Source organism: Coturnix japonica, chromosome 3 (genome assembly GCF_054131305.1).
Source record: "Coturnix japonica strain WE chromosome 3, WE-NBRP24, whole genome shotgun sequence".
NCBI classification, from domain to species: Eukaryota; Metazoa; Chordata; class Aves; order Galliformes; family Phasianidae; genus Coturnix; species Coturnix japonica.
In genome coordinates, this window is record NC_140665.1 from 31,641,973 (window position 1) to 31,893,816 (window position 251,844).

Sequence of the window (251,844 nt, forward strand, 5' to 3'; positions counted from 1 at the left end):
AACCTGAATATACCTGGTGAGGAGAACATCTAATGAACTCTAGTAACATTTAGCCTGTCCCTTCCTTTATGCAGGAAAGGGCAATGTCACATCCATAGTTACACACACACTTGTTTTTTACTCTTTTTGATAGTTCTGATCAGTTTTCTTCAGCCACAGTTTCTCTGAAATCTCTTGGAAGTTCTGCCTGCCCTTCTGAAAAAAGAAAAAAACATTTTTGGTGAATGTGCTAAACTAATCAGCAAAACCAAAGGAATAATGTATTAAAGACTGAGAATAGTTTCTGGTTGTAAGAGTTAAAGACAACAGATTAAAAGAAAGCACTCAGAGGCTGGAGGAGAAGCAGATGTGACTGCCCTCTAAAGCAGCTGGGGCAGCCCACCTGGCCTCATGGGGGTTGGCTACCCCAAACTTCTTTTTAAGACTGGCAGAACTGAAATCCGCTGAGCTGGGATACAAGTGAAACTCTACAGTCCTGGTGGCACTCACAGATACACTATCTTCTGCTAAATTAAATCTTCTGTTAAAAGGGAAAAAAACCAAAAACCCTTCAGCATCATTATTATCTGTGCTACTGCAGATCAAAATTGCTTTGTGCTAGCAGGGACATAGTACCACTGGAGCATGGTGTGACAACCACAACAACAGTGTTCCTTAACCAAAATACATTTTCCTCATCTATTAACATATAAAATGCGTGAAAGAAATCACATATCAATCTTTCCTTCACTCTCCTCTATTTTTCATTAAACTCTGACATTAAGAATCACTAGAGTTTAAACTAAAAAAAAATAAATCCTCTGTTAGAATAGTTATCTAGTCTTTATTTTCCTTTTTTAGTGGATAGTGGGAAACCTCGTATGCATAGCCTAACTGGGTGTGTTTGGCTGTTCCTCAAACTGAAACAAGACTTGGAAGATTAAAGGAGAGTTTGGCTCAAGATCAGGTGAATCAGCACAGTTACAGTGCCATCAAATGGCCTGCAGGATGGCCTTCTCTTCTGTAATTATAACAGGCTTTTTATGCCATACAGGCAAAGGAAGTAATTTACTTAATTTAATTCTAATTAAATATGTGACTTGAGGAAATAGTGACACGTCTGTCTGTGCTTCAGCTTCTTTTGGTGAGAAAGTGAACCACTCTCTGCAGCATCTGCTTTAGCATGATCGTAGCCTTCCCATTAATGCTCGTGCTCTTAAATGCCGCTTATGTAAAAACTCTAATAGCAGTCTTTGGCTATGAGACACAGTGTAAAATTTTATTCCAAGAAACAGAATACTTTCCCCCACCTTTTTATACCGTGTGAGTTTATGTTACAACTTGAAGTCTCTTGGGGCAAATTCCCATACCCACTGTAATGAAGTGAAACGTAGTTATCACAGGAACAGTGATGATTCTTAGGAAAATGAATTCCCATGGATGAGAGCAGAAGTCAGGTTTGGCTCATAACTGGCTGTGGTCTCTTTCAGCTGGGAAACAATGATGTCTTATTAGAAGGCATACTTGATGGCAAACATTCAGTATTTTCTCATGAGTTGGTAAAGGCACGATCCTAAGAGCCCTGCTCCTGATTTGAAAAGCCAGGGTCAGCCCAGAGCAGGGATATGGCAATGGAAAGAATTGGAAGGGGGGGGGGTTTGTGATAAGTGAAGGAAAAGTATTTATAATGTCAAACTGTCAAATATTGGTCAGCTATGGTACAACAAAACTAATAAAATTCTCCCACTGTGCCTGGCTCATCTGGAGCTGATAAGGGATGAGTTAAGCTGAACATGGAGGGGGGAGGAGGGCATTCATTAGGAAAAAAAAAGTTCTTATTTTAGTACCACTGAGAATGTGCCTGTTTAACACAGCACTATGTGATCTGTGGGCACTTCCCTGTCTTTTTTTATGCGTACTATTTGAAAAAGAACTGGGAATTTTTAAACCTTCCCTGCCTCTGAAGAGGACGCTTCAGAGGAAAAATGATGCTTACCATTACCTGGCACTGTTATTTCATTGTGCAACCTTAGGCTATAATTGTGGAAGTTTTGCAGAAAGACTTGAAGTTCTGCCTGCTTAAGGATGAGAAAATGTGCTATAAATTGGACTACAGCTTTTTGATGAGGCTTAGAGATGGGATTTGAGGGAGGAAGGAGCCGGAGCCTACAGCTTAGCCTGGGAACTTAAAATGAAGATAAAAGAGAGAGTGTTCTTACCTGTACCATTCAGGAAGGCTTTGGCAAGTGCTACCCTGGAAAGCTACCAAGGGAAAGTGATATTTCTGGGAGAAAAGAACGGCTTGCTCAGCTCCTGAAGGCAGTGGTGTGAATACCTTGGGCAGTAAGGGGCTTGTTTTTGTCACCTGAAGACTTTTTGCTGACTTCATGCCATCAATTGGCTGGGGCAGAGCCTTCCTGAAGCTATTGGCAAGCTGGGTGAGCACATGCTACAGTCATTAGCCCCACCATTGTGGTGCCTGCTGCTGTCTGTGGTTCAGAATGTGTTCTCATCACCTCCACTCCTCAGTTGTGGAAGTGCTCCTGGGTGGCAGCCCAAGCCTTGCAGCTCAGTAAGAGCATCAGACTGTGCAGAGCCTCTGCCTGGATGTAGTACAGCCTTCCCTCACATTTTTTCCGTCTTTTTTTTTTTAAACCCTCACCTTAAGAATGCTCTAGCTGGATCCCTCCTCCCTGCTTCTCTGACGATCATGTGCTCATTGACCTACACTCTAGGTCTCTAAAGCATCCTACCTGTTGCTTTCAGCTGGTTTCAACCTACAACAGCATATATATCCAAACAAGTTTATATATGGGTTTTAGTGAGGTTCTTGTGATCTGATCTCCTGAAAACCTGATGTGTGCTTGGAATCTTGTCCCCTCTCCCTGTTCAGCTTAATTATATTACTCAGAAGATGTCAGCTGCATAGCTGTGTCTCAGAGTATGGAATTAGGCAGACCGTCATTACCATTATCTGCTGGGGACAATGAAGTGACAGCCATGTCAGTGTTCTCCATAGATGAGCTGTCACACCTTTAACATTTGTTTCACCTAGTGGCATGATCCCTTTGTGAGAAGAACTATCTGATTACAAAAAAGACCACTGTGGGAACCCAGCCTCCTCACAAAGACAAAGCATTTAATAGAATAACTGCTCTGACATAACTAGGTGTAGAAATAAGTTCTATTTAATTACTGAACATGTCTGTGTGTCTGTATGTACCTTGCACACTTTACTGTTTCAGTTTTCCTGTTGGGTTTGTGCTCAGCTTCTGGTGCTGTTTCAGAAATCTTCCTTCTTGTGCTAGGCCTTCCTTCTTCATTATGCATGATAAGCATTTATTGATGTCTGGTGGCATCTAGATCAAATACCTAGTGAGATCAAGCTCAGAGAGCATGCTAAGAGAAGACATCATACACTCTACAAAGTGACATACACCTTTCATGAATTTTAATGGATGTTTGTTAGTAACGAGGCACTGCAATTAAATGAAATAAGCCTTGGCAATAGCTCTGCCATATTTGCCTGTGCAATGCTCCCTCAGCGGCAACACTCCCATGGGAAATTAAATATAAGGCCTGTGCAATAGCCAGCCTTATTATCTGAGTATCTGCAGCGGAGGAAATGTCAGCTCTGCCTCCAGATCCAAACCCATGTGGAAAGGGGGTGAAAAGCTTCTCTGAAATTTGGGTACAAGCTGGGGATGAGGCAGTGCCCAGCTCCTGTGGCACACCTGCCCCAGGGAGTGGGAAACTGCAGTGGGCAAGGAAGTTGGGAAAGGCCCAGCTCTCCCCTTGAGTAGGCTTGCTCCTGTAGGCTCTTCTCTCTGCAGCAAACCGAAGCATTCTGAAATAGAAGCAGGAGCAGTAACAACAACAACATGAAACAAGAGCACTGCCTTCCTGGGATGAAAATGTCCTCATGCAGACTGCTCTTTACCTGGGAAACTACTCAGTCTAAATCTTTCACCATCTTTATTCATCTTTTCTATTGCTGGGAAAGCCTGCTGAGCCTGAGGAGAGCAAGAACACCCTGGTGATAATGCTGAGATTCAATCTCCTTTTGGCAAAATAGGTGCTTTAGGGGACACAGAGATTGCCAAGACTTTTTTGGATTAACCACCACTGACATCCCACAAAAACACTGAGGGAGTGAAAGAGAGGAACCTCTTTGCTTGTACACTTTTATTTAAAACCACTTGATGAGAACCACTTTCCATGCCCTCCTGGATCATGTGCAGTCCTTACCTGAGGTACTGCTCACCTACTTGATTCTTGTTGTCTTAAGGTATTTTTATTTTAATTGTTTACTAGGCAGGAGCAAAGAACCTAGAAATGTGTGAATGACTGATTTCATAATGATTTCTCTGGGCAGGAAAATGAGACAATTATCTTTGCAGTGAATAAAATACATTGGTTGAGCACCTCTGACTTTCCAGAGAAAACAGAGTCAAATTCAGCCTAAGAGTTTCCTTTGGGAAACAAGTTTACTCAAAAAGGTTTCCCAGGTGCAATTAGCATTCTCAGATCTCCAAACTGCTCAGCTTCAGATCACATTTTTTAAAAACAAGACATTAAAACAGATCTCTCAGATCTAAAAATGATGCAACACTTCTAGAATTTATATTATACATTTTTGTGCTATTATATCTGATGGTTCGGGTGGCAACACGGTGTTGTGCTCCAATGTAATTTAGTTATGTCAGTTTTCCCGTGAGACTTAGCTGCTTCAAAGTGAGCTCTGTGCAAATGCTGATGTCTCTAAACTAGGTAAGTCACAGCAGAGCACAATCATCAGTGCATTACCACCACTTTCATGTAATCAAATATTTCAGAGACCTTTTATTTTTCAGAATGTTTCAAAAATAGAACTAGAAAAACAGAAATAGAAGCAGAAAATATCAAGAAGCAGAAGTGGGAAAATGAAACTCAATATTGAGAATGTGAGTTAGAACGTAGGATGTGTGAAAAAGAATCATGAAAACAGTGAGGGAAATTAGGAGCTTTTCATCTGGAGCAAAACAAAAGATGACAGGGCTACTTTGATTTTGGAAAGGAGATGCAATCAAGGTGAGAAGCTATTGATACGTAAAGCTGTATGTAATTTAGAGATCAGTTCATCCTTTTTTTCCTGAAGGAATAATGACATGGAGATACTCTAAAATATTCATTTAATCATTACTTGCACAGTGTGGACATACAGGAAATACTGGAATGCATTTTATTTTGGTAAAGAAGTTTAATGAAATTTATAGAGAAAAGTAGTAAAATCCAAAATCAAACCAGATACTTACATAATAAAAACTACAAGGGCAGCCCCAAAAGTAATGCCTCCTAGGTTTAAGGTGTTGGCTCACAACATCATAGGTTGATGTTTAACACATCCTAAAATGTATAACAGACAAGAATTAGAAAATGTAGAAAATGTAAATGCAACTTTTTATCACTGTGGAGGAATTAAGAGTCCTGCTACTGTGCTCCACCATGGGACACAGGTCTTGGCTACATTCCTCTTGTTGCTGGGTGATAGGAAGATGTGTGAATGTGAGTTCTCTGAAAATGCTGAATTCACAAATGAAACCCCTCTGTCAACCATTTCTGCAGCTTCTTTTTTGTTATAACAATCTGCCACTTCAGTATATTGCAGTGGTATTTGCTGCATCCTTAACAAGCAGTCAGAGTTTTGTCTGCAGTGGTAATGGTTTATCTGAAGGAGTGTGCTGAATTCCTAATACAGGGGGAATTCTAAATGCAGGCAACAACACTTATGATTAACTGGGCTTGAACGGGCAAGACAAAGAGTTTGTTAATAGTATCAGATTATAATTCCCTTAAAAAAAAAAAAAAACAAAAAAAACCCATAAAACCATATTAGATTTGTGTGATATGCAGCATTAAAGTTATTTTTAAATAGACATCTTTATTAAAAGGGTCTCTCTGTTTGTGGCTGGATCTGTCTATCTGGGTTGGATAACACAGTATCAGCATGTTGTGGGAGAACAAGTCACTTAGCTGAGAAAGGAATTTATTTAGCAGTTTTAGCAGAAGAAGAAATCCATCAGAATAAGGGATTTGGTCACCAGCTGTAGTGATTTGTTACTTTAAAACTGTTATTTTATAAATCACAGAATTTTGCCTTATCTAATCTGTCTGTTTAGAGCTCCTGCTCTTTTGAGTAAGGAACACATTGTCTTGGGGCTGAGTGTAATTAAAGGTGCACATATCTTCATTTTTTTCCTGATATATAAAACAGAAATCCCTATAATCTTTTGAAAACAACTGTCTTTGCACCTACCCTACCATGACACCCAGCTTTCACAACTTATTTCATTCAGTTCTTTTGATACAGAGTGTGGCTCATTTGTTTGCTACCCACTGACGTGCTGTCCTGAGTACCAAACAACATCAGTGCAGAACTCCTGCCCTACTCAGCTTATGGCACCAGGAACTGGGCCAGTGCATCACTGCAGCCCCAGCCTCAGCTGCTGCTTTTCGGGCTCTTGTTTTGGTGACAGCGGCTGCCCAAGTCCTCTCTCAAAACAGCATTTTCCTAATGTAGGTAACATTTGCCTTCAAAATTATATTGGTTTGCTGTATAACTTACACTTGGTTGTATTATCTCTTCTGTTCAGCTTTAGAAGGTATATTTTCTAGTAGAAGGTGGTAATAAACTCAATTAACCAGGCTGATATAAACCTTATTTAAATCAAATTAAGGGCATTTCTGCAGCGGTTGGCATCTATTTCATTAAATGTGATTAAAAACTGCCTGGGAGTTAAATTGGTATGGCTTTGAATATAGATAAAGCCAGAGAAAGACGGAATTGGCAGCTGAGCCTGAACTGGACTAGGAGGCTTGGAGGTCTCCTTTGTATCCAGAACACCAAAGCTTTGTTTGTTTTAATTAAAACTTGGATCCTGCAGAATGTAATGGATGTTGTTTAGAAAAGCCGCCTGCTTGTTTCTGATAATTGGATTTTTCTAGCCCAGATTAATATCCTCCCATTCCATTTCACTATGTCCTAGAGGATTCCTTCAAAAAATTAAAAAATGAGCGCTGAAGGCTGTAACTACCTCATTAAGATAAACTTACAACGGCGTCTTAGGTTTAAATAAGGAGTTATTTTCCTTTTTCCTGGAAAGAGGCCACAGTTTGTTTAGGCTCACAGTGGCAAGAAACTGATTTACATGTATGCAGAAAGCTTTCAAGCCATTACTGCTGAATCATTGTGTCTCAAGTAGCACGCAAGTGAGCTGGTGTGCTCTAACAGAGGGCTGGCGAAAAGGGTTTCAAGAAAGTTAGGGTTACCAAGCAATGAAAGAGAGATGCAAGAAATGCATCGTTGTACTGTTCATGTATCTCATTCACAAGTGCAGATTTTGTTAGTATCTGATTATTATTATTTCATTTTCTAAAGGACCAGTACAGGAAAATGCTGATACTTCGGTTCAGCCCTAGGAAATATACAGTTCAGGAAAGCTGACCAACTTGTCTTGGAAAAAGCTGATGGAAAAACAAAATAGGAAAATGGAGAATGGGAGAAGCAGAGCTGCCCATGTGAAGGTTTAAAAAAATATATTGAGATGATTGTAACTATATCTATCCATCTATATAAGTAACAGGGTTAGGGGCAGCTACAGTTGCGTGTGCACACACTCCTCACACACACAAGTCCCTGAGGCTCTGCTTGAATGAGGTATTCAGGTACAAGTTCACATTTAAACCTGAGCAAACCAATGACACTCGCATATGTTGAAATGGTCGTAGGCTGACAGGGGCTCCACACTTTCCGCAGTCCCTCTTTCTTTGCAAGAGGTGTTTTCAGATTGAAACTCACTTTACTGAGGACATTTTCCAAGGGCGAATTTCACATATAAAGCTATTAAATCCTACAGTGTGACATTTAAAAGGGTAATTTTTTAGTATCCATTTACAGAAATGTATTATTTTAAAGCAGTATTTTAAAAGTTTCTTAATCCTGGCTCTGGTCATGAGCAGTACCTCATATATAAATACAAACACCACCTGAAAGATCATGACTTGGTTAACACATGCCAGCAGAAGGAAGCATCCCCACTTAGAAGTGGAGGGCTGTTCCTCATCCTCAGTCAGGGCTGTAAACAGTGGCATTGTAGTGTGGTGGAGGTGGGATGTTTCCTTCACTGCGATGTACCTTGGGTATTTTCTTGGTGCCACGCAGGATCATGAGGTATTTAAAATAATTATCACGGAGTTCTGGGTAACTGGGCAGCTCCCAGAAGTGAATTTGAAAACATTTTCTTCCAAGTGTCACCTGTGCCTGGAAGATGAGTGATGAATAAGTTAACAGATTGCAGAAGGCATAGTGACTGCACCTGAAACATCTGCAAGTTCTGCTGCATTTTCTGAGCTATTTATCTGTGAGGTTCAAGATGCCTTTTAAGATAATCTTTTCTAAATGACTGCTGTGTATTTTATGCAAAGTACATAAACTTTTTCCTAATTATGGGGATATTTCGTGGAGATTTGGGGGAGAAGAATATGTATGAGAACATCAGTTTGGGGCCAGGTTGGAAGCATGTCAGCCTTGTGCAGCCTGTGGGATGGCAATGCAAGGGAGGCAAGAGTAGATGCTGGGCAAGAAGGAAGAAAAGTGAGGCACTTTCTGTGGCAACCCTTTCCCTGGTAAACACTTTCAGCTGCTCATTGGTGATTTAGAGACTCCCTGAAGCTGTGCCCAAACCTTTATTTTCAGCATACACTTTTAAACGCATCCTCCTCAAACTTATTTAATCTTTCTGAGGCCATTTATGCTTTGGCAGTCACAACATCCTGTGGGAATTAATTACGCGTTCAGCACATAGGGTGTGCCAAAACAGCCCATGAGTTATTTATGTATACCTGTTTCCTGACATTGCTGTAACTCTCGTCAGCCTTGTGCTCATCTGCAGAGGTGCCTGCTGTCCACGACTGAGATGTCTCCATTTCCCCACGGTGTTCAGGTTTAACACTCACTACTCAACATCCCAAGGTAGTTTTCTGCATGCCAGACTGCTGTGTGCTGACAAATACCTGCCAGCAGCTATAGGTTTTGTCTTGGGAAATTCCAGGTAAACATGATACCTCAGCTTCTTGGAGGTAGCAGCTGCTGCTTTTGCTCAAAGGGAATTCCCAGTGACTTTGATCTGTGAGAGAGGACATCACCCCCGAGTTGCTTTGCTGCAGCAATGTATAATGTTTGTTGAGGACGTGTGACAGGAACAGCTTCACTAGCAGCAGGCCAGACTCCTTCATTACATCCCTAAGCCACATGTGCCTTGCTTGCAGTGGGTCTCTTTGGTCACCCCAGTGACAGCATAGCCAGAGTGAGGCAAAGAACAGCAAGCAAGAGCTGAACAAATACCGGTTATTTCTCTCTTACGACTTCTGGGGATCTGCAGGAATGTTGGATCTTGGCCTTTTTACTATCAAGATTTGCTGTCTTTGGTGCATGGAAAGCACTGAAGCTTTCAGGAGGTCAGCTAAATGAAGAAATATTGTTCATTAGAACAGAATTCTAATTGGTTGTGCTTGCTTTGGGCGAGATGCACTGGCCAGCCTCCTGGGCTGATGTTATGCTAGGTACCGTGTCAACTTGTAATAAGAATGCCTGCCCAGGGGAGCTTAGCAAACACGTCCTTTGAAGTGGATGAAACAAGAGAGAGTTGGGTGGGCAGGAAAAGGAAAAGGAGGGTAGGAAATATGATATGAAGTACATGGCTCCATCAGCCTTGAGGAACAGCCTTTTATAGTCTTAGTGGTGAAAGCTGCGTAAACCATTTTCACCAACTATTCCAGTAAAAAATCTGGACCAAAATATTGGTATTTTGTGTTATTCTGACCTGAGATTATGACCTGAGCAAGGCACAGAGGTACTTCAAACTCATTGCGTTCCCCCTATGTGATGTGTGTGTGGCAGGCAGGCAGTGGCTTAGGCAAGGGAGCATCCTACCTTCTAAGCATCACAGAAAGGTCTTAGAGATTGTTTAAGGGTGTTTTTCTCTGTGCAAATGTTTGATTGCATTATTCAACATGGAGAAGGACCTCATCTAGCTCTATCCCTATTGAAAATGCTCTCAGTTGTGCCAGGGGCATTCACAAGACAGACAGCTTCCGTGCAAGTGCCAGAAGTGCTTCCTTGTAGCAGTACTCCTGCTGCACAGCCGTGTTCCCAGGTGGGATGAGTTGCTGAGTGCCAGTGAATGTTTTGAGCCATTCCACTGCTGCACAGTTTATACCCATGGTAATGGGCAGAGCCTCACACCACACTGTTGACCTTGGCCTAGAGAAGCTTCAGAGAAGGCTTTGTCTTGGCTTCGATGACCAAAGCCACTGCCAAGGGCCAGACAGAGCTGGTGGCTGAGTCCCGTCTCCATCCGAAGCTTTCTGTGTGACCACCAGCTAGTCACTGGTTTTCTGAGGCTCATTCTCTCCTTATTAAGCTGGAGATAGCAACACTTGTGCCACACAATGCTACCCTTTGTTTCTCTGGACATATTGTATTTGTCACCGTATAAACTCTGTCAGGACAAAGGAACTGTCCTGCCTATCCACAAGAGAGCCAGGTGTTACTGCATGGGATGCACTGAGCAAGCTCCATGCAATTCAGAAATGAAGAATCACACTGCAGGGACTGCCAGGTTTGCTTTGCCGTCATGGTCAATGTGAGCACTGTGGCAGAGATGCCCACGCGGGCTCCTGTAGAGGCGTGGGGCTGAGACAGCCCTCCCTGCTGCTCCTGCTCAAAGCCGATCCTCAGCTGCCACCTGCTGAGCACACACAGAAAGGCAGCAGGATGCACTGCGTGGGTATGTGGGCTCCTCGTGGAGTTGGGGGGGGGGCAAAGTCATTATGGAGCATCAAACTCGCCTGTCAGTAGCCAAGGGGAGGTGGCACACACAACGCCACGGGGTTTGTGCGTGAAATCTGCCCGTGTTTTTAGGTGCCCAGTTAGGAGCTGCCTAGAATGGTGGCCAAGAATTCACCAGATGAGAAAAAGAATGCAATATGGTAGTGGGAAACAGCTTAAGGAAACCCTGTAGATAGAGGAGCTCGGCAGAAGAACCTGAAATTAGCTGCAGGAATTAAGTTCCTCTTTTGAAACTAAGTCCAATAGCTACACGATGTAAATTGAGCTCAGTTCAAGTATGGTGCACCCATACCTTAATGGGGTGAACTTTCAGGCATCATAAAGCCAACAGACTTGCTGCTGATTTTAGGCGCCTCACATTCCTGTTCAACAGGCTGCTGTGCTTCTTGCAAAATATGCCTCAGACACCCGTGCTTAAAACAGAGATGGTTCCAATCTGCACAGACCATAACTCCTAAGCAGGGCTGTTATGCCATGCATTTATACCCTGCACAGCAAAATAGGGTCTCCTCACCGTTTATGATGTCAGAGGGTAGTGTGGAGTGAGAAGAAGAGTGCTCCAACTTATTTATGGCTGTCAAGTGTGTCTTACATTTAAAATAGTGATTGGGGGGAAAATAAAGCTGTACCTACCGAACCTCTAACGCCATCTGCTGAGGAAACACTGGAAATGAAGACTTCAGCTGGCTACTTGTTGCACTATTCTTCATGTTGACGTCTTGTAAAATTTCCACTGTATAAATGCATTGAAAGGGTTGTAAGAATCTCAGCTGAGCAACTGCGAGAATTAGAAATGGAACATACTATTACAGGCTCAAACGACAGAACATTCGTTTTCAGTGCTAGTCCAGACACCAGCTCTTTGTAATTAATAAATGCTACTGATATCCAGCTTTAACGTTTTCTTTCTTTACTCCTAAGATAGACACCTAAAAAAATTATCCTAAATTATATTTGCTTCATTCATTTGCAAAGGGGAGGATACAAGGAGCACTGTACTCCTTAATGGCATTTAGTAATAGAGGAAAAAAAGCCTTTTTCTCCAAGAAGCTCCCATATGGAGAAAGTGCCTACAAACCTGAATAGAGCGCTGGCCCTTAGGGACTGAAAATTGGCACAGGAGAATAGTGAAGACTATTTTTGAATAACCTTAAATTGTTTCATATGAGCAGAAATCTGCTGATATCTGAGCAGTTACCTTGTACGGCAAAAGAAGGGAGGACATTGTTGGCGAGGATAGCATTGAACAGAGGCACAGCATTGAAACAAAACAGACTAACAAAAAAAAAAACAAAACAACAAACCCAAGCTGTTAATTTTGTAGACTTATATGAAAGTAAATAGATCTCTAAGGTAGGGGCTTGGTTTCATTTCAAGGTACAGAGTAAAAATGTAGAGCAAAAAGTAATACAGTGTTAAGGTGAATCTCAGTCTACAGCAGCATCTGTTTTTAACACACACGGAAAGTTTTCAGAATAAAAAGAGAAAGAGAATAGATATCTGAAAGTATTTTAGCTTTCTAAGATACTAGGTACCTTTAAAATACTGAGCTCAGAGGGATGGAAGCAAAACATATATTTGAATTACATTTACAGAAAGGAAAATAAACAAGCTGTTTGTGTTGTTTATGCATTTCCTTACTGAAAGGGGAAAAAAGCACTTGGAACATTCAGGACCCTTCTTGTTTAGATGTCTGAAACAAAAGACAATAGAAGGCATCAACAGTTCAGCAAACAAAGGCTGTCAGTCCACCACTGCCGACTTCATGACAAATCAGCCCCAGTGAGATTTTACATGCCACTAAAACAAGCCACATCATGAACAGCAAAGAAAACCCAACCAATGTAACAAATGAAAACAGTTGAGGCTGACGACCTCAAATAGGCAGACCTGACCTATTGCTCCTCTGATGAAAACAGCATAGTAACTTTGAGGATACATGATGATCTGATTCATTGAAAGCATAGAAAACTTTCATAAGATTCTTAGCACTTGCAGAGCAAAAAAAAAAAAGCAAGACATATATTTAAATAGTTTTAAATAGTTGACACATTTTTATTTGCAATCATTAATCATTACGTAACCAGCTGGACCTTTCTTTTATACTGGTCACTATCTGGGGAAAATAGTCTTCCAATGCTTGTCTAGATGTTATGCTGGTGAGGACACACAGTAACAGCATAAGTACGTGAAAAATTGCTAGGGTGGTATATGGGAACTGTTGAGTTATGGCCTGAACCACTAATTGAGCACCTGGGGAAAGGACCTGGTCAGCCCTGGGAGCACAGGTGAAGGCAATTCAGCTGTGAAACTTGAAGGGGTGGAGCCTGGCTGCACCTCTCTTAGGCCTCATTAAAGGGCTGAGTGCCATTGGGGAAGGATCTCTTTCTGGACATCCTTTCTGGTAAGGCTTTCCCTTATGAGCCTAGAATCTTCTGATGGGGTAAGCAATCTTCTTTCCTTCCTTTATAGCACCTTCCTGTCATGCTGGTCCTTCTGCCATCGCACTTGTGTTGTCATGTCTTTCCCATTGCATTGATCCATCCAATTGCTACAGGTGGGTTTTGCTAAGGAAAGCAGAATAAATTAGATGTTTTTTTCAGCTTTATTTCTGGAAAGGTTACTGAGAAGATGTCGCTATACCATGTGACTTCCCAGAGTCATTGAGAAGTTCAAAGTTGTTCCCTAAATCTTTCACCTGAAGTGTACGTCTTAGATGATTGCAGCCATAAGTGTCCACATACACCACTACACCTTCAGCCTCTTATTGTATTTTTGCAATACAGCTGATGTGGCAAAATAAGCATTTTTGGAAATGTTTACTTCTGGAATATACTGAAAAACTGAATACAAGAAAGAAAGTAACAAAACAAAAGTGTATGAATGCACTAAGTGCATTCAGTATGTATTCAAATGTAGTTTAAACTACATGCACAGCTCCTTCCACATTGCCTAATAATATCTTATTTCCAAAATATGAAGAAGTTAGATTTTAAGTGCGATAAAACTTTTCTTGAATACAGTTATAGTAGAAAAGCCCGGTGCTTTGTGCCAATAATAATCCAAATGAACAGAGGTGGGGAAATGGTTGTCACTGTTTTGCTTTCCATACAACATTCAGTTCTTTAGTCAGCTATTCATCAGTGCTGACCTGGAAACTTTGAGGAAAGCAATTCTGATTTGTTATTCTAAACTTACATTATGAACTTTGATATCTATAGGTGACTAACAGAAAACTTTATTTTGTTTTAAGCATGCCTTTTACGCTTCCTTTTAACAAATCAACAAATTTGCTTAGTTAGTTTGATATGAATAGAAATTTCACTGGAGGAAAGGTTATTAAAACAAATGCATCCTAAATGTATGTGCTTGCAGCATGCAGATGCCAAGAAGCCAGTAACAAATGTATGTATTCACATGATCTTGGTGCAACAGCTGCCTCTCTCCTCTGCTGTTTATTATTGAAGTTCTCTGCAAACTTTGTTCCAATTATTTGATACTGCTGTGGTTCAGAAAGAGAAGGACATACAACCAAACAAATTGATGAATTGGATCAGATAGCAAAGGGGGAAGTGGGAGGCAGAAGTCACTTGTAGATGACTTTATAGAAAGGTGCACAGATTTTACTTAAATTTGTGGAGATCTATGAATCCAAATGGCAATATTAATATATGGTAGTGCAAGTTATAATGCAGACTTTCTTTAGGAAATGTGGCTTGGGTTTCTAAAAGACCTACTCTTCATGTTTTAGCACTATTATTTCACTTAACGTTTTCAAAAATGCATCTTTTCTGGTGTGTGAGAGCCTTCTGCTGAGCAGTCCTCAAACAACTGTTTTCATCAGGTAGAATAAAAAGCTGTAATATGCTATATGAGACAGGCAGCGTGATTATCTGTGTTTAGGTCCCTTGCAACATAGGTGCAAAGTTGCAGTTTTTGCTTTAGACACAGCTGATGTCATCTCTGCATTGTTACACCTCCTGTATGTGCACAGCACGATCTAGAAAGTGAGTTATAATGGAGACAGTCCCATTGCAAGGCTGATAGAAAAGTAAAAGCTGTGCACAAAAGAACTGTATACACTACATACATTAGAGATACATTGCATTTCTATTTTTGTTCACGTGATTTCCAGGTGATGAGTTTTATTAATACAGGTTTTTGTTTAAAAACTCCTCAAGATAGCTTAGAAGCGAAAATAATACTCCTAATGTAGAGCCAGGCTGAAAAAAAGAGATCACTATGTATGTGAGCAGCCAGCACTACTTGGCTCTGTCCTGCATTTTAATGCTGAGAACAACCAGAATGGGATAGTTAGCTAGAGGGCAAATGGATAGATACAAAGAGTGCTGACTTTACACATGCATACAGCCATGGGAGGAGGGACTGGAGCACATACACTGTGAGGTTAAAAACAAAACTGAAGGACTCTTATTTATTTTTTTTATTGATCACTAGAAGAATTAAGAGTACACTCAGTGCCTACAGGTCTACAGTTATAGTAGTCCATAGCATACACTGCAAACTCCTTCAAGGTAAGAGTATTAGGTACTGTATGTTTGCAGTTTTGTGATGTGCTAAGTCCAGCTGCATTGAAGTCTAGGTGCTGCTGAAGAGTAAAGCTAAAATGTTAGCAGTTTATGACCCTAATTAGTTTTGTGCCCAGCTTAGAAGTGTTTTCTTTCCTCGCTTCTGGCACAATTTATAGACAGGCCTTCTTGGCTACTTTACCAATCAAATGGACGTACTGGCAAGAGACGCATTCCTCCCTTCTTGCCTTTATGCTTACTTCTGAAAAGAGTGATCTTGTTCAGCCATGCGCTTCATGTTAAGCACTTTGTTTACCATCTCCAGACAATTCTCATCAAAATCAGCCTTTGGTACTTTGCCCTCTGCCAACTCTGCCCTCAGCCCTGGCTTTACCTGCATGAATAGTCACGTAGGACTAGGGACAGATTGTGTTTAAATATTTAGATAAGAAGCAGTTATAAAGTGATGACTGCTCTATATCTGGCACGTTCTTTAGATACGGGAGAATGGTGTATTGCCACGCATAATGCTGCCCAGAACGATCTCTTGGAAATTGCAGTACTATGTGAGACCTCAACAGGCTTTGAATCGTGTGCCTGATACTGAAGATGGTCATTTTTGAAGACAGAGTTATTCCATTTCAGCTCTGACTGAATCAAAATTTCATATTCATACAGTTACATTTAATAAATAAGTCTGTTTGACGCCATCATCCAGATATGATTATAACGTAAAGATATTTGGGGAATATAAGTAATCGCAGAGGTCAGCTGATCTACTCTGTGTTCTTGAAGTCCCTGTCTGAATGACTGGAAGAGGTTCTAATGGTAATCCCATATTATATGTATTTATACTGGGTGATAGGAAACAATGCCATAAATCACCTGTCTTAATGTAAAATATAGAATACAAGCATATGTATAAATCTTGAGACACTGTGTCTGGTAGCAGAGGAAGAATGGTGTATTTAGGCTCCTACAACTTGACTATCCAAACTAATGTCATAACTCTTGGGGAATCTGACAATATTTATTCTGCTTAGATAGACACATTTTTCTTTCTTAGATTTTAGTGTTGTTTTAAAGCAGTTACAGTGCTTCCAATTATAGTGCTATGACTGATCAAACTTCTTGTCTATTATTGGCATTTCCAGGTAACAAGAGCTTCACAGGAAAAAGACAAATGGAACAGTTTCAGGGTATCTGATGCATAGGAAGCTGCGTGTTGTCTTTATCTCAGGAAGTCATAGAATATCCTGGATAGGAAGAGAACTGCAGTGATCATAGTCCACCACTTTGCTCCGCACAGCACTATCCAAAGTCCAAGCCCTATGTCTGATAGCATTGCCCAAATATTCCTACAACTATATCAGCTCAGGGCTGTAGCCACTACCCTTGGCAGCCTGTTCCAGTGCTGACCACTGTCTGGTGCAGCACCTTTCCTTAAGTCCGGCTGCCCACCCCCGACACAGCTCCATGCTGTTCCCTCGGGCCCTGTTGCTGCCCTCTGCTCCCTGTGAGGAGCTGCAGCTGACACGAAGCCTCCCCTCAGCTCCTCTGCTCTGAACCTCAGCTGCTCCTCATGCATTCTGCCTTGTCAGCCTTTCTCTATCTTCAGAGCCCTCCTTTGGGCACTCTCTAGTAGTATTCTGTCCATCTTATATTTTCACTGGTGAAAGCATAAAAGAGATCTGGTCCAAAACCAGAGCCCTGCAGAAGCCTACTAGTAACCAGCCATCAGACAGACATAACACTATTTACTATTGGCCCAACCAGACACCCAGTTGTTCATCTGGGCGATGGCATTATGTTTTTGTTTAGTTTTACGCTGGACATTTTATCTAGATGGACACTGTGAAAAGTAGCTGCAAAATCTTTCCTGAAATCTGAAGAGATTATACCTTAGTAAACAAGGTGGGGAATTTTGCTATAAAAGGAGATTAAATTTGTTGGGTCACTTTGATGAACTCTAATTTTGTGCTGAAGTTTTTCTGATGCTGCTACTATGCACCTTAACACCTTACATATACAAAGCCCCCCAAACAAGAATGGAGACCGAATGACATGCAGGTCCTGTGGTGCTTCATGCATCTGGTAGAGCTATGCGCCTTCATGGCAATTCCTAACCAGTGTTAGGAATTCACTGTGGTCTACACAGTCAGGCCAAGAAGTTTCCAAAATACAGAATTATTGCTTCAACCTTTGCAATGATGAGAACTACACATATTCAATGTATCCAAATATCAGGGTCATGAATTTGAAGCAGATTCTGTACTATTAGAAAAACAGTTACAATAAGACAGAGTGCTAAACAAAATGTTTTATAAACAAAATACCTTTATTAGACTGGTACATGGGTTGTCTTAAATACAGTTGGCATTAGACTGTTGTTACAGTTCATTTAAAGTCAGTGTTACTGAAGTTTAACCTCAGGAGATATTTATCTGAGAAAATGTGATTTAAAAACAAATAGATTTTCTTCTTCCTTTTTATTTAGTGATTTTTGGTAGCATAATTTAAACTAGACAACTTACCTAATAGAGCATATCACTAAGCAAAACCAGACCTTAACTGAAACTGAATACAGACAATTTTATTCATCTATTTTTTACTCTTGATTTGAAAATTATTCCACTATTACATGTATTTTTCCATTAATAAAACTATTTTTCACTTGGTTTTCTGTAACAGCTCCATCAAGGAAAACCATTTGAGTATTTAGATATTCCAGATACCTAATCCAGTTTTTTGGGTAACTGCTTCTAAGAAGATGCCTGATAGAAAAATACCTTGTATCTTTTCTTCTTCTTGTATAGCAGCATCATTATAGCGTTGCCCTAACTGGAAGCTGATAGTCACATCCAGCCTGGTACAGTACTCACAATGGAAATGAAATATATTCAGGTGTGGCCTCTACAGACCACACTATCCCCTGAGTGTTCAGTTACAGCATTTTCTTCATAGATAATAAATGTAAGAAAATAACTGGCTAAAACCAAGTGCAAAACAAAGAACAGATTCATATAATAAGAGACCTTCTAAACAAGAAACAGGATCAGCATCCTATTTCAGAATGATTCAACAGCAAGAGAATGCAAGCCTCAGCTTACATTAAAAAAAAGGTAACCAGGTAAATAAATACCCTTCAATCCCACAGACAGAACTGTGAATTACTATTATCTGCTATTTTACATTACAGCTAGGTCAGAAACCTCAATCTGACACAAGTTCTTTCAGCCTGATGCTATGCAAGCAGTGCAGTTAAACTGCTTCGCTTCTGTTGTGGGGTACTGTTGTAAACAAAGTTCCTCTGAACAGAATCCATGACACTGCGTGAAACTTCCTTAATTGTACCTTTGTTTACGTGAATTTCAATTGATACACTTCTTCTATACATTTCTTGCGCACGCTCACCCAAAATTCTCTTATTTCTTTTGTAGTAAGTATATGAAATAAAACAAATTTAAAGTAAGATAATAATCTGGGACAGAGAAATGGTGGTGTTTCAGAGGGCCATCTCAGCAACTTTTAGTTTCAAGTGTTCCACCAAATGCACGTACAAGTTAAGAAACTATACACAGCGCTGCAATTACATAGGACACCATCTTCCACATTTTCCATTTTCATGGAAAAGTGTTAAGAAAGCCATTTACAAACAACTAACATCTTCTCCAGAGCACATCACATGAGACACATGTGGAAATGGGAGTAAGGAGGGATGAACAGCAGTGCCATTCAGTCAAAAAGAGCACTGATCCTGCACAGCTGAATCTGAGCGGTCACACACCTGAGCAAGAGCAAAAACAGTTTCTCCAATGAGTCTGATCAAAATTCCCTAATAAAATCAGACAGAACAATAATATGAACTGCCAAAGAAGTTACAGTACAGTAAGATGATCACTGTAAATATCCCTGTTGTATCAATGATACAACAAAAATCATGGTCTGATTTACAAGTACACTGCTTATGTGCAGCACCAAGATGATATAAAGTTAAAACTTATCCATGGAGTTCCTCTGATAAATGGTCCCCTGTACAAATGCAAGTTTGTATGTGCAATGAAGTACTTTTGGCAAGTTACAGATTCCATAAAAGTCACTGCACTAAAACTTGAAAAGGGATCAGAGAAAAATCACTTCCAAGTGGTTGGCTACATAATAAGTTCTATCAATAAATTCAGGTTTTAGGAATAGCAAAATTCACTTCCGTTTCTGAGATAAGCTGTAGACGGACTGTCAAGGTCTGCAAATTGCACACTGCTTTCTCACCTTTGTGTTCTTTATGTGCTGCCAGCAAGGTCTGAACTGAAGCTCTCTGCTGAACTTACAGCTCAGCAAAGCAAATAACTGCCACTGAATGACCAAAACATTCTGATTTTCTTTTCCAGTATAGAAACAAGGGACTTCCATCAGAGACGAACATGCTTTAGCCAGTCAGTCCAAGTAATTTCCAGATACAGGCTGGAACTACTGTTCCAGCACACAAACTGTGCTTGCATCTTTTATATTCTTTATATATTCTTTATATCCTTTCTCTAAGGTCCCTTCCAACCCGCACGAGACTATGATACTATGATGATATTGATCCAATACTCTGTTTTTACCCTGTTTCATTGACAACCACGCTCCACCCGCTGCTTAAAACATAACATACACGAGTTGAAAATCCTAGGGTCAGATCTGTATCAAGAGCACAGGCAGCAGCTCCCTGCAGCCCTCAAGGGGCCTCCGTCCCACCCGCAGCACGGTCAGTTCCTAACTTGGCGTTCACCTTGTGCTCTATCTTCTGCAGCACGGCCGGCAGGTCCAGAACGGAGGCAATGACATAATGAGGCACCGGGGAGGCATCAGCCGGGGCCGCCATCGACTTGTTTAACCACACGGTGGCTCTCAGGCCGGCGTTCAGGCCTCCCTGGATGTCTGTGTCGAGAGAGTCCCCCACCATGACGCACTCGGCCGGCTGCACGCCCAGCAGCTCGCAGCAGTAGTGAAAGATGGACGGCGCGGGCTTCTCCTCCTTCTGCTCGCCTCCCACCACGATGGCGTCGAAGTAGGGCTGGCAGGCACAGGCCTCGATCTTCTCTCGCTGCGTCTGCCGGTCTCCGTTGGTGAGGAGCAGCAGGCGGACGGCTTTGCGCAGCTCGGTCAGCATGTCCCGCGTGTCCTCGGGCAGCGTCAGGTGCCGCAGCCGGGTGGCCTTCCACAAGAAGTAGCACTCTGCGGCCAGGCTGCGGTTGGCTTCACCGCCGACGGTCTCCCGGATCGCCTCCTCCCAGTGCGAGATGCGCAGGTCGGTGATGCACATCTTGGCGGGGTCGTGGCACTCCTTGAGAAGCTTCTCCTGCACTTTGTCGCAGATCCCGCGGGCCTCCCCCTCCCCGTAGTGGTGCTTGGAGCGGAGCGCGTTCACCACCTGCAACACACAGCACAGCTCAGCACAGCACAGCACAGCACGGCACGGCACGGCACGGCACAGCACGGCCCGTCCGCACACCGCCGCTCTGCCCCGCCCCGCTCCCTCTCGCTGCCACCCCCGCGTACCTCCTCGATGGCGCAGCGCCCGGCCGCCGCCGTGTCCACCAGCGTGTTGTCCAGGTCGAAGAACACCGCCTTGACGCCGTGCACCCCCATGGTCGCAGCGCGTAGAGCCGTGCGTGGCACACAGCCGAGCCAACACCAAACCCTGTGTCCGCCCCGGCGCTGGGAGGGGCCGCAGTGGGAAGGGAGCTCCGCGGGGCGGGGCCGGGAGCGAAGCCGGGCCTCTAGCGCCTTTATTTTAATGCTAATAAATAAACTCCTTGAGTTACGTAACTCAGAGTCAGGGCACGAATGGCTGCCAAACGGGCCCTCCGCTCTCTCAGCAAAAACGGCCGTAGGGTTCCGTGCACCGAGCCTGAGCCGAGCTGCCTGTGCCCGCAGATGTAAGGCGGAGCGCTTGTAAGCTGAGCGGTCCGTAGCGCTGCAGGCAGCGCGGTCCGCCACGGCAGGGCGCTGTGAATGAGTCGCAGCCGCCCAGCCCCGCTCCCCGTCCGCCTTTCGCTTTCGTTTCGTGCCGGTGCCCCGATGCTGTGGGAAACGGGGGCGGGGCTCCGTCCGCAGAGCGCTGCGCGGATCCTCGGGCGGTGCGGGACGAAGCTGCGGCGGCAGCGGAGGTAACGGCGGCCGTGGGGAGCGGGGCTGGATCGGCCTGCACCGAGTTTCCGTTAAGAAGTAACTGTCGCTGAGGCGGACTTCCCAATTCATCTGCTGTTTTGTTCTGTAAGTGTTTGTTTTTCTCTTCCTGTTTCCATCGTGTGTGTCACGGAGACTGACAGCCTCGTAGCCTGAGAGTGTGCGGGCTGCCGTGCCTCGGTTCTGCTCTGAAGGAAGCGGTTTTAATTCTTTATGGAGAAACGTTACTGATTTCTCTCAGATTCCACGCAGTGATTCAACCTCCTGCAGAAATCTGCTGAGAAATCGTCCTTCATCACTAAACGCGCCATTCTGCTTTCACAGAATCACAGAATGACCCGGGTTGGAAGGGACCTCAAGGATCATGTAGTTCCAACCCCCTGCCTGGCAGGGCCACCAAACATACACATTTACTAGATCAGGTTGCCCAGGGCCCCGTCCAACCTGGCCTTGAACACCTCCAAGGACGGGGCATCCACAACCTCCCTGGGCAGCCTGTTCCAGGGCATAACCACTCTCCTAAACTTTCTGAATCTGTAATCTCAATCTCAGCAGGTTTGGAATAGAGTTGCAAGCCAACGACCTGAATGAGAAATCAGAGTTAGTTGCCGTTCTGTCCCTTGTCACAGCGCTACTCCGGCAGAACGGGGCTGTCTCTGTAGCAGTGTGTGAGACTCAGGCACGGCCCTGAATATTTCTCCACAGAATCTTTTGGTGCTCAGATATTGCATTGAGATGGACCGAAAGTATATGAGCTTGGTCAACAACTACTGCCAGAAGAGGAATGCCACGCTCGATTACGTCGAGGTGGAAATGAAAGGCCTACCTCATGACCCCGAGTAAGTTCACCACGCATGCCAATGAACATCAGCACGAGGTTGAACAGAAGTTGATTTGCTTGGAAGTGTGGCAGAGAGCTGCCTGCAAACACGGATGGGTGGGTGCAGGAGGTGTCACTGGGCACATAGGGCCTAAGGGAAACTTAGAGCTCATGGCTGCTTTTGGGAGCACTTGTTGCTGGTGGTCGTATTGCATTGATGCTTTTTTTGTCATGAATTATCTGAGGGGGTGGGTGGATTGCAGACGGTGGTTTGTGATATGTGGTAATTTAAGCGCTTTGGTTTTTATTGAGTTTTACAAAGTAATTTGGTGATTTATATTGTTAATTTCTAAGAGTAAAGGTTGGGTCTACGCTTATTGTTTGGTTACCAACGTGTTTTTGTGTGGCATTTTTGAACATCTGTTACAAGAGAAGGGTCTTAAACTGTTTTGCTTTTGTTTCTAGAGACAAACACAGAGGATGGAATATGTGGAGTTGTTTATTGTTTTAACACAAATGCAATGTCTGATGTCTTGCTTGTCTTTCCCTTACCACATATCACAGACACCCAATGTCTATAATATCTCCTGCTCTTTATTTGCTAGTTTGCATGAAGACAGATCTTATACTAATAATCAGGATGTTTCTTTTAAATGGTGGTCTCCTGTTGCCAGCCTGCACTCTATGTGCTGACTTATTCTCAGAGTTGACTGTAATCCCTGAGCAAATTATTATCTGTCTCTCAAGCCTTGCTCTACTATCTTTTTTTTCCCCTCCCATGCAATTCATACTTCAAAGGGATTGCATGGGACTAATACAATGTATGTATAAATTCAAATCCAATTCATTTGTCCCCTCCCAACTCCTTGTGCACCCCAGCTTCTGTGCTGGCAGGGCAGAGTGAGAAGCTGAAAAGATTTTGATACACTGCAAACACTGCTCAGCAAAAGCTGCTTTTTCATCAACACTTTTATCATTGCAAATCTAACACACAGTACCATACCAGCTTATATAAAAAAAGATGGCTCCACCCCAAGCTGATTGAGCACAGTCACTCTTGAGTTTCCTGGTCTGACTCACTGTACTGCTGCCTGAGCAGTATGGCATGATTGGTTGTACACCAGAGGTGGGAAGGATCAGTGGCTGAGTGTTCCAGGGTCAGGACTGGTTGCTGATATTATTACAGCAGTGACGGTGGAGAGTTACACTGGAGTCTAGTATTAGACAGCTCAGAGCTTACCGGCCCTTGAGGTCCCTTCCAACCCAGGCCATTCTATGAAGTGACTGGATAATACCATTCTGCATCTCTGATGCATCTCTGTTATTTTTTTGAGATTCAATGTGGCAGAAAGGGACTGCTTTCAAATGTATAATATAGAACAGCAGTGTATGGGAACTCTTGAGTCATGGCCTGAGCCATTGATTAATCACCTGAGTCAAGGACTGGGACAGCTGTGGGAGCACAGGTGAAGGCAATTCAGCTGTGTGACCTAGACCCCATTTATGGGCTGACTACCACAGGGGAATGATCTCTTTCTGGAGATCCCTCCGTTATGGAGTTTTCCACCGTGAGCCCAGATCCTTGGATACTGGTGAGCATTTCTTCCTTGATTCATTTCTTCCTTGACTGTTTCTTTTCCACCGTGATAATCTTTCCAACTATAACACCTGCAAAGTACCATCCTAACCATGCTACTCTTCTAACTGTACAAGCAGATGCATTTTTTGTTTTCACTAAGTAGTGCCTGCAGTACTCTCTGAAAGGTGAGTTTAGTGTCATTTCTGGATGCATGAAATCAATTTTAGCTAATCTTTAGCATTTGTGTAGTTTTACGATGCTGAGATGTGTACAGGTACTAGGGCTTCTCAACCTTGTATTGTAACAATGACCACCTTATGCATTCTTTAGTAGTTTTGCTTTTAGAAATGCTATTAGAACTAGTATATATGTGGTTGTGGTCAGGAAGGAGATGGCTTTTTTTTTTTTTTTTTTTTTTTTGAATCTTTATAGTAAAGGGTTATGATAACCAGGAGTTAGATACAATAAAAACACATGGATGCTCAGATACCTCCACAGGTAATTTAGTGCTTTGAATGTAATACAACTACAGTTTTATCTGAAAGAGTCTTTAAGTATGTATGAGACAAAGCTTACTAATCTTACAGGGAAGTTTTCTTTATTGCAGGTTTACGTTTATGGTTAAAATAGATGGTGAAGAGTATGGTACAGGCATTGCTAAAAGTAAAAAGGAAGCAAAAGCAGCAGCAGCAAAAAGTACGTGGGACATGATTGAGCCACAGGTGAGTAAGCTGTATGATTTATGTATTTATTTTACTAGCAATGATTGAAGATGAATCTCTGGAAGTAGCAAAGAAACTATCGTTATTTAATTTAGAAGATATTCCAATTACTTATGTTGTTTTTGTTTGGTCATATTCACTGTTTTCTACTTTTTTTTAAAACCACTTTCTTGTTGGATTTATTTATTTATTGTTATATAGAGATGAGGTAATTTATTTGTCTTTAAGCTTTAAGGCAGCTCTAAGCTGCCTCAGTGTATTTAGAGTGCACAGTGTTCCTTTTCTATCCTGGAAACTGTTCCGTATACAAAGTCCTTAGAATACATACAAGCTATTATTCAAGTGTGTGTTGCTGCTTTTCTCTTAAAATGGCTTACTTCCACTTGATCTGATTCATCCTTCTTGCCATTATATTCTTTATGGTATAACTGATTCTATACCTTCTTGATTTATGTACATTTGCATTTTCCCTTCTTTTATGTGCATAGCAGTAGTAGCAGCCCTTGCAGCATCAGCAGTTTCCTGCTGCCATCCCTTTTCTTGGCTCTGGTCCTTACTCTTTTATGAGACATTGCATTGCTTGTTCCCTGCCTTTTGCTAAAAGAGGTGGCTGATATGATAGTAGGTTGTTAAACACCCTGTTGAAATACTATGGAAACTCATTATTGTTCTGAATTCAAAACGTAATAATTTTGGCTTGTGGTGGCTGTCCTGTGTCATGTCCAAAGTTAGACAATAATACAAATCTGAAATTTCTTAAAAGTATTTTGAAATGCTGGCAAACCTTGCAGCTGTATTAGTTTCCACGTGCAGTTTATATTTAACTATTTATTAAGCTGAAGTTTCTAAGTTATCTATTCTGTTTGCCTTGTAGCAAAGTAGTGCTTCAAATGTGCATGCTCCAGATCCAGTGGCATCTCCTCCTCCTGTGGATGTGCCTCCTCCGTGTGACTACGTCAGCAAGCTAAATGAGTATGCAGAGAAGACATCACAGCTAGTTGATTACAGTAATGTAAAACGTACTGGAGATGCCCATGCTCCAATGTAAGATGTACTTAGTGTTCTTTCTTGCTTTTAATGCTTCTTTATGTTTTCTAACTCACCATGAGATAAAAGCTAAGATTGATGGGAGTGGGGGGGATACTATTAGGATGACTGATTTTAATGTAAGGGATGGTACAACACCATCTGAGGCTAATGGGATCATCTGTGCTGCTCCAAGGAACACTGGGTTCAGGAGCTGAAATGCTTGTACACCAATGCGTGCAGTGTGAGGAATGAACAAGATGAACTGTGAGCTTTGGTCCTTTCCCAAAACTGAGATATTATTGGTATCAGCAAGATTTGGTGCAATGAGTGCCGTGACTGGAGCACTGGAACAGAGTGCTATGGGCTGTTTAGAAGGGATAGGCAGGACATAAGAGGAGAGGCTAAGAGGACTGAGTCTGTTCAATTGGGAGAAGAGATAGATTGATACCCCATTTGGAGTAGTGTGTCTGGGCCTGAGGTCCCTGGTGCAAGAAAGATGTGGAGCTATTGAAGCGGATCTAGGTCATTAAATTTAAGCTTGCATTATAGGCTGTAAGGAGATTTTATTCTCTGTTATATTTTACAGATATTCTTGTAGCTGTAAAATTAGTGGTCACGTATATGGAAATGGCACTGGAAACACTCTAGATGCTGCAAAACAAGCTGCTGCAGAAGAAGCATATAAAGCGCTAAAGGAGCAAGAATCTTTAAGCGTATGTGCTGTAGTCTGCCTTAAAACTGAAGTTAAATTCTCTAATCCCTTAAGCAGATTTCCTCGTTTTGTATTAAAATATATTCTGTGGATTCCACTGGAGGTGGAAACAATCCACCTTATGTTGGTTGAGCTACAGGATTCTGTGGGTAAGATCTATCAGGGTTTCCTGTTCAATTGCTGGATTAAAAAAAAACCTCACAGTTGATATCTGTTTTTATTTCGGGAAATTGTCTGATATGTGCATCCTTGAATGGCAACGTATATTAAAAAGTCAGACTCCTCCGTATTTTAATATGCCAGTTTTCTGTTCTGTGAAGTACTGTCAAGCTGACTGGCCATTTTATTCCATACATGCACAAAAATGTCAGAAGTATAATACTGATCCCAAACCATTTCTGAAATAAACAGAGAAATACACGTGAAATAACTCAAATAATGGGAAGGCAGCACAGAGGAGGAAAGGAATCTTTTTGACTTTAAGTAAAATGCAACAGAAGTTATATATTTGTGAAGATATTAAAGGCCTGGTGTATTGCTGAATTCAAATCCTTTAAAATTAATTTTTGTTGTTGGGTATTACTGAAATGTAAACTCTCACTTTTAGTTGGGCTATGGTCTGTAATAGTTACATGCATTGCTTTTAGCATTCTGTTATTAACATTGACGCTGGAGACATTTAACTTGTTTTGTACAGCTGCATGGTTAGATTTTCTATTATGCAGATTACGTGTACCAAAGCCTCTGTATGTCTCATTTTTTCACATAGGCAATTGCTGAATGGAAGCATTCACTTTTAGTACCTGTTACTCTTCTCTTCATTTTTAACAGATCTCAGATTCCCATTAATGTGATCACATTGAGCAGGGAAAAATGCTCACTGTGAGAGGGCCACGTTTTTAGTCTTGGGTGGAAGCTGGGCAGATGCCATCCTTATGTAGTGCTTTGAATGTTTCAAGCCACTGACAGCTGTCACTTAGGACCTTCCTCTTAGAAGGGTGTTTTTGTATTAGGGATTCTTTATGTGATTTTTTTTTTTTTTTTGAGTATTTATTTATTTTTTTTCCTCTCTTTTTTTCAGCTGAAAAGTGAGGACTCTAATCATAGGTTTCATGAACTTAGTAATTCCTCTAGAAAGCAGAGTCCGTCTGAGTCATGGTAAGTTGGGTTCACTGGTAATATGATAATAATACAAAATACTTATTGATTTTTTTTTTTTTAGGGGATCATGTGATCTGATCCTAAAAAAAAAAACTGTTAGTTTCTTACTAATACTTCTACCACATTTTTATTGCAACATACAATGAAAATACTCCTATCAGTAGCATTACTTCATGATGTGTCTAACAGTCATTCTCCTACTGTGACACATTGTAGTATAGAATGTAGTATAATTCTATCAGTACTTTTCTGTACTCAACATTCTGATTTATGGTTTTTTTTTTTTTTCTTTCCTCTCATTCTTCATAAATCATCATCCCTACTGAAGGGAATATTTGCTTAACAAAAGCAAATGATTGCATATAGTGTTTTGTTTGTAATATCAGAATCTTGTGTCAAGCTGTTCATGCCTAGCAGTTAATTTGGCAGTAATTCCACTACCACTTTCACTTCATTTGTGGCAGTGTAAAGCAATGGATTCTTAGCTGGCTGCACTGTGTTGAAATAAACCTCTGTATTTAATTTCTTTAATTAAATTATGTCAGACTTCTTAGATTTTGTAGAAATGGAGGTGTCTATTACAATATGTTACTGTTTTACTAGCTCCCTGATAAAGTTTTGCAGTTTAAGTCAGTCATGACTGTTAATGCTTTCGCAGATCTTTCATTTAAAAGCTGGCTTTATTTCTGTGCTTCATTTTTCACTGTAGAAAGTTTTTTGTTGTTGTTCATAATTGTATACTTTCACTTAAAATCTGATGGTTATTTTCCATAACAGGGGTATTACCTTTAGAGACTCAGCTACCAGCTTGGCAGAAAAAGTGAAAGACATCTCACTATCTGAAGAGCCTCCAAATTCTCGGGTATAGTATAAAAATAGTCCTCCTTGGAATTACGTTTTAGTCTCTGAATAGAGCAAGAATCATAGAATATCCTGAGTTGGAATGGACAGTTCAAAGATCAAGTCCAACTCCTGAGTCCACACAGCACCACCCAAATTCAAACCCTGTGCCTGTACTGGGGAGCCAGTTCTAGTGCCAGACCACCCTCTAGTGAAGAACCTTTACCTAATCCCCAGCCTGAGCTGACCCTCCCCTGATGCAGCTCCATGCCTTCCTTAGAGATTCTGTAGCTGTTGTAGAGAGCAGAGCTCAGTGCTGCCCCTCCACTCCCTGTGAGGAGCTGCAGCCACTATGAGGCCTCCCCTTGGCTCCTCTGCTCTGGGCTGAGCAAACCGAGGAACCTCATCTGCTCTTCACGTGTCTTGCCCTACAGACTGTTCACCATCTTTGTAACCTCCCTTTGGACATGTCACTCTGGAAAATAATGCCTCCTGTTCATTTTCATGGAGGCTGCTACAGATAGTGCAATTGTACTCTATCTGATGGAGAAAAATTCTCAGTTACAAAACACTGTTTTCCAACACAGTTACCACCATTAGCTGCATTTGAGCCAGTTTTAACTTAAATGAAGTAAAAATACTCCAGATCTTATTTGACTTTGTTTCTTTCTTTCATGTAGCGAAATGTGCCAGCCTCTGCCTTAAAATCCAAAAGGTACGTGTTTATTTCTAGATTGCATTTTCTATAAACTATCTTTAAACCCACTTTATTGTTGTTGGGTTTTTTATATCTAACAAATAAGTGCTAGTTATAGTTGGTATGTTTCTTTTCTCTCATCACATATTAGAAAAATGGCTTATTATACATTTTATTCTTATCTCCGTTACAGAGTATTGGCACCTAATTTTGATAATGCAAGAAATGAGCAGAAGAAAGTTTTATCAAATATCTGCAGAAATAGGAGTGAGGCAGATGATGAATATACTGTGGATGAAAGGTAAGGAGCTCTTTCTTTCTAAGATCTATATAGAAATTACAGTGTGTGGTGGTCTAGGTTATTAATTTATAATAGAATGTGAGAGAATATTGTTGTGAAAGTCATCTTCAAAGAAAATTGGTATTTGAGATTTGTTCTTTGGAAATTTTGAACGTACTGTGACAGCTGACTTGCAGTGATATTTAAGGCTTAAAACCAAAAGCCATTTATGTGAAGATGAGAGGGAAAGTATCTTACCAGCTTTCAAACAAAATTTCAACTGAAGTACAGCAGATAACATTATCTTCTGCTGGCACAGTGATGTAGGCTACTAAGGTTATCCATAACATTAATAAAAGAGAAACTATCAGATATGCTGGTTTATGGCAGCTTATTATCAGTATCCTTTCTGATTCATCAAATTGCCTCCTTGTTATTATCTATTGTCTGAAATATTAGCAAGTACTTTTTTTTTATTTCTCATGTTGTACTATGGGAAAAGTTCTTCATCCAAAAACTTACTAGAGATGGAATAGCTCATGATTAGTTGGACTTGCTGTCTATCTGGGTTAAAACAAAAAATTGAAAGAATATGGAGATGATATGAATTTGTCATCCTTTTTTCTCCATAGAGTGGTTGAGGTTGGAAGTGATTTAAGGAGATCATCTCATGTAATCCTCTGCTCAGGCAGGGTTTATCTAAAGCAGGCTGCTTGGAATGAAGCCCTGACAGGTTTTGAATGTTTGAGCTTGGAGAGTTTGCTACATCTTTGGGTAAACTGTTCCAGTGCTTGGTTAACATTGCAGTAAGAAACTATTCCCTGATGTTTAGATGATGACTCTTGCATTTCAGTTTGTTGCCATTGTCTTTTGTCCTGGTGCTGGGCACCACTGAAAAGAACTAGGTTCCATCTTCTTTGCACCCTTCCTTCAAGTATCTATATATGTGATACGTATGAAATTTCTCTCTGAGCTTTTTCTTCTCCAGGCTTTCAGTCCCAGCTTTCTTAGCCTTTTCCCAATTATCATATTAGAAGAAAGGGTATTCCTCAAGTTCAGAGTTACTCTGAAGAATATTAGGGCCTAATTCTTAGAAATATTTTCATGCTTTCTGTGCTCACTACTAATATGAGGAGTTGATCTCCTTCAACTTTGTTCGGCCTGGTTCAGAACCAGGCTTAAACTCAGAATGTGGATGAGTCTCTTATCTTTAGGTGTAAGCAATCCGATGAAGTACTGCGTTTCTTTTTGTATACATATTGAAATATTGACTAGCAGGATTGGAATCCATTCGTTCACATTTCAGATGAGAGCAGCAACTATGGATTGTAGAATTTAACCCTTTTGGTGTTTTTTTTTATTTTAAGACATTTTTATTTTTAAGATTCATATCTTCGTATGTATTGATTGACTGCGGGACAATTATATTTCAGCAGATATATTAATTCTATTGAGGCTGTTCTTTACCTTGTAAATTTAATGTTAAATAGTCTCTCTCTCACTCTTTTAAGATTTCGTCGAGAGTATGAAAATATAGAGCCCATTGGTAAAGGTGGTTTTGGGAATGTTTTTAAAGCAACATCAAGGGTTGATGAGAGAACCTATGCAGTCAAACGAGTGGAGTTAATAAGGTAAGGACTGTATATCTGTTTGTGTTGGTTTTATTGTTGTTTGCTTGTTTTTCTTTTAGGACATCCTTAATCAAGTTTTTTGTTATTTAGTTGTGTTATGTCTTTTAGCAGGCTGTGGAACATTTAAGTGACTTTCATTATTAACTGTCTTTCTGATAAACTGTTCATTTCTACATAAAGCTGAAAAGCATGTGCTCATTTTTGCATGCACTGGAATTATTTTAGGTGCAGCCATAAGAAAGTAGATTTATTAAGTTCTGCTTTCTCCAAATACACTTGTACAGTGTTTTATGAATTCTAATTAACACTGCAGTATGTACTTAAAGAGAATTTGCTGCTTAATAAAAACACTGAAAGCAGCAGTGATACTTATGATGGGATACCTTGTCTGGAAATCTACTTATTCACAATTTATAATGACTGTAGTTAGGGGAAATAGATAAAAGTGAAAGTAATACATTTGTGGTTTGTAATTGAAAAATGCTTTGTGTATAACACACAATGTAAAGACTGACACACTGTCCTTTACAAATCTCTACATAGAATAATGATGCGATTTTTTTTTTAAAAAGGTAATTTTCTGTAACTGGTACCTGGTAGAATAGACTTAAAACAGCAGCTGAAAAACTTGCATTGCTGTTCAATAATCTATCTAGAAGGTTTCAAGTAATTCCCTTTGAAATAGTTAACTTAAATTTGGAAATAGCCATCTCCTACAATATGTAACCGTAGCAGTCAGTACTGAAAAACGCTTATTGATTCGTCTGTAAAGATTGCTAGTCTTCACTAAGCAATTTAACAGGAAGTGTAGGTCAAATTTACCAGTAGTTCATTGTAAATATTTACAAACTTCTGTATATGTAAACAAACCTTTTGCAGCATTTTTGAGTGGGGCTTTTCTAGTATGGTTACAACATTTCAGCAATTGAAAATAACTGAATCAATGGAAAAAAGAACACAACAATTTATTATTACAGTTTTGACCACATAAGAAGATTGTGCTATTTCTCAGAATTGATGTTAAGCTGTCTGCGTACCACTACTTGATATCATGGCTTTTAGTTCACTCACCATTTAATTTTTGTAGGAAAACGCCACTTGTTTTGCTTGAGGTTTTCTTTTTATCCCAATAGGAATGTAAAGCGTGAAGTGAAAGAACTCGCAAAGCTTGGACATGAAAACATAGTGCGGTATTATTACAGCTGGGAAGGGACTGACCATATGATTTACCCAGACGTAAGGTAACTACAGGATGGTCATTTGCACTCACAAACTTGTTTGCCATGGTGAATTTCGTATAAGCTATCAGCCTTTCTTTTTTACAATACAAAATTGCACAGCTACAAATACATACAGATACTTACATACCTAAGGTTAGGAAATAAGGCATGGTACTTTTCAGCACTAGCTGGTTTATAATTAAATACCTTCTTGGTGAAAACTGTCCATTTTGTAATTTTATCTTTCTCCTCTCTCTTAGCGTACAGGAGTTGCTGAATCTGTAGAAAAGTGTAAGAAGGAAGAATTAAAGATATGAGGTTAGAATAAAAACTGTTTGGTAGTTGGATGCCAAATTCCAGATTAGATGTTTCCTTTTTTTTTTTTTCCTCCCTTTTCAGAATTTCTGGTTATTCAGTAACTCATAGATTTAATTATTTCTCTAAGTTAGCAATTGTGATGTCTGTTTTTCTTGTGAAGAAAGAGCTGTTGAGAGGGGATATATGTAATTAAAAGCTCTTTCACTAGAACTAGTCTTCTAGCACTAAGTTCTGGGAAGACAGAGGTGAGAATTTTACTGGTAAGTTAGGTTAATTTCATAGCTACTATGCTAAGCCTTTTTCATAGCAATACATTCACGCTCTTTCAGGTAGGTCGCTGCGTACAGCCATAAAACATCAATGCATTTGAAATTGTGGTTGGAAGGGAAGTAAAGTAGGCAATTAAAAAAATGTTTCGTGTGAAAACCCAGCCTATGGTTGGAGTCTCTACATCACTTATGTGTTTCAAATAGTTACCGGATAAAATAAAGAAAAACTCCTAAAGGCTGAAGCTCCCAGCCTGGAATTCCACTTAGTGCCCTGACCTTAAGGAAGTGCTTTCTCCTCCTTATGTTGTCCTTTTCCTCCTCATCTCCAATCTCAACTTATTCTATGGGCTGATAGTTAGGGAACTCTTCTGGAAAGTGTGAAGCTGCCAGCTCTGTGAATGTATGTCATTTAGACTTTCAACTTTCAGACTCACAGGCTTATCATTATAATCATAGAATGGTTTGGGTTGGAAGAGACCCTTAAAAATCATACACTGCCAACTAACTTTGCTATATGCAACTTGATCTTTCAGTAGATCAAGTTGTTTAAAGCCTTGTCCAACCTGACTCTGAACACTTTCCATGTATGTAAAACATTTAAGTCGTTTAACATTTAGTTCCTTCTTTAAAGGACTAAATTTAAAAGAATGTGATCATTTTGTGTAAGAGAGGAAGGCTAATGCTGTGCTTGATCATAACGGACCAGGGGTTTGCAGTAGGTCCTAGAGGGTGAGATGAGACCCAAGTACAGTGCCATTTCTTCCTTTATAAAACATTTCTCTACATATGGGGAACGAAGGAAGAATTGGGGCACTCAGAGAATTTTCAGTGTAAACAAGGAGGTAAAGGGTTATGGTTATGTAGCAACTGAGCAGGGATTGCTTGTTTTGGAAAGTTATATAGTTAGATCTAGTACATAGTGGTGTAAGGTGTTATAAATCTAGAATAACAACTGAAAAGAGGGGAAAAAAAAAAAGTGGCTGGGTTTTTTTGTTTGTTCATTTTTTACCACTGGGAAAACCTGGGGAATCACTGATGCGGTGGCTTAGGAAGAATTGTGTCTTGTCAATTTTCATATAGTGTGTAATTTAATTTATTTATTCATTTATTTTCAGTAAGAATTCTGAAATACCAGTTCCTTGTCTCTTCATCCAAATGGAACTATGTGAACAGGGGCCATTGGACAATTGGATTGAAAATAACAGACAAAACCAAAACTATCATATGATGGCACAAGACAAATTCTTGCAAATACTGAAAGGAGTGGACTATATTCATTCTGAAAATTTAATTCATAGAGACCTCAAGGTAAGTAGAATATGTAGTTAATAATTTTTAAAATCTTTGAGAAAAATTATTTATTGGGAGTTTAGGTAAATGTCAGTTCTTCTAGTCTTCGCTTACTGTATTATGTACTCTAGTACCACGCCTCGTTTGATAATACAACAATATTTTTTTCCCAATATCTGGCTGGATTTCATTCTGAAATCAGAAGGTGAACTAAAGGACCTTAGAATGCAGTGCTTAAAGAACAACCAACCAAGACCAGTAGCCACCAGTTAATAGGCATTTTCAGTGTATTGTGTGTTATTGGGTCACAAGACAGCCCCTTAGGACAAGGAATACTAACCATCTGTGGTAATAAAGTGATTAAAGGAAGTAAGATGTGAGTCTAGGAAGTTTTCACTTGTCAAATTTTAAGGGGACAGTATATCCTAACACTTACTGCATTTGATTAAACATTGTTCTTGTTCTAGTATCATGTATTGCGTACACATATTTGACGGCTAGTTCTTTGGATACAATTTCATCATCTCTACAAGTGCATAACCGTACAGTCTTAAAAAAAAATATATTTTTGAAGGACAAAATTCCAAGTCTTCACTGCTTCATGTGCCAGCTATAATGTTGCTTACTGTTTTAAAACAGTCACTTTATGAACAAGTTGTTAGAGTGGTGATGTTCCTAAATACTAAAAATTGCTGTAGTGCGTCACATCAAATGTTGATTCAGGATATTGTCCTCATGCAGTAACTAATTCCACGTACTAGGGAGTGTTAGAATATAGAGTTGATACAGTGATGCTGATCTTGATGCATATTCCATTCCTCTCAAGACATTTAGTACCTTTAACTTCATAGACTTCCTGAATTAGAGGTTGAAATCTTCTGCTTTGCGTTCAGTGTCCTTCCAGATGACATTCACTGCCCACTCTTAGAATCTTGTCTCATGCGCACACACATTCACTGTCTTGTAGAATCCAGCCCTTCTTTGAGGCATATTGTTACAATACTAAAGTGAACCACAAATATACATTTATTTATATAGATATTTTGAAATAAAGGTGTGCTAAATGCTCTTGACTCATTAACTCTTACCTCTGCATCTCTTCCTTCTTAGTCCCACTTTATTTTCACCTCAGTTCTATCTCCTGCTTTTCTGTGTTCCTATGAATCTTCTGCCCCAATCTTTCACCTATATACACTAGCTGTAATCTGCTTCCAAATTTGATTGCTGTCTTGTCTGTCTGCATTTTAATTTAGGAACTTTTATCCCAATTAAATCTGTCAGCTTAGGTGCTTGGCCATCTGAGATCTCCCAGAATCACAGCTGCAGAATAGGTTCAAGCTTTCTTCATTCTGAGATCCACTTGTGCCTGGCATGAATGAAGCCTTCAGATAGCTTAGCGGTGAGACACCATAGATACTGATAATAAATGTGTGTGGACTTGGTTATACTTGAACTGTGCTGGGCATCCTTGACACAAAATCACTTTCTGTAAAATATTAAGTCTCTCCTGCCCTTTTAATCCACCAGATTTTCTTTGAGTAGAAGACAGGATGAGGCTGCTTGGTTTTGCTTTAATAACATTCAGAAATATAGTTTACCATCTTAGAAATGTTGGAAGGTTTGGAAAGCCTCATAAAAAAAAAAAAAAACAAACAACAAACAAACAAAACCAATTCTATTTCATTTCCTTATGACTTTGTCAAATTTAAAAATGAGAGGTGGACAGTGAAAACTCAAAGTGATACTGTGAGATGCCTGTAGTAAGCCCCAACTCTGCATTTAATTTCATACAGATAATCCTACTGTGTCTAGGGAAAAATCTATAGTTTGAGTAGAATGTCATGTAAACTTCCATGCTTTGCCCTAGTGCATAAAATCCCAGGACTCAGATTAAAGACTAAAATGCATTTTTGGATATAACAAATGGTATGCACAAAGCAACTGGAGAACACTTAAGTATGATACAGTCATGACACCTAGTTAAAAACAGTTAATGTAGCATATGCTATTTCAAATGGAGTTTGCATATTTAAAAATGAAGTTAATTGAACTTTCTTGGTTCCTACTTCCACTGACTTCTTAAAGCTTAATTTCTGTGAACAATTAATGGATTTTTATGGGGAGCACTTATGTGATTGATTACACTTTATTATAAACCTTGGCCGTAAAAAGTCTAACTGATTGACTTTTTTTTTTTTTTTTAAATAATGTATAGCCTCAGAATATATTCCTATCACGTGAAGGTAAAATAAAAATAGGTGACTTTGGTCTTGTGACTTCTGTGACATATGACACTCTGACTAAGAACCGAGGAACACGGTCATATATGGCACCAGAACAGGTAATTATCTTGCCATATTATTTGCCTTACTTGTGTGCATTTTGCATTATCAACTCAGCACTGGTTGTGTTCAACCAGTACTAAACCAAGTTGTTTGAAGTTCTCTGATATGACTGTATACAAGGATAACCATATTCTGCAGATGGCAGTCTACAAATGCAATGGTATAATTTTAGCTAACCTGCTTGTATGGAGTCTGACACTGGTGTGTTATGTAATTTAACATGTCTGTAGTGGAAAGGGTTAAGGACTAATATGAAGATCAAATAATGCTGGCCCTGTAGTCTTCAGGTGCCAATTTCTACTGATTTCAGATTCTGCCTTTAAGAAGTGCTTTCCAGATGGATTTCACACCTATATTGTTCTTGTGATCTTTGTAGTTTGGGGACAGATATGGAAAGGAAGTAGACATTTATGCGCTGGGATTGATTTGGTTTGAAATTCTTTATAGACTGGTCAGTCATCATGAAAAAAACAAGGTATGTAATCTTTATATTTAATAATAGTCTTGCACTGACGTTGTTTTGCCTTGCTGCTGCTATATATCATATGCTAATTATATGCCAAAGGGAATCTGTACAGCTAGAGTATACAGCTAGAGTACTATCTCTACTTACAGACATAAATGAAGGGAAAACTGTCAGGCCCACTAATCCCTCATACTTCAGTTAAAATATAACAGAAGATTATGCACATTGTTAGCTTGACTCTGCCAATATAAGCAAACGATATCAAAGTATCTGTCTGACTCGCAGATTCATCTTGGTTCAATTAGTTTACCTGGTCATGTTTTCGAAAGACACCTTGTGCCTGCTTACAGCCAACTGCAAACATGCCCCCAGTCCCACAATGTTCAAGGGCCAGACTAACTGGAAACCGTAATGTGAAAAACTAGTTGTTACCTAGCAGCAGTTTTTGAAAGCCTTGCTTGCTTTGAGCTCTACCTAACATTTTTTGCAGGGATACAATTGTGTACCACTGAACAAGGTAGAAAGGGGGAAGCGCTCCTGCTTGGCCAATAACAACATCCAAACATTTTGAAAGTGGGAAACTGTCTTCTTACATTGTGTGTGTATTTTTTTTTTTTTTTTTTAATGTGGCAAGAAGATACAAAGCCATTACTTTGAAACTGAAAAGAGAATGATAATGGTTATGAATTAGAGGTTTGCCAAAACAAATGCCTTGCTGTAGACTGTGAAGCTTTTAAGCTTATATAGGGCAAGTTTATAAAAAAGACAAAATGAAGTATAACTAAATGACAAACTTTCAAACTTCTATAGTTTCTTTTAGAATTCTTACATTATATAGATTTGTATTCTCTTAATTACTTCAGTAAACGACGTGGGTCATAAAATGAGATAAAGTATGATTAAAGAAAGCATACTGAAACTGTTCATCACGTATGAATTTCAGGTATGGCAGGATGTTAGAGAAGGACACCTTCCATCGGACTTCACCAAACAATTTAAAATACAGGTACGGTATTTTAGTACATTATTTCAGTTAATTTATTTTAGTCCTTTAAAAAAAAAATACTCAAATTTTGTCTTTTTGCAGGTACCCATCATCAAAAAGATGCTTTCAGAAGACCCCTCAAAACGATGCTCTGCATCTCAATTACTTGATATTTTGAAGTCTCGTGATAAAGACAACTCACAAAAACCTTATAGTCATTAAGTGCCATTTTAGAAGGCTGTCAGACTGTGCTGTCTTGTGGCGTGTGATTCAAACCTTTCTGAATCGTTCACAACGATGTCTGTATTAATTACTAGACTTCTCCCTTTTAAGATGAGAGGAGACTGGAAAGACTACTTTTGGAAGAAAAAAAAATACTAGATACACACATGGGTTACTCTTGACAGAATTTCTCTTCTTTAAGGTGAACTTTCTTCTCACTTCTTTCTAAAATTTAAAGATACTTTTAAAATTCAGGTCTTGCTTGAACATTCAAGTATTTAGTTTCTGGGAAAGAGATTTGTTCTGAACTTCTGAAAAACTCTTTTTTTTTGTTTTCTTCTTCCTTATAGGAACAGGTAGGGTCCTCTTAATACAGAAATACTCTCCAAGTTTTCTCAATAGTAGCCATTTAAAAACCTTTCTCAAGAGAGCACCTTAGACATCCTCTCCTATAATGTAAGGTTTTAATCATTTATTATATCATGGGGGCATGTGTCACAGATTATAGGTGTGCTGAACAACTCTGCTGGCCTTACTGTCAGCTCAACATAAGGTACGAACAGACCGACCATTACTATCTGGTTATATACTTAAAATATTTCACGTTTGACTTCATAAGAAAAACTGTGCAGGGAAGAAAGGATGGGCAAATTATTCCTTCTGACTCTCATCTTTGAATAGTTTGAAAAGGTGAAGCTCATTGCTGTGGAATCTGCTTATTTCCATAAATGAAAATGCACTTCTAGGCAGGAAGGTATGATATGCATTAAAGATAAGGTAGTATATGATTTTTCTCAAGGGTTAAACGGGTTAAAGGTGGGTGGTTGGTTAAAATATGAATGAGTATGTGAATTTTTATAGTCTTGTGAAAATTGTTGCTAAATAGCCATCTGATGTTAACATTCTTTTGTATGAATTCAAGTTGTTCCCCCTCCCCTTATAATGAATGTTATTGTTCATAAATAAAGCATTCCATTATTTTGGACTAATGCATATTTCCTTGCAGTACTCAAGATGTGGGAGAGATTACATCCTGATACAGACAAAATAGCACTAGTTCTACTTCCTTTTAACTTTCAAATTGCTCTTCCAATATGGAAGTTGATATGGGACAAATTTCGGCTGAATTTCCTTTACAGTTCCTGGATGGAGCATCTATAACATCATTATTTGTTTACTGATAGGTAATACTTACCTTGTACCAGTTGTTTTTGATAGTTTTTTGTTTGTGGTATTTATATGCCTCAGTAATACCTTTCTATTAGTGGATATCTACAGTAGCAATTGTTATTCCCTAAGAATATATATATAACAATGAACAATATTGTTCATATATATATAATTTAACCCCCCCACCTGTTTAACATACATTTCCACAGAGTAATTAGTCCATATATATACCCTTTGTCAAACTCTCCATTTTATTATCAGTTGATCTTGCTCAGTTGGGGACAGCATTGAACAAAGACTGTGGAAGTCTTACTTGCCTTGAATTTACAGTAACTCAACGACAAGTGTAAGGTTTTAATTCCTAATAAATTGTGCATCACCCAGAAAAGAAAACAATCTCCCCCCTCCCCCCATAGAAATGCTTCAGAAATGTGAAGTTCAAGCTGTCCAAATTACTACTCTTTTGCATACTTTCATATAAATTCTGGCACAGCACTGAATTTTCTAAAAAAAAATAAATATGTCGGAGCATACCAACTATACATACTTATTTAAACTCCTTTCTTTAGCAAGGCTTTAGTCATGATCTGCAGCACTGTCTCCGGGGCAGTTTGAAGACAAGTCCTCAGCATCTATGGGATAAGCAGAAAAAAATCCCAGTTCAGAAGAGGAGGAAAAAAAAAAGTTGCTAGATTATTTGAAGAAGCCATCAATGGATTAAATAGAACTTAAGGTTGGCAGGTTATTAATTCCAAACTATGTTTTAAAAAACTGAACACAAATGGCACCACAAATTCTAGCCTCTCTGCTGCAAAGAAACTAGATAATGTTCCAAACCTGCAACCTTTGTTTTCTTAGGGTGCTATTTTCAATATCTGAATGTTGTTTTCTCAAAAAAAAAAAAAAAAAAATTCATTTAAGTGCCAGTATGAATTTTTTGTGCAGATACACACCCTTCCGGTGGCTTACAGTGAGAATCTGTCATCCTTTTTGCAAACCAGCAGCTTGGAAGGAAAATGTGCTAGCTATGTTTAAAACACTCCCATGTGAAAGTATATTCTCTGGAAAAAAAACTGCTAGTGCGGGATAGTTATATTTCCCGCACAACACACATGGGCCTGGATGAGGGCTGAGTGTGTAGCAATCAGACCATATAACAATAAGGTTCTCATGGGCTAAAAGCAGGTAGCTGTAGGTTAGGTGTCGTGAAGAAATTCTTTATTGAGAGAGTGATGAGGCAGTGGAAGCCCTGGCTGAGACTGCCTGGATAAGCTGTAGATGCTCCAACCCTGGAGGCATTCAAGACTAGGTTGAACAGGGCCCTGGCCCCTGATCCTAAGTGGGTGGCAGCCCTGTTCTGCAGGGAGATTAGAACTAGATCATCCCTTAACGTCACTTCCAACCCAAGCCGCTCTACAGTTCTATGATTCTATGATAAACTAGTGTGCAAAACAGAAAACAAAACTATTCAGGTAGCATGCGTAAGCTGATGGGAATTCTCTTTGAGAAGTGTTTCTGATAATGTTGAAGCTATCTAGAATCAGCCATCTGCATTGTGAAATGGGATCAGACCCCCACATCAGGAAGTTGATGGTCTTTGATTCTGGACCTCAGAAATGGAGACTTAACTTGAAAGAACAACTTCCACAGAAAGTGTGGGCATAGTTCTTATGAAAACATATGACAGAATTAAGGCTGAACATATGCTGTATTAATTGAGTCTAAGTACATAAGCAAAGTAAAACACTCAAATGCATGGCATGATTACTCTCACCTTCATAGGTTGTTCCACACCAAATGCAATAGAAGTGTTCTTCTCTTAAATAAGCAGTCAGTATTTGTAATTTTGCTGATACCTAGAGGTAATATACAAGGATTCAGAGATTAGGGGCTCATAGGATGTAAGACAATTTGAGCTACTGGCATTGCCAAAACAGCTTGTTTAACCTTTTCCTGTGGAAAAGCTATTGTAGCTTGGTAAGTTCCCCACATTTGTAGCTCACGTGGCCTGCTTGTTGGCTCATCATTCTTTCCAGTAACAAAATTTTCACTGAAGATTTTGCTAGAAGTATTACCGAGCTAATGTACTAAGTATGTGATATTTTGGTGGAATTTTGCACACTTCATCTCTTCACTGTAAGTCAAATATGTTAAGCTAACAACAGTGGTGTAATCTAGAGTTACTCAGGGATATCATTTAGTGTAGGGTTTTTAGAGTTAGGGTACTGGTTAGGCTGCGGTTGGACTTGATGATCTTCAAGGTCTTTTCCAACCTGGGTGATTCTATGATTCTAGAGGTTCTCAGATGACATGAATTTCCAGTGTTCAGCTCAAAATCATCTGTAAAGTGTATTCAGAAGTTACTTAAGTGATTCTAAAGTTCAGCCTGAGATATGTGGTGGGACATCCAAGATCAAAACTTTAAAGGAGATTATTTATCAAATATATAATTCTGTATATCGTGGCTAAGACTATTCAGAATTTCATTTTGACTACTTCCAAAGATCTGCTTTAAAACAGATGAGCAGTAAATCAGTGCTTTAATGTTATATATTTTGTCCTTTAATTGCTGTAAAAATAATTGCTCTCAGATGGCAAACAGGTCATTTACTACTGCTTTGAAAATGGTATGTATATGTACTTAATTTAAAAGGCACATTAAATTTGATTCTGAATCAAGCCATTCATTTAGTTGCAAAACTTACACTTAAGTCTGAGCCTGCGCACTCATCATCCTTGTCATCTTCATCCTTTTGGTCTTCCTCTTCAGGTTGTAGCCAATACCAAATCTCTTTGGGCGCTTTGATATCCTTAAATAATGAAGGATTAAAATGAAAATTATCTGCCTCTGCAAGTTCTCTTGATATGCTGGATAAAAACAATTTCTAATAGCTGAGCTGTAGTTCTATCAGCTGGGGCACACTGCTTAAAGACTGCTTAAAACATCATTGGGTGCTTCCTAGTTCACCTTGGATGAAGTTAATTTAAAGGAAATAGTCAAAGATGATCTATGTTAATTCAGCTGACTGACTTTGATGCTCCTTTGTTTCCGTCTCAACAGAACTTGCAGGGCAGTATTTACTTCTAACATTAATAGATGAAGTAAAAGCCTTATTTTGCTTTTAAGTTTTCAACTTATTATGTGGCAAAATGGCTTTGGTTGGGAGGGACCTCAGAGGTCGTCTAGTTCCAACCCACCTGCTGCAGGCAGAATTATTCTTAGCCTATATCTGTAATACACAAACCTTCCTTCCAACTCCCCAAAAATATATCTCACTTTCTGAATATCCAGTTGCTGGCAGGCCCTCTGACTTTTTCGAAGGTCTCCTTCCATCTTACGTTCTTCTTGTTTGTTTTTGAATCTTATCCTGTTAAGAAAAGGTAGATAGCTAACATAAGCAGGTAGACAAACAGTGAGGTACATGGCAGTCAACAGCACTTCTAAAACAGAAAATCTGCCAAGATTCTAGATGTACCACTTCCTTCAGACTATTGAACGCAGAACACAGGAGACCACGCTAACCAGGACACTGGCAAAGTTATGAAGCCTCTACTGACTGTTCCTGTAGGACTACTGTGTATTTTGGTGGAATTTTGCCTTTCAGTTACACCTTCAGGACAGAGCTTCTGATGACACTGCGCTCTGAAATACTGCTTTTGTAGCAGCTTTCCTTAACCCATGAAAAAGTGGTTCATGAAGAATTTGCAAAAGCTTTTAACCTTCTCTTACCTTTCCTTCTTCACATATAAACATGCAGATAACCCCATGCAGCACTATAGGCTTGGGGCTGAGTGGCTGGATGACTGTGAAAAGGAAAGGGACCAGGGGGTGTTGACCGATGCTCAGCTGAACATGAACCAACAGTGTGCCCAGGTGGCCAAGGCCAACAGCATCCTGGCCTGCATTAGAAATAGTGTGGCCAGCAGGAGCAGAGAGGTAATCGTCCCTCTGTACTCAGCTCTGGTGAGGCTGCACCTCGAGTACTGTGTTTAGTTTTGGGCTCCTCACTACAAGGAAGACATTGAGGCCCTGGAACGTGTCCAGAGAAGGGCAATGAAACTGGTGAGGAGTCTGGAGCACAAGTCTTATGAGGAGTGGCTCAAATTTAAAATGTTATAAATGACTTGAGAATTAGTATATACATTGCTTACAGTGTTAACAGTTAAAAACAATGCAGCATACATTTCCAGTACTACAGTGTCTACCTGCTCTTGCTTTAGAGCTGAGAAGCAATACAGGTATATTTCAACCCATACCTCCCATTCAAACAACACACAGAATTGGTAACTCTAGAAGAATAACCAAACTAATGAATAAGAAGAACAGCCACTTACACCTTGTTTGGAGTTTACTGCATTTTACCTGAATTGATCTGCAGCTTGTTCGTTCGCTTGTTTTTTCATGTGGAGTTTTTGTCTATAGTTTTCCAGTTTTTCTTCAGCTTTTCGCTTTTTGAACTCCTCATGACCAAGTCCACTTCTGCCTGTGTAAGTACACAACAGGAATGTAAGCAGCCGAGAAGCTGTAATGGACAACTTAGTAAATTAGGAAATGTCACAAACCTGTTTTTATGTTCAGAGGAATAGGTTCAACGATGCCTTCTCCTGTGTAGGGAAAAAATAGGCAAATTTGAGAATAGAGGTCTTTCTCAAACTATGGTTGGCGTGGTAAAGTCAAGGAGGCAGCTGTTTTTACCATTAAACAAGTACATTTTCTTCACATTTTGTTTAGCGTAAATAGAGAAAAACTCACATTAATGTACACTTAGTGCTTTACAAATGACCCGGTTGAATTTGATCCCCCTTTCCTTTTCCCCCCTCATCTGCTGAACTGCTGTGTGCTTTTTCCAGTATGCTGGAAAAAGAGACAGAAAATGATGCTGGTTTCAGCATACCTGCTCTGAAGGCTGCTTTGCTACAGTCTTCTGTGGCGTTTTTTATTCTAGGATTTCACAACTTGAGAGAGATGAAGAGTTACAAGAATCAGTCTGGGCCAGTTTATTTGCTGATCTTCTGCTACAGATGCACTTCCCCTGGTGCTGTGACCTCTGTCAACCTTAGCACAGGACGAACAGATCTAATACCTCCCTGAGGGGACACATGAGCACAGTGTGCTGTTCTGACAGTGTCAAACTCACCGCTTTTGCCCAGTGCCTGCCCACTCTTGTAGCCCATCTTCTGGAGCAAGGCGAAGCCTTTGTTCTCGTTGCCTAAAGCGCTGCTCAGCACCAAGTCCCGGCGCTCTTTCTCTTCTTCCTTCACACTCTTCTGCCTGTTCTTCTCGTTGGCTTCTTTTTGCTTTTCCTCTTTCTGAAGAGCTTCTCTCACCCGCCGCACCATGGGCACCCCGGGCCTCACATCCTCCCTAAGGATACACAACCCCAGCGAGCATTAGCCCACTTCTGCTTTTGGTTTTACGCGCTTACAATCACCGAGGATGAAACAAAACCGACTCCTACTTACTTAATAAACAAATCAGACATGTAATCTTCCTCTTCCTCGTCCCCCATAGCCAGCACGCATGTCCTACGGTTTCCTACAGATGCCGTGGATGAGGCTTACAGCACACACTCCGCCTTTCCCGGGATGACCCCCCCCCCCCCCCCCCCCACCAGCCGGGTGCCCGGCCAGGTAGATATCTTATAAGATATTTAAGATATCTCACCTACTCCCCGCTCCACACAAGCGCTTGCGCGCGGCCGCCCCTTACCCCGCCCCGCGGGCGCCTACGCACTTCCCGCTTCCTGCTGCTGAGGTGCGTCGGCGCTGGGGCTGCTCCTATAGCGGCTCGGGGCGAAGCCGCCCGCATCCCTCTTTCCTCCGCTCCTCCTCTTGGCAGCCGGGCGGGTGTTCAGCGCGGAGTCGAGCCGCTGGCGGCGTCTCGTCGCGGTGAGGGGGTGCGCTGTGGGGCAGGCTCAGCGTTGTGCGGTGGGAGCGTGAGGTGCGCGGCGTTAGCGGCGGCCTGTGAGGCTCCGGGCGGCTTCCAGCGGGCTGCGCGGGCGGCGTTCGTTGTGCTCTCACGTCAAGGTGTTTTGAGGTGATGTACGTCAGTGATGGGCAGTGCTCGGGATCCTTCCCAACACTAAGGAAAAACAAGCAAACAAACAAAAAAATAAACCGAAAAAGCAGCACCCCTCACTGCCATCAGTTGGGGGGGCTGATTGTAAGGATGATCCTGTTATTTGATTGAAATCGTTTTGTTTCGCTTTAAGCTTTTGTTGGGTTCGGCTGTGAATGGGGCAGCCTCGAGCACAGCAAACATCCTGAGAATGCAGGCTGTAGGAGGATGATGGCTTACATAACGCCTCTCAGGTGCTCTGCTTTTCCTGTTCTGCCCCATGCCCTCCTTCCAGCACCGATGAGTTCAGGGTTTGGGTAGTGCTGTGCTTTTGTTGTTGGATTGCTTTGTTTTTGCCTTTTAGTTTGTTTTGCAAAAGATAGTTGACTTTATTTTGTGACTATTAGGTTGTTGTTCCCCCCCCCCCCCCTCTCCTCTGTTGTGTATTAAACAGCTCTGTTCACCTAAATGTAGCTCGCTAAGGTTACATTGCCATTGGTGTTTGCTTACCCCACCGGTGTGCCTTGCAACTACCCACATTCATTGTTTGGGCAGGATCTCAGCCGTTTGAGCTGTAGTGCTCTGGCTGCTGGGAGACCCACAGTCATGCTGCTGCTACTTGTATCCTGGTGGCTGCCTGGGTTTCACAGGGCTCATCTGTCCCTTAAAGCAAGACTGGTGTGTCTAGTGGTTCATCCCATATTCTGTCATTCTTCCTGCCTCTCTTAAATGGATGGCGAATCCCTTTAATATCAATTCCACCTCCACACCTCTTATTCTTTCAGTTGCAGTTAAATAATCACAGCCATCACAGAATTTCAACTGCAAAGCTGTGTTAGGCTACAGGATAACATCCACTGCTGGTTTTTTACTGAATAGGTGAGTTGGTAGGTCATGCTGTGAATTCTTAGTGATGTATTCTAAACCATCACTAGTGAGTCTTATTTCTAGGAAATATAAGTATCCGACTTCCTTAATGTGGTGCTGCTGCTGTTTGCGTGTGTCACTGCTGGAGCTGTGTTGTGCTTTGGAGCTATGTTTAGTGGAGCACAAGCCTCGTGCTGTGCTATTTCTGTGGAACCCACGCTCTGTGTCTCAGGGTATGCACATATGAGAGAGAGAGAGAATCTGTCTGTCGTTTCTGGAAGTAAAAGTTACTGATTCCCCACAGGTCCTCGTGATGGAGATGCTTTCTCACCTTGTTTGTGGAAGATGTTGAGGAGGTGGCTGGATTCATGTCTAAGCCTCAGGAATGGGCTCAGGGTCTCAATTAGAGCAGAGTGAGAGCTGTGCTTGTGGGAGAGGAGGCAGTGAGATGTTTGTTAGCTCTTTTGTGTTTGTTTTGTTTTCGTAGGCAGGGACTTTGGTATATATATAGCCAAGATATATATCTTGGCTAAGGGTTTGCCCCTTAAGTTGCCCATAACCTCTCCTTTTACAGTTAACGACTCAGATCTCTGAAGTACTAATGGATGTACGCAGTTGAAAATGAATAATTCTCATCTGGGATTCTGTAGTTAAGGTACATCTAAACAGGCTTGAATCATGATGTCATAACCTATAGGTTCTACCTTCACGGTTTCTTCTCACCGAACTTTGATTTTGTTGTACTATATTTCATACTAATATTCCAAATTGTATTTCAGAGTCGCTGCTGTCTGTGACAAAACCAGGACTTACCCAGGGATGGAGCTGGCTCACAGTTTGTTGCTGAATGAGGAAGCGTTAGCACAGATCACAGAGGCGAAGAGGCCAGTCTTTATCTTTGAGTGGTTAAGATTTTTGGATAAAGTGCTGGTAGCTGCTAACAAGGTCAGTTGCTTTTTCTTCTTTCTTGAAACGTGTGTTAATTTTATGCTCGAGATAGTAGGTAATATCCAAGTCATAACTGTGTAATTCTAGATTCAGCCACTATTTTAGTTTGTAATTATTGAATTGTAGGTACTCACTTGGGCTCTTTGTAAAAAGCCATTTAGTTTGGTTTCTGTTTCTCAGTGCTGTAAACGTTTGGAAAGCAAAACCTGCCATTTCATTCTAAGGGTTCTTGACGGTAAAGAGGATTAAAATGTTCTCCGTGCAAGTAATACTGCAATTTTAGTGAGTCATGTAAAAGAAGATAAAAATTACATAGAGCAACAGCTAATTCTGATCATTTATCATCCATCTCCCCAATTACTTGAGTGTATCTTATACCTCTGTGATGCGAGCAATTTGTCAGCTTATGTAGGAGTAGTGTGAGGTTTGCTTCAATCTCTTGTAGTTGTTGCCAGGTGTCACAGGAAACAAGCTTTATTAATTTCATTAATTTTTGGTCCATTAACAGACAGATGTCAAGGAGAAACAGAAGAAACTGGTAGAACAGCTCACAGGACTCATCAGCAGTTCCCCAGGGCCGCCAACACGAAAACTACTCGCAAAAAACCTTGCTGCTCTCTACAGCATTGGAGACACTTTCACAGTCTTTCAGACTCTTGACAAGTGTAATGACATCATCAAGAGCAAAGACGATACTGCAGCCTACCTGCCCACAAAACTGTACGTCTGGTATTAGTTGGGAAAGGGGGGTGGTTTTAAAGCAAAGTGGTCCTGGATATTACAAAAATTTCTGCCTGTATACGTGTGTGTTAAGTTACATTTTGTGGAACTTACATTTTGCACGCGTAGCTGGAGTCTGTGAATGATTGATTTAGAAGGAAGAAAGGAATACATTTGAATTTGCGGAGGACAGGGTCTAAAGGTAGTAAATACACTTTTGTCTGAAAGTTGGATGCTTTCCTCTAGGCAAAGGAGTATGTAATGTTTCTTCACTTTCTTATGTCTTGGAGAGGATAAGCAGTAGTTGGAAGTAATGCAGTGGAGAAGTTCCACTATTTCTGTTATTGGTAATTGGGTCCAGGTACCCATTTTTCAGTGGAACCTGCCAGGATTGTCAAGTGGGAACATTACTGCTGAGCCAACTATAACCAAGTTAAGAAGTTTGTTTGTTTTTTTTCTCCCCTCCTCAAGCACTGCCTGTTTATATTCCCCTGTTATAATGTAGCTTAAACCTGTGTATGTGATCCTGTTTATCTTCATAAGTAGGAGCAGTCTTATTTGTAGCAATCAATTAATACCACACACAGCGTTTACTGATACTTCTTCAGCGCTCTCCCATGGTACGTGTGGGAGCATATCAAATATCTTGGCAGTGTCTAGTGGTCCCCAGTTCAGGCTGCCTTCAGATGTTGTTGTTACACACTATTATGATAACATCTGAAGTGACCTTTGGGGATGATACTGTCCTCCTTTTACCTGAAACTGTTGCAACTCTGTGGGAAACTTGCTGTTGTGTAGAAGGGCAGGGCAGGAGGCACACCAGTTAAGCAGTGGGCTGTAGGAATCTTGTAGAATCAATGATGACTAAAACATCCGTTTATAATTCAGTTTTTGTCTTGATCCAGCAAATGAATATGACTATGAATGCCTGTTTTCTTAGGGCTGCTGTGGCATGTGTTGGAGCGTTTTATGAGAAGATGGGCAGAATGCTGGGTAGTGCTTTTCCAGAGACAGTGAATAATCTTTTAAAATCTCTGAAAAGTGCAGAGGTGAGTTTTGCAGCATTTTCTATGCGTGGTCTTGATTCAACTTAAAATGAAACTCTCTCCTTCCAAAGGGGTTTGCTAAAATGCCTTCCATGTAGAAGAATGCGTATTGCTTATCCTATGTTAAACCACATGCATGTATTTGCTCTACAGAGAGGTTAGAGTTTTTTCATAATAATGTTATTGTAGTTGCTTTATTGTGACATCAGCAAATTAAAATTGAAAAAGGGTTGTAGGAACCATTTGAAATGCTGCATTAGGTTTCCACTCGGGTACCCTGAGTAAATGCTTATGTTTTGTAACAAAAATGTACTGCTTGTGAGCAGGATACACTGTAAGAAGAATATCACATTGAGGGAATGTGCCGTGGGTTGTCAGTGGGTCTAACATAACTGAAATAGCTCTTTTTCTTTTGAAATCAATGACAAATTGGAGCAAGTGCTGACTGCGTAGATCTTGACTCCTCCTCCTGCACATATTCTTACTCTCTGTGAGTAGTGGACATTTATAATCCAACTGCTGGATTTAAAGCGGGGACTTCTATCAGTGCTGAGTATAACAATGGCTCTGCGTTCTGCCCTAAGAGTACTTGTTTTCAGCAATACCTTCACAGTGGGTATAGTGCAAAATGTGGACTTCATGTTGTCTTATATGTTCTTTTTATCTGCTTCTATTTGGTTTTTGTTTCTTTAACCTGGGGCTGCAGCAGACAGGGAAGGACAGCAGCAACTTTTGCCGTTTATTGAACTGTGGGCACTCTTTAATTTATTTAATAATAGATGCAGTCTTACTAAAATCAGTTCTAATGTTTACTGCTATCTACAACCAGACAGAAATTGTGTGTGACTTCAGTGAACTATTACCATTTTCACAAATATATATGTGCGCAGAAATTAAAAAGCAGAGGTGTGTACCTGGTACTTGGATATAAGCATTGTGTCTGCATTTCTGCATAAACACCTCTTTATTTGTGCAGTCTCAGGGCCGCAGTGAAATCCTGATGAGTTTACAGAAGGTCTTAAATGGACTCGGAGGAGCAGCAGCTTCTTGTCACCGTGATATTTACAAGAATGCCCGGTCTCTGTTGACAGACAGATCTATGGCTGTACGATGTGCAGTGGCCAAGGTGGGTGTGTTTCTCCACAGATTTAGAAAGTCTTTGTGTTGTGATTGTGAAGTGCCTGCGTTTAAGCTTTCACCTGTTGCTTACAATGGGAAACTTGGTTGTTATTTGGGGAAGTCCTTGCAAGTTTACATCAAAGGCTCAAATGTTTGACTTGCTACTTTGCATATGCTGAGGTACAATAGTATTGACTTCCTCACTTCATAAACAAATAATGAGATACAGTAAATTATCTGTGGGTCTCAGTGGGAAAATTTTTAAGTAACAGGGTTCTTTTGTTGCATTTTTCTTATACTTTCTATTTATGTGTTAACCTGTTCCTCAGTTCTTTTGATAGCTCATTCTGACATAATTTTTGTGGTGATAGAGTGGGGAGAAACTGAACTTCATATTAGAACGTTTGCTGAATAAACCTGACAATTGCAATGAAACTTAAAAGGCAAGAATAGTCTCCACTGGTTCTCAGCAAGTTTAATTTCAATGTCTTTTTTCCTCTTCAGTGTCTGCTGGAATTACAAAATGAAGCGGTGTTTATGTGGACTGCTGAGCTGGAGAATGTTGCAACACTGTGCTTTAAAGCTCTGGAAAACTCAAACTATGGTGTGCGGGTTGCAGTGTCAAAGCTTTTGGGAACCGTCATGGCCACAGCACTGATGCCAAAACAAGCAACAGGTACAATCCTCCGGAGTTACCTTCCCAAACAAATTACATCTTCCGTGTTGTGTTGCATGATATGATGTTTTGCTCCAGTACGTGAACACCTGTAGTTGATTTGTTGCTGTTGTTGTTTTTGTTTTGTTTTGTTTTTTTAAGCTCCAAGTTTAAAAAGAGGTGAAGCACTCAGATTCCCTCTTGTAGTCATACAAAGAAAGAGGAAATGGTCAAAAATCATTTGAGGAAAATAACTTATTTTGTAAGCACAAAACAAAGCCAATAATTGGAATGTTGTCTGGATCTATGTGTTAAGACAACTCTGAATTGATCATTATGATTTTCAGGATAATTACTTGTATCGTGTGGAACTTTAGAATTAAATGGTTGCTTTTCTCTTGGCAAAAGTGATGCGACAGAACGTGAAGAGGGCTACTCTTGAGGAGGTCTTGGAACTCATGGCCACGGGATTTCTGCGAGGAGGGTCTGGTTTCCTAAAGAGTGGTGGAGAGATGCTGAAAGTAGGAGGATCTGTCAATAGGGAAGTGAGAGTTGGTGTTACTCAGGTTTGTGATAATTTGTAGTTGTTTTTTTTTTTTCCCCCTCAAATTAAGTGACATTTGTACATTGTAACACTTTTAGGAGGGAAATATTTACTTCTGGTCTTTATTTGCTTATGGTAACTTGCAAGGCTAATTTGATTTGCCTGTTTGGTGAAAAGTTTGGGCAGTGTCATTCACCTGAGTTATATTTTATTACTGGTGTACTGTAACTGCAAATTAAAATATGTGCTAGAAAAGGCTTATTTGATCAGTGTGTCTTAGGTGGGGCTAAAAAAGTTGTGAGAAATTAGTATCCTTTCATGCTTCAGCCCTTTTGTGTGCTGGTTTTCTGTGGTTGCTGAGTAGTTTGCAGCCCTAGCTTGTTAAACTGTGTTTCTTTTCTCCCTGTGTCTTTCCTGAATGGATGAAAAGATATAGAACAGTGGGCAGGATGCCACTGTCATCAAAAGAGTATTTTGCACTTCATTCTGCGTGTAGCAGTAATAGAGAGCTACTCTTGGTGCTGGAAACAGTTCAGCAGTGGCAGATACTGGCTAAATTCATCTTGTCTAACATGCTCAAGTTTGCATACAACTAACTGTTATTGCTGCTGTTGTGCAGTGTGTGTAGGTATTACTCTGCAATGACCAAATAGTCTTTTCTTACAATTTTAATTGGATCTGTATATAACTTCTGAATTTGCAGGCCTATGTTGTCTTTGTTACAACGTTAGGAGGTCAGTGGTTGGAGCGCAACTTTGCTACGTTCTTGTCACATGTACTTGACCTGGTCTCCCATCCTCGTGCAACTCAGACCCACGTGGAAGCAGTGTACTCTCGAAGATGTGTGTCCTTCATCCTGAGAGCAACTGTGGGCAGCTTGCTGGGGGAGAAAGCACAGATTGCAGCTGCCAAAGATATATGTCAAGCCATTGGTAAACAGATGAAGGCAGTGGGTGAGAAACATATTTCCTTCTTTGAGACCTGTTGAAAGTGGTTGCTGTTTATGCTCTGTCAGCCATTTTTCCACTTAATTCTACTGTTAGAATTAGTTCTATCGCTACAGTAAAAGATAATTCAACTGCTTTCTATTTGAAATGTGATATTCGAAATATAATTTCTATCTAAAAGAAGACTATAAATCTTGCTTTTTATCCTCTGTTGGCTTTTGACATTGCATTTGCTTGGAATGCAAAGTGGGGCAAGAAGTGTTTTTTGCAATCAGTCTTGGGATAGGTTGTACTAAAAGCTGCACAGTACAGCTGAAGACCAGATAATGTCTTTGTACCTGTCCTACCTATATGCATAGTGAGTTCCGGTTGAATTATACTGGTGGCAAATAAAGATGTAATCCAAAGACAGATATTTAAGAAGATAAATGTGGACTCTTGAGTATGTGAGAGGACTGACAATTAAAACTGTTGGCATTTGTTTCTTAGAAAACAGTGAATTTGAACTAGAGTTTGGAACAGGAAGATGGAATTGCACAACAGTGCATTGATTAAACAAGTGGAGAGTGTTTCTTTTTCTTTCATTTTTATTTTTAATACCACCAACTAATTTGATTTTAAATTAATGTCTTAATGTGTAAGAATGCTGTTGTCTTTGAAGCTTTTCCAGTTTTTTTCTGGAACTAAGTGGTTCCTTTCTATTCCGTGTATGCTGCATACTTTGTATGTGACTCCCTCAAATGATCCTAAGCAGGATACTTCTTTCTTTTCTGCAGAAGCAGTGGTGAATGACGCTAACAGTGAAAATAAAGCAGGAGCTGCTGATGTGGCTGCAAGCCAGCATGTAATGGTGTGTGCTCTCCAAGAACTGGGCAGTCTGGTGCAGAGTCTGAATGCTACTGCGTCTCCTCTTATTCAAGAACCCTCTATTGGTATGCAGATAAACTTACACTGATTGAGATATTAGAGCAATGAATATGAATTATGATCACAATCTGTTAATATAATTAATGTGCAAGAATATTGATTTAACTGCATAGTGTATTTAACACTTCTGTATTTTTTTTAAAGAGAAAGGCAAAGTTATGAAGTTCAAGTATTTCATTTCTGTCATTTTTAACTTTCATGTTGCCTCTTTAATACTGACTCAATTCAAATCTCGACTTACTAAGAAGCGTATTGTGGTTTTAAAATTATAAACTCTTTTTGTTTTTTTTTAATGTAGGTCTGTTGGAGACAGTAACATCAGTTCTCCTTCATCCTAGCATGGCTGCTCGACTTGCTGCTGCCTGGTGCTTGCGCTGTGTAGCTGTGGCATTGCCTTTTCAGCTGACTCCATTTTTAGACAGATGTGCAGAAAGACTCAACAATCTGAAGACCTCCCCTGAAGCTGTTAGTGGCTACAGTTTTGCAATGGCTGCTTTATTAGGTGGTGTGCATCAGTGTCCCTTAGGTATTCCTCATGCCAAAGGAAAGGTGAGATAATGAGGTTTGTTTGTGAATAAACTAAAAGATATAGTTTTTCAATAACTAATTGCTTTGCACAATGTGTGGCATAGTCACAGATTAAAAGGATTGTTGAAATTGAACTTGGACCTAGCACAAGCATTGGTTGGAGCCCTTGTTTGTACGTATGTTACTCCAAAAGTAATACCTCCCATTTACTTCCATAGAAGTTACAACAAATATGAAAAGCACAGTAACACTATTTGATAGAGAAAATTCTCAGCTAGAAAACACTCTCTCTCACCATAGTCACTTACCAGCAGTGATCAAGAGCTTGCATTCTGTACTTGTAGAAATCTGTACTAGCAGAAGGGACCCACTGTTGCCACTATTGGGATGCACCACATACCAGCTCACTGTGTTCACACCTACTGTTTGATCTTCTTGAGTGTTCAGCAAGCATCAATGAATGTTAATGGGTGCCGTTTTTTCTGCGTGGAAGAATTCAATTCCGTCCCTTTCATTTCTAAGCAGTCCAGTGTCATATGCCCTTCTGTCACATGGCAACAGAATGTAATGCAGTATTGGTGGGAAGGTTCAGCTTCTACTGCCACTGTTGGGATGCACCACACACCAGCCACCAGCTTGCTGTGTTCACATCTACTGTTTGATCTTCATGAGTGTTTCACCTCTTGATGTTGTAGGCCAACATAATAAAGTAAGAGGCATTTCTTTTGGAACAGCCCTCATAGCACTTCAGTTGCAATATTTACTAGCTTTTTGTTACTGTCTCTCTTTCAAACTTACACTGTTTGACATATTAATTAATAACTATTAAGAAAATATTACTTCTTGTATTTTCATGTGCTTAAGGTTAATTGTGTGCATGGAATGTGATTGTTCTTTATGGAAGATCAGCTTAAATATTTGAGCATGTTTACATATAATCATAGAATTTGTAATAGTGTGGTAATTTATATTTTTTAAATCCTTTTTATTTTTATTTTTTTGTTATTGCAGATGGTTGTTAGTATTGCTGAGGATCTGTTACGAACTGCTGCACAGAACAGCAGGCTTTCCTTGCAACGGACTCAAGCTGGATGGCTTTTACTTGGAGCGCTTATGACTTTAGGTTGGTAAAAACAGTTGTTTTATTTGATTTTAATGTTTGTCCAACATTTTGATTATCCAGTGTAGCAAATAGTCTTTACAGATTATCAGTACCGTATTGATACCAAACCACAGGAAATGAAGTCTTAGTTCATTTATTTCAGCTGTGATGTTTGTGCTGGGGAAAAGTGGAATATTAGAGTAAGCTGAAGGATAGCAGAAGGTGGTGTTCCTCACATAAATCAACAAAATTAAAGGAAACAAAAATTAAACAAAAGAAAAAAGCAAAAGTTTTTTTTTTTTAACCCAGCTTTTACTTATTCTGTGGAAACAGGAAATTCTGTGATGCAAGTTGTTTTATTTGCAGTTTATTTTTTGTCCAAGTGTGTCTCTGGTTAAGCAACAATACTGATTAGGAATGATGGGTATGATGACACTTTAAAAGCTATCCAATTGGCTTTAAAACAACAGCAAAACAAAAACAAGAGCAACAAGAAAAACACAATTGAACTTCTATATGTGTATTAGAGACCAGGCTGTATGGGGCTCTGTGCAGCCTGATTTAGTGGGTGGCAGCCCTGCCTTTGGCATGGGGGTTGAAACTAGTTGAGCTTTATGGTCCCATTCAACCTAAGCCATTCTATGATTCAACACTTGATTGTTCATATGTGCAGTCACAGAAATATCAGAAGCACTGCTTTGAGAGCTTGTAAGTACTCTTGAATTTTGAATCCATAAACCTTTTTTAAAATTCTGAAAAATATAATAATGTTTTAATACATTCCTCGGTATTTTGATTTTGTCAGCAGACACTATTTGTGTTTTCTATTCTCTAAATTACCTCATTTTGTCAAATCTTTTTCTGACAATGTACCATTATTTTGGTTGTCCTTCTGCAATATGCTTTTAGTGTGCTTTCATTGGGTTTTTTATCTAAATCTTTTTCAGAAACTTTCTGTAAACCCAATTGTAAAACTAGTTTTCTAGTCAGTATCTACTGTTTATTTTTCTATCACATGAATAAGCTAAGATGGGCTAAAGAGCTTGCCTTCAAAATACTAGTATAAAAATAATACTGGAAGTCAGGATAAAAATACAAGCATCAGTATTTACATCTTACAGGATTCAATGTATGGAATTGGCTATTCCCTATTTTTGGTACAAATATCAACAAACAATCAGAATCATAGGGGTTGGAAGGGACCTCCAGAGATCACTGAGTCCAACCCCCCTGCCAAAGCAGGTTCCCTACACCATGTCGCACAGGTAGGAGTCCAGGCAGGTATTGAATATATCCAGAGAAGGAGACTCCAACACCTCCCTGGGCAGCCTGTTCCAGTGCTCTGTTACTCTCACCATAAAGTTCTTGCACACACTCATGTGGAACTTCCTCTACTCCAGTTTCTGGCTGCTTACCCTTGTCCTGTCTCCACACACTGCTGAAGAGTCTGGCCTCGCCACTTTGCCCCCCACACCTCAGATAGTTATAGACCTGGATCAGGTCCCCTCTCAGTCCTCTTTTCTCAAGGCTAAACAGACCCAGTTCACTTAGCCTTTCTTCACAGGGAAGATGCTCCAGGCCCTTCACCATCTTTGTGATCCTCCGTTGAACTCTTTCCAAGAGATCCCTGTCTTTTTTGTACTGGGGAGCCCAGAACTGGACACACAATCTCTGTGATTTACTTGCAGCACTTTCAACATACAAATGAGAACAATGAAGAGTAAAGGAAATTTATTTAGGGAGATAAATAGGTTTAAATAAAAAAGTATGAAGTAAGAGGAAACTAGCTAGAAGAGCAAAAACTTTAATGGCAGATTTTTGATACTTTGTATAATAAACGCTGATATTAACTGTCATTTTAATTTTTGCATAGGTCCATCTGTTGTTCGTTATCATCTACCGAAGATGTTGCTGCTGTGGAGAAATGTGTTCCCACGATCTCTGAAGGAGTTAGAGGCAGAAAAGGCAAGAGGAGATTCTTTTACCTGGCAAGTAACACTGGAAGGTCGCGCTGGGGCTCTATGTGGTAAGAATTTCAAATTTCAAAATTATAATTGTACAGTAGAACAGAATCCCAAATATTATAGAGAAAACTCTTTATAATTTCCCTTCTTTCATTAAAAATGAGTAAGGCTTGTCAGAGTTCCACCAGTGACCTGTTTTAGGTATGTAGTCTTATGAATATGTCACATGGTTTTTGAATAAATATTTTTAGTTGCTGCTTTGTTTATATTGTCTTAGGATCTGTAGGTCACTCATGCATTGTATTTGTTTTTGAGTGAAATTTTAACTACTTTGTTGCCAGCTATGAGAAGTTTTGTTGCTCACTGCCCTGAGCTCCTTACTGAGGATGTAATCAGGAAGTTGATGACACCTATAGAATGTGCCATGACAATGATGTCACAGTAAGTAAAAAGTTTTTAAGATGTTCTTCTTTAGAAGCACAGTGTGAGATTAAGAGACGATCATTTGATAATAAAGTTGTTACTACTGAGAGGAAGTTTCTCTTCTAATCTGCAGATGTTTTTGCCCTTTGTTCACATTTTTCCTGGAGCTGAAATACTATATCAATTTGTTTTAATTCGTGCTCTCAGAATTTAACTTGTTCTTAGTGAAGGAAAATACTGTGCTTTTGTGAACATTACTACTACAGTCTTCAGCTTTTTCAAAGTATGTGATTCCATGGCATGTGCTGAAATGCTTACTGAAATAACTTTAAGTAACCATACTTTGAATTTTCTGCGTGTTTTTTTACTTCATGGTTTGCTTATCCTTGTGCAATAGATAAGAAAGTTCCAATACTGGCGTACTACCAGCTGTGAATCACTAGACTATCTGTTTACAAAATGTACTGGTGAGAAACTTCAGACAGTTTTTGGTCGTATTTTGTGCTTTTGTTTAAGTAGCAGTTTAAATGAATTGGAAAAAAAATCCCTTCAATTTGATTACTTCAAAAATATCTGAAGTTATTTAAGTAGTGCTGCTCACAGTGAATCTCTGAACACTATTTTTTTTTGTTTAGAATAGGGACAAATCATGTGAAAATAAATCTGAAATATTATTTTCAGTAACTACAGTATTTCTAGCTGTCTGTTTTTCTTTCCTTGATCCTGTAGCATTCCATCAGTAATTAAAGCCCATGGAGCTCATCTGAAAGCTAGTGCAGCTATGGTCCGTTTAAGACTTTACGATATACTGGCTTTATTACCTCCAAAGACATATGAAGGTATGGGCTGTTTTTGTTTTTGATGATGATTATTAAAGTAAAAATTGCACTCCGTATGTTTATGTGATTGGGTTTGTTTGGGTTTTTTTTTTACTACTTTTGATGTCTTTTTAGTGCTTGCTTCTGATGCAGATACCAAGTGCAAAATAGAAAACTAGAAATCTGCAAGAGTCTTGCATTGTTCCTTGTTTTCTGTATGTCATCATGTCTGTATGGATATTGCAACGTATCAGAGGAACACTGAGTATAAGTTCTGGTTTTGTTTGTAGGACTGAGATATGGAGATTGTGTTCTCCGTGTTTTATGGTGTTTTTCCTCACTACTTAAGGTACAGAGACATGGGTTCTTACTCCCAGTAGTGTCCTCAGATTTACTTCTGTCCATTCACTAATTGTAAAATTCAAATAATGGCACATGCTTTGATTTGGGACTTCTGACCTGTAGCTGAAATGTTTAGGTTAAGAAGTAACAGTGATTCTTTTTAATGTCCTGTGTTCTAGGTTCATTTAATGCACTTCTTCGGGAGTTGGTAGCAGAGTTTACTTTGACAGACAACTCTGCTAATACAACCACATCGCTCCTGAGGTCTCTTTGTCATTATGATGACAGTGTTCTTCTTGGCTCTTGGCTGCAGGAGACTGATCATAAATCAATTGAAGACCAGGTAATAAGGAAGAAGGACAATAATGAATTGTCTGCAACGTCTCTCTGGGTTATGGAGCTTTGCTCCTTTACTCTGGGCATGCTTCAGAGGTCTGCCAAGTTTAAGTCTTTCCATGTACTGCACAATGTTTTGATAAAACTGCCTGCAGATGAGGTGGTCATAACGTTTACACAACTTGGATGGTTAGTCTGTTAACCTAGTTTCTTTAAAGAAACTATTTTAAAAATCTCTTTAGTGTAACAATTATTCTCATACTTTAAAAAAAAAAAACCAAAAAAACCAAGTTCCACTTGAATTGTTTTGTACAGAAATTGGTGTTGAAATACCAGCATTGCAAGAGGTGTTGAGGAAGTATTTTCACAATGATAGGCATAAGCAATTATAATACTATTTCAAAACCATTTCTAGATAGAGAATCATTACAATCAAAGCTGACTTATTAGCATGCTGTATGTATTGTAACTCAATACTCACAATGAATGAATAAGTTTTCCTTTTTTTTTTTTTTTTTTTTCTTTAAGCCAGTTTGTAGTTTACTGTCTCAGAAGCTGTAGCTGGTACCAGTAATTATATGCCTTTCTCTAATTTCTGTATCTTACTGCTAGGAGTCATAGTTTGTGCACTTAAACAGCTGTTAAGTGCTCTGACTGTCAGGGGTTTAACTGGCTCTGTAAATGCTAATTTACATATTGCTTTTGTTTGTAATGCAGTTTTCTGTTCTTAGTGACTGCATAAGTCTTTGCAGAAAAAATTCTGACCTAATGGTAAACCAAAGATGTATTCAGAAGTGTTCATGTTATGTGGTATTTTGCAGCTTCAGCCAAACAGTGCATCTGGAAGTGGTGCTTTGGAACATGATCCTTCTTCTATTTATTTGCGCATCCCTGCTGGTGAAGCTGTACCTGGTCCCCTTCCTCTTGGAGTATCTGTCATTGATGCATCTGTGGCTCTCTTTGGTGTGGTTTTTCCTCATGTGTCTTACAAACACAGGTCAGTTTACATCTGTGTTCAGTTTCAGAATGTAATGCTATAGTCCCCTGGATAGTATCAAGTTTTTATTCTTGAAATAAGAATCTACTTTGAAATCAACTGTCTCTAAATTTAGATGTCAATATTTTGTGTTTGTTGTGCCTCAGGATTCCAGAATATATTTTCTCAGTTGAGAAACAAGATAATTCCCTTGCTTTATCAGTTTTGTAGGTTGGGGTTAAGAGGTACAGGCTGAATTTCTCTCTCCTTTTACTTTTTTAACAGCAGTTGTCTCTCTACAATCAAAAGTCCCTGCAAAAATATTGTACAAATTAGCTTAAAGTCAGCCTTGAAAACATAGCTGTGGAATTCTTTGGATTTCAGCTGGGTCCATAAGTGAGACTGCATGATTTACACTAAGCGGTTTTATGCATAATAAAAAAAAGAAGAAATTAATTCACATGAAACATGAAGGAAAATATGCTGCTCTTTATAGAGCTATCAGTTATCAGGACTATGTTTGTCATTTAATTTAGCAAGTCATTGCTGAGCACAAGCAGATCTAGGATTCATTTAAAATGAAAATTACCCTTCTGTGCAATATTGATGGAAACAGTTTTTTCTTTCAGTGGTCATTCTCATTTTGCAGTAAGCAATTGTAAGCAGTAAGCCTTAAGTCTATCTGATCTTTATTGTTGATGGAAAAAAATAGCTCATTAACTGCTGATTAGTTGACTATACAAGCTGCTCATTATACTCCTGATTTTGATGTCTTTTAGAGAGTATTCCTCTCAGTAAATGCTTTATGATGTGATGTTAAAGAGGGAAAATAATGGGAACAACTGTAGGAGTGTGTAGAATAACACTGGTTTTGAATGCTAGAGCAGATGCAGCATTTTTTCAGTCCCATCTTTGTAGTTTTTCTAGTTGTACATCCCAACAGGATCTGGAGATCCACCCCTCAGTGGTGTTTCCTTCAAAAAGGACAGTAAGCACTTATGGATGAGGTAAAAGAACTAACAGCATCCAGAATAACTACCCTTTCTGCCTAAGTGGAATATTCTCTACAGGCCCTGAAATGTAAATTCTGTGACTGATTTTGAGTCTCTTTTGTTGTGAGTATTGTTGCGCTTCCTGCATTTTTGGTTTGCATTTTGAAAACATCTCACTTAAATTATGCTCTTTCCTTTGTTTTAGATTGCAGATGTTGGATCACTTTGCTGAATGTGTCAAGCAGGCTAAAGGTGTTCGACAGCAAGCCGTGCAGCTTAATATCTTTACTGCTGTTCTTAGTGCCTTGAAGGTAAAACTTACAAGCTTGTTGTACATGCCAAATTCAGCAGTTTGATTCATAGATCTGTATTCTGTACAAAAAATTGTTTGAAGAAGCCCCAGAGTACAGATGAAGGGGATGCCAATTTAAGTACGTGATATGGAGCATTTGAGACAGCAAAATTTGATCATATTTGGGCAAAAATAATTATTTTGAGCTTTTAGTTTGGTAAAGTTTTCATGGTAGCAGCAAAAGTCAAATTTTTCCCCTAGGGATTGTCTGTGAAATGTCAAGTCTGTCTTTAGAACTTAGCAGAGTTTTTGGAGAGAAAATTGTCACAGATCTTTAAGCTGGCAAAGCATTACTTCTCTTTCTTGCTTCTTAAAAACATGAGCCATGTTGAAACATGAGATGTGTTGTTTCTGAGACAGAAGCTTGGGTTTTGCCATGCAAAAAAGCCAGAGGTGTTAGTTAGCTTTAAACCTCCTTTTTCTCCATGCCCATCCTTCTTTCTTTTTGCCTCTGTTTCTTTCTTTTCAGACATATCCTGTGTATAACTATGTTAGATTCAATAGTACCCGCATGCATATAGCACTGTAACACATGTTACAGACTGAGCATGTTAATGGTTTTGAGTTTTAAATGTTTTAAACTGTACAGAAATGTAAACAAAAAAAAAGTTTAATTTTTAAGTTCAAGCTCACCCTTATATTAATATTGTTGTACCCTTCATCCACTTACTTGGAATATTCTTTCATATTTGTCCATGTAGGGATTAGCTGAGAACAAAAGCACCTTGGGACCAGAAGAAGTTCGTAAATCTGCTCTAACACTGGTAATGGGTGCGCTTGATAACCCTAACCCTATTCTGAGATGTGCAGCAGGAGAAGCTCTTGGTAGGATGGCTCAAGTGGTTGGAGAAGCTACTTTCATTGCTCGAATGGCTCAGTACAGTTTTGATAAGTAAGTTGACTTTGTTTCAGAAAAAGAAATAAAAGGAAGGATTATTTTTTTTTCCCAAATAATTGAATATATTATTATATTGAATACCTGATTTATTTATATGTTTATAGGTTAAAATCTGCTCGAGATGTTGTATCAAGAACAGGCCATTCTTTGGCTCTGGGTTGCCTCCATCGATATGTTGGTGGGATAGGTTCAGGGCAGCATCTGAAAACCAGTGTCAGCATTCTCTTGGCTTTGGCACAAGATGGAACTTCCCCTGAAGTGCAGGTAAGAATCAAAAGAAACCAAAACAACAGCAACAAAAAAAAACCCCCACAGTTGTCACAGAATGAATTTTAATTGAGAATGTTTTAAAATAGAAGTTAAATCACCCGTTTAGGTGCTTTCTAATAGAGATTGTCATATAAGCCAAACTGTATGGACATAACATTTGGTAAGGGATGCTGAACCAGCAGATTTTGCTTTGTAGCTGCAGTTGGTTAGGAATAGGTCCAAATCTGCTAGTGTTATCTTAGCTGTCTATACTAAGGCTTTAATAACTGTCTAGTGGTCAGTGTATGATCAGCTGTTGGAAATGTAGCTGATGAACAGTAATTTTTTTTCTTTGTCAACCAATTCTAATTTGTATGAACCACTGAACAAAGTATAGCAGTACATCTTCCTGAGAAGGTTATACTATAATAACAAAATCTGAAAGCTCTTGTGGATAAACTGAAATTTGTTTGCATCTAGGACAAAAAGAGAATATTAGGGGAAGTGGGGAGGCTTTTGCAGTTAATTTCTGTTTATCTACTGTTTTAATAACATGTGGAAGGTCTCCCAGGATGGCCGTTTGACTGCTAAAAGCTGCTGGTTGGGTTAGGGGGGAATAGATATGCTACTGAGAGCTCTGCCTTCAGGACTACAGATCGTGTATGAATAATGTGTGATGCAGAATGTTTCCTAAGCTCAAAGTATTTGGAAATTGGGATAACAGGCTATGTCATAACTCTTCCAAAAGAAATGTGAGGGGAGCAGTGTCTTTTTGTGTCTTTACTGTCCTGTAACTCCTTGTTTTTGGATGCTGCTGTAAAAAGCATACGGAGCAGTACATCTATACCGACATAAAGAAGTTAAATGTTAAAAGGCGAAGTGAAGAATCTTTCATTTTCTCCAGCAATGAAATCTATCAGAGCTCTAGAATAATTGCATTTCCATACTTTGTAAAACGTGTATGAACCTTTCAGCTTGTGATGTAAATCAGTTCCTTAAAATGTCAAAGATGCTTCCTACGAAATGCTTTGACAACTGTCTGCTTCTGAATCTACATTCGGTTTTAAAACAGAAGTGATTCTGTATTTTTCCTATCTTAAGAGTCACTTTTCATTTGTGCATTTTTATATTTTTTTTTAAGGGGGGGAGTTAATGTTTCTATTTTATTTTTTTAAATATTTGCTCTAATTCCTTGTTGTTTTCATCTCCATTATCCACAAAAGTGCTGACAGCCAAGCAGCATGCTAGAAATATTTCAACTCCCAGGTGATTGCTTGAGGTTATGGTCTTTGAAACCCTTCTGGAGTAAGAGAAGATAACTAGATGCAAGGGTGTGCAGAGCTAAGCTCAGTCTATGTGTAAGTTTCTGTAACTTTCCTAAATATATTACACTTATTTATTTATTTATTTATTTTTCTCTAATAGACCTGGTCTCTCCATTCACTTGCCTTGATAGTTGATTCTAGTGGACCAATGTACCGTGGATATGTGGAGCCAACGCTTTCGCTAGTTCTTACTCTGCTCTTAACAGTTCCACCATCACATACAGAAGTGCATCAATGCTTAGGCCGATGTCTTGGAGCTATAATAACTACTGTTGGGCCTGAGCTTCAAGGTCAGTGTGAACTGAGGAGGAATAAAAGCTTATCTTCTATAAAGCCAATTAATCACAGTCTTAAATGGAGGACAGACAAATTTTGCCTGTTGCATTTGAAAGGTGTGGGGAAGGGATTTAACAGTGTCTTGTACAGAACTTCAATTGTGACTTTGAACATACATGGTGATGTTTTCGTATGGCATTTCATTATTTTTTTTTCCCCAGCAGTTTGAAATTTGTATGAAGGTGCTTCAGCGATTTATGGTGTTCTTTTTTATAGCAACTTTGTGTTCTGTGTAAAACATGGGAAGCACCCTTACCAGAAACGTTTTATGTAGTACAAGAGGCAATGTTTCTCCTTTACTTCTTCAACACATTAGTACCTTTATTTTTGACTGTTGACAAGAACTTAAGTTGGGCATAGTTGTTGGTGTTGTGAACAATAACTAGTTTCCACTCATTCTTGATGTTCTTATATCATGGTACTTTATTGTAACAATTAAGGGTTTTTTTCAGACCTAACTCTGTATCTGAAGTTCTGTGGCTGAGATGGCAAAAATATGGTCTGAGTCTTACTGGGATTTCTTTACGAATATTTTACTCTGGTCTTTAAGATGGTGTCATAGAGCCACTTGAGAAATTAAAATTCTGAAAAATTGGACATTTCTGTTATGGGAAAGTTTCTTGATGGCTTGATTTAACCTGAGTATCTGCTTGCTCTCTATTTGATTTGGAATGTTGTGACTGACACGTTTAATAAGCATCATCCTTATACTGAAAGTCTTTTGTAGGCATTTTTCTGTAATTCAGAAAGTTCTTGTCAACATCATACAGGTTAATTACAGGATTATTTTTCAGATTAAGTTCTGTTCTGTTAGAGTAACATGACTCATCCAATGGAGCTAACCAAAATTAGCTCGCATCTATGCTATCAAAAGCATTGCCTAACACTTTAGAAAATGGTTCTGTGCGTGAAATATTTCCCGTATATCATAGAATGGTAGATATTCACAGTTGAAATTCAATTGATCACTCTTACTGGCTTTATGTCCTGGGGAGATATTTTTAAAATATTTCCATTTGAAGGTAATTGGTCCAAAATTTCATTTGCACTGAATGTTATTTAACTGAGCTGAAATACTGAGATACTGAAACATGCTGTAGTGGTTCTTTCAAGTTGTGCCATTTTTCAGTAGGAAGTCAAGAAAAGCTGCATGTTAATTCTGTCAACTTTTTATGCATCAGAATGTTTGTTGAAGATTTAAAACCTACTGCGGTCATACAGAAGTCTTGCTGTGTTAAGGATGTCACGTTATATCACCAGGTAATGGAGCTACAATTTCAACAATCCGTTCATCCTGTTTGGTGGGATGTGCAATCACGCAGGACCATTCAGACTCACTCGTCCAGGCAGCGGCCATATCCTGCCTTCAGCAGCTCCATATGTTTGCACCACGGCATGTCAACCTATCCAGTCTGGTTCCCAGTCTTTGCGTGAGTACAAAATGCATTCCTTCTGTTTCTCCAAGTTTTATATGTGTGCCTTGCAAGGGGCACAGGAGAGGCATTTTGTAAGATGCCAAGGGTACCCATTCATAACAAAAAAATGACATCTACAGAACACTGGGGTGCAGCAAAGGAGTATCTGTCTCCAAGCTGTTTTAGATGCTTTTCAGAATGCTGCCCAAATTAATATCATGAGGCTGGATTCACTCTAGCTAGCAAGAATTTATATGGTAACATTAAAAAAAAAATACTGAAATGCCTCATCCCTTCCAGTTGACTGCGTGCACAGAGGGAAGAAAGTTAATCTGGGGAAGGTGGGAGGTCTTGGATTTGTTTTTACCACTGTCAGCGTAGTAGATGCTGATGCTCAAATTCTTGTGCTGCTGTTGTGATTACCACAGGGAGAAAGCAATGCTAGTGTTCGTCAGCAAATCCTGGCCTAAACCAGGAAACATATGCTGGAACTCAAAACTTACAAAATGCAACTGTAAGAGAAAGATGCGTGTTTCTGTTTCTTTATTACTATTATTTATTTTTTAATTTATTTTAAGGGGTTTTAGCAGCCTAATGCTGAAAAATTTGGAAAGCTTCTCCCTGCAGTCTGTTCAGTGTTTTTGAGAAGTTGTTCTTATTATTCACTGTGAAACAAGTGTTTCTGTACAACCTTACGTCAATATTGGAACTTTTTCGTAGTCTCCCTTCCTGACTTTCCCCAAGACATCCTTGCATTGTTACATGCATTTCCCTGCATACATACTTTGACTTTCCCACGCACACTGGAATGACGCTGTGCAGCACTTGTCCTTGCACAGAATTTTGCATGACAGTATTGCAACGTATCTAGAAATATTTAGGCCCTTTTGTATGAATACTGTGTGCAGTGTGGCAAAAGGTTCTTTTGAGTTAGTTGCCTTGTAAGCACTAGTGAGTAATAAAAAATGAAGTTACTGCTGGTGTGGCCAGTACTGTTTTGAAAGCTTTTCCTAGGCTTTCTGCTATCCGTTTCATGTTTCCTAATGATTCTTTATTAAATAAAAGCTATTCTCCTTCACTTTTTTCATATTCTTTACTTCTAAGTCATATGTGATTTGCTAAGTTTTCCTCTGAATTGTCTTGTTCAATTCTTTTTACTGTGAACTTACAGCTAGGTAGGAAAAGTCTACCTTGTCTTTCCCCATTAACAAACTTTTCATTACATTCTAACCTGCTCTTGTATGGAATTAATGCCAGTATCAAAATTAAACCATGGAGTTACTTTCTGCTTTCCTGCATTGGCATCATAACCACTGGTTGGTTGTTTTGTAACCAAAAACAAGAAATGCTTCAGTGTGATATTTAGAGGATTGTATAAAAGTGCGTTTGTTTCTTCAGCATCGAAGTCTTGGATATTCATGACCGGAATAAAGATCTACTGTTAAAGTGCTTTATACACTATAAAACCCTTTCATTTAGGGTTGCAATTTCCATCCACATAATAACCTAATACTGAGAAAGCAAATGTGTATTCAGTTTATTAAAAACAATTTCCCCAGGGTAAATAAAGAGTCAGTTTCTTAAAGAGCACTCATCATCTCTTCCACTGTGGAAAAACATACAGTTCTCTGTGCAGCTACTACCTCCCAAGGAAATAGTTACCATGCACAGTTCTTCCTAAGAAAAATATTTGCTTGTACTTGAGGTGATTCAAAAGGAAGTGGAAGCCCAGTATTGGTTAGCAAAGAGACTTGAAGCTGTCATCTTGACAGAAACATATAAAGACATGTGCTATAAATTCTGGAGCATGCTTGAAATGGAAGATTTTATGGTAGTTGTGTGGTCTCTTTTAAAGTGATTTGTAGCTATGGCAGAATATGGTGTGGAGTTGGCGTTCAGTGTGTAACAGATTGGAAAGTATAATTTGTCTAAAGTCATTCTGACACAGTAGTTCTCATATTAAAGCTTTTGACAGGTAACAACTGTCAGCTCTGTATATGCCAGCTTTATTTTCAAACTTGAGCTTTCAATAAGTGCTTGCTTGTGAACTTTCAAGATCTTGTAAAGAGCTTGATACCTGGTGGCTCACACAGGGGCATGTAATTGGCAAGTAGAATACTTGCAGTCCTTCGTAGCACTTATGGAGGAGCGGTTCACTCACTTGCTGTGGTTCTGATTTAGGTTCACTTGTGCAGCTCCCACTTGCTGCTTCGCCGGGCTGCAGTTGCGTGTTTACGACAGCTTGCTCAGAGAGAAGCAGCAGAAGTATGTGAATATGCCATGAGCTTAGCAAAAAATGCTGGAGACAAAGAAAATAGTGGCATCAGTAAGTACTTCTTTCATGTGGTCTTTTTGGGACAGTTGAGTGCATGTATTCATTCACTTGTGTGACTTGCCTTCAGGAAGAAAAAAAAAATACACTCTATAACCATCCCTACGTACTCTAATAACATTTCTCTTCACTTCTGCTTACCTCTTGAATTTCATTTGTCATCTCATTTCCTGTGATATTTGGACTTAACCTTTTCTGCCCTACTGACTGATGGAAATCAAATAGAGAATACAGTGTATATACAGTAGGAATGTCTTATAGTTTTTCAAGTATTTTATATCTTAATCTGTTGAAAATTGACTTAACTGTGTGTTGTTTGGAGACAACTAGTTGTATTAAATTCTCTTAGCAGCACGTCTACTAACACTTGGACTCTGCCGATTGGTTCAATGCTTACATGCATCAGTTCTTTCTGAAAATAGGAAGTTCAGCAGTTTTGATCAGCACAGAAGATCTACTTTCTACTTTTTGAAGAAAGTAGAATCGTGAGCTTAATTAATATTAAATCCTACTAATCTCTAGAAAAACTCTTCAGAGTCGAGTATTATTAGGAGTTTTTATGAATTGGTGGGATGTGTACCTTGAAGGGAAATAGATAATAATTATCTCTGGGAGTAATACTCAGGATTTGCTATTTGCCTTGGAAGAAAAAGGAAAAAGATAAAATGTTTCTAATGTTAATTTGGAATAGATTCAATAACATCATGGTGTGTCATTTCCCAAACTGTACTTACGTAAATTCAGTGTCCAATTCTCATTTGGTATTCCAAATTATAAAATGGAGCTACTGGTTTCAGAAAAGATTTCTCCTTGTCATTTCACAGACATCAATACCTTTACACCTGGAGCTGGTTCTCGGCGAGATGGTCATTCACGGCATCAGGGTGTTAATATAACTGAGACGGGCCTTGAAGGCGTCCTCTTTGGTATGCTGGATCGAGAAACAGACCGCAAGTTGTGCTCAGATATCCATGATACTCTGGGACATATGCTTTCATCGCTGGCAGTAGAAAACCTTTCTCACTGGCTAATGCTTTGTAAGGATGTCCTTGCAGCTTCCAGTGGTAAGTGTTCTATAGCATGCATGTAGAGGTTGGTGTATCTTTAGTATTAGCATCTCTTGGCAATATCTATTTTGAGCTTGTCCTTTGTCCTAGTTAAGATTTTGCTTCTAATGCATGTGGAACTTTGACTGTTACTCATTAAAAGTACCCAGATGAAATCATCAATGTTCTGTTACATTTTTAAAACCGAGGTTTCTTTCAAGATAAAAAAAAGTTGCTGCCAATTGTGAAAGCAGACGAATGCTTTTTAGTGTTTATACGTCAGACCCATGAGGAAGGAACAGTGCTGTACATGCTCTGAGCTTTCCTTTATTCCCTTTGAGCTACTGATGTGAGGATGGGTTACCATGGTGATGAAACTTTTTTGCATGTTGTTCAGCTTTGCAGATTTGTTTGCAAAGATCTTGTCCTCTAAGACCTTAAACCTCATTTTCAGCTTGAAGGATAGTTGTGACGCAGATCCTGCTAATTTACCTTGCGTTTGTGCTTATTTATTGACATACTGTGAGTTCATGTTGAAGCTTTTCCTAATTGTTCTCGTCTTTGTGTTTACTGATGAGTAATGCTGCCAGTCACTTCTTTATGCAATATATTTCTCATTTATCTTTTCTGTGGGAAATACCTCACTTCCTGAGTTTGAAGGTGGGATGTTCTTTCCATACTTTATGTGGGATGGATTTTAGAGTTTTTAATGTGAGTGTCTGATTTCCACTTCATCTTTTTAGTAGATGAAATAATCTGTGATGATATTTAAATTAATCTATCTCAGTTGTATTTTAATAAGCCAACAACTTCGTTTTGTGCTCATTGATATCACTAAGTGGTATATGAACAAAGTCTAGTTTGCTTTTTAAGTAGAGATTTACAAATCATGTACACAAGCCTTCCTGATTGATTTCTCAAAACGTTCCTGTTGTAAGTTTTCTTCATCTGTGTTTGATTTACCATAGCCTCTCTCTCTTTTGAGTATCTTGGCTCTTAGAATAATAGAATCATTAATGTTGGAAAAGACATTTAAGTCCAACCATCAATCCATCACCACCATATTCACCAAGAGAGTGTGTTTAGAATCTTGAAGGGCTTGAGTATGTTCTTAGTCATCTCTAGTTTTCAACAGCAGGATTGACTTAAAATTGTTTTTTATTGTAGACATGAGCACTGCAGCTCCCTTGGGAGGAGGTAAGGATGAGGAATCTGAGAAGAAGGATGAGATGGATGATGATACAATGTTTACCACCCTGGGTGAAGAAGATAAAACCAAGCCTTCTGTAGCACCTCGCTGGGCAACTCGTGTATTTGCCGCCGACTGCCTGTGCCGGGTGATCATGCTGTGTGAGAATGCAAACAAGGCACACTTTGATCTGGCACTGGCTCGTTCAGCCAGACTTAAAAACCCAAAAAGTAATTATAAAATGTTCATGTTTAATTTTGTTACTTGTTTTATTGTTGCTTCTTCTTTGCAGCTTAAAAATTACACAACCAAGATAAAAACGCAAGCTCTATGAAAGTGAACATCCTTTCATTCAAACAGTTAAAAACAGGGGGAATAGAAAAAGGCTGAAGCTGTAATTATGTAACCATTACAGTTAATGTGCCATGAACACAAAGTGATGTTTGCTGGAGAACATAACTTTAACAGACTGTGATCTGCTTTGGAGTGGGGGGGCGGGAAATGGTTTGCAAACTCTTTTGCTTTTAGTTGGAAATAGGAGTAAACTTCTGGTAAAATATAAGCTGGGAATAGTTTATCTGAGTTTACCCTAATGATAGTGATGATATACAATTCCTATTATTTTAGCATTTCTGCAGCAAAGGAGTGTTAGGAAAAAAGGTACAGCCAGGTAATATTGCTGCAGTAGAGTGAGGGATGTGTGAGGGATGTGGACCCAGCTGCTTTATAAAGTTCTTTCTTTTGTTATTCATGAGGCTGACAAATATAATGTATTCAAGATATCTGTATAACTTGGATCATAACTGAGAGGCTGGGAATGACATAACACATTTTTCACAATTTCAAACTAGTAGCGGGAAGTTTCTGTCCTTTGATCACCCGTGTGTATTGGTTCTGGTGCGCAGTGATTGCCTTCAGCTGTGTAGCGTAGTGTTCACGCGGAGCTTATGTGCACGAAGGCCGAATGTCATATATGGATGTCCTAGAATGCACAGGGTTTGTGGATTTAGCACCTGTGCTGTTACAGGCTTCTGTTCTGATATGGATATTTATCATGTGTCTGGTTGCAGAACCATGCACTGGTTTTGTTGAGGATGTTGGCTTTTAATTGATTAGAAGCTGGGGTCAATGTTTGAAGAGTGAGAGGGAAGAGTTTTGGGAATATAGTTGTTGTGTTGTAGAGGAAAATTATGCAAGAACTGCTTTTTCATAGGATCCTGCAGGGGATCGCACGTAATAATCCTGAGAATATACATCTCTAAATTTACTGCATGTCAACTTGATTTGTTTGGTATCATCATAAAAGGAAAAACTCACCAAACCTCAACCCACAAATTCAACATACAAGTTATTTAGTGTTCACTACTATATCTGTGCTGATCTAAAGAATTAATGACGGTCTTTACCACTTGCATGCCTCTGAAAATTTCAGCTATTAAATGAATTTTCTTCTGTCTTCAGACTTGAAAAGATCTAGGGCATTAATAGTGATTTTGTTTTTTAATTAATTGCCCTGGATATTAATGTTTTTAAATAATTTAATTTCATATTGCAAAACATCTGCTAATTTCAGATTGAAAGTAAAGAGAGAAAAATGAACAGAAGAAAAGTCCTTTCACAATGTTACTGAATTACGTGGTGCTTTTCTCTACGCGTTGGTGCCTGCTTGCTGATGGCCTTGGATGTGGTTCTTGAATGTGGCCCTTGGGTGCAGAAGTAGAAAGGCATACTCAGTTCTTAGGTGTTTAAATTTGACGAGGCTTTCTTCTGTCAGCAGAGGTCACTATAAGCATAGCACTCAAGAACTGCCTTGAAGGTTTTCTGTATAAACAGGGCAGAAGGGAATTGTGAAATCCATTTAACTGAATGTTCCAACCACTTACAAACTACTCAGCCACATTTAAAACATTTTCTCCACTTCATTTTCTTTTCTGTCTCATATTTTACTTTGTTTCAAATTTGTGCTTAAAAATTAAGATTGTCTTTAGAATATGTGTTCTTATGTCAGTTTAAAGGAGGTGGGAAGAAAAACAGGTTACGCTCTTTCTTGTATTTCTTCTATTTCCTAACTGTGTACCTTTGGAAAAGAACGTGTGAAATTTGTACATCTCTGTTGGGAAAATATTACAAATGTCTGTCATGTTAGCTGTATTTTAAGTTATTAAATAGTTCTTTTGTTCTATTTTAAGATGACTTCTTAGTACTCCATCTCTCTGACCTTATTCGAATGGCATTCATGGCTGCGACTGATCACAGCAACCAGTTACGAATGGCGGGTCTTCAAGCTCTCGAAGACATTATCAAGAAATTTGCATCAGTTCCTGAGCCAGAGTTTCCAGGCCATGTGATACTGGAGCAATACCAGGCTAATGTGAGACCTTCTTTATAACTTCATGAAACTGTATATTTATGCCAATATGCTGGAATTAGCTTTGAGAACATTTTGTTACTTCAAAAGACCTGTGAAGAGGTTTTTTGTTTGGAAAATGTACTGAAGAGGCAGATTTTATTTACCTCTTCAAAATTTGTGCATCTTTTCCTATTTATCATAATTTATTAGCTGATGAAATTAAAAAGTCAGTAGCTATTGATTCTTGAAAGCCAAATGCTACAAATTAAACATGATTTTTTTGGCAAGAGTGGTATTTCATTTGTAGAATGTCGAATTTGAAAATAACACTGGTTCATTTCCAGAATGAATCTAATAAATGGGGTTTTTTTTTTAGTAATGAATACATTTTTGTTTGAACAAAAATGACTAAAGTATGGGAAAGGGAGGTGAGCAGTTGGAATTTTTGTTTTGGGGGATTAATGTATTATTTGGTTGCATAACTTAACTCTTCTGTCTTTTGCTTTCACAGTTCTAAATATATCATAAGTTTTCCATATCATACTGAAATATCACTACTACAGATTTGACTGTTGAAAATATATAACCTGCATGAAGTTTTGCTTGATTGTGAGAATGAGTAAGGCTTAAAGCTAGTGCTTTAGCCTTTTTTAGTTTTCTAGGTTCCCTCTTATCGGTTTACATCTGTAATCAGTTTTACTAATTCTAGGGACACTTAATATGAGAATTAGGAGGGTGAAATGGGCTCTCTAAATCTGTTAGCTATTGGAAGTATATTAAAATGGGTGAAGGGCTTTTTCTCCCTTTCCACTGGAGTGGCGTGGCTAACTCTGGAATCACTCCTAGGATTCCACTGCTTTCCTCTAACCTTGTTGGGTTTTGCTATTCTGTATCTTCTGTGTCTACCACAGTTCTCTACCCTGCCACCATTCCTAGCTTTTTTCCCACCTCAGGTTATCTGCTTTCTTCTGATCTCTTTTGTGTTTTCAGAATTCACAAATACTTCTTCAAGATGGGCTTTCATCCTATTCTCTTTTTGTCTTACTCTCCTTCCTTCTGTACTGCTGTAATTATTACTGCTGTCTCTTTGACTTGGTTCCTTCTGTTTCAGAAAATCACTGTTAGAACAACTGAGGAATTCTTTTTTTTCTCTGTCATTTGGGTTGACGCAAATGCAATAATGAACACTTGGTTTTGCCCAATTCTGTTGGAGTTAAAAAAAAAAATCATTGTCTATGCAGCTTTAGTATAAATTGAATTCATAGTAGCTTCACATGTAAAGGGATGCTCGTTAACAAGAAGAGAACTCCATGTGTTTGCAAACGTAGCTGAGGCTTTAAAAGACCATGGAAAGACATGCAGGAGGAAAAGTTCTTTATTGTCATTTAGACAATGCTGTTGCAAATGTTTGCTAAGTAGCAAGAGTAATTTTAGGGTATAACTATAAACACTGACAGTCTTATCTTGCATGTTTTGTGTATATTCCTGAACCTGAAGCAAGGTTAGATAAGGAGTGTTGTCACTATTGTTTTTAGTTGCATTTTTTCCTCTTACCAGGTTGGAGCTGCTCTGAGGCCAGCATTTTCCCAGGACACACCATCTGATATAACTGCCAAGGCCTGCCAGGTACTGAAGAGTATGTTCAGGTGGTATAAGCCAAACTGAATACATTTGGTGCATTTATGCAGTAGATGTGTATGATTTTTCTTCTTGTCAGAAAAATGATATGGAAGAGAACAGGAGTAAATAGCTGGAAAGTATTGTAAGCCTAAGCTGAGATTTTTTGCAACTTCTTCAGAGTCATTTGTTAATATACTTTTTAGTCTTTCTGAAAATAATTATATCTCCACGTCGATTTTACACTTGTTGATAACTGGAAAAGGGAAAAAAAAAAAAAAGTAACAAAAAAAGGGGGGGGAGAGAAATGCTTAGTAAGACAAAAGAGAATGCATGCATTCAGATCTCTTCTGATGAACTGTACTCACTAATGGTGATGCAGGTTGAAGGAGCAAAGCTGATCTTAGTCCTACTTTTGAATGGATTTTGAATTTCTAACAGATTTTCAGCAGTCCTTTCCTGTCTATCTGCAGAGCCATATGTGTAAATAAATCTTGTATTAGTTTAAAATATATCAATTGTTCCAGGCCTTCCCTAAAGGAACTGGTTCTCCCAAAGCAAAATAAGTTAGCAATAGGACAAGACTACCATCAGAAAAGTCTGTGAACTCTTTTTTCCCATCACTCTTCCTCCTCCCCCTTCTGTGTTTTTTCTTGATTTTGCTGTTGTTTCTCATCCTTGCACAATCACCACCAGAATTTGTTCTTTTTGGTGTAAAAGCAGCTGCATTTGTACCAAAAATCTTTCGTCTGTGTGTAAACACGCTTCAGAGGATGAATGCCAATGTGTAGGACTAGACAGAAAGTTATAATCCATTTGATGTTTGAGATTGAAATGCCTGTTTTTAGTTTGTTAAATCTAAAAAATAAATTTAAGTGAGAAAGAGCAGGAGTATAGGCATGCCCAACTGTCTGAACTCCACGTCAGGTGCTGACTCATCTAGAATGCGATACTGTTTGTTTCGTACCACAGCCATATATAAAACTTTTTATATTACTCATTTCTGGATGTTTTCTTAAAGTTGTTGATGATCTTGGAAGCTTCTCATTCGTATGGAGCTTTAACATGCAATTTGGGTTATAAGTTTTTGAAGATATACTATTATGTACTGCTGTGCAATACGACCTTCACTGTGAATGTGAAAACACGCTACTTGAATGATTTGACCAGACACATGGGAATTGAATTCAGACTTTGTGTTCACCTGTTTAGGGAGAATTTAGCTTGTCCAAGAGAAGGCTCCAGGGAGACCTCATTGTGGCACTCCAGTGCTTGAAGGGAGCTTATGAACAGGAATGGGAATGGCTGTTTTCAAGGCTGGATAGGGCAGGGGGGAATGGTCTTAAACTGAGATAAGGGATATTTAGTATAGAGATTAGGACCTTTTTCACTCAGAGGGTGGTGAAACAATGGAACAGGTTGCCCAAGGAAGCTGTGGATGCCCCATCCTTGGAGGCATTCAAGGCTGGATGTAGCTCTGGGCAGCCTGGTCTGGTGATTGGTGACCCCGCCTGTGGCAGGGGGTTGGAACTCCTTTTGAATCCAGGCCATTCTATGACTCTATGAATTGCAAATTAAGTATTTTGCACATATGCTGAGTTTCATTGTATCAGTAGCCATTGAAAACGCATCCTTTGTAAGCATTCACCTGAACAATTCTGTTGTCATGAGTGAAGAAGATATCCCTTAGAGTAGTTGAGATTTTGTTGTTTAATTTATGTTTGTTGTTTTTTTTATTTATAAAGTTATTTATTTTTCTTGGGAATGGAGAATGATTCTAAGCTTTGTTGTTTAGGTATGTAGCGCATGGATAGGAAGTGGGGTTGTAAGTGACCTGAATGATCTCCGCCGAGTTCACAACCTTCTCGTCTCTTCTCTGGATAAAGTGCAAGCAGGAAAAGGATCCTCCAGCCAGCTTTACCGGGAAAGTGCCACAACTATGGAAAAACTTGCAGTTCTAAAAGCATGGGCTGAGGTATCCATTTTCTGTTACATCTTCAAATGTTTGAAAAGATTTAACCTCAGCAGCATCAAACCCTGCTGGCTAGTCAGTCAGTTAGCCTTATATCTGCCATTCTCCCTTCCTGCTGTAGTTCTACTCAGTGTGTTTTCATCTCGGTATATTTCTTGTTTCTTTTCTGCCATTTTGTCTAGTGGGATCTTTGTATTTTATTGTATTGTAGTGCACTGTCATACCTTTACAATGTATTTTCATAATATATTGCAGTTAGCCAACTAGGAATTTTTTTAGAGTTCACAGTAAATTGCAAGCTAGACATAGATATTGCTGGAACAGCTGAAACCTTGAACTACCTACAAAAGAAAGTACTTACGTTGTCTTCTTTCCTGAAATGTTATTGGTGTGCTTTAAAGCTACACGTCTAATCACACAAATAATGCTTTGATTTCTTTTGGAGTAGTACTTTGAGGACCTTTGCATTACATTTTCTTGGAGGTTAATTTTGCAGTTGCAAAGGGAAGTGTCAACAATTCAGCCATGTGAACGTGTTAATCACCCTATGCTGTTACATTCAGCTTTGATATGGAGCATCTGTTGTGTGAAGTTCCTAATTCAAAAAATGCTTATTTTTACTGTATTTTTCTGATACTTCTGCTTCCCATATTGATGTGAAAATCCTTTTATAGCATGTTTCCAAGATGAATATATAAATGCTCTGGTATTCACGTCACCCACTAAAAGCCATTTTAATCTTGATGTATATCGCACCTAATCTGCTCTGAGAAAGTGACAATTGCTGTAAGGGAAAGGCTGCTGCTGTTTTTTTGTTTTGTTCTTTGTATTTCATGATGTGAATTTTTCTATCTCTGTTTCTTCTAGGTGTATGTTGTGGCCATGAAAATTAAGAAGGAAGCAGAGGCCAAACCCAAACGTGTTTTAAAGAGTACAGAGGAGGATGAGGATGATTTTGGCACAGTAGATGAATTGCCACCTGACAGTTTGATAACACTTGTACAGCCGGAGTTGCCCTCACTTAGCCGTCTCTGGTTAGCTGCACTGAAAGATTATGCTCTTTTAACCCTACCAGCTGAATTTGCTACTCAGCTTCCACCAGATGGTAAATATTTTTGTATTGCTTTAAAGAATGAAGTGAACCTCCTAGCAGATGTATTAAAAGCCTTTGAATTGTTTTTTCTTCTATTAAACAAAATAATACGAGTAATTTCTGTGTTTGTGGAATAGAAAGTTTGTGTGTTGTTTTTTTTTCCTTCAGTCTACAATGAAAAAATTGTCTGATTTGCAAAGATGGTTAAAGCCTTATTTTTGTCAAAATAGTAACACTTTTACACCTGTAATACTTTGACATCAAGTGCAAAAATGTTTACTTTAAGGAAACACAGTCTATGAGATTACAGTGGATGCTGTCTTACAATATTTGAGTGATCCATATGAAAAATGCTGTAAGATCTGATGTATTTGAGTGCCACTCTTGACTTTCTGCTTACTGTTCCATCATGGCCTTTGCACTTTGTGAGATGTACTAATGTTACTTGTTCAGAAAAAGTGTTGGAATGCACTGTCACTAACAAGGGTTACATCTGAATATCCATGAGATTAAGCACACCCTATGTAAACAACTAAGAAATTTAGAGTACGTGCTTTATGCCTATTATTTGTAGAGAATTTCAGTTTACTTTTGCAGAAAGTTTCAGAATTTGTCTTTATTTTTCTTATTTAACAGGAGGAGCATTTTACACTCCTGAAACAATTGATACAGCTAGACTGCATTATCGAAACTCTTGGGCTCCTATACTGCATGCAGTGGCACTTTGGCTAAACAGTACAGGTTTTAGTGTTTCCGAGTCAACAGAAGAGACTGCTGCAGCAATGCCTAATTCACAGAAACGTGCCACATCTATTATGTTAAACCAGGCACCTGGAACTCCACCTACCACTAAATCTTTGCCAGAGTTGAACAAAGATCGAATGCACTTAATTTTGGGTAAGAGCTCTGAATTTAGTGTGCAGTACCAGCATGCTATGTGACTGAATGATATGGGAATAAGAAAATTTGTTTAAATTGAGGAAATTTAAAATGCGTTATTTGTCTGGACAGTGATATTTTGAAATATCTCTGTCTCTGTCAAGGCTGTGAAATGTACAGCAGAGTATTTGTCAGTGTGATTATAATAATTTCTATAGAGAAGTTGTGATGTAGTTGTGTATAGCTGATGAAGTGAACGTTCTTCTTCTAATTATTGCTCTTTTCAGGTGTTAGCATACAGTTTCTCTGTTCCCCAAGACCTGAAGAGCCTGTTGAACATGTTACATCTTGTTTACAAGCACTTCACACTTTATTGGATTCCCCTTGTGCCAGGATCCATATTGCAGAGGATCAGGTACTGTATGAGCACATTACGTCAGCTAGCTTTCCTGGGTCTTGATCTTTCAAAACTTATTATTAATCTTGTGTGAAAGAAGTATCTGCTTGTTATAAACAATTGATGTAACAATTGGGAATTGTCAAGCCTTAATTAGTATATGTTTTGGTTTATTGTAGCTCCTTGGTGTTGAACTCCTGAGTGTACTTCACAGACTCCTCTTGACGTGGGATCCTACTTCAGTCCAACTATTGGTTACAGGAGTTGTCCAGCAGATAGTAAGAGCAGCTCAGGATTATTTGCAGGAAAAAAGGAACTCCCTAAGTAAGAGTTTAAAAATGTGGCTTGTTTTGCAAATTAAAGAAGCAGTGGGTTTTCATACTGGAAAAGGGTCTCAAAAGCATTAGACTGTGGTTACTCTGAGGAAAAAAATGCTGTATATTCCACAGATGCTGTAGCTGCGTTCATCATATTACCTGCTGATATCTTGACTCTTGTAAGATGTATCTTCTCTTTCCCTTCATAATTCCAGTGGTTGTTCTTTTTATGTCTCATTTTCTTGAACATGTGCGATGAAAATTGCACTCAACAAACCACTCTAAGGTCTTAATAATACCTAGTTTCATGGAATAATTAAGATCAGAAAAGACCTCTAAGATCATCTAGTTCAGCAGTTTCATTCATGTTTATCTGTTGGCTGGATCTTAGCACTTCACTGACCTTTTTTTCTGAAGTTTAGTGGTTTGGTCTCCTGCGGTGTGTCCCTGTCAGGACTGGCAGGAATGAGGTGAGCTAATTGCTACAGGAACCATTGTGAAAATTTGATTACTAACCAAGAGATTTTGTCTGGAAGTGGAGTAGACTGGCATCTTGGCTCTTAACTGTCATGTAGGGTGTGTCTTCAACCAAAAGCTCTGAGAACAGGGTGTGCAAACAGGAACAAAGAAAGACCTGCTTGTGCTTTCCAGAAGTGCTTCTCAGGACTGTATAAGAGTGCTTGAGTCAGCACAATGATGGCAGTGACAGGCAGCAAGATACAGTCTGCTGGTTGAGGAACAGTCACCTCTGGCACATCAGAAATCCAATGACTTGCCTTGAAATTCAGATGAAACTCCTAATGTGATTGTACTTGAGGTGCTTGTCCATGCAGGGCTAGAGGTGAGATTGATCTTGTCTGTGGGGTATGGAGGAAATGTGTGTGATGGTAGGCAAACAGTGTAGTGTCTGAAAAGCCAAATGGGAGAAATGGCATATTCTTCACAAAGATCTTGCAGGGTCAGGAGCCCAAGTTGGTTGCCTCACATAAGGATGGACAGCCAAAGGCTATGCTGGAGTATGGAGCATGGCACTCCTACAGCAGTGGAGGCTGCAAGGTTGTGGCATCCAGAGAATCTATGGATAGCGGAAGTGGGGACAAACTGCCCAGTAAGACTAATGAAGACATCTGCCCCAGTCTGGAGGGATGGATTTAGGAAAGCCACAGTTTATCTATGCGGAGATTCATAACAAGCTGAGACTCATTATCTTGTCACATATGACAAGAAAGACCTTCATTAAAATGTTGTTAACAAAAGGATCAAGAAATTTTTGACCAGCCACAGAAGGGTATGCCAAAGTATACAGGAAAAAACTGAGGCTCTTATCTGCTTTAGCTTAGTCCTCAGAGGTCACTGTGTCTATTGATAGAGTGGTGAGCATCAGGTTAAGGACTGCTTAGGAAAAAGCTGGATGTACTCTGGGGCCAGATGAGATGCCATGCTTTATTTTACTTCAAGGAAGAAAAGTGAAACCTAAAAGACATGTATTTTACTAAGGAAAACTACTATATTGTTCTGGCACTGTATGCTGTTAGGACAAAACTTAGCTTTTACCCATTTTCTAACTGTAAACAGAGAGGGGACTTTGTTAGAATTTGAGGAACCGGCATAGCTAAAATGTAAGCTCTGTTCCTTCATGTGAATTAATTGTTTGCTATTGGTCTAGTAAATTGCTTTTTTCAAACCAGCAAATGTGAAAACTCTGGCAATCTTTTAAATTCACAGGGGCCTTGTGAGGGTACTTCAGGCCAGTTTTGGTGTGCTGAATCTCTGCTACTGTTTTATGGGAGAAGGCAGGACTGCAGCTGGCTGAGCTGCCATTCAAAAGAGAGACTTTCTAAACTGAATGCACTGAAACTGTGGCGTTAAACATAGAATCCTACTGTGCTTTTCTGTTCTCTTATTTCATGGTCAGCTTGGGCTGAAATAAGATTTGTCAGTGTTGAACACTTAATTTATAGCCATTTATTTGAAAAAAAAAAACCAAAAACAACTGTAATGACTATTTATTTGACAGTCGTTGCCTTTAATTTTGTTGTCAGAATGAAAAGGAAAAACATGCTGCATTTTTATTTTGTTAGTACTTTCTTATTTCTAGTTCCGAATGACTTTTTAAAACTATTGCTGCAATTATGATTATTCTAAAGCATCTTAAACCCCTTTAAGTCCTTCAAACTAGAACGTTTATTTTGATCTGAGCCATGTTTATAGTATCTTTGTTTGAAGCAGCTTTTTTCTTTGGATTTTAACTTTTTTTTTTAGTGTTTTATGTAATCTTTGATATGGAATGTCTTTTTCTGACTTTATCCTCAGCCATTCTTTCTTTTTTTTTTTCCAGATGAAGATGATATTGGAGAAAAAGAAAATCCTCTTGCTTTAGGGGAGGGAGGTGAGAGTGGTGGTCTTGTACCTGGAAAATCTCTAGTATTTGCAGCCATGGAATTGCTCATGTTTATCCTGGTACGGCACATGCCCCATCTAAGTTCTAAAGTGTCAGATTCTCCAAGTCACATTGCTGCCAAATCCCACCTTTCTGAGGAGAGTGCTCGTCTTGTGGCTGCCACTGTCACTATACTGTCTGACCTACCTTCTCTCTGTTCTCCAGCAGGTAAAGTATTGATAAAGTAAATGAATGCTTACTATACAGGATCTTGTGAGCTTATGATACTAAAACAAAGTAATACTTTTATATGATATTTAAAGGTCATCTGTTGAAAGTGTTGCTTAGATTCTAGAATAAACTAGGAGCTCAAGCTTTTCCAGTGATTCAGTGTTAAGAAACTGGCTTCAAGTTTGCATGTGTGCTGTAAGTTTGAGGAAATGAACTCTATGTCATGATGATTTTATTCTTTTTCCCAGTTTTGTTTGTTTTTTTTCATTTCAAACCTCATGATTTTGAAGCCTTTTGACCAATTTTAATCATGCTGTAAAAGATTGACATCTCAGAAGTAATTAAATTTCTGAGAAGTTCAGGAGAAGCAGAAGCTTAATGAAAAAGGATCACACAGAGGAAAAACTAGCACAGTTTAGCTCTGCTGCGCTTGGCTTTTCAGCCATTGGCTGTTAGTCTTCCTGAAAGTAACTCTAAATAAATAAAGCTTTCTTCTGTCCAGGGAGGCTGTCACAAAGGATATGCATAAACTAGGGTAATTGCTCTTCATGCTGTTCAGTAGTAAAGGACACAAATATGTGGGAAGTTTCTACAGATGTGGAAAAAATGAGGCACAGAAAAGATTAAGTATGGAAAGAGACTTAGCTGTCTGAAATGAGCTGTAGATTGATATTATGTACCTAAGCCCATTAGCACCCTTCTTTCATTCCTGTGCCTGCTTGGAGTCTGTATGCATTACTGAAACTCCATCTAGTGAAGTTCCCAAGTGTCTAACTTGGTTGTGTTACTTGACCAGTACTTCTCGAGTTTGCCCAACTTGCACCTTTAGGGATGCTGCACAAAACTTAGATTGCTTCTCTGATGAAATCAATAGCTATGACATATACGAGGGAGGATCGCTTTATCTCTTTTATAGAGTAATTAAATGGTTACAAATTTTACCCAAGACATGAAACGCTCTGATGAATTTCCTTCTTACTTCTGGGGCTTGAAATACATATCAGCTTCCTTGGAAAGTGCCTTGGCTTGAGTACCTGTTCACAGATCTTTTATTATAGTTCTTTTTTTATACAACCTTTGATACATACAGATCATGTTTCAAGATATTTAACTCTCTGATGGCATCCATGAGAGAATCTAAATCCTTTTTGCCGTGTAGGGCAAACCTAATAGCTAATAATATCTGTCCAGAGTACTGGTGAATGAATTTGGCGATTAAAATACTGAACTCCACATACTACTTTGTTATCTGGATTGCAGTTTATCTTTCTAGCCATATACATCCATTTTGGGAAAACTGATGACATTGTCTACCAAACTGTTTGGAAATAACTTCAAAATTTCTACTTTGTCTTGTTTAGGTTGTATGACAGTCCTGCCTACTATCCTATTTCTGATTACGAGAGTATTGAAAGAAACCGCTGTAAAATCAGCAGACAATCAGGTCCCACCTCCAGTCAGTGCAGCACTTCAAGGGATAAAAACTATTGTTACTCTTCCAACAGTCAAGACTGATGAAACTCAAAACCAGTGGGCAAGTCTTATCCGCAGCACTTTGGCATCTGTCTTGGAATACTCACAACCTGGTAAGTGATTTCCCAGTGTGGAAAAACTAAAACAAAACTGACTTTTAATGAAAAGACAGATATTGTATCTGCCTATAATTTTAACAGCTTGCATGCCTGAGGGCTGGGAGTTAAAAGTGGTGATAAGTTGCTCCTAAAACTGAAATGGAAGGAAGATCTAAGTGCATACAGCTTAACTAGCAGAAATTAGTAGGTTGTGTTGGAGAGAAGCACAAGACTGTCTAAGAAAACACAATTGTATATTAGAAGTTTCCATCCCTGTTGTGTCAGACTTCTCTCTTCTGGTTTGAATCCCATTATAAAAATAATTTTGTGCTTTAGATTTGCATTTTTGGATAATTGTAGCGGTCATCATAGTTTCAGTGCCTTGTTTCTGGAACTTGAAATCTTCCTTCTGATATCTGTCAGCGTATCTGACACTGGGTGAAGGTCTTGCAAGTAAAATCCAAATGAGTTCCAAGCTGAATTCACATCATTTCCTAGGTCATGCCTCAAAGTCTCTGATTACTGGCAACTCATTTTGTCAAGGTTGGAACAGATTATCGTTTCCACTCCACCTTTCCTTTTTCCACAGGATACCTGCTAGCTTAAAGGAAAAGGGAGAAGCAGAGAGAACCAATCTTTTTACTGAGACTAATTGTTCAGTACAGTACATGGACTCAACACCTTGAATTAAACCTCAAAAAAACTGTCTATATCTTATAAGTGCTTGTTGACAAGTTTTGCATAGTCTTAATGATAGTGAGTGCTAAAGTGAATCTGCATGAAGACAGCAGTGGATAATTGTGGCAAGGTTCATGCTGGAGTAGGAGATTTGCAATTCTGTTGCAAGCTTTCAGTGGTTAGAAAAACATCCTACCCCTGCCAAAAAAAAAAAAATAAAAATAGTCTGTTATCCACCAGCAGGATTTTTGCTGTGTCTCATTTAGAGAACTACAGGCTACTTCTATTGGCTCACGTTTGTGCTTTGCCTTGCTCTTCAAAAAGTGAAAAAGGTGTAGTCTTGGCTGCATGGTTAGCAAAGGAAGACACAAAGATTTGCCATTCTCTTAATGGCAGTTCAGCCAAAAAGACATTCCATTACATCCCTGAGGAACCATTTATAATCTGAAGAGAAGCTTGAATGGAGTTACTCATGTGAGACAGGTAATTGCAAATGATCCTGAAAATGTCTGAAGGGGAAGGGTCGGTGCATTTGTGTTATCTGAGTCAAAATTCTAATTTCATCTGTCATATCAAGTCTCATCTTCCAGCCTTTTGTTACTGTAGAGTCTCTCCAGTTCATGTTTCTGCAGGCGTTACTGCCTTTGTGCTTTATGCAAACTTCTGAAATCTTTCTCAGTTCCTTGTGAGAGTGTCAATTTTCCTGTCCATTTCCAGTCTTCTGTGAGGTGAAACACATCATGCAAGAATATGAGCAAGATCTGCTGCATGCAGTATTCTTTCATAATTTAAAAAACATTAAAGCAGAGAAAAGCCCCCACAAAAAAAGCACCGACAGAACACCACCATGTTTCTCACTTAATGCTTGGAGTCATTTCCTGAAGCAAATTTTCACATCATGGCTAAGCCAGACTAACAACTAGCTGATAACTGTAAAAAGGATGTCATGCTGTCCTTGGTTTTGCTGACTGTATAGATGTTGATGCTTTGGTTCTGTTCTCCCTTGAGAGTCTTAGCAATTTAGACAACAAAACCAATAGAAAAGTACTTAATTTTCTTTTCCCCTGTTGGCGTGTCTTCAAGAATGATATCAGTGAAGAGCTGGTGCAAGCAGAAGGATGACAGTTGCAAGTACAGATGAATTTGAAGGGAAGGTTAAAATAGGACTACTGGGTTGGTTTTTTTTGTGACAGGTAGATGTCAAATCAGCCTGTTATGTTATATGCTCATGGTAAGTGAGTGTTGTTGCAGAGCTGGTTATCACTTCTTTACTCTGCTGAATCAGCTGACGAGAGCAAAAAAGGGAAGCCAGCTATATTTTTAATGGGAAAAAGATTTCAAAAATATATTTTCACCCTTTGTTTACAAATGGGAAACAAAAATGTGGTTTGTTCAGAGAAAAAGTGTGGGTGATGATTTTGGCTTGGTATTTGTTTTGGAAAGTTCAAATCACTTTATTAAAGGAGCTTTTGGGAAAGAGTTGTTCAGCTTTAAATTTTAAGTCACAGCCAATAACAACATAAAGTGATTCACTAATGAGTAAATATGTGCATGTATGCAGTTGCAAGTCATTTCGCATACATTTCTTCTTAAGTTTATCTCCATTTGCTGGGTTATACTTGACTCTGAAAAGCATTCAGAATTCATCTCACAACCTGTTTGTTGTTGTTTTTTTCAGAAGCCTCTAAGCCTGTTCTCGATGAAGTAAGCGTGCTTACAGCTATTACTCTCTTCCTTTGGTCAGCAAGCACTGAAATAATTGGAGTACAGTCTTTACAGAATGGATGTATAAACAGATTTAGAAATGCATTAAATTCCAGTGATCCTTGGGTAAGGTCACGATACAGGAATTTGAATGATATACAACTGGAAAAAATAGTAATTGTAATACATTTACTGTGTTTCCTGAATGTTTTGTGATGGCTTTACTTCAGAGACAGATCCTGCTTGTCAAAATAATTAGAATTTTCAATGGTGCATTTTAGAAACTCTATAATGAACAGAAGAAACCAAACAAAGTGCTTATTGGTAATGTCTGTTCATGGCCTTGTGCCAGGTTTATGACTTGCAGCTTTTAGAAAGAAAAAATATCTTTGAAATATTTAACAAATGAAAAAGAATGGTTACTGGAGAGCAGTGACAGTTTTACAGTAAAACTGATCAATTGTAATGCAAACTGTTGTTGTGTTGAGGAATATGACTTAGCCAGGAAGTATTGGTAATGGTTGGACTAGATGATCTTCTAGGTCTTTTTCAACCTTGATAATTTTGTGATTCTGTGAACTAAACCATGTTTTCTGTTGATAAAATTGCAGCCCACATTTCTTATGAACTTAGTCCTTTGCAAAACCTATGCTTGTTTTACATGTTCATACAAAATCTGGTTGAGAGAAATCTAATCACCACCAAAGGCATCTACATCTTTCTTGCTTTCTCTTCTGTACTTTGGATTGTCTTTTTGAATTGTTTTCTAAATTATCTTCTTATTAATGTGAGAAACAAAAAACTTTTCATCTGGTTTTGTTCAATCGGATCAATGTACTTCATAGTTAAGCTTAAGTGTTTCAGCCATGTATGTATCAGTTTGGTTGAGCAGCTATACAAATCAGCAGGTAAGAACTAAAAATAAGTAAAATAAATCTATAGTGTTTCCACAGAAAGAAATGCTGGCATGTGTAGGGTCACATCAAGACATTTAGAATCCTCTGCAGAGCAAGAATTCTTAATCAGGGCTGGCATTTTCCAGCAGGGACAAGAAACTCAGTTGGTTCTTTGCTGAAGCCTAACTTTGAATGAAAAGCTGCTTAGGATGTTAGTGTGAATGGAAGTGTCAGCTCTCTGAAGTGGAAACTTTTATGTCTTATTTTCTCTCAGCTCTGAATAAACACACAAACAGTGAAAAGAAGTACATCTTTGCCCACCCTGCTGGGAAGCTGTCAGTGAGCTGGAACTTAGCACTAATTTTGTAGTTCACAGGAAATGCTTTGCCAGGAACCAGATTGTGTCCACCCTCCACACTGATATGCAGAGCATATACTCTGTGATGGTTCACTGTAGTTTTTAAATATAAAGCAGTCACTGCTGGGTTCAGTTACTAGACACTTATTTATAATAGAAGCATCAAACTGATTAGGAAACAAACAAAAACCAACTCTTCTAAAGAAATACTGTTATCTGAAAGATACAGAAGCATTTTTGAAACTAATACCACTTGCAGAGGTCTGAAGGGGTTAGACATGCTGCATAGTAGCATCTTTAAGGCAAGTTCATTTCCTGGAGCTGTAGGCTCTCATTTTGATAGATCCTTCTCTCTTGATGCTGATTAGTAAGTTTTAAAGGAGACTGTGCCTTAGAAGAAGCCTTGCTTTTACATGTCAGTTTTTGGAAAACTTCTGTGAATGTGGAGTAGTCAGAAGTTATAGAGATACACATATAACTGAGTATACTTCCATGGAATTCTGCTGTCAGATACAGTTGTAAAACTGCACCTACTTCAACTATCACAGAATCACAGAATTGTAGGGGTTGGAAGGGACCTCTAGAGATCATCAAGTCCAACCCCCCTGCCAAAGCAGGCTCCCTACACCACGTCACACAGGAAGGCGTCCAGGCGGGTCTTGAATATCTCCAGAGAAGGAGACTCCACCACCTCCCTGGGCAGCCTGTTCCAGTGCTCCGTCACCCTCACCGTAAAGAAGTTCTTCCGCACATTCGTGCGGAACTTCCTATGCTGAAGTTTCATCCCATTACCCCTAGTCCTGTCCCCATGCACTATGGATGCAAGTTAAAGAAACAAAGCAAAACAGCCCCTTACTCCTTATTTTTAAATTTAATACTCTGAACAGCTAGTAAGAAGGTTTTAAAAATGTAAGCAAAAAGAGAAGTGAATTACTTAGACTGGCATGGAGAGATGGGGGAATAATTTATTGAAAATGGCCAAGAATTTTTCTCCCAATACCTTGCACAGCATATTTTCTACCATGGATATCTCTTAAAAAAGCATGGAAATGGTATTTGAGGAGCTGTTATTATTTCAGGCTTTAAACATTAAGCTGAACAGAAAGCTTGCAGTCATACATTAACAGCAAAGTGAGCTGCCCAACTTGTATTTTCTTACTATTAACTTATATTATCTTTCCTTTTAGTTAATGTTTTCATTTATGCACCTCTTTTTTCAGTTATGCCCTCATAGATCACTGTGTTTAGCAATACTTGGGAATGTTCCCATTCAAAACATGCTTGATAACTCATCCTGTTCTAGCTTGAGTATAATTTGAAAACCTTCAGTGTTTTATCTTCATACCTGCTGTGGGGCTTTACCTTTTCAAAGGATCAGCATTGTTTGTGTGACATTTTGGAGCAGGAGTTTTGTGACCCCAACTCATGTGCATTCTAAACAAGATTATCAGTTAGCTGTTTTCCCAAAAGTTAACTTCAGTATTTCCTGCTTCTAGTAGGAAAAATTGGGGCTAGGGAAGGAAGAGAAAAAGGCAGGATGGAAGGAAGAGGGTTCTGTGATCCAGCTTACTGTATACCTATGTGTATACTTTTATGCTGCAAGATGGAGATGCAGAAGGAAGGATATACCTGCCACTTCTGGGCACAGCCTTGGCTTATGTTAGGGCAATGAGACCACTTTGACATCTGAATCATTTTTATAGACAGTGTTGCTCATCTGAGACTGGAAAAGTAACTTGGAGGACAATGTGTTTATCTTGATTTCATTAGGTTCAAGCCAAGTGTTACCAGCTTCTACTTTCTGTGTTCCAACATACCAATCGCGCTCTGTCAACTCCATACATTCATTCATTGGCCCCTATAGTGGTTGAGAAGTTGAAAGCTGTGGAAAGGAACCGCCCAACCAACAACCTGGAGCTGTTAGCAGTCCAGGAAGGAATTAAAGTCCTTGAAACATTGGTTGCCCTTGGTGAAGAGCAGAATAGTAAGTATTTAGTTTTTCTAGATAAATGTATAATTGTAAAATAAAATGTTGAACATTGGAACTCTTGCAGATTGATGGCATACTCACAAAAAAAAAAGATGTCTAATGCACCTTCATAATTCCATTACTGAAATTGTGTAGACACGAGCTCACGTAGCATGTACAGTGTGATATGCTGTAGCATTTTGGTTTCTTGTAATTCTGAAGCAAAGTTTAGGTGTGAATTGAAGTAGTGTTTTTTTCTTGTATTTAAAAATGAGTAGTACATACTGTTTAAATTTACTTTTTGCTGATGTTAAATGGCATTTATTTAGGCATCATTTTTATCAGGTTAGTTCTACCATCTCAACAAGGCTCACTTAAAGAGACCAAGAAATACGTGGTATTGGTTGCAATATCTAGATTGCAGATGAAGCTTTCTGTTGGCTTTGGTAGATAGAATGCAGTCTTTATGATTTATCTTTCTCTTCACTTAGAATACCTGAAACCATATAATAACTGAAAGATTTAGTCTGCAGATGTTGAACTTGTTCAGCATTTAAAGTCAATTGTAAAAATATATATATATTACCTCAGTGTATTCCTGTTGATATTTCTCCTTGATGATGATAGTAATGCTAAATGTGTGTTTTCTTGAGTGCCTTTGTGCTTCTGGGAGAGTAACCAAAGTGAGTGAGGAAACAAAACATTTGATTCTTGCTCATGCTGACAGGAGGCAAGAATAAAGGTGTTGTCAAAACCTCAAGGAGGAAAAGATTAATATTCTAATAGCCTACAGAAGGTTTAGTAGATTCCTTTACCATTAGTGTTAAAGTTCTTTAAAAGTTGCAGTTAACATGTAACACGTTTCAAGGCATACTTGTATCCAGGTTAGGAAGAAATATTAGCCCTGCTGCTTTGGTTTTGTTGGTGATTGTTGCTGTTCCAAAGGTAAACTCTGTGCTAGTGGCAGTAGCCTCATTAGGTCTTGTTAGCCCTAGTATTATTACAGTGCTATTTTTTGAAGTGGTAGCTTTCAAGATGGAGTTGTATAGAGAACAGTTCAGTGGGGAGGTTGCTTTTCCAATTCGATTGAATTGTTTGTCTGTTGGAAGTGTTTTAAAGTCTTCAATAGCCACTCTACATTTTAAGATCTCTTATCTAAGATCTGCAGTTGGATTGTATGAAGACTTTTCTAAAGAAGTCAGGAACGAAATATCTGTGATGAGCAGTAGTATAGAAGTGAGAAGCACAAGCCTGATAGGCAAGACTGGAGCGACCAAATGACAGGAAGCATTCTTCATTTTGCTTATTTTTGATTTGAACATTTGTAATCACTGGGCTTATTGTCAATTCAGAAAAAAAAATATACATGTATCAGACTAGAAACATTTTGTTACTGGTTCTTTTTGTCTCTTTCTGATCTGATTATTTTTTTCTTTCATCTTTAGGAGTCCAGTTGCTTGCGCTTCTTGTTCCCACTCTGATCTCCTATTTATTGAATGAAAATGCCTTTGCTTCTGCATCTACAGCATCTAAAGATCTTCACGAGTTTGCACTTCAGAATTTGATGCACATTGGACCACTTTACCCACATGCTTTCAAGACCGTAATGGGAGCTGCGCCTGAATTAAAAACACGCCTAGAAACTGCAGTCCGAGCAAGTCAGGCCAGCAAGGCAAAAGCAGCTGCTAGGCAACCACCACCCACAGTACATTCCACCCCAACAATTAAACTGAAAACTAGCTTTTTTTGAATTACTTATATTATTTTTGGACCGTTAAGTTGTCTGAAGCATTACACTGTCCCTGATGTGTTACTGCACATAAGTCTGTAATTTTGTGTAATTTCTATGTTAAAGGCTGTCTAATAGAGCTTTGTGTAATTACTTGAAATCTGTGCATCACAAGGGAAGTGGTGGTACTTGTATTTGTATAGCTTTTTGAGAGATTGAATGTGATCATATTTATGAATTTGCAATATAAATTATCCACCAAAAAAAACCCCACAACCCACCCTGTTCTCTATCTCATGAAATCCTTTTATTTTTTAAAAGCACCCTTAACCTTTCTGAATGGCGTTTGAAATCTGGTGGCTGTTATTGTACCGCTGTGCTAACGCAGTGGGGATGCAAGGAAGAGGGGAAACTGTTATGCAGTACTTACTGTGTACATGGGGAATGTCAAGAGTAGAAATATGCACTCTTTTAAAACAAACTAGGAAAGAGGATCGCCAGACCCTGTAGAATATTTCTGCTTGCATGGGAGGGGGAGAAGAATTAAAAGAAAAAAGACAACTTTCCGACTTTCTCAAGGTAAACAGTCAAGCACGCTGTGTAATGAGTTGTTTTCCCTTTATGTGCCGTATCTTTCTTTTGGGTCCATTTTAATACTTGAGTAAAGCATTACAAGAGTGTAATCCCCCTATTTCCTCCAAGATAACTTAAAAACAAAACAAAAAACAAAACAGTGCATTGGAAATTTATTTGATAAAGTGGACTGCTTGTTGTCTGCACTTGTGTTGCTGTGGAACTTGGCCCTCGCAAGGTGCAGTGTTAGCATTCTCTTTATTCTGCCAGACACTGATTGAATATGATGGCGATGTGTTACTGCATGTTGTTCAGATTCTAATATTTACTTCTTCCTGCAAAATTTTAATATCATTGGGGAGATGTAGTCCTTGATAAAGTTTGCAGAACCAAGTGACTTTGCACCTGTGCCGACTGTAAGGCAGCAGAACACAAGAGTGAGTGAGGCCCTCCAATTTTACCTTCTCCAACCTGGCTTTCCTTTCTTTCTTTAAACATGCATGGCCTCCCCTCACGTTTTGAGTGGGTTTGATTTGTTGTTTTTGGATCTTAAAGATAGCTCAAGTGCTGTACTAACTGTACAGAACAAGAGCTCAACTCCCAGTGGTCATGTCTGCCTTCTGCCACACCTCCCCCTTCTGTCAGCAGAGGTACAGAATCCTATATTTTCTTGTATATACAAGACTGACTCACATGAAGTTTTTGACAGTGCTATTGAATTTACAGAGTTCCATAGGGATCTTTCTATGCATATTGCTTTATAAAGAAAAGTTTGGTAACTGCAGGACTGGGCTTGGGCTACTGGGTTTCATGTCTGGTATTTTTCTGGACATAACAGGGCTCTGTAAAAACTGTGTATATATTAGGAACTTCTACTTGAACCCAAATATAACAAAGGGATAGAAAATAGAAATAAGCATGGATAATATTTGGTTGAAATATGTGTAGATTGTTATTTTTGCATAGTCGCTTGCCTCTCATCTCCCATAACAGCTTATGTAACCCTTTGGGTACCTATGCAAAGTGAAAGATAAGATAATGTTCTCTTGCCCTGTTGCATTGGATGTGTGTAAAATGTATAACGTAGATCTGAAAGCCTTTTACTTCAGACTGGTTATTTTAGTACTGAAGTGAGAATAAGAAGTTTGCACAAAGGCAAGAAGTGCAAACTAGTATTTCAAATGTCATTTTCGTAAGCATGTAAAGATTAACTTTCAAGTCTTTTCTATTTCCTACCACAGTTAGAGATGCATGCAGCAGTGAAAATCATACTATGTTGTATAGGAGGAAAGGGATTTCACTATTCTCATCCTGTCATCTTTGTGTAGTGGGATTTAAATTCATCAAGATTTATCACTTTCCAGTAAGTGTTTCAAATAATACAATGCTCTTTTGCTCAGCAGTTGTTTCAAAACCCTCAAACGTTTGGAAAGTTCCATTAAAGTGTTAAGGAATCTCTCTTTGTAGAACTGATCGCAAAATATTTGCCATTAAAAATAAGGAAAATCAGGATGTCCTCTTCCTTGATAGTCCAGTGACTGATGACTGGTGTTTGCTGGAAAGTTGTTTTTTTGGTCTATTATCAAGGTTGTTTTTACCTTATGTTTTTTATCTCATCCCTTTGATGTTTTGCTCACATTGTAGGTAATAAAGAGATGCTGAATGCTCTTAAAAAGGGTGGGGCAAAGTGTAGTAATGAAGCATGGTGAAGAAAGTCTGTGGAAAAACACTAACAATGTTGGTGGGAGGGAAAATAGTCAGAGGCAGTTGTGGAGGGATTGGGAAAGGAGAGGTTATTCTTTGCACGCTATGTGACTGTGTACAACAGGTGCAACCTTAATTTGTGTACATACCTCTCCTGTTTCTGGTCTTTCTTTGGTTTTCTTGCTCCAGACACAAAAAGTAGAACTGCATGACTTTACATCGTAATTTTTGCATCAAACTTCATTTGATTAAAAAACAAAACTCGAAATGTTGGTAGTGCTTCTTGTTTTTCCTTCTGTTTTTTAATCACCCTCCTTTTCATCTCTTTGCTGCTGGGCTTTTTACTGCGTGTTTTCGTGAAGCTCGTTGCTATTTCCCCTTCACTTCTTTCCTCTCTCACCACTGTTTCCTTCCTTTCTTGGTGAGCAGTGATGTTCTGCCCCTGTTTCTTCATAAAGTTTCTCCCGATGAGCATTCCCTGTTGGTGGGTTCTTGTTCTCCTCTGCTCCCTGATCCTTTCTGCCAGCTTCCATGTTTATCGCTCCCCTGTTTAGAGAGGTTACCCACCCAGCGCAGTCACATTTCCTCAGGGTGGTTAACAGAGCAACAAGTGTGAGTTCAGAACAGCCAGAAAGAAACAGGAAGCGCTGCTTGAGCAAGCAGGGTTGTGTGGGACCTGCTTCTCTGGGCTGCAGACTGAGCATGGCCCACAGCATGTCTTGGCCTCACCGCTCTCCTCCTGCATCACTTCTCACGTGGAGATGATGGTGCTAATGTAGGGTGTGGTAGTGGTGTGTGTCTCTTTAGAAAGCTCTTGTGCTACTGGAGCAGAGCAAACTATCATCTCTGTGTGCCTAATGGTTTGTGACCCCCCAGCCTGTGGTGTCAGCATCAGCCTCAGGAAGTCTAGTTTATCCTTTCAGAAGTGGTCATTTCCAAGAAATGCTGTTGTGCTCTCCTTGTCAGTGTTCTGAGCGGTAGGGAAGGGAAGCTGAAGTGCTGCTGGGATGGACTGGTAGCTTTCAGTGCTCTGGCAGAGCTGTGTGGATGTGGCACTGAGGGACACAGTTAGTGGGCATGGCAGGGGTAGGTTGGTGGTTGGACTAGATAGTCTTAGAGGTCTTTCCCAACCTTAATGATTCTCTAAGTGTAAGGTCCCGTGCTCAGAACATTGCTGTCATGGTTTTGTAATTTTGCTATCAGTATCAGTATTCCACATCATAACATCATGTAAAGTATGGATACTTCTATTGAATGTGCAGTCCACAGAAGAAGACTACATATCCCAGAGAACAACAGGGTTAATGATAAGTCACGGGACCAGGACGCTGTATAATCTCGTTCCCAGGCTGGAGTGCCCTCCTTCTTCTCTCGAACTTCTCGGAGAGTGGGAAGCGTTCCAGCCGTGTCGCCTAGAGTTCACAGTAGGCCTCTCGGTTTTCGGGGACTCTCTCTCTCTGTTTCGTTCAATTTGTTAGCCTCAATTATATTATATTGTGTTATCTTGTATTTCGGTATCATATTTAGTAAAATAAGTTTTTCCTCCTTAGATTGTCGCTGTTTTATCCCACTCCCTTTTTCCCCCTCCTTTCCGGGCCCCGGGAGGGGGGCCCACGGGGTGGCTTCCCCTGTCACGGGCATAGGTAAATCTAAGTAACCCGTGACAGATTTTTGGTGGAGGATGCGGGCATTAGCTTTTTAGCTTTTAGAACAACTCTCTCTTTACTCTTAAAGAGCTTCGTTAGGGGAGTGTTATCTTTTCGTAGCTGCTCACTGAGAACGTGACCTTGAAATACCAGACAAATTGTCAACATTAAGGGCTGCTGTACATTCTCAGCACTGCTATCTAACTTTTGTGTAGAAAACAAAGGGATTTCTTTCTCCCTTAGAGCAAAGCTAGCTAGCTCTGACTTTTACAGAGCCTGCCAGCTATGAATCCACTTTTCATCCCAGTTGCTCTGTTTAAGGGATTGAAAGCAATTATGATCTTCTTAAAGTATTGGTCAACTATTAACACCATAATTTGGTGTTGTGGAATTGTGCAGGTATATAGCCTAATAAGGTGGATACTGATGGAGACACCTGCCTGGTACTTTTATGAGATGTGGTATGGTCAGAATTTTGGCACCTACATCCCAGATGGAATTGTGAATCTTACAAACACTTGCATCCCAGATGGAATTGCGAATCTTACAAGTACTTGCATCCCAGATGGAACAGGCAATTTTACAAACACCACCATGTTTAATTCATTGTACAGGCTAAAAAAACCCTTTTTATTTAGGTTGTACTCTCAGATTTCCACACGCCTTTCAATAACTGAGATAGGGTTCATACTTGCATCCATGTTATCACTATTAATGAATGCATATATGTTCCTATGCATTCGTTCTATGCGGAAGTCTCCTCCAGAACCAGAGAATGATGACTGGCAGGGAATATGGAAAGGTTTAGGAAAAGTCTTAGAAGCATGGGGACCCGCAGTGTCATGGGATTTCACTCTTGAACACCTAAGGGACCCTAAGAAATTAAGTGAGTATTTGGGTCAGAGATCTAAGGAGGTAAACCTTATGTGGGGTTTGGCTTATGCATACCGTGCTTTGTATCATACTATTCTGGAGAGAGAGAGTTTCCGATCTGAGATTCAAGCCCAAGTTAATTCTGATCAGTCACAGGAGGCATCAGTAGCAATATCAGTTGCCCCTGTGGAAGGCAAGAAATGGAAACGGGTGTCCACGCGTCTAGAACGAAAAGAAGGAGAAGCACAGGGGGGGGCTGCAGAAGACCCAGGTGCCGGGCATGGAGCAGTACCGAAAAAAGCAAAGGCAAAAACCAAGAGGCATGAAGAAGAGACTGATGAGGAGGAGGAAATCACCTATTGTCGACCTCTGAAGCTGACTGAAATCCAAGGCTCAAGAAAGGAGTTCACACGGCGTCAAGATGAAGGTATCCTTGCTTGGTTGCTTCGCTGCTGGGACAACGGGGCCAATAGCTTGTCTCTAGATGGTAATGAAGCTCGCCAACTAGGAAGCATTGCCCAAGATGCAGGTATCGACAGAGGGATTAGCAGATGTTCGGATGGAGCTGCCACTCTCTGGTTGCGGCTGTTAGAAGCCGTGAGAGAAAGGTACCCCTATAAGGATGCTTTGAAGCCTAAATTTGATAGTTGGAATACTGTCCAAAAAGGTATTCAGCGCCTGAGGGAATTGGCCATGGCGAAAATGTTGTACAGCCCTGATCCAAGCGAACTTGACCCTGAGAGAGTGAGGGCCGATCCTGACATGTGGCAGAAAATCACAAGTACAGCACCAGAGAGAATGGCACAGTCATTGGTAACAGGTTCTAAAGGGTTCGTGGACAGATGGCCCCGAGTTGTTGAGCTGATTATAATGCTTCAAACCACCGATCAGCAGCTCCCTCAACTGCATGCCGCAGTTTCTGCCATCTCACGGCTAGAAAACCGAGTAGATGAAATGTGCAAGAAATTGTTTCCATCAACTAATCGTAATGATGATCCCGTAATAGTATCAGAAACAACTGATGAAGGTCAATCCTCGTACGGGCCACCAGGTCTAATGAAGGATCTGATCAAAGTATTCCAGTCCTACTCCTCACCTGCATCATCGAAAGTCTCAGCTGTTAAACGCACACGCTTCCCAGCTCGAGCAAAGAACAACAGTACGATTGCACCGCGTGTTTCCATGTGGCGCTACCTACGTGACCGTGGAGAAGACATGAGGAAGTGGCATGATCAGCCCACTTCTGCACTACGAGCACGGGTGAAAGAACTACTAGACATACCAACCACCAGTGGAGTTGCTCCAGTCATCACAGGTAACCAATAGAGGGGCCCTGCCCTCAGTCAGGGGAGGGAAAGGGATAATAGAGTTTATTGGACTGTGTGGATTCGATGGCCTGGCACATCAGAACCACAGGAATATAAGGCGCTGGTGGATACCGGTGCACAGTGCACCCTAATGCCCTCCAGTCATGAAGGGACAGAATCAATCCATATTTCTGGAGTGACTGGGGGCTCTCAAGAATTGACTGTGCTGGAGGCTGAAATAAGCCTCACTGGCAAAGACTGGCAAAAACATCCTATTGTGACTGGCCCAGGGGCTCCATGTATACTGGGTATTGATTACCTCAGAAGGGGGCATTTCAAGGATCCTAAGGGGTATCGATGGGCCTTTGGGATAGCTGCTGTAGATATGGACAACATTAAGCAGCTGTCTGTTTTGCCTGGCCTGTCAGAGGACCCGTCTGTTGTGGGGCTGCTACGAGTAAAAGAGCAGCAGGTACCGATTGCTACAAAGACAGTGCACAGACGGCAGTATCGCACCAACAGGGATTCCTTGCTCCCCATTCATGATTTGATTCGCCAGTTGGAGAATCAGGGAGTGATCAGTAAAACTCACTCACCTTTTAACAGTCCCATATGGCCAGTGCGTAAAGCCAGTGGAGAATGGAGGCTGACAGTAGACTACCGTGGCCTGAATGAGGTCACACCCCCATTGAGCGCTGCTGTGCCGGACATGTTGGAACTCCAGTATGAGCTGGAGTCAAAAGCAGCCAAATGGTATGCCACCATTGACATTGCCAATGCCTTCTTCTCTATTCCTTTGGCTGCAGAATGTAAGCCACAGTTTGCCTTCACCTGGAGGGGCATTCAGTATACTTGGAACCGTTTGCCCCAGGGGTGGAAACACAGCCCAACCATTTGCCATGGGTTGGTCCAAACTGTACTGGAACAAGGTGGTGCTCCTGAACACCTGCAGTACATTGATGACATTGTTGTGTGGGGTGATACAGCAGAAGAGGTTTTCACAAAAGGAGAGCAGATCATCCAAATTCTTCTACAAGCCGGCTTTGCTATTAAGCGAAGCAAAGTAAAAGGACCTGCCCAGGAAATTCAGTTCTTAGGTATAAAGTGGCAGGATGGACGTCGTCACATCCCAACAGATGTGATCGACAAAATCACTGCCATGTCTCCACCAACTAGCAAGAAAGAGACACAATCTTTCCTGGGTGCAGTAGGCTTTTGGAGGATGCACATTCCAAACTACAGCCTCATTGTAAGCCCCCTTTATCAGGTGACGCGGAAGAAGAACGATTTTGCATGGGGCCCTGAGCAGCAGCAGGCTTTTGAACAGATTAAACAAGAGATAGCCCGAGCTGTAGCTCTGGGGCCAGTACGGACTGGACAGGATGTAAAGAACATCCTCTATACTGCTGCTGGAGAGAAAGGCCCCACTTGGAGTTTGTGGCAAAGAGCCTCAGGAGAGACCCGAGGCCGACCCCTGGGATTCTGGAGTCGATCATATAAGGGGTCTGAAGAGTGCTACACTCCAACTGAGAAGGAGATCTTAGCCGCGTATGAGGGGGTTCGGGCTGCTTCCGAAGTAGTCGGGACTGAAACACAGCTCCTTTTGGCACCTCGACTGCCAGTGCTGAACTGGATGTTCAAAGGACAGGTTCCCTCCACTCATCATGCTACCGATGTCACCTGGAGCAAGTGGATTATGCTGATTACACAGCGAGTGCGAATGGGAAACCTCAATCGTCCAGGAATCCTAGAGGTAATCATGGACTGGCCTGAAGATAAAAGGTTTGGAACATCACCAGCAGAAGAGGTATCACGTGCTAAAGAGGCCCCACCATACAACGAATTACCAGAAAATGAAAAGAAATATGCCCTATTCACAGACGGATCATGTCGCATTGTAGGGAAGCATCGCAAATGGAAAGCTGCTGTGTGGAGCCCCACACGACAGGTTGCAGAGGCCACCGAAGGTAAGGGAGAATCAAGTCAGTTTGCAGAGGTAAAAGCTGTCCAGCTGGCCTTAGATGTTGCTGAACGGGAGAGGTGGCCAATGCTGTATCTTTATACTGACTCATGGATGGTGGCAAATGCCTTATGGGGGTGGTTACAGAGGTGGGAACAAAACAACTGGCAACGGAAGGGTAAATCTGTTTGGGCCGCTGAATTATGGAAGGACATTGCTGCCCGAACAAAGAATATGGTTGTAAAGGTGCGTCATGTGGATGCACATGTGCCCAAAAGTCGGGCTACTGAAGAACAACAAAACAACCATCAGGTAGATAAAGCTGCCAAAATTGAGGTGGCTCAAATTGACTTGGACTGGCAGAATAAGGGTGAATTATTTCTAGCTCGATGGGCTCATGAGACCTCAGGTCATCAAGGAAGAGACGCGACATATAAGTGGGCCAGAGACCGAGGGGTGGACTTAACCATGGACGCTATTGCGCAGATTATTCATGATTGTGAAACATGTGCCATAATTAAACAAGCCAAAAGGATGAAACCTCTCTGGGAGGAAGGGCGGTGGCAAAAGTATAAATATGGGGAGGCGTGGCAGGTTGATTATATCACCTTGCCACGATCTCGCAGTGGTAAGTGTTATGTACTCACCATGGTAGAGGCAACCACTGGGTGGCTTGAAACATACGCAGTACCCCATGCTACTGCTCGAAACACCATATTAGGTCTTGAGAAACAAGTCCTGTGGCGACATGGCACCCCAGAAAGAATTGAATCTGATAATGGGACACATTTTAAAAATTCCCTTATAAATACTTGGGCCAAAGATCATGGCATTGAGTGGATTTATCATATTCCCTACCATGCACCAGCTTCTGGTAAAATTGAACGATATAATGGGTTGTTGAAAACTATGTTGAAAGCAATGGGTGGCGGAACATTTAAGCACTGGGAGAAGAATCTGGCAGAAGCCACTTGGTTGGTGAATACTAGAGGATCTGTCAATCGTGATGGTCCTAGTCAATCTAGCCCCCTACACACTGTAGAAGGAGATAAGGTCCCTGTTGTACATGTAAAGAACATGTTGGGAAAAGCTGTTTGGGTCCTTCCAGCTTCTGGAAAGGGCAAACCTATCCGTGGAACTGTTTTTGCCCAGGGACCTGGGTGCACTTGGTGGGTAATGCAGAAGGATGGGGATGTTCAATGTGTGCCACAAGGGAATTTGATGCTGGGGGAGTGCAGTCAATAATTTTATGTATTTATATGTATATATGTTTGCATGTGTAGTGTATTTTAGTTATTATAGTAGTACATTTAGTTATGTTACATGTAATTCTACTGTTTAGCTATCATAATTTTACATACGTGTATATATATGTATATATATATTTACCATGATGTAATAATGTAGAATAAGGGGTGGAATGTCATGGTTTTGTAATTTTGCTATCAGTATCAGTATTCCACATCATAACATCATGTAAAGTATGGATACTTCTATTGAATGTGCAGTCCACAGAAGAAGACTACATATCCCAGAGAACAACAGGGTTAATGATAAGTCACGGGACCAGGACGCTGTATAATCTCGTTCCCAGGCTGGAGTGCCCTCCTTCTTCTCTCGAACTTCTCGGAGAGTGGGAAGCGTTCCAGCCGTGTCGCCTAGAGTTCACAGTAGGCCTCTCGGTTTTCGGGGACTCTCTCTCTCTGTTTCGTTCAATTTGTTAGCCTCAATTATATTATATTGTGTTATCTTGTATTTCGGTATCATATTTAGTAAAATAAGTTTTTCCTCCTTAGATTGTCGCTGTTTTATCCCACTCCCTTTTTCCCCCTCCTTTCCGGGCCCCGGGAGGGGGGCCCACGGGGTGGCTTCCCCTGTCACGGGCATAGGTAAATCTAAGTAACCCGTGACAATTGCCAAAACAGAAAGGAATTCACCAGCAAGGAACTGAAATGGTAGGATTTGATGGGGGGTTGTGGAGCTGCTGCAGGAAGCAGCCCTCGTTACGTCCCTAAAGTGGGCTGCAAGCGTGCCGAAACCACTGAAGCCAGGCTGTGAGGTGCAGATCTTTTGAATCAAAGGGCCCTGGGCAACCTGATCTAGTAAAGGTGTATGTTTGGTGGCCCTGCCAGGCAGGGGGGTTGGAACTACATGATCCTTGAGGTCGCTTCCAACCCGGGTCATTCTGTGACTCTGTGTGCGCTCACCCCGATCCCCGAGTGTCAGTGCGCGGGGAGGAGCCTCTGCCCGCGGCCTCGGCCCCGCTGTGGCAGCAGGGCGGAGCAGCAGCCCCGCTCCCTGCCGTCCTCTCTCCGCCCGCCCCGCGTGCCGCCGCCCCACTAAACTACGTTTCCCGTAGTGCCACGCGGTTGGCGGCGCGAAGCTCGCTCTGCCTTGTCCCCTGCGGGCCGCGGTAGCAGCCGGCGGGGGCGGCTGTCAGGCGGTGACGGCGGCGGGCGGGACGCGCCCAGGTTGTGCCGCTGCCGGGACGCGGCTGGGCGCGGCGGCCGGTGTCGGTGTGGGCGGCGCTGCACGGCGCGGCAGACGCGGCCCGGCCATGGACGAGCAAGCGGGGCCCGGCGTTTTTTTCAGCAACAACAACAACAACAACGCGCTCCTGCTGCCGCCGCCGACGGGCGGGCCGGGGCTGGAGCCGGGCGAGGCGGCGGCGGCCGCGGCGGGAGGCGGCGGCGCGGGGGTCTCCTCCGGCGGAGTCGCCGCGCCGGTGTCGGCGTCGCGGGCTCAGTACAGCGTGCCGGGCATCCTGCATTTCCTGCAGCACGAGTGGGGCCGCTTCGAGGCGGAGCGCGCCGAGTGGGAGGCGGAGCGGGCGGAGCTGCAGGTAACGCCGCCACCCCGGCCCCCCTCCCCGCTCCCCAGTGCGCCCCCGGCCCGCGGGGGGTGGGGGGTGGAGCGCCTCCCCCCGGCCCCGGTTCTTCGCCGCCGCCCGGAGGGGCGTGACATGGCGGCGGCCTGCGGGGGGCGGCCGGGTGGGCCGTGGGCGGGAGGAGTCGGCTCCGCGACGGCGGGGCCGAGGGGCGCGTTGCGAGAGCTCCGATAGCGATCTTGTGGTTTAGGGAACTTGTGAAGTGCTGGCCCGCAGCCACCGCGGTCGGGCGCTCCGGGATGCGCGCCTCGTATTAACGCTAATAACAGAGGGTAATAACAGAGGGCGGCGCGGCCTGCACCGCGGTGCTGCTTCGGCTTTGTTCACGAGCAAATCTCGGTTGTAAATCTTAACCGCCCGCAGCGCCGGGAGCCCCTTGTGGGTCCTTCCCAGCGCCGTGCTCGGGGCAGGGAGCGCTTCCTCTTGGGTCTCATTCCCTTCCTCTTCCTTCCTGGCAGTTCTGTTCTTTCTGTTCCTTTCCTTGAAAGTATCGTCTTTGTCGAGAGTCTTAAGTCTGTTTTACGGCAAGAACCGCTTATCTCTTTCGTTGTTATTGTTTCATTTTTCTTCGTTTTCGTTTCAAGTGAGGAGGAAAGTCGGTTCCTTAGCCGTACTTCCAATGACAACATCAGGCAAACCCTCGTGGAGGGGAGTGGTGGCTGCTCCCCGTGTAGGAGTGCAAAGGAAGTGGCCATGAGCACAGGAGAGATGCGGTTTGTGTTTTAGCTTCAGTGATTTGGTGAAAGATTTGCTCGTAACATGGTTAGCGGGCACAGTGGCGGTGGGTTGATGGTTGGACTAGATGATCTTAGTGGTCTTTTCCAACCTTATTATTCTGTGATTCTATATGTTGCTCACAACATCCGGTAAATATGATGTAGAAAGTAACTAGTTCAACTGCACGTAATAACAATGTTGCTCGTCGCACCCTAAGGTATTTATGAGACTCCACTGGGTATTTTTTCATTGCTGATAGGAATTTCACAGGGTGCTCTGGAGGAAAACATGTTCCTTGGGACCAAAGCGATTCTGCCGATGACCAGCAGCAGCAGAGCTGTATGTGCCCTCAGTGTCCCTCCAGAGGCCATTCCTGCATCCCACCTCCCCAGTGTCCCTCTGGGGAGCAGTGGGTGTCAGAGCTGAGCTAGCAGGAGAAGGGGCCAAGCACATGCGTGATGTGCCAAAGTCATGCACTGTCAGTGGCAGGGCAGGAGCACAACCCCAATACAAGCTGTTTGCTGGAACTCCTTCGACTCTTGCCAAAATGTCTCAATAAAGCTATAATTAGCTGTGACTGGCATCGCCACAAGCTGCAACAGCATTTATCTACTGCAGAGTCATGTTCAGGAAGGTGCAAAATTCTTGGCTGTCCCTGCAGACATTGGGTGTGTGACGTCTGCCACGACCGTTCTCAGCCGAATGCTCTTTGATCCGTATGAGAGGTTTGTGTTGTGGCTTCGGCAGCAGCGAGGGGACTCTGAGCGATGGTACATGCACAGCCCCACAATGAGCAGCATTAATTAAAGGCAGATTCCACGTTCCTCTTGAAGCCCTTCATGGGCCTGGATGCTGTGGATTGTTTAACAGGATAATGGCAGTCAGAGGTCATGCAGTTTCTGTCTCTCGAGATAAAGATGCAGCGCTCTGATTGTACTCCAAGGTCTTCTGGCCAGTGTAAATTAAATGCTAGGCTGTCTGCTCTCTTGGGAGGCCATGTGGCAGAGATCCTGCTTTGTACGGCGTTCTCTGTGTGCCATACATTTTATCTGTAGTGCATCTTGCTCCTCAAAGGCAGACTTATGATCTCTGGTTCCTTACCACCGTGATACTTAAGTCCCTCAGATGTTGCTCTGCTTGGCTGCTGCTCTGTGCTCCACAGTTAGTTAAGCTATACTCTCTGAAAAAAACACCTTGTAAGTCAATCCTACTGCGATTTCCTGCCTTCCTTTTCTTCCCCTCTGGGCTTCTTTTCCTTTTCTCTTTTATTTCCCCCTCCCTTTGCAGTTACTTGTGTCGAACTCCACGTGATGCTCAGCACACCTTCCTGTTGTGCTGCAGGCTGCCTGCTCAGGTGCCCCCCACCCTTGCTGCAGTTAAAAACACACGAGTTGATATGCTGGGAAACTGGTTCTGTTCATACTTGCTGGCCTAGTTGCTGCTTTTCCAAAGTTTTTTTTTTCTGCCTGTTTGCCTATTCTACTTATCATTTGCTTTCCCTGGCAAATATCTGTGTTTACTCTGATTTTCTAATTATTTTTCTTTAATCTTTAAAAATGGTTCTTGCCTCTGTTATATAATCTTCCCCATTCAGAGGCCTTCAATATTTATATCTCCGTGAGTACCATCAGCAAGCTGCATGTTTTGAGGCAGACTGAAAGCAGTCGCACAGGGCTTCCCTCTATGCTTATCTGCTAATTATGGATTTCATTATTAACTCTTGCTTCGTGTTTACGGTACTTCGACATCTGCAGATTGAAGAACTATCCCAAGAATAAGCTTTCGTGGTGCCTTGTAGTGGTAATTCACTGAGTACTGACTGGATGAATTATCCTCCTAGTGTTAACAAACCACGTACTTAGCACTGTCGTTTATTGTCGTATCTTTTCAGAAAGCAGTGACTTTCTTTTTCCCACGTTCTATAGCAGCTGCTTGGGAGAGTTGACAAGAAAGGGTTTCCTGTTCTGCAAAGTGCTTCAGCTCCAATTTCTTTTTCTTTCGGTTTTTTGTTGTTTTTTTTTCCTTTCGTTCTCCGTTTTCCTGGCCTGTGTTTCCAAGGCATTCCAGAGCTGCTGTTGTGTGTCAGGAGCAGCCCACCGCAAAACAGCCGATAACTGATGTGGAGGTGAATGCAGTACAGAAGGCCAGAGGCATGCGGGCCTGGCCCTGCAGCTTGCTGGTGCTCAGCCTCAACCATAGGCCTCTTGGCTGGCAGCCCTGCCTGGCCATATGCCCACTCAGGGGGAGCTGGGGAGTGCCCTGTGAGGCTGGAAGCTGGGCCATCTCCCAGCATACGTGTGCAGTGGTCCAGCTGTGTGTTGGTGAGAAATACCATCTTTAAAAGTAACACGTGTGTTACTATGGAATTTTAGCTTTGGACAAATGAACATCTCGCTGGCAAAGATGCTGATCTGTAGGTTTTTGACTGACGTTTCTCAGCGTGTTTCACAACTGCTGTAAATTGCAGCAAACTGCAATGCTGTATGTAAGTGGATGCATAGGCGTCCCGCATCCTGCTGAGTTTTCTCACTCCTGTCATGTCTGTAGATGGGGGATGTCATTTCCTCTGACTGTTTCGTAGCTGTGGGACCCGGTTTGGTTATCAGCATTGTTCTGACCAGGGAAACTTCCCTTTGGGAAGGTGCGCAAAGAAGTCATGGAGGATGGGTGAATATGCTGAGTTTGTATTTACACAGCTCTGTTTAGAATATCCCACGTCAGAGGGTGCCAAAAGGAGAGAGAAAAAGAAAAAAAATAGGGAAAAAGTTATGAAATGAGATAAAATGCGGCTAAACGATAGCAAGCAACAATAACAAAAGGAATGTGATGGAAATAACAGATGAACCCTTGAGACTGGCTGTGGAAATCAGATTTGGCAGTAGCAGCTCTGGGGGCACTGGGGTGGTCCTCCCTGCTGTGCTGCTGCTCTGAGGCCAAAGGCAATGGCAGAACAGGGGCTGTGTGCTCGCCTCTGCTGGGCTGCAGTCATGGGGAGAAGGGGCACGGCGGGCACATGGCTCAGCTATTTATAGCATGGTTTGGGACACGGGTTACTTGGATCAGAAACAGTTGGTATTTACTGCTAGTTGGCCTCCTTATTTGTGAGGTTTCAGTTAGAAATCATTCTGATGGTGATAGTAAGTACTGCTCAGAGGAGAAGAAGTGAGCGTTGAACTGATGGTATCGGCTAACTGGGTCTCAGAGCATACCAGATGTCCTTTCTTTCTATAACTTCTTTTAGCAAACGTTCTGGTTTGTAAATTCACGTGAAGCAGGGAGAAGCTTCCATGTTCCTTTTTCTCCTGTTTGCTTACATGTGTGACTGCCAGCCAGGCCCCGTGTTCTCATTGATAAGCAGTCATGACTTGTCTTATTCAAACCAGGAGGACTGGTGGGTGTAGATGCTGAGTGACTAAAGAGCTGCAATACACAAATTTATAGCTTTTGTGCAGAAGTAGAATGTAAATATAGTCTGAGTGAGATGGGTTCTTTGCAGGTCTGTACTTGAGTTTTACAGACTTCTGATTTGTTTAATTGCATAAATGATCCCAGTTTTTCCAAGCACCCCATTTTCTTCTCTAAACTCTTAAAACCTGTAACTTCATTCAGGTGTATACAAATGTTTCTTAAATGGATACACCCCTTTAGGAAGGCGCTGATCTAAGTGTGAACATGGTATGAACAGAGCATAGAATTTTCCAAGCATGGAGTGACTTACTGTTGTCTCCAGGTGGCCTTTGCATTTTCCCTAAGATATTATACTTCAGACAAATGTTTTCTGCTCTTCACAACTTGCTGTGTAATCATTGATTTGATGCCAAAGTAAAAAATTAGACAGTTTGTATTGTTCTAGGTGCAAAACTTTGTTTTTTTCCATGTCAGGTTAGCATATGGTGGAGGATCACACGTGTCTTTATGAAGGCGCATCTATAATCTAAATTGCTGTATCTGTGCTCCTCCAACTGTAGCTGTTTTTTTTATGCTGAAGGTCTTGGCACATGTCACTTTCATTGCATAAGGGGTAAGTAACTCTGCACTGTTTGAACGAGAAGTTGCAAATATAACTCACCCTTTATCTGTGTCTCAGTAGACACCAAAAGTTCCTAGAGCAGGCTGTGTAGAATTCCCTAAGGAAGATCACATATATCTGAGGAGTCTTGTGGTTCACCTTAATTTAATGCTGAAGGAAATAAGGCTGTAGAAATGTGAAGTCTTAGGTAAAAGTGATATCTATACACAGTTTAGTGAGAAAATAGGTATTGGTCAGCATCTGACAGGTGCATTTTGTCTCACTAGGCTGTGAGGCCTTATAAGGTCCTTCTTTCTGTTAGCAAAGAAGTGGCAAGAACTTAGAAATAGGTGAAGGACTGTCATGTTTTGTTTTTTAAATGCTGAGAAGTGCTTGAGGTGGCTCTACTGAATTGCTCTGGAGCACTCTGCATCCAACCTTTGCAGGCAAGATGGTAGAAGTGAAATGTTCTTAAATGGGAAAGTAGGGATTTGCTTTGTTGTAGTGACCTGCCCAGTATGGGGCTGTTGCTTGATTCATGTGCAGGGTTTCATTTTCCTCTCTGAGGAGAGTTTGCTAATACTAACTAGTATAGAATATATTGAAAACCGTGTGGCAACAAAGAAGTTGAATAAAAAACTGCGTTGTGGAAAGATGGCATTTTTCTGCCCTTAGCCAGAGATGTATTTCTTTTGAGGGCAGTCGCATAGGGCAGGATTGCAGAAACATCAAATAAAACTGGCACACATCCTGTTCGTAACCGTGCTTGTAAGCAGGAGGTGAGGACACAATTAGTTGTTTTTCTGTCTGTTACAGCTGATACGTTTCGGGGTGGTGGTTGGTCCATGCTTGAGCACATGAGGTAGCTGTTCTCAACCCAGCAGCCAAAACCAGTTGTGTGCCCACTGCCTTTGCAAATGCTCATGTGGTTATGTCTGCTTCATGCCTTGTGTTACTGGAGCTGCTGCCTTTCTCCTTCAGATGCAGTTGCCAAGTGATGCCTTGAGATCGTGAGCTTCCGTGGTTTCAGTTTAGATGGCCAGCCGTCTGTTTATCAGTCTTGGTGCTGATTGCTGTTGCATTTCTGCCTTCCTGTGTGTGGGATCCTCTACAACAAGTGAAAGGCAAGCTGCCTGAGCATTTGGGCCTCATCACATGCTGTTGTTCTGTGACAAGGCACCACGGTGCTGCCTGCAGAGCTGCATCACCTCTAAAACTCCACCTCTTTTTGTCTTTCCATCAGTTTACATGGAACATGCCCCTGTGACTCAAAAGAAAAATAAAAGTAAATTCTCACCACTTCAGTGTACTACAGAAAGGATTAAAGGATTAAAGAGATTTCTTACTTCTAAAGAATGATTAAATGAACAGAATTTATATTGCTTGACTAACTCGGCAAATACTTCAGTGTTTGCAGTTGCTAGAGTAGTGAAAGGCGGCACTAAAGAGTGGATGAAAGACTGACTATCTATCTGCAAAGACATCTGTGTCGTAAAGCACTTCAAGCTGTAGAAAGAGAAGTATTCCTGTTGGGTGAGATGCTTCAATTACTAATCAGGGTGTTGCCAGGAATAAATTACTACATCACCTTTGATTCTGGATGACCGACAAGGAGTTTTAAATTGACTGATAACATATTGTTTCTGAAACAATATTTTCAAAGAGGTGAAGAATGTAAGCATGTGACTCTTGCAGCCCTTTCCTTACCATAAGCCATATCTCTCATCTCTTTTGGGTGGTTTAACCTTTTCACCGCTCAGTTCTGAAGCTGGTTTTGGAGTGAACTGATACCTTTTGCTGAGTAAAATAAATCTTCAAATACGGGGCACAAATGTGTTTTAACCTGCTGCAGCTTTGCATTGCAGTGAATGACTGCAGATGTGTGTAGAAGCATCCTAGCTCTGTTTGGGCAGTAGGTGGGCAGCTGGAAATTGGTGGGTATGAAGTTTCAACTTCATATGCCTAATGTGGCTCTTCAAGAGTTGTTTAGCCCTGGTATGAGGCCGCTGCTATCCCCCCATCACGCATACACTCAGCTGTGCTTGGCTTTTCTCTCTTCTCTCCCTGACTCTTCAGGGCATGCCTACACCTATTTACAAGTGTGCTTGATGTGTTGTGCATCCGTAATCTGAAAGCTGGAGCTCACCTGACAGCCCACAGAATTGTTCCGGTAAATCTTGGTAGACTGGTTAGTGCAGCTGTTGCAGACTGATTCATCAGTGTAGGTATTTCGTTATTTCACCTATTTACATATTTTTTACAATACTTTTCTCAGTGTTTTCCCCTCCTTGCTCTTTTTCCTCCAACCAGTTAAGGCCACCTTATTGAGTGTCAGAAGCAGTGTACATAGGATTGTTTGCCTTAATAGCTCTTACTGTGCCAAAATGTTGTAGTAAACACAAACAATTTTAATATCAAGATGTCAGCCGAAAAAGGTGCGTGGGTTTTCTGACATCCAAAACACTGTGGGTGATGATTCCAGGAAGCGTAAATCCCAGCTTACTTCTTAAAACATTGGTAAAGTCCAGACTTTATTGAGATGCAGTGTAATTGTTTGATTATATTTTTGTGGCTGTTAAGTCTGTGTTAAAAAGGCACGATTATAGTAATAATAATAGTGCTTCCAGCCCAGCGCTAACTGGGTTGCCTCACCCTTCTGTCCCCTGTGCAGGAAAGTGACCTTAGAACCTTCTGGGGAACTTGTTAAAACCATAACACACCATAATGTTTTGTCCTTTTGTTGTTTTTTTTTCCTCTTAAAAATGAATGTTGTTTTTAAAATCTCATGGTGAAGAGGTGAAACAGTTAAGATGGCTACAGTGCTACTAATTTAGACCAGATGCATTTGAAACTTTAAACTTTTGTTGCAGTTGGCAATACCAAAAACTTTAATAGATGAAAAAGGAAAAGGAAAAAAAAAATGGATTGTCCAATAGTAGCTGAAACAGACTGTTCCAAGTATTTAATACTATTTTTTTCCTCCACCTGACTCTTGATTCTACTTCAGCAGATGAGCTGTACCACAGTGACTCCTAACACTTAGCCTGGATTACACCAGAGTTTGGTGCTGCTGCTGTTCTGTGCTGCTGAGCTGGCAGGCTGGCCACCTTGTAGAGATCTGTGCCCCACCCACAGGGCAAGAACCAGCATGGGTTTTACGTGCTCCCATAGGCAGTTTTAGAGGTTTCTGATGACTGGTTTACAACTTAATGCATGTTAACCTTACTAGCTAGAAGGTCAGTTGTTACAAAACCTGTTTGTTGGGCATACTTGTGAATTCTTGACATTTTTGGCAAGCCTTCCTAGGAGTGGCCAAAGCAGAAGCACGAAGTATCACAGATTATTCTGAACTGAGGCATTTCTCCTTAGCTTTTTAGCTGTCCGATAGCTGCCACCTGAGCTTTGACTTGCGCTAACGCTTCTATGATGGGGAGCTGCCCAATAACTCATTATTTCGTGTATTACAAACTGTTTCATGTATGATATGAACATTTAGGTTCCCTCTTTCATTTAATTTTCTGACTATAGAGCAAGAAGTCTGCATATGGACTGCTGCAGTATTATGCATAATATGTCAGTTGCTACTTTTTATGCTGTTTGTCCTCATGTCCTCAGCTTCACCTTAATATTATCATGAAGAATTTCTTCACTTTGAAGTTTCTTAATGTCTTAGTGACTTAAAAATTTGAGCCAATGCGTGTAAATAATGATTTAAGACTGACTTGACTGTAATTATCCTATATGCATACAAATGAGGAATAAGGATTACTAATGTCCTGTGAGAAAGAAGGGGGAAAACTGTCCTTACTTTTGGTGTCATGAAAATGATGTGAAATGAAAGTATCTCATTTTAGGAGCCAGAATATCAAAAATAGTGCTTCAAAAAAACTCCACAGCTGCGCTGCAGGGCTCAGTGAGAGGGCACAGGTTGTTCCCACGCCTTCTTGTGCACTCCTGTATTTCTTGATTTGACAATAAAATGACTGACCTGAAGGAAGTATAGTGACTGTGGAAGATTGTGGCAGTGAGCCTGTGTGGGGTGCAAAGGCAGCCTGTGGGCCTCTGACTCCAGCCTGCTGTTGCTGCTGCCTCTGAGGGAAGTTATAAGACATGAGTGACAGCACTGATATAACTCTAACAGTAAAAGAGGTTCAAAGAATCTATTTAATTTCTTCCAGGGGGCTTTTCTTCGTGTGTAAAACATGAGCCATGGCTGGGCTGGCTGTTGCCATCCAACTTCTAGGTATACAGGTGTTGTTCCTCTCGTGCTGGAAATGCCTGCAGGTAGCCATAGGTCCTTACAGCACGTGTCCTGGTACCATCAGGCAATCCTTTTCATTCCATCCAAATGTGTATTTACATAATGTACTCCTTCCCATTTATTGAATATTATGCTTTGATGTCATCTCACTTACTTGGTTGGAATGGCACTTGCATATTTCTTTTGGGCGTGTTTGGAGACAGGTAGATAGAAATTACTATCAGGGTGCATCAGTCTGAGCCTTGTAACCTGGGGGGCTGTACAGCTGTTGCAAACCAAGTTGTACATGCTTGAGATGTCGCCGAGAGGGATGGAGCTGAAATGCTCCTTGCAGAGTTAAAATTTTCAGAGTAAACAATGCTGGCTCCTGAGCAGTACTGTGACTTGCCTGGCGTACAACGAGCATTAAATTGGATTCTAGCTTTTTGCGCAGCTCAGGTTGAGTGCTGAGTGAGAAGAAACTTGCTGCCAGAGTGACGGGGCCTTCCCTTTGATTCAGCTGAGGATTTTTGAGGAGCTGAGTGCATTTCCCCCGGTGAAGATGAAGTGTGAGCTCTTTGGAGATTAGCCAGTATTTGTCACACATCGTAAACTGGCTGCTGTAGTTGGGGTCCGGTAGTAAGGCTTCTTCAGGTGTTTGTGGTACTACTTGCTGACTGAGCAATGACATTATGTTAGCTGCTGTAGCTGACACCAGCAAATGTGATAAAAACCTGCAGTCAGATAAGTTATTCTTTAGCAGCAATAGTCTCATTTAATTACAATATCTGAAGACTGTTTTCAGAATGGTAATGAGGACAGGATAATTATGTTTCTCCCAAATTTCCCCTGTAAGACTGGTGCAGACTGCAATACCTGCAAAGAACACTTGGCTTATAGTGAGTATTTGTGGAACAGAAAGGCTTATTAGTCATCATATTAACAGCTGGAGATCTTGACCAGTTGCTTTTTATGCTGTTGAAGCTTTTCAGGATATACATTTGTGACTTTTCTGCAGAGGCTGCTGCTGACACTGAAAATGGCAGGCAACTTGAAGAGTTGATGAGGCTGAGGTAGAAAGTGATGGCTGTCCAGAGGTGATTCTGTCAGAAGTGTACCCTGTGAGTTGGGAGAGCACAAGAATCTGGCTTTTATAATGAGCTTCACTTAATTATGAAGTATACAATCAGGTAGTTCTGCCTTTATGATTAGGAATAAATCTTGTGTGTGTCATTGTTGCCTATTGAAAGGAGCCTTTAATGGGTTATTAATTACTGTCTACTGAAAATTGGCAAAGGTTAGGCGTCTGTTTTCCAATTCTGTTTCCTTTCATGCCGTATCTCTCCACTTCCCTCTTGCCAAAATATCTTCCTCTGTTTTCTAGTTTTTCTCTCTGTTAAATTACTTCTGGAGAGCTTTCTTTAACCTCTCTAAGTAAGTATTATAAATAACACACGGGACTGTATTAGAAACAGTTTCATTTTTCTTTTAGCTGGACATGCTGCATTTTAGTTCTCTTGACTAGTATCGTGTATCTAATGTAGATCTGTAGAACAGTGCACTAATTATATACTAGTTCAGATAGTAAGGAGGAATACTTTAACATCTTCTCCTGCTTATCATTGGTAAATGCATTCATCTGCTGAAGGCACTTTTTATGTTTGTTTTATATATTTTTTAACTTTGATTGAATGCTTAGCTATGAGAATAAATAAACCCTGCCAAGCAAACTAAAATTTATTTATTTCTTTGTGAGTTTATGGGTTTTTTTTTAATACAAAATGAGAGTGCAGTTTAGAAGGCTTATCTCTACAGTGCTTAGTTTTAGCATTTAATGTTTCTGAAACACTTAAGCCAGTTTCTTTTGTCCTGTACAAATCAATTGTAAAGTAACTTGAGCTCTTCTGAATGGTTTTGAAGGAACAATTTACACTGAATACTTTCTTTGCAGGCCCAGATCGCTTTCCTTCAAGGTGAAAGGAAGGGGCAAGAAAATCTGAAGAAGGATCTAGTGCGGAGAATCAAAATGCTGGAATATGCACTTAAACAAGAAAGGTATGTTGCTTTATCAGTGAGTACCTGATGACAGAATGTTGCCCAAAGTGAGGGAGATTTACTGTGAATGAAAAAATGTTTGTGTTTGCCAGTTAATCAAATACCTGTTTCTTTGTTAATGGGAAGTTCCTTAGAAGACTCCTATCTACTACTCCAGTGTTTTACTCTGCACATACTTTCCTGTAGCTCTAAACTTTGAGGCACACAGATTATTTTTACTGCGTTTCCAAAAGTCTCTACTCCTCCAGTGGTTTATTTCAGCGCAAGTTGAGTTACTTTCAGGTGTTTTTTTTTAATTAATTTAATTTTTTTTACTAATAAGATGGCTTTTAACATGAAAAGCATACATCTACTACTGCAGAGTCATCATTGCTTAAATACTGTTTCCCTATCAGATAATTCCTACTTTTCTTTAAAAATAAAATGTTAATAAAGTGAACTCTTTTAAATAGTTTACATCAGTAGAAATATACATATCTGAATGTGAGAATAGGCTACTGCTTGAAAATAAGAAAAGGCTTCTAGTAGTTGTACATCACTGTGTTGTTCTCAGACTTTCGCATCTTAATTGGACTGCTTGGGCACATGAGATACGCCTTATATTGTCCAATTTATTTGCTAGGATGGGGCTGTGGCCCCAGGGCTGTAGCATATTTGCTTCTTCTTCAGACAGTTACCAGAGAAATACTTAGGGATACTTAAAAATATCCTTTTTTTGGCCCAGGCCTTCTTGCAGTATCTATGTTATATCAGATAGCATAGGAAAATATCAGATTTCTGCATAGTGGAGATGTTAGTTTATACCCACAGAAAGGCTTATGCTTGAAACATGTTTTTAAAGATGAGAGTCACTTTAAAAGAAGACAGGGGCAATGGAGTGCATTTTTGTGCAGTTAAAAGTATGCTCTAAGGAATAAAATAAGTAAGATTTATTGTATTTCAAAACTAAGGAGTATATTCTTGGTTACTTGGGGATCTCTCTAACACTTCCTGTTCATAGTCCAGGTAAATTAGCAGTTTATCCCAAATGATCAGACTATATGAATCTATTTCAATACACTATGATATAAGTTTTGTAAGAGAAAATATAGAACCAAAACAAAAAAACCTATATCTATAATGAAAATGTCCACCAGTTGTATTTGGTAAGAGCCACTTAAGTTTCATTTGGTATTTAAATTCTAATGCTGCATACAGTGTCAGAATTAGGGAAGTGTCCAGATGGTTTCCTGTTGGCAATTTTTACATATGTATCTTTTATCTTCTCTTATGTTTTTGGTGGGTTTTTTTTGTGTGGTGTTGTTTTTTATTTCCCCCCATATGTAGCATTAGCCTCAATTACTAAGGTCAGTAAGCCACATAGGCAGCTAATCTGATCCAGTCTGACAGTTTCTGTATGGGTATTGTATGGTTACAATTGTACAGTTATAAAGTTGATAGATAAACAGAGGTTATGTAATAGGAAGAGGATAAATGATAAATGCTCACCGATGCTGAGGCTTGCTGTAAAGATAGATGCACACTGGTGCTGAAGTTTGCTGTAAAACTCTACACAGGAGCAACCTCCAGAAAGAGATCTTGCCTTAGGATCAGCCCTTAAATGGCATCTAGGAGAGGTGGAGCCAAGCTTCACCCCTTCTGGTAGCACAGCTGAATTACTTTCACTTGTGCTCCTGCAGCTGACTCATCACTTGCCTCAGATCAGAGGTTCAGGCTGTGATCAACAGTTTCCCATACAGTATACAGTAGTTCGTAAAGTAAATGTGGTGTCTGTGATTGGTGCATGCTTGAGACAGCTATTTATAACAGTTTGTGGTTTTAAACAGAAGTATTATTTGCCAGTTACTGAAGAAACTGTTTTCTATTTCTGATAGAAACGACTCCCAGCAAGTGCTCTTGCTTGATGCTTAAAGGAACGGCAACACACTGAGCTTGGAAGCACTGTTCTCTTTCCCAGCTCTTCCCTAAACTACGCATAAGCTTGGTCTGCCAGTACTCAGGTTGGATGCTGGCTGTTTATACAGGGATCTCAGAGCTGAAAGTCAGATCCTCGAAGGTAGAAGGAAAACAGTTCTGGTCAAGTTAGGACAAAGCTGATGCTGCTGGGAGAGGAGGACACAGTAGTTTGTGCTTGCAGCATTCCCAGAATAAGAAATGGTTGACATTGGTTTTCTCAGACATGATTTTGTGAGCTGCTCTTGCAGAGTGGGTCTGCAGAATTTTTCCCAATCAATTTTAAATAATAAGCTTTGAAGGCAGTGTTCTTTTCTGTTTCTTGGCATTTACATGAATTTGTAGTGGGGAAGGTAGAAAATAATGTTTACACATTATCATGTTTTATTTTCTGACAAATTTTGTTTTGTTCAGTCATTATATCAGTGTTGGTAACATTACCTTTTTGTTGTTTGTGTATGTAACCAAGTTGTTTCTGCTGAAGAGTCAATACAGTAAGGAGAAAAGAACTTAGAAGGAGTTAAGTACTACTTTTTTTTCAGCAGCAGTTCTGGTGTAGGTTTGCCAGCATCCCATAGACATTCAGTGTGAGGCAGTTTGTCCTTGAGTGTTATGTTTTTATCGCTCTGTTGATAGGTGCTTCACCAGCAAATGGCAATATTTCCTTTGGATTTTCAGGAGCTAAACAAAATGTAGTACTTCTTCTCAAGTACTTGTCTAATTTAATAAGCTAGTCTGGGTCATTTCCTGTCTTAGCATAGCCCATCCAGAGAACTTGACTCTTGAGCCATGTCTCTAGAAACTCTTGATTTAATTTTAAGCTGTTTTCTGCACTAGTGTGCCTGATCAGAGTGAGGCTGGCGCCCTCACCCCTGGATAGAGTAGCTTACATTGCTGTTCCTGGCAGTCTTTCTTGTTTATGTCTCTTGGTTTGGAGACGACTCCTAGATCTTCTACGGATGTTTTGGCAGGCTCTCTCAGCACAGCTGGATCAGATGCTGCAGGTCCAGTGACAGATATTTCCAAGAAACAATGGCTTTTTTTTTCTTTTTAATTAGAATCAAACTTTTCTATACGAAGCATTCAGAAAAGTTTAACTGCTTGTCAATTTTAGGAGATTGTGAAGGATGAAAGCCTGCAGTGTTTTTCTGAGCACCTCTTAAAGTGTTGTGGCAGCGAAGTTGAATACTTTGTTTCCATAGAAGAAACACAGTTTAAAGAAAATGATAATAACAGTAGCAAGATAAAGATAAGCTGTATAATGAAGTGCAAAAGCCAGAGCAGTATTAATATATGGACTTACCTGAGTAAGGCTATATATCTGGTGAAATAGTTTTATGGCCCCAAAACTGCATTCTTCAGACAACTTGCAAGGTTAGTTTTCAGATGGAAATAACTCCTGTAAAGTTATGTTCTTAGCCTAGTTATTTTCAAGTCATTTTTCACTCTCTTCATACTGTTAATAATGCAGATGTCATTTTCAGAAATTGAAGTTAAGCCACCCAAGTTGTCATGTTTCAGAAAACGAGGCTGGGCTCTCAACTTTGTGAGAGCCAAGTCCCAAAGCTACCTCACTGTTTTTAAGCAGATGATGCCAAGTTTGGAGGAATTTTGTTTTTTTTTCTGTTTTCTCATTTCTAGAAGGAATACTGTACTTGCTCGCTTTAGTGGCAGTAGCATCTCACTGCTGTGCTGTATGAACTAGAGTTCAGCAAGACTGGTAGAGGGCCCATTTCAAGGAGCTAATAACTAATGTGCTTTCTAAGGAAATGGAGAAATTAAACATGTTTTGTGGGCAGGAAATAATCTGTTACTTGTAGGAACAGAGAAATACAAATATGATAAGGAGGTAAGTCATACAAAGAATGTGGAAAGACAACAATTAAGATTTATTTTGTGAGACCTTTCATACCCTTTGTTTTCAGTATGTGAAAGTGACTGATCAAGACTTCCTCTTCTAGATTTGGATTCTTAATCCTTGTGTTCAATCTTTTCCTTAGTATACTTTAGAAAGAAGAAACTTGTGACATTTTCAGCTGTACCATAAGGATGTTGCTAATAATAAATCATGTACTTCCTGCTAGAGTGAGTTTAGTTGTTGTTTTTTTCCCAGTGGACAGCTAGCTGCCTTACCCTCCCCCTTCCTTTAAACTGGAAGTTAACCATAGCTGTAGATGGATTTACCAGGTCAAATGCTCTGTCACTGTATTCATGTTTATGTTTTGCATCTCAATGGTGTCTTGCTCAGCAATCTGAGTTTATACTAATTCATTGTAATTAATTAAGTTTTGAGTTTTGCACTGGACTTTCATTTCATATGGGCAAAAGTATATTGTTTTTTCTTTTTGTCAGCTGTCTTTGTCAGGACATTATGCTTTTGTTGCATCTGTATTTCCACTGGTCTCTGCCTGTGATGCACAGTTAAATCTTCTGAAAGATGAAGTCTTAGTCCAGCTTAGTAATGAAATAAATTTAAGGACCTGTGGTGTACAAGACCCTGTAATCTAGGTTATCCTCTTGTATTAAGAAAGAGCAATAAGGGCTTCAAAAACTGTTACATTATAAGGAAGAACCAATTTAGAAACAACCAACCAACCAAAAACAAACAAACAAACAACTCTGTTACTAATAGATTAGAATGTGAATGGAACGAATAATCTTACTATGCTGAGCTGATTTTTATCATGCATTTAATGAAGGGGGAATTTTCAATTAGAAAAAAGACACAAAATGCTGATGTTTGTTTATATACCCTCTAAGAACTGTAAAAAACAAAACAAAACAAAAACAAAAACACCAAAAACCAGTGAATATACAGAGGCTTAATGTTGGTAACAAATACACTGAGAAGTATTAAAAAGTACATATTGAATTTTTGAAAATTTGAAAGGTAGGTTTTGGAGATAAGATAGATAAAGGGAATAGTCATTTTACTTACCCTAATAATCATTTTACTTAGTTCTTAGGGAGAAAATTAACAAAATTTGATTAGAAAACTGGTGAATGCTTTGAGAATAATAGGAATTTATATAAGACCTATGAGCTAAAAGCAAGTACCTTATGCCATGAAACCAACTGGTCTCTGAAATACTGTCGAGTAGAGTATGGCACAGTATATATATATAGGTCACTAATCCAGATTTAAGTGAAGTGTTAATATTTGCTTTTGAAAAGTCAAATCCATATAGATTAAACATTAAGATCACTTGAATTGCTGCCTGCATAAAATCTGGAATTTTTTTTTAAGGAATGGGCTATTTACTCTTGCTGAGGTAGATTAGTGTCAGACTAGAGGATTTGTTCTCAATTAGTTGTTACTCCTCATTAATGGTGGTGAAGTGAAAAAATGTGCACGGTATCAGTATTTAACAGTACTTACTTGGGTTTGTCTAATTGGGGCAACTTCTCTCTGCTTGTGACGTGTAGAAAACATACTTGAGAATTAAGTATTTCAGCCTGGCATTCAACTTAGATTTTGTTTTATTCTTGGATATTCTTTCCTGTACCTACCAGAATGTTTTTCCTTCACTTGTGTCTGTTCATATCGTTCAGATACATTCCCTCTTCTTTCCTCAGTGATTGTTGCTTAGCTGGGGTAGAACGTAGTGCTGTAGCTGTAGAGAGGGAAGTGAAGTACTTCATCTGTCTTAGTTGCTGTGTACTCCTAGGAGGCATCTTCTCTCTACACTCACCTTGCTTACACAGAATACATGTTTATTATCACCAAAAAAAGTCTGTATTGATAGGAAACATGTACTGCCAATACTGAGGCCTAAGAACTACCAAACATCACTTCTATTAGCATTATTTTTTTAGAGGTAATGAGTTTGTTAGCGGCAGTTGCCTTGTGCAGTCATGAGATGCAACACTTTTCTTCATGATTTCTTAAAGAATTCTTGAAGATTTCTTTCTTCAAATGATTTCTTCAAAATCATTTCAAATGGAAGAGTTCCTTTGCTAGCAGTGGAGCCTGTATTACTGTTGATATAAGTAAGAGTTTAATTTTATTTAAATCTTTTTGGTTTTTTTGCCTGTATCTTGCCTTACACGCAGCTCAGTGTGTTTGTTCTGGAGCAAACCTGCCTGTATACATGCTGGTTGGTGTTTCCACTGTTGCCAGGCTTAATGCCTGAGTTCTCCTTTGCCTTTTATTTGTGATAGGAACAAGTGCAAGTGTTGCTTCTCCACCCAGTTAGGAACAGCTACAAAACTTCATAGGGACTCAGTTGGGTTTGACTCTCCTAAGCTTTTGTAGTTGTTGAAACCAATTATTGAGACAAGAGTTACAGTGAGTGTGAGAGAAGGGGGAAATGATAGTGACACTGGATAAAGCTGGCTTTGCTCTCAATGTTGCCTTAGTTACTTCCTGTGTTGTCAAACTTTATCTATTATGATTAATCTTTGATAAATAACTTACATATACTTTTTGTAATGCTGTACTACTGTGGCATTATTTGTAACGTGTATGTTTAAAAGTCTATCAACACTGGATCTGTAGGATGAGGCTGTTTTTCTTCAAGCTATTCTTACTGTCTCACTGCATTATTTGTGGGGCTTATTACAATAGGCCTTCTATATGATAAGTATTTTTGGAAGAGAATTCTGCATTTTTGAACTCAATTAAGTGTCAGGTCTAGCAGCTGCCTAAAAATCTGGTGTAGCTGGGCTGCCATCAGCACTGGAATTTGACTTATGGTGGTCCCTAGTGAGAAAAGCTTGAAGAAAAGAAGAATTTACTTAACTGAGGTGCCTAAGTGAAGTATCAAGTAAATGGCACTGAACTGACATTCAGTGGATAGAAAAAAGTTTGATAGTTAAGTGATTTTGTTTTTAAGCACAGAAGAGGAGGGGCCGGAGAAGCAAGCACATGTCCACAAACAAGGAAGCTTGGAAAAATTAATTAGGCAAAATGATGTGCTGAATTGCATTGTATTGTTTTGTTCATATTCTAGAAAGAAGGGAGTGGTTTTTATAGTGAAGACAGATGACATTTATATGTCTATTCATACCTTTAAATGTGCTAATGTTTTTGTTGTGTTTCCTTTTCTCACCTCTTTTCAGGGCTAAATATCACAAATTGAAATACGGCACAGAATTGAATCAGGGAGATATGAAACCACCAAACTATGATTCTGGTAAGAATTTATTAAGAATGAATTTATTACTGACATAAAAGCTCAACTATGGTTTGTGCAAATACTGAAATTGTGGTTGATGAAATATGTCACTCAGAAGTAGCAGTGGGAATAGACATATTAAAGTGCCTTTGTTCTCATCTGTAAACTGCGGATATTGCTAGCAATCATTTGTTCAGAGGCTCAGAAAAAGAGAGGTCTTGACTGCAGATTTACTTTTAACAGTGCCTTCAGAAGAAGGGTTTTCACTTTCAAAATTAATTTTTAGGCAGATTTATCTCAGCTATGTATTAATTCTTATACAAAGTGAGCTTTGGTAGTTGTGTGTTGGATCCAGCTGTGTTCAGTAGTTGTCAGGAGATCATTGTGCAATAGATGATTTCCCACAGCTGCTATTAAATGGGTTTGTGAATGTTGAGATAGATAAAATGCATATAGGTCCCCTTACGTGTGAATTCTGATAAATCTTTGGTAGCTTCTTTGTTAGAGGATTATTGGTATTTATTTATTTACTTATTTATCTTAATTCACTTGTTTAAAGAAGAATGACTTCCAGTATGTTCAGTAACTTTCCCATATCACTTACCAAATTATTCATAGGGTTATACCACAAGCTTTTCTGGTTCTTAGTTTTTGTTTACGCGAAGAAGACTTTGTTCATCCTTCAGTGTTATTACCACAAAGGCTTCAAATTTTGTAGAGCTCTTAGTGGATAATAAACAAAGATATTTTTATCATGGGAGTATATGCTTTTTTATTTCCTGAAGGAGGGTGGGATATGAGTGGTTCTGATGGGTATGATCAAATATTAAGGAAATTTGTTTACCAATACATTATAAATGGAAATGATGCTACAGTTAGAATTCTAGAATCATAGAATGGCTTGGATTGAAAAGGGCCTCAAAGATCATGTAGTTTCAACCCCCATGCCATGGGCAGGACTGCTACCCACTAGACCAGGCTGCCCAGAGCCACATCCAGCCTGGCCTTGAATGCCTCCAGGGATGGGGCATCCACAACCTGTTTGCACAACCTGTTTCAGTGTGTCACCACCCTCTGAGTTAAAAACTTCCTCGTAATATCTAACCTAAATTCCCCTGTCATAGTTTAAAACCCTTCCCCCCTTGTACTATCACTACTGTCCTATCACTGTTGCATTTGTTATTGTTAGCACTTAAAGATATTTGTATTGAAACTTGAATTATAGGCAATAATTATATTAGAACTCCAAATTGTTTATGTAATTGTATTCCCTTCAAGAAGAAGGAGAAAGATGGGGCTGTTGGATGTGAGACCAAAGGGAAGAAGGTACTGATGACTAGTGGAAGTTGGTCTCATGCAGTGGTGTATAGTTGACGGTCTGTATTTTTTTATTTGTCAGTAGTACAGCAGCTACCTTCTGTATGATTTTTGTTGTTGTTGATTGATTTTTGGTGCTTGGAATTTTTGTTTTGTTATCCAATCTTTCCTAATACTTTTAATACAGATTATGCTTATTTTGTCAAGTGGAGGGGAATATTGTTATAATGTCAGACAAAGAAAAGCTGTTTTTAATTAAATAATCTTTTCCAGATGAAGGGAATGAAACAGAGATCCAGCCACAACAGAATAGTCAGCTAATATGGAAACAAGGACGACAGCTGCTAAGACAGTAAGTGTTGAAAAAAGAACCTGAATAATGAATGCAAGAGAGGGTGTATGTTAATGAAATATGATGATAGAGGTATTTGATTTTTCTGTTAGATTTTCTTTCAAGAAAAGTTAGTGTGTTGAAGTTCATTCTTCTTCTGCCCTACTTTTCCTAGGCTTCAGAACTTCAGGTGGGGAACCTTATGAAATCAAACAATCTCATTTGCTTTTCTTTTACTGAGTATAGTAAAACAGTCTGCTTGGGTGTACGGTGGCTCATGACACCTTACATTTCTTTTTGCAATTAAAAAAGGAAACACAGTTCTGTTAAGAGATACCTAAAGTAAGGGGTTGCAGCCTGGGTTGCAGACTTGTTTTGGTCTACTTTATGTACAGAAATCAGTAGGAATTTTAGACTACAAGCTTTCTAGTTCTCCATTCATTTTAATGAAGCAAATGTCTCTTAATCTAAATCAGTATTTGAATTCTGCTCATAATTAGTTACTCAGTTCCAGAGTATTTGGTCATATTTCTTTGGTGGTGTTTTTGTTTTTTTGCCTTGATTACAGCCCTAGATTTACATAGAGGTCTCTTATGAGACCTGTCATCAGGGTGACCCTGAGTCTGTTTTTCCATGTGTAAGCTTCATTTTTTAAGCCAAAAGCTGGATTCGATGGTCTTCTAACCAGTTAGCAGAACTTTTGATGTTTAATTTTTTTTGTGTGTGTGTTACAGAAAATTACATGGGAGGGGGTAAAGACAGCCTAGAGCTTATTGGAATGGCCCTCTTTCCAGTGAATTATACAGAAGTTAAAATTGTCCAGTTTGTCTGTTGGATGGCTTTTACTTTCTTTTTCAAGAACCCATATTTCTTCATTTAAGTTGAATAAACATAAATAAAGTAATCTTGACATGGATGAGTGATTTGAAGGCAAGTCCTTCCCTCCCAGTGTAATTCATAGGTTCTATGTTGCTGAATAAAGAGAGTTCATTACTCACAGACTTTGTTTTGCATAGATGTCTGGTTTGATTTTTCATATATCCATCAGGCAGTATTCTTCTGAAGATGTATTTGCATAGGGGATATCATTAAATAACTGGAGGAAGATATTTTTGCTGGAAAAATGCATGTCCTTGATTTGTGACAGCTTTTATTGTAAAACAGCATTTCTGCTCTTCAGAGACATCCAGATTATTGACTATTTAATTAGTTCAGTGTCCCTGAGAACATAGCATTATTAACTTTGTTTTGTAAAGGAAGGAACAAAGCCAGATCTTTCCAGAGGTAATTCTGTGCATTGATGAAGGTGCCAACTTTAGACCTTGATATATTCATACAAAGTGTCCAAGATTTTACTGCTCAGTCCTTACATGCCAGGCAAATTAATATTTTGCAGATAAATTGCAGAGTGAAAAAAAAAAACAAGGCACAGATTTTATCAAAACTACTGCATTATAAATAACCATTCTTAATAGTAGTTGTGCTACAGAATTTGGTTTTCTTCCTTCTGTTTTCCTAGGATTCTAACGATTCTTGTAGGAACGTATCTCCCACTTCTTGTAAGGCTTCATGTGTAGTTTCCATGTGCTGAGGAATAAAATGGCTATATTGTACATGCAACTGTGGTGATTTTTATAAGGCAGTTGTAAATATTTTAATTGAAAGTGCTTTTCCATCCATTTTAGTAAATGAATGAATAACGTATTGTATAACCTCTGACTGCTAGGCTCTTTGATTTTTTTCCTCAGTGACTGTAGAGGCTGGTACAGCAAGAGACGATCCCTCTGCAGCTGGTACAGGACGATTTATAAGCATGTTTCATTAGCACAGCATCATACTTTCCTAAGATAAGATGCAGAAAAAGACTTTAGGGATAAGTTTCCATTTACTGTTTGGAAGAAGTAACACGTACATGAAAAATTAGCATGAGTTCTGTTCCTACAGGTATCTACAAGAAGTGGGCTACACTGACACAATATTGGATGTGAAGTCAAAACAAGTACGAGCTTTATTGGGCCTCTCAAGTGATGCTTCAGAGAAGGAAAACAGAAATCAAGAACCTATGGTAAATGGCACAGAGGGCCAAATTAAAGAAAACACAATGATTGGGTGAGTATCATAATGACTATATTCTCTTTCTTCATTAAAACAGTTAATGATGTAGAGCAAATTTCTGATCACTGAGATTTCAAAAATTTTTCATAACAGAAGATTAGAGTAATTAGAACTAATTTTATCATGTTAAGCAGAAAATATGGAAGGAACTTTTAGTATTCACAGCCTTAAAAACAGTATCTTTGTTGGTTTTTCCGGTTGTGTGGCAGCACAAAGGCAAATCAAGCCTTTTATGTGTGTTCATAGGTCAGTGTTGTTTTACGTTAACAACTTATTTGAGTTGTTGAAAACTTTACTGTTCAGATTAGAGGCTTTGCTTTTCTGATGTTTGCTGACTTCTACATGGTAATGTATATGGAATACAGGACATTTTGATTACATTTGGAAAAACAAGTTTACTGATTGTATTCTGATTTCTGTAAGGTCATGGTTTTCCCCTAATGGATACATGTGTCCAAATGTAATTGAAATATAAGATAATTTATTTATCTTCTTTAAGGTCTCTATTGCTATGAAAAGTAAGTCAGGGATAGTAAAACCTTGTGCTTACTTTTGATTTTAACTTGTTGGGTTTTTTAAATTATTATTATTTTTTTATTTTTCTATATTTTCTTTTCCCTACAAACAGATTTTGTTTGTTGAGGTTTTTCTTGTTCATTTTTCTAAAAAGGAACGTTGAATATGAAACCTAAACGTAGAGGTTTTCAGAAAGCAGTCTGCTTTTTTTTTTTCTTAAGGTATCGTATTTATAAAATTTGAAGAATAGGGGAAATGATGCAGAATTTTGTCTGAACTGTATGTGGGGTTACTGTTCCCAGTGGCTTGTGCTATCATCTATGAGCATAGTTTTCTTCTAAGATTATCCCTCTTTTCTGTGCTACAGTGGCAAAATTCGAGACCTTTGTGTTTTAAAGTCTGATGCTGTTATGTGACACGTTTTGCCTTTAAAAAGCATTTGTAAAACAGTGTTGTAGCAGATAGCTCCAGCAGTTTCAGGCCAATAAGTTATCTAAGGACAGAAGTTCATTGTTACATAATTAAATTTAATGCTGTGAGGTGGAAAATTTGAATGCATGAGAAACCCTCAAGCTACATGGTTGACAAGCTGTGTCGTTTGTGTGCAATGGCTTTGTTTTTGAAGAATGGAGAATGTTTATACATTACAGTAACAATTTTAGTTCAGTTTCTGATAGAGGCAGTTCTCAAGGAAAAGGATAGATAAAGCTCCCCTTCTTATACTTGAAAACAGTTTATTGAAATGTTTATTATTATTATGTTTTTAATAGGTGGATATTTATAAGGTAGTTATGTGATGATGAAAATGATTGGATGGTGGTTTTTAATATAGAAGTTATTAATATATTTTTATTTCCTATATGTTTCCCCTCTGGGTAGGTAGAATATCAGATTTTTTTTTAACACTAGTAGTGTGTCCTATATCTGAGGGTACTCGCTGATGCAGAAAATAGTTCTTTCTGTTGTGGCTCTGCAAGACTGTCAACTTAAAGGCTGTTCAGGCACATACATTCTAAGACTGCTTTCATCTCATTTATAAAGCCTAAGATGGAAGACAGTATTAGAAAGATTAGGGGAGCATTTTGATATGTGATGTGAGACTTGACTCCTGGGTTTTAAACTGGAAGAATCTTCAAGTGATCTCATTCAAAATAGTCATGTCAGTCCTCGTGGGTTATTTTGTTTTTGTGGATGTCAGCTGCAAACTTTATTATTGAAAGGAAAAAGTTGAGATCTTACCAAAATCCTTGCTGAGTTTCACTGCTACAATTCTTCTCTGTGATTCAAGTGCACTTCCTCAACATCTCTTCAAACTTTAGTGCAGGGGGTATTCTGTGACTTTCTTCCTAGCAGAAGCAGCCTGTTACTTAACTGCTGTTTCCTCTTGTGCTATTAAATTCATGTTATACCCCACTATTTCTGTGGTATGTGGCACTTTCACCTCCTCCCAACTGCACTGTCACTTTCCTCAGAAGTTTAAAAATGCAACTTTATGACATAATGAAAATCAGAAAGGAGATGCGGTGTTACTCAGCTTGTACTTCAGCATCATCGATTATCTTACTATTTCACTTACTACTTAGCCTTGTACAGACTGGTTTCTTTGTGAAGAATATTGGTATTTAATATGTGATTTGTTCCTGATCCCAACTGGAATTGTTACTGAGTGTTCAAAAACTTAGTTCAGTGTTATTTTTGTCTGTTTACCAGAACTGCAAAAAAATTAGATGGCTCAGCTTCATTGTGGCTTACAGTCTCAAGGTAGAAGTACTCTTTTAAGCAACCTCAACAGTGCCAGGCTATGTAACAGAATGGAAAAAAGCCTGGCAGTTCTTTTAGGAGCCTCCTGTTATTCCTGGTTTGCATATAAAGTGAAATGAGAATTGGAGTGTCACAGCAAGTTTGTGAGGTTGGAAGGACTGCAGTGCACAAGTCTTAGAAGAGGAAAGACAGTTACGGTGAGAGACTGGAATAACAAAAGGGAAAAAGAAAACAAACCAAATCGAAGAGATCCAAAAGCTTAGTGCAATCTCCAGTGGTATAAGGCCACGTGTGTTTGTCAGGACCACCAGTCACTGGGTCAATTGCAAAGTGAAATGCAGATGGAGGGTGAGCCATGGCTGCGTGGATACAGTGAAACACCTTGTGGAAGAAGGATTTCCTATCACCAAAAACTGCTAACTTCTGAAGCCAATGGAATTTCACAAATTTTTTGGTTCAAAGCATTTAATGAAAATTGATATCAAGTACTGAGGCTAATGGTTTAGTTGTCTTTTAAGATCAGAGTGCTGGATAAAATGCATGGAAGTCCATCTATCCTAACAAGAAACAGCTGTGTTAAAGTGAGAAAATGCAACTCAGAGAACGTTGACTTGTTTGGTCTTGGAAGAAATGCATAATATTGTGGATACAGCTAAGACTGTATTTTAAAGTCTTTAAAAAAAAAAAAGGGTTGTGTGGGAGGACGGACGTGAGATGTGAAGTTCAAGGAATGAAGGAAGAAAGCTTGTGGAGGAGAAACAATAAAGACCAATCAATATGGAAAGGCTGTGGGTGAACGTGATGAAGATAATGTACCAGAGAGTGAAGAACTGAATGAAAATTGGTTGCGGTGATGTGTTGCATGAACAGGAAAGTGGAAGGCACATTAGATTTAGATGTTCTTAAGGATTTATCTATATAGCACTGTAAACTGCAGAAAGAACAGATTGGCTAAATTGCCTTCTGTACAACTGAACACTCATTTGATAAATTCGATAGAAAGTAAGAAATGGTGCTTGATGTTTTCATGCTGCCATCTGGTTACCTCTTTTGAGTGGAGATAACAGAAATGGTGAGACAAATTTTCCTTTTTATTCTTATTGTTTACTGGTATTCATCCGGTACTTTTTTAGTGAAATGAAAGCGGTAGAAGACAAAAAAGAAATTTGTATGGAAAAAAATTCCAGTAGAAGAACAAAAGGGACTTACTTTACACTGTATGGTTTCTGCGTGAGCTGCATCAAGCTGCATACAGTGATTGCTGCTACTCCTTAGCCTTGTTCAGGAATGTCTCTGATCTACAGCACTTCTGACAGTCGGATATACCCACGCTTTACAGTCTTTTTTCTTTATATTTATTTATTATTGTTATTATCCTTACTTAATTTTGAACATGTCTTATGACTGCTCTGAGTGTCAAGCTCTGTTTGATTGTTTTTTTCCTTCTGCCTCTGTCTAATGTGTATACTTAATGGTGGTGGTAGAGAGGATATTCCCCCTCTGCTCAATTTGCTACTTTTTTGACAGACTTGAATTAGTTAAGTCTGTTGTACCAGCACTTGTGTCCCTGATTCAACAGCCAGAGTTCAGACATTCAGTGTTCTTGTATAGGTAGTAAGCTGAGCCTTCACAAGGCTCAAGCTGAGATGCTTGTGAGAATGTTTGGAGTGGTTATGTGAAGATGTTTGCTGTTCATTTCGATATGGCTAAGCTTACAGTAGTAACTTCAGTGCAAATAGTTGGGTCAGTTGTCTTGATTGATAACAGACAAATGCAACTTGAACTCTGTTGATTTTCATTTATTTTAGAAAATTGCCATCTTGTCCATCAGTCCTCGTCATCCCGTCCATCATACATATTGTAGAGTGTTATGGTTGCATCAGAAAGCTATCCACACCATTTTTTTCTTCTTTAGGTACAACAATGAGCTAGCTGCTGCTGCTTGAAAGCCTTCTAAACCCATTTCAGTTTCTCTTTTAATTAGATCGAGTAGCCTCAGTTTTTGTGTGTTACTAGCTGCCACATCTGTGGGCAAATATTTGTATTCTTACATTGCCTATTTATTTGCTAATGTACAGATCCTCATGAAAACTTTAGTACTCAAGACATCATGTGGATTTTGAATGCACCCGGGAAGATTTTGATTCCATAAATGAAATGTTAATATGGTAACCTGAAATAGATGTAGTCCTGTTTCCACTTATTTCATGGAATTTAAAAGGGCATCTGTTTTCATTTTCTTCAAATCAGCTCACTTGCATTACAAAAGATAAGTACCACTTGGCATGATTGGACTCAAAAATAGTTACTAAAATAATAACTTTATAATAATGGTTGAAATTGTTAACGCTTGCAGTGGGAGAAATGGGTGCTTTCCCTCAGCAAACTGAAACATAAATGAAAGCTGCCTGCAAATGTGTAGCCTTAAAAATGTGAGAGTATTTAAGTATTGCTGGTTCACTTATTACCTCATTTTTAATAGCTTTATCTTATTGACTGAAACCTAAACAGTCAGATTCGTTTACTTTCTTCAAGGTGTGCATTTGACTATTGCTTGGTATGAATGGAAGCAAATATGAAAGAGGAATAGAACTGGGAAGGAACGAGGGTATGGTGAGAATACATTTGTATCTATATGCACACGTGCACATGTGCATATGTAAAAACAATATAGATAAATTATCTGGGTGTTTGTTAAGAGTTGGCTGGCTACAACTATGTTTAAATAGCCTAAAGAAATTTTTTTAAAGAAAAATGGAATGGCATATCAGCTTCTTTCTGAAACTGATCTGCTGCTCAAATTTTTGGTTGAACTGTATGTGTCTTCCACTACCTACACTTCGCTAAAGCATCAAAGTAACATGTTTGAGAAAAGATCCAAAGACCTTTTCAAAGAAAAGAAGTAAACATTCTGAAGACCTTATATTTGTAATGTACAACAGATCATTCCAACTGAGACTACAGCAAATGAATGTCTTTCTGTACCAGAAGGCCCTAATAACTTTTGCATCTCTAAATCCTATTAACACTAACACATGTAATGAAACTACTGCACATGGGCTGATGAATGTTGTATGTTAACTTGCTTATAAAATGGTTTATTTGGGAAAATATTTTTCCTTTTAGCTACCCAAGGTAATAACTGCCATGAAAAAGATGACTAAGAAGAAAATATTGAGGCTTTAAAAGAGGAAAAAAAAAAAATAAAAAAAAAATCCCAAATCAGTTTCTGTGTTATTATAATTTATTTTTTTTTCTTTTTTTTCTCCATTTCTGCTTGCCCAGTCTTGCAGTGATCTAACAGACATTTCAGAGATACGTGGTTTAGGTCAGACCTAGCCACTTTTAACCATTGCATTGAAGCAGGAAAAATGATTAGAGAAATTGGGGGGTTGAGTGAAGAAAGTAGTACCAATTTTCATTTCATTGGCACAAATCATGAGGCTTAAGAGTCTAAATAATTATTATTGGAAGTGTCAGGTAAGAGTCATGGCACAGAAGGAATGGGGAGAAAGAGACGGAAGTTGTGCAGGGAGTGAGAGAGACCATGAGGAGGTGGTAAATGGAGAGCTAATTTCTTAACATTACTTCAGTTTTTTGAACACTGAACTATATTTATTTTTTAGAAAGCTTTTTTATTTGACACAGTATAGTTATATCTGACCACAACTGACACGTTAAGAGGTTTTCCCTTTTTCAGTGGCACTTTTTCACGTTTCCAATTTGCACCTAAACCATTTTGTAAGTGTTGCTTACTGGTTGTAGCATGTATTGCGCTGGTTCTTGCATCGTGTGGTGTGAATTTGTAAAAAGTTTTAAAGGTTGTGACAGACTTTCTAGCCTGCCCAGCACTCCACATGTTTTGATTCTGATGGTTGTAAGTGTTCATAAGTTTATAAATTATTAGTTTGATATTTTCCATGCTGTATTATGAGATTTTTTGCACAGTATTCATGATTTCTCAAAGTGTTCTGTGAAGACGGTTGTCATAGGAAAATATTTGAATCTGCATGCCGTTATTTACTGTATCCAGTTTGAAAGGACTCCATTAACAGTGTTGAAAAGACTGTATTAGAACATGATATAATGACATCCAGTGGGAAATTAATAAGAACAATGACTTTGTGTTATCACATTTTGGTAGTGAGAGAAACCTAAGCCAACAAAAATGGCTCAAGGAGGAATTCATTTAACAGTTCTTCAGATGCTGGGCCATGATGAGCTTTCTCCTGTACAGGTCCCGGAAACATTTCTCAGCCTCAGCTGAACCTGTGTTTATTTAACTTTATACTGTGGTATTCCTTCCTGCTTCTGAATTTGTCAATAAAATCTGTTTTTATTTAAGGCAACTTGTGTACGTTTTGGACTAAAAGCCAATCAAACAAAAATGGAACCAATCCAGCAAGTCTTCCTCTCCTTTTTCTGCTGGGGAGTGGATAGGAGTGAGGCAATTAGTGGTTTTGTGGCCAGGCAGTTTGTGGGAGAAGTTTATGGCACTCTCCAAGGACATGACCACAGAAACTCCCTGGAGTCACTATCAGGAAAGGGAAAAAATAATGACAGAAATATTGACAGTGTTGTTATGAAGAAAAATATACATCTGCAGTCTGGCTTTTGTCTGAGTTAAACCTGGCTTTCTAGTATGAAACATCAGGGTCTTGTTAGAAGCAGGAAAGGTGTCATCAATGTGCTGTTTAGTTACCTCACGTCTTCACTTTTCATATAAGTTATGGCTTCTACTTTTCCCTTGTTACACTTGTGATGAGCAGTTAGTCCTACTCTACTCCCTGGTGCACAGGCACTAGTAGCAGGTGTTCTCTGCCCAGAGGCTGCCCTGCCTCTTTGGATACGGCCACAGGAGAGGAGGATGTGATGCCCAGGCAGAGTTAAGCCTCACTTATAGAGAATGCTGTGTTGGCTAAATGAGTTTTGGATCTGGTTAGGAAGGCAGCTTGTTCTTCTCCAGCAGTGTTCCTTTAGACAGTGAGACTAAGGAAGAAGGAAAAAGCACCACTTTGAAAATGACGTTCTTCCCTACTTGTGTTTTGATTTGGGACAGGCCTGTAAATAGGAATTGTCCTTTCTAGGGCATACTTGTTCTTTCAGTTTCCCTGTATTTGCACCATTTCCTGAATCTTGCCATAGTCTTGCCTCACTAATGTCTGTAATGGAACAGTTCCATGTTGGTCCCTGCTCTTTGATCTTCTGCACTAATATTTTCACCCATCAAATGTTTTTGTTTTTTTCTCCCAACTATTATAGACTGCAAGAACTCTGGAAGTGTTGAGTTGCATTCTTTATTTTCTAGAAAGGAATTTAAAGTAATTTATTGTACTGTTTTATCTCAGAATATTTTTTTTGCCACTTCTACTTTTTTTTTTTTTTCTGTTGCTTTGTGAGTGACTCCATAACAGAAACCCACTTAGCAAATGGAGGATAACAAAATAAGCAAGCTTCACTTTGTCATCAAAGGGCAAACTAGCTAAGCCCAGGTGTTTTCTCTAGTGTTTTAGAGTATTCTTAAGTTTTCATGTTGATGATAATATCTAAAGTAATGCCTTAAGTTTATGTACTACTAAAAAAGTGAAAAAAAACCATAGATGAGTCACTGTGAGTCACTGTTGACAAGGTTGTTAAAATGTATTAGGAGTACAGTATAACCTGTCAAACTTTGTATGAATTTGAAGCTTCTTTTCTTTGTAGTGCCTTTAAATAACTTAAATATTTTCCCACTTCTATTTTCTTTTGTTGTTGTCGTCTTACGAACTCTTTATTGGAAGCTGTGCATTAGCACAAAAAATATTCAGTTGTACTATACTGACTTTGTACATTCTAGTAATGTACACAAGTTTTAAAATGTATGATTATCTACTGTGTATTCCATTGCATAAGGTGCCTTCTTTTCCATTTATAAATGGCATTATGCAGTTTAGTGTATATTCTGACTACTAAACTACGTAAAAATTGATATGATAATAGAATTCAGACCAGTTACTTAACGAAAAGATAAAATCTCATTTGGTGGTCACTGTCAACTTCACTGTAAGATTAAATGAGTACAGAAACTAATCTAGGTATGAATTACTACAAAGACTTTTACCTGTAGAAGAGTATTTGATTAATAAAAACTATTTCATTTGAAATTCTCTCTTCTACAATTGGTGTTAGCTCCTACATTACTCTGGTGTATCTGACAGTTATTGCTGTGTATCAGCCATCACTTTGTTTTTACATAGTACATTTTCACATCACCTTATACACAGGAAAAAAAGAGAAAAAGAAAAAACAAACAAAAAAAACAAACAAAAAAAAAACCAAAACAATTGGAGTTAGACATTTTTGTCCACTAAAAATTAACTCACAAATGCCTAAAAACCAAGAAATTTGTAAGGGGAAGCACATTACATTTGTGCATTGGAAACAGTAAAATAACAGTCCCGTAAGATTTCTTTGAAACTGCATTATTGCTACAAGTTAGGTATTATAGATTATACAGATTGAAACATTATAGTCTGCCAGTGCATTCATTACTTAAGGAAAAAGAACAGTATTACAGTGACAAAATACTACAAGAAGCAAGGCAAATTGGAAGCATGTTGGAGGCTGCTCTCATGTAAGATAAAGGACGGAAGAATTAATAAGCATAGTAAAACTACAGACTGTGAAAATGCACAGCAGTACATCACTGTATATTATACTGCTTTCTGTGGAATTTATAGTGGCAAGTGAAATTGTTAAAAGTATTTTCAGTCAGTGCAGATGGGTAAAGAGATTAAATTGTCTTATAAAGATGCAGATACTGGAGCTATACAGAAACTACTTCTGCTAATGATTATCATGTATGCCTAGAAATAATTGAGTGGAGGCAGCATAAAGGAGGAATTGTTTTGTTTATCACGCCATATTACACATCCGAGCTTTTGACCTTGATTGTTTCCTGTAATAAGCCTTGGCAAAGTGTTACGAAGAAACTCTGGAATAAAAGGCTGATGGACAGATAATCAGGTGTTTACACTACAGGGTGTTTACAAGGCCTTACTGTATAGCATTGTCAGTTGATTGAACCTTTTCAAATGGGTCATAGAAGAAGCAAAATATAGCATTAGTAAGGCACTTGCTGTCAGAAAGGATGAGTGTACAAGACAATTTAGAACTATAATTCTTAAATAAGAGGGAGAGACTTCTATGGTTTCAGTGGTTGTGAAAATCAAGATGACGTACATGTAGTGATGAACTATGCAACACCAACTGCTTGTTAAAGGTAAGAAAACAGTAGTAAATTCTGTCTTCTTTGTAGTTTTAAAGTCACAGAAATACTTTAAAGGGTTTTACTACAGTTCACACTGAATGTTGGTGGTTTTTTTTGGCAACTTTATCTCTGATATAGAATTCATCTTCTGCATAAAAACATACCTCTTAGTAATTTTGGAATTGCTTTAATTTTACATTCATTACAATTTTATTTAGTGGTTACAGTTCTGTTTTTTTGAGTTCTTTCTGTTTAGCTGTTAATATGACAACTCTTAGTTCCTGTTCTGGAGACACTCACTGAGTTTGTGCCAGTGTTGTTGGTCATAATTTTACCCAGTTTTCATTCTCTCTGTTTATTTAATGTTTACATCTAAGTAAGAGTCACTTAGTCGTCAAGGATGTTTTTTCATTATATTGTTTTATAATGGCCAACTTAGCATATTACAAAAGTTTATGGATGATAGATGTAGAGTTTTTTTTCCCACAAGATGGAGAATGTCGGTTAGCAGCAGCAAAGATTTCCTGTACCCTGGGGTACACAGGCCAGCTTAGTGTAGCTGCAACTTATACCCTGGTTCCTACAACTTACTGTGTTGATATATCAGTATTGATAAAACTTTGTGGTATGTAACAGCTGGAGAGTGCTTAAAAATGCTTCTAAAATTAAAAATGGAAACAACAACAAAAAAAACTGTAATGTGCCTGTCCTGGTAATTGCAGCTGGGTAAAGAATAACAGTTGGTTGTCATAAGATGAATTTATGGATAACATTTAGATTTTTAACCAACAAACGTTTTTATCTGTAAATAGTCCATTTTTACCTGTAGTCTTATTTTAATTTCGTGTGTTGTTAGACGCCATAAAATAGAACAGACTGGTAAATGCAAAAGTGATGTTGTAATGGTTTCTTTTGACTCATAGTGGTTGTTGTTGTTGTTTAGGAAGCCAGAATTGACTGACTCTGCCTCTCTGCTAGAGACCTTCAAGTTCCTCGAAAATGCAGCTGCAGACTTTAGTGATGAAGAAGATGAGGAAGATATTGAAGGAAGAGAGAAAACAATCATTGATAGCGCAACAGTGAGTGGAAAAAATAATTGAAAAAGTTACGAAGAACAGAAAAAGTGAGATTAATGAGATGCCTATATGCAAAGTATATGACTGTGTATGTACACGTGCAAATCATTAATGCATCTTTATGATGGTCTGTCCAAGCATGTGTGCACAGGAGCAGTTCATGCATACAAGTTGAGCTTTGCTATCTGTCTTGCTGGAAGTTTGCAGTGACATACTTTGGACTTCTACTTTATACCAACTAGTAGTTTTGATATATGTTCAATGCAGTTTTTAAAGTACCAGATATCTTTATTATTATTTTCTAAATTTTTTCAGTGCGTTTTATATTTAAAGTGACTTGTAGAATTTTCTGCTTGTAGGGTTCAGGACTGAAATACCACCTTTGATTTAAGTGAGTTGTTGAAGAAAGAAAAAGTGTAACTAGAAATTTTTTAAAATGTGGTTTATAAACTTGTTTGTTTGTGTATTCAGTCAATGCCTGACTCCATTCCTCATGATGTGTACTTTGCAACGTGATTTGGTCAAATGATCATATTAAGTACATACATGCAAATTATACTCAATTTTATCCTTTTCTTTTTGGAATGAATACTTATTAATTGAACTGTGCTTCCAAAAAGTTGAAAAAGATATAACTTAACATGGATGCGATCATTTTTATGATCAACTGTAAGAATGAACTCTTAGAGTTGTAAAGGTTTTTTCAAAGAGGATCTTGTAGTTGGTGGGCTGTGAACTAATGTCTGAGACAATGTTGAGGTTCCAAGTCAAAAATGCAGTTTAAACATGAAGTATTGTGTATAAATAACTAATGTCTGCGGACATGTTAAAATGAAATGATTTTTGCCAAACCTATGCAAATTAGTGCTTTCCTTAGGTATTTTTCTAGGCTAATCTTGTAGTTTTTTAGAGCGATTTCAGAGGTGAGCTGGGTTATTTTCAGGATAGAAGAACCAATTTGGCTTTGCTGAAGTTCTTCCTATGGCATTGTGTTGGGGTATTTTGTTCTTTGTGTATTTAGGTAGTTTTTCTTTTTCTTTTTCTTTTTTTTTTATCTCTATCAAAAGAAAGTTTGTACTTTTCTGGCATTTAAAAGACTGATAATCATATACATCATTGTAGATTCATTATCAAGTGATTGAATATTGATAGTTACAGGAAGTAATTATACAGGTGATTTTCATTTTTACTTTGAAATTTGAAGGAAACCTTTATGTTAATTTTAGGTTTATCAATTTCTTCCTGCTTCTTAAATTTCCTGTTAGAATTTTGTATAGAAGGCAGTACTGACAGATATAAACATCATGCCGTCTAATTCAGTTTTTTCTTTCCTTCCTCATATTTCAGATTGTAAGGAAAAGAGTGCTGTCTGACAGTAGTGAAGACAGAGATACAGAAGAAGCTCTGAAAGAATTTGACTTTTTGGTTACATCAGATGAAGGTGATGGGGAATCAAGAAGTTCAGGAGATGGAACAGACTGGGGTAAGGAAATGGAATGGAATGTATCAGGTGAAAGAAAATGCACTAAGAGTATGTGGTAATTTGTTGATTGTGGTCTCTGTCGTAATAGGAATGCCTTTTGAATGTTCATATAGTAAATTCCTTCATTGCCAGATTGAGATTCTTGTGACATGATTTTCTCATTTTTGTTTATACTGCTTGTATGTGAGGGTTCATTATGTCTTTGTTCTTTTTTTAGTAATAGGGCAGATAGAACTTCAGTTCTATGAGTGGAATCTCAGTGTGATTTTTCCAATGCCCCTTTTGAATGAAGGACTCTGATACAGATGTCTTTTACAATTCCAAACATTCTTTGCTTTCTCCAGCTTTGACATGAAATGTAATGCATTTCAAACAACTGAACTAGTTGAAATCTATTTATAGATTTGGAAAACGATTCATTCTGTTTCTCAATTTTCTGTTACAAATTATTAAAAGTGTGTACGTTCAACACCTCAGTCATCAAGTGAAATTTGACAAACTGTTCTCTATGTCCTCAAAGTTCATGTCCTGCAACCGAAAGTGCCAGGATCCACTTTATCTTGCTTTATACAATGCACAGGGAAGAGAAGAAGGAAGAGAACTGACTGAATGTTTTTATGAGTGGTTGTTTCCTCCTTAAGCTTCTCAGTAAAGTTTTACACATCAATGAGGACAGATTGGAAATATGGAAGATGAATGGGAGATAATTAATCTTTATAATGGCACTGAAACATTGATAGAAACTGACCATGGCAGCAGTGGCTCTCACATGAGCTAACAGTTCTGAGATACTGTATTTCAGTGAAGTTATTAGCTTGTAGTTGCACTCCAAATTACTGTTCAGTAGTAGGTAACCTCTTTTCTGAGAGAGTACATCTCAGTTTTTTTAGATACGGAAGTCAGCATTCTGATGACCAAGCAAATTTAGGAATGGGGCTCTTTTTTATCTTAAATTGTTTTATTAAGTTGTTCTGATATTTCTTCTCTCCATTATTAAAAGTCCATCTATCCAACAATGCTTGAAAAATGTTCCTACTGCTTGTGTCACTGTAAACTTTGTATGCCAACAGGAGCTTTTTTGTTCTCGGATTCACACCTTGAGTTTATTTTTACTTTCATTGATAATAGCTGAGTCAAAAAATGAACAAATGTCTAACAATAAAAAAGAAATTGTCATCAGAAATAGTTCAATTTCTAAAAGTGATAGGGGATTTTCTTTGAGTTACCATCCTTCAGGGTTTTCACTTATTTTTATTTCACAGTCTCTGTCTTTCATAATAGTGGCATAATAGTGGCTTTCTTCAAGGAACTGCCTGTATGAATTGCTTATGTTTATTTCACATAAAAGAAACTGTTAAATGTAGCATAAAGCACTGTTATTGAGTATTGAGCAATACTGTGTATAGAAGCAACATAAGAAGTCCTTGCTTCATTTTTGATCCTAAACATTGCCAGTCAGTTATTGTAATCTGTAAAATGTGTTTAACTCTAAAGCTTCTCAGGAGCAGTCAGCTGATTTTTAAACTAAGTACAGTAGTTCAAGATCTGCTTGTGAAGTTGAAGAGAACATGTGGGACATATAGGAACCATCTGGGGACAGTCTGTAGAAAGTAAAATTTTAAAATAGTTTCCTGGAAAAAGCAATTTGAAAGAGGTTGAAAGTGGGATTTTATTCATCATTAGGTATATTGAAATGTTTCTGTAGCTTTTTCTAAGACTAATAACTGTCCCAAGGTATTGTTAAGTGAATGTTACTTAAATTTTTTGAACAGCTGTGTATCTGGTTATAGAAATTAGGCATGTGAAATTTTATCTCAATTTCTTGTAAAGAAAACTGAGCAAATAGAAGTGGAATGGGAGTAGCAGTTTCATAGGTTTCATGAGCTTGGTACTATTTCTGTCTGTTTGAAATAAGACAAGTACAGCAGATGTTACCTCCTTCAGTTGGAGATCACTTGGTGACATGACTGAAAAAGGATGTTTCATTTGTTTCACTTTGTTTAGAAAAGGAAGACCAGTGTCTCATGCCTGAAGCCTGGAATGTCGACCAGGGAGTAATAACCAAACTCAAGGAACAATACAAAAAGGAGCGCAAGGGAAAAAAGGGGGTGAAGAGTAAGTGGAAAACATTGCACTTTAAAATCATAAATCCTACATCTTTCACACCCTTAATTCTATCTCTCTCTCAATGTTTTCCTAAAATTACTTACTCTGTTACTTTGCTGCTCCTGACTGCTTTCCTGTTCACCAGTTTTCAGGGGTTGAAATTAATGATAGTCAATCAAGTTACCTGATAAGTAGTTGGATTAGATACAGTTTCTTCCAAACAGGCGTTGGATTAATTAAAAATTCTTGCAGAAATGTAAATTAAAAAATGCATTGGTTTAGTACTTTACACTTTAATATAGAAAATTTCATAACCCCGTCTTAGCTGAAAACATTCCAGTTTCACAGGAGGAATAAAAGTCTGGTGTGCAAATTGATCAACCAAATGGAAGCTGTCTTGAGTATCGTGTTAGATGACAGGAAAAAGCAGGTTAATTTCTACCCCTGTTTATACTTAACATTCATGACATAAAAGTCATACTGTCATCATAATTTGTTCTGCAGGGCTCGAAATAGAAAGCAACTCTAACCATCCATTTATTTGTAAATCATGGTATTTATATCATGGTATTATATTTTGTTGGACTAATCTTTAAAAACAGTGGATATTTTTATCCAAACAAAAAACTGTGATCAGTATCTGAAATATAGTTTCTAGCCCTGTATTATAATTTTTCTTGAAACGCATATCCATTTTGTAAAACAATGTTTTTCTTAACTATGAATTGAAACATTTTAAACTCAGATGAAGCGTTTAAAATAAAACACTGTATGCATAGCTTTACTTCAAGCATCTAACCATACTGAGAATTCATGTGCAAATGATGTAAGTTAGTAATACTGCATGTAGTCCAGGAAGAAATGGGAGATGTTTCTCTATGTTGGAAGATGCTTATAAATCCCGGTGATACTTCCAAAAAGATATGTATAATGATAGAAAGGTGCCAGACCCTCGTATCACTGTTAGAGGCTGACTGGTGTTAGATTTTGTATTGATGTGATGAGCTGCTTATTGCTCCATGGTAGGTTACGTTGCTGAGATAGATCAATTTTAACCAAATTCACAGAATAAACTTTTTAAAGTTAACCATTACCATACTTCAGATTTCTTGGATATTTTTGTCACCTTTGGAATCATTTGAGTTACTGGAATTTGCAAGTCTAGTAAGAAGTTGAGTTGGACAACCAGAGTGCTTGTGATTCATAAAATTGTTTTTAAATATCTTTATGGTCAAGGTAGAGAGGGTGTACCAATATGTGACTTCAGAAAACCTGGTATTTTTAATTTGCTTGTTGTTGTGTTTTTTTTTTAATACATGGATGTGTTATATTATGTCAGGGCAAATAGTTGTAGGGTTAAGCTAGCATAAATGATTTAATCAAATGATGGAAGTTATATTCTTGAACAACTATTGAGTACTTACTTTGTTTTGGTAACAAAACTGAAATTTAACTGCATACAGATGTAGATATTACTGGAAATCGTTCTCTTCATTTATGAGACAAATTTCTGATGTATGGCAGTGCTTAGTCATCCAGTGTTCCTTCATAAGGAAAACTACTCAGAACATTTATAGTATCTTTTTTGGATTGACTTAATTGCTTTGATCTTGGGAGACCAAATGGTTTATTGCAGAACAGAAATAAAGCATCTTTCCGTGAGCAAACCATAGGTGGGTAGGCATCAGTGCAGAAAAATTAGGAAGTCACAGTCATTTTCAGCTATTTGTTACATTGCACGTGGTGAAGAAGAATGTGAGGAAGGAAGTGTGGGGAAGAAAAAGGGACTAAATATCTTGACATTAAATTATAAAACAAAGCTAAGCTAAAAAAAGCTTGTTACTGTAACTTAAGCTTCATCCCAAATCATGTTTAGATGACAAACTGCTATCAACTATAATATTGTTTATATAAATCAAATGCTGTAGTGAAGCAATCTTGCAAAATCCTACTTAGTGTTACCTCAATCAAATAATATTTTTGTAACTAATGAGTTAAACACAATTTAGTCAATTAACTATCATTATGGTTAGGGTGGACAAAGTGGAGTTTGCAATTACATTAGTAAACTTATGATTTTGCAAGGCTGTAGCAAACACTCCTGTGAAGTAATAAGAGCATACATATATTAAAGTACACTTCTGTGTTAAAGCTGCTTGAAAATAGCTGTATTATTGCTGGTCTAGGAAAAAAAAAACAAAACATAATGGACTATGGGTAAGACATTTTCCCATTCTTAATTAAACTTACAACAGGAAAAACTACCGAAGATATGTTTCAGCCTCAATCCTATATAAAACAGTCAAAACAGGGATGTGGGAAAATGATGGAGCAAAGTGCGGGTAAGTGTCAAGAAGGGCATGGGTCTTCACCATATATAGCTTCAGGAAGTAGGCCAGTAAATCCGGTTGTATTTATATTTTAATGCAGTTATATTTCTTTAGATTATGTAATTCCACAGTCCTACACTACTGCACAAATAAGTTGAAAATACTTGTCTTATGATAAGAATATGCTGCACAAAGAACCCGATGCACAAATATTGAAATATTCACAAATGCTATCAATTGTTTTGGAAAAATGAATAATATAGTCATTGTTACTGTGATTCAGTTGGAGGCATTCTTCATCATTCCATGCAGCTGGCAGTACGAATGTGTAAATGTGGGGAAAGCTGTGCATTCACAATTCTTGGTTGCTTCTATCACTTTCTTTTCAATAAATTCATTTCACGCTGGGTAATTCGTTATTACTGCAAATAGGTGCTCATTTTTGTGTATGTGTGATAACATTTTAATGCAGGGTAGGATCCTTTGTTGCATGTGCTGCTACGCTGCATCTGATGTAATAAGTAACGCTACTATGAATTATCCATAAACTATTTTTTGTTTGTTTGTTTGTTTCTGGTTAGGGCCCAACAGGTCAAAGCTACAAGATATGCTTGCAAACTTGAGAGATGTTGATGATCTCCCTTCATTACAGCCATCTGTTGCACCTTCTTCTAGGCCCAGTAGCTCAAGGCTCATTGAACATGAGATAAACAGGACAGATGAAGGTAAATATTAAAAATGTGCCTACACTTTCGTAAAGGGTAAATGTTTATAGTTACTTTTGCTTTAAGAGTATCCTCTAATCCACAAATATTGATTCAGTATTATGAGTTCTGTCTAAATGCAATAATATATTTGTTCCCTCCAGTTATTAGGAAGATAAAGATAACAACCTAAGTAAAACCCTGGCTGAATACTTTTCAGCATGGTGGAAAAAATTTACTTGGCATTTGGTGGCTTGTAATATGAGATTCTTAAGTTACTTGCTTGTATGGAGAGCCATGCGTCTTTGCAGCGTAGCATGTGATTTCCTTTATTAGTATTGCCTCTATAAGTTGCTAAATTGTGTATTTGATTCAACATTTGAACTGCTGGAATACACAGCATAATAAATGTATTAGGATATATAAACTTGTAAAAGATCATATCATGTTATTTATTTAGATGGTAAATATGTATTTAGAAAAATGAGAAAGATGTGGTTTTGGCTTCATAGTCTTACAGTGAGTGTGAAAATGTAAGTTGTCCAAGTTATAATTAAGATGTTGAAGATGCCTTGGTGTGTGGCATAGTTACTGAAGATCTCAGTAGTTCTATTTCCTACATGCTTGGTGATTTTCTTTATGAAAGAAGGGGGTAACTTAGCAACACGTGGAGAAGTGTAGGAATTTTTTGTTGTATGCTTCCTTTCCAACTTTTCTCACATGTACTGAGAGCCATATTAGCAAAACTCTATTCTCATCTTCTTTCAGGGTTGTGTTTTTAATTCAGAGACTCAGGCTGTGATGAAAACAGAAGAGAACAGTTGACTGTTATTAGTCCAAGTTTGGTGTTCCAAGCTACTAGTTGCATATTCCTTTGTAAATTTGAGACCTATTGATATTTTTGGCGTATACTTGTTACTTTAATTCTAGTAGCTTTCCAAATTTGACATTCTGTATGCATTGAGTACTGAGCAAAGTATTACATAGTAGAGAGAATGAAGACAACAAAAGTTTAGACTTGAGTGTAATGAAGATACGAGGTGCTTGTAGTTAAAAGGTAATATCTAAGAAACTTCATCAAACAGCAGAGCTGAAGGGCTTTTATTTCTTTTTCAAAGGCTGTAGAAAGTAAACAGGACACTTTATAGAGATGTGAAGTGGAATGGAAAGATCAGGAAGATTGGGTTAGTTATGCTGAATGGCCTGGAGAGGAATTGAATAGCATCTGTACCTGATGCCTTCAGACATGGGGAAGCAGCCTGAATAAATCAGTCTGTTCACTGTAAACCATAGTTTGTTCAGTTTTAACTTATTTAGTGTAGCAATATCAATGCTAAACTACTGAGAATGAAATGGTGTTTATTTTACCTCCCTGGTAGCAACAGTATTTGCCAAAGGTTGTACTTATGATGGAACTAAAAGAGTGGTAGAAGGGTTAGGAAGTAATTTACTGCAAAACCCTTCTAAGTTCACTTATACAGTATGCAACATTGAGTAAAGTCTGTCATGTTCAGAAGCTAATACATTTTTATCTATTCAGTCTTCATTTTGTGATATATAGTTTTGGAGAGTTGTTGTAGATGGAAGTTGGTAAAGGCCCAGATTCTTTCCAGTTGTTTCACTTGATGCGGAGCCTTATGGTGACACATATGTGAACTGCACTCATAGCCTTTTATCCTTCCATTTCTGGTGAATCTGCCTATGGGTATGTTTATGATATGGTGAGTGGAGAGCTTATAGGCATGCTCTAGCAGCTGCGAATGAGTAAGATTGGGTATTGCTAGTAAAACATGGAATTCAATGCTAACTAATCTCTTTGGCGGTTGAACTGATTTTACAAGTAGCAATGAAGTACAAGAAGCTTCATTGCTTCTACCTAGCTCATTGCTAGATGAAATTGCATGTAAACAAGCCGCGCTGTAGACATGCTTTTGTATATATGTGAATACAGTGTTATGAAGGAATTCCAGCTGCTCCCACCAACTCTTGGCTATTTTTTTGTTGCTCTTTCAGAGTCTGTTTGAGGTGGGGAAGGGCCTGCTCTTTTCTGTGTTACTTTTGCATTATATATGTGTGAATGATAGCATAGCCTTTCCTGTTGTGGTTAATGACACTTAGTGTCTTGCACTTGCACACTTCAACTGTATGTATTATGGTCAGAGGATACAATTTAATGGTAAGTACAGTGATCCTTTTATTTTTTTTGCACTCAGCTACTTAGTATTTTGAAGGTGGAAAATATACTTTTATAAATCAGCATTGCATAAGCCTGTGTTTCAGGGTTTGTTTTTTGTGTGTTTGTTTGTTTTGTTTGTTTGTTTTTCTTGCAGTGGAAGCTTTAACATTCCCTCCTTCTTCAGGGAAATCTTTCATTATGGGAACAGATGAAACCCTTGAAAATGAGCTGGGTCTTGGAGAGCTGGCTGGCCTCACAGTGGCCAATGAGGCAGATTCGCTGACTTATGATGTAAGTGGTTGTTAACAGGAACTCAGTGTCTTGTCTCTACTTGATGAAGGCACATGGAAGTTACATGTGTGTAGATTCTGCAGATAACCTTTTCCTGTTAAAATTATCCTGCTGAAAGATGTAACAAATTTTTATTTGAAATATCTTTTTCTCATACGCAGCAGACTTCATTCTTGCCATGCAGGCTCTTCTTCTCTTAGATGCTTGCTGCGTCATTCAAATAGTTGAAAGTATCTGTAAATGGTGATAATGAAACAGCTGAGTACTTTTAATCCCACTGACACTGAGCGCAATTGCTAGTAACATGGCCAGCAAATTGAGTGAAATTAGCATTCTTGCTATGTGGAGCTGGTGAAACCATATGTGTATGCATATTTGGGCCACTTCTCTTCAAGCAAATTGAGGAGAAACTGGAGAACCTTTGGTGGCATATGACTGATGAAGAGATGTTAAGGGAATTGATCTTGCTTAGTTTGATATGGTGGAGGCTAAGGGATTCTCTAATAGTAGTGTATTGGAAAGATGCAAATGGAATCAAGCTTCTCTGTTGTGCCAGGTGTTAAAACAAGGAAAGAGTAAAGAAAAATATGGCGTGGGAAATTTGGGTTGGCCATTAGGGAAAAAGTATTATGTAGGGGTTGCCCATTGAAAATGTGGATTCTCTGTCCTTGCAAATGTTTAAAACTTGGATAGGAAGAAGTTAGGCTGATCTTTCCTGATGTGGGCATTAGTCTCATTTCAAGTGACAAGCTGCACCAGAGACTTTCAGCAGGCAATTTGGCCAGCACTTCTGTAGCTTTACGTTTACCATATGGCTTCCTTTTCTTTCTTTTTTTATAAGAGAATTATTTTTAAATTGCACTTACATACAATTTTGTCTGAATTTCTGATTTCTTGGTAAAAGATGCTTCAGGTATTACTTTAATAATCACCTTTGTAATCTTTCAACTTCAGATTGGTCTTGCTGTTGCATTACCTATCTCTCTCATTGTTGGTGGATTATGGATATAACTTCTGAATACTGAATATTTGGGAGGAATCGTATCCAACAGTAAATCTTGACTTTTCAGTTATCACTATCTTTGATTTTACTGTTGTAAATGATAGTAAACGATGCATGTAAACTACAGAATCACTACATTTGATACACCGATAACACATTGTGTGGCAAATTGGAGGTTTTAGGCTTTGCAGTAGGTTCTTGCTTGTTTGCCTTCAACTTTCTGCATCAGACATATTTGTAATCCTATCTGCATACCACAGCTATTTTAGGAATTTTCAAATTGTATGCATTGCATAGTTAGACACATACATAACAATTAAAGGCAAAACCAAGTCAAAGGCTTATTCTGGGGTGGACTCCTCCTCCCCACCAGCTGTGCTTTTTAAACCTCAGACTACCTCACTGTTGTATTTTAGTGGGAAGAGAAAAAGGAGGCCAGCTGCCCTGTTAGTAACTGAGTTTGGAGCTCTTGGCAGTCTTGTGAATGATGATGGGGTGACCGAACAGGCAGCACATCAGAACTAGGATCTGTCTCCACCTGCTGATCTCCTGAGTGGAACTGCCCCAGCCTGCTTCACAATTTATGAGCTAATTATAGAGTCACAGAATGCTTTGGTTTGGAAGGGACCTTTAAGTTTAAGATCATCTAGTTCCAACCTCCCTGCTACAAGCAGGGGTGCCTTCCACTAGACCAGTTTGCTCAGAGTCCCTTCCAGCCTGGTCTTGAATGCTTCCAGGGAGGGGGCATCCGCAGCCTCTCTGGGCAACCTGTTCCAGTGTCTCACCTCCCTCACAGTAAAGAATTATTCCTAATATCTGGTCTAAATCTGCCTTCTTCCAGTTTAAAGCCATTTCCCCTTGTCCTGTTGCTACAAGACCTTATAAACAGTCCTCCTCAGCTTTCCTATAGGCCCTTTCCTGTATTGGAAGTCTGCTGTTCAGTCCTTCTGGAGCCTTCTCTTCTCCAGGCTGATAAGCCCCATATATAATACATATGCCTGTCCTTATAGGTGCTCCAGCCCTCTGACCATCTTCATAGCCCTTCTGTGGGCCCACTGCAACAGCTGGAATTCATATCAAATCAAACTCTTTTGAAAGAACATCTTTGAATGAGAAACAAACTGAATGCTAGTGTCAATACTAATATGTCTTGTTAGGTGATCTGGAGTGTCTATGGATTTGACAGATGTGACACAGGACCTGTGCATCTGGTATGACCTGGAGGCAAGGTTCGGTTCCTTCCATCTCCTAAATAGGCATTAGATGCGTGTCTTCAGGCAGACGAATTCTACTCCTGTTATCTGTGGGTACTCTGTATGTGTTGCACACTTTTTACTGGGACTTTCTTGGCCAGTCTCCAGGAAACCTGACAGTGCTGCTAACTTTGCAGTCCTACCCCATCCTTGCAACAGCTCCAGCATTTGCCTGTTCCCTCACTGAACCAGCTGAGCTCAGTAGGCTGGCAAAGAAATTGAGTGGCCTCACTGAGCAGACCGTACATAATTACAAAGTAAAACAGTGAGACTGAACCCACTTTTTGCTATGCCCCTTTTCTTGTTTAAAATCTACAGAACCTCCTCAGTAAATCATAGCTAATAAATCCAAAAACAACACTAGAAAGAGAAACAGAACAACTCTTGTTCTTAAACCTATTTTTGGTTTAGATTCTAGAACAAAACATAGATTCTCAAAGTGTCTCATGATAGTTATTTCTTTATTGAAGTTGATAAAACTTAATTATTTGGGATTATCCATTGCTTTCAATATAGTGAAAGTATTTGTATCTTAAGCATGACTGTTTATATCAGTGCTTTATTAATGGATTGTTTGCAGTGATTACAGCAGGGCAAATTTAACCATGGCAATCTTGGTTGAGAAATTCATAGAAGTCCATTTGACTTTTTACTACATCTGTTCAGAGGAACAATGTTGAAGTAACTGTTTATCTTTTAGGGCTTTCTTTTTGGATCTGTGTAAAATGCATTCAGTGCCAAGTAGCTACCTCTGTGTATATGACATCTTAGTGCTTGCCAGTAATATTCTTAGTATGTAGCCAAGACTTTTTTGCCTTTTTAAAATTGTTTTCTGGCAAGATCATCTTGTTGTGTGCTGTCACAGAACTTGTATTGCCTTAAGTGAATAGGTTAGACTGTCTTCCTTTTTGCACTGCTAGACATCTCTCCATTTCTGTTAGATCCCTATTAGGTATAGATAGATAACATGTTAGTGGTACTTCAGATATTCAGGCACAGCAGTTTGCTTGATTAAAGCCCAGCATTAATGAATGGGCCAACAGCTACGTCAACTTTCAAATACCAAAATTTATAGCAGTATTAGTCAGAAAGGTGCTTTACAGCCTTTAAATTGTGCAACCTAATAGACATGTGGAGTATTTCAGATTTGCACAGAATGCATTGCTGCAGAGATAGACTTGTTGCCTTTGTAGAGTATCTATCTTCATACTTGAGTAGTCTGATGAGCTTTCAGTGGACTGTTATTCAACAGGTTATAATTAAAAAAAGGTAATTTGTCATCTTCTGAGAATGGCAAACTAAAGCTCTGATATCCTTTCCTTGTATCTGATTAATCACAAATGTGGCCTTTTTATTATTATTTTTAGATAGGAAACAATACAGATGCACTGAGAAAGACCTGGAACCCCAAATTCACATTAAGAAGCCACTTTGATGGAATAAGAGGCTTAGCTTTTCATCCAGTTGAACCAGTACTAATAACAGCTTCAGAGGACCATACATTAAAAATGTGGAATTTACAAAAAACAGCCCCAGCAAAAAAGTAAGATTTTTTTTTTTTCTTTACTTCCTTAAAGCATTGTACTTATCTAAATAAAATTGTGGATATGGCTTCATCTGGTGGTCCTTTGGAGTTAACGGAAATTGTTCCTTAAGTACAAAAGCAAACTCTTAGAGAATTATGGAGACTTTTAGAGCATGCCAGAAGAAATCAATGCACGTTCATGAATTCATTTTATTTTTTAAAAAGAAAAAACGTTCCTTCTTTTTCAATATATGTATTTTGTGCGTAGACTAAGATGGGAAACTAATTTACTAGTAAAATATTTGGGTGTGACCTCCTAGTATGCTTGAATCTGTGTATAAATATATAAGCATAACTTGGCTATATGTAAAAAGTAAATGTATACTCATGTGCACGAATACATATGTACAGAATTAAACATTGATGGCAGTGTTGCTAGGTTTATGTGTACAGTGTTTCCTTCATATTGTTAGGGACATGAGGAAACGAATATATTTGTAATAACGCTAACGTAGTGACAGCTGTTCATCATACCTTTTATGAAGACTGGACAATGCCGGTGGTAGTCCTGAAGTCTGTAATTAAATAAAACAAAACAAAACAAAAACAACCCAACACCTGACTGGTAAAGTCCTGAGCAGGAGTTTAAGTGATTTGTAACTGTGTTAGAGCTTTGGTTTAAAGGCAAGGCATTACAAACCCTTTCCTTGGGTAGGAATTTGTAACATTTAAGGAAATAACTCCATATGATGCTGATAGCCCTCTACTCCTTCCCCACCACTGATGTACTCTGCACTGATGTGCAGAGATTTCAAAAGAGGTAGCAGTGATTTTTAAGACCTTACTAATTCTGGCACATTTTTGTAAAGCATAATGTAAGGTCATATGTGTGTTAACATTTTCTTGTACTTCATTTAGGAGTGCTTCTCTTGATGTGGAGCCAATATATACCTTCAGAGCACACAGGTGAGTTTTTTATAAGAACACCGTTTTATTTGAGAAATACATGATTTCTAAACAGACACAAAAAATTTTAAAGCCATTCCCACCATGTCAACTAGTGATTCCATGCAGTACTTTTATTCCCATGTTATTTAAAATACCTGCTTATTTTCGTCTATTTTTGTCTGGCTCTGGGTACACTACCATTTATAAAAGAGAAAGCTATAAATTATGCAGTTCACATTCAACTAGGTTTTCCATCTCAAAAAGGCTCTTGCCTTTTTGTCAGATATGTGTATATGTAGAATGAAGCTGTGTCCAGTGAATTAAAATCTACTGAATTGTTTTTATAGAAAAATCTTCAACTTTTATAAAAGGAAAAAAAGGAAATAATAAAACCTATCATCTCAAAATGTGAAATGTCTGAATTGTCCTTACTGTAGTTAAATTACCAAATATTGAAGAGATACTGTTGTGGGAAGTAGTGTGTAGCCTATGATCTGAGAATGCAGAATTTCCATTGCAGCTAGTGCAGCAAATTAATTGTATTTAACAGGAAAATTTGAAGATGACAATATTTATCACTTAATGAAAATGTTAATAGTCAACTTTTTGGCATGTGGTTTCTTCCAGTGGACCAGTGCTTTGTGTGGTGATGAGCAGTAATGGCGAACAGTGTTACAGTGGGGGAACTGATGGCCTCATCCATGGCTGGAATACAACAAATCCAAACATCGACCCCTATGACTCTTATGGTACATAGCTGTCAGACACCGGCAAAAGAACACATTTAGTGACATTAACCATGTGTAGCTAAAATGGTATAATTTGTAGGTAGTATTTCTTGGAAAAAGTGAAAGAGAAGCTTGAATGTTTGCTCCAGTTAATGTAGATTTTTGTTTTAATAATGATGTTGGTTGATGAGAAGATGGTATTTGTCATTTTCTTAAAAAGAGCCTCAGTCTCATTACAGTTCTGGTATACAACTAGGTTGAAAAAGCACAGGACTAACTAAACCTGATACCCAACAAGGACAGGAAATGTATGTATAAATATTCATTTACAAATCTGTGCTGCTGAGATAAAGAGGTTGTAGAGTTTGAGACCAAAGCTGTTAATATTATCTACAAACGGTTAAAATCACATATTTCAGTAAAGTTTGTGAGCTATAAACAGGCGTCATGCCTTGTGTCTGTTTTAAAATGTTCCTCACATCTCATAGCATCAGATATGATTGGCCTCAAAGCTGTCTTTTGGAAAAAAGACTAACATATACCATTAGTGGCTCCATAAGAGTGAGTTTTTAAATCAAAATCTGTTTTATTATCTTTAACACCATTTATTCTGCTGAAAATTTGTTTTGTTCAATTAAATACAAACTGAGAAACTGAATGCCACTTGTGCTGATGAAATTAAAGAAGAATAATAGAATAATTGGAACTATTATACTGATAAGACCTGATTGTCTTGGCTATTGGTCTTTTTGTTGTTGTTTGTGTTGTGGTTTTTTTTGTGGACTAACTTGTTACGGCTTCTTCATACACACAGACCAAGATAAAACAATTCACTTAATTCAACTTTTATTTTGAAATATGGTTTGTTTGTCTTTTGTTCACAGATCCTTCTGTTCTAAGAGGTGCTTTTGTAGGCCATACTGATGCAGTGTGGGGTCTGGTTTACAGTGGCACACACCAGCGTTTGCTGTCCTGTTCTGCAGACGGCACTGTACGTTTATGGAAAGCTACAGAAGTTGCTCCAGCTCTCAGTGTATTTAATGATAATCAAGGTATGGAATTTTAAGTTCATTAGCTTAACTGTTCAGACTACCATAATCTTGACTACTGAGTAGAAATCCTTTCTTGTTTGTTTACTGGATTTTATACTGTTATGATTGTTTAGAAGAGCAGTAGATTTTGGATTTTGACACCAGCCATTATTGATAAATACACACAGGCGGACAGTCACACATACCTAAAAACTATGTGTTGTAGGTTACTTGCTGATATTGCTGGATCCAGAGTATAATGTAGCTGTTCCATAGTTCAAATTCAAAGTGAGTTTCCATTAGGCCCTTGCAACTGGTTTGTCAAGAATAAAAAACCCTTTCTTACCCCCAGAGAGGTTTGAAATAGCCAGTGCTTAGGTCCAGCTCAGCATCCTAGCACCTTTCCAGTTGAAGTTCCTAGTATTTCTGACAGAGATTGCTACTTTCAATGAATTCATGAATTTTTGAATGAACTAAAAAGCAATAATCTAGTCATCCTAAATGCTGTTAGTTGAAAAAATTTAGTCATTAGGGTTTAATTACTGAAATGTAATGCGCGTTCCAAAATCCTGTTATTTAGAGCCTCGCTTCTCGAAGTTGCTGTTTGAGTAATTGCTCTAGGGTAGCTACTGACATTGTCATCTTAAGAACTATCAACTTAGAGCTGATAGTTCTAAAAGCAACCCATGAACCAAGGCTCTTTCTTGGTTCTTCAGAACAACTTCAAGATAAAATGAATGTTAATGTAATGAATTGATTTTCTGAATTGTGATATAAAGTTGATCAGATGTTCCATTACTTGTTAGTTAAATAGCTGAAGCAAAATATAAACGTTTCATGTAGTTTCATTTTGGCAGAGCTGTGTTTCCAAAGGTCAGCAGGGTTCTATCAGAGTCATGGTTAATCTGTGGTTGACTTTACTGTGGTATCCATAGATACTTTACAACATTCCTGAGTACACAACTAGTGTGTACAAGGGAGGTGTTTTTCCCGTGAGTCTTTAGAGTGGTGATAGTATTCTTGCTTTGTCTGGATCCATGGACATTAGATTACTTAATATTCAGTATCACACTCAACCTGGATTTTTAGATAGCATCCCACACAACATTCTTGTCTCTAAATTGGAGACACATGGACTTGATAACTGGATCACTCAATGGATAAGGAATTGGCTGGATTGTTCTAGTCAACAGTGTGATGTCTAGGTGGAGACTGGTGATGAGTGGTGTTCTTCAGAGGTAAGCACTGGGACCAGTGCTAATAGACATCTTTGTCTGTGATGTGGACAGTTGGATTGAGTGCATCTTCGCCAGGATTGCTGATGACAGCAAGCTGTGTAGTGCGGTTGATGTGCAGGAGGTAAGGAAGGGATACTATCTGGAAAGACCTGGACAGACTTGAAAGGAAGGACAGTATGAACCTCATAAAGTTCAACAGGGGCAAATGCAAGGTGCTGTACCTTGCAACACAGAAGTATACAGAAGAACTGTATCCTGGGCTGCATCAAAAGAGGACCAGCAGGATGTGGGAGGTGACTGTCCCTTTCCACTCTGCTCTTGTGAGATTCCATTCACAGTACTGCATTCAGCACTTTGGCCCCCAGCACTGAGAAGGGCATGGATCTGTTGGATCATCTACAAGAATGATCAGAGGGCTGTGGAGCAGCTTTCCTATAAAGGCAGGCTGAAATGGTCAGAGTTATTCAGCCTGAAAAAGGGAGGGCTTTGGAGGGAGACCTTATAGCAGCCTTCCTTTTCCTAAAGGGGGCCTACAGGAAAGCTGGAGAGAGAATCTATTTGCCAGGGAGTGTAGAAATGGGACAAGGGTATAGATACATGTTAGGTGTAAGGAAGAAATGATTGTGATAGTGGTGAGGCTCTGAAACAGGATGATTGGAGAAGCTATGGATGTCCCATCAAGGCCAGGTTGGCTGGGTCCCTGGGCAACTTGATCTATTAGATTATGTCCCTGCCCCTAGGAGTGGGGCTGGGACTGGATTGTATTTATGGTCCTTTTCAACCCAAACCATTCTATGATTTTACCTCTTCCTCCTCCTGCTCCTGACATCTGTTGGAGAAGGTGTTGTTCTTTCATCTAGTTGGCAGGGAAAAGTACATTTGAGGACAGAAATTTTATGGGATGTTTCTCGTACTCAAACTCTGCTGATCTGGCTTTCTGTCCTGTAGAGTTGTAATAGCCAGTGTGTAAAGTCATCTGATATATAATAGGCAGGACAGAAAAAGTTATGTAATGTGAGGTTTTTAATGTACTTACGTAACTTTCCATGCTGATAGTTTCAGCATGTAAAATTTACATTTGGAAAGCTTTGGGGTTTTTTTTAAGCTCTGAAGTTGTCCAGTTTAGTAGCAACTTAAAATCATCTGTCATGTAAATGATTTTGCCGTTTTGATATTATGTCCCCGCACTGAAGGTTTGGCTGAAATTTTTTCTTGCACTTAAAGAAAGAAGAGGGGCAGGGCAGGTGGAGCTTGTGAGGTTCTTACTTTCCAACATGATTCAAATTAGATTTCAGTCCAGCCTCAGTTCCAGATAGAACATCTCAATAAAGAATGTTGAAATGCATATCAGAAAAATAGGTTTAAAGTGGTGATCACTCAAGACCATCAATTTGGATTGTCATAATGTAGATTTTAAAATGTAACATTTCATGATCATGACTCTTTAAATATCAGAGTACATGGTGTTCTTTTCCTATTTTTTTTTACACAGTCTGCTGCTTATGAAAATGTTCTCTGCATTGTTTTCTAGAAATGGGAATCCCTTCCTCAGTAGATCTTGTGAGCAGTGACCCAAGCCTCATGGTAGCATCCTTTAACACTGGACACACTAGCATTTTTAACATGGAGACACGGCAACGAATTCTTACCCTGGAGTCTGGAGTAGATAATAGTATGTATTAAATAAAGAAAAAAATTGCTTGATGGAGATCAAATACTGTTAATAGTCTTTTCAGTGTTTCCAAGCAATTAGGCAAACGGTGTATCCTAGTAACTTGCATCATGTATTATGTTAAACATTATGTTTTAAGATGTAGGAGTAAATTGTTATTACTATAATAGAGCAAGAAGCTCTTTAGTAGAAGAGCAAACATAGCTTTGAAAGAAGGTAGAAGAGCTGCAGATACTGTAATTTATTCCTTAAGGAACAGTGGTAGAAGGACAAGAACAAAATTTCCAAAGTTTTTTTTAATCGGGATTTTCCATTTTTTCTTTAGTCCAGAATTGCAAATCAGAGATAATATCAGACAAATCTCAAGTGTAAGTTGTGACAAATTTGTGAACGTATAGGGCAAGTTCTACCTTTTTCATTAGCAGTACTGGCTCATTTTCTGTTAGGCTTTGTTTGAAGTCTTCACTGAAGAAAATGAGCAGAGCTCACAAGCTCCTTCATAATGCTTTGGATCATGGCAGTGTTCCCCATCATTAGGAGAGGGGCCAGAATGAGCTAAAGCATGAGAATTTATGTTTGAGTCAAAATGGAAACCTGAAATCTATAGAAATGTTCAGTCTTTTTTAAAACTTTGATAGTTTTTTTTTCAGCTAAAACTTTTATGTTAGTGAATGCTATTGTCTGATTATGCTTTTAAAGGGGAGCAAGCCCTTCTTGTCAGTTTTGCTCACCTCTTTTCATGAAGTTTAACAAATCTGACATTTTATAAGAGTGGACAGAAAATTTCACCTTCTTACTTTGGATTATTACTTTACAGGGCAGGATTTTCCCTGCTGTCATAAAAACAAGCAAACAACTGCACAGAAATATTTGTGGGTTTAAAAAGAAAAAAAGGAAAGCTCACAGTATGATCTAGTAGTCTCTGTTTAGTATTTTTACTTACATAACTGTGCTCTAAAAGTTAGCTCCATTCAATAAATAATACGAGAACTAGGCAATAGGAAATGAGTTATCAGAAATGCCCTTACCACCACTATTTAGGGACTCTAAGTCTCATTGTGCTTGGTAAGTCAATATCTGGGTTTCTATTAAAAAAAAATAACCCACCAAAATATCTTTTCTATAATTTTCTAATTCATGTGCATGTGTGCATGTATATTTATATAAATATAAAATAGTGATACTTCAGGATTCTTGAATGCTGAGAAAGTGTCTCTCAGAGGAACAGCCTAGTATTCTTTTCTCCAGTTTTAATCACTATATATCTAGTGATAGCACATGCCTTTTGTTCTGTGGTGGTGAGGAGTTCTCTTTACTTCTAAAAATTCTTACTATGATGTTAACTTTCCTGTTTGCCTGTATGTTACAACTAAAGTTTGACTTGACAAGAGGAGCAGTGCAGAGGTGGGGAAATGCAAAAATAGTATTTTCACTTAGTTCTTGATTACTTATTCTTACCAAAAGAAAGTGGGCCTTACTTAATTATATTGACATTCATGTGAAAGGTAAGGCTAGCGTATGCATTTGTGTGTATGTAATTTGTAAAGTATTTTAGAGTAAAACACATATAAGGTGTTGGTTGAGAGAGTTTACATTATATTATCAAATTACATTGTAAATAAAATTGTTTACATATGCATTTTTAATAGCAGTTTTTCAAAGACCTTAGCAATTTACATGTGTCAATATGTCTGTTTGTTTGTTTTTTTTACCTAGCGGTCAGTACTTCCTGTCAGATAAACAGAGTCATCAGCCATCCGACTCTTCCAATTAGTATCACTGCTCATGAAGACAGACACATCAAATTCTATGACAACAATACAGGTATGCATCTGTATCTTCAGCAGGACCTAGTCATAGTATTTAGCTGTATGACATAAAACACAAACAGAATTTCACTATGGTTAATGTTATGCATGCAAATGCTGAGGAGTGTTAAGAACTGTATGTTCTCTGAAACAAAAATCCTTTTTTCACTCACGCAGCCCCCAGATTGTCAGTAAACTTAAAAGTTTATTGGAATAATGATAAAGAACCTTCATCACTCTTTTAATTCTATTAAAATGCTTTAAACTTAGTGGTTATAATAAACATGTAAGGCAGCTTCTTAATTTTCATGTGCTTATGTTCGTTGTGCTTGTCTTGAGTTGTTTTGATATGAGGACAGGGAGCCTAGGCACCACTTCTAAGACCTCTACTTGATGATTGGGAAGTACCAGTTCCCTTGCAGAGTGTAATTCTACATTTAATATACTCTATTTGTTTATCTCTCTTTTCTGCAGAAACAGTAGAAATTTAGAATACTTTTTCAAATCTGTGGTGGAAGTTGTGCTAAGCTGTATAATTATAAATTACATAAAGGAAATGTTTGTAGGAGTGGTAGTGTTGAGCTGTCGTTCCAATTGTAAATGTTGATTTTCTTCAGCTTGTGACATATCTGCTTCCAGATCACACAGCCCTAAAAGTTAAACTGAGATCTTTTGACATTCTAGTTGATTTTAAGCTAGCTTAGAATGTGTGTTAAATAAAGAGTTTGGAGCACCCAATGGAAGCTGAGACAAAAGCTGAAAATTGATTGTTTGATGATTTAATGCCATAAGGTATTGTAGAGAGAACACTGAGCTTTTCAGGTTTTCTTTTATTATTTTCTCCAACTAAAAATAATACAACTAAGCCATGATTTTGTGTGCTTCACATCAAATCATTAATGCTAATAAGCTGTTCTAGAACTCTAATTCTCTCTGAGCTGATTAAAATCATACTGTATTCTTATTTAGTTTAGATCCATTGCTTATCAGAATACTCAGCTCATGTCCTTCTCAGTCAAGGTCTTACTACTGAACTCACTTAAGTCCCTTAGGGGACAGATATTTAATGGGCACAGCGATTGCAGCGTCAGGATAGATTTGCACAGAAAAAACAAAGGACAAACAAAGTTGATGGTTTTAGTTCTGCATCTTTATGGGGCCTGTAAACATTAAAAGAGTAGGTTTTCTTAGAATTTTTGCTGATTCAATCATGGGACAAGATAATGTATTTATTGAATGGGCTGTGGTGAGGTTTAAACAGTGAATACAGATAACAGTGAATTGCTGAAAGTAACTTGAATCTTTTCTTTCAAAGGAAAACTGATCCATTCCATGGTAGCTCACTTAGATGCAGTTACAAGTTTAGCTGTCGATCCTAATGGCTTGTACTTGATGTCCGGCAGTAAGTACATTAAATTTCATTTTCCTTTTCTCATAGTGGTAGCAAATGTGAATTTATAAAGAAAACCATTTCTCCTTTCTTTAGGTCATGACTGTTCAATTCGCTTATGGAATCTTGAAAGCAAGACCTGCATCCAAGAATTCACTGCTCATCGCAAAAAATTTGATGAGTCCATTCATGATGTGGCATTCCACCCATCCAAATGTTATATTGCCAGTGCAGGAGCAGATGCCCTGGCAAAAGTGTTTGTATGACAGTGTGTGTCCCTTTCCAACTTTAGCTTTGTATATATTTAACCAGCTGCACAAAAGAGAAGAGAAGGGCATGAGTCTCCTGCCCAATCAGAGAATGTTTGTAAGTGTTTAGTTTTTGCAGGGTGCTGTTTTCTAAATTGAAATTTGTTCTGGTTTCTGTGAGCTCAGCTGGTGCTGAGAGCTTGGAAACTCTCAGTTTCAACTACTTTCAAAAAATTTAAAAAAAAAAAAAAGAAAAAAAAAAAAAGGCAATTTTATTTCAGAGGATGTGAATTTTCGTCCAGGCAGGCCTTGGGTGAAATTAGGTCTATGTGTTCTCTATTATTAAGATGGAGTACTGGAAAGAAAGAGTCTAATTGCTTCAGGGAGAGAGGGAAAAGAGGGAAACTTCCTGAGATGCTTCTTATTGAGGAATCTTGATGTATTTAAGATTAAATCACCTGGAAAAAGTGTCAGTTCAGATGCTTGTTATTGTGTCATGTGAGAGGCACTTTGTCATCCCTTAATCCCTTTGGTATTAACAAGTAGATCACATTCAGAGAGCAGTAGCTGATACTTAATCTCAGCCACCTGGCTGCTAGCCTAAGATAAACGTGAATAAAGGAAAGCAAATTACTAACATAAATTGCAATACAGAAAAGTTTTATTAAATATTTGGTGTTATATGGCAAATATTTAGTTTGCAAAAAAAACTGTATAATATTTTTTTTTAATTGTATTAGCATGTGGCTAGAAGCTGAGCCTTTAGTCTAGTCCCAGTTAACAGCAGACTGAAGCAGTCTGTATATACTTTAGTAGCAGATTAACTTATTCAGATTTATAATGCTGTTTATTCTTGGAGATCTGGCATAAGAAATCATAAGATTTCCCAAAGAAACTCTTATAATGTAATTATAATATGTTCATCTCCTCCTCTTTTTGTTCCTGCTAAAAAAAGGTATCGTTCTGGGCATCATGTAACCATGAAATACTCCATTTCTTTTGAAGATTAAACCTATACCTGATGCTTTGTATGAGTCCTACTAGCGTCATAGGTGCCTGCACAAAGGTCGATCTGTGTGAAAGTTTCTGCTACTTGTAGAGGCATTTCCAGACTACAGCATTTGTGGAGCTTTTCCACACGTGCTTCACTGGGCGTATTGTGCCATTAATTAGGTTACCTGAAGAAGAAATGCTTTTTAAAATTGCTCAACAAATGTATTTTGTCTCAGTTTTCAGAACTTTTCTGTTGATTCTAGTGACAAATAACCTTTAAACCAAAATTTTTTGTCAATTAAGCCCTTTTATTCCTCCCTATAATGAAGGTGAGTGGATTCTTTTCTGTTACGTGTCACCATGAGAGCCCTTACTGCTCTTCAGTCTGAAGCTGGCATTTTCCTCAAATTTGGAATGGAAGGCAGTATTTATTCTGCCTATTATTAGATTATTTCTGGTGCTGATATGAGTAGGAAAGAACCCAACACATGCAATCCTTTCCAAGACCAGCCTGAGGCTACGACTGGAAACTGATCATCTTTACCTTTACACTGACACTTTTTAAGAAGGAATCATTGAAAGATATCAACATCGGATTTGACCACGTTGTTCTTAGAGTGATATTTAGAGGTGGGACCACTTTTGATGCTGAACTTAGAGTTTAGATTAACTGTATTATTTAGAATAAAAGGTTGACCTGTGCTGTTTAAGCCTGCAACACGTTGTATTTACTGCTAAAGTATCCTGGAATACCTTTATTTTTTTGCTCCGAATATTCAGATATGTCACTTCATGATACTGATATGCAATGTATTTCCATAGGTAAGGTTAGAACTTTGACCATGAAACAGATGACTACGATAGTGATTCAGATTTAGGTTTTAAAAAATGTTTTGGTTATGATAAAAATGGGGGAAACTTGTCTGCAAAACTGAGCGTTCAACTTAGTGAGAGTTCTGTGTACTTGACTCATATTCTTTCAGTGTCATTATTTTATTTCTTTTTGGAGAGGAAAATACAAAGATTTATTTGAAAAATTCTAAAAGCTATGTATATTATATATGTGTATATATATTGTAAACATGTATTAAATATGTCTAGTAAGGGAAGACTCTATGGGTGCATTTTAATGTTTTAGTATTAAGAGTTCTCTTGAGTTTGTGTATACAAAGGATAATGGTGTGAGTATGAAATGAATGTTGTGCTTTTGCTTACACAATACAATATGTAGTTAAAGTTGTTTAAATTGCTGTACATAAAACAAATAGGCCAGCATGCTCGTTTTTAAAGACTGTCATTCTGATTACAATTGGAATGTAAGAAGTGGCTGTCCAAATGTGAATTGAAAGATGTTTCCTTCTCACTATCGAGCTTTTGCTCCAACTGAGAAGTGACTTTTTTTTTAAAGCTGGCAATAGCTAGAGGATGAGGTGCCTTTAAAAAACAAAACAAAACAAATGTAGCCTTACAAAGAGGTTGTGGAGTATATATTTTTGTGCTGGTCTTCATAATTGATGTCAATGTCTTTTTACTGTACTTGTTCACATACTTGTAGGACTGCAGGGTATTGTGCATGAGCCTGTCAGATCTTCTGAACGTCATCATAGGAGTTAGGGATGAAAAATTTATTTAGGTTACCCAGTCCATCTGTTCGCTCAAGCAGGATTGTAGACTTGCGTATTTTAATATTGTCTTGGCCAGTGAGGTTCTGTATCTATTCTAAATGATTAATTTTTCTTCGGAAGATTATTTCACTGATTGCTTCTCACTGACGGGAGGATTTATGTGACGTTTAGTGGTTCTTTTTTGTAACTTCATGCCTGTATTTCAAGCCATATTTTGTGCCATTTTAAATATTCCTCATCACCTTTGTAATTTGGCGCCTTTGTGTATGCACTATCTCTAGCTGCATATTTCCCTTCTCCTTTCTCCAGGCTGTTTTTCAGACTGCTCTTTTTTCGCCACTTTTTCTTGTTTTCAGCTGGTGCCCAAAATGCCTTTCCACTCACAGTGCTTTGTTGGACTTAGTCTGAAGGCAATCTGTTAAATGTGGAGGTTTTGGGGTTTTTTCCTCTCTACATGGTACTTCTGTGTAGGAAGTCCAAGCATTTTAGTCTAGCTGGTATCTTTCATACCCAAATCTCATTTCTGACAACTGTTTTCTGTAACTCAGCATTGCTGCTGTTTCTTCTTCACTTTCAGTGTGTACTTTCAGTTCTTTTGCAGCTAGATACTTAATTCATAACTTATTTTTTATAGGCTTTGTACTGCTGATCTCTGAGGGAACTCTTTTCCATTTTATAATGCAGTTCTTTGTGGTTCAGTATAGTTGGTAACCTTCGTGAATGTGATAAATCCATCTGAAGATGCAAACAAAATGGAATTTAATGGTTATTCTTGGGAAAAAACAAACAAACAAACAAACAAAACCCAAAAAACACAACATTTTGTGCGACACTGTGTATTGCATCTTACCACTGCCCTTTTTCATGTATTTAATTGACATGATAAGTTTTTTAATGGTTAACTTGTAGAAATTTTTGTGTATGTTAGCTTGTGCTACTGATTCTGGTTCTGCTAACTAATTTAATGGGAGAATCTGCAATCCTTTCATACATTTAAAATGAGTCCACTAGGTTCAAATACTCTCACTTTTATTTCTAATTTATTTCACTGCTGTATGCTTTCCCTTTGATCATATTTGATTCAGTTGCCAAAACACTTGCATAGAATGACTTGGAATAGCCTGGAGGAAGATCAAGACATAATTTTGTTGTGGAAAATATCTCCTTCTCTCCAGAAAAATCCGTGTTTTCCTATTTGTTTTTTGTTGTTGTTGTTGTTTTGTGCCTCAGAGGAAAGTGTTTTGACATACCAAATAAAAGATTTTGCTTATTACTTAAAAGACTTAAACAAGAAGTCTTAAGACATTGACATGTCACATACTGCCAGATACTTTCTATCTGTATGTTCTCAAACAGTGTTATGTAAAGCAGTCCCATACATAATATGTTTGAGGAAATGTGTGGTGTTTACCGTACGTCTTTGTGATCAGTGATCAGAAATGTGTCCTTTTGAGTAATTATGTGACAGATAAAGGACTTGGTTACACCGCCTTTTGCAGTACATCTATTTGATCTTAGACTTGTCCCCTTCCCTCTCCCTCTTCCTCATGTTTTATCAGTGTCATTTTTGGGAGCAGTGATTTCCATAATCTCATGCATCACTTCTCAGCATTAGTCCATCACACAAGAAACAAGAAGTTAAGAAGCAGGTAGAACCATCAGAGTGCTTGGAATGCCTCTGAAGATGAGTGTTTGGAACCATTTGCAGTCTGTGGTTTGGCAGTGTCTTTGCAGACTGTTCTGGGTAGTCTGTGGTATGAAATGTTAAATAAGAATATTCTCTAGTAAAATCTTGTAAAATAGGCTGAGTTGTGGAGGAAAATGCAGCTATTGTGTTTGTTCCTGTGCCTGCACGAGACTGCTGGAGAGCATTCTTCCTGGAGTCCTCTTTGCTGAAGCATCAATCTTGCAATCTAACATGAATAGCTCCTGCAAATGGGGTTATTCGTATTTTTGCTTTGAAAATCTATAGTGGTCACTGTGCTGAACAGTGGGGGAGGATGCTTGCTGAACTCTTGACATTAAATGGTTTAAGTGCCAAAACCAGTTGTGCCCTCTTTGGGACTGCTGGGAAGCAATTTAGAATTCAACTTGATAATAGCAAGGGAGAGCAGGGAGAAACCTTCAAAGGTTTCTTGTGAGATTTATTCATACACCTGTTGGTTGCCGATTGTGTGAAGAACAAAATGTAGTATACATTCAGATTCCAAATTGCGGAATAATTGTGTCAAAGGTGGAGATCATGCAAATTTCTAAGCTGTTGCTTTAGAGAAGCTGCCCCAAACAATTGCTTGCATTGCTAAATATTGCTGTGTCTTTTTAAACTTTACTTTCTCATTTAAGTGAATGGGACCAGTGGTTTCAGTTAAATTGAGTCTCAGTTGGCATGCATATCTTTCAGCTTTCTCGTGGACGAGCTGGAATTCATGGAAATAACTGTGAAAATGCAGTGCTGCTTGTAATGCAGCATTTAAAACACTCTGAGAATTGTGGCTCTTTGGTGGAAACTGTTTTGGCCTACGCTGTTAAAAAATGGAGATATCAGAATATGACTGTAAAATGTTCACATATGGTAAATTGTTCCGTATAAAATGTGTGATTTTGTGGGGGGGGGGAGGAGGGGAGGTGTGGGCACCTGCTGCTGGTGAACATCATGATGATGTTCAGTTGAGCTGTGTTACTACTGAGCGCAGAGAGGAAGCAACAGTCTTTAAAGCTCTCTTTTTCCATGAAGGACGTGTAGTTATTGAAAATGTTTTACTCAAATCTGATAATATATTTAGTCACGGAAGTTGCAGTAGGTGAACTGCTCTGACTATTTCATCGCTTTAGAGGAGTGTGCTATTCCTGAAACTCATGGCCTGTGAACTGCTAGGCAAACCCTCTGCAGCATTTGTGCTGCATAGTTTTGAGTGCAACAGAGTGAATGAAGAAACACTGGGGAGTGAGGAGGGGCACAAGATTGACTTTTATGTAAATAGCCTTTGTATAGACAAGTGTTCAGTATGCAACTGATGAGACTAATCCAGGGAGGGAAGTTCTTGGCATTGAGACCTTCAGAATTACAACTGTGCCTGTACTAATGTATGTACCTGTTGTGAAGGTTATCAGTCTTTTTGAAATCTCACTCTTCCCACTTAAACCTATCTTTTCTTGGAGTCGTAATATCGTAGCTGCAGTAGATTTTTATTACAGGATCAATTTCATAAAAGCCTATTGATCTAGAATGTTTTTTGAAGAGTATCAGGGTTTCAGCTTCAGCCCTGCCCTTCCCGCCACCGAGAGGCTGTTCTATACTTCCTTGTTCCCAGTTCATGTAAGTCTGCTGAGTTCTCTTATCCTGCCTGCTGACCTGGTTTCTCTACCCTTTGCTCTGCTGTGAAAACTTAGGAAGTGCTGCATTGTTCAAGGTTTTTGAGAGTCTGAATTCAACTACAGAATGTGTCATTCCAGTTCCACAGTACAGTTTATGGGTCTGAACTGAGTCATTCTAAAGGGAGGCTGGATGACAAAATGTGAATTACTCCTGAACTAAACAGGTATTTAATAATGCATATGCATTAGCCTATGTTTGCTCCTGATTGTCTCTGAGTCGTTGTATTATGTGTCAAACAAATTTTGCACAGTTTGTGCCACCAGGCCACACTGTGATCCTGGGAGATTGCACCTCTGTTTAAACTGCCCATGTGTGCTTTTGGAGCTGCTCAAAGCCTTGTGCTGGCAAGGTCCTCGAGCCCATTCAGGCCTCAAAATTAGTCCCTACTACTTCAGAGAAATCCTTGGTCCTCACATCATAGTATTAGACTGGAAAGCCGAGAAAAGATTTGTGAAGCTGCATTTGTACTCTCCTGTAAGAAAAGGGATGACTTGTCTACAAGCCAAATATTTGCATTATTTTGGATCACTTAAAAAAGCAGACAAAAACATTGTGTAAGGGAAAAGCAATGGACTTTGAGCTCATATTTTTCCATTGAGAATCTATTTTTTTATTCTTCATCTCATGAAGATATGCGCTTGCTGTATGTTGTCTGTTTTCAGATGTGTGGCTCCTAGAACTGATTCCTTGCAGTCAAGCATTTACAAACATACATAGGTTTTGGAAACTGTTTCATATGTGTCAGCACTTTGTCTGGAAATGCAAAACAAGGATGTTTGCTCATGTTTTTGTTGTATAGCTCGCTATAGCCCAAGCAGACTGAAAATCAGACTTGTGCTATAACTTCCTTGAATCATGCATCTGAAAATCTTATAGAAACCTGTGGTTAGAAGACTACTGTTGCTCTAAGACTTTTTGTTGACATTTGTCAGCAGATGAACAACCTGCATTGTATTTCATCTGAATATCTTCAATTGGTTTCTTTTAAAAGAAACTGTCAGGTTAAAAAAAAAATGTAGGCGAATGTCCTTGTCTTATGGGACTTGCATTCATAAGATTGAAGTAATTAAAACTGATTGGTTTTTCAGCGTGGTCATGATTTGGATTGTTGTTGTTGTTTATATTCATCTATATTCATCTATACCCTTCCTCCTCCCCAGGGAAAGCTGTTGAATTTAGAGGTACCTGACAGTTCTTTCAGAGAAGATGCCACAGGTGATAACCACTTATATGTCAATAATTCCATTTGGTCCTCTTCTGTTTTGGGTTACTTCCATGACAGATAGTTGATAGGAAAAGGCTACTGTAATTAATATATGAACTCTTGCTTAAACAGCTACAGGAAATTAAGATTCCCCTTCAGAATTACGCTGAGGTTATTATTTTGCACGCCAGTTTTGAATGACTACTTTGAAACAGTGTTGGGCTTCAAGTGTCTTGCAGAGTGGTGGGTCCAAATGAAAAATGCCTACTTATTGAGAATAGTCTGCTTGTCAGTTTGTGTATGGCTCATTACCGAGTTGTCAGAATTACCTTCTTTAAATGCTACTGTTGTACAGAAGTGAATGTTATTTTAAGTGAGAGATACTGTTTTCTAATTCGTGAAGGAAATGGTTTACTTGGGAGTCAGGATCCCAAATTTTCATATATTTCAAGATTACAGAAAGGCTTTTATGGGAAATAAGAAAAGTGAAAGTCATCATTCTCCAAAGATTTGATAAGCCTTTGTTATAAAAAGTATAAATATTTGCTATAAAGATAAATGCATCTGCAAACACTTCATATTAACTTTTACTGAAAATCAATATTTTAAAATCCTGGATAAATATCTCAAATGACGAAGACGGAAAATTCAGAGAGAGATTATTTTCAAATACGCCGGTATATTTTTGAGCTTCTCAATTGCAGCCCTGAATTTTCTCTTTTTCGATACAATTCATATGTTGTGAAAGTTCTTGGGTAGGTTATATTTAAAACTACGTTCACTTGCCTGAGTAGTCCAAGTAAATATTTTGTCATTAAAATTGTATAGGTCTGTATATTTTAGCGTGCTGTTTAAAACGAGACCACATAGAGGTAACCATGCAGGTATTTATATTGATATGATTGTAGTGAAGTGGGATAGCTGTATACTGTACCCTCATTCTGTGCTGAGCAAAATCACATGGACTTCCCAAAATAAGCAACGGTTTTTAAAAGCAGCTTTATTTAATGTTACAGCAGCAAGTAAGTGTCATTTGTACCATATAATTATGTAAATTGGGTGCTAATAAATACTATTTTTCAACATTTTGTATGGTGTTCATAATTGTGTGTTTTTGTAACAAAATTTTATGTTCTTGGGGTATGTACGAGGAAGAGAAAGTGCACGCAGTCTAGCACAAGTTGACACAAGTTTGGAGGGACCTGATGTAACTTCATGTGGATGTTTTTGGGTTGTGTCAAGCGTTACCGTTTACAATAGTGTCTCAATTTCTCTGTTCTCCATATGTCTTGGTTCTGTACTGTTCTGTCTTCTTGGCAGTGTTGGAATCCTGCGTCTTTCCATGCATTTAGGCAGTCCATCCCTGGTGTTTTCCTGGCTGAGCACACATGTGAGGTGGGTGCAGCGCCGCTGATCAGGAGCTGCTCCATCAGCCTTCACAGATCACAGCGAAGCATGATGCGCTTCCTGGGTGGAACATTTGTTTAAAGTAAAAATAAGTGCATGAATCTACCCTTCAGGAGAGGATTAAGGAGAGCAAACCACACATCACAGATGGTAGCTGCGTTTCTGCAGGAAAATGCTCAGAACAACACTGTTGAGGGGGTGGTATGGGAACCTACACAGAACTGAGTAGAACAACTTGTTAGCAAGTCCATCCTGTTGGGTTTTTTTAAGCTTGTAGGTGGGCTAAGTGAAGTTCTTGTCTGCTCTGTCTCCATGATAGGTAAAATAACCTTTCTGACTTAGTATTAATTCTCTCCCCTCCTCATGGGAAAATAAGAATAGGAATTGTCTTATGAAATGACGGTACAATTGCTTTTACTCAGCGTTCTGCCTCTGGGGAGGGCCAACAGAAAATGCATGAGGTAAGGAGCAGGAGAAGGAACAAAGTAGGAGTAACACTCCCACATAGGAGCCCTAAAGACTACTTTGAATTTGAGACACTCACACAGATGTATACTTGCGGTGTTTTCAATGTAGAGGCAACTTAGCAAATGTGGGTTGCCTGCTACTGTTCAAGACTTCCTCAAAGAGAGGTGATAATGGAAAAGAAAATGGAATGGGCTCAATTTCTGTAATGAGGAGATGGTGGTGGGAAAGGCAAAACAGTGGAGGAATGGTTGATGTGGTGATTGTGTTCAACTATGAAATAATTTAAGGTATCTACAGAACAGAAGAGTTTTCTTACTGGCTGGTGTCTGATATATTCTAATATGTAGTTTGCTTTACTTGCCACATAGGTAGAGAGGAGCTGATGGGCAAGGTAGTAGATCCATGAAGGAGATTCAGATTGGGCTGGCCCTGTCTGGTTTGTTGTCTGCTTGTTTAACACCAGTGTTTACTGGCTCCTTGCACTGTTACCCTTCTTTGTTGGAGAGTGGTTCTGGAAAGAGTGTGGGGAGGAGAAAAGCTGCTCTGCCAGCTTACAGAAGAGCAAATTGAGAAGCTGACACAAGGAAAGCCCCTGCCTGCTGAAGCAGCAAAGTGGCAGCCCCTGAGGAGTGGCTGGGGGCACAGGAGAGCAATGCCTCCTGTGCAGGGTAGCACAGACACAGCAGAGGTGCCAAGTGCCCCACTGCTGGCATAGCCATGTAAGACCCTGCTGAGGAGACTGAAATGTTTGCAGCTTAGCATGTAAAAGAAACACACCCAAACTTGTTTGCTGTGGTTTTTTTTCCCCATCCTTGCTTTTTCTTCTAGAGCCTTGTAGAAACATCAGCTGCATTTCAGAAACTAATGTGGCATGGACCATATTTGTTGCTTTTTTTCTTTTTTAACTGCACATATACAAATAGACTTTGCATGCCTTTGGGATGTCTTTATTGCAAAAGGTATAGCAACTTGTACTGAGAAGCTCAAAACAGCTCGTATATGTTACAAAAGGAGTTCCTCTGCTTTCACCAAACCAGTATAACTCCTCCAAACATTTATGAAGGTGTGTTATCTTTTATTACTATTATTGAGAGACTTCAGATGTGACAAGCGTTTTTATTGCTGTGAAAGGTGAAGGGCTACAGGGGAGCGCATTCTGTGCTGATCCACTTCTGCTGATGGAAGGCTGTACTGGGACTTCTGAGGCTTATGCTCCAGTTCACTGTGTTTAAGGCATCTCAGTTGAGATGAGAGTCAGATCCAAAATTAATTTCAAGGTCAACTCAAGAAGTAAATAGAATGGCTTGTTGGCATCTGAGCACCACAGGTGTTCTGTAAAGTCAAGATTATCCATTTAAACAACAGCAAACCCTGCCGTGCCCTAAGCAAATGTTTGATGAGGAAGATAGCTGTTCAGCTTCTCTGTGGAGAGTGAAAACTTGTTGCTCAGAGTTTCCAGTAGAAGTGAAAATGTCTGTCCTAAAGAACACCTGTGGCTCTGGCTGAAAAGCATGAATACAGTGTGCGGGACCACACTGTGCTCTCATATGCTGCCAGGGTACGGCTGGTACAGCCATTGATGTGCAGTGGGAAGCTGTCTAGTAAGGATTAAACTGCAATATTTGCTTTGTGGGAATGATAACATCCTGGGCCACTGTTATTTACAGCAACTATAAAGACTATTACAAATTTGATTTGTAAGAGGGGAAATGTGAGCTTTAATTCCTTCCAATTTCCTGTTATTTCCAGCAACCTGTCATGGTGCCGTAAGTACCACAAGGTGCGTGAACACACATGCTTTTACTGGCGCTGAAACTTCAGCCCTTTCCTTTGGTGATTTCTGCTTAAGGGATGTATTAATGTATGTGACACCAGATGGAAACCACCAGCAACTGCTGCTTGCTACCTGCCATGCAGCGTTCCTGACCTCTGCATGTCACTCCTCCCATTGCTGAGCAGTGCTTTGGCTGCTTCTCTGTAGTCAAAACAGCCATGTATTCTGAATAACATGGGGCTATAAAGGTGTGTCTTCAAATCAATCTGTACAACAGAAGTCCACACCAAGTTCAGAAGAGGGTGCCTGTGAATGCTAGAAATACGGCTTTTCCCAGAGTGTAATCCAGAGCTTTAGGATACTTTCCTATTAAGCCTTTTTATTGGCTCTTGAATAATTATCCTCACCCTAAAGTCTGCTGTAGGCTGTTCTAACTGTGCTGTGTTTGGTGATAGAGCAGTGGGGGAGCTCAGAATCCTTTCAGACAGTAAACAACTGGAACCCACAGGTTTTACTGCAGGAGCCTCTTCTGCCTCCACACCTCTCCTGCTTTGCAGAGGCCATGAGCTGCATGGCAAAAAATGGTGCAAGTGAGCTAAGGGGACAAGGTCATTGTTTTTTATGTTTAATGTTTATGTTTAATGCAGTGCTGTGGGAGATGGGATACAGATCCTGCATTGGCTGCTCTGCAGATCTGGAGCTTGATGGGGACTGACAAACGGATGTGGGTCCCACAGCTTGGCCCTGGCCACTTGCTGATTTTCTGATCTTTGGGTTTGGATGAAGCTTAATACTTGAATTCACGTTATCTGCCCAGTTTGTGCCTGGGATTTCAGGATGTCAGTCCTGTCCTGGATGGCGAGGAATGGGCAGTGTCAGAGGGAGGTGCTTCTGCCACAGGGCAGAACAGTATAGCAGTTCTATGGGGGGCCCTGGCCACTGCAGAGAGCAGGTGGTACATCTTAGTGCTTGTGTGTGCCCTGAGGTGAGAATCACCTAAGCTGAGTCTCTATACTCTTAACGGCTTTCCAAACAGCTCCATTTACTCCCTCCTGATGTCTCCTGCCTGTTATTCTACCCATCCAAATTACAGTTTCTGAAGCCTGCAAGGGAAAAATCAGTTGCCTACACGGAGTGTTATCGTACATAGGGACAGAGATGCGATCGACCTCATTAACTGGAAAGTGCCAGAGAAAAACAATTCCAGTATTTGTTGAGCTTGTAGCTGGCATTGTTCCTGTAGCATTGTGTGCTTTCGGCACGACGCCCAAGGATCTCGGCCCGTTCCACTCCATCAGTTCCGTGGCTGCGAGTTAAATTCTGTGCAAATGTTTTGGATGAGTGGCTTAACAAATTGGTAGAGGTTGTCAAATTCATCCACAAAGAAGGAATGCTCCTTATCTGGATCTGTTGCAATGGCTTCCAGTTCATCTTCGGCAGCCCAAGCAATTCCAATGGAATAAGCTATAACTCCTGGAAGGAAACCCAAGAGATAAGGGTGAGCATGGAAGTTTTAATTGTATTACATTTGATTCTTAAGACCATTACTGCAGATATAGTTACAGGCCATGACAAAAGTGCCTGTGAGTTGCAGTGCTCTCTGTAAAAACAGTGGCACCGTCAAAATGGAAGAAATGCCTGATGTCTACTGTGGAACTGCCCTTTACCAATAGCAGAAAGGTTGTGGCTCTGAACACAGAAGCTCTTTTCTTCTGTGTCTTACAGTTCCTCTGGCAGATGTGTAAATATCCTGACTGGAAAGCCTAAGGAGGCTTCATATGTTACTGAGACAGTAGAAGTCCTCTGCTATCTCCTAGGTCTAGCTGCATCTTTCTAGTTATGTGTTACTTTCAGAAAGTTCCTTACTCAGATATACAACAGTTGCTGGTCTTGCTTAGAACTTGATGAGACCCCAGAGTGGGTGCTATGCCTCCTTCCTAAGGATTCATCCAATGTCTTTGCATCACAACAGAGTGTATTTCTCTGACCCAAATAAATGTGGAGGTATGGAGGAGCAGATAATGATGGTAGAACTTACCATTTTGGTGAGCTGTCAAGGCTGGCACTCGGACATCATCGTAAGACCTGCCATCCGTAATGAGAATCATGATCTTCCTCTTGTTGGGTTTGGATTTGGTGAAGAGCTGCTCAGAGGCGTAGCTGATGGCTGCCCCTGTGCTGGTTCCACCACTCCAGTAGTTGATCCTTTTGATAGCACTCAGCACGTCCTGCTTTGTGCTGTACTTATTGAAGCTGAACTCAAGTCGTTGCTCGTATGTGTACTGAATGGCTCCAATGCGGGTGTCCGTGTCCGAAATCTCAAACTCCTTGCTGATGTTGGCTACAAACTGGAGGACTGTGCGGAAGTTGCCAGTGCCAACACTGCTGGAACCATCGATCACAAAACCGATGTCAGCCGAATTAAGACACGTCTTGCTGCAAACCAGCCGGTCGATATCACAGACCCGCTTCACCAAGGGCTGGACGACCTTGTGGAGGCTGAACCAGCTGGGCACGGTGATGGAATAGAAGCCATTTGTTCTGCACACTGCCTGCAAAACACCACAAGTACGAATGCAGTGGAAATTCAGTCTGCTTGTTTCAGCTGGGATTTTAGCTAAGCTGTAAATTTAGACTCCTAGAAAGAGCAGTGCTGGAGTCTGGAGTGGGCTCTCCTGCAGTTGCCATCTGCTTCCCTGGGAAATGACGTGAACATAACATCACAGGTACTTCTCTATAGTTACTTCTCTCTTCTCTTCCCCTTTTTAAAAGCTGTGGGATGGAGCTGATATAGCCATGAAAGAAATGCTATACCCAAGTTTGCCACCTGTCAAGCTTTCTGAGATAAGTTACACTGTTTGTAGAGAAGGCATCCAAATCGCAGAGACACTATTTGTGTGGCTCTACAAGGAAGCCCCAGCATTTGCCAGATGGCAACTTCAGTTCCCACCCTCCCAGTGTCAGGGCAACAAGGATGGATTTCCCTGCTGACAAACCCTCCTGCCTTGAACTGAAACCTGGGGCTGAAGCTGGTTTCTCCCTGGCTGTACAATAAGAAAGAACCATAACCTTGTGTCACCTTGCCCTGAGACACCACTGAACAGTGCCAAATGCTAATAGTGCAAGGCTTGCATTCTCTCTTTTTTTCCCCTTCTCTTTTTCTGTGCTTTGTCATGCTGCTGTACATTCAGAAAATCTTGTTTGTGCCAATGCTTGGTCAGCAAAGAGCCATTTGCTTCATGATGGAGCTCAGACCAGAGCTTTACTGTGAGACAAAGTTTGCTCTTAGCTTTCAGACAGGTCACCTTTCTGACTTCAGAAATGCTGCATGGCAGTGTGAGGCCTAACAGTCTAAGCAAGGCCAGAGTAACCATGAGTGGTAAGAAGGAAGGGAAATGTCCTGCGTGACTGTGCTTAAGCCCCTGAGCAAAATCACTTGGAAAAGGTAGAGTCCAAGACAAGCACACGGCCAGAGCCCAGCCCAGTAAGTACCTTGTCCACAAAGTTTGGCTCAATAACATTCTGCTTCTCATTTTGAGCAGCTGCTTCAATAGTGACAAAGAAAATGTTGATCCCCGATTCCCTGGCCAGTCTGGAGGCCTCCTCTACCCTGTCGGTTGGCCACCCATCCACCATTACCACCACCACATTGGGCGCTCCACCTCTGTTTCCATTAGCATCTGAGAAGAAGTTTTTGTTGACAAATGAAAGTGCCTTTCCTGAAATGAAAGAAGAGATGGAGGATAAGTTACAGGGCTGGCAGCACTCCAGGCTCTGGAGCCCTCCCTATGCTGAGGGTGTGCATGCAACCTGTAACCTACCAACATTGGAAAGTCCGCCTTTCTGAGGGATTTTCTCAATGGCATTTCTTAGGTCCTTGGGGCTGGTGTATGTTTTCAGGTTAAATTCTGTGGAAGGGTCATCACTGGCAGATGGAAAGAAACATGAAGCAGTTGTCAGGTTTTTGCCTCACACGCAGCAGTACAAAAGCTGTAAGAGCTTTCTGTCCTATTTTGCTCCTGGGTGTGAGCATGAATAGTAGAATTATTAAGGTTGTAAAAAACCTCTAAGATCATCTAGTCCAAACAACCACCCATCCCCACCGTGCTCACAAACCACGTCCCTCAGTGCCACATCCACCAATTCCTGAACACCTCCAGGGGCGGTGACTGCACCACCTCCCTGGGCAGCCTGTGCCACTGCCTCACCAGTTCCTGAGAAGAATTTCTTCCTAATATCCATCTTGAATTTCCCCTGGCAAACTTTAACATGTTCCAGCCACACACATATCTGGTGGTGACGGGAGCGGCTTGTCCCTAACAAACATTCGGAATGCCTGACTGCTCCCACAGGCTGTGACAGGAAAAGGAGAAGGCAGCAGGCAGGGATAAGAGACTTTCTCAAAGCAAAGAGTGTAACAGGCTGCAAAGGCAGGATGATGCTGTTCTTTGATATGCTTGTGCCCATTACCCTTTGGGGTTCCCTGGGGGAGAGGAGTGCTGCTCCAGCAGCTCCTACAGTGCTGGTTAATGTGTAGGTGGAGGTCACAGCATGGGAACACCAGCAGAGATAACAAAAAGAAGTCCCCATGCTGTGAATATAGATGAAAAGATAAATTATCAGTGAGGCCACACTAGTGGAGTTCTAGAGGGTATTTCAGTAACAGCTGTTTCCAAATATAACAATTCTCATTTTACAGCAATAATGAAACAGAGCTAGGTTTGTAGCCTGGTTGCAGAAGTGGCCCTTACCCGTACTGCACGACGCCCATCAGAGGCCCGTCATTGCTGATGCCAAGGGCATGAGCCACGTTAATGAGGAACTGCTTCTGGAGCTGAAAGCGGCGTTTACCGATGCTCCAGCTCCCATCCATCAAGAAGGACAAGTCCACCTTGCAGCCTGAGGAGAGACACAAAGGCAGATAAAATGGTTGTGGTCCTTTTAATAGCAGTATTCCTCATAAAGAGCAATGGCCTAAAAACTCTACAGCTGGTGACTTGTTCTGCTGCATGAGCCCTACTAAAATGCTGTTGATGGTGACATGGTGGCTGACTTGGGTCTGTGTTGGCACCAGCCACGCTGGGGTGTCCCTGGGCTGGGTAATGTGGGGACAGCCAGTGTTTGGGGTGGGAGGTGGATGTCATTGCCCCTGTGCTGGGCCTGCCAGTGAGGTGGGGACAGCATCTCCAGCTCATTCCACATTTGACCCGAGCTTCAGTTATTCCCAAAGCAGCTGTGGGTTTTACCTGTGTGTGAACAGCAGCACAATTTTGGTGTTGCCTGACTCAGATAAAAGCTGCATCTGCACTCAAACTCTTCCTGCTAATTACTCAGATGGACCTGATCTTTGTGCTTCTGCATGTGCTGCCCATAGTCCCTGCCTGTTTCTACTTCTCCTCACGTTAGCGGTGAAACATTTGTCAGTTGAACCGTGACTAGGAGTGGGATCAAAATTTGGCTTAACTGGAGCACTACTGTTTTCTCCTGCCATCTCTATCTCTTGATTTGTGTCTGATGACGCCTCCTACCAATCAGACTGTCCAAAATCGTGTGTTTTAATCATTAGATAGCCTGAAGGCGACAAAGTGCCAATTGTTCTTACTGGCTTATGCAACTGCCTCCCATCTCATTACTTTCAATTCTTTCTCCCGTAGCTGTCTTTCTAATTCTAATAATGCTGAATTAGAGAAGCGTGACCGAAAAGCATGTTCTTTCACAGCAGAGAGTGAGGCAAGGCTGGGAACCCACAACAAATAATACCTCAATTAGGGGCCAAATTTTCCTGAATTTCTTGGCCTTAAAAGGGAAATACCTCATGGGATGCACACACGCATAGTAGAAGCTTCTTAGCTAACAGGATATGAGATTTACATGCCTGCTCCAGCTTAATTCCTGGAATGGTAGAAGTGTTCTTGCACTTGGTCAGCAGCAGAACTCTGCTTATGCGTGCTCTCTAAGGAGCTGTACTGAGCTCTGCTTTTCCTACAGTGAGTTTGGATCTTCAAGGACAGATCCTTCTCTTTTTCTTCTCTCTCTTACTTCTACACTAGTTTTAAGCATATTTGACATTTTTTGACGAGACAAAACATGTTAGGATTTTTAGGTGGAGCAACTGGAGATATAGGAATGCTTGGTTCAGCACTGAAGGTAAAAAGCACTTGAGACAAAAGTGAGTGCTCAGCTGTGGGAGGATGGGCACAAGAGGCCCCAGGGTCAGCAGGAGGGTGAGCCCCTCCGCCAGGGAGGCTTCCCTTGAAGAGGTGGATGACCCCATCTCTGCATTTATGGTTTGCTTTCCCTTTCTCCTTCTCCTCTGGGCCCCATTTCCAGATGAGTTAATGGGCAAACCTGTCTTTAATTACAAAGGACTTTGCAAGGTTTGCTTTTCAGAGCATGTGACATCTCCATCTCCAGAGAGCTCCTCAATGCTCCTTCAGCACCCCAGCCAGGACACACCACTTCTCTCCTGGCTGCGTCCATTTCTCAGGCGGTTTCTTTCCCTCCCACCCTCCGCAGCAGGAAGAGCGCCTGTGCGGCCACAGGAGTGTGTGCGGTCATCAGGGTTTGCTTGCCCATCCCTGTCCGCAGCTCATTGCTTTGTTGTCCTGCACCATCACAACGCCTTGAAAGGAGCTGTGTGTGCCCTGAGCGTGGAACTGAGCTCACCCTGAAGAGGAGCAGTGAGCAGCCATCGTCCTGCCGCCCAGGTAAGCTACATCTCAGCTGTGCTTCCTTTCTTGGAAAAGCAAAACCAATTGTATCTGTCAAAGGGACCGGCAGAGAGAACCTACTGTTCCTCTGCAGAGGAAAATTCATTCCTTAAGTTTCTTAAGTTTTCTTTTAAAAGTCCTTGTTGCTATTTAATTTGAATGCCTTCTAGGAGCAGGTAATTAATTAAATGGCATTGTGTAATTATGGGATTAATTCTGATATACATACTTGGGTTCCCCTGCGAGGTCGCTTCCAGTGGCTTCAGGTTCAGTTCCTCCTTCGAAGCAAAACCTGGAGAGATGGAGGAGAGGAGAGGGCTCTGTTGAGGTGTGCTGGGCTGCCCCAGCTCTGGGTGTCTGCAGGGGTGCCTGGAGGGAGCCCCCGGGCTGCTGCTAAGCACCTGCAGCCTGAAGCTGCTACATGTGAGAGGGAAGTGTGTGTGGGCAGCAAGTCCTGGTAACTCATGTCTACCATCTCTATTGCCAGGGCAGCCAGAATCCCCAGTGTGAGAGCATTGCATGTGTAAAGACAGTGGGTAGCCAAGGGACGTCAGTAAAGGGCATTACCAGAATGTGATAGCAGCCGTAACAGCTCTGAGCTTATGCACCACTTGAGCTGGCTGCTGGAGTTATTAATGACTGAGCCATAATAGTGCAGAAAATATTCAAGAAAACAGGAAATTCCAACTCCCATCAGTCTACCTTCTATTCTATTTACATCTACCAACTCACCTCTCATGGGAATGAGCACAAGAATACAACTGCTTGGAGCTGTTTCCCCTGCATGATGAAGCTGTGTGCAGTTTTGGGTCAGGAGAGGTGGTTTTGTCGAGGCTGCGTCCTCAAACTGGTGTCTGACCTGACACCTGATCCCCTGTGCATGGCTATAGTGTCCTACTGGGACATTACTGGGCAGAAGTCTTGCTTTGGCCTCTCAGTTCTAAATTCAGCTGCCAGTGAGGGAGATACCTTCTACAGCAGGGATCAACCAGCCCTGCCAGTTCCATTCCTGTGTGACTGCCCTCTGCCTTTCAGATGCACCTACAGGCATCTGTCACTGGGTATAACACTGTGTAAGCTGGGCACTGTGCCTGACCTTCTGAAGGATGCTAGGTGTTCCCATATGAACGAGGTAGGAAAAGGGCACTAAGGTTAGCCCCATTTCGTTTATGTTCTTTTTTTTTCTTTAAAACGTGAAATACTCGGCAGCTTGTCCTCATGACTGCGTGTACTCCAGAGTAGCCTCTCATTCTAGCAGACAGACTTTACGGGGAAGTTAATTCACAGCTATTCCTCTCATGCATGTGTCTGCGCTCGATAAAATCTGCAGCCCAGAGCTGCCATGAGCTCTGTCAGCACGGCACACCTGAGCACCATGGCACTCCTCATTATGGCTGCTGGTGCCACCAGCTGTTCTCAGAGGCTGTGGGTCAGCAGGCTGCTTTGTGCTCACTCTGACAATATGGTCACCCACCGAATAATCTTCCCCACTAATTGGGGAGGTGGTCAGAATCCATGGGTTCTGCCAGTCCAATTTAAGGTTGTTACTGCCATGGGAATTTCAACTTACTGCACGGGCAGCCTACTCCATGCTAATTAAAGTTCTCTTCACTGATTGTCACAGCTGTCCATGCTGATTAAACTCCCCATTCATTTCAGCAAGACAGCAGTGACTACATGCACACCAGGAACCATTCCTTTGAAGTGACAGTCTGAATTCATCAGACTTTATCACACGGACGCTTCAGTTTGTGAGAAACTGTGAGTACAACATCCCTTCTCCCACACCTAAACTTTCATTGCATTCAATACAATTTGTCATTTGCTGTCTCGGGGTGCCCCTCTGCACCACTGCCCCTGTACACTGTACTGCAGCTTTTTCTGATTAAACCCACTGAAGGCTGGATAGAAACATGCTCTCTGGCTCAGAGTGCCACTCTTGGAGAAGGGAAATCTGTTCACGTTTGAGATGATGCAGATTTTGACTGAAGAGCCACTGCCACTGGATTTGCAAGCTAATGCAAATAGGCAACACTGCTGGTAACAGCCAGTGGGAGGATTAGTCACACCTCGGCTTTGGGCGTGTGGGGGGATGGTTTTGGGGAGGGCCACCAACATAGCACAGCTCCCTCCAGCAGCAAAACTGGTGATGGAAAAGGCATCTTATACTGGATGGTCCAGCTCCTCGTAAGAGCAGCCTGTGATGAACTGCCATATCTTTGCATGGACTTTGCATGGTAGAGTTTGCATGGTCTACGTCAAATGTTCTTAAGGAAAGAGATCCCTTGAAAACTGAATGTGTGGGATGTGCACTTGCAAACTAAGAATTGCTCAAGTCCAGACTTTCTGCCTCTTGAGCCTGCTACAAATGTAAGGGTTTTCTTTCTCACTCACCCGTAGTTCTAATAATGCTGTCTTCTCATTTTAAGGTTAAAACATTAGAAAAGTTCAGTGATACCTGCTATTTTTAAATCCCCCATTCTCATCTGAATGCCCTTCCTTCTTAAGCATATTTGCATCAGAATAATTCACCATCTTTTTCATTGATGACATTTCTAGCCTGCTTTCCCAGCTGTGGCATTCCCAAAATACCTTCTTATTTACAAGTGAATTTCAGGAGCTAGAACCCCTTTCCTGCAGTACAACTGCCAAATCTTTCCAGAGCACATCTGTTCTGCCCTCACTTTTGGCAGGAACTTGAGAATGACGAAGGCACAGAATAATTTTAACTACTAAGATGTAAATGACATACCTCATTTGTCATCTTAAATGCCGTAATTACTTCTTAGAATGAGACTGTTATCAGCAATGCCATGGGCCTGATGAATAGTGTGAGTTTTCCCTACATGTGATGGAAAACAATTCCCAATCTAGTTATTAAATGCTTTAAATATTTACCTGTGTCAAAAAAGCTCAGTCCAGGTTTCCACAAGTCTGTTTCCATTGCTTTCATACATGAAAGAAAAGAAAGTATTACTGAAAATAATGGAATTATTGGAGATTAAAAAGCTCAGTTTAGACAAGCCAATTTATGTAGTGAATCACTTTCCATGAGAAGTGGAAACATTTACAGACACATTTCAAGCCACATTTAACAGCCTTACATCACTGACTCCAGAGCTCTCATCTGTTTTATGTTTGAGTGTACCTCTTTAGATCTGCTTTGGTTCTGATACTCAGAACCGCACTGACACTGAGACAATTATACCTACTTCAGTATACTTTTGCTTTCCCTAGATTTTTTCTCACTAAAAATCTGCAGTCTATCAATTTCTGTAACGTTTGAACCTGTTCAAACACAAAGACTAAATCTTGTTTGCAGCCTATCAGGCATGTAAAAAGTCCTAAAAAATTGATGCTTTTATAAATAAGATCCCAGGTGTCTGTTTTCGGAGCCTCGAGAAGGACTCCTCTGAAAATCAATGCTTCCCTAACTGGCCTGGTGACTGGTGTACTCCAGATTACAGCCAATGAGGTGAACCATACATTGGTCTGGAAAAAAGAAAAGGGGGCTGTGGGCTTACCAGTGTCCTCCAGCCAACAAAGCGCTGACCTTTCTGTGAGACTGCCACCCCTGTGTGACTGCAGTGCACGGTCCTCTATCTTATCTGACTATATAACCTCAGAAAAGTCATGTTTTTCAGTAACTCCAGGAAAAGACTGGTGTGTTTTTTTGTCAGTAGGAGAAATGGTGGACCTTTTCTAGAGTTACTCTTCTCTAGAACAACTGACTTAGATAACTATGGGTCCTTCCAAATTCCCATATGTGGGTAATGAGGAAGAGCTGTGTATGGCTTCTTTGAGCAGTCTTCCCATGGCTTATGTCCTTTGAAAACTTTCTGTAGTGAGAAGACCTGAATGAAGACAAGCACAAGTGCCAAGAATTTGAGTATCTGGCTGCAGAGATGAAGAATGTGCTAATTCTGAGTGATTCATGAATCCAGGCATAAAGCTCTATGCTTGGATGTAGTCCTAGACACATCACGGAGCAAACTCTCAATTAAATGCTCCTTTGAAAGGAAAAGAACTATTCTTTTAAGTAACTAAGGCTTTTTCCTTTTTTTTTTGCTTAATAACATCCACAAAAATCAAGGTTGATTTTTAAAATACTACAAGACTGATCTTTAAAATCTATAATCGTCAAGAAGTTGGAGGAGCTGGGACCTTCTTGGGGGCAGGGATGGAGAAGCCAAGCAGACAAATGGTGTACCAGGATGGGTGTTTTCCAAGCAAATCATTTTGCAAACCTGAGCTGAATAGAGGAAGCTCCTTGACAGCCCAGCCAAGCCCGCAGGCTCAATAGCTGTTGTTTGCTGAGCAGTGCGTGCTCGCTTTGCAGGATCAAGAAAAACAGCTCTCCTTTCCAAGAAAGCAAGGAGTTGTCCAGGAATTTCCCTTTGACCGTGAGAAAAATTGGCTGCTTGGAAGCAGCACATCTGAGCTGCCAGGACCTGGGCTGAAAAAAGACAGGGGTTGTAGGGAATACAACAAGTGTACGTTTGTGGGATTTTTCTCTTGCTCTGTGGCTGTGAAAACAGTTGTTCGTTATGGAATAATTGTGCTTTGCAATCATCTTGGGGAAATCTTCAGATATATAAGGTGGGATCAAACTGTGACTGATTTAAACAAGATTCAGCTCAGCATTTCCCTGCTCCTCTGGCAAAAGTCTGGAAAGACTGAGGCTTAGTCAGCACATCACAAGGCTCTTTCCATCATTTCCCTGCCGTACCAGGCTCTCCCTCCTGTACACAGCGTAACATAATTTGTGCACTGCTTTGTTAGGCACTTTTACAGGCAACATGTTCACTCTGCTGTTCTGCATGGGTGCATACTGCCCACCTGTTTCTCTTGTGATGGTGGGCATTGGATTTTGACACAGGCAAAGAGGATTGAGAGAACATAACGATTTAACAATTATGAGATTAAAAAGGAAGAAAAGACTGTGATATTGGTATGGCCAAAAGAACATGAGAAAGACAAACACGGATGGACATGAAGGGACAGAAAGAGACTGAAATAACAGGAATAGTGTTAAAGCAAAGTAACAGAATGAATCTCAGGAGGAGCCAGAGTATATTCATTCTAAATATTCTGTACTGGGTCTGGACTGTTGTTTTGATGGAGAGATCACAGGACACGAGCACTTGACCTCCATTACCCATAAAGGTCCTACTACGTGAGGGTGTCCTCCATCCTTAACATCAGCACCCCTTGCCCTCTCCCCTGTTGCAATGCTTCTGAGGTCTCAGCTCTCACCAAAGCTGCCTCAGCCCTGGTACACCTGCAGGCACTGCTGCCTCTCCCTGCTCGGGACACTGGGCTACCTCTTCTCCTGTCCTTTCCCCTGCCCTGGACAAAGCCATCCCTGAAAAGCTCTGCTATCAGATCTGGTGTTGGTATGTGAACCGAGTGCTCTGGAGACACATGAAGTTGCCTGGGGTTACTAAAACCATGAAAGAAGGCAGTAAACCTGCACCTAGCAGTCTGGCTCACCCAGATGGGCAGGAGATCCAGCAGGCCTACGGAAAGTGGCAACAGGCTCTTGGCGCTGAATACCTGCACAGTATGAGAGAGAAACAGAGGTTAGATGTCAGCTGGCCAGGATAGAGAAGCATGACCTCAAGGGATGAGGAAGCTCCAAACTATCTTTCTCTATGTGTTTTCAGATAAAATGGAAGATGGATTAAAAAGAAACAAACACCACCAACAAACAAAACCAACTCAAGTCTTCTATGTTTCCTCCTGAGATTATGCCTATGGAGCCCAAGGCACAAAGTTCTCCTGACATTCTGCATTAGCAAGTATTACAAAGTACCCATGTAAATAGGTTTATAATATTGTTCTGAGAACAATTCTAAGTTTAACCATTTCTTTTCTCTTTTTCTTTTCTAGAAGTTATGCTGTTTTCCTGCAATAACTACAGTAATATCTGCATTGTAGAGGTGGGTGATGGGGAGAAATAAGAAAAGTGGTTGGTTACCTGCATTGGGTCGCAAAATATTCCTGTTACTTGCAGAGGTGGAAGTGCCCCTGAATGCTTTGAAAATATTGCATTGGTTAGTAAACAGAACTGAAAGACAATGTTTTCTAGCATTATAGCAATAATCCTGCTAGCTCATTCAGTACATACCTGTATTCAGTCCTCTTCCTTGTGAAGCCTGAACTTGTCCTGAGTGGATATCAAAATGAAGAAGTGTCATTTGTACCCCATGTTTGGTGCAGGATTTCTGCTACCTGAATCTCATTTCATTGCTATCAGAGTTAAGTGTTCATAGACAGAGCTTTCATTTATATCCATTTTCAGATGTTAAAACCTTACATTTTAAGTCAGCTTAAAGATGAATTGCTTTGTTCTGTCTAGCTAGATTTGTTAATATTCACTTCAGTTATGAGTAGTACTTGTACTTGCCTCTGGTTTGCACTTAAGATTGTAGTTACTGCTGTGATTTGCTTTCCCCATTATGTTTCCTTTCGGAATTGCTCAAGCTCATTATTTGTTTTTATTTCTATTTCAGCACTATCTAGTTGTGTGAGGAATGTTAAAAACAAACCAAAACAAAATCCAGACCAGATACCACACTTTCTTCATGGAGCTTACTCTATGAGACAAGAGCCAGTGAGTAGATACAAGCAAACAGGCAGACTGTAAATAATGAAACAATAACAAAAACAATGTGGGAGAATTCATGTGTCTGAAATGTCTTCATTGCTGTCTACACAAAATGCTTTTTAAATGTGATTGTGTCAATATATTAAACTCCCACTTTTCAAAAATACTGAATTCTCAAAGCATTTGCAGATGAAGATTGTCTCCAATCATACTTTTCATTAATTGCTCTTAAGAAGCTTGTTAACATTCCAAAGGCTGCTGAAATTAGTAGGAATGTTTTAGTTGACTTCTGAGAACAATGGACCCATGAGATATTTTTCAGTAAGATGTCATAAATGAGACCATTTTTAATGGTTGTCTGAGAAAACAGGAACTGCTGCTAATTGGGGGTTTTATATTACAAATTTAAGTGACAGCAAACAGTGCGTGCGTAACCCAAACTTGAACACTCACAGACTACTGGAAGCCCTTTAATGGGATTTCTGTGAGCTGCCCTGAGAGACCATGAAAATTTAAAAGGCCAGGTGATCCTGTTTTGGGAAATAACAGGCTCACCTGCCAGGCTTTTAAATGCTGTAGGCTTCTAGCTCTGTCTCCAGGTGATCTGCAGGTAGCACAAGCTGCCTTGGTTTTAGAGAGTGAGCTCTGCTTATGCAGCAGCATTGTATAGAGTTGGGTGCTCTTTTCATGCCCAAGATAGGTACGTATGAAAGAACTGGAAGAAAATTAACTTTGAGCCTGAGAGCTTGCCTTAGTTTGGGATTGCCTGAGTGTCTGTATTTACAAGGCCAAATGAAGCAGTACATGAGGATAAGAGAGAGTTCAGTTCATAAGTCCCATGCCACAACTTTTGTCTATCTCCACACTTGTTAGCCACTTTGTTTTCTGTGCTGCTTTTGGTGGTACCAAGCTTTACAAATGATGAAAACTGGTTTGAGAAGGTGAGCAGCTACTCCATTCAGGAAACATGAATTCCCTCTGAAACTTAGTCAGCATCCCTGGTAGACTAAGTGTCCAAAGAGAAAAGGCTGTATCCAAAAACAGGCTCCATCTGTTCCCCCAAAGTGCAGCCCTTATCCAGTTCTTTCCACTCCTATGAGCCAGGATGGTTTCACACTATTAGATGAGAGTTTTCTATGTTGCTTACAATGCTGTTGTCTCCCCAGTGCTTTCCTATTTTCTTGTCTTACTACTATGATAAGTCACAGCTGGGGATGAAAGGCTGTGGTAGGCAGCACCCAGCTAAGGTCACTGGCTGAAAAGAAAAGAGGTGAGGCTGAACTGAGCAGGGCAGAGTGCAGAGTAGACAACAACAGGATGGAGTTTCGTGCCTGGTCCAGTGCTCTTAGCCACAAATTGCTTTTGTCCCTATGAACTTTTGCCAGTATTAGTGTCTGGGAACAGAAGCATCTTATCTATATCTATAGTAATTATATTTATAATTGCAGACACAGCCGTACTCCTGTCTGTGCTCTATTTCAGCATTATTTACTTCTGAGAAGTCTTTTGCAGGCAAACTATGTTGCCATATGAGAGGTAGATTTGTGTGACCTGTGAGCCAAGATAGGCAAGAGAACATTTGCTTCTGTCTGGTTAAAGCCTGAAGTATCATTAGAAACTCCAGCCTGAATAATATGAATGAGTTCTAAAGGCTCCTCAGATAGATAAAGCTCATTAACTACTTTGTATGTGGTTGTAACTTTGTTTTCTTCCAGTTTTTAACATTCAGAATCAAGAAGAAATCAGGAAAATTCAAGAAGATGGATAATGAATAGTGTGGTCCTAGAAACTAAGTCCATGAAATCAGATGTACATCTCCACCAGCTCTCCAGCTCACAAGAAGCTGTCCCTAAATCTCATCACTTTTATCTTCTGGGAGTTAATTTATATCTAGAACTTCAGTAAAGAAAATTGTGAAGAAGCAGAACTGAACTGCAATGAAGAAATACTTGAAATAGTAAGTACTTTTTTAAAAATTACTTTTAATCTTTCTGCTTTTTGACTAAGTTTGGTCTTATTTAGGACAAGCATAGCTTTCCCACTGACATCTGTGTTGTCAAAACTTCGCTTTTAACATGCACCTCTTACTGTCTGGGGAACCTCAAAATGGTTTTCCTAATTGTCGGTTAAGAAAGTAATGGACTCTTTTGTGCCAGCTGGTGGGAACATGAAATAGAAAAGAGAGCAACAAGCAGGACCAGGTTTACAGGCATATTAGATACAAAATGACTCAGATTCCCACTGAAATTAAACTGCTTGAAATTATGTTGGTACTTCTATATATAATGCCATGCACATACCTGCACATTTGACTCTGTAAGATTAACTTCCCAACTCCTGCCCTTATCCCAGAGCAGGGCAGGAGCATGCTCTGTTGGGTGTTACTTATTCCTAGCACGTGGAATTGATGAAGGGGGATGTTTGTGGTGCCCTGTTGATGTGGGCAGGCTTTCTAGGTAGAAGTAGCAAGGCAGGAGATCTCTGGGCTCACACTTAAAGTTGACTTAATGATGCTTTCCCTCAAGACCTGAATTAACAAGAAGATGCCTGCAATGTACTCTGGCTTTGAATTACTCAGCTGTAGGTGTGGCCACAGTTATGTGTGTGAGAGCAGAACCAAGCTCAAGGCACTCAGAAATAGCAATAGTATGAATAGTATGAAATCTTCCAGCTTTCTTTTATATAAACCCAATCCAGATTTCTTTTATACAACATTCAAAATAGTGACATGCTCAGGAACTTGCAAAAAGCTGAAAACATTCTCCCTTCCTTGGCTAAGCAATTACCCACTGCATGAGAGAACCCCTCTACATACTTGCATTGCAGCCTAGAATGGAGGCAGGCTTCTGGATAAAGCTGCAGAGCTCTGAATGGCCACAATTCTGTTGTCAAAAACACAAGTGATGTGCCAGGAATAACATCGCATTTATGCCAGGTTTGGAACCACAGCCTGAGGATTTCACTAAAACTGAAGCTGGCATTTCAGAGCTCTCAGCCCTAAGTTTAAATAGCAATGCAACCGTCTGCGCTACATATCTTACAAATGAATCACATTTTCCTTTACAAGAGTAAGACAGGAGGAAGCAACGGGAAAATACAACTCCAACAGCACAAACTTCTTCTCAGGAGTTGCAAAATGCAACATTTGTCAAGGCAGGTATTGTCACTTGCAGCTGTTCACTAGGAAGGATTCCCCAGAACTCTCAGTGATCTACATCTCTGACATATCAGGCCTAGCAATCATTTTTCAGTTTAAATACAAACTCGTATTCAACCACTGCATTTGCTGAGGCATGAAAGGTTATTGAATCATTGCTTCCTTAAAATACACCACAATGCATGCCTTGTGGCATATACTTCCTTACTGTACTTACTTGATGCTGCAGCTGCCACAGAGGAATATGCAGGGTGAACACTGCTAGAACCTAAAAATAAGAGATTTTGATTTTCATCTACTGAACCATTCAAAAGGACACCAATATATATGAATAAAAATAAACAAAGAGAAGTTTAGGGAAAACCAGGTGTGGAAAAAATTGTACAGGGAGAATTCCTTCACAGTGTTTTCCCCTTTAAAATCCAAGAGCCAATAGAAAAACATATATTACAACTTTCACGTATTGGAAGTTATCACAGTTTAATCTAAATTGAATCTTAACCTATCTGTTGAATATTCAGTCCAGACGTATGAATCAAGGAAATAATTTGTTAACTACTATACCTGAAAATCATGACAGTGTTTGGAGATGGAAAAGTTCCTCCCACAAGAACCAGTTTAGGGTCCAAAAATAATTACTAGCCGTAATTGCTGAAGATAAAGCACTTATTTTGGGGAATCTAACCACACTGAGTTGATGTGAGACAAACCACTTCCATATGTGTCTCAGAGACTATACTACAACTCTAATTCCAGCAGATGGGCAGGAATTAATTTCTTTATCCACTCATAATATGCCAATGTTGAACTGCTGTGCCAATGATCTACTAAATAGCAGTATATTCAACTGTGTGTCTTGTTCCTTTAATTTTAGAAGAGCTGTTAGTCTTTAGTTAGCTGTTAGTTAGGAGGAAAGCAATGCAAACATCTGTACTACCAACCTGTATCCCTGACCCTGTGCAATCCAGGTCGAGGCTTTGCTGCAGCCAAGTCTGTTGTGATTCTTGTTGTTGCAGGTGTTGTTGTTGTTGGCTTTGGCGTTGTGCTGAAAGGATCTGTGGTTGTGGTTGTTGGGGTTGGTGTTGTGGTTGCCATTTGTGTTGTTGGCATTGGTACCGGTGATGTCTGATACACCTTGCGGACTGTGTCCCCTGTAGGAACATTGAAACAATCACTCTGCTACATCCTATGTGGCACAGAAACATCATTAGTGACTCTCACTGTTGAAGGCAACCAAGATGGTGATGTTTTCCTTAGGATATCTACAAGCATCCTCATCTCTGGACCCCATTAGAGCTTTCATTACTGAGAGGATGAATAGCTCATGTGTCTGTGTATCACTGGAGTTGCTGACAACAGCCTGTCATAGACTTATTGTTTCCCCTCCACTTTCTCTGCTTTGAAAGAGAGAAACTCTCTGCCTTACAGTTGTCTCAGGCCTGTGCAGGGGTTCAAACAGCCAGTTGAAGCTGCAGTTTTTGTTTTACCAGCATCTTTTCTCACTGTAATTGAACTCTTTGAAAATCCATATAAATAGAAATCAACAGACATCTGGTAATAAAAGATGGCAATTCTGAGTCATAGACCAGAATGAAGTAGGCATTGCCTACCACCACTGAAGTGCTACTGGCTGAAGGACAGGTTTCAGCAATTCAGGAGAGGGTTGGAGAGGGAGCCAGGAGAGCTTTGGCTTAGGGTTATTGTGAGAGCAGCATCCAGGGGTGCCCATTTCAGCTCAATTTGACTCAGACTGCTTTTAAAATGTTCTGTCATGAGAACAGAGACAATTCGAGTTGCAAAAATGTGCATCCTATATAGTCTTATATAAAATGTTCAGTGTGCTTCCAGTGCTTTTCAGTTGGCATATTAGAAGAGTATTCAACTTTTACTTCTTCACTTATCTACCAAAGTCACCCTAAAATACATTCCATGTTCATCTCAGCCTTATTCTTCTCCTCCCTGCCTGTGTCCCCAGTGATGGCCTGACAGACTGTGTGCACTGAAAAGGAGTGGTGTGCCTTCATGCAGCCTTTTCATTGTAACATAGCACAAGCTTGCATTTTACTGCTGGATGTTCCACTTTTGGAAAGCATCACCGTGAAACTGGTGGTTTAATTACCATCTTATGCCAGCCAGAGAAAATCTCAGGTCTTGGACAGTTTTAATGGGATGATGCTGAAAGCAAGCTTGGAAGAAAAACAAAATGACTCAGCTGAAAAACCAGCGTGAATGGCTCTCTTTGAGCTGAGTGGCACCCTGCTCCATGCTTCTGCACTAAGCAAAGGAGGATAGAGGGCAAAGGGATATTTCCTGTTCAAGACAGTGCTGCAGAAACGGGGAGTGGGCATAGCACTTGTTTCTGTAATCTTGGCTGCATGGAGCAAGGAACCTGCAAGCTTACACTACAGCAGAAAACCCAGGGGCAATGAAGCAAGAGGCTGAGAATGTAATTGAGTTTCTTTAGAAAAAGACATGGAGATCCCCAACTCCTACCTTGTTCTGAGGCTTTCCTTGGTATATCAGACATGGATGCATTCTTTGTAACTTTTAGGTCTTGCTCTGGCTTCTTAGGCTCTGAAGAAAAATGAAACACATTAAGAAACACAGCTCTGGAATAAAATAATTTAATGATTTCTATTAGGAGGTTATCAGTTCCCAAAGGGGGGCATCCCACCACCTAGTATTAGAAAGTTTGGTCAGTCTAATCAGTGCTTCCTTGCTAGGAAAGAAAAAGTGCTGGATGAGTGCTTCTAGACAGCAGTCGGCGCAAGTTTTTGGTGCTTCATTTAGGCATCTGACTGCCCAAAAGCTCCTGCCAATGTCAACAGAATTTCTGAAGTGAGTAATAAACACGGGGTTTTACCACTAATAAGCCAATCCTCATAAGATTAATGTGAGTCAGGGTCCTGGTGTGTGTGTGTAGTCTGGTGAATACCAACTAGCATGTAGTATTTCAGTCACTAAATCACATTCAGATGTAGTTCTTTCTTGCCTGATATTGTTATATCTTCGTGGGGCCAAATCCTGGATGTAATGGACTCACTTAGAAGGAAAGAGGGATTTTTACTTGGCTTAAATAATTTAATTCCTTTCAGAAGGTTTTGCTCAAGATTCACATTAGGTGGTAGCTGATATTCAAGTGTATGTGAAGTGTCTCCATCATGGGAATGACATTTGTTGTGCTCTTTTTATTTTATTTTATTTTGCAACTGTGTAAATTCAAGACTTTTCCTCTTGCTCTTTGCTGAGTTCAAGTCTTCATGAGCTCATCCACTGTGAAGAGTGATGTAAGGAAATGTGCATTTTTCCCATGCATTCAAATGTCTGTCAATGGGTGCATCCATCCAAGGTTGCATGGCAGTTGTTTGGAGTTCATTATTCTTTGGTCCTTGGAAGGAAAGTACAGAGATCTGTCCTCATTTTTAGGCTTTCACATGCACAATGGCATCTGAACATTGTAGCTGTTCAGCCTGAGTGTGTATCACTCAAAGCCCAGCCTTTAGTTTACAATTTCTTTGTATTTATGTTCCACAGGGTACAGATCTGTACATATATCTTGATGTAGAAACTACTGACACGTATTATTTAAGCTGAATTGAATCTGGCAGAATGGGATGCAGGCTAAACAAGTTATACAGAGTAACTCCTTACCATATGATTCTTATCTAAAGCTGCTGAGTATTGCCATCTGCATTGTTAATATTATTATATATTACTGTACTCTCCACATTAAGTGTCCTTAGAGACAACACAAGTAGCATTAAGAGAAAGCTAACAAATAAGACTTATTTAAAATATAACAAGTACAACACTGTACTCAAAGATTTAAGGTAAGAGGGAAAGTAGGTAGGAACAGAGACCTGTAAATCTGGGAAAGACCAAAAAATTGAAATTGTCTGGAATAATTCTGTATGCTTAACATAAAAAATACCACAAGAAAACTGAATGAGATAGTAACACTGATGAGCATAAGGGGTACATCATCTTCAGCATCTTGATTTTTAAATTTTCCTTGTTACACAGTTGAGATGCTACAACAAAGAGCTGTGAATCGATATAAGGGAAAGTCAGTCATAATTACTTGCCTGGTTTAACAGCTGTGCTCTTTGAGGAAGAGAATTCAAGAATTGATGGATATGTCACACCCTTTCTTGGCTTCCCCTCTGCAAATAAAAATCATTGTAAAACAACACAGAAAATTATAAGAAACAAAATCCTCCCATCTAACATGTATGTTCAGAATCAGATCCCACTTCTTCACTGTCCAACTAATTTTCCTGAAGATTTCTTTTATCTGATGGAGGAATCTCAAAACCATTACATGAAAAACACCAATGCTGAAACTCAGCATAATAAGGAAAGATAGAAAGCATGTAGGTACAGGCCTGGGAAGGACTTGTAGAGGTCATTCAGTTTATTTATTTGCTCTCACATGGTGTTAAGCATGAGAGGATCATTCCTGAATAACATCTGTATAAACTGCGCTTAAACCCACTGCCTCCCTGGGTTGCCTTTTTCCAGCTCCCAGATATGTAGTTGAAGTAGAAAGCGTATTTGATGTGGGATTCAGTTGTCAAGCACGCACCATTCTTTTCAGACCTTGCTTTTGCAACATGCCATTTCTGGCAATGATCTTTTGCAGTAATAACAGTGAGAGAAGGCTATGCTTGTGTGTGGGGACATATGGTTGCTATATTGAGATCTAAAATGAGAGTCCTGTCTTAAAACAATGAAGTATGTTTCCCAGTTAAGCACTAAGACACAAATCTTTATAATGCCACACCAGATGCTATTCCTATTGGTGCATGTAGCTGCGCAATTCCATTTCTTTGGACAGTTTTACATTCTCTGTGCATATCTGTATCACTGAATAAAAGATGTTGCAGAGAATCTCAGTGTAGGTAAGACTGCTCTGCTCCCCAGGAGCTGGAAAAATCATAACTGTGCAAGCTTGGATGTGACATAGATAAGATAGATAAGTCCCTGGTGACTCTACAAAATGATATGTCATGCATCTGGACCACCTCGGCTTAGACCTACCTCCACTTCCTGCAAAACCTGAATTTTGATAATAAGATTGCTTTCTCTTATGTCCTCAGTGGTTCTTTTAGATGAACATTCAGCTGTCATCCTGGCTAGCTAGGGACCAACAGCAGTCAACAGTACTCATCTGTACAGAGTGAGTGCTGGAGCAGGTAGTCCCTCTCATGTCCCTTCACATGTCTCTAGCCCCTTTGCTTTACTCCTCTCTCAAATTTCAGATATCAGTAAAGAAGTTACGATAACTTTGAAGAAGTTATTTTGAGTTACTAATGGGACAATGCTGCAAGGATCTATTTCATCTCTCATTTACATTGGTATAATTTGAGAGTAGCTCCACTGAACTCCCTCAGAGGCAGGACAGCAGATCTTTACTTCCATTTTTTCCAGAGGCAGGAGCCAAGCGGGAATAGGGAGCTCTTTTCAAAATCTGGCATAAACGTGATAAAGATACACGACCGCAGAAAATATCTAAGTGCATTTCTTTATCCCAAAAGTTCAGAACTGTCAGGTAAGTTAATGGCACACAGATGTGGCAGTAGCATAGTGATCTTATCTTAACTTAGAGCTAATCTGATTTCTAATGAAAACCTCAAGACTTTCACTGTGCTATCTGCCAAGGGGAAGCTGGCTACTCCTGAGCTCTGTGGTTTTCGATAAACATCAGCTTGAATCCCATATGTTGTCAAGTGGTAGCTCTAAAGTCTGACCTGAAGGTGGCCCTGCTTTCTGGAGCTATGGTAATTTGCCTTTTCCACTGATATGTCATCTGGAAAAAGTTGAATTTAGGTCAAATTTTCCTTAACATACTTAAAAATGGGTTTACATGTGAACTGAAAACCTCAGCTTCTGGCTGTTTGGAGTACAAGACATGGGGTAGTGGCTGCTCACCCTCTTGTGCCTATTTGCAATTAGCAAACCCAGAGGTTCAGGACTCTATTTTCTTAACCCACTTACTTCAAACTGCCCCTAAACTGAATGGAGGCATTCAGCTGAGAGCCAAGGCATTTCAGTGCTTGAAAGTGAACACCAGTACATTTGCATACCTCCTGGTGTGCTGGCTGTTTTAATCCCAGGGGACAGACCTTGATCCCCATTGCTCCTAAATCGTGCCACCTCATTGCCCGGCTCTCCCAAGGATTCTTCCTCCATGCTCTTTTGTGTGGATGTTTATTCATAATGTGAACATCACAAACTCTTGACAGTATCATAACTGGAAACAAACTGTTGGCACAGCCTTCCTGAGAGTTTAGTCTTCTGAATTTCTATCTAAGATTAGCACATATTCTGCAGGTATAGTTAGTAAGAATTTCCTTCCTGTTTGTATGAAATGTGGTATTAAACATACTATGTTATGTTGGATTTATGCTTGAAGCAGTTTGTAATGTAGTTCTGCTGCAACAGAATGACAGTTCAACATGCTTGAAACTGAGTAATGAAAGACAAATCTCACTATCCCTACATGTATGCAGATTTTTCATCTTCTCTTTACCTATATTTCTAACTTTCTCTAGTATTATCTGTCATAGTGACTCACTGATTAAGAGTAAAGATATGTTACTACAAATAAAACAATCCTGCACTTGTATAGGATGACAAGTGAGAAGCTGCTGAGGTAAAAAGATTTTATTTCCTATGTATGTAGCAGAATTACAATATGCTGTTTGTTGGGAAAAAAAAACCAGCAGCAAGTACAAGTAGCAATTCAGCTATTCCAGGAAAGCCATACTCATCCAAAATAAATCCTTCTCATGGTGTGGTGTACCCATGGTAAAATGCTGTAAAAAGTGCATCCAAATATATTAATGCAAACTCCAGATGGCAGTTCAGTTTGGTCAGCTTCTGGGACCTTATTAAATAAGGTCCACTAATTTTCACATGAAAACATTTCTTTATTTGTAGTGGCTGTTCTATTGCTCTGGCTGTTGATTTTTCCAGAAATGATGTAGTTAACTAATATCAGTTGGTCATACCTATCCCAAACTTTCAGGAGTGTGGACCAGCAAGAGATGGTCCCTTGTCTGGGTGAAGCAAGAAGTAAGACTTAACAAATTGTACGGTAAGTACAGCAGACCCTGTTTGTGTGTTGGCAGAGTGAGATCAGGCAGGTTTGAGATAATACGAAACCGGTGCAAAGAGTATCTAACCTACAGAAATATCTGTGGCTTTCATCACTGAATCCAAGTGAGCTGTTGTATATACTGGTTAGAAGAACGGATTAGTATTAAATTGTATTTCCTTGTGCTGGGTAGATATCACAACATTCTGGCTAAGAATGAAGGAAGCATTTCATAACTTATTCAGGATACAGCAATAGAATTCCTTAAAACAGTGCTTTGTACAAATGCAATATGGCACTTGTACATGGATTTGAGATGGGTTGACAGCTTTTTATTTTAAATGTATATATCATTAAACTATGCATACTTAATTTTATTTAGGAATTTGGAGAACTTTGGTCATTGCATCCAACAGGTATACTGAAACTGTGTTGCTTTACTCATAAAAGAAACCTTGACATCCCAGAGCAAGGCAGACTATACATAGCTTCACTGCAGAGCCTGAGTGGCAGCACTGGAACAAGTCACTTCAGAAGACACGGACATAGACACACTGAGGGGGCCTACCTTGGCTGCAGTACTTTTCAGGAGAGAAAACGCAAGGGGAGACCTACCCATCATTCCCGAGGCCTGCATTTTAAGCATCAACAGCAGGAGCTGCAATGCCCACAGGCAGTCTGTGCAGACCTGTCAGTTGAAATGGGCAGTGCACAGCTCCAGGGGAGTGTATTTTGCTTTGCTGTCTCCAAAAGAAGCCCAGAATAAAAAATTACCAAGGTGTTCAGCACAGTACCTGAGATGAGGAAGGATTCCCTCCAGCGTGGCAATGAGAGCGACCGAACTCCATTGGAGAAGCTGCCCCGGTACCCAGCATGGCCAGCCACCTTCTGAACAAGGATCTTCCCACCCGTGTTGTCTATTGCACCGCTGCAAGGGGAAAACATAGCAGGTAAAGGTGGAAATTCTCCCCCAAGCCACAAAAACTGTTAAACAGTGCAAGAGGTAGGAGGTGCTCACATTCATTTTTAAGCCAGGAATTACAGTGAAGCTATAAAGCTATCACTAAATCTGCTGCTAAGAAAAAATTGTACTTCATCAACACAAAAGAGCAGTCAGCTACACAGCACTGTCAGTCTCTGTTTTTTCTTGCCATTGATCTTCAGGGTCAGTGTTTAAGGCTGATTGAGTTGCACAGAAGGACAAGTTTCTGCCCTCCTTGCAATTCCTACAAGCATGACTGCATGACTGAAGACACGTGGAGATGCACTCTGAGAGCTGAAAGGCCAGCCATGCAACAGTAATAATTTAGACAAATCAAAGGCCAACCTCCCATTTCCCTGACTTGTTCTTTTTCAAAAACTGTTTTCTTTGTTTTTCAGTGTCCATTATCCACAGAAAACTGGGCCTGCTTCTGACTTCAGCCCAGAGTAGGCTGAACACAATGTTACTGGAAGCTGTGGGGGTGCACCATGTAAGTTAACAAAGCCAAACTCAGCTTGCAAATGGGGAAAACTGAAACCCTCACTCCAATAATACAGGGAACTGGCATTTGGACTACAGCAAATATTCGCTATCGCTATTTTGTACCTTCCCACTGGGACAAGCTCTGCTTGCAGACACAATTTTCACCGTGCACTAATATCCAAAGGAAGAATTTTGTTGTGTGAAAGCCAGTCCCTTGAAGGCCATCACCAGAGCTCAGGGCTGAGCAGCAGCCGCTGTAGCCAAGTTATGGTAGACCTGTACCCAGTGACACCCAGGGGTGCAGACTTGTAGTGGATCTCTCTTCCATGCAGTCCCTCCTTGGGCAGTGGGCCTCAGCATCAGGAGGGTTCTGCTGCCCCCTCGTAAGCATTACCCCTTACAGCAAAGCTTTTGTGTTTTTACATGTTCAAGTGAGAATTCATGCCAGGCAGTTTGAATTAAGAAAGCTAAATGTTTTGCATTTTATATTAATTTAGAGACAGCTTTCCATGGCAACTAAAACTTCACATTAACACAGTTTTCCATCTCAGCAGGTCATACTGAAGCATGGTTGTTACAGGGCCACAGCAGTTCATGGGATGGGGCTGTGAAAGGAAGGAGGGCAGAGAATTCCCACTGGTGGAGCTGCTGATGTCACCCAAGATTCATGAGCACTTTTACTTTCTCAGTGCTGCTACAGTTCTCTTACACAATATCAAGGGAAATTGTTTTTCAAATAAGGTACAAAGTCTGAAAGTCTGAACTATTCAAACTTACTCAAGTTCCCAGATATTTCTCAGAACTGGAAGCACTGTGATAACTCTTTGAGTGAAGCCAAGATGTCAATCAGACTCTACAAGTTCTTCCTGCACTTGTATCTGAATGCATCTTGCTTGCCTTTACATCCTGCCTGCAATTACGGTGTTCTGGTGGTGAAGTGAATTTCTATTAAAAATATCTGCGCATTTTTTTGCATGGCAAATTAAATTTGGCAAAATTAGTGGTATAAAATCTTCATTATGCATTTCTTTGTCCAGTATTTCCTTCTGTGGCAGAAAGGCACATTACTCAGCCTTTGACATCAAGGCTGGTTAAATTCAAATCTGCAGAATTAAAGCCAGTCTCAGAAGTGTGTGAGCTGTACATATTCATTGCCGGTGATACATCAGTCTTTTTTTTTCTGAAACCTTATTAGTTGCTGCAGTTCCATCCCACTTGAATGAGAATAGTTTAATAGTCTGAGATGTGCAAATCTCAAGACGCTTTTACAGCTGAGAAATACCTTCAAACACAACTGATTTCAGTAGGAATAGAGAGTTGTCAGCCCTGGATCCACAGTAACACAAACTATCTTTCTCATGTGCTTTCCACCAGAGCAGCAGCCTACAAACAGACCTACAAGGCACTGGGAACTTTGGAGGACCTGAAAAGCCGTAAGTGAGGATTCTCTCTGGGTGCCTGGCTCAGTTTAACCCACTCACCTGTGAATTGCAGCACTGCACACACTGGAAAAAGAAGCGTAAATGTCTGTGCCATAAACACGGTATTTTACATCTTGACATCCTGGAGGGCATTTTGCAATGAATTCTGGATTTATTATCTTCCCAGCCTTGACATCGCAGTCAATCTGAGGTATGTCTGTGAGAGCAAAATCTTGGTAAAGTCAGATTGAATGTTTTCATACCTGAATGATCTTGTCATAAAAGTAATGAATGAAAGGGATACAGTAACTAATGAAAGGGATGCCCTCCTCTTATGCTCTTATGCCAGTTCTTTTTTGATACAAGTAATGTCTGTGTCCTCTGCATCTACAATATAACACATAACAAGCCTTGTACCAAAGATTGTGGCTGTATGGATGGAATGAAGAAGTCTGAGGATATTCACAGAATCAGAATTGCAGGGGTTAGAAGGGACCTCTGGAGATCATTGACTCCCTGCAAAGCAGGCTCCCTCCAGGATTATTTCTGATCTTCAGTGTTTATTTCTTTGGTGGAGATGTGACTCTACTTGAAAGAGAAAGAAATGTGGTTACCTGGGCTATGGTTACCATTGAGGAAGGAGGCAGTAGGGGAAGAGGTGGCCGTGAGTAGGGACCAGGAATGACAGTGCACACAGGTGGCATGATGCTTCCCAAGTCTCCCCTGTGCTCTTGGAATTCTGTGCCATCTGTAAAGCTAGGCTGCAGCCACATCCCATTATCTTCCCTTTAGTTTTAAAACTATCTGCTGGGTACAATTTGCTTTGCACAGGAGGTTAAGTATAAGTCATCACTTCCCAGCATACTTGTATTTCGACTAAATAAGGAAAACAGTCTGTGGAGACTCTAATAGAGTAGGACTGAAAGTTATGCATCCCAGTGCATAAGACATATACAACCTCTCTCATGCTAAAGCATTACATATGCTTTATGTTACAGAAGATTCTTTTCATATATTTAGATCACTTTCAAAAGCCTTATGGTGACCCCTGTATGGTGTGTGGGGACAAACGAGGACACATTTTAATAGTGAAATACACAGTGTCGCCTTTACTCATGGATCAGCAGCACACATTTTGGTGATTTTATCCAGTAGAATAATTTGTTACTTAATATATGCTTCCATTGACCCTGTAGAGAACTGTGAAGAGTTACCAGAATATCACTTCAGACATTTTTATGCATCAGTCTTGCTTGCTGTAAAGCAGCCAAGCATACTAATGGGATCACTTACTTACATAGCTTAGCCTTCTTGGTCTTCTTTGTGGCTTCCCTAGCTGCGTATGTACATGTGAGAAGTACACCTAGAACAAAAAAAAGTTGCAGGAAAAAGGTGGACTGCCAGCATCAGTCCCCACAAGCTCCTCTGCAAGGGATTTGCCAAGTTTTAATCAACTGGTTGAAAAAATGAAATAGGAATATTTAATGACAGAACTAAGTTTCTACTTGTTGGTTAACTTGTCCAGTCAAAATGTTATCTAAAGGGTATTCAAGAACAATAGATCACATGTTTATCTGTAGAATTCATTGTCAAAAGATGTAATTGAGTCTAAATAATCCAGGAAACAACAAAAAGGCCAGCTGTTTCCATGAGTGGTAGAAACTGCAATTGGTGTGACAGAGATACCAACAGATCAACATCTCTGTGCATTAAGTATTTAAGAAGTTGAGGAGAGAAAAAGACTATTAGGAGAAAGAAAAGAGGACACATTTATAACCAGTTTGCTTCAGCACCTTCTTGATAGGAGTTCTTGTAGAACTCAGAGGAAAAGAGGATGCTCACAGTATGAAATTAATAGCTCTTTTTCCTTTGTAGGGAATCTTTACATTACAGATATTTTCAGCCCTGGTGATACATCTGATGTAGACTGTGTCTAGCTATGGTCAGGCACTTAGAAATCTCCTCAAGTAATTAGTATTACATATTTCTCTGCAAAAGTCAGGAAACTTGGGTGACCCATTTTTTGCTTGTTTAATGCTTACTCCACCAGCAGCCACTGATCAGCCAGGACAGGGGAGAACAAGCCTACAAACTAATAATTGTAGCATATCAGCTGTACTTACCAAAGAAGGTTGCAATGACTGAGGCCTTCATTGTGACTGAAGCAAAGCAGATCACTAAGGAGCCCTGAAATGGAAAACAAGTATATCAGGTTACATTTAGAGGTGTTGTAGATGATATTGAAATGGTAAGGGAAGAGAGAGTGTGTAGCGTTCATCAAACTATCATAGTCCCAATGTCCTGTGCCCCTTTCTCTCTGCATCTCTGCAGAGCAGCAGAGATGACACCAGGGCTCTAGAACAACCAAGGACTCATTTTTTACTTCTGTCAAACTTTCTTTTACCTCATCAAAACTAAGGTTTCATTGGTTTCAAGGTTTATTTCTGAAGCCAGTGGAAGCAGAGGACATGACAGATATGGACATGCAGTTTTTCAGGTTAATTCACTAATTTTCTAGGGAATGCTCACAGATTTGCCCACTCAAGTGCATCCTGTAGCATCACAAATGTAAGAGGAATGTAAGTCAGCTCACTCTTGAAGCCAGTTGCACAAAATATCTTGCAATCATACCATCAATCACGAGACAAATTATTGGTTTCTTTTCCTTTACTGAGGATGCATGTGCAAGCCTGAGATTAAGAAGACATCAGCTCTTCTGAATGGCATTTTTCTCTAAGTCGGCTTATGTGGTTCCTAACTCCTGCCATCCCTGAATAGCTTGACCAGCCTACAAGACTACAAACTAATCACAGGTATCCTTCTAATCCTCCCATGTTGCTTTTCCTCTCTATAACATCCAGAGGATGTTATACGGAGGAATATTGGTTTGTCCATATGCTCTTTTTTTTCTTAGGATTAGAAAGAGTTACAAGCAGGCTGAATGGATTGTGCTTGAGCAGTCAATGGATAAAAATTTAGCAGGACAATGAATCCATAAAAGTATGTATTTTTACACTGCTATATTAATGAGTTATAGAGCTTGAAATGTGAAGCTTTTGATCTTGGATGAAGAATAATTCAGAAACACTATTTTAAACAAGGCATATTAAAAAATATATTGTGATGATTTCATCTTCCTTTTTATGTTGATTAATTCCTCACCTGTAGTAAAAAGTGTTCAATATTTGGTGGTAGTTGGAGAAATGCTAAGCTGGGTGCTCCTAATTAATGATCATTAAAATAAAGCAAAATGCCCGATACATATCAGAGTAAAAAGTCTGTGAGTAAGAAAATATTTGTGTGAATTAGAGGAAAAACATTAAGGTCAAAATTAAGTTGATGTTCAAAGAAATTGTTAACATGCTTACTGGCAAGATTTGCACTAAAGACAAAATTATCATGCTATCAAAGAAGAAAACACACAGGGTATTATATCTGAAAATGATCTCAAAAAAGTAATTTATCTGTCTCCTTGAAGATGAGTTGGTGCCAGATTCCACTCAGAGATTTGTGTACTCAGAGCAGGGCTTTGTCTGTCCCAGGAAGGAAAGTTAGGATGACAATACAAATATGGGACATAGGGAGAGAAATACACAATCTGCCTTCTTCATAGACAATATTTCCATATTTTTCAATTTAATGGCTCTTCTATTTTTTCGAGCAAGTCACATGATTTTTGAATGAGAATGATGAAAACAGTATGTTAGACTAAACTGGATTCAGGCAGCTATAGACCTTATAAATTATAAACATTTTTATACAGTCAACCTGCCTGTGAAAGACAGAAGTTGCACAACAAAGTTATCATATGGTTTTACTTATGAAGCATACAAGAAGTGTCCAATTCGCCTTATTTTCTTTGTTTTCTTCTGAAGTGAGATGTGCTTCATGTAGGTCTTGTATTGATATTCCCTTTTGCTTCCAGATCTTATTTTTGTTTTGAAGATTATTTGAACCTTATTGAACCTGTTTGAACCTTTGAACCTATATATGCGATATATACAGTATACAATATATAATATATAATATATATAACCCAGTCTAGTCTTTGAGAAATAACTGATTAGAGTCCTCCATTGAGGTTACCACAAATGTACCATCATGTGGCCATGTGAATTTCCACATTTTGTTCTGCCATTCTTTTCCTGACGACTCCCTACTACAGAAGTATACTTGGACAAAGCACCTGTCTTCCAGAGATGTGATTCAAGGGGCCACATGGATATGAAAGAAAATAATCCACATTGTAATTAACCTTACAAAAAACAAAATGAGAAATCTTATGTGTAAGAGAAGTGTTCCTGTTATGGCTCCATAGCCACGACCAATTCCACCCAAATCTTAGATGGTCAGCAAAACAGGGGAAAGAATAATTTATCCTCAACCTGGCATTTTATTCACTGAGCTGTGCTGCCTCTGGTGTAAATTGGATTTCACATACTTTTATTTTCTCAGCTCCGTGAAATTCCTGTCATACACACAAAATGGGGAAAAAAATGTTCTAATGCCCAGAGCCCTGTTTTTGCCTGATATGTCCTTTTGCTGTGGACCCTTTCACTCCCAGCGCTGAGATGCTAAGGTGCCTTTTGAATTTGTGTCTCATCAGTGAATGAAAACAATGGATGATCTGGATGATATTTTGTAAGCCCTGTTTCACGGGCATCTTCCATTGCTTTTCTGTGACTCTCTTCATGAGTGATAATGCCAGCTATGCTTAGCAGATTTCCATTAATTATTTGCAGGCAGCAAGTGACCATTTATCATTAAATCTTCTTTGTCTGAGTACATTTCCTCATCTGTATCCTCTCAGCTGCCATAACATGCATTACTCCTATACCAGGAAAGCAGTGTATATGCATTATATTAACACTGCTGAAATCCCAGTCAAATCAAGCACAAATGCAGCAAGAAGCATCTCCTTCAGTTTTTTCAAATATAAGTATTATCCCAACCTTTTGAAATCAGATTTCTACTTGAAAAACTGTTGACTCCTTTTAAGTCTGCCACAAATATTTGAAAAAGCTTGAATGCCTGGGAAACGATAGAATTAGCAAGCCATTCTTCCAGCACGTGAAGTAAGTCAGACTTTTACACAGATGGATGGCTTTTTATTGCTATAAATTGTCATTGTATGGAAAACTATACATTTGATGATGGAATTAAAGGTTTTAAGTCCTTGATTCTTGGTGTAAGACAATGCTGTCAGTCACATGTGCAAAAACAAATTCTTTGCTGCTGTCACGTGCTTTGTCTCTGCAGGCGTAAGCAGTTTATTTCCTGTAATCTCCTGTGCTGCAGAAATTAATTTCTGTACTCTCTTTGTACCCAATAGTGTGTGCTATTGTTCTCCTTCTCAAGGGGCTGTAATACAGCAGTGACACTGCTGCTGTTCAAAAAAAATAGAAGTGGACTTTGTTTGAAGGATATTCAGACAAGTAGCTTGGAGTTAACAGGGCTATCTTTAATCACTGTGGGTTGAGTTAAATATGTGCTCCTTACAGGAAAATGAAGTGGGCTTGGTGTTGGTGTGAGTACAATGGTTCAGATAAACAACAGCCTATCATCATCTTTTAGGGTAAAAGATTTGGGATTTTTAAGAATTCTTTTATTTATTTTTTTTATTTTTATTTTTATTATCTTTCACTCTTTCCTTGTTTCATGCTATTCCCTAGCTCACCACTATAACAGCTGTGTGTTTTGGTGAAAATTAGCTAAATGGGCTAATACCTACAATTTGTTTCCCCTCCTCTCTTCCCAGAGGGAAATAACAAGATGGTCTACAGTGGTCCTCCCCACTGTGGGTGATCAAACCCTCATAGCAGGGTGGTGTTTGCTCCTGTTCCTGCTTGGTGTTTAGGCCTTTTGTTACAGAGATGGGAGCAAGCTCTTGGACACCACTCTGTTGCCTGAAGATGTGCTGTTATCCCCCATGTTGTTACATGGAGGTAAGTGTTGGCTCTGTTTTACAAATTAATTCGGCTGACTGGCTTGTAGCTATGTATCTGGGATTGTATGAGCTGTGAAGGTGCCAAAGCAGCCTTGCTACAGCTGTGTGGCTGGGACATTCACATGGGAAGGAGGACGCAGTGTCCTGGGACCTTCCCTCACCCAGAGGCTCTGCTTCTGCTCTGCTCCCAGAAAAGCAAGCAGGCAAGCACCATGATAGGCTCCTTCTCACTTGCTGTCTTTTTGATCCCATATTTCTAGTATGGCTGGTTGTGCAGAGTCCTGCTTTATAGCAGTGAATGGAAATATCCCATTATTTCATGCTCTGAAGCCTGATGCCAGGGATGAACTGGGTGACAGAAAACTGCTGTTACCCAGTACCCACTGGGTTGCTGTAGTCAGATGTCCCAGTGCTATCGAAGTTGCACTCTGGACACACAAATTCTTTTTTGTTCTTTTTTTTTTTTCTTTCACAGACACTTCAAGAAATGTTTATGTGCAGATTTTCAAGAAGAATTTAGTATGAAATAGCCCCAGTCAGGCAGGTATAATGAAAAGATGCTACACCCAGCAATTTACAGCTAAATAAAAGCACCCAAGCAGCCCTGTGCTACTCATTTTATATTCACGCACAGATCTGAAATTAAACCAGGGCTGAGGTAACAGTAATGAATGCTTTCTCTGCTTTCCACAGTGCTCTTTCAGAAGAAGGTAATTTATTTAAAACTATAGTGTGATTTAACTTGCCAGACCTTTCTCAGGGCCTAAATAAAACTGATTATACTTTCTCATCTGTCTCATAGAGGTAACCACCAATTACACTGGTCTGTCCTGTCCCTCTCAGCACAGGAAGAAATACACTTAGGATATATCACCCACTCACAGAGAAAGCGTAACTTAGAATATCCAGACAACTATTTCTATGATGGTCATTACACTGTGCTTCCCTGCTTTCTGCTAAATCATCATATGTTACTTTTATTTTCATTTGGATGCACAGCTTTCCTGGTTCACTGGAAACTGCTGTTACATGCAACCTGTGAATCCCTGTCCAGACAAGTACCTTTGTCTGTCTGTCTGTCTGTCTCTCACAGCTCTTCTGTCTCATGTATGTGCCCCCATTTCTCCTAGGCTTGAGCCCTTCTCCCTCTGTGCACTGGAACTTGCTCACTGTTGGAGGCAACCTCCTTCCCTTTCGTAATGTAATGACTTCTGCTTAACACCAGCCAGGGCCCAGGCGGATTCCTTGCACTGCTGTGTTCTGAAGAAACTGAGAGCAAAGGGGTGATGGAAGGGAAATGGAAAAATCTGCAATCCAGTAGGACCTGGAGCCTGTGCTAGGTACAAAGTGCAAGATTCATGGCTACAGTTCCTTTGCCCTTGTAAAACACAGTTTTCTATTAGCAAAACACTTGGTTCTAAAAAGTCAAAGGGACATTTTAAAGGGCAGTACATGGTTTCTCAGGTTGGATGCACAGTTAAAAAAAAACACTGAATAACTGTGCTGTTGTGCTGCCTGCAAAGCAGGAATTATTGCAGTGTGTCAGAATTCCCCTGAAGGTACATATTTGACCTAAAAGCGAAGAATTTGTGAGAAAGGCACTGAAGAAACTGCGCATCACTCTGGGGATGGCTTTTGAAATTTCTGTGGCATGTTCAGACAAAACTTAACATCTTTTTATAAGGTAAAAACTTAGAAGCAGAAATTTAGAGAAACGTTAGTATGTTTATGCTCTTCTTATTAAAGGTAGATGTATCCCTTTGCTACAAAGGTGAGTTATATGTCTATGCTGAAAGCAAAATTGATCCTTAAGCATGCTGATGAATTTATATCCCATCTTACAGAAGTAGAATGGAAGCTGTATTAGTTCAGTCAGTACAACTATCACTGCCTCATGCCAAAGCCATGGACTACCTGGATAATGATTCACAAAACATATGCAACTAAAAAAACTACCTGGAGTTAATCTTGGCATGTAGCACCGGTTTTAAAAAAAGCAGTCAGTTGTTGGACTGAATTGATTGATGGTGACTTGATTAAGGAAATCAAAATATCTTCAGGAAATTGGGAAGTGTCAGGATAGCTGCAAAAAGCATTTTGGAAAGTTAAGCTGCTTCTGTGCTGGTAACCGCCCCAGGCCATGCCCTGCAGGCATGGATCATCTCTCTTGACACCCCTTCCATAGGCATGGGATATAAAGGGGCCACTGGCATGCTCAGAGGAGGTGCATGAACTGCTGAGAAAGCCAGATGCAAAAGGATTGTTGGTGGATCTCCTGCAGATCCTGTCCTCCAGATCTGGGCTATAAGCAGCTCCACAAGCAGGTCCACAGGTCACTTGCTAGCTTGTGCTTTCTTACTCTCCTCACAGAGGATGGCAAAAGTTAGTCTTTAGTCATTGAGCTGAGTCTGTAGATACTTCTGTGGACAAGTTGCATGTATTTCACCTGCTCTACAGGGAGATCTTAAGACTTGAATGTCTGACCCCTCTCCTACTCAAGGGCTTATGATGCAAGGCTGCAGTGCCAGTAGAGCCTTACTCCTTGCACTGCAGCAGGCAGACCTTCTCAGCAAGTTGTCATTGCCACTTTGGTTTTCCTTCTGGCAGTCTCAGTTGTATTCATCTCTCTGGTGTCAGGCTCACCTGTAGTCCAGCAGGCATGTTCAATCTGAGGACTATCACTAGACATGGACAAGGAGCCAGTGGAAAACTGTACTCCTCTGAATATTGTTTCCAGTTTTAATGGCTCAAGAAGACATCTTGAGATTCCAGGCTGCTTTTGGGATAAAAGTGAACTACAGGTTTGCATGAGCACTAGAATTATAAATTAGGATGTTATGGGTAGTGCTGGATCTCTGTAAAGGTGCTGCTGGTCAAAGAATTGACATCTATATGGCAACTGTTGAGTCACAGCCTGAACTACTGATTGAAACACTGGGGAAAGGACCAAGTCAGCCCAGAGAGCACAGGTGAAGGTAGTTCAGCTGTGTGACCAGAAGGGGTGAAACCCAGCTGCACCTCTCTAAGACCCCATTTAAGGGCTGACTGCATGTGCAGTAGGATCTTTGATTGTAGATCTCTCCCTTGTAGAGCTTTTCCTGTGAGCCTAGATCTTCAGAGACAGGTGAGTCCTTTTTCTTCGTAACACCTTTCTACTATGCTAGTCCCATTGTCATTACACCTCCTGTATCACCATTCTGCCACATTGATCTTTCTGACTGTTACAACTACAGACAGGTAAAGCTGTGAAGCCTCATGATATGCATATTGGAAAACTGTGGCAGATGGCGGGCATAGGGTCTTTAGCATACTGGTCATATAGGCAGTGTTATGTGGTTTTGCTGCTAAAACTGTATCCCCTAATGTATGAGTGGCCTGGAGGCACTTGAAGAGCTAAAGAAGGTGGTGGCAGGGAGCGATGCCTTCAGAGTCTCTCATGGATGCTATAACAGTGGAGGTGCAGCCAAAACTGTTAAGTACTTCTCAGGACCAGGTTGATATTGACTTACCAGTTTTGCCAAATATAAGGTTTTAAAACCTGCAGTTTCACCATAGAGATGAATCTCGGGATTCTGCTTTTGAGAATCCAAGATGAAGTAGGAAAAGTCTACTTATTGCACAAACTAGGAACAATCTGACAATCACACAGCAGGAAGTTGTAGTTTATGACCAAAACTCTGTTTGAAAACCAGAACAATGCCTGTATATCTCAATATTACTTAATAGATTTCCATGCTTAGGAAGTTTGTTCTGATCTTTGACTTGAAGAACTTGTATGAGTTTTTATTTCTAGTTATTGCTTAACTTATGTATTTCTTTTGATGCATAAATTTTACCAATGAGAATAGAAGATGTGGACTACAGAAGCCTGAGGTTCTATAACCAAAATTACCTTATTTTGAGAGGCAGTTTGGTAGACAGACTGTCACCAAAGCAGGGTGAAAGAAAACCTGTCTGACCTGGGCATACTTAAAGAAAATAGAAGGTGTCTACATTTGTTCCTGGTAGATTCATGGGTGCATGTTTGATACCTATATTAGACCTTGCAAATTGTTCTTGCAAGGTCACATATTCCAGTGCAAGTACTCTAAACATTTCCCTCTCTCATTTGGATGCTCTTCTCCTTCTCCCTCTCTATTCTCCTCTCCAAGCAGCCTCTCTTCCTACTCCGCATCCAAATACTTTTTCCATCAAGCCCAAGAGAACAAAACACTGGTGTGCAGGAGGTGCATTATCAAGGTGGTGAGCGAGATGGGCTTCCATCATCCTCAGCTGGCTGACAACAATGCCTACTGCTACCAGAGTCACAGAGCTGATCCTTTGCATCACTCAGATTCTCCAGAGGTGGCTAAGGCCAGGGCATACAGCACTGCTGCCAGCTTTCCTCTGTGTCTCATTCTTGTTCTAGTAGCTCCAGGGTAAGTTATGTGTTTGGTGCAAATAGAAAGAATTAAATAGAAAGCCTTAAAGGAGCCTGGCAGAGAGATCGAGAATTACAGATGTGGTCACATTCAAACTTTCCTGTAAACAAGTGGTCTTGGAGAGGCAAAAATTTCCACAGTTTTACGTACAAGCCTGGAGGCACTGGAAATCCCCTGTCCATCCTGGTGGGGACATTAAAGGATTACAAGGAGCTACACAACGATCATTCAGAATTCTTCCAGAAAATTTGGCACATGTCAAACTGTCGTTTGGCAATTGAGTTTTTCATAGGGAACCAGCTGCCAACTGAGAGACTCTTGGCTGCTGTGTTACATGCGTTACATTTACAAGCCTATTTTATAAGGTGGCAAGCCAAAATACAGTTTGCAAATATTGTTGGCATCTTTAGAACTTTTTCTAGTATCTGTAGGATGTCCTATAGAATGAGATACATTCTGGATGTATAGGTGAACATCTTCAGCTCTGGAGATGAAGCAGAGGTAGGATCAGCTTAACAGATACCAGAAAGCCAGGTAAGTGATGACAGTAAGATCTGGCAGGTTAAGAACTGTTTAAACAATTTGAATGAAGTAAAAATGTTTATGAATGCTCTTCTGCATTCAGAGGTGTTTCCAATTTGGGGGATGAGCTATAGATTTGAGTACAAATTGTCTTCAAAAGCAAAGTGGCAATGCAGGCAGTGTTATAGGTTTAACTGACATACAGCTCCAATTTAAAATGCAGGTTCTGACTCATTGGGAAATATTAATTCTGCCCAACACTTTCTGGCTTTTCCCAGGGCTCATCTGCTGGAAAAAATAGTGCAGTCATGTCCCTCTGCAAGGGAGAGCAGAGGTGCTAGCTCAGAGGAAGGTGGCAAAAAGTTGAGGATGAGAGGGCTATGGAGAGGGGGAATGGTGGCTGTACTGTTCTGCTGGCAAGGCACGCTGCAGAGGATGTGGGAGCAGCCCTCAAACACCGCAAACACTGCAGCTGCTCCAGGGCACAGAGCTTGGAGCTAAATGTTTGCAGGGACCTGAGCCAGCACTCAGGTAGCTGAACCACGAGTGCTATGCTGTCCTGACTACCCACTTCTGATTCATCCCACTGTCTGCAAGAGTCAGACATATCCATGTGGGCTGCAGTCACTGCTGGCTAGTATAGCTATCCCCGTAGATGCCTTAGGAGCCTATGCCACATCTGGTCACCCCAACACATCTGTGGGCCACAGTACTGGAGAAAATCTCATCTGTCATACACAGTCTTGTGTTAGCTGCAACAAGCCCCTTCACTCCTCACTTTTTGTTGCAGTTTGCTCTACAGGGCATTTCAGGGGGTCAGTTTCACTGCTCCCTCCCGTAGCACTTGCAGCCACACGTGCAGCCTCTGTGGGCTGGGAGCTAAAAAGGTTCACCCGCATGATGCAGACAGTCACGAGCCAGACAGTTTTTAATTTACTGATGTAGATACAGCCTAAACAGCTACAGCTTTTCTGGTCACTTCTGCACCGCTTGTGCTGCTTCTGTAGCATTCACGGAAGTTTTCTATGTGTGAAGTGTGCAATAAATAAACGAGCTAGGATGCAAAAGAATGACATCTGCTCTGAGACTGTTGGAGAGGCTCTTTTACAGGCAAATGAACCACCAATTTGTAGTAAGACATTGTTTTCTAAACATAGAATAAAAACTGTTATCTTGCTTGGCTGGTCATTAGAAAAGAGATAATTATAGTCTCAGTGTGACAATCGGCTCCAAACAGTGATTGCATTGTTCCACTCCCCAGCTGAATCCCAGCACAGGCAACCAAGGCCAGCAGCTCTGGGAACAACAGGGCTCCTTGTGCATGAGCGAGTTCAAAAAAGTGCCTGAAGTGCTTAAGTAGGTGTTAAGCACCTATCTCTCCCTATCTCTTCCTATGACTCTTGGCCTGAAAAACTGCTCAAGGGGGGCAAGGTGAAGAAAAAAAAAAAAAAAAGCCTCCAACTTTAGTTCTGCCTTTGTTTCTATTTTGTTCTGTATTTCTACTTTCTAAAGCAAAACAATGAGCCCTGTATGATGGATAGGCTTTCAGAAAGAAGGGCATGCTTAATGTTCAGTGTTCAGTTTCTGAATTCTTGAATGGTGGACCCAGAGTTTCAAGAGGCCACAGTGTCTCCCTGGGCTACTTGTCCAGAAAGCAACCTACTGCAATGGAACAACCTGTGCCTCACTGATCTGGCACCTGCCCATCCCTCTGTACAGACATTTAATAACTGTATGCTAGAGCATTTTCTCTGCATTTAGCCACAAGGCACTGGGGCAGGAGTACAACAATAGATGTTGGGTTAGCATGCTGAGCTACTAGGCACTATTTTCTTTCTAGAGCTGTATTTGAAGCTCTGAGGTGAAAAGGAAATAGGTAAAATTTTTCCAGATAGGCAAGTTACAATCAAGTCTTTGATGTCACTGTTACATAAACTTCAGTGTTGTTTTCTGTTTTGTTTTATAGAGTTTTCTAAAATCAATGGCCAGAAATAATAATTCCTGAAGTAATTAGTTTTTCCCATCTTCTGTGCTTGTGCTGTCTCAAGCAGACCTCCTTTAGAAGTACTCATTTTAATCAAGTTTGACCCCAGGGAGCATAAAAATTAATTTCCTACTACTTTTGTGAGAGTAAGTAGCTGGGTGAAGGGGTGAGTACCTTATTAATACCCCCACTAAAGGAGAGGCTTCACTAGGATCCCATTATTGGGCATTAGAGAACCAACATATAGCCCCTTTCTTGGATCCCAGGTATGAGGAAACCTGGTTTCCTTGGCATTGTTGCTTATAAAACCACTTGGTTCAACAAGCAGTTGTAAGCCTTGTGCATGAACACTGCCAAGGAACAAAGTGTTGAACAGAAAATAGTGAGCATGTAAAGAACTTCCTGCCTTAGGCAGAAGCACAATGCAGTATTCAATTCTATAGGTAAGACAGGTTCTCTTTTAGTTATTCATTAAATATTTTGTTTATCTTGAATAACTGAAACACGGGAAGGTTTGTTTGTTTGTTTGTTTGTCAGCCCAGCAACTTAAAGCAATAGAAAAATATGGAAGACAAGTAAGTTGGTTTGTAATAAGATACTGATTCAGTATTCAGAAAGAAATGTGCATGTGCAATGCTGTTACTTTTCCTTGAGCTCTGTTTGTGTTTCCTAAAGAGTCTGGTCATCACTTCAGCTCAAGTGATGACCTGAGTAAAGACCAAAGGACATGGTACTACAGATACAGAAAAAGATAGCCAGTCTTTGATCATAGTAAAACACAAGGTGTTTTTAACTTTAGCATGCATACAGTAGAACACATTATTAGCATACACAACTCCATTGCTGTTCTCAGTCAAATAGATATTGTAAGCCATCTAAACTGAACTAAACTTTTCTTTGTGTATTTTTTCTTGATTTTGGTCTTCTGTTTAAATTTTAGAGATGCATGTTAAGAGGGATCTACCTCTTCAACCTGTAGCTCCTGTTTTGCTCGGGGTATAGCATAGTTCACATAAACTCCAGGAACAAAATATTGAGTAGGGTTGAAAGTTTGCTTGGGGCATTTGGTTCATGTTTGTACTAGTCTGACAGAAATCACATTTTGAAGAGACTTATCAGGTCTCTAATCTCTCTTAGAGAGCTGAATGGCTATGGCAGGCTTGACAATGCTATTCATTTTTGGACCCACAGAAGCAAAGTAAGCACTCAACACAAAAGGATATGTAGAGTCTAGGCTACTGTACCGCTTATACGTCTGAATCTATCCAACTAGCAAGTGAGTTCACACAGTATAAGTACACATCACTAGAATAACATAATTTTCCATTTGGTGTCTTGGAGATCAGTGTCTTCAGAGACCTGTAGTGCTAATTAACACAACACATACCTTCCCATTGACTAAAGAGGTGAAGAAAAAGTCTTGAAAGCAAAATCACTTTAAAAATTAGGAACAGGTCACATTGCCTATTGCACGCTATTTGAACAACAGCCATATATGTGCCTATTGGTGTGTGACTAATATATACTATGCTTTATGAAGCAGTTAAGCCCTTGCTATTCAGGCAGTGAGTATATGTGTTCACTTTAACAGCAGGGGTTTAATGCTTTTATGAATGCTTAATGAAATAAAAATATAGTACAGTTTCATTTTACATCTATGTCTTCATCTTCCTGGATCTTTTATCCTATGCACACAGCTGGAAGGTTAAACAAAAAAATTATATGCCTAAAGTTTCTTAGCAGTGAAAATATTTAACTATCATCAACACATACGCACAAAAACCCAATTCCCTCTGTCCCCAGAAAACGAATATAGCAGAGAAATGACATCAGAATTACCTTGCTTGAGGTGTGCAACTTTTTATTCCTTTTCTCCACACAGTATGAAAGTGCTTTTTTTCCCCAGTTTTTCTGTACCACAAACTCCAGCCAACATTATTCTAAAGAATCAGAGGCAGGCGGCGAAGGGAGGCCTGGACACCTTTTCTCTTTCAAAGAGGAGCTAATCAAACATTCCCATCGAGCTCCCAGCTCTGTGAAAGGCACGTTGCCCTCCCTCCCTCCTCCCTCTGCTCCTCTCTCCCTCTGTCTCTCCCTCCAGCATACACAGACCTACAGAGCTCCTTACAGTGATTTAGCAGCTGAATTAGGCGGTCCTGTTTTAAATATATGTTCCCTCCCACATGTTTTTGGTAGGGATTTCTATGCTCCTTTTGCAGCAGCCTGTCAGATGCGTCAGGTTTTTCTCTTTTGGAAAGAGAAGCTTTATTTGCCTGATATTCTGCTTCAACTTTTTTCATTTCCCCATGCAGTTCAGCACTGTATTAAGAAGACTATATCTAGCAGCCTGGAATAAATTCAACAGCTCTAGAGATCATATGTACCAGATTGCTTAAGTAAGAGTCAGATTTAAAGAGATCAATACCTTCTGAAAAGACAGACTGATGCTTTTACTCTTATTTATGGCATCTTATTCTGTAAACAGCCACCCTGGAGTTGGAGTATTAGTAACAGTAAATCTGTGAGTCTGACTGCAGTGAAGCAGAAGTATGAAATAAGCATTAGCATGGACTCCTTTCTGATCAGTTTGGGTGCAGAAGTTTAACAAAAGGTTCTGAGAGGCTTCTAAACCAGCAGTCATTTAGTGCAATGGTACACAAAATGACTGTTTAGTGTAATGATACACAAAATGACTATTTTTCTTAAGTATCTGTATATGGACCTCCTAAATTTGTCATGTAACTTTAAGAGGAAAGTTTTATTGAGACTTTCAAGCTCACAGCATTCTCAGTGTTACCACAGAAGGGGATATCATACCCTAGGATGCAGGAATGCAATGTGTAATTTGCAATTCCAGCTAAGTATTCAGAAGTTCGTAGGTAACCCATATAAGTGAACATAAACAGTTTTATCTAAGATCATAATTAGTGAAAATTCACATACAAAAATCAAGAATACAGAAGATGGAGCTCAAAAGACGCATTGAAGAGATATGTAGTTCTTGGCTTCTTCTGATGTAGCAGTCCTGTAAAAACATTTGGCTTCAGTGAAAGCATTTAACATTTGTTTGTGATTCTCCTGTCCAGTACTTACAGAAACTGTAAGATAGCTCAGCATTCCAATAAACAGTACAGCAACAGAGGTTTATCTAGAAGTTCCAACTGTTTTACTAACTTATCATTAATCATTTGATTCTCTCAGTTATGCTCTTAAAACAGAAATCTAGCTTGCCATGGTAATTCCTCATGAGGCAGAAAAAAGTGTTCTGACAAAAAGCTTGTCCTGATAGGAAATCTACCAGCAGACCTACCCAGAAAATCTACTAAAACAAAACAAAAAAACTCCAAAACAAAACCCAGCAAAGTCTTGCTAACTCAAGACTTTCAGAATATCATCATCAGCTTTTTCATAATGAGTTGTGAGGTTCATTTATTCAAATAATGCTAGGCAACACGATTGAGACCTTAGGAATTTTAGAGGTCGTGAAAGCCAGATATCCAAATACTGGAGTTTTACAGCTAAGTGGCTGTGCTATTTTCCAGCACTTCTGGATGAAGTGATAATCTCTTACCTACAGATGTTGCTAGAAATATTCTCAAGTGTTTGTACACATAGCTTCACTGGTATTTAGCCACTTATTTTCCACTTAAGAAGATTATTTTCAGAAATCCATAAGCATGTGTAGCCTATGTAGCTCCACAGTAGTAGGTCAGTAGTTACCTAAGAAATTACATCAAGTAATGAGAACCAAAGAAATATGATGATGAGAGTGCTGATGAGCAAGGACCTGGCAAACCAAGACCTAGCCAGGCAGAAAAAGGCTCAGGTTGTGCTGGCAGAGCACAGAAATAATCAGACTGGTACCGTACTATGGAAGAATGAGAAGAAGTGGATGAGTGGGATGTATATGCAAAAAGTTCTCCTGAGGTTCTCATTCTGGTATTTGTATTAGCTTGTTACGGGCTGTGGACATAAGCAAGCTGAATATGGTCAATAAGGTGTTGAAGCAACGATTACTGTGTCTACATGGTAGGTCATATTCCATCTCTGCTGCAATTAGGGGGTTGCAGTCTGTACTTCACCCACCTGAGCTATGCTCAAGGCTTGGGATCAAGGGTGCTGCTGTTGCGCAGGTACATTTTTATGTTACCATGAGAGCTAACTGTGCATCCTGGAAATGAGGATTTTGTGAACCGTAGAGCAGAAAGACTGAGTGGGCAGAAAAAGTAAAAGCTCCCTAAGTTTGTCACTATTGACCCTCTCATTGTCACGTGTAATGAAGAGCTGAAGAGTATCAAAACAAAATGCTGCAGTGGCCATTGGCCGTCTCTCTTTATCACAGTGTTTCCCAGCACTGCCGTCTGTGCTCTTTCCTGTCAGAACTCACTCCCAGCCACCCAAGAGCTGGCGACACAATGTGAGGGAGCAAGAGGTGAACCCTGCTGTGTGGTCCCACTTTGGTGCAGGGATTTGCGCAGGAAAGGATCTGCTCATGAAAGAGGTGAGTGTGCAGTCAGAAAGCCACTAGTTTGAAGACAATGGCTGTTGAACACTATTGTCTAAGGGGTGGAAAAATGCTTGGTGTCAGTGTGCTTGTGCCTCCCACCATCAGTTCTAATCAGAGGACTTCATTTGAGTTTTCTGTTAACTGGTCATACTGTTTGCGGTGGTAGCTATGAAGTTTTGCCTATACTGTGGGTTTTTTTGTTTGTTCAGTTAAGGATTTTGGGTGCTGTAATCTTTTTACCGCATGACATACACAGTTATACAGAAATATATATATGCATACATACCTAATAAGTAAGGTTGAGGCATATCACAGCCTCACTCCCTCACAGCAGTAGCTCAGCTATTCAATTCAGTGAAACATTTTACCAAAATCACTGCTTTATTCTTTTCAAGCAGTCAGCACTGATACGTGGGGTGGCTTTGTTTTCACTGTAATATGAAGCTTGAAGGCAAAGGATGGGAGATCTCTGATCCTAGGGCTACTAGGGGGTTAACATTGTTTGGTTTTAGCTGCTTAAAGCACTTACATCTAAATTGACCTCAGGTAAATAAAATAACCAGTGTCCTGGAAGGCTTATATAAAGTACACTGATGTGTTTGTCTTGTGCTTGAGAAAGGTACGAAGGCTGAATTATGTATACTGGAGCTACTGCCAACATCAGAAACTTTAAATAATTAGAGCAACTGAGTAGCTCACATCTGTTTTTTCTTTTTATGAATGGAAAGACATCATGGAACAAGTGAATGCACAATGTTGGCTTGCCTGGTTTAAATGGATGGCGACCAAACTCATACAGTGTAAATTTGCCTCAGTGGGTGTTTCTCAGTGAAGATGGCAATGGTTATCTTTCCTGAGACTTTAAAGAAACTGGATTCCATCAGTAAGCCGCAGGCTCCAAGTTCATTTGTACAATCCACAATGAAGTTGGAGACAGGAGATGCCTAAATTAGCCTTTTCAGGTATGACAGATGTTGTATTATTATGAGAATTTTCAAGTCCCCCACTCTGGGTCCCCTCCAGCAATCAGTGTGAAAATCTGCCTGGGACTTCGCTGTTCTGATGGGACAAGCTCAGAAACTGAGATTCACAGCAGTAAATGCGAAACAGATTCTAATATGATACTGATGCCTGAATGACTTGAGCCTCTCTTGAGTGGTAAAGCACTGCACAGGTTGCCCAGAAGAAATGTGAACTTCCCATCTGTGGAATCTTGGTGTTCAAGTCCAAGTTGGATGTGGTTCTGGGCAGCCTGGAGTAGTGGAAGGTGTCTCTGTCCCTGGCAGAGTGCTGGATCCATACAGCCTTTAAGGTATCTCCCAGTCTAAATCATTCTGTGATTCAAGGACTGTTAACCATTTTTGGAAATTTTTTATCTCATCCACCTCTACAGTAAGCAAAATAATCAAAAGACAAAAAATAAACTCAGGCCTGGACAGAAAATATTATGAGATGCTTGAGCAACTCAGAAATTAGTATTATCTTTAAAGAATGTTTGTATGCTTTGAGAGAGATCTAATATGTAGTGCATTAGTTATTGGTAAGCAGAAAATAATGGGACCAGGATGTCAGCTGGGTTTTCTTGTAGATCTTAGGCTGTAGCAGAAAAAAAACAATGCAATATTGCTTTCCTTTAATTATCTCAAGATCTGTCTCTGGAAGAGTAAAAGGAAAACAGACAGAAGATCCACTTATAATTGGGATGCAATAGAGAGTCACCAGTGCATCAAGAAATCTTCATTATTTAACCATGCTGACAAATCTATCCTTATCCCTACTTTCAATCCCCCATATTGCCAGATTTATACCAGAGGCTGCCACAAATGCCTTATTAAAACTTGGCTGTTGTGAGCAGTGGGTGCCAGGGCTGGAACAGCACCCAGCACGTCTGGGGTCAGCAAATTCCCTGTGAAGCTGTACAAGAGGAGTTTGCAGACATAATAGCCTTTGAATCTGAAGGGTTGCAGCCAACTTTAAATGTTGTTGTGGTATGGAGGGTTTCTGTAATGTTTGCATCTCACCAGCCTGCTATCAGAAAGCAAACAGTCACTACAATGGAATCCCATTTAAAGGATCAGTTTTTCTGGCAGCGCTTCCAGTTATAGCAAACAAAAATGCATGGTAGCTGAACAGAACAGGTTTGCAAGAAGCCAAGCATATGGATTTTGTTCATCTCGAATCCAGTGTAGGTGGGGATTGAGTCTTCCCAGAATAAGTGGGATGTATTCTATAGCAGTACAACCTCATATAAAAACTGATTCAGTGGCATAAAGATCCTGGAATAAAGAGTAAAGTCATCTGTTTAGGAGAGCACTCTTTGTTAGTGAGAGGTTTCAGCTGAATTCAGTGCTGGACCCTGCAGGTGAGGATGACAGCTCTCTAAATACAAATGGCTTTTTCAGCATGCTTTCCCTATCCAAGTGTTTTCAGTGTGAGCCACGTGATGTCATTGGCACTGTTAATTCAGTTTGCCAAGAATACCAGGTCTCACTCTGGATCCTGGTGCCCCTAACCTTGGCAGTAAAGCTCAACCATTCACTGCAGATTGGGCCTGGAAAATGTAAAACCTGTAACAGTCTTCTATCTGTTCTTCCTGACTGTTTTCCCGATGTGTTTTCTGTTTACGCACTGTAGGGCATCAGGTGTCAGTGCAAGTAGGTGCAGCCAGTAAAAGCCACTTCACAGTAGAAAGCTCATGGCTGCCTCCCAGAACCTGAATGCATCCCCTCTGTGGTGCCCTTATCCTTGTCTTCTCCAGCTTTGGCTCTCGGCACTGAAGACTATTCAAAATGCAGGTTTTTTTCTGGAGGCAGCATGCAGAAATCATACTGCTGCTCTGGCACGCCGAAGTGTTCAAACATGCAGCAGGGCCAGAACTGCCAGTGTGTTTAATGGGTAGATTAATGTATTTGCTTTGCTTATATGCATCTTTCAAAATGGGTATTTGCCAGAGTTCATGAAAAGCCCCTCTGCATGCAGCCCCTGTGCAAAGGCTCAGCATGTAGGGGCTGAAATCACTGTTACTAGTTTTGTGGCTGTTCAGTTCCTTCCAGGGTCTCCCTGCCTCAGAAGACTGCTGGACTGGTGGAGGTCCATTTGCCTTCTAGAAGACAGAATTTCCAGAAGGAACTCATCTGGTGGATGGGGGCATTGGTTGGTAAGTCCACGTTCCTGAGTGGGAAGGTAGAGGGAGATCAGCCTGGGGAGCTCCCTCACCTTTTGTATGGTGCTGCATCCATATAAACCTCTTACTGTGTGGATCCAGGTGCTGGCAACACCTTCCTTGAGGAATGGTATGCGTTATGGAGACAGACTGTCTTGTGTTTCAGCAAGGTGGAACTCAGCTGGGAAGGAGACAGCTTACGGGGTCCTGGGGACTGGGGGAGAAGGCAAAGGCAGAGGAGAAGTGGGAGGGGTATGGAGCAGGGGGAGGATTCTGGAGGATTAGAGCCCCAAAGGGTCCGTGTGACATGGATACAAGGAGGGTTTGGAGGGATGAAAGAGCTACCCTCAGCATGTGGACTCTATGGACTGGCAGAAACACTTGCATTTGCCTTCCCTTCTTCCCTTCCCTGCCCCACCTCTCTCAGCTGAAGCAGGGTGGGAGAGATGGTGTTATGGTTCTTCTGCTAAGGTTCTCATTGCCTCAGTAAATATTGAAGATCTGGACTACTGTTGGTCACTGAAACACATTCAGATTTTTTTGGTGGGGTGTTTGAACCAGCCTGACACTGGAAATGCTGTTTGTTGTCCACCCAGGGCAGGGCTGAAGGCAGGAAAATTAGACTTCTTCCCTGTGCTCTGGGTATTTGCTGCTAAGTGTTTATTCCAATACATGTGCAAACAGGTCAGGTCTGGGGAGTGCAGGCTCAATACGGAGGAAGAACCTCTGTGACTCTTTTTGCTGCTCTTTTGCATACCACTGATATTTTTCTGCCTGTACAGACACAATTCCTTATTCCTTGCTTCCTAAGGACCAAGGTGATAGAAATATTTGCTACCCAGCATGAATGTGAAGTGAGCACTGTTCATGCCCCAACAGCTGGTCTCCTTCAGCACGCGGTCTCAGTCAGCTGCTCAGTACATTAGCACAGTGTTCATGAACAACCTCCCTTTTTCTACCATTTATCTAAGCACCAAGTTGCTTGGGGCATTTCCAGCCCTATAGAGCAACGGGGTGTGCCACAAGGGACAAAAGATATAAACATGAATTTCCACAGTGCCAGCCTGCATCTGTGCTTTCTGTAAGTCTGTAATTTCTCATGATTCTTTTAAAGTTAAAAAAGCAGAAAACAGACAGTATGCATAAATATCACTCCATGCTGTAGCAATTCAGTTAATTATAAACTCGGTGATGTAGAAATAGAATGGCAAAGAAGAGTCATGTCTCTTTCTTCAATGATGCCTTAAAGGCTGCAGAAGGATTCAATGCAATTTTAAATCCTTTGAAATCAAGCCTTGAGAAGAAAGGATGCTGTCTTGTTGTATTTAAAAAGAAAAAAAGTGAACTTTAAAATCTTATTAGGAAAAGAAATCTCTGAATAAGCTCTGTCCTCTGTTCCCTGCTTCCATTACCACAACTATATAGTATAAGGTAAGCTGTGTGTTTTGATCCTCAAATTAAGTAAATTATGTCTAATAAATTGCTGTGTCCCAAGCATAGTTAAGCTGGCAATACTATGTGCACTCTTTTAATTGCCAGCATCAAATCTCCATGAGAACTGCAAAAGAAAAACCTCCACATTTCTGAGAATTCTAATATTTTGGTGTTCTTTATATTATGAAAAATACTGTCAGCTCTTTCAAGCTTCAATAACTGACACTTCTCACCTTAAGTTCTCAAGGCCCTTTGCAAAGAAAGGCAAACAATGAAAGAATGTGAAAAATGCTTTTGGGAGAGAGAAAATTACACTCCTTTCAAAATACCCGAAGGAAAGAAAGGTAAGTGGCATCTACAGAGAGAAATCTGAGAAGCACAGTGCTCACAGAACAGAGCTTGGAAATGGTGTTTGAATGACAGAAGATGCAGATGAGCACAGATACCTACAGAAAACCCTGGAACCTGTTTCTCAGGGCTCTTTCCACTCAAAGCAGGTGGACATAACAGAGAGGTTACTGCCCACAGCTGTTCGCTGCCAGCCCACCTGCCAGCCCCAGCTGGCCTGATCCATCCATACCATAATAGGGCCAGCCCCAGATGGAGCTTGTGGAACAGGGTCTTGGTTTCTTTTCATTGATGAGGGCTCATCTGCATCAAGATGACTCAGAAGGTGATGTTGAAACATGGTGGTTTCTGTCTGAAAAGGTAGGAATTGGCGTGGAAGTTTATTATTATTTTAAATCTATAAATGAAAAAGAATCATAGACAGGTTCATGGGGTTTCATTGCCTCGTGAGAGGTTTGTGTGTGATTTTTATGTATTCTTGAGAGAACTGGGGCACTGCAAATATGTGCTGCAGAGGGGAAGGAAGGTGCTCGGGACTCAGCAAAAGGAGGATGATTCATGTTGCTCTTTGATATTATCCTACATGCTCAGATCTGTGCTTGGAGCACAGCTTGCAAAATGCTGGTAGGAGGGCCAGAGAAGGGTCAGAGGAAAGGAGGGTGGATGAGGCATCTGTTGCCTTTGTTTTGCTGAGTGTGTCCAGATCCTAGTTCAGCTTCTGCACTTTCTCCCACCAGCCGAGAAGTACAAAGCTGGTTTAAAATATCTGTTGTGAACTTACTGTAGGCTGTTATGTTCTGGTAATGGTTTCTATGAGTCTATTCCCATCAAGTGAAAAAGTAGTTATGATCAGTGAGAGATGTGGATTGCGTGTTGCGCTTGTCTAATGTAGTTGTGGTGGGAACACGAAAGTCAATCCTGATTTGGGCTATTGTAAGAGAAGGAGGCATGTGGCCTGTGGAGATCTGTGCAATGTTATGTTCCTCTCCTCGGTGAGCTAATAAAGGACAAAACCAAGCTGTGTCAGCTGTGATGTTAAATATTATGCGCTATCCTATGTTACAGCTCACTGAGCGCTTTGGCTGTTTGCTTTGGTTCAGTGGGGTGGGTAGAGCTGCTGCTGATGGTGTGCTAACAGCCCAAATGAGTTGTAAATACTCACTGTTGAGGCCACTGGTGCATCGTGCAATGGGTCTGTATTCAGCCCCAGCCGTGTTTGCTGAATGCCCCTTTCAGTGCCTCCTCTATACGTGGGGCTTTATGCCATTGAGCCATCTTTGCTGTGGATTGGGATGATCTGCGTTTTTACTCTGCATTGATACTTACAGAGATTTCGGCATAAAGGAATTTGGATGCCAAAATCTTTGTCTCCTTTGTGCCACTGTATGGGAAAGTCTGTGAAGAAACCCGTGACTGCTGATAATTTCCATCCAGCCATTTTTGGCCATTTAAGCAGATTTTGAGTTTAGGGGGTGACTATTACATCTTTAAGATTCTGCTGCTCTAAAGTGGATTTCTGTGCCTTACATAAAACTCATGCTTCATAGACCAGTCTAGACTGAGGTAAAATAGATAAATCCAATCTTTTATAAAATTCAGGAAATTTAAGAGTGTTCCTGGCCCCACTGATAGAGCTTCGGGGTACTTTGCCAGAGCACACTTGGCATCAAACAGAGCTTGCAATGGCAATTTGAGAATACATATGCTGTTCTCAAATATAAATGCAACATCAACTGATGACAACACTCCTTCTCTGGAAGAGAATGAATAAAGTATCTGTAAGATAAGTAGATCAATTTCCAATTACTATGGAGGCGGAGCAGTTTGACAAACTGTATTTAGTTATGGGAAGTTTTTAGTCAGCTCCCAGATAACTTAGTTTCGCACACCTGAGGTTAGGCTTCCTAAAGGTGATAAAGTCAAAGGAATTAAAATTAGGTTGATGTTTGAGGGATGCCAGAATTGAAAGTCAACAGACAAATGAACTTCAAAAGGAAACTGAGTACTGCCCTCTGCACACGTGGTTATTGCATTGTCACATTAGCTTTTCTACAAGGATGGTACGTGTACACAACACCTAAACAAGAGCTGTTCTGCAGAAAATGGGTGGTCAGGAGGTCCATGAAATTAATAGCACCTAGAACTGAGGACAGTGATGCTAGTTTTCAGATCTCTCTCTCTCCCCCTCTCTCTTTTTTTCTTCTTACACGTTTTTGAAGTGGTGTCTTTGGTACCAGTTTTATTTATAGGAAACTGTGACAGTGCAAGTGAATCTCCAGGTGGAGAGTTGCTATGAAGAAGTTTCTAGGAACTAGTGATTCTTAGGCTAGTATTTCAGATGAGGTTTTCAGCATCATCGTCTCTACCATCAACTGACATATAGAGTAGAAATAAACAGGTTTTATCAAAAGGGCTTCCTGAGAACACATCAGTGGGTTGGCAGACATGGTGTATTTGTGTTTCATGAGCTTCTGTGCCACACTGTTGGAAAGTATCATAGGATCACTAAGGTTGGAAAAGACCGCTAAGATCGTCTAGTCCAGCCATCAATCCATATTTACCATTCCCAATAACTATGTCCCTCAGTGCCACAACTGCACATTTCCTGATCAGATCCAGGGATGGTGACTCTACCACCTCTGTGGGCAGCCTGTTCCAATGCCTCTGGAGAAGAAATTCATCCTAATATCCAACTTGATCCTCTCCTGGTGCAATCTGAGGCCATTACCTCCCATCCTCCAGCTGTTACCAAGGAGAAGAGACTGATTCTTATCTCACTACAGCTTCTTTTCAGTCAGGAGTAAAGCGTGGTAAGGCTTCCTGTGAGTCTCCTCTTCTCCAGACTAAACAATCCCCAAACCTCTTGCTGTGACCAAAGAGTAGGACCCAGCACTTTGTCTTGTTGAACCTGGTCATGTTTTAAAGCTGCGGTGACTGTGAACATTGCAGCAGTACTGTTATGCAGGGATAGGGGGATTTGCCCCTGGATTTGCAAAGGATAATGTTTGTGATGGCTCTTTCTGAGTGAAAGCTGGGGTGGTGGGGTTTGCTACAGTCACATGGCTTAATCACAAGGTTTTACACAGTAAGGGTCAGTACTTTGGTAGTGGTTTAAGGAATGTGGGCTGGAGCCCTGAATTTTCATCATTGCACGGGGGCAGAGGAATTAGCGCTCTTTCTCCCTCTCTCTCAGTGACATTTAGGGATTTCTTGAGCTGAATACCATTACTGAACACAACATTTCAGATGAATAGACCTACACAGATAGTGCACTGCTCCAACATGGATAACTGCTAACGCTCCTCAATCTCCCCTTTCCCGCCCCCCTCAGCCTAAGCACAAACACTCATTTCAGAGCCAAAGATGCACTCTTCAATCACTTCTGACATTTCTTTGTTGCTGCCTAATGAAGGCTGGTTGATGGGCTATGTAGAAGGGTTATATAAGCATTTGCTGAGCCTACATTGTAGGATCATAAGTGGGCAGCAGTTGCAAATGTTAGCATTTGTCTCTGGAGTTTCTTTAATCACAAGCCTAAAAGCCATCATGGTTCAGGGGGCCTTATCCCCACTACCAGGGGACATTTCACTGAGTACCAGTGAAATGTCATAGTACAGAGGGGACTGCAGGGCTCGAAGAGTAGCCATGCTGCTGTCCCTGCCATGCTCAGATGGAATGCAAGAGGACTTAATCCTTGCTGGCTTTATCCAGATGACAAAAGATGGCCACCAGAGGCTGAATGCTTGCTTGTTGTTACTGTGGGTCCATTCTCCCATCCTCTTTTTGCAACAAATGATAAGGTTCTTAGAGATGACTGAAGCATATCATCTTCATTTAAAAACCTGTGGGATCCTAGATCTGATTGACCACAGAAATAAATGCTTTCTGTTGCCCTGACTCCTGTGGTCTGGCAGTAGCTCCCTCAAGTTGTAGGGTGATATAGATCTCATCTCTGGATCTGAAATGTAAGCTTTAAAATTATTGAACTGATCATTAATCTGGAACAATTTTGCCTGAAATAACATTTGGGGTTGTTTCTGTATGTGAGTACCTTTCAGTAAGCATAGCTGAACACTGGATTGTTGTGTAACATGATGAGAATCCAGTACTAGGAAAAATCCATTTTCCACTCCCTTTAAATCCACACATGTGATAAATGCTGCCTCAGGAATTATCTAGCTTGCTCTTGGGTAAGTTAGCTTCGCTCATTTCATGCGGCAAGTTCCTCACAGTGTAAAGTATTATGCAAATCCATAAAGTTTCTCTTGCTTTCCCATGTAAATATAGTATGATACTGTAGTGGAAATGCTGTCATGGCTCAAACCAATGACTGAGCAGCTGGTGGGAAAGCAGGGCCAACTTGGGAGCTCAGGTGCATGCAGTGCAGCTGTGTGACTGGAAGGGGTGGATCCTGGCTCCACCTCTAAGGAGGTGGACCTCCTTTAAGGGTAGGCAGTGGAGGCGAGGGTGTCTTGCTGGAGATCCTTGACTACCTGAGGCCTTCTGACGGTAAACGAATCTTCCTTTGTTTCTGCATCCATCAGTGCTGCACTTGGGCTTGTCCTTTATTTGCTGCATCCAATGATTTTGCCACCCTGCTGTTACTGCTGTACTTACCATAACATTATAGCATTACAGATACAAATCCCTTTTCTGGTGTGTGGCAAGGGTTTGCCAGGTCACATTACTGAGATCTGCTTGTGCTCTTGTTTGTACTGCTGAACATCATTCTTGATTTAATATTTCTGTACGCAAATACTATGATAACTATAGGCCACAGGCACCTATTTCTTGAGGGACTTGCACTGACCTCGCTCTGAATCCAGCAGAAGTGCCTCTAGCCACGTGTGCACCCTCTGTGATCATCTGAACTTTGTTCAAACAGTAGCTCATTGCAGTGGTCAGGCAGACTGGAGTAGTGTCAAAGTATATTGGAGGCTGTCATATTATCAGCAAGGTGGAGGGGGCTACTGAAGTCATCTCCAAGTCCTTCCACTTCTGTTTTACTAGGATATGTCCTATTACGTAATTAAATGCAATGCTATGTGTTTGTTGTCCCCAGGGGGCTTATGTCTCATTCACTGAGCAATGAAGTTGATGATTATTGACACACACAGCTGGTAGATGTTTGTTTTTAATTTTTATTATTTCATTTTATTATTTGAATCTTTTATTATTATTATTCCTTTCCATTTAGTAAATTTCTGACATCCTTTGAATCTTTAATTTATTCTTGTTTTTCTCCTTCACATCAAGCATAATATATTCTTGCCACTCTTTTACAATAAACTATTGTTATATAGGCAGATTGCCTATATAAAATAGCAAACAAGCTTCAGGGATGTACTAAATAGATATTCTATAGTCAAAACTGTAGTTAAAAGCATAGGTCAAAAAGTAAGTTGCTGTTTTCTACTGCAGTCAGTGCAATCTAGATACCCACATTCAGACTGTGAGAGTTATATTAGACTGTGCCTACTTGATCAAGCTTTACAAGAGGCATCCAGGTATTGCAGGACTAATGTACATCTGTGTCCAGTAGTATTTATGCTCTGCTCTTCTGGAGAAGATCATGATTCCATCTTTCTCTGTAATCACCTGAAAGCAGGAATATGTACTAACTATGAGGCCCCTAGAGCCATTTTATATCCCTGATTGCAGCTTTTCTGTCTTGTGTAGGTCATCAATTATGAAGGAATGGGGGTATGACTACTGTAGGGTCTTTACATTGTGCAAAAATGGAGCACTTCAGACCATGTAGTAGACACAGGCCTGTTTGACCCTGCAGGCATCTTTGCTTTGGCCCTCAGAGCTCCCAAAGGATTTTCAGAAGTCCTTTTGCATTTGTTGATTTACCGAAAAGTTCAAGAATCCAAGCTTTTGGCAATCTAAGAGGGAGCATTGCAAGAGAACCTGACCTGCTAAGCTAACTTACAGTGTTTAGTTATACAGATAGTTGAAAGTACAGGTGCTGTAGCATCACACACCCTTTTCATTATTGCCCAGGGATGTGAGCATTCACAGGGCAGAAGAATCTGGTTCTGTTCAAGCACTAACCTTGGGAAATGATCTTCTCTCTGTCCATCACTTCTATGGGTAGGACTTGCTCAGATGGGCACAGTCTGTATCCCCCTTATCTAGTCAGTCTTTGAGGCAAAAAGTGAAGAGTTCTTTGGGGTAGAAAGAGATCCTGCAAGAGTGTGCAATCCTTAGTAAGTTCATACTATAGTAAAGTCATTGTATTCATAGGGATGAAGGTAGGTGTCCTGTTTTCTAGTCTCTGTTACATGAAATGCTTTACATGAGTCATTAGATAAAAAGGTATAAATATCACTGAGAACAGGGACTGGCTTGCAGTATGCTGTCCCTCCAACTACACACTCCCGTTATTCATATTACCATTAGAAATGTCGATGCTATAAAGAAATGTTGCTATGTACTTCAATGTGCTGACACATAGAGGGATTTTCAGCTTGGCAACTATGTCAGCAGGGAAAATGCGAGCCCTAAAGGTTTTCTTGGCATAAACAAACAAATGATAGCTTTGTTTTTGTTTTCTTTTAATCAAATCAGAAGCAACTGTTTTTATGTGAGGAAACTGAACATCAGTAATACTGGCTTAACTTCATTGCTTGAGGTATGTACCCCAGGTAAAATGGTTGTGTTGGTAATAGGGAGCTATCTGCTAAGTATTGATGACTGCATTGATTATGGTGTAATATTGGTATGCTGAATATTATGAATAACATAGACGATAAGAACTAAGTAAGAGCTGAATTTTGATACATATGTAAAAAGTTAATTAAATGTGTAGCCATTACGAATTTACCTGCTCGAGTGTATGAATGAATAACTATTCAGAAAGGTTAAGCTATGTTTGGAAATGAAAACATAGAGGGTGGCTTTTTGCAGTGACTTTAGCTGTGCTGTGGTTTTTGCCAAAGAGTACAGAGATAGATGGATAACAAATAGCTAGCAGGGTTTGCTGGATGGTTTCTTTGCATCTAGCAGTGAGAGAGAACAAATGGATATCTCAAATCCTGCTGAAACAAGTCAGTAAATGCTGAGAGCATCCTTGGAAATGATAGGATTGCTTGTACTAGCATATTCAAAACAAGCACGGTACTTCTAAACAGAGATCTCAGAAGCAGGCATTTGCTTCAGTGAGGGGCTGTGGGGACCTCCCTTTAAAGACCGTCTTGGCTGGGAGCATTCAAAGCTGCAATTTATTTGGAGCATCATCATCACCACAGCATCATTCATGACAACAGCCCTCTTGCATCTCTCCTGGCAAAATTCATCCACTGTAAAAGAAAATCCAAGGTTTGGCAAGCAGTAGGGTTGGCAGGGAAATAATTTGACTCTAGGCTTCTGTATGCCTTTACACTGTACTTCCTTGTTGCTGACTAAAAGGCATAAAGAAGCATAAGGAACAGAGCCTAGGACTCTGTCACACCCCTTCTGTACACCCAGGTTGTGTTTCCCCTTGCTGGTGCTCTCAACCTCTGCACTCTTTGAGGCTCTCTGAGGTCAGTGATATGGGTTCAGTGAGCAGAAGAGCAGGGCCAAGCCTTGTCCAGGTAAGTGTGTGACCAGAGATAAGGGGAAGAAATACAAAACTGGAAAGCAGGGTGGAGGCCAACTGTTATACAGTTTGATGTATATGGATTTGCACACTTGAAACCTTGAAGTGTATCTACTTACCTGCACTTGAACACTAACTGGTTCTGGATGTTTTTTTTCCTGTCTTCAGGTGCTTGTGGGTATCTTGCGTGCAGCTACAGAACACGGATGCTTGAGGGCTGGAAGCATAACAACCTGAGTAACTCCGGTGACAAATGTGCTGTTACATGGCCTGGAGCACAGGAGCACAGGTCAGTGCCTGCAAAGGCATCCATCCTCTTTCTTTTCCCCCAGATAACCTGCAAAACCAGATGTTCTGCACTGCAGTCATGAAGTCTTGTGGTACTACCATGTATCCGTCTACAAGGACTGTAGCCTCAGGCATGGCAAATATGAGATCTGTACTGTTCAGTCAAGGCTTTTGTTGCATTGGCAGTTTCTAGTTGTTTTTGGGCAGGTATGTGTCCTGAAGCTATTGACCCCTCTCTTCCTAGCACGTCTTCTACCCCTCTTATGTTGCTTCACTCTGGTTCATGCATCTTATTCCTGTCTCTCCCTTGCTGCTGTGTGCACGTGTAATAGCACATATGCTTTCTGGAAACATCCATAAATTAGCAGAAATGGTGATTAAATGCTAACCAGTTGTCTGTGGCTACTTGCCAATGCTTGGAGTGGCTGTTGCTGTGGGTACCTCTGAACTGCACCCAAAGGGATGCGTGGCACTCCTCCTGAAGGGACTTCTGGGTGTGTGCAGCAGTGGCTAAGCTCAGTCCAGTGGGGCTGCCAAGGAGGATTTGGGGTTAGACATAGAAGCTTTTAAAACCATGTGCCAGCTTTTTCTGGCCTAGACTGCCTTCATCCAGCTGTGACAGGGGTTTGCCTTAAACGGCTTCATCTGTTTCTTCAGTTATAGCATGCACTTTTATCTGGAAGTCAACAGTTTACTTATTTGCTTTTAATTATTGACAGTAATGAAATAGCACCCGTATCTCAAAATTTTCCACAGGGATGAATATTCTTGTAGTTCAAATCTGTGGCTGTGAAAGGAAACAGTTCCCAACTGTTGCTTAAAATGTTTATTTCTTTTTAACTTCAAAACACAAGTGCTTTTCTCAAAACAAATAGAGTAATGGAGGAGATGAAGGTGGGCTCACTTTGATTTTTCCAAATGTGTTTCTTGGGGAAGTTACAAACTGTTGGAAAACAACTATATCTGAGCATACGCTCAACATGAAAGATTCCACAAAGTCATAAATATCAATGAGGTTAGCAACAAATCATTTAATAATTTTTCTCCCCCCCCCCCTCCACCCTTGCTTAGCATGAAAATGGCACTGATTGAACCCACAGAATTTCCAGGATTAATACAAAGATGTTGTGATGGAAATCTCTGTGTGCTCAGTTAATTACTAAGATGGGGAATTATGAACATGTGGTTCCTTACTTTCATTCTGTGAAATTAAATTGATGGTATAATTGGGTGTTATAGTGTCAGGTATTCTCACTGCTGATTTAATCCTGTAGTGTTGCTGTTTAAATTTCTATCCTTTGTTTCTACATATTTGCATTTATCTAAAAGTCTTCTTTTATTTTTATTTTTTTGTCCATAGTAGGTAAGTACAAAAACTTTATTTAACAGCAGCAGTGAATTGTTGTCAGTTTGTATTTTGTAAATAGCACTGATGTCATACTTTTTCGATACTCTTATTGTCTTACTCTTACTGTCATGTGTTTCATTGGCTGCAAAACATCTCATGTTCCACCTTAATGGTCATTTAGTAAAGCAGTTGAGATAGAGAGAAACATCAGGAAAGTTAAAGCCAGCTTTTGGGCATGTGCACGCTACAGCCAGGCCCTGCTCACTGGAAATGTCAGGGAAGATGGAAATAATTCTGGAAACAAACAAGGAAAAGTATAAAGTCTCTGTTAAATCTACAGCAACTACAAAATACCTAGACCTACAGCTCCTAGCACTTGCATAGACACATGTAGAGTTGGGTGTGCACAGGCAGTCTGATGCATACCCATGTGGGCATAGCAATTCTACTCCTGTAGGGAAGGAGCAGCTGTGCCTACCAGCTTGCAGAACTGGAGCAGCAGTTCCATAGCAATTTCAGGAGGATCCATCTTCTCCTATGGGTGGGGACTGTGCTACACCACAGAGCTAAAGAGAGCCACTATGGTTGGGATTGCTGAAAAGTAGAAAATAGATTTGGAAATGTAATCTGATGATAAAATTGGAATAGGAACATACTAGTTTTTTGGTTTTGTTTTTTGCTAGCTAATGCTTGTTCTTTCATATTTGTGAAAATTGAATGTTTCGAGCACTGTGTGTGCTGGTCATAATGTAATATGTTTTGTAGCATTTTGTACCTATACAGAAGGAAAATATTTGTCATCTGATTTGCTTGAGTTGTTGCGTAGTTGTCAGTGCTATAGCAAGAAATGGATGGATTGGGAGTTGAGATATCACTTAGTGATCTGAAGAGGGTTTTCCTGGACACAAAGTGGGTGCATTTGTGAAGTGGCCACAAAACTTACAGTCTATCACACTCAATGTCAGGGTTGTTAGATGGTGTATCAAGAATACCAAAATATTCTTCCCTGTTTGCTGGAGGTGGGGTGTTGGTTGGACTTCCCACACCAGAATCTGGGCTCGGTGCAGGATGCATTTCTGCTGCATACTTCTCTTCTTTCTGAGAAGGTTCTTGTTTTTGCTTGAGGTTCTTGAAACGTTTGAGCTTCACTGGGTCCTTGGCTTCCTTGGCACAATGGAACAAGATAAAAATGTCCCTCCGAAATTTGGAGCTCATTCCAAAGTAGATAATAGGATTGTAGAAACTGGCAGACTTAGCAAACAAACTGGCAAGGATGCTGGTAAGGTTGGGCACAGGGTGACCATACGCAGACCATATAGAGATGACAGCATATGGTGACCATGCAATAATGAAGGCTGTGCAAATAACAATAGAGACCTAGAAGACGGAAGGAAAACAGCCTTAAATCTATTCTAGAAGACTAAATCAGAGGTGAAATAAAGTGGGGGAAAAAATAGCTCAGAAACTGATCTAGAAGGGAAACATTCAGGTTCTCCTGAATATATGGCTTATAGGACTGCACAGAGAAGCAAAAGCTGTTCTTTGATAGCACTAGCCATGCCTAGAAGCTATATATCTCATTTGGCATGAGGTATGCATGAGCAGTGCCTTATCTAATGGAACAAAAACAGCTGCAATTCCCTGCAGGTTTTTATGAATTTAGGAGGTTTGGTGTAGATTTCAATCTAGGATAAGTAAATCCAAAGCTCCCCTGTAACTTCTGTGCATTCTCAAAAGTAACATCTCTTCTGAAAGAGAATATGCCAAACCAAACTTCTGTTTTTGTGTTGTATGACCTGTTCTAATTATATTTACTTTTCTCTTGTGATGTAGCTACAATTATTAAGCAACCAAGGGAGTTCTAAACAATCCATGTGCTCACCGAGTTCAGACTCAGTAGCGATTACAAAGAAATTGAATATGGGTTACAGGTTTTGTTCACATCTGTCCAAGTTAAGAGCAATTTTTGGACAGAGAGCTTTCACTGAGATAAATCCCACAATGTGAATCCCAGACTTACCCTGGTGACATCGCGCTCCATTCTCCTCTGTCTGTCTGTAGGATCACTGAGTCCTGTTAATGCATGGCTTAATTTGACAGTATTGATAATTGAGACGTATGAGAAGACCATGACTGTTACAGGTAGGAAGAAACAGCAGATAAAAATGGAGACAATATAGGACTTGTAGATTGTAGAGAAGTTGGCCTTTGCCCAATCTATCTCACATGTTCCATACATGCGATCTAGAAAACAAAGGTAGGTTGGTTAGCGTTTTTAGAGCATTTATCTGTCTTTGTATGATTAATTTATCTTGTTTAATGCTGTATTTTGCATCTTTTGAGCAATAAACACTTTTCTGGTTTAGCAATTTTTCAATTACTTCTATAGACCATTGCAATTTTAATGCACACTATCATTCTGCCTTATTTAGATTTCCAGTGTAAATCTGTAACTTACAAACTGTTGTTTCAGGGCAGGAAATGGTGACATTTCACTAGAAAATCGGTGTTCATTTAGTGTGTTGATATTGAAGAATGTTATCTTTTGTTATTTGGCATATTCTTCTGCAAGGTAACTTTCTAAGGTGACTGCTGTAGCAGCATAACAAGTAATTGTAAAGATACAGTATGCTGCATGTAAGTCGTCACATAGCTAAGTAAGTAAGAAATAAGTGTGGAGTGGTTGTTTAATGTTCTTAAATAGATGTAATAAGGCAGTTAAAATTTTATTGCAGTGGGAGAAATGAAAGCAAATAGGGAACACGAGAAAATGAAGTATATAAATGCTTAGCAAAACGTTTCATGTCTTTCTAAATGGAAAGCAACTACAAAGAAGCTGCAAGCTCTTAAAAACAATGTCAGGCAAACGGCAGGATCTTCAACTAGTGGGATTTAGAAAAGGACAGTAGCTGATCAGATAGCTAGGGAGAAGGCAATGGGAATAAAGAGCTGTCTCTGCTTAAATGCTTTTTATGAATAACAGTTGGCTTATCTAGTCTCTTTGATGTGTTTGTAAATGTGTCCTGACAGAAAAGTTCAGTTTGAAAGCATCAAGGATTTCCTGTAGTTTATGAATTGTGGATTTTTGTTTGCAGAGGGAAGGCTGTTTTTTCCTTTTATTTTTTTCATTCCCCCCTGTCCCCCCCCAAGTGCCATGGAAAGAGACTGAATTATTTATTAATTGAAGTATGAACAAAAAATACAGAAGTCAGGTATTAACAGGTCCTGGAAATGTGATACAGGTGAAGCCTGTATGATTTAATAACAGCTTTCTCACTGACATTGACTGATATGGGAGTTTTTTTTTTTTTTCCTGCAGAGTTAATTCCTCATGGGTGATGGGAGTTTCAGATAGAATAAATTAAAGGAGCAAAAGATTAAAATCTCTTTTGAGTCTCATCAAAAAGAGCTTGATATTTTTAACACCAAAAGCTTTAGGCAGTGCTTTCTGGCTGTGCTCAGTAATAGAAACATCTTTATTTATTTATTTATTGGTTTGGTCTCCTTTGCCTTTCTTTTTCATCAATAGATTGCAAGATATGACTCAAAAAGATAACCATCACTTCTGACTGACTTAATTCTTGATTTCTGGCTCATGAAAACTTTTGACTGAAAAAGTCAAATAAAGCATCTTCCCAATGAAATGAAAAGAAAATCCTGCAGATTTATTTTGTGTCAGAATTGAGAGCTGTGTTTCCCTTTCTCTGCAGGAGCACCAGCAAGTGGCATTTCCAAAAGTCAGTGGGGGCCTGGGGACCTCTGCAGCTGCTGTGCTGAAGTGACAGGTAGGAAGTCGTGCTGTGGTCGGCTGTCACTATCATGCTTGGCTGCCAGACCTGCCATTGCTGGGCTCTTAGGTCTTCAGGGGTCTCTCTATGGAAAATGTGTTCAGAGTCAAATAAACCAGGAATTTGAAACAGTTGTGATTCTCAGCAGGGAGAAGCACTGAAAGAAGCTGTCTTGAAGACTTGTTAGGAAGCTGAATCCAAATTTCCAGCAGGAGCCAGAGGGGGCACTTGGATGCCCTTACAGGGGGTCCATGGATCCAAATTAAGGCCAAAAAGGGATATAAGAAAACATTCTACAGAAGAAGAGCTAGTTGGATTCTTGTACATACAAAAGTCCAGGTTACTAGGAAATGCAAAATTCAAAGCAAATGACAAATCCAGACCACCCAATTTCTAAGACATACCTAGAGTGCAAGAAACATTACATAAAATTAGAACAGTTGTCCTGTCTCAAACAGCAGGTTCACTGGGCCTAGTACTCTGATAACAGCTTGGTTTGGGAAGAGGATCTCAAGGTTCTTAGAATTTGTTTCTCTCCCACATTCATCCTTCAAAGGTACAGAAATACCTCAAAGCTTACATACTTAATATTTGCATGCTGAAGTACTGTTTTTAGTCTTTTCTGAACACTTGCCCTGGCCCTAAACTTCTCTCTAGCACTTGATCTCGGAGTCTCTTAGCCTTAGTTTCCAGCTATTGCTGACTTTATTTATTTCTTCATTCTACAACCTCTTTTTAGCCACAACGGAGACCTAGGATTTCACATTTTAATCTGTGTTCTGATTATACCTCAGTTTCTCCCCATTTGTCCAGCTCTGAGCATTCTGCTTATGATTTCATAGCCCTATAAAACCTAGATCCATGTTTTGTTTTTTACAGTGGGTAAACGCTATTTTAAATGCACTGAAGCTAGGGGTGTTTTTATTTGTCTTCTCCCCCAGATGTTTGGTTTCTTACTTAAGGTGCTTTAGCTTTGAAATTACTGTATTGGTTTGTTTAGAGACTTAATTTGAGACAATTTCTCAACTGGTTCCCATTATGAATTTTTCTAGTGTGTGAATGGCCCTTAGCCTTTGAATTACCTCAGCATTCGCTAATCAAATTTTTCTCTACTTTTTTGTTTTCCTATTTTTTTTTCTCTATGGCCTTATCTTACACCCTCATCACTTCTCTGATTGACTGACACCATTTTCATCCTCTGCTGTGTTAGTTTTCTTACTTGCATTGAAATGTTTCACCAGATATTTCTGGCTTGTCTTACTGTAGTTTCAAGTTTAACTTGCTGGAACTTGAATTATTTTCTAGCTTCCTAATCTTGACAGATTGTGAAGGATGTGTTTTGATAATTTCCTTTATCTCATTGCTTAACCATGCCAAATATTTATAGCCCTATTTCCCCTCCTCCCCCCCCTCAAAGTTAATACACATTTGATCTAAGTATTTCCTGTAATATCTTCAAGAAATATCTTTATAGCTGACACCAAAGCAGGCAATGGCTGCACATCCATCTTACCTGATGAATGATTTTTCTCAGTTCTACTCCTAATCAATCGAGTTTATCACAAACAGGAGGAAGACAAGTAAGTATCTTAGATCAGTTCAGTGGAGAGGTGCCAAAGAAATACAACTGAAAGATACCTGTTACCTGTATAGCTGCCCCAGCCGAGCAGTGGAGCTGCTGACCAGAAAAAGGCTGCTAGCCAGATGAGGACCATAGCCACTGTCATACTGTTGTTGCTGATACAGTGAGCTGCAATGAGATGATTTAACCAGAAAACAATACTGAAGAAAACACAACTATCTATCTGAGGAAAAAGTTAAGACAAAACAATGTGTTTATAAGAAAAGCTTAAATTCACAAACGCTTGTGTTGGAGAGTACTTGTGGAGCAGTGGGACTGGATGGCTGTTTTTTCAGACAACATTTGTTGACTGCTGCAGAAATACAAAGTACTTTGTCAGAGTTGTGTTTTGCAATTTTGTAAAAAGGAAACAAACATTTTATGCAGAAATGATCAAGTTTAGTCTAAATTCATGGCATTTTCTTATTCGTTTCAAAGTTTTCACTGTTTAAAAAAGAGCAAATAAACCTATCTGGTCAAACTTCATTAGCAACTCAGAACAAATGAGTCGGCCTGTTCCACTGTTGCCATTTGGTGTGGTTACTTCTTTGTCTATCCAGAAAATATGTATGCAGCCACCCATCTCTGTTCCTTAACATTTATGTAATGGTATACTGAATATTTTGTCAGATTTGGCTGGATGTGGTCCAGGTGGCCAAGAAGGCCAGCAGCATCCTGGCTCGCATCAGAAACAGTGCTGCCAGCAGGAACAGGGCAGTGATTGTCCTCCGTACTCAGCTCTGGTGCGGCCGCACCTCAAGTACTGTGTCCAGTTCTGGACCCCTCACTGAAAGAAAGACATTGAGGCCCTGGATTGTGTTCAAAGGAGGGCAACAAAGCTGGTGAGGGGTCTGGAGCACAGGCCTTATGAGGAGAGGCTGAGGGAGCTGGGGTTGTTCAGTCTGCAGAAGAGGAGGCTCAGGGAAAACCTTATTGCTCTCTATGACTTCCTGAAGGGAAGAACGAAAAATATCTATCTTGTATCCATTGTTTATGCAAGCTTTAAATACAAATGCTAATGGGTTCTTGTTTGAGAGGTGGTACAAGCCATTCATAATAACGGCATGAAAATTGATAATACATTATCTAAGGATGGTGAAAGCTAGACCAGGAGAAATTTATAGAATATGAGCATAGGTCACTCTGAAAGTGACGCCTTCTATTTATTTCCTTGGAAACAACAGCAGGTACCTGACTACATTATGCTATGGTTTCCAGTGCACCTAATTTATAACTAGTAAATTCTGTAACTGAAAGGAGAACAGATTTACAGCAAATTTGATGAAAGCACAACTGGATCTGCCTTTATTCCTTACCTCTCTCAGGATGGCAGCCTTTTATATAGCGAGTCACACTGATCACTGTGAGGGTGTTAATGCTAGCCAGACCAAAGAGAAGTGTGAGGAAACCATCAACCTGAAAAACAAAGCAGTACAGAGTGTTCTCTTACTGCAGAGTGCCTAGAGGGAAAAGAGCTGCAGGGATTGCTCCTGTCATTTTCATGTTAATGCTCACAAAAGTTTATCCAGCAACCCAACCAGCACGGAAATACAAGATGTCAGGAGCAGTCATCTTCTATAGGATCAGTGAGCAAGTCAATGTTCAGAAATTAGAGAAGTGCTCTGTAATGTGCATCAAATAAACACGCAAACACACCCTCACACACATGCTTCCATGAAATGACTTGCCAAAAGAAAGAGAAAAAAAAGTTGAAATGAAATAAATTAAAACCCAAAATGTGTAAAAAGGCATTGGAACCACCACACTGAGGTATGGCAAAAAAATATAAGCTGTACCTATGAGCCTAAGGTCAAAGAGAGAAGAGGAGATAATAGGCTTGGATGAGCAAGAAAAGCTTTTCAAAATATTAAATAAGATCACACAAAACTGTATCATCCAAATGGATTGTGTCTCAGTGTTACTGACCATGTGCTATTTACCAAGTGAGGTTTAGGAATGGGGTTGCTGCTGACTGGTGAAGATGGATATAGCCATCTGCTAAGGAACACGATTTGAACTAGGAAACTATCCAGGCAAAATGCTGAGGGTAGTGCTTCTTCTGAAGCTTGCAGTAATGTACAAAACCAGCCAGAGCAGAAGAGCTCTCAAAGGCACCAGTTGTACACCAAGGGAGGTGGGAACAGGGCGCAAGTGTCACCAGGCTGACTTGGCATTCAAGCAGTAGAAATATCAAAGGAGAGGCACAACATTATTCCAAAGGAACAAACTGTCTTTGTGTGAATGGCACAACTCCCATGAAATTTAATTTACCCTAGAGCTGAATCTGGAGCTTTAATCCAAGCTCAAAACTGAGACCATGGCAGACTGTATAAATTTAATTGGGTGAAGGGTTAGGAAAAAGACTAGTTCATTATTTCTTTCACTGATGTTTTTTCTTACCATCAAGTCTTGCTACTGCAACAAGCCAAATATACCTATGCTCCACATACAATTGATTCATACCTGGTGTATAAACGCAGACAAGAGAAAATAGACTACTTTGAGTGCTTCTGCTACATACTACAAGCTGCACCTGGCTAAATTTTGCCCACTACATGTTGTGAAGGTTACTGAAACACCTGGATACAAAAATGAGCTCTGCATTTCATTAGCCTTATTAATGCAAGCAGCTGTCACTCCACCTGCTCTAACAATGCATCATAAAAGCAGAAGAGTAAAGCATGGCCAAGGGCTACTGAAAAACCACACTGCATAAGCTTAACCAATCACATTAGTTTTTAGATTAGAAAGGAAGCAGTATTTTGGGGATGATTCAAAGAAGTACTTTGAAATTAAATCTAAAAGGCTATGAGATTTAATACAGGAGGAGAACATAAGTAATGTGTATCCATTAGTATAGAAAGTATACTGAAACTGGTTGTTTTTTTCCTGAAATACATCAAGGTATGTTTTGTCACCTGCAGGTGTGACTACAGCTGTTCCATCCCCCATTCTCTCATGTCAGAGCAAAACAAGACAATTACATTCAGTCACCGGTTCAAATAGCCCACAGGCACACTTACCTACAAGGGAGGAGCTTAGAAACACCCTCTTGCCCTTCATCATCTCAGATAAAATTCTATCATCATGAGAAAGAACAAGCCAAAATACTTTCTTTCAAGTGATACTCTGCTAAAATGCACTTTTCCTTAAATCATCACAGTTCATAGGACTGAGCCATTGTCAGAACTATGTGAAATAAGAGTTACACCAAGCTCATCATGTGGAAATCTTGATCTCTCTCCTTTATACCCATTAAGAAATAGGAGTAAAACAGCAGTTTTAAAATCTTTTCTTTCAGTGCTATACCCACGCTGCTCCTTTGGCTATGCAGACATTCACAGAACTGGCTTATTATGTTGCCTGGAGGCCAAGGCAGAGCTGAAGAAAAGACTGATCTTACTAATATTCTTGCCATAGTATCTACAACCCAAAATACAGAAAGATCATTCCGCATGCAAACTCATTTCTTAAACTTACTTTCAACATAGGGGAAGCCTGGAATCGCCAGTGCACAGCCACAATTTTAGCTATGAGATTGGGCGTACCCAAATTTCACTGCCTTAAAGACTTTCTTATGTATTTCTAGTTACTACATAAGGGTTGTTTTCCTTTACAGCAGACGGAGTAAAATGCGGCCTGTTATTGTATGAATCAAGGTTTGATGTCACGAAAGCAGTTAGCCCAAGAAGCGATTACATTTCAATTTAGGCTGAAACAGTGATCTCGTTAGCCAGAGCAGCTGCATCGCTCCCTCTTCTGGCCAACAGAGGAGTCTACTGCAATTTCTCTAGTGTATCAGCTTCCCTTCAGAGCTGCAGACCTCCCCTCTATTTGAAATAATTAATACTCAAAGAAAAAGCGAACCATCTTCTTAAAGGGATTATTTTTTTACACTCCAAGTATTTAAATTAATCACAATGAGATCTCTCAAAATAATTTTATAAATACAAATCAGATTATTCTGAGATAGTAATTTAAGTAGATACACGAAATAATCCTCCTTAAGCATCAGAAGTCAAAAAAGCACCTAATAAATCTCTAAAAAATACAGCTTGACACAATTTATAACAGAGAATGCTTTAAAGTTAAAAAAAAATTCTTAGAGTTAACAGTGAGAAAATACCCTTTCATGACTACGTTATTCTCCCATCCCTCCAGTACACCAATCATATGCCAGTGGGACTATTTTCTCTTAAAATAACCTCTGTCAAGTGGAAGAACAGCCAGGGTTCATGATAAAAATCACTCTCCACAGCAGACTGCTTAAAACTCCCATTGCTCAAATGGATTCTTTAAGATTTAGTCAAATACAGGAAGCAAAAACAATCCACCACAATTTCCACGGTCTTCTATTCACATCACACTGCTGTGCTATGGTTGCATTCTGTCTTTCAAAATGCCTCAGCATGATTCAAGGGTAGCTCTATTTAGAGGTGATTACATTAATCCAATCCATTACGTGTTTCTGATACAAGCAGCAGGTAATTTTCTGATAGGCAATCAGAACTAATACGTAACAGGATTAGACAGTTTAAGCCATTAAGTGAGAACATCAGATGCCCAGTACTCTGCATTCACCAAGTGATTAAATCTTTCTACTGGTGGCATACATTTTAAAGATACAGGAAAAGTATGAATGCATTAGTTAGACTACACAGTTACAGATACATAATTTTATTATTTATCCATCTACCATAAATATATAGCTGATGTTAGCTATTAAGATACGCAGATTTATATTTTGGCTTTAGCAATGTTAAATAATTCAAAATAAGTCTACTTGTTTTTGTGTAGTCATTTTGGGTTTATACAGTGGCCTGATGAAATTCTACTTATAGTTACTTTTGGGTGACTTCAAGTTATTAAAGTTGCTGCTCTCTCTGGTCACAACTTATACTCACGGTAGAACATGCCCATAAAAAAATGTGTGTGGTTCTGAACTGCACCAAGTGCACAGAATTTAACAAATTCTTTCAGAATTTCTTTATAGAACCTCACTAGATGCAAGAATTACATCTACATTGCTTGTCCTGGCTCTAGGTTAATGCTGTATTACCATTGTCTTTCTGTGAAACACTATACAGGGAAATATAGCACTAGATAAGAAACTCCAGCATCATCCTTGGGGGATGTCAATGCAATGCTGCATAAAAGAGAGCCTAAGCCCAAAGTCCACTCCACTTTGATGGTGTGAAATCAGAGGCTGCTTGCTTATTGATAGCAGTACCATTATTATAAATGCATAGATCCAACTGTATGCAGACAGATAGAAAACAGCCTCACTAGTCACCTCTTTCATCTTTACATTTCCAAAGAAGCAAAGCTTGGCTTTGTGGCCTACGATAATTCTGCCCTAATAACTGTGACCATCAGATTTAACATCAGATTAAATAACACTTTAATTTTAAAAGTAAAACTGTGATAGTTTTGCCTTTTCAAAAGGTTGTAGTAAATGTTTCTGTAGGCTTACATGTTTCTCAAGGGAGAAGGTCCTGCAGACCATTCACAGGCTCCACCAGCCCAGAAATTACAGGTGACCCTCCAAGTTCTCCAGTGGACAATTGCATGTGCTGTTACCCAGCAAGAAGGAATCTGCTTGCATAGCTGTCACCAGGTTAATACAAGGTCACCTCTGATTGCTGGCTGAGTGCCTACCAGTGAAGCTATTCTTATGCTCATAAAGCTCCTAGGCACAAGGCAGGGCAAGCTAGTAGTGGTGCCAGTTCACATGGAAGTGGCCTAGACAAAAATTTGTTATATGCCTGTGTAACTATCAGATCAACACAATGGAAAGGTGATACAAGAAATGTAATAAGAGGGACAAAGCATTGCAAGGGAAGGAAGAAAGGACTCACCCATATCCAAAGATCTAGGCTCACAGGGGAAAACTCTACAAAGGAGAAACCTCCAGAGATCCTTCTCCAGTGACAGTCAGCCCTTAAATGGGGTCTAAGAGAGGTGCAGCCAGGTCCACCCCTTCTGCTCACACAGCTGAATTGCCTTCACCTGTGCTCCTAGGGCTGACACTGCCTTTCCCCAGGTGCTCAATCAGTGGTTCAGGCCATGACTCAATAGTTAGCATACACCCTGGCAGTAGGAACAAGAAGAATGACTACTTGGAGATCTCTTACACAGCTACTCTGATCCTGTTTCAAGGTCCTGATGGAAGAGGGGCTGGTTCAGGAACAGGAATTCAGGCATTGGGAATTCTCAGCTCTGTATGCTCAGTGCTAGACAGTGAGTGCCCTTTCCAGGCAGTGCTTGGATGACACAGGAGGGGCTGTGCCTGTCTTGTTAAACACCAAAACTGATAGTCTGAGTGGTCTCCATTTTTCTAGTACCAAATATATTTCTTACTTAATTTGTTGCAACTGGCTGCAGAAATAATCATTTACAGCAAAAACAAGGGAGATTTCATAGCTAATGAAAACTGGCATAACTTCCCTGCAGTCACATTAGTTACACTGAAATGATCTTCTATGTTGCTAATGATTCTGTTTGTGCAAAGGAATTTTTTCCCCCCCTCTTCCCTATAGATGAAGTATTTTTCTCATTAAAATTTAGCTCACACATGTCTACATGAGTTGCTTTTACCTCTTTGACTGCAACATACACACTCTACAGATGACATCAAGGCAGACCAGAGATAGATAAGTAGGGAAGACTAATACATCCACAATTTTTTCTCCATACCCAAATCACAGTAATGCAAGGAAAGGCTCAGAGAGTGAGGTGACAGTCCAGTATTCGTAATATTTTAAGTAGAAAAGTTGGGCAGAAGAACATAATTGGGTGCAGAAGAGGCATTGTGTGGCACAGTACACGCAAAACAAAAGACATCACTTTTTGAATTTGCTTTATAGTTCAGTCTCCACATCCCACCTTTCATGGTGGACCAGAGTGTTAGGCTGAGCTGAATACAGAGCTAAAGTTACACAGCTTTTCTTCAGCACCTTTAGCGTCTCTTTTATCTCTTAATGCTCTTAGTGCCAGTTCCATGATTTGACTGCAGGTTATTTTCATCTTACTGAAATGTCAGGAATGATAAGCTATATATAAATAAAATCCCAGCAATATCACACCACAGCACTGCACTAGGATATTCAATAGCTATTTTTTCCACTCCATTTTTACATCTGGTTTGATTTCCTTCTACATCATATAGGTGGATAACTGAGCACTTATAAACTAAATAGACATTGGGTCACATTCCTGTACCATTATGATTTGAGAGAAAAATTCAGGTTTCTTTTGTCCCAGCTTCAGTTTTAGAGCTACACTTTTGGATATCTGGATACAGAGTTTTACACCAAACAGGGTTGAGCTAGCTTGGTTTTTGGATGGGAATTCTCTGCTCAAGCCAGCCAGCTGCAGAGAGCCATACTAAAGATGGATGTACTCCTGCAACGTGCATTTTGGGCCAACCGTGCATGAGCAGCAGTGAACTCAAGATGTGCTAGTGAAGACAGTTCCCTACTATTCTCTTCTCTCATCTAACAGGAGTTGAAAAGAAGTCTGTGACTTTTTACTTTGATTCTCTCCATTTGCCATTGCGTTTCCTACCTACATTGGTTGTGCTGACTACTGAGATATGACTGCTGACCAGTCATCCCAGAATGTAGAGGAATACCATACCAACACACACTCTAATACAGAAACACTGACTCAACTTTTACAGACTCACAAAAATAAAGTCAGTGGAAGCTAGTTTAAATCAAAGAATGAGGATTATGAAACATTTCAAGCCACAGTCTATTTTCAGCTTCTGGGGATCAGATGGGTTATAATACTCCCCCCTCCCCCCCCCCCCCCCCCCACTATATTGAGGTTCCCTAAAATCCGCAACTTTTATATTCACCAAAAGATTAGCAGATACAAGAAAAGGTTTCTGTTGGTGGATTAATATGGTTTAGAAGAAAATGGTGTTCACATCAAAGAGTTAACATTCCTTTACTTCCTACATGTAAACAGTGCCATATTATTTACAGGTTTCATAGCAACTTCTAATTCAGCAGAACATATGGATAAAAACATATAGAAAGGACAAAAATATATCTTGAGGTAGCTTCTAATTATAAACATGGTCAGTATGGAACAGATGTCTGTTGGTCATTGGCTTATATTCACTGACCTGAACTTTACTAGATGAACTGTACCAATGATTTGCCGAGAGGCAAAAAACGAATGTGTCAGAGACTCTCCTTCCTCTGTCCTGATCAGGACTAAAACACAAGGTTACAGCAAGGAAGGGATAAAAAGTGCTGTGAGAGAAGACCACCCTTAGAAAATCATGTCTGTACAGAGCACGTAGCTGAGCAGTGTTTGGGTACAGACCTGCCATACAGCCTCATTCTTGAGAGCAGAGCTCTTTCAAGCCTCCAAAAAGAAAAATAATGTTTGGTGTGAGGAAGAGTAGTAGTGGTTTTTCTGTACGGAAGGGAGATTCTGTACAGAGATGTGTGTACAGGAGCAACATATATTACCTATTCAGCAAGAATAAAACAAGACAGCCATTTTATCAGAAGATAGTTACAGTTTTCACAGACTAGGCTGTTGGAGAAGAGGTTATCTGTGTGCCTTCTCCCCACTCCCTCTATCCGAGACAGCCAAGAATGGTGAACCCTACAGTTTGAAAAACGTCACCTGAGGGTACTGAAGAGAGCCCAAGGCAGAGGAAAGGAAAATAGCTTTGTGGATTAAGTGAGGAGAGCTCATGAATTTTCTTCGTAAACAGAAATGACAGACTGGCTTGGAAAAGTAAAGTTTTGCTAAGTATACCTGACAGCAGAGGCTGACTGATCAAACAGGAGCAAATGTTCAGTGAAATGGACAGTAACAGAAAGCCCACATTCTCAGGTCCTAGCAACATCAGCTAAGATGGGGAAGGGAACACATAGGTCATGCTGACAGCATGTTGGCCACAATGTGATCTCAGCTACTGGCCTAGGAGTTTGAGTGAGACGAGGCAACAGAGACACACACTTGTGACAGAGAGCTGTGGTGAAAGGATGGGCTTCAGTTGCGTGGCACCAAAGTCCTTATTCCCCTATGTTCCAGATGTGAGGCCCATTCTGGTCTGGCTAAGAATGCATCAGATTGTATAAATAGAAAAACTAATGCAATAAAACCCTACTTCTGTTCAGCACTAAACAGTTTAAGAACTAGCTCTGCGGTGGCTGGCTGTGCACACACAGAAACATATAATTTATAATAAAATATTGAATCTTCTCATTATTTCTGTACAATGGTCTACCTAAATACCTGAAGCTAGCCACAGTACTTTCAGAAAGTAAAAAAAATATCTGAACAAATACTTTTTCAACACAAACCCGACTTGTTGCTGAATATATCCTGAACTTCACTCAACAAGTCACAACCAGTTCCAGCTATTCATAAGGAGTAAAAGAAGACTTTTCCAAGCTGCCATGAATTTTTAGTTAACATTAATGGGATATTATTTCCTATTCTAAATGATAAATTTAAACTTTGATAATCCTCTGTAGAGGTTCTGAAAGAAGCAACTGTATCATTTTGCAAACCAGATTATTTAGGAAAGTTGTTAATGTGCTGTCAAGAGTACTCCCTTGCAAATCAATGGGTACGGACATAGTGCTGATTCCTGTGTACTGTGTTTTACATGGTAGCACCCCCTCCCAAAACAGCCACAGCATAGATCTGTGCAAAATACATCCAGGACTTATCAGCCTCTGGAAGAGCTTGTAGATTTTCTGATTTGAGTAATAATGGGTTTTGCCAAGGAAACAATGAGCTTCATTTTAATAAAATCTTTTCTGCCAGATTGATTTAGATGTACATTTTGAGTAAGAAATTAAATCTTTTTTTTTTTTTCAATGAAGCTACAGATCTTAGGTTAATCAGAGCCTTCTGTAGGAAGTCTCACTCCCAGAGTAAGGAAATGCAAGCTGTAAAAGTATCCTCAGCTGCAGTGCACAATAGTTCAAACCTCCTCTTTAAATAAAAACAATAAATACCTAAGAAAAGAAAACAGGATTATTCCGCTCTCTCTTTTCCTACAACGTGATCTTCTTTATACCTTGCCGGAGGCTATCCTGTCAGTTTCAGCTTTTTGATTTCCTTGTGAAACAGACATTCACACTAAATATAATCTTTCTCATAGATATTTCCGACAGCACCAGGGAGCCAGGATTGTGCTTATTTATCTATGGGACATGTTTATATTCTGTCTTTGTATGTGTGAATATTTCACAATTAGCTTTAATAACATTTTTGAAGTTTCCTGCTTCCAAGTTCAGGGATGACTGTGCCATAGAGGCACACTCATCCTACCATAGACCCCAAACCCACAAGGACTTATGAATACAACCAATTAGGTATGAGTAGCTGCAGGCTGAGATTTATGGGTGTACTCAGGTCCTGCATGGATGCTCTGAATGCCTTGTCAAGCAGGAACTTAACAATTAACTCAAAGTTGCATGAACTGCCAACAACCAGGCTGGCCACAAGGAACTGGAGAGAACCAGAGCTTACGCCTTCACTTTCCAACATGAGAGGGAGGTATGACATGAGGAAGTACCGCAAGTAGATAAAGCTAGATTCTCCAATTGCTCATGTAGAGGAAAAGAAAGACTTGTTACCTACAGAGAGCTAAGTATTCTTTGGTAAGCATAGGAGAAGGAAGGAAAGGAAGAAGGAAAGGAATGTCTGCCTCCATAAACACCAACCCCCAGTCAACTCACTATCTTGTTTTCTTTTAATTTAAATGCCTAAAATACCTCGTAAAATACAAGAAGTCCCCTAGTGAAACATTGCAATCACAGATAAGAAAAAAAAGAATATAAAGCACAGATAATAAGAGAGAAATAAATCTAAGACAAAGGGATATAAATAAGAAAATAAAAAGAATATAAGTATTCTTTTCTATGAAAATTATAACAATACATACCAAAAAACAATACCAAAACAATAGCAGTGCCTTCTAGTCACTGATAAACCTTCTCTATGGTATTTAGTGGATTGAACTGATCGGTGTTGATCTCCTCAAGTGTCCACAAGAACACAGAATAAAACTGCAAAGGAAGGACGGCTCTTATGCAATAGCTGTGAAACTTGCATTATACAAGCCTTGTAAGGGAAAGGGCAGCATTTAACGATAGCATCAGCCAGCTGGGTGGGAATGTTGACCTTTGTGGTAGGAAAAAGTCACTGAGAATTTGTCAAAACCTGATCAAACACAGATTTATGGACATAACAAAAGAGAACACTGTCATTTTGGAAGGTGCATCAGCATTTTTTCTCTTGTTGCTTATACACAGCACATGCACAGAAATAGTTACACTTATATCGCCTAATTAAATATAATCCAGTTTTACCTGGCAAGTCCATATTGACGTGATAATGAATCCATCATCTCTGAAGACATTGAATATTTCAATGATCCCCCTTGAATAACCAAACACAGAGATACTGGCATCTGATACAGCCAAGTTAAATGTGAGGTAGTCAGTGGGCTGCAGAAGATGTCTCTGTTTATACAGAACAAAAATCACAATACTATTTCCAAACCAAGACATCCAACCTGAAAAATAAACAAACAAACAACACTTTGAAGTCGAATGTGAACAAGTATCAGTTGAAGGTGTAAATGTACGATCTCTTCTAAATATCCTTTTTGTTCAATTAGAAGTGAATTGAAACAGTTTATTTTAACCACTGAGAAACTTACCTATGAAGCGCTTTTTAAGTAGCTAGATGTATCGCAGAAGCAAGAATAAGTGAATAACTGGCAATCAAATGGCACAAACAGAAAACACTGCTGCTGGGTTTGTCAAAGAACCACCACTTTATGCAGCTGCTATCTCAGTGTACTGGTACTATATGTTGACACAGCAATATACAAATACACATACTGAAGGAGGATATAACTTGATGTCATTGCATAACAACTCTGGGTATTCAGAAAACACACAGAATTCCTTTAGGAAGCATAATAAGCCTGCATGATGGGAAGGAACACAGTGTTTCTCTGCTGGGCTCCATATGTCCAGGCCACCTGGGAGCATTACAAGCTGAAATATCAGAAAGCAAAGCACAAAGACAGTGACATTACCTATGTGGATCCCAGTGTGGTGCTCCTGTGTCTAGAGTGGGAGGGACAGACTAGGTACAGCACTATGAACAGATTTTCTGCAGACTAGTTTCCTTCCTAATAACTTCATTTTGCAGAATTGCCAAAAAGCCTCTTACTTAGCAAACAAGTCTGGCTCACTAAAGAGCTTTTGAATTGGGAAGAGCTGATATGTCAACATATGGCATTAACCAGAAGTAGACACTGATGAAGTGATACATGAAGATTCTTCTTTGTGAGTATATATACACGTACATGCATATATAAGCATATATATCATTCTAAGATCAACAACAGTAAGTACATCTTATTCCAGCCACTAGGTGACAATGTTTCTTAATGGAGCCTCATTTCCAACAACAGTGCGCAGTTCAAGCTGGGAACTGTTTCTAACTTTTTGCTGAGTCTTGGTACCATTAACAGGCATAGAAAGGCAGGGGAGGACAGAACACAGACAGTTTGCAATGCAACCATGATAGATGTGCTGTTTGCATGTATCAGCTCTACAGCCTCTAAGGTAAGATGGTTTTCAAGGCAGTAGACAGGGGAACATTTTCCCTGTCAGTAGTAAGGCACAGCACTAAAATGGCAGACAAAAAAAAAAAAAAAATCACCTCCTTCATTAACAGTACAACTTTGTCAATATGATGTAATTGATAGGAAGGTTGTCCTTGAAAATCCCCCTAGCCTGGAGGGCATGGGAGCTTTCAATTTGAGTATCTTAGGGAAGACACTGAACAAAACAACAATACAGCTGTGACAGATGTCACAGACGAGGTAGTTGTGATCACTTCTGAGAATATGTTCAGACACTGAGGGTTTAAAGACACAGTACCGGGCACTGTGCTCTGGATGAGAGCAGGAGCTTCCTCAGCTACTCTGCAGGCAGAAGGTGCCTCAGAGCAGGTTGCAGGCAAATCCAGATCCCAGAAAGAGAACTGTGAATGCTGAAGTGAAGAGCAGTGGTGTCATCAGGTGGCCTCTAAGTAAAATGTAGGATGGAAGAGAGTCAGCTGAGAGAAGCCGCTCCACCTTCTACAGGATACCAGCAATATCCTCTCACAGGAGGATATGAAAAAACCCAGTCTCAGAATCCTCAGGCAACCCTGGCTAGAAAGGACGGGTTCAGGTGGAGACCTGTAAGTGGCTGAGAGAGAAATAACAGATAGGATGAAACTGAGCACTTCATCCCAAAGTTCAGAGTGGAGCCAATGCAATGCCTTCATAAGATGTAGTGATGTCTGTTCTGGGCTCATCAATGAGGGATAATGGCAATTCTGAAGTGACGTACAACAAAATTACTGACACTCTTTAACAAAGGACAGGACTGCGAGCTGCTGCCATGAGATGAGCAGTATCAGAACAAAGCAGCTAAATGAGTGCTGACAGTCACTAAACATTGAACAGCTACGGGGTCACCTTTACTTCTTGGAACAGCACTGAGAAGAGCTTTTCTCCATCCACAGTAATACAGTTGGTATTCACATTTGCATACATTGGAAAGTAGGAGGAAAAGGATGGAAAGCAATATTGAAAGACACTGTATTGCCCTTATAGATTCAGCAGTAATGTTTCCCCTGGAATAATACAGCCTAATGGAGCATTTTACTCCATGGATGTCAACGCTCTTCACACAGAGGGGTTGGTTCTGTTTCCCATGACTTGCAGGGGAAGAACAGCAGGGCTGCTAAGCAAGTGGTGGAAGTCAGGAGCTAAAACCCTATCAGCAAAGCCCTGTATCAACTCAGTGTCTGGCAGACAGTGTAAAAAGTGCACCCAGAAAACTGAAAACTGAAAACCCAGAAAAATGGCTGAGGAAAATGAAAACTTCTCTCCTGAAAGAAACAGGAAACAGCAACCAGTTCATCTGGGAATGCTAAGGGAGAATGCAGCAACTCTAGGAAGATTCCTGCTTGAATTCCATCCAAGCCTGAGCATGCAGCCATATACACTCTATTCCCTCTAATGTGCATGAGAAGGACAGTGAACAACACTGCCCATGTTAGATTTATGTTTTTGCAGAGTTAAGTTTGGTAGAAGGGAACATAAAGCTCTCATCTGGTCATCCACATTTTCAGTGGATGACAGCTCCAATGCTCAGCTGAGATAGGTTTCTGTCCTCAGGCTCTTCTTTACTTGACATGCATTGCTATGTGTCCTTTACTTATAAAATATTATGACAGCATTTCTAGAAAAAGAAGAGTGTTACAACTCACCCATCTGCAGTTTGAAATATACAAATCCTCATGAAGGATTCAAGAAAACAATAACAAAAGTTGAAGGCTCAGTGTCACAGGACAAATTGTACCTTTCCTTTGGCAAATGACCTGATCCGTACGAAGGAAACTGGATTAGGCATTCAGGAATGGAGCAGACTTGAATGAAGTTAAGAGCTGATTCAACTACTTGTACACAAGCATAAATGTCTGTCTGGAGGGGTTTGCTGTAAAGTTTTCTAATCTAAAACAGTGGGAAAATGTAGTTTACAAAGCTGTCATTAACTGTTGTAACTGTGAAATGATCTTGCTCTGCTTTTAATCGCCACCGCTAATTATACAGACACAATATTGTACCCAGGGCACATTGACAATTCTGGCAGAAAGAAGAGTCATCATGTTTTAAACTTGACAAGGCACGGAGAGATTATTTGTTCAATAAACGTGATCATTTTGTGGATGAATGCTTTGTGAATAGCTCGTTTCCTTTCCCACCTTCTCAGATTTGGCTGTCAAATAATGTCCCAAAATAACACTCATCCTGTCACCTGTCAAACAGTATACCATCACCATTCGGAAACGTGTGCCACTTAAAGGCAAGTCTGGGCCTTGCGGTTTGTTCCAGTTTTCAGATCAGGTTGGTAATGCCCTCACAGCATGCCTTCACAATATGAGTACTCACAGAAAGACATAATTTGCCCTCTATGAAATATTCTGTCATACTCACTTGGCATTTCATTTTCCTTGGCAGCAATGCTACAGAGTCCTTTGGAAGACACTGTGGTGGCTCTTACAGCACACCCAATTGGAAACTTCACAGCTTTTCTTACTGTCCTTGAGATCCTATTTACAAAGTCTTTAATTACAGAATTATTTATATTTCATACAGAGTTATTACAGGTCCTTAAGCCAACTTCTGTAGGGAAGATGAAGAGTTGATAATAGAAAGATTATGTGATAATAAGCATTTCTGAACAGCAGCTTATGCCCTACAAGTATTTTCCCAAACAAATCAGCGTAGAAATATTAAGATATCTTCAATAAAAATTCTATATGTTACTGTATGGTCTTTTTTGTTTTTCTTCTTTCCTTAAATAGGCGAGTAGTAAAATACTGCAAATAGATCTGAGCATACATGATACATACATGGAAGTTAATAGTGAATTTTCTCCATGATCAGCACCAGAAGATGGGGCTGATCCTTGTTTGTGTTCACACAAGGTTTGGCATAGCCAGAAGAAGCATTAGCAGCCATGGCATTGCTGCTGAAAGCTTACAAGAACTATCAGCAATAGAGGATGACCAGATAGCATACAGAAGTAACAAGGGGATTTTGAAGACTGCAGTAATAAGGTGTTAATGAAATTTAACTGAGAAGTGTAAAAGTTCAGGCACTTAGGTACTCTAAAATGTATTTGCTACAAGATGTGAGGTCAGCATCAGGAAGCAGCAGAGGAAAACACCTTGTTTGTCAACTGATGGAAGAAGTGTGCACTACTAGCATGATGCACAGGCAGCACCAGCAGGGGTTAGCAGAGCTAGAGGTGTTAACATTAACGAATGGTGATAGTGAGACCTTGTTTAGGTCCTAGTATGTGACCAAAGAATGAGTTCTAATTGGAACAGCAAAAAGCTCCAAGGGTGATGAACTATGATGATAGAGGAAACAATATTGCGATGTAGAAGAGATAAAGAGAACCATCATTTACTGACCAGGAATGCAGGTTTGACCATGAGGTAACCTGTGTAGGAATACAGAGTGGCTGCAGGCAAAAACTGCAGGCATCAAAAATTATTTCATTGAGAAGGAGGAAGAAAAAGGCTAAAGTTGGTGTGTTTAGTTTAGCTTATGATTTAAGAAGTTCCTATGCAGCAGAGGAACTAAGTCAACTGGAAGACTGACAGCAATGGCAACAGCAAAAAGCCCCTAGCCAATTATATGAGGAAGCATGATAGCTTTGTAAATGGGATTATGTGTTGCCACAGCAGGGGAATGGCCTTACTGACCCACCAGGTTCTTTCTAGACTTAAATTCATCTGATTAATCCATTAACTGGTGGTGCAACCATTTGTGAGGGTTCACATGCATGTGAACAGATTGGGGATAAACTGGGACAATTCTGCATTACCTTACAGACACTGTTCTAATTAAGCTTATAATTAAGATAGAAGTTTGGGGTTTTTTGTGTTTTCTTTTATTTTTAAGGACCTCTATTTTATTCCAAACACAACTTTCCTCCGCCCATACTTCCTACCAATAAAAAACCACAAGATCTCATATAAACATATTAAAATACTTAACATTTTATATTGTAACACCCACAGATTTTTCTCAAGCACTACCCTAAAGGCTAATAAGCTTCTTGCAATGTGTGATAAACTTAGAAAAGCAAAAAACACAACAAAACAAAATCTACTTAGGTCAGTCATTCAACAGGAGAAGCATTTCTGAATATGCAGTTTAGAACAACTGATGCAATAAGTTCTTACTTTCACATTTTCCTGTGAGGGTGTATAATTGGAAATTCTGATTACCTACCAAACCAGCATTCTTTAATGTTTCCTAATGTTTGCTTATATCCTGCATTGGGTCTGTCCCAAGTTGACAACATTAAAAAAGAAAAATGCAAAGCTGTGCTGGGATCAAAGTGAGTTCACATTGGGATATTCACCTTCAGATCCTTACTTTACCCACATAACGTTGTCATGCAGGAGGACCCAAAATGGTACTGAAACTGTTAGCAAGGGGTAATGATCTGCAGACCTTAGACCTCCAAGAGATCCTGTTTGAGGGTCTAATTATTACCAACGTCAAACATTTGAAGTAAAACCAGTGCAAATATTTTAACAGTTCAAAACCTGTAGAGCTGTATTTTCTGCCTCTCCAGGAAGTACTTGTAGGTTGCCAACTGACTGGCACCAGTCAAAATTCTGGAAATCAAAGGACATTAATTCAGTGTCTTCTCGTTTCTCGGTAGCAAAGAACTATTACATACATTGGAGAGGGTATTTTACCTTTTTCTTTTTTAAGTCTTCCTGCTTGTTAAATTCAGCCAACAGTAGTTAAAAGTCTACAAGCTTGGTTTTTTTCTTCTCAAAAATTCTGCATTGGTTATTAATCTGTTAACAAAATAAGGCTGTACCTCTTTGATCTTGTAATAGCTGAAGAAAAAGCTGTGCTTTATAACACCCTGTTCTGTTACAGAAGAAAAACAATTGAATCACTTTAAGCTTTATACCAAACTCTACCAAGAGTGTAATTTCACTAACAAAGCCAAGACAGTACATACCTAAAGCCAGTAGGTAGAAGCCTATAATGGTCTCTCCTTGTTCTGTGACAACAGCTTCCCTGCTCAGAAAACTGATGTTGTTGTTCCTCCAGGGTGCCTGTGGAGACAACTGGACAGACATTTTCAGCAAAGCTTATGAGCCAAAACTTGCCTTTTCCCCAGTATGTCCCAAACACCAGGAAAAAACAAAATAAATCCAGCCTTCTGTTTCTGCTCAGACTATTCAAGGAAGTTCTTCAACGAGACTAATAACCTAAAGAAGGAAATTGCAAGGGACAGGAGCTTTGTAGCCTCCCAACCTGTTCTTATTATCTAATCCTATCTCTTAGTACAGGCTGTGAGCCTGTGACCGGTGAAGGCAGCAGATTTCCTCACATCCGTATTACAGCTGCTTACAGAAATCTTGAATGAAGAGTGTGTGTCTAACAAAAAGACAACCACACAACCCACGGATTTACAGACACACCAACGAGGGCTGTGCATATCGGTATATCAGTGAAATGCCATTACTTTTGTCTTTTTGTCTTCACCAAAGTCCATTAGAATTTTAATTCAGATGATATTTGGAGGAAAAATATCTTACAGAGGTTTAAAAAACAAACAAACAAGCAAAAAAAAAACCAAAAAAAAAAACCAAACAGTGTCTCATAGCCTGAGAACATAGCTTCAGTACAGCAGAAGAAATCAACTCTGAAGTTACTTTACCACCAGGATAGTTACTAGTTTCAAATAAAGGAAAGACAGTTTTCGGCCTCTACTGGAAAGTGCCTTAAGATCCACGATTCTTCTTTTTACATCATTAAGAACCTGCCTATGTTGTGCATTCTAAGTACAGCCGGATTTTTCCCCCACTGTTGAAAAGTGAGTTATTGTCTTCTTGACACATTTTATGCACTTTAAGTGATTCAGCTCAGAGCATATTTAGTCTTTAATCACAGAATGATTTGGGTTGGAAGGGAATTCAAAGTCCACCCAGCCCCAGTCCTCTGCTGTGGGCAGGGCTGCTACCCACCATCTCAGGCTGCCCATAGCTGATTCAGCCCACCCTTGAATGCTTCCAAGGATGGGCCATCCACAGCTTTTCTGGGCAATCTGTTCCACTTTGCACTTTTCTTTGTATCTTTGTAATCCCCACCAAATAAAAGAAAGAAAACATCTGTATCCAACAAGATAGCAGATGTTGTGACACATGTTAACACCTCTAGCTCTGCTAACTCCTTGAAAAGAATAACCCTGTCGTGATGTCTGTGGACTTGGTTGATACAGTAAGAAAACAAATTTCATATTGGTAAGAAATTATCTTCTGAAATGTGACCATGTAGTTGTTCACTGCTTCCAAGCAAACAGACTTACTGAAATGATTTATGCAGAGCTTTGTCTAATGGTCACCTGAACCTCCTATAAACACTGGATGAGGCCAGTAATGCTTAAAACACATCAACGGATAAATGGGAATGACTGTACTAGCTGCATGCTGTTTGCAATGTTTACTTTTAAGAAAGCAGGCCTGTGTTACCCTATGCTGCAGTAGTGCCACTTTAACATTTAATTTTACATGCTACACACAAGAGCCACTTGCTACTCCTATCCCTGCAGAAGGCATTGTTATATCACAATTGCAAAAGCAAGTAAAACAAATCAGGAAATAGTTAACCAATCATAAGAGCAAAATAAAACAAACAAACAACAAAGAAAGCCCACCCCAAACCTGCTGTCACAGCTTAGCCAGATAAAAGACAATTCCAGATAGACCAAGGTGAAACAGCAGTGGTGTCAACTGTATTTATAGGGCAACTGGTTACAGGCAGCAGTATAATAGAGCTGAATTGGCTTCAATGAAGTTTTACTCACTCACATCATCAAGCAACCATTACCAGAACAAAGCAAACATTAGCGTATGAGAACACACACAGGTGTGTTTGGGCCATGGTGAGGAAGGTGCGAGTCTCCTTTTTGACAATGCTTTTTCTTCTCTTGTTTCATAGTTTCATTAAAACTATGATAGAAACACAGAATTCTATCTTAGTGTGTTCAGGTGAGATTATGTTCAGGAAGCAAAAACACGAGCAAACCCCAAGACACCATGCATTCATTTGTTGTCTGTCACCATGTCAGAGAAGAGGATTCTTTCCACTGACTTTGTGCTTGCTTGGCACAAGGCGCCCCAGAAGACACAACCTAGTAAGGATCACACCCCACAGCTTCCCATTCAAACCTGGGTTCCTAAAATCCAGATGTGAGAGCAGATAATAGGAGCATGTTATAACAATAATCAGCCTGGGAGACTAGCAGAGAAGCTCTAGACAAGGTGGATTCTTACACTCTTACCTTTTCTGAACTTCCTGTAATAGCGTTTATTTCTCTGTATTCAGAAATCCAAAATAACATGTCCTCTTGGGATGCTGAAAAGGAAAGATGCTTTTTCTTCTGATGCCCAGTTCACGTGCCTGCACCCACCATGAACCAAACTGGTCTAATGGAGATTGCCAAGGTAGTGAGAGAGTCGCTCCCTCCAATAAGACCAAAACTTGGAAAGCATCTAGCAGACGATCCCATCTGAAAACAGCTATAAGTGGTCAGAGAACCACCTGTAAGCTGTGTAACAAGGTTTAAGTCAGAAGTATAAAGTTGGTAATGGGGAATCAGGCACTTCCCATAATTGCTCTACATTGTTCCTTACCATCATATATTAACCATTTGCTTTTCTCTCATGCCAGGTTTCACCTCTTAGAGAAAGTTTAGTGACTACTGATATTCTTCATGTCTAAACTTGCAGGAAAAAGGAAAACCATAACTCCTTCCTATCACATGAGTTACTTTATTTCAGGACAGCACTTATCCATATTCACAGGCTGCTCCTTCTCCTTTCCAGTTGGCACAGCTGCCCTCATGCCAAGATCTCCCCTGCCTCTCCTGACATCATTAAGGTTAAAAGTTGCCCTTCGTGGTGATTCAGGTGGATAAAAGCTAATGAAATTAATTTTGAATAAACTGAGGCTAGGTGCAGCTGCCTCTCTGGCCACAATAACAAGCACTGTCCAAAGCCTCAAATTACTGCTGCTAATTACAAACATGTTTTCAGCCACCCACACCTGTGTGCTGTTTTGCAGGAACTGGTTTTTGCCTGGCAGGATAACTACATGTTGCGTAGGGAGGCAAAACCACAAACTTATCTCAAAGATAACAAACCAGAAAAGCTCAGCCATGTCTCTGACTGCAGACAGTGGGCAGCATTCAATTAGCAGGCCTCAAGAAAGCAACTAGAGAACACCCGTAGCTTTATGCTTCAGATCATAAGGTAGCCTTTAACTTCTACAACCCACCACAGGTTTAGCTGATGAAGGCATACTACAAGGAGCAACAGCCATGGTACTCCTGAGAGTGCAGTCACTAAAACACAAGTAGGCAGATACATCACTGCAAGGAAAATACAAAGGACAAGCTTCCAGCTGACAACACACTGCCACCAAATGTGAGGAACCCTCTTGTGAGGCCAGGCATTCATATAGTGCTGGTGGTTTCTCTAGTAAAACTAAAAGCCTGATACCTGTCCTGTCTGCTACTACAGAAATTAGGCTGTGAACAATTACCTGTTCATTGACGTACAGCTTAATAATCGAAACAAAGCAGGACTGCAAACAGTCACTACAGCTTTTCATCACAGCAAAGGGGGAACCTAGACAGGATGCAGCTGGAGTCATTCTAGCTGGAGGAAGATGAACTTTGGAGAAATCATCATGGTGGCAACTCAGATCACAGCGGTCATTCATAATTTCATTCTTCTTTCCCCAGATGATGCATCTCATAAAGCATAAGAATGGAAGATAATTTCTGTAATTACGACTAAGGTATTTTAACATTCTACACAGGAGGTTTAACAAAATATCACAGCCAAGTATGCATTTCTTTTTCTTAAAGTATATATTTTTAATTATTATCCATATGAAGAAATTAAACTGAAAAGCAACTTTTTAAATCACAGAATCATAGAATGGCTTAGGTCAGAGGGGACCTTAAAGATCATCCAATCCCCAGCCCCTCTCATGGCAGGGCTGACCCCCACCAGCTCAGTCTGCCGAGAGCCCTATCCAACCAGCCTTGAGCACCTTCAGGGATGGTGCACCCACAGCTTCTCTAGTCAGCTGTGCCAGGGCCTCAGTGTCCTCTGAGAAGAAAATTTCTACCTAAAATCTAACTTAAATCACCTCTTTTAGTTTAAAGCCATTCTCCTTTTCCTCTCACCATCAGTCCACTAAAAAAGTCAGTCTCCTTCCTGATTTTAAGCTCTATCTATCACAAGGCCGTAGTGGGGTCTCCCCTGACCCTTGTCTTCTCCAAACTGAATAAACCCAACTCCCTCAACCTTTCTTTATAGAAGAGATGTTTCAGCTTCTGTCAGCTTCTTTCTTAGCATTTAGTAGTGCCAAATGAGAGTTACTAACATTTTTTTTTTTTTTTTAAACTTCTTTAACTCTTTCATTAATAGCACATGCAGGGAGGGCTGATATCATTATACCTGGCTGTGTCCTTCCTCATAATGTTGGGAAGACAGATGCCATCACCTCAGTGATCTTCCAGGCGTCATTGCTGTACACAGAACAGCTGGAGATGCAGTCTTTCTCATGGTAAGCTTTGATGCAAGGCATTTCTAAATAGAAAAACATTCCTCATTTTTTCTTTTTTTAAAATTTAAGAATTTCACATTT

At 39.9% G+C, this 251,844-nt stretch overlaps 8 protein-coding genes and 1 long non-coding RNA gene across 56 annotated transcripts; 5 read left to right on the forward strand and 4 right to left on the reverse strand.

Moving 5' to 3' along the window:
- Positions 1–17,713: 17,713 nt before the first annotated feature.
- NANP (N-acetylneuraminic acid phosphatase) lies at positions 17,714–21,092 on the reverse strand. The gene is made up of 2 exons (XM_015857568.3): positions 20,938–21,092; positions 17,714–20,809 (listed from the first exon to the last, which is right to left on the reverse strand). The coding sequence occupies exons 1-2, from the start codon at positions 21,025–21,027 to the stop codon at positions 20,114–20,116; spliced, it is 786 nt and encodes a 261-aa protein (XP_015713054.1). The 5' UTR covers positions 21,028–21,092; the 3' UTR covers positions 17,714–20,113.
- Positions 21,093–21,487: 395 nt separating this feature from the next.
- On the forward strand, positions 21,488–39,138 carry EIF2AK2 (eukaryotic translation initiation factor 2 alpha kinase 2). Of its 5 annotated transcripts, XM_015857564.3 has the most exons (16): positions 21,488–21,654; positions 22,273–22,406; positions 24,574–24,688; positions 25,563–25,732; positions 26,304–26,430; positions 27,511–27,587; positions 28,368–28,452; positions 29,111–29,145; positions 29,321–29,428; positions 30,919–31,038; positions 32,172–32,279; positions 33,961–34,153; positions 36,351–36,476; positions 36,857–36,955; positions 37,890–37,952; positions 38,034–39,138. In XM_015857564.3, exons 2-16 carry the CDS (start codon positions 22,303–22,305, stop codon positions 38,151–38,153), a joined length of 1,650 nt encoding a protein of 549 aa, XP_015713050.2. In that variant the 5' UTR covers positions 21,488–21,654; positions 22,273–22,302; the 3' UTR covers positions 38,154–39,138. The 5 variants fall into 5 exon arrangements, 3 of the variants coding, with proteins under 3 accessions (XP_015713050.2, XP_015713053.2, XP_015713051.2); XM_015857567.3 differs by lacking the exon at positions 22,273–22,406; XM_015857565.3 differs by lacking the exons at positions 21,488–21,654; positions 22,273–22,406 and adding an exon at positions 23,841–23,979.
- Positions 31,979–45,036, reverse strand: GPATCH11 (G-patch domain containing 11). Of its 10 annotated transcripts, none has more exons than XR_014944702.1 (10): positions 44,989–45,036; positions 44,462–44,688; positions 43,887–43,928; positions 43,687–43,807; positions 42,601–42,691; positions 42,029–42,133; positions 41,098–41,179; positions 39,871–39,955; positions 34,973–35,137; positions 31,979–32,537 (listed from the first exon to the last, which is right to left on the reverse strand). XR_014944702.1 is itself a non-coding variant. In XM_085543277.1 (9 exons), the coding sequence occupies exons 2-8, from the start codon at positions 44,661–44,663 to the stop codon at positions 39,900–39,902; spliced, it is 699 nt and encodes a 232-aa protein (XP_085399403.1). In that variant the 5' UTR covers positions 44,664–44,688; positions 44,989–45,036; the 3' UTR covers positions 31,979–32,537; positions 39,871–39,899. The 10 variants fall into 10 exon arrangements, 7 of the variants coding, with proteins under 7 accessions (XP_085399403.1, XP_015713059.1, XP_015713060.1 ...); XR_001553956.2 differs by having other exon boundaries at positions 44,787–45,036; XR_014944701.1 differs by having other exon boundaries at positions 39,858–39,955; positions 44,787–45,036.
- Positions 45,037–45,041: 5 nt separating this feature from the next.
- HEATR5B (HEAT repeat containing 5B) lies at positions 45,042–92,463 on the forward strand. Of its 18 annotated transcripts, none has more exons than XM_085543248.1 (37): positions 45,072–45,212; positions 46,823–46,903; positions 47,028–47,193; positions 47,705–47,916; positions 48,857–48,965; positions 49,939–50,088; positions 50,586–50,757; positions 51,145–51,302; positions 51,984–52,233; positions 53,004–53,159; positions 53,453–53,703; positions 54,694–54,805; positions 56,658–56,810; positions 57,090–57,189; positions 57,901–58,010; positions 58,511–58,674; positions 59,489–59,664; positions 60,841–60,946; positions 61,689–61,879; positions 61,990–62,149; positions 63,560–63,749; positions 65,056–65,225; positions 67,392–67,536; positions 68,367–68,606; positions 69,756–70,007; positions 71,967–72,148; positions 73,685–73,753; positions 75,540–75,719; positions 76,584–76,821; positions 77,446–77,706; positions 77,976–78,103; positions 78,265–78,409; positions 80,741–81,010; positions 82,375–82,599; positions 84,941–85,092; positions 87,991–88,204; positions 89,635–92,463. In XM_085543248.1, the coding sequence occupies exons 3-37, from the start codon at positions 47,068–47,070 to the stop codon at positions 89,937–89,939; spliced, it is 6,222 nt and encodes a 2,073-aa protein (XP_085399374.1). In that variant the 5' UTR covers positions 45,072–45,212; positions 46,823–46,903; positions 47,028–47,067; the 3' UTR covers positions 89,940–92,463. The 18 variants fall into 18 exon arrangements, 16 of the variants coding, with proteins under 16 accessions (XP_085399385.1, XP_085399384.1, XP_085399377.1 ...); XM_085543249.1 differs by having other exon boundaries at positions 45,076–45,220; XM_085543250.1 differs by lacking the exon at positions 45,072–45,212 and adding an exon at positions 46,172–46,260.
- A 7,923-nt stretch (positions 92,464–100,386) lies between these two features.
- STRN (striatin) lies at positions 100,387–163,544 on the forward strand. Of its 11 annotated transcripts, none has more exons than XM_015857577.3 (19): positions 100,387–100,823; positions 111,786–111,889; positions 118,904–118,977; positions 120,550–120,628; positions 122,552–122,716; positions 133,192–133,327; positions 134,672–134,807; positions 136,812–136,922; positions 139,169–139,255; positions 139,825–139,968; positions 142,278–142,414; positions 146,038–146,213; positions 147,114–147,161; positions 147,771–147,892; positions 148,756–148,923; positions 151,672–151,812; positions 153,529–153,636; positions 154,936–155,022; positions 155,107–163,544. In XM_015857577.3, the coding sequence occupies exons 1-19, from the start codon at positions 100,539–100,541 to the stop codon at positions 155,274–155,276; spliced, it is 2,478 nt and encodes an 825-aa protein (XP_015713063.2). In that variant the 5' UTR covers positions 100,387–100,538; the 3' UTR covers positions 155,277–163,544. The 11 variants fall into 11 exon arrangements, with proteins under 11 accessions (XP_015713063.2, XP_015713065.2, XP_015713064.2 ...); XM_015857578.3 differs by having other exon boundaries at positions 100,406–100,823; positions 142,308–142,414; XM_015857579.3 differs by lacking the exon at positions 139,169–139,255 and having other exon boundaries at positions 100,405–100,823.
- A 1,718-nt stretch (positions 163,545–165,262) lies between these two features.
- VIT (vitrin) lies at positions 165,263–207,528 on the reverse strand. 2 transcript variants are annotated; one of them, XM_015857581.3, is made up of 19 exons: positions 207,281–207,528; positions 194,691–194,754; positions 193,865–193,930; positions 192,628–192,784; positions 190,476–190,609; positions 186,668–186,745; positions 185,076–185,156; positions 183,524–183,733; positions 182,800–182,850; positions 178,946–178,984; positions 178,796–178,852; positions 178,309–178,371; positions 175,714–175,761; positions 173,045–173,107; positions 170,857–171,004; positions 169,927–170,030; positions 169,598–169,824; positions 168,144–168,657; positions 165,263–167,578 (listed from the first exon to the last, which is right to left on the reverse strand). In XM_015857581.3, exons 2-19 carry the CDS (start codon positions 194,719–194,721, stop codon positions 167,400–167,402), a joined length of 2,250 nt encoding a protein of 749 aa, XP_015713067.2. In that variant the 5' UTR covers positions 194,722–194,754; positions 207,281–207,528; the 3' UTR covers positions 165,263–167,399. The 2 variants fall into 2 exon arrangements, with proteins under 2 accessions (XP_015713067.2, XP_015713068.2); XM_015857582.3 differs by lacking the exon at positions 178,946–178,984.
- Positions 172,646–192,657, forward strand: LOC146761347 (uncharacterized). Its single transcript, XR_014944705.1, has 9 exons — positions 172,646–172,812; positions 173,863–173,947; positions 174,475–174,576; positions 178,482–178,616; positions 178,708–178,757; positions 179,331–179,431; positions 181,141–181,382; positions 191,062–191,153; positions 192,521–192,657. It is a non-coding gene; the product is annotated as an uncharacterized LOC146761347 (long non-coding RNA).
- LOC107311311 (uncharacterized) lies at positions 198,332–229,604 on the forward strand. Of its 5 annotated transcripts, XM_085543279.1 has the most exons (6): positions 198,332–198,512; positions 209,822–209,942; positions 212,992–213,105; positions 222,647–222,767; positions 227,825–227,899; positions 229,472–229,604. In XM_085543279.1, the coding sequence occupies exons 1-5, from the start codon at positions 198,441–198,443 to the stop codon at positions 227,889–227,891; spliced, it is 495 nt and encodes a 164-aa protein (XP_085399405.1). In that variant the 5' UTR covers positions 198,332–198,440; the 3' UTR covers positions 227,892–227,899; positions 229,472–229,604. The 5 variants fall into 5 exon arrangements, 2 of the variants coding, with proteins under 2 accessions (XP_085399405.1, XP_085399404.1); XM_085543278.1 differs by lacking the exon at positions 229,472–229,604 and having other exon boundaries at positions 227,825–228,036; XR_001553985.3 differs by lacking the exons at positions 198,332–198,512; positions 209,822–209,942; positions 212,992–213,105; positions 229,472–229,604 and adding an exon at positions 214,784–214,889 and having other exon boundaries at positions 227,825–228,031.
- Positions 223,578–250,939, reverse strand: LOC107311309 (visual pigment-like receptor peropsin). Of its 3 annotated transcripts, XM_085543273.1 has the most exons (8): positions 250,729–250,939; positions 249,467–249,540; positions 247,139–247,247; positions 240,878–241,083; positions 230,840–230,939; positions 229,548–229,652; positions 226,135–226,358; positions 223,578–225,491 (listed from the first exon to the last, which is right to left on the reverse strand). In XM_085543273.1, exons 2-8 carry the CDS (start codon positions 249,524–249,526, stop codon positions 225,054–225,056), a joined length of 1,242 nt encoding a protein of 413 aa, XP_085399399.1. In that variant the 5' UTR covers positions 249,527–249,540; positions 250,729–250,939; the 3' UTR covers positions 223,578–225,053. The 3 variants fall into 3 exon arrangements, with proteins under 3 accessions (XP_085399399.1, XP_015713230.1, XP_085399400.1); XM_015857744.3 differs by lacking the exons at positions 249,467–249,540; positions 250,729–250,939 and having other exon boundaries at positions 247,139–247,378; XM_085543274.1 differs by lacking the exons at positions 240,878–241,083; positions 247,139–247,247; positions 249,467–249,540; positions 250,729–250,939 and adding an exon at positions 233,004–233,194.
- Positions 250,940–251,844: the final 905 nt, after the last annotated feature.

Coding starts and splice junctions, on each gene's coding strand:
- LOC107311311 (XM_085543279.1), top strand. CDS start 198,441: ATGGGAGCAAGCTCTTGGACACCACTCTGTTGCCTGAAGATGTGCTGT. Junction 209,943..212,991: donor AGGATCTGCTCATGAAAGAG/GTGAGTGTGCAG, acceptor GTGGCTGTTCAG/TTCCTTCCAGGGTCTCCCTG. Junction 213,106..222,646: donor GTGGATGGGGGCATTGGTTG/GTAAGTCCACGT, acceptor TCCTGTCTTCAG/GTGCTTGTGGGTATCTTGCG.
- STRN (XM_015857577.3), top strand. CDS start 100,539: ATGGACGAGCAAGCGGGGCCCGGCGTTTTTTTCAGCAACAACAACAAC. Junction 118,978..120,549: donor ACCACCAAACTATGATTCTG/GTAAGAATTTAT, acceptor AATCTTTTCCAG/ATGAAGGGAATGAAACAGAG. Junction 147,893..148,755: donor CGACCCCTATGACTCTTATG/GTACATAGCTGT, acceptor TTTTGTTCACAG/ATCCTTCTGTTCTAAGAGGT.
- EIF2AK2 (XM_015857564.3), top strand. CDS start 22,303: ATGGACCGAAAGTATATGAGCTTGGTCAACAACTACTGCCAGAAGAGG. Junction 34,154..36,350: donor TAATTCATAGAGACCTCAAG/GTAAGTAGAATA, acceptor AATAATGTATAG/CCTCAGAATATATTCCTATC. Junction 36,477..36,856: donor CATATATGGCACCAGAACAG/GTAATTATCTTG, acceptor TGATCTTTGTAG/TTTGGGGACAGATATGGAAA.
- HEATR5B (XM_085543259.1), top strand. CDS start 47,068: ATGGAGCTGGCTCACAGTTTGTTGCTGAATGAGGAAGCGTTAGCACAG. Junction 47,194..47,704: donor TGCTGGTAGCTGCTAACAAG/GTCAGTTGCTTT, acceptor GTCCATTAACAG/ACAGATGTCAAGGAGAAACA. Junction 59,665..60,840: donor CATGTGTCTTACAAACACAG/GTCAGTTTACAT, acceptor CCTTTGTTTTAG/ATTGCAGATGTTGGATCACT.
- LOC107311309 (XM_085543273.1), bottom strand. CDS start 249,526: ATGTTATTTTGGATTTCTGAATACAGAGAAATAAACGCTATTACAGGA. Junction 241,084..247,138: donor CTTCTACCTACTGGCTTTAG/GTATGTACTGTC, acceptor TTTATTTTTCAG/GTTGGATGTCTTGGTTTGGA. Junction 229,653..230,839: donor AGGCTGCCATCCTGAGAGAG/GTAAGGAATAAA, acceptor ATCTCATTGCAG/CTCACTGTATCAGCAACAAC.
- NANP (XM_015857568.3), bottom strand. CDS start 21,027: ATGGGGGTGCACGGCGTCAAGGCGGTGTTCTTCGACCTGGACAACACG. Junction 20,810..20,937: donor GGCGCTGCGCCATCGAGGAG/GTACGCGGGGGT, acceptor TGTGTGTTGCAG/GTGGTGAACGCGCTCCGCTC.
- GPATCH11 (XM_015857573.2), bottom strand. CDS start 44,833: ATGGGGGACGAGGAAGAGGAAGATTACATGTCTGATTTGTTTATTAA. Junction 42,692..43,686: donor CAAGCTGCAGATCAATTCAG/GTAAAATGCAGT, acceptor TTTTCTTAACAG/GATAAGATTCAAAAACAAAC. Junction 42,134..42,600: donor AGCAACTGGATATTCAGAAA/GTGAGATATATT, acceptor TCATTATTTAAG/GATATCAAAGCGCCCAAAGA.
- VIT (XM_015857581.3), bottom strand. CDS start 194,721: ATGAAGGCCTCAGTCATTGCAACCTTCTTTG. Junction 178,985..182,799: donor TGTGGCAGCTGCAGCATCAA/GTAAGTACAGTA, acceptor ATATCCACTCAG/GACAAGTTCAGGCTTCACAA. Junction 178,853..178,945: donor AGGAAGAGGACTGAATACAG/GTATGTACTGAA, acceptor ATATTTTCAAAG/CATTCAGGGGCACTTCCACC.